This window comes from Anopheles merus, chromosome 3L (assembly GCF_017562075.2).
Source record: "Anopheles merus strain MAF chromosome 3L, AmerM5.1, whole genome shotgun sequence".
Classification (NCBI taxonomy): domain Eukaryota; kingdom Metazoa; phylum Arthropoda; class Insecta; order Diptera; family Culicidae; genus Anopheles; species Anopheles merus.
In genome coordinates, this window is record NC_054085.1 from 18,261,920 (window position 1) to 18,510,721 (window position 248,802).

Here is a 248,802-nt window from a genome sequence, read left to right on the forward strand (position 1 = left end):
CCAACTGTAATGTGTTAAAATATGCAGAAAATGTCCCTCCTGACACTTTAAATCCATTGAAACACATCTGTACCACTAGAAAATTGCACCAATATTGGTACATTTACCCTATTTTAAATACATGTAGCTGCAAAAAGCATAAGCTGAAATGTATTTGAATTGTAGCAAATGATGATAACTACAACGTAACAAATTTATTGTATGGGAAGTCAATTTTTTTTTGATTTCTTAGTTAAGAAAAATATAATTGTAATCATTGTTGATCGTTGTTCGTCATGTTGGAAAATATTAATACAAAAAATAAAAGTATGCAGAAAGGGTTTGTTGTTAAGAAGATTATGTTTGATTCTCTGAAAAGGATTAAGTTTTAAAACGAAAGCACTTTGATGAATCTTTACTTGTTTTGTAATTCAATTTCTCTGAAGTATCGCTTTGAAGAAGTCAATTCGAAGCATAATATTTTATGAAAATTATACATTTTTATTAATCTTAAAATGCAATAAGAAAAACACAGTTCTAAACAAACGTTATGTACCACTGCCATAATGTCGGGAACGTGCAGACAAACCTAGCGCGGCTGTAAACTATTGCTACAATTACGCAAAACATTTGCATGTAGCAATAATCGTTAACCACGCGTCGTGACACCAAGCGTTCCTGGCAAACGAAGCGAAGGGAGCTGGTTGAGGGCTGGCAATAAAAAATAATCCCATTAAACCGAACAAACACAAACACTCGGTCCTGTCCGGCATGGGCGCCTTCGGCTCAGCTGCCAGCTTTAAAAGCTGCCCTAACACCCTAACGCTGCGTTAAGAAAGGCGTAAGAAACGCACCACGATAGTCGTAGTTGCAGTGCGCCGTCAGTGTTACGATCGTTGTGGAGTATTAAACTTAATAAATGTCACCCCGCAAGCGCCGCAGTTCTGTTTGCTTTTTCAACCCTCCCTTTCTCCTTCGCTCTATCGCCCAATCCGTGTAAAAATCCATCCCCAATACCCGTTAGGATGCTCGGCCGGCGCTGTTCTGGCAGCAGAATTAAGTCATTCGAATTCCTTCACACGATCGTCACTTGGGTTGCTTGTAGAGCGATGTAAGCTACCCACAAGGAGGGACCCAGCAAATCAATGGCATACATATAGGAAAAGAGCCTGGTCTTAAGATTAGAAGCACAAGCGCGTGCGTTTTGTGTCGATGCAGCGATGGTGGTGAAGGTGGTTGCATTACGACTTCATCTAACGGGTCCGCGACCACCACGGCAAGTCACGGCGTGCGCTTAGAAAGGTGCAGTTCGGTTTAATAATCGGTTTAATATCTTTACCAATCCGCTCAGTCGGTGCAGTCGGCGTCTTAAATGAAATCTGCTTTTGTGGAGCATTTCTGTTTGACAGTCAGCTCGATTAACGGCCGACTGGCGGCCCGGGCTGACCCCGGGGCACGTTCCCTAATCCGTCCGAGATTATTCGGTGCAAACGCTGAGGTACGCACTCACAAAGCGTCACATCAGTAGGGCGACAGGGTAAATCCTCATCCTCAATATCTCGCCTCGCCCGTCACAGCAGACACCCACGGCAGAGAGTTCGTGCCGTTAATGCCGCATGTTCGTGTGTAGCACAAATCGGAAACAATAAATAAATGACAAATCGGAAGAGTATCGACAGGTCGCCAGCAGTGTGATAAATGGCCGCCGCAGGAGGAAGCGAATTGTGAATGTCCGAAGCAAAAAGAAATACATACCTTCTTCGCAAAGCAAATGGGGCGAAGCGAACGCCTACGACACGAAATATTTTGGGGAAGCAGAAGGTGGCTTAAGATGTGCGTGACGCTCCACTTTCACACCACGCAGTTGTTGTCTGGTGCTAAAGATAATTGAAAACATGCAAACGACACATCGGGCGGCTCGGGGTTTACATCAACCCGACCGGGTCGCTATCCTCCCGGGTGCTAATTACAACCGTTTGCCGGCCATTCAATGTTATCGTGGCTAGGGTGTGCCATTCTCGAGGTGAAATTAAAGCCAAAAATTCGCCACACGTGGGTTTTCGAGGCGATTTCGAGGTTAATTTATGCTTCCATCGCTTTGCCCGCTAATCGAAACGGCACCTTAATGGCACCATTAAGGGATAAGTTTGTTTGGAATGAGGGCGCTTTTTCCACTGCACTTTTAACCCGCCTACCCCTCGGTACACCACGCGCTGAAAGATGCGCACCAACCTGCGGATTCGCCGCTTTTAGGTGGCGCAGTTATGAATATTTAAATTCGAAACACACACACACACACACACACACACACACACACAAACCCGAGGTGCATCATGATTAATGGTGCAAACTTTCGATAGTGTAGTGTTGTGCATTTCCAGTGGTATGAATTATGCATTTAACCCGAGCGGTGGAGGGGTTTGGTTATGGAATTTAGATATTCACATGCATGGTGCCTTAATTTAAGCCTCATCAGGGGAGATACGAGCATGGGGGTCATTGCTGTGCGCGGCAATGGTTGTGAAACAATGGTGTAATTGTAAATTGAATAATGCGTAATATTGAATATAATTTAGAACGCAGCACATTAAGGCTTTCGTGGGTTTGTCGTTTAAATCATTTGAAAATGAAGAATAATAATCCGGGAGTGTAGGTTTATTAAAGGGATTTTCTGTGTCAGTTGTATGACTCGTTCGCAACGGGAGAAGGATAGTGCCGCCCTGGTTCGTAAGAAATGTTTTCTAATTTTTGATATTTATCCAGTAGAACCAATCTGTATAACAGAAAAGTATATAAGTTTGAAGTGAAAAGGGACTCCTTTAAGCCTTAAACTAAATTAGAAATCACTGAAAGTTTAATCGTTTTTTCGCCCGTCCCTTAGAAAGCGTAATCACAGGAAGGCGACGTGCTTTCGCCAATCGCCGTTTCAATGCGAACAATTTAAAAAGTGATCGTGAGCCACGGGAAGCAGAAGAAGAAAAAAAAAAATGAAGCAGATCTGCTTCTGTAAGAACCGGTCCACGAATCTGGTGCTGACAGGTTTCCGATGGCAGTAAATTACAAAACTACCATTTCTATTTAAAAAAAAAACGACCCTTCACGATGAATTTTGGCGTAATCTTTGCGTGAGTTTAGCTTTTTTTTAAACCGTTTTGCAAAAAGGTTTTTCCAGGTTTTCGTCAACTCGGGTTGAGAAGTGGAAAGGCATCGCTTTTAGCACTGCTGCGCTTGTGGAACTTGTGTAAACGAGTTATCGTGACGATTTTCAACAGGAGAGAGAAAAAAAAAGAAATAAGCAAACGAAACCAAATTCACCAAGTTCACTGTAAGTTTTGCTGGTGGTATCGCGTACGGGAAAGTGTCGGGGAAAATGGTACCTGCGCCTGTTTCTGCGCCATTTTTCCCCAAGCTCCTGGCACTCTTGGATGTCGGGTTGGGAAGAAAACTTTCCGTCAGGGGGGCGTTTGCGGACTTTAGCGCTGCTGTAAATCGAAGTTTAGTAAGTAATAAAGCAAGTGTCGTGCTAACCGAACGCAGGAAGGCTTGTTTTTTGCTTCTTACCCCTGCCGTTGATGTAGTTGTTGCTGATGGTGAAGCTGGTGGTGAAAGCAAATAAATTCTTTACCCTTCACCCTGCACGCTGCATGGAGAAAAGTTGAAGCGAGAGAGGCGAAAGAAATTATTTGCTTTGATTCATGCGCGGCGGTTCTGTTTTCCGAGCGTAAAAAGTGGGACATTTTTGCTCGGTACCGTTTAGGTAAAGCTTTGCAAGTTTCAAGAGCGGTCTGATTGGATTCGGATTAGCTTTCAAGGGCAGTTGAACGTGGTTTTGAGTCTTTTTTAAGCTTAGTATTAGCTGCAGAAGATTTATTGTGCAATCAGCTTTCCAAAGGAGTAAGAAATGTGTGGAAAATGTTGACCCTAAAGGCTAAAGTAACTTTACACTAAACGATGTGAATGTGACATGTGCAACGGTAAGAAGGAAAGCTTTTCCCTTTTCCCGCTACAGGGCAAGTGGCAAATTGTGTCTCGCTAAAAGTACCATGTCAGCTCCCGACAACCAGCAACATGTAACCGTTTACGAGCTGAAAAAGCAAAAAAAAAAAAGAACATACTATCTCATGTCAGCTCTTGCTCACCTATTGACATGTCTCACAGCCCAGAACGCACCAGCCAGACAGGAAACAATTGACAATGCTTGACTGTCTGGAGCACACTGTCTGGAAACATGACGAAGGCAGCAGGCAAACTGAACAAGTCTTACCAGAAGACATCTTCATCCCCTCGGGCATGTATATGCTTAAAATGAAGAAATGTGCATCATGAGGATATGTGGAATATTATTTGATATTTACCTTCACATCTCCCGTGGAAGAGTGATACCATTTTTGTGAAGTTAAATTTGTTGCCTCTTAAAATGCTCCCACACTCGCTCGCCTTGTCAGTTTATGCTGATTTTTCGCAAGCGCTAAACTTGTTGAAAGTACTCGAGCAAACCCCAAACCGCCGGCCCCACAGCCAGTGCAAGAGTTACGATCACGAACCGAGGGCACTGTGGGCGCTTTTTGGTAGAGAGAGAAAGAGAGCGAGTTACCAGTGCACTGCCTCCTCACCCGAAAAAAAGGCTTCACTTTCTGCACGAATGGCAGTAAAGTTTGATAAACTTGTGCACATTCTGAGATATGGCTGCAAGGAGGCGTCCAGGAAAAAGAACGCAAACTAGCTCCAAAAAAAGGGCCCCAGAAAACCCCGACCCGGAGGACTGCGGGCACAAGTTTTGGGTGACTGTAAAGTACTAGCAGTGCCGTACCACCGTTGAATAGAGTTTGCAGAAGCACCCGGGTAACTTTTGCTCACGGTGCTTTAAAAAATAAAACTTACCCGAAATTGACACCCTACTACTGCTACAGCTACCATCGTGCAAAAGCCCTATTTTTGAGGCTCTTTGCAAGAAAGCAAAAAGCGCAAGCGAATCCATCCCGCAGGCAGTGGCAGTGGGATATGGTTAAGTTTAACCAGAACTACAACCACTTTACACTGCTTCGCTACCGCAATGTCCTGAGCACAGACACACACACCCCCTGGAATGCCCATTCTATGCCAGGTCAGAGCGACACAATATTCCACACGCCGCGGCAGTAAGGGGTACTGCACATAAAAGCGGTACCGGTGCTTCCGGTGATTGTCGCACAGTGAAGTGGACGATTCCCCTCGGAGCAGGCTTGTTACGGGAGTTAGTCAGGAGTTTGCGAAGAGTGAAACTTTTCCGTCCAAGAACCTGGGGCGGCGATTGGGTACTCTGGAGGGTTTTGCGCGTACGCTGTTAGAGACACGCAAAGGGAGCTCGGTTTGGAAGGGCAGAGGTTATTTATTATAATTATGTATGGACCTTTTTTTTGGTCAACTTTGCTGGTGGTAGTAAGTAGCGTAAGGTTGAGGTACATTCGCATGGTCGATGTTTGAGGTTACTGTGGTGTGCATTAATGTCCTGTGCGGTTGGATGATGTATTTCGCTTAGGTTTAGGCACTATTATTCAGAAGCCATTTGGTGCGTTTGCATCATGGAATGGTGTATTCAGCAATAGCATCGATATTGTTAGCTCAGGTTGAAAATAATATAATATAATACACTAAAAAATAGAAAATAATCCTGGTTGAAAGAAATGAAAGCCTAAACATGGTCTTAAAATTGAACCAGTTGTTGATGTTTTAGAAGGACATGATTTGTTCATCTTCTCAAACTGAAAATGAAGGTAGCATCGAATAAGCACATTAACACGATAAATACGAATAATTAATGGTGCCGTGAATATTGATAAGAGGTACTAACAATAATGGGTCCCTCCACGATTCTAGTCAGTTTTTTGTATGGAGTTTGACAGTTGAAGGCTGAAATCATGTAAACACTTCATACAAAACCACACACAAAACTAGCCTGCTATTTTCAGTCTAGATTATTCTAGCCTCAAAGGTAGAATTCGATTCGAGTACCTGCTCGAAAAATGGAAAAACAAGGTGATGTTTACATTTATCCCATGGTGCATTAAAGAGATCTGGTGATGGAATCTAGAATCAAAGTGTATGTATTCCAGGTCTCATAGCATGTTGTTTATAACCAAATTTGAATATTACTTTTTGACAGGATGGGTGAAAACTTTTGTTGCAACAAGCTTTCTGGAGGCTTGCCGAATACACAAATCACTCTTAAAATCTTCATTCAGAAATAGAAGCGATAAAAATCAGCCTTCTAAATTCATACACCTTGGGATAAGCCCACCTGTATGTTATGCCCCCTTAGATAGCTGCTCGAAAACTGCTATACAATGCAAACAGCTGACAGGCTGAAAGTTCAGCCTACGAATTTAAAACGAAAGGGGCTCCAATGTTAGGTATTATCAAGAAAAAACTAAACCTTGAGATATTTCCGGATCTTTTGGGATGTTATGAACACACAAAAATTATCTTCAATTCCAATGTCAATTGTACATTTGGAGTCTTATTCTCGAATCAAACGTCATCCAGAAATATATCACCAAAGAAGGCCTTTTACCAAGATCTTCACCAACCATTGATGTCTATAAATAAGCTTTCCGAAATCGTATTCACCCAGCAAACGACCCTCGATAACAGTGCGTTGTGTGTTGACTTTCCAACCTTTTACGCCAAGACTTTGCAATGCCCCGAAGTTCATCCTCCACGGCAAGCCATACAATATTGCAGCAGAAAAGGGCACCGGCAAAGTTTCCGCTCTTACCGTGCTGCAACTTTTATCCGGCCCAAAGTTGTGTTGATCTATCATTAGGCTGGTCACAGTTATTAATGGGTAAAGTTTGAGCACTGCAACCCAGCGGAAAGCTGCATTCGAACATATTCCTCACACCACGTGGTCTGCTGGTTAGGGCAATAAAATAAACTCCTCCCAACCTATTCCCGCTGCTCTCTTCCAATACCATCGGTGCGATGGACACAGGGGCACAGGAGCACAGGCAAACTTTAATCATTGTGCAATTATGCAATTGTTTCTACATTCGACTCTGCCGGCCCGGTGCAGCTGCTCCGCATACGGTTTACCCCGTTTGCCAAAACCGATTGGGGCTGCAAAAATTATCATAGCATTACTTTTTGACCACGGGCATAAATCATTGGCCATGGTCCTGCTCGGGGTAAAGTAGGGGATAAAACGGCATATAATGCGGCACCGAGAAAACCGAGAGAAAGTTTGATCCTTTTTCCGGCACCCAGGACTTGGTCGACTTGATACGGATTGGCTTTCCGCATACCCGATAACCGAAGCTAATTCAGTTCAGGGACCCGTTCGGTGCTGTGGAAGCCTGACCGGAAACTCATTCATTTCATCCCAAGCAAAGCCCGACCCGACCCCGAGGCAGCGTCCTGCACGACGATCGATTTTTGCACCTTTTAGCCAGTTGCCAGTCGGTCGCTTTAGATCGAATTTGAAGCAGGCAAGCGAACCCCTCGTTCATTCCATCCACGGCCCAGTAGAACAATAGTTCCACCGGGGCTGGGAATAGAAACCGGGAGCAGCTCGTTTCCGTTTCCGGGCGCTGAAATTAATCAATTGAAAATCCTATTTTAAAACTTTCCCAATCCCCCGATTCAAATGAGATCGATTTGTTTGGTTTCGATTTCGTGCCCGGCCCGTCGCCGTCGTCGTTAATGGTGTGTCTCATTGCGCCCTGGGGGTTCGTTTTCTTTTGGGAAATTGTGTGTTTGTGTGTGTGGGTGATGAGGGACCCGAGTTCCGGATCCGGTCTCAGTTTCTCACCCCAATCGAATGGAAGCAATTTATATGGGCTAATTTATTATAGCGAGATAATTTTATTGGATTGCCGCATCACAAGCCCGCCGTGGAGGTGGGAGGCGTCTCGTTCTCTGAGCTGAGTGAATGAGTGAACGACGAGGTGCACACTCTAACAACAGGTGCTGGAGTGGAACGATTTGTTCGCACTGCTTACGGTGGTAATGTGCTTTCCTTACGGCAAACGAAACAACCTGCAGGAGTCGGAAGCTAATGCTCGGATGGAGCCGAGCACTGGAGGAGAATCGAATGCATCGTTTGGAGCTGTTGGGCAACGCAAACGTTGGGACTGGTCGGTGTCGGTTGACTCTTGGAGCGACTTATGCGACAAAGTGCAACGAACGAAGGCCAGGTCGGAAGCTCAAAGAGCCAAGCCTGTTAATTAAAATCTACAATCTTAACGCGCCGCTTGTACGTAATTGAAGGTGTGATTAATGGGGCTCCGTGTAGTTGGGCGTTTTGGTCGTAATGAATCTGGGCTGGAGCGATCCTTTTGATGCGGCTGGACAATGGTTTCTTTTGCTCGGCCGAATGCTAGAACGACAGAAGAGCTTGGGGTTTTGAACCAATCAAGGTGGAATTGTTTGAATGGTGAATTGTTTGCCAACTTGGATAGAAGTCGGCAGCTGGAGTTGACTCTATCTCAAAGAGTTTAGATTAAATCCTGTTCTGTCTCCGATCTGAAGAATACTTAGGATGATGAGTTTCGAGCTCAAAGGAGAGCATTTTTGTTGAAAATAGACAACATAAATCTTTCATAAAAATGGCATCCTAAGTCTCTTTATCAAAAGAACTACTAGTTAGAGAACCGTCATTAAAAAAACCTCAACCAATGGTGCCGTAAAATAAGAGCATATTTCATTTTTTATTTTGATTAAGAATATCTTAAGTCACTCCACCGGGCAAATGGCACGGTACGAGGCTTAACCCACTACCAGAATTCACGTGACTGAACACAAACACATATAACTCATACGGCTGCTGCTCACGCACACTATTCTTGCATGATTTACTGATCCAATTTAAACCCAATTAGTTTCCCGCCAAACATGGCACAGGGTGGATCCTCAGAAATAGCGTTGACACCCGCAACACGCACCAGATCGGGTGACGTAAATTATTTTTGGACAGGCCGCATCGGTACTGCTTCGCCTACTTCGTTTACAGAGAGAGAGAGAGAGAGAGAGAGCTACTAAAAAAACGGCTCATCAGTTTGTTCGATTAACGGTGCGGAGCCTGACAAGGAACAACTATCATTCCCCGACAATATCGGTTCGTGTTCGGTAACAGTAGGCGATGCTGCAACGAGCAGTTACGGTCGAACGCCAACATGAGCTGGCCGGTATCATCGATCATAAAATTGTGCACAGAAAGGAATGACAAAAAAGTGGGAAAAATAATGGGGAGCAAAATATAGAATGAAAAACCTCGCGGCGAGGAACAACTAACTTACAACGTGCTCGCAGTGTGTAAGGTGAACCTCCGGGCATCATCAATAGTACCCGCGTCACAATAAGTTTGTTGCGGCCGCAACGATGAGGCTCGTAAAAAACCAGACAGCTTAGAAGACCGCATACGCATGCTGCAACAGTGAACAAGCAGCCGTAACAACAGCAGCAGCAGCACCGCTACATCAAACGCGGCGACAGTGAGTCTTTAACGGCCGAAACCGAAGTGCGTCAACATCATGCCGATGTCGGGAGAATAGGACTTCATTAATATTTTAACTTGTGCCGCGCGTAAACATAAACGACTTCATTAAAAATAGATGATTGACAATTATTGTGCAGTCATTCCTGTGCGGGGCAGTCTTCCGTGGTCTGGGGTTTTGTTGCGGCATTTTGGCGTTGCCTCCGAACGGGATGTCCACTCAGAAGACACGTGTGTTAGAATGGTGTTTGTTAGGGCTGCTGTGTGGAAGTGCAGGGAAAAAAGGAGAGATGTGTGATGTTACTTTTCTAAGCGAACCTTGAACCTTCTGTAGCTTGTTCTCTGTGGAAGCATCTTATTTGTAGTCTTGTTTTTTAGATAGATTTGTAGTTTGAATTGAATTTTAATTGCATGACATTTTCTGTCAACCTAACAAGCCGCGCATAAAGAACAACTGCGTTAACCGCAAGACAAGCAAACATAAAATAATCAAGACTTACGCCCTCCAATAAGCACAAAATTACAGGGCTTCGCCTGCGTTCTCAATAAATAACGCACACGATGCGCGCATGATTAATCGCTGCGACAACATCGTTTCCCCAACCTCCGACTCCCGACTTCGTGGCCAACGTTCTAAAAGTTAGGTTATTAAATTTAGACAAAATAAGAAGCAACGAAACCAATTATGGTGCCGCACTTCACGCCAAAGAAGGATGTGCTGCGCCACCCGCGTGGTGGCATGCGGCACTCGGTTGCGTAGGCGGACTCGCGCAAATTGTCGCAACATTTGCTTTGCCGGCCGTGATCGCGTATGAATGATTCAATTACGCACCATAAATTAATCACGCCCGATCACGCCTCCCGTGTGGTTGTGTGTGTGTGTGTGTGTGTGTGTGTGTGTGTGTGTGTGTGAGGTGTGCGTTTTGCCCTTTCTTTCTTGAAGACGGCGGCAACTACACGTACGCAACTGCACTGGTTGATGCGTGCGGGTTTAAAATGTTAATAACTTTATTCCACCAATCGGGTGGGACGACGAAACCGAACCTTGTAGCCTTGTGTTTTACAGAGAAAAGGCTCGGCCAACGCGATCGGTTTCCGATCATGTGCCCGTGCAAATGGAAAGCCACGGCCCTGGTATGGGAAATAATTTAATAAACACAATTAAATTAATCGAACAGCCGAACGAGCTGGGTATAAATCTTGTCCGTTGCGAAACATGCGGCCAAATACAAACTGCCGCCCGATTGCAGCAGCCGCCTCGATCTCGATCATCAATCTTCTCGGCAGGTACAACCGGGGAGAAAGACATGGATGCTGTTTTTTTCGGGCTACAGTGGCATTAGGTGGAGCGTTCTGGAGTTACCCTGGCAACGGGCATGGAAGGCGCTGCAATATGTTGGACGATTTGGACGCTACAAAATGAGAACATGAGCGGCCGCGTTTTGTGAAAAGGGAGTAAAAGGTACATTGTTTTTTATTGCGATGCGTAGGACGAGAGAAAGAGATGATTTGTCGATGAGCGTTTGTGGTGGAGGCTTTGCACAGACCTTGATGTTTGCTTTTTTAAAGGGAGAATGTTATTACCTTTGAATCAAAAATGACGAAAAGAACAAGCTTCATTTGTTTGGTTGGTGGAAAAGGAATTGGAATGTAATACAAATTAGCGAAGCAATTTCGATTTGATGAAAGCATAAATAATAATAAAAATTGTGCAGCAATGCAATGTCGTTATCATAATAATAAAAATAAATTTCATACTTTATGAGATTGCTTGTATTTTCGTTCAATATTGTTGCCTCAAGATATCAACAGTTTTTTTGTTAATTTCATAAAATAAATTCCATTTTTACCCGTTTCTCAAACCCGAACAACGACTTAACGTCTTCATGCCAAAAAAAGCAACCCATTCCCACCGTCAATGTGCTGTGATTTCATTTTATTTTGTCACATTTTGATTGTCTCCCCAATCGTGTGTCCCTTCTTCGCCGCTTTTTCCCGGCGCTTGTTTGCTGGCTACTGATGAAGTCATACGCAGACCCACACGAAAAGCGCAGCGCAGCCTGTCCTGTGGGAAAGGAGCCCGGTGCGGCGAGAAATCTTTCCATTCGATTCTACGAAACCATCCATCTTCCTTGCTCGTGTGACGCTGGACCGGCGGTGACCATCGTAGGAGGAGGAGATCGTTCCAACGGGGAGGACTTCTTCATCCGAAGTCGATTGAGATATGGTGATGGGGTGTCGTTCATCATTCCAGGTTCCACATTTTTTGTTTTTGGAGGGAAAGAGTTGATTGTGGCGATTGCTAGCAGTGGGGTTTGAAGAGTAAGTGAGCAAAGTGTGGGTTTTTGGTTTGATGTTTTTGGTACAAAATTTAACGCTTTAAAGAGTTTTGGGGAGAAATGAATTCGATTGGATAAAGCTTTCATACAATTGCATTCTTATTGCACGAAAAAAAAACCTTGCAATACGTACATACGTGGTCCGGCATTGTAAACCACAATCATAACGATGCGCCCGGGCAAGATTTAGGTTGTGCCAAACCACTCCAATACGCCTCCGGCCACGAATTTACATACATTCTCAACGCAGTGCTTTCACGGTGATATCGTACTACTTTGCTTTACTTTTCCACCGCATTGCAAGCGAACGGACTGCCACAGAAATCCTTCCCTCTGGCCAGTGCAGTGAACAAGAATCTCTTAAACTTACAAATAAACCTCCGTTTTTGCGGAATGGCTGTATGGTGCACGGTACAAAACGGCACCGTACCGTTCTGCTCGGTAGCTCACATACGACTTCTTTATGGTGGCACGTGATCGAGAACCGGCTGCACTGCGCTGCCTGCAACTGAACCGCTTTTATCGTAATGCAAACGTGTTTGCCTCCAGAAGTCCGAGACTTGCCAGTGCGCCCATGTAGCAAAGGATATTGAGCGTCTTTCCGCTGAAGCTACCTGGGAGCACAGTTGGGTGCGTTTTGCAGCGCATAAATCAACCCACTTGGACTGGGATCGGGGAGGGCTAGCAAAGTGGTCACATTCATCAAATGTCTTGGATAGCGTATTGGGTCTCGGGGCTTTTGCGAAATGGGTTCGCGTGCATGAATTAGTTATGGGTGTTATGGGCAAATCCAGCTCCGTATGGTGCTCTGGTAAATAGTACAGTTAACGAGCTTTATTTTGATGGTCATTACCGTGCCGCGCTGGATGGCGGTGTTTCGTTGTTAATCGGTTACGGGTAGGGTATCGGTTAGCATGTAAAAGGTGAAATCGTTTTACGTTAATAGGTGGCAGTCGAACAAGATGTCTGTATAGTTACATTTTCAAAAAAGCATTATTTGGTTTTTATATCTATAATATGTAAAGTAAACAATTTCTTCAAGGAAGCATGCTGTTTTTTTTTAAATTAAACTACACTCAGCATCAAGTCTTTAGTTGCATTGTATGTAACATAAAAATATTTAATTTCGAGCACAGAGGCAAAACTTCGCTTTTTTCTCGTTGCAAAGTAATTAGAATTTGAGGAAAAATTGGCCAGGCCCTTTTTTTCATTCAAACATTCCATCTTTCTCATGCCATGTATTATTAGACGGTTATACAGGGTTTTATTGTTATTTTAGTTGGCATTTTGCTCACCATTTCTTAATGAGTATATAATGTAAACTTAGAATAATACGATACTTATAGCTACAACAATATAACATGCCCGTTATGGGTTCAAGCCTAAAATGAACCGTCCCTCCCGTAGCAAGGATTGATTATTTGGCTGCGTAGTAATGTATAAAGTCTCGAAAGCCTGTATAGGCCGGCATGTCCGCGTAGGACGTTACGCCAAATAGAAGAAGAAGAAGAAAAAAACAGCTACAACAAAGCTTATGAATTTCCATAGAATAAAATTAACAACTTTTAAGTATTTGTTGGATTTTGGGTTTATGCAGTTAATATTTCATCCAAATAAGAAAATACATATGAATTAAAAGGAACTAATTTAAACCATAGGATATAGATAAAACTACTTGACTAATTTGCACTGCATGAAATGAACTGCTCGAACTACACGAATGAACTTTGGCATGAATTTTGTAATGAACTATGGCACAAACGAATACACAGTTGCAAACAGACCGGCGATTTATACTAAGTAATATCATAATATCCAATACTTTAGTGAATATATTTCACAGTATTAAAAACCAATTTAGAATAGAAATATAAAACATACCCGAACTTAAACAATTGATGACATAAAAAGAATTATTTAAAACCATCAAACTGAAAGGTTAACATCGTATTTCAAGGTTCTTTGTATTGTTATTCACAATCATTAATAATATTTCTCTTACATTATTATCTCTTCATCTTAATTAATACATCCCCACTAACACCGTACCGAATCCCCCTTAAACCCTCCATTGCAGCGTGAAATGCATGCGCTGGAAGTAAATATCCTTTCGCAGCTAGCATCACTGTAGCAAGTATTGCATTATTATGCATACAATGGCGTGCCACATTATGCAAAATGCAAAAAATAGGGAAACTAAACTGCAAACTGCCACCCATAAGCCGGCCCCAGCGGATTTGCCACTCGCTTAGAGCTGTTGATGTTGATTATTTTCGGCACTTTCGGCGCTGGTATGGCTTCGGAAAACACACGATAAATTACACCATTATCCCGTCGGGCCATGCGTGGCAACGCGCGCGCTCCCGGGGACAACGACAACAAACACGCTAATCCTGGAATGGTTTCCGAAAATCATACACACACCCGGGAAACTAGTCAGCAATCACTGGCGTTTGACTGGGTTTATCGCTTTATCAAGCCGTTCGTTCACTCTGGCTCTCTCTCTATCTCTCGCTTTTGTGATTCTTCTTAATTGAGCCGTTTTGGGGAGGGGAGCTGGTGCACATACGTCACGCGCGATACAGATTTGTGTCGGTTTATGATTATTTTATGCATCTTCAAAAGCGCACGCAAAACCCCCTATTCCATTCGCTTGGGCCTTGGCGGCGAATGTTTGACTTCAGTCCGGTTCCCGTGGCCATGGCCACTCGCAGGGAAGCGAGAAACGACACACGCATTGTGGTGTTGGGGGGAAGTTGTGCAGTAAATAATGATTATTTATTTTCGCCAGTGCTAGAAATTGATCCACAAAGCCCGATCTAATGCATTTATGCAGAATTTATGGAACTAAATGGTTTCCGCAAAAGTGTCGGTAATGGTCGGCCCTCGCCCTCGCCAGAAAAAGGGGTGGAACCGGTGGGGTAAATCGTTTTTCCACCCTTCCTTCCCTCCCCGTCTAAACGCCTGTTGGTTTGTGAATTAGCATCGCGGCGGTGTGTTTTGTCGAATTCGTTCGTGTCCCCTTTACCTTACCGCCGTGGTCGTGTCGTCGTGTGGCGTTGTTAAGTTGTTAAGCGCCAGCCTTTTCCGGGACGAAGACGAAGGGTTCTGGGTTGATTCGGTCGGATCATGGCTCAGCGCCCCGTTCCAGGACGTTGTACGGCCACGTCACAGGCAACAATAAATATGCAAATCTCGGCCCCAACCCCTTCCCAACGCAAGTGTGAAAAAGTGTGGCATACGTTCGCGGATGTGGATCTCCGTAGCGTGCAATGCAATTTGCATGCGAGCGCATTGTGCAGTAAAAATGTCGAACAACAAGCGCACACGCGCACACAAGCGCACAAGCGCGTGGAAGGGAGGAATGTGCAGTGCTGCAGCGCCAGAGAATCGACGCAAACCGATCGATCGAACCCGAACCTGGGGGATGCATTCTTTACGCGACCGTGGCGAGTGATTCACGCGCCGTTGCTTCGGTCGAGAACAGAGCACGACGGTACGGTTTCGTTTATTAATATTTATGATACATGCGCTCACGGAACATCCCACACGAAACCGAGAGGAAGACATCACAAGATGCTTCCCCCACCCTTCGTACGTATGGCATGGACCCGAATCGGGGTTTTCTGGCGTTCTGGCGTTGCTGTGAAGCGTGAGACCGAAGCGTTGGTGTGTCGTGGCGCATGCTGCATCTACACGTGTCATATCAATATCAAAAGGTGTCGCGGGAACCATCGATCTTGTGACGCCGAAGGCGTGCAAATCGATTGGAATTGGAATGAACACGGTGCAAGCAACAGATTAGCGCGTCAAAATGTCAGAACAGTTACAGCGCAACGGGAAGTAGATGTGAGAGTGTGCAGCATTCACGGGCACTTTAGCGTGCACAATTTGGATGGAAACAGTTTGAATCAGTTGGAGTCTGAGAATCTAAAGCAATTTTGTTAAATTAAAGTATTGTTTGGATTTGTTCAGTTCCTTTCTGGAGATTAAAAAGCTTTACATTTGTTGGTGCCGTGACCAGGATAAACATAATAACGTTATGATTTTGGATGGAAAAAGCCTCAAAATTTTCATAAACCATCGATAAAGGAGTTATTTTGTACTCTACATGGTAATCCTCATCCACCAAAAGGCTTTTCCTGACAAAGCTTAATTCAATTATTGTTCACCTGCAATTGATATTTTATTGCCGCTTAAGCCATGAAGCAGACCAATTACATCACTATCACTAATAAGTGCTTAATAAACAAATGAACAAATAAAAAAAAGTAAATAATACCATACCAAAAACACACTGGAGTTAATATTCTAACCAAAATTCAAATTTTACGTATGATATTTTATATGAAATGTGTTGAGTGTAACCAATTTCCAGCTACATTTTGACATTGACATTACATACTTCAGGAATAGAGTAACTGTATCTGTTAAATTTCACATAATCTCCTTACATATTTTCCAAAATACCAAACAAAATGTGCAAAGTTAACAATTTTTCGGCTGATTTACTGTCAATCAATAGTTCGGCAAGTTTCACTATTAAAAGATCCAGAGCACTGACACATTGAAAGAGTGGTTTTTATGAAAGATTCTATGGTTGTAGAATTTATTCAAGTACGTATAGTCAAAACACCAAAAACTTATCCACTTTAAATACTGCCGAAAATAGGTACACGTTAAATTTTTACAGACCAATGTTGTGGGCTACTGCCGAAACTTGAAACAAAAACACACTTTGGATTTTGCTGAATAATCATTCAAATCATGACCAGAACACTACAATGCGTATGTCGACACATAAAACCACATTTCTTGTATCAAATATCACCAATTTCACTATAAATAATCCAATAACTTGAGAGAAAAACAATAATTTGTGAGCCAGTACTCTATAGCCGTTAGGCTGTCGCTTTTCTTCAATGCCTACTTTGTTTGTAATTCTCATCAAAGTGACTGTAAAAATTGCCAGCAAAATGCCCAAAATGAGCAACATAAAATTAATAATTTAAGTGCTTTTCCACACCAAACTTAGGAAAATGAGGATGTTAAACTGTTTTAAACATTTTTGTTTGCCTATTTGCATTGATTAAAACATTTTCCGACCTGCATACGCGTTGCCGAAAATAGGAGCACAGCCTGCCGAAAATAGCATCAAACTGCCGAAAACGGGAGCAAAAACAATGTTTGCATTTTCACGAATATCTTTAAAAAATACATTTCAATCGGCAAATAAAAAATAGCACAACATAATACGATAGTTTATCGTTCACAATAATGTCACTTTCATGAAAAATAATAAAAATTGAAAGTGTACCAGCAGTTTTAGTGGAACTGCTGCACTAACCTGCCCAATACTGGTACATTTACCCTAGATAGCCCCTTTCTTCTTCGTAACATGTAAAACAGGTATGGTGTATAGAAATAAACGATTTAACACACGCCTCAATCACCCAGAAAAGACATTCCCCTTCAACAAATGCACGGTGTAACACACACACATACCCCCTCCCCCCTCTACAAGTCAGTCAAATTGATGAGGAAAGAAACCTGGCCAACCTAATTCAATTACCATGATTTGTTGGCATTCGATTCTACCCTGCCGGAGGCTACAATATACCATTCCTTCTCCACCGTTTCAACCTCCAGCCATCAACCTCCATCTCCCCCATCGCGTTGGGAGCGTTCCTTGTCGGTACGTTGGTTGTATGGCGATGACTTTGCACTAAACCCCGTACTGCGCGTCCAGTCCACGCTCACAGCAGGTCACAGAAGTATGCGGTCGGTTTTAATTTAGCGTACGAGTTAAGCCTTCCGCAGCAGCAGCAGCAGCAGCAGCGATGTGAGTAGTAAACTTCGACCAGACATCATTAGGCTCAAAAGCTGGATGACCTGATTGTGGTTTTGCGGACCTAACGGACGTTGCGCATGGTACGCAGATTCTGCTCGTTACACTCGGTTAACCAGCTGGCAGTCAATCATCAGTACGGATCAAAGCAGGCAATTAACGGGGTGACACAGCCCTGATTGACTACATCGGGCGCGCACGGTACGCACTCAAGCTGTCAAGCTGTGACGTTTGCGCGGTTAGTTGCGCGGGACTTGCGAAATTGTGGCTACAGCTTGTGGCTGATGGTGAAGAAAGGACATTAAATACAAAATGCCGTCTTCTCAATTATATCTTTCACCTGAAGGAAATTTCAGGGAAGATGTCATATGATCCATCTTTTCGCCTTCCATGCTGCGATGCGATGAGCTATAATTTGTAAGCGCCATTCAACCGGTGCGCCATCAATTCGGTTGCTGGGTTCCGGTTTCTTCCGAATTGCCCACCGGGGATCGTTTCTAACAAAAGCTATAGGTCATGTGTCTCTTTTGATATGTGTTTTTTTTTCCCTGCCACTGCAAATCCCACTCAATGTACGGGCTTTTACGGCTCCCCGGGAAAGATAAAGCCGACGTCCGGAGCCGTCCGTCCGGCCGCTTTTGGGAAGATTGGAGGAAAATTAATCCGAAACCTTTGTGCGCTGACCGATGATGGTGGCGACAACAACCAGTGGTTCAAGGTTGACGCGCCTGCCATCACACACAAAAAGGTGACAGGTTGCAGATAATGGTACGGACTAAGAAACGCATGAAACGCTTTGCTCGTTGCGTGTGGCGTCAATGTGACCTCCGTTTGCTTTGGATTGGATGCCTTAATTCATCCGATTTTTGTTTGTCATTTTTCTACCGTTACATCCTGCGAACGCTACATAGGTACCATACCTACCGGAGGAAGAGATCACACGAAGGATGCTGACGGCATGACCGATTGGAATGGGCGCTTTTGGTGGCACCGGTCCGATAGCAACGCATTCATCCCGAACCGAGGGCTCAAAAGACTACTTTTCTTGATTGCAACTGGTCAGCCAGCTAATGGATTTCCATTGAAGCAAGGTCCCGGGTAGGTTCCGGACGGAGGAGTGTTGGATGCGTGACATCTGGGCCACTGTTCCCAGCTCATTCAGTTTTAATAAGATTTTCGTCCGGAAGTGTGGACTTGGTGATGCTATTACTACATCAGGTAAGCTTTCGCGTTGGTACCGTTGGTGGCCAACCTTTTTGAAAAGCGAATCAAAGTTTCATGCTCTTATCAAAACTTCATTACCAAGACAAACCAATACGTGTACGGCGCCGGTTAATATCTGCACACCATGAATATCTAATTTAACTATCTCTCGCTCGCATCTCTCTCGACACATGCAAAAACGGGAACTCGGGTGAAATTAGGCCTAGACTTACACGACGACGACGAAATACTTGGGCAAACTTTCACCCCAAACATTCATCAAACTTTGTGTGGACAAAAAAGGGGTTTTGAAGATTATACACACACACACACACACACACACACACACACACACACACACACACACACACACACACACACACGCGCGCATATATCCCTTGAACCGTTCGGGACAATCACGTATCATTACAGCTGCCGGTTCGTTATCTTTTCTCGGACAGGTGCGCGAAGAGCCTGAGCAAAACTGAGGGGCTTAAACTAATATGGAAGAAAGTTACAAATTTAATGGCGATTAAAATTTCTTCGCTTACACGTGGTATTACACTGTTGCTTCCGCTTCGTCGCTTTAAGAATCTTTGTTGGTGCGCCTGCCTCCGCACCTCCAGAACTATCACCCCAAAACGTGCCACTATAGTGAGCGCGGGGGAAGTTTACCATCCCTTTCTTCGCCACGACAAATGATGATGCTGATGGGTAATGGGCTACGGGGACATCATACGAGAAAGCTGTGCCACTGGGACGGGAGCAGTAGCTGGTTGATTAAAATCTAAATAATTTAAAATCAGCCTCCCGGGAGTGGCGCATGTCTTGGCGCAAAGTTTCGCAAACAACCCAGGATGAGCCGGGAACGTGCCGCTGGTAGGAAAAAGTTTTCTAATATGTGTAACATTGATGAAGAGGGGACACATTTGGGGGTGGGAGGGATGAGAAGTTTTTTGTTCGGTTCGGTCCTAGTGATGAACCTGGAAGGAACTATGAACATTGCTCAAGAAAGTGTTGAACATGCCGCTAAGGAGAGTTGCAGCCTCACCAAAGAGGTGTGCATGGTTGGCAAAGTTTGATGCACTTACCTGGCCAGGAGGCTTCTTTATTGTTCTTCGGAAATTAGGTTTCCATTTTCATTAGGTCTTTCCTTTCATTTACTTTGGCGATTTGATAAAATGACAGTTTTGAGCCGTCCCGGAGAAGCATAATCCAAGGAGGCGCAGAAACTCTCGTTTTAAATTGTACGTTAAATTCTTAAATTCTGATGTATTCTTTTGTAACATACTAATACTTCGTTGGTTCTTCACCAATTTCCCAAATATGTTCGTACTTTTAAGGTGAAATGTCGTCGAAATATCGCACATCAAACTAAACTGTGCGTAACTAGTAACTGTACACAGTTGTATAGCTTATTTGATCTCCAGTATTTCCCTTTATTTGCTTCATTTTGACTTTTTACACAATCCACAAGGTATCAACCGTCAAAGCGAACCCTTAATCTTCGTCACTATCATAATCGAAAACGCTGCCTCTTCACGTCGCACACTGCACACCACACACGCACCAGCATCGATCGGTTGAGACAGCTGCGGTTGAATCGAATGGTTGAAGCCATTGGGGAGCCATCCTTTGGGGAGTAGCTATCAGTCTTGTTGGCCCGAAAGTTCGAGGCCTACCGACCAAAAAAATAAAAAAATAAAAAAATAAAACCATACTGACGCCGGGTTTGCCAAACATCCCACGGGAAAAATGGTGCGGCCACCAGCGTGCGTTCTGTGGCTGTGGACGCGAACGAACCGTTTCGAGCCCCCTTGTCGCCATGGGAGCGTAATTCATCGGCTTCCGGTTTTGCCAGCGGAAGCACGTGCTTCGAAAACAGCCGAGCAACCTTCTTTTTTGCAGACAGGGGTAGTATATTCGATCTCTAAAATACAGACATACACACACACACACGTCCACTGGTTGTCTTCGCATTGGATCTTCTCCTGTGTGGCTTTGAGAGGTGGAAAAAAGTTGTGAAGAAAAGTTTGCAAAGTAGCGATGGGTTTGCCTTCATCTGAACGATTTTTCACCGGTCGCTCCTCCCGCACCGGGAGAAAAGGGGCGCAAAAAGGTGAGCAGAAGCAAAAAGCGGAAATAGATCTTGTTCATCGGTGTAATTTATGTATAAAGTTAAGCAGGTTCGTTTCGCCGGCGGTTTGTTAAAGAAACGCGAATGGCCGGGGCTGTGGTATGCAGAATTAGAGTTCCGATTTGAAAAGTTCAAGAGCTTTATAGATTGGCTGGTTCTTCTCCTTTCTTCATGGCTATCGTTTCAGCTTCGTCGTTCGGTTATGGAAATCGGGCCAAATGGAATGCAGATGGTTTGTAGCGCGTTAAAGATGAAGAGAGTTGGCTCTTTCGCTGCTCTGCGCCGTTCAGAATCTTATGCAAATCTTCGATTATACAGATAGGAAGACACAGACCGATAGGAGGGAAGGGACACCGCACCGCAGCAAACAAGCAACATCCGATGCATCGTTTATGTTTTGCTTTAAGCACGCTCCCCCGGACCTGGAGCCGGGCCTGGAGGGTAATAACTCATGTTCGAATCTGCGATGTTTGAAAAGTATGGATTTAGTGTTTTTTAAGGAAGTTGTTTTGCATACACTTATCTTGGCTGCTTTCACCCATCTCCCACAGCTGGCCCAAGCTGTGGGGGAAAAGGTGTGGGAAGGTTTGGCTCGTTGTTTTGATCTACAGTCCCACGAATTCGGTCGATATCTTCCATCTTAAGACTTCAGAGAGAGAGCGAGAGCGAGAGTGAGAGTGAGGGCGGGTTTTGTGATTCAGTTCAGTCATACAGAGTTTGGTTTGGTTCGTTTGAAGAGGTACATACCAGCCAGCTTGTTATAACGGGATGAGAGCATTAGCCTCTGAAAAACCTCTCATCAATTTAAATCCATCAAATTGCCATTTTTCTGCAAAGAAGCAGATGGGATATTCGGTTTAGCTCAGTGTGTGTGTGTGTGTGTGTGTGTGTTTTTGGATAAAGAACATTCGAGCTGATAAGGGGACGATGGATGAAAGCCAATTTATATGGGTTTTCTCTCTTTGCAGTAGAGGACCTGGACAGGAGGTGCTGGATTTTTGTATCTTATCTTCTTTTGCATATTTTTTTCATACATTATATTGTAGATAATAGCAATGAAAATTTCAAGTTTTAATGTAACATTCTGTTTACAATGAATTGCTAGCCATTCGCCGTTCTCTTCTCAGTGTTAAACAATTCCAAATTCCTCTTTCCTTTTTGATTTTTAGTATATGAGATGTATCGCCTTTGCTACTATACAACAAATATCAGTATTTGAGTCCATGAACATTCTTCCAATCTAGCTGCTAACGTCATCAGACTCTAAGAAAAGCAAGAGAACAAAAGACTTTTAATACACTTCTCTATTATGATCAGATAATCTCATCTTTCTAGAAAATACCCAGCTTTATCATGATTACTTTCAGCTAGATATTTCATCCCCTAGAGCTTTTGGTTTTAGATTCATTGAGATAAGTTTGTTGGATATTTTTTAATTTAGTTTAGTTTAGTTTAGTGTTTATTGATCGATGGACTATAAAGCCCTCTCGAGTCAAATTTTGTTTACAATAAACATTAGACAACGAACAGAACATGTATACATTGTTGGACGCATTCCGAACACTTAAAAAAGAAGTCAGTTCCGTTATCGTCATTCCAGGCTCATAGATATCGTTAGCTGAATTTAATAGACGGCACATACAAAGAATGGGGGTTGCGAGAGCCAAAGGTTGTTCGGATTTCAGCGACTGCCAGCATTGGCCGGCGACAGAGTAATCTGGCAGAAACATAGAGGTGAATCCTTGAAAGCAGCTCGGGACAGTCCATGGTTCCGTTTAAGATTCCCGTGATAAAAGCCAGTCTGGCGTGCTCAACACGTTCGGCGAGATCCCAAGCAGCAAACACCTAGTCCTGTAGTCGAGACGACGCGGCCTAACACGAAGGGCGAAGCGCGTTGTCTTCCGTTGGATGGACTCTAGCCGCGCAAGTGCCCGAGTAGATGCTGGTCACCAAACAATGCTGGCATATTCCAGCAGTGGTCTGATAAGTGCGCAGTACTGTGTCTTGAAACGCATCAGGATCACGAAGCTCGCGCGTCATGTTTATGGCCAAGCCAAGTAGCCGATTGCCACTAGCCTATTCTTGGTCGATCTGTTCTGCGAAGGAGAGTTTAGCATCTAGGAGCACTCCTAGATCCTTTACACAGTTCACTCTTTCGAGGTTCTGACCATCAAGCGTATAATTAAACAGCGCTGGAGCTCTTGAACGGCTGAATGAGATTATGGCGCATTTATCGATACAAACGCTTAGTGCGTTACGCTTGCACCAGGAGACAAATTCAGTCAGGGTGGCTTAAAGTTGAAGATGGTCCTCTGGCTCACCGATTTCACGATAGATTTTAGCATCATCTGCGTAGAGTAGGCCACTATTATCCGGGGGTGCCGTGCACAAGTCGTTTATGCAGTGCAGGAACAACAGAGGCCCCAGGTTGATGCCCTGGGGTACGCCGGAAGAGGCACCGATATATTTAGATTGGTGGGAGCCCGTTCTAACACCAACTTGCATACCATCATCAATAGACTTATAACAGCCGCTAACGAATCGCAAATTGTTAAAATGTCGGTGTATATCTGTGCTCAAGTAACGTAGATGTAGGGTATTGGAGCATTTTTAACCCAAAAATTAGGACGAAGAAAGTCTTATTGTGTGTTTGTTTTGAAATAGACATCCTCATCGTAGATAGTACTCATGTTTTATGCAACAAAATCACACAACTACTAGATTTTCCATTTTTTCATACCAATAGGTTATATTCCTACAGTAAAGCCTACAGGGGTAACGGATTGGCACGGGACCGTGAGCAATGTCGGACATTCCTAAGGCCGGCCAAGACTGCAAAGCGATTGTAGCGCCGGACAAGTAAGTAAGTATTATATTATCAACAATGACATGACCCTAAATTTTGCACATCGTGTTTTAGTATTGATGTAATACAAAAGAGTATCACTGTCCAATTTAGACCAATTCGATCAGATAAGGTAACACATATGGCAGCAAAGATGATAGAATCTGAAGCCTCGTATCAATCTAATCATTATTTACTTCCTGTTAAGAGTTTTTGGTGTACAGTTTGTTATTATATCTTGAAAATGAGTTCCTAATGAGTTCTTCTTCTTCTTTTTCTTCTTCTTCTTTGGAACCACCACCGCTGTCGGTCAAGGCCTGCCTGTACCCACTAGTGAAGTGGGCTTGGCTTTCTGTGACTTTTTGTTACCAGAGCAGGATAATCAGTCCTACGTATGGGGACACGGTCTATTCGGGGCTTGAACCCATGACGGATATGTTGTTACGTCGTACGAATTGTCGACTGTACCACCAGACCGGCCACTGCTAATGAGTTGGTTGACTAAAATATTGTTCTTATACAAACCAAAGTTTGATACCATTTTCCAAGGATTCCAAAATGTATAATTTTACAATCAGAAGCCACATTTCCTCACGACGAAACGTTATTTATTGACAATTATTCGAGCACTTCCGGTTGATGGACGCCTTTTGGCGCAGTGGATTTTTTTCCCGCTCTCTTTCCCTCTAAAATATCATTTTCGCCGCAGGTCAATCAAGCATCTTGCCATCAAGCAAAACACCACACTCCGCATTCCGGTCACGGAGCGGACCACGCATGGGAAGATTTATCGGTGGAAATTAATTTTCCAGCAGTCGCACCAGCAGCAGCAGTTTTATAAACCACTGTAAAGAAATAACTCATTGTCATCTTCCCAAAAAAACATTCGGCCCTCGGTACAAACACTCATAAAATATCAAAACACATCACACACTAGCACAGGCACCGTGGCGACGGCCGTAAAGTAAGACATTATCCATCCGGACGGGCGTAACGTGCGTTACCAGCCAACAACCAGAAATGGCTCTCTGGAGACGAGCCCCGGGGTTTGCTACAGCCATCTAACGGCATTGGATCATTTTCTGTGCTGCCATTTCTAGCAATAGGCAGTAGTGAGTTGCGAGTTGCGTAGAAAGGATTCACAACCCTCGCTGCACATCCGAAATGGTTGAAGAAAGTATGTGTGGAGGAGGAGGAGGAGGAGGAGGAACAAAAAACACGACACTAAAATAAAAATCTATCCACCGGCACTGTGCCCGAACTTTCTCCACGCCCTTCGGGGTTGGGGAGGGCATGGGCTCGTTTCGCACCGAACGAATCTATTATAATTATCTCCAACTCCCTGCTGGCCCATGATGCTGATGATGGTTAGGCTTTGGGGAGGGGGGGACTCCCGTTTTTGGGCCTATCTGTCTCGCACGGTGTATTTTACCTTTTTTTGCTCCCCCCAATCTCGTTATATCGTGGTGCGTGGTGCGCTGTATCCTCCAGGGTTTGCGGTCATGACGAGACAAAGTTAGAAAGTGGGGAGTGTAAAGCCCCCAAGGCGAGTGAGGCTGACTGGCTTCAGCGCCGGCAGGATGGGTCGTTTTTCTTACACATTCGTTTATTTTCCATCCCAACCCACGCCCCCTTCATCTCATTCTATTCCTTGCAGGCTTCCTGAAATAGCCCACGATGGGCATACGTCACCCCTTTTTACCATGATCCCTTCATCCAATGTGAGTTAGGTACTGTTGTGCAAAAAAGGGGGAAACTTTTTTCTTTTTTATTGAAGTCTAGTGTTTTATAGTGCCTTACCAAAAAAAAAAAAATTGGGGAGAAAAAGAAACAAAAATACACCTTTAAATAGCAAACAAACGAACACTGTTCTGCTGCATCGCCTTTAACGCCCGCGGAAGGTGCGCCTTCGCCTGCGTAACAAAAACACGCACCGTGTTGGTGGACGATGGCTTCACGCTGCGAAGCCGTTGCACCCGCAAAACCTCCCCCCCCCCCTGCCTGGCTGCAGGTGTGCAGGATCAGTGGGATTAAATGAATGGTCGCAGCCGGAAGGAAGGATGGATGAGTCTTGCTTACCCCTTTTTGTATGGCACAAACAAAATAGAAAGAGCAACCCAAAAGGTAAATGCCCTCCAATGATTACTGTTGATTGTTTTGACGAAGTGTAAGGGATAAAACACACACACACACACACACACACACACACACACACACACACACACACACACACACACACACACACACAGAGGAGGGAAAATATAGCTGAAAACCCGGAACAAAGGATAAAGCAAACGGATGCGAAGGAAACACAACCAGGATCTATTACTCCGTTTTTCGCCTTAGCGCCTTGGCACGGTGAAAGGTGTCGGTGAAGCAGCACTGGACTGGAGCCTTTAAGCTGCACAGAACAAGCGTCCGGGTGAAAGAGAAATTAAAAGTAAAAGTAGGGGAAAAAAACCCGAGGAAAACAATTTCCACGTGAAATTATCCTTCGCATTTTTTTGTTTAAATATCCACCAACCAACAGGGCCATCGGCGAAGGTGAATGTGAGATGGTGAGAAAAGGTAAAGGAAAAAGGTAACTCATTAAAAAGGAAGCTCCATGCGGGGCCAGAAGAGTGACCAGAAGGCCAGAATCCTTTCGCTAGGTGAGCATCAGGTCCTTCCGGTTGTGCACGGTGGTCGCCACTACAGCAGCGAGCATCGTAAGGGAGGGAAAACGAGCATGAAAAGTAGGCGGCGGAAAAAAAGATGACGCTTGATGATGGAAACTCAATTATTTTTATTATTCTTTTTACCAAGGTTTTGGGTTGGATATTGCTGGTCCAGCTTTGTTGCTTTCGTTGCGTTTTTTTTTCCTTTTTCCCCAAAAAAAGGTGTCGTCTTGGAATGGATAAATGTTATCTCTTCAGCTCCTTTCGCGCTCTTTTGTCGATATTACAATGATGTTTCCTTTTTTTTAGAGCTCGCAGTTCAAGCACCAGCTACAGTGCTGGTGGAAAAGGATTTTCTTTTAAACACCTTCAGACGGTCATCAGGAGGGGAGGAAAAAGCGAACCCTGCTGTAAATCGTTCGTCTAACTACTTCCAATGATGCACACCGACACGATCCCTTTCGGCAAACGAAGCAAGGAGGAGAGGAGGGACTTTTCCCGAAAGGTGTAATAAGACGTACAGCAGTCTTTTTTCTTCTGTTCTGTTGCTTCTCCCGCTTTTCGTTCAACACACCGCTTCACTCATCAACTCCCGGGTCTCCCAAAATGTCCCGCGGGGCATGCTCCGCAGCAAGAGCTATCCTTTTCGCTTAATGTTGGCAGTTTTTTTGCAACAACTTCCCTGCACCTAGCAGCGAACGCTTAACTATTCGCCTTCGGGGCAGCTTGCTTCAACAGTGCGGTGCAAGAAAAGGTGCTGGCGCAACGGTGTAAAAGTTTGATTAAAACCGGAGCTAAGAAAACTTTTATTCTGCTCAATTACAGGATACAATAAAGATAACATAATACGCGATTGGGGTGTTGGTGGTGGTGGTGGTGATGATGGCGCAAGTACTGCAGCAGCAAGCTGTGTGCACGTTGCTTCCGGACAAAAGTTGCTGCGGGCTGAAAGAGGGCATAAATATTTAAACCGAAATTGCCGTTAATAAACGCTCGTTATGGTTTTATTGTGCTGCAAAGCGGGTGTAACTTACACGTTTTCGGTCGAGGTTTTTTGCTTGTTAGTTCTGTATTATATGTTTTGAAACTCTTTTCATGAAGGAATAAGTTAAATGTATGATAAGAAGTTGCCGTAGTAGCTTATAATTTCGTTTCACAGTTGAAACTGAGGTGCTGTTTCTAAAAATAATCAAAAATTAGGCTGCGCTCTGGCACCAATCGAACACGATATCCGACTCGCCCATATTACCATAAACCCATGTACAGTAGAACGTCGATTATCCGGGCAGCTCGGGGCCGGTTAATCAATTTCTACGTATAATGGTTCAAGAAATGTCAAATTCATATAATTTTTTTTAAATTCACTGGTTTTACTAGAAATTCACATCAAAATAAACGATTAATCACTAGTAGAATACTTTTTGAATCAATAACAATAGATTTCAAATGGTCTTTTATTAAAAATGAAGTTAAAAAGTATCACTAGACACTAGATTGCTGCACAACAAATGTTTTTGCTAGCCGGTTCATCGCAGAAAATGTTCGCCAACTGTCAAATTCATGGGCACGGTTAAGCTGCCCGCCGGTTAATCCGTCCCCGGAAAATCGACGTTCTACTGTAATCATATGGAGATGCACTGTCAGACACAAACAAACAAACAAGACAAACGTCGAGTCAAACATGTCAGTTGATTCTGACTGTGATGTTCGATATCCACCTGTGCTGTGAGTATCTTGGCTGTCAAAAGCTTCACAGCTACAGTAGATAGAATTCAATTCGGGACATTTTCAAGTTTGTTTACATAGTTTGTCTCTTTTTTTTCGTAATATTGCGTGCAAAATATTTAAAATAGATGTCAATAATTATTGTAATGCTTTACAATCAATTTTAACATCAAATATACAGGTTTGAAACATATAAAACTGTTACGTGTACACAATGCATGTGTATGCACTGGATGTGTTTTGGCATGGACGTTTGTTTACATTTTTCAATATTAAATTTGAATGATTTTTTATGAATGATGTGAATAACTAGTAAATCATTTGTTGAATATTCCTCCTGCAGATGGATATTAATTTAAACTATGAAAATACTTCATTATCGAGATGAAAAGATAGGCGTATTGCAGTGCATCATGACAGCTCTATAAGACATCGAACAGCTGACAGAGCACCTATCGAACAGAGTCGTGTTTGTTTGTCTCGTTCGATTGGTCCCAAAGCGCCGCACTAGGGGCAATAGTTCTTTTATTTTGTATAGAAAGTAAAACGTTCACTTATCGTTGTAGTTGTTAGTTCATTTAAAGCCATTTTTTTATTGTAAATGAAGTAATATAATGTTTTGAGAGACTCCATCCGTCTTAATCTACCTTCTTATCTTCGATCTACACTTACCGTCCCATAATCCATCAGCAGTTGCATTGTGTGTGGGATCTCGGCAAACCTGCATCACGATTTTTTTATTATTAAAAACTCAATTGACGTTTCATAAATTGGTGTCAACGAGCTTCGTTAAGAACAAAACGAACCCCCTTCTGGTCAAAGGTGCTTCCACCGCAGGGTAAGCTTACGGTGCAAATCTTCCCATCGCTTGCACACACTGCCACGGACATACTGCAGTCCGGCTGAGGAAAGTGTGTCACCGATGGGCGTACATCTGCACGAATCAACACACGAAGCGATTAAAGACGGAAATAATAGCTTAACCCAGGCAAACGGATGAACTGGGTGTGTGTGTGAAGGCTTTCGGGCATCCGTACCTCGATGGCATTTCGTACTTGGGATGGCTTCATCTTCCCGTGGCTGACCTACGGGGGCTCGTCGCTGGCAGTATCATGGGAACGGCACACATGGTTTTGATTAGCCCTCTAGCTTACCGTACGGTACGGCGTACGGGATCCCCTTTTACTGGCCAAACGCTTTCTGCAACCTCGGGGCTTTCGTTTCTCTCATCAAACGGCTGATGGATATTGCAAGGCGAATGGGCTCACACCGGCAGCATCGTCAACGATTGCCCGGTTTCGGGGACGTGTTGAAAGTTTGTTGCAATCTTTTCTTATTGTCCCCACAAGGGCTGTCCCGGGGCAAGGGAGTAGTAGAAAGTGGTTTTGGCTTGGATCATGGCTGAAATTGCCTCCAGAAAACGTTCATCCATTCTATTGGCACAAATCTGAACACACGCCTGGACAATCTGCAAAGTGCAATGGACCCTCAGCCCCTTCTACTAGGACTGATGTGCAATAAAATCAACCCATTTGGAGCAAAAACCGACGGCACAAGATCGACCCGGAGGGTTGAGAGTTGCTCTATGTAATGGGGATTGCATTACAAAAGGGAAGTGCACATTAGTATGCTCATTGAAGCGGTCGGCAGGCCGGGGGCACACTGCCCCCAAAGGCACAACCACAATAAATTTGCATTAAGCCTCGTCCCGTGCCGAGAGTGCGTCTTTGTGTGTGCGTTCTTGTTTTTTTTTCTTCTTTTGCTTCTCAATGCGAAGAATGCGCATCGCAGTAGGTGTGGGAAGGCTACACATGCAACATACTAACAAGCCAACCAGCCTGCACCCGGGTGCGACGACGTTCTCAGAGCCTCCTTCTCCGATTGTGCGTTTGAAATGCACAAAACGTTTTCAAATGCTTGCGCATAGTTCAAACGAGACGAGGGTTCGGTAGCCCGGGCAAGGCTCGGTTTGATGGTTTTTAAGGTTAGGCAAAGACGCTGTGCTCTGCTGTTACATTGCTGGTGGATGAAATGAATCTACGGCTACGATTGCAAACATTGTTGGAAAGCTTTAAAAGCACTCCATCAAAGGCCTAGGTTCGATGGCAAACGGAACGGCTGAGTATAGCTCGGTTCCGGCTTTAATTGATTCGGTGCCCTGTTTTCGACCTTTCCTTGGGCTGGATGGCTCTATAATGTAACATTTGTACGCAGTGTTTGACGCTACTCCGGGATAGGGGAAGCCACTGGGTGCTTATGGGTAAAATATTGTTTAAAGCCGTTTGCACTTACGCACGGCACATTATAACCGGTGCAAGCAGCCACATTTGGGTGGTGTTGGTGGTGATGCGCAGACAGAATGATTTCACTTATCACAAAACTGAACAAGATGTCGGTGCAGAGACACACTGAGAGCGCTGCCCCATTATCGTTAGTGAGTCAAAGTGCGTTATTTAGGGGGATGCTAGCGAGGGTTACTATAGGTTGTAGGTTCCGCACGTACGTAAGGAAATATAAGTAATAAGCATTAAAGTTTAATTCTCCGAGTGCGTGACTCACAACTCGCGTGTGGAGGTGTAGAGGCAACCATTTGCCGGTGAGTAGTTTGTGGTTGGGCTAGAATTTAAATGGCATAATTTCAATTTCGGACACGTGTTGGAACGAAGAGGATCGTTTGAGTCGTTTCAAAGTTATTACTTTAATGTATAAGTCTTATATTATTGTTCTACTGACATCAAGGTATGTCATAGGATTTTCATACTTTTATGTTTTTTTTTGCTTTAAATTAATTCTTTAGAATTGAGAATCCAACATTTCATTGCAGAAGGAACAATTTGAAGGCTCCTGCTTGATTCTACAGCTTGTAAATAGAAAGCGTTATAAGCAAAACCTGAAGATGCATTGTTCAGGGATTTCGTGCTTATTGCTGGAGTATGGTGAAGTCCAGACATTTTCGAGAACAAACAAAATATGAAATGATACTATAGATATATGCTCAGTTGTTCCTTACGAAAACTAGTATTAGACCATTTTCCAGACAATTCTAGACGAAGTCCTCGATAACGAAAGAAAAGATCAAAAATGAAGGACCAACACAAGGAGAACAGAACAAGAAAAGATAAAAAAGGACCAGACATCATACCGAAGTTGATCTTACAAAACCTATTATCTTGTCTTTTGATTCGTTGATGACCTCAGAACCTCTTCTCCTCAGAATTTTGGTTTCATGAACTAAGGCCTTCATGTTGTATACTACAGCCGTAATTTTACAAAATGTGAAAGCTTCTTACTTTCTTACTCACATACTTATTTTCTTACCTTAAAACACAATTAACACGAAAAGAATAACAGCATCTACACCTTAGGAAAGAGTGTTCAATATCATTCAATACCTAAAACTCATCTATTGTGGCTTTTCGATAATGGCCAGATATCATGAGAATAAGTGAGTTTAAATAATTCATTCTACGTTTGAACTTTCCCTCATTTCTGCTTTGAATATCGATCAACTGTCTCATCCTAGCCAACAAATGATTCGCACCTTTCAATTTGGAAATCATCAACCCCAACTGGTGGAATGATCTTGATCTCCGGCGGAGAAAAAATGGACGCCCCCGTGCATATGAAGGCCCTCCGTAGAAAAGCAATAGAGCAATTCATGAAATCTTAAACTATCATCTCATCTCTAGAGAAAAGGATTTTCACTCCCCGAAGATTGTTGGAAAGGTATAACCCTTGCCTCACGCAAGTTGTCGGTTTTAACGTCGTATGTGTTGTCTACCTTCAATGCTCCAATCTCCCGTATTTTCCTCGTCTGGCCAAATGAAACCATTCGCTTTCCCCCCCTTTTTTTTGGTTTCGATAAAATCTATTAAGAAAACGGATTTTCTGATAAACTGATTCACCGCCAAGCGTTGGGTGGAAAAGCCTAACGGGTGAAATAAATATGCGCAGTGTTTCGATTCGACCTTCCCAATTCCTCCTTACATTTGGCAACAGTGTTTGGCGTTAAGCTTAAGGTGGTCGAGCAAAAGAAGAAAAGGGGTAGGAACACACAAAGACACACAAAAAACAACAAAATGAAAACACATTTCTCCCCAAGGAGGGCGGGTTCGGGTCAGATAAGACAAATCGCTACGGCACAGAAGAGCCCGGATTGCGGGTGGCCCAAAGATGACCATCACTACCGGGGAGGACGACCGCACCAGAGGGTGGGAAGACTGTTCAAAAAGCAGTTTGCATAACCGGTAGTGTTGTGTTGTTTTTGTTACTGTTACCCATTTTATCACCCTAACCGGACGCATCGGACCTAAAAAACAGGCCAGTTGATGTCTACTACGTCTAGCGAGTGGGCGAGCTGTGTTGCTGCTAAGCAGAAGAAAAAATAACTAGAAAATCACACACACACACACACACACACACACACACACACACACACACACAAATCCGAATCGAATCGCTTCCGGTATCACGGTGCACGGTGGGTTGTTTGACCGGGCCTGCCTATTGTCATGGAAGGAGATTAGATTTGCCTTTCTGACCCCTTTTCCCTCGGCATTGGGAAGTGCACGCTTAAAGTGTACGTATTGTTTAGGGGGGGATGGGAAATTCAAATTTTCCTTGCCACTGCCATATGCCGATATGAAAATCCTGCCATGTCAAACAAAAAGGATCGTTTTGCTTTTTTCTCCTTGAAACACACTGCAAGACAAGGACAATCGGTCGATCGTTTCAAACGCAAACGCGGGTGTCTTCTAACGTACCCTGAAGAAGACAGTTTCGGCGGGCTTCGACAAAAAGGTCCTTAACCCGATACTTCCCCCCCCCCCCCCCCCGGGGGGTGTGGGATGAAAAGGGGGAAGGAAAAATCTAGCCATTCATAAATATTTATTACACTGGGCGGTCAGCGGTAGGTAGCCGGCTTCTTTCTTATCGTGGCTTCGGACTCGTTTTTCGTTTCATTTGAAATAATAAAAGTGTCCTTTGAATGAAACGGCTTTCCTTCATTAGGCTGATACGATACGGAAGGGGTTTTTTTCAGGGGGGAACCGTCCTTGTCATGAAAGCCTAGCCATGTCAAAGGTCATCCCATGTGCAAGGAGTCAATCGAAGGGTGGGACGAGTGAGCGTCAATATCATGCAAAGTTCGATACGGTCGGCTTAAGTGTCTGTTAGCGGAGGGGAAAAACAGCAACAAAGAAAAGCCTTTATCTTTCGAACAAAAAAAAAAAGAAAGAGGATCACCTTAAACAGACCTATCAATGTCGTTTATCCTAAGTGTATGTTGTTTTTTAATTAAAAGCGAACCTTTGACAAACGTTGCAGGACTCCACTAAGGGGATGAATAAGTGAGCAGGTCAACTGCGAATGTTTGGCTTAGTTTTTTTTCTAATAGGAAATGCAAATTAGAATTTTACATGCGGCAAACGCTCTCTCTCTCTACCAAGGATTCCCATTCGATTTTACACATGTACAAGTACCAAGGGTAGTGTTTTGTTTTAATCTCGCCGCCCGACCGCCGTTTATCGATGATTTGCCTTGACTTGACGGTTGACCGCAGTTTGAAGCATCCGCTTGCACGCTCCCGGCATGACATGATAGATGACACGGCATAATCCCTTGCGCCAACGTGCCAATTGTTGTGTGGGAGAGATCTGGTTGGTTTGGTAATTTATACTGTTCGTTGTGGTGTTGTCCTGTTCCAATCGTTCCTGTTGTTTGATTGCCTGTTTTGGTTGTGTAACATATATTTTACATTGACAGATCACTGGTGCGCACATGAAACAGCTGTTGGTACGAGTATCAGGAAGCATGTAATCATCTGCATTGCCCTCTAGTTGAGATAGTCGTTTTGGAAAATGTGTTGTAATCCTTTTATTTATTGAAGCAAATCATTCAAGTTTTGGCATAAAACGATTATTCTAACGTGCACGGTTACAACCAGTGTTGTTAGCGGTGACGTTCTTCGACATGAAATTGCCTACTTTGACACGATTTGAAGCTTCGCATTCAGCTTTCACTCTTCCATTCTACAGTAACGTCAAAAAATGCCGTTGGATTCGACGACATTTTTTGGCGACATTCATATGACTTTTATTTCCGAACAAATCACCTTCTCCTTTGTAACATTTTTTTTTTTAAATTCGTGTACTCCAGCAAGAAGACACTGATTTTCGCACTGGCCGAGTGAAAATAGTTAATTTTTCAGTCACTTACGATCGGTAAAGGCACCAGGCAGTTCTGGATTCACAAGATGAATGTCAACTGCCATTCACACCACCGACAAACCGACGTGACACTGGTGTTACAAAAGTGTTCCACACGAAAGTACTGTCATTTACCAGTGAGGCGAACACTTCTGTCAAAGTAAGCTCTGTTCACTGCTGCTTCGATGTAAACAACTTTTCTAAATACAAATTGCGAAGGAAGTGTGAGGCACGATTTTGTGAGAATTATTGGACAAAACACCCGGGAACATCATTTTATAAGTTTCCAAATCAATGTAAAAGATGTGAGAAGTACATAAAACAATACGCATTGGAATTTGCGAAGAAAAACAAGAAAGGGGATTTAGCAGTTTCTTCTCTGTGTCAGTGTAGTAAGCGAATCATTATAGAGATGGTTTAACGTATTTTCCAAAGTGTATGAAGACCAGGTGGTCTCGTCCCATACAAATTGACAACTAATTTCGGAATCAAAAAAAGCTCCTTTTGACAGAATGGGTGAAATGAATTTCCATAGGAACGGTTCGCTTTGTTCTTAGCATCACATACGTAGTACACATTGGTGTCCTCATCAAAAACATTATTTTGATCCAAAAATGGATTTTAATTAGTTCAGATTTGGTTTAGCTTACAAAAAGAATTATTTTGAGTGCTTTTTGAAGTATTTCAGTGCAAATAACGAAGATTCTAAGATTGTTTGTGTGTTAGGCAAGTCGTCAGAAAGCTTGTTTGGGGAAATGTTTTCACCCATGGGAAATGTTTTTCACCCGTCAAAAAGTGACGTTCAACTTTTGCTATAAAAACAGGCTATGAGACCACCTGATCTTCATACACTTTGGTATTTTCATTTGAAAAAAGGAGACAACTTTTGAAGCTCATTTTGTTCGAAGTGTCACGTCGGTTTGTCGGTGTTCACACTACATTTTTTATAGCCGCGGCTACACGAGGTGAAATGTACAGCGAAATGAACTATTTGACAGGTGAAATATCTGCCAGATAACGCATCACAGCAACCAGCTGATGTGCAATCCTATAACAAATTTTACAAAAAGGTTCTCATTTTCAATCTCTCACTATAGAGCAAGGTCCTTGAAAGAGAACAGGTCGAAGCGCTTAGAGTAAATTGACAGAAAGCCATGGGAAAATTTTGACAGTTAAAGTGAACATTGTTTATGTTTAGCGATGGACGTTGCTATGGAGTGAATGAGAGTTTTGTTCAGCATTTTACATTCAATTCCTGTTCGAATATTTGAAGAATTAGAATCCAATTAGAATATCACATGACTGATACAATCCAAGGATCTCATTTATCATTCGTAGCCGGGTTATAAGTAAATGATGGTATGCATATTGTACCAGTGTGTGTCGATTGGATGTTTCATTTTACTCTCAGTGTTCAATCGAAAGTAAAAAGGACTTCTTTAACCCAGTTGAACATGTTAAACATTTCGTTTTGCCAGCAGGACCGTTGCAAACGGTAGTGGTTTGTGGTCACAGAATGGCAAACAATGAAAAAGGTTATCAATGTTTTTTAATACAGAGTAGACTGCAATTACTTCTCCTTTATTCTCCAGAAGTGATTGACCGCAAGAAATTTAACCAATATAACCTTCCTAATAGTAAATTCGTCCACTTTTGCGCGTTAACTATTAGCCGTTTGTTTGTAAACACTTTTTCATGAAACTGTCAAAAGTGAGCTGAAAATGGCAACCTAGCAACGGGCTTTGCATCGACCTGTTCTCCTTAATAGATCTTGCTATAGAGCGTTACTTTTTCACTCCTATAGTGAGACGATGTTGGTTAGTGAGTTGATGTTAGGTGCGGATAGCTTGGATGATTTTTGCACCATGTTGGTTTTCTTGCACACTTTGCACCGACATAGCGATTCATCGATGTAGGCGTGTGATAAAAAACGACAACCATGTTTACCTCAAACAAACATACGAATATCGTCCATATGTATGTAAAGTTATGTAATATGTATGAAGTGATCTAAATAGCACAAAGATGAAATAAGTACAGGTAAGTTTAAAATTAATTGCAGCAGCTTCCCTGGTATATTGGTACGGGTAACCAGTGGATCGTGCGCCACCACCAGACTAATATCGTTATTGGCCGCATTGTGTACTGTTGATGTCCGGATTGCTGCAGGACGACACCAAACTATCCAGGGCCCTACAGGAAGCAGTCTGATTTAAAATGCTCAATTATCTGCGTCACATATTTGCCCTTATATTGTCTGAGGAAGTGTCCCAGAATCCTCTCTTATTGTAGCACGAAAACGTGAACCGCGTTTGTGAAGACTTTCACCGGCAAAATCTGGACCGGTACTCCGTTGAAGACTCTGAGCAGAAACGGCTGCTGCGAGCTGTCAAGCTCCTCAAAGCGCTGCGACTCATTGATCACCACCGGCGCGAAATGACGCCGCAGAAGAAGCTGACGATGTTTCCGAGCCGCAGTTAGCCGACTTTGTGCAAATGTGCGACCAAACCTGCTACAATCTGCCTTATGCTATCGATGTGCGGAGCCTTATGGGAGCACTCTTATGAATCACTTACACTCTTATGAATTGATGAATCACATATTAGCAAACGTGAACCGAATGAATAACGAACGGTGTACGATGTAGTTACTGCAGCAGTGGATAGCTACGGTTTGACTTAACAATCTATCCTTGATGAACCTGGTGGCACCGGTAAGTCGTTTCTGCTCAAAACTATTCTTGCGTACACGCGACGCCAATCAAAAATTGCAATCGCAGTGGCTTCGAGTAGAATTGCTGCTCTGCTGCTAACCGAGGGACGTACGCTACACTCTACATGTAAGCTATCGCTCAACCTGGACGCTAACAGATCCTGTAACATCCGTGTACAGTCAGCACAGTCTGAATTGATGCAATAGGCTTGATCGTTTGGTTGTGTCATTTGAAAGAAGAGCAGATTACCACTCCCCCTTGACAAGGATGGAACACATACGCTGAGATCAGTGGGCACCACCACTTATCATATGAAACGAGACATCCATGAGTAGCCGTTATGCTCTTGAAGCTCGCGCCCTCGATCACGGCTTGCAGGACGTTATGAGAAATCGCCAAACGTTCGGTGATAAGTTGGTGCGGCTATGTGGTGACTTTCGACAGATACCAACGTCTAGGTTCTGCAGCAGTGCATCCGGTAGAGCATGCTGTGGGGCAAATTTAGGGTATTGCTCAAGGTATTCAAGATGCTGAAGAGCGGAAAGTGTTCGCAGAATTGCTGCTCCTCATCGGCGAGAGTTACATACGGCAACAATGTGAATTTTGATGAATAAATTATTTATTCCAAGAGGTACACCATCCACAATTAAATTGATAGAATTTTAAATCATAGAAAATTAAGAAATCATAGTTCTATATACTGCAATGTATGTTGTAAATACTATAAGCATACAAAGCAAATCTTTTACAAAGAATCCAAAAACAAAATGGTTGATCGAAGTGCAATTCTCATATGCCCCATAAAAAACGTTACGTAGCCCTGTAATCGTGCCATTTTAACTAGTGTAAACAAATAACGTGTACAAAATCGCATCTAAATCCTTTAAATAACTTCAATATCAAGCAATTCGTAAATTTTTAGTCAACAATTCATAATTTTTTCCAATTAGAGAATGTTGTGTTCAATAAGATATTCTTTTTAAATTCATTTAAAAAGCGGATTTTGTATCTCCCTCAACACTTTAGTGGTATCTGTCCGATATTTCAATCGTCAAGTAGTTCATTTCGCTGTATATTTCACCTCGTGTAGCCGCGCGGTGACGGTAGCTACACAAATGAATGTCGTTCTTCAACAGTCATGTTATGGCAACAATGAATGTGATGATCGAAAAATGATTTTGACCAGCAGCCTACTGCGAACGTCAAAAAAAATGTCAACAGTTTACAACACTTGTTGCTACAAAAAGCTAATGATAGCCTAATGGCCACGGGAAAAGCTTTTTATTGGAGTAAAAAAGTCCCGGCGATGCTACAGTCTACCATTCAATTTCATTTTTGTTGAAGTATGAAAAAATATTTGATTTGGATTTTAAAAACTTATTTTGCATGTAAATTCATAAGCTTCGTTCGACTAAACATTGATGTAAAGCTTCATCGGGAAACGCTATTAACTGACCGATTATCGTTCAATCTGCTATACCGATACTGCCCGTTGGCGTACACAAAGGCGGCCAAACCTCGATGCCCCTTACACCCGTTTTCGTTTGATACGAACTGATCCGCTGTTCCAATCGATTGAGCTTTGTAAATTTATCCGGCAACCCGGGAACACCCATTCCCCGATCACACAGGAGCAACAAAAAAGGAGTTGGAAAACTAGAGCGGAAAACGCTTTACAGCAATATGCTCGTAAGCGTAATAATTATACATCCTGACCGGGCTCGATTGAGCGGCGGGCAAATATCCTTGAACGGATGGACGGTCCCACTTTTGCCCGTGCATTTTTCTGCTGCTGCTGCTGCTGCTGCTTTTTCCACCACTGACTTGTATTAGCAGCGGCAGTGTAGGTGGCATCCAATCGAACCAACTCGCTTCTAATCGGCTCGTTTGCTTCTAACCCCTTTTTCCTCTCAAATTAAAAAAGCTACCCCGAGCGAAATGGGAAAACCCGTACTGCCAGCGGGTCCATCCTCTTACGTTCAATCACGTCCGGCCGTGCGGTAGTCAATTCTGTTTTGATGAGAGGTTTATTTTTTTCCGGTCAGCAATCATACGGTCACACGGGTGTGTTTGGACCGGCAAAGCTTTCACGGGTTTTAATCATGCTCTAAGTGTGGGGCACAGAGTGTCGATTGCAGTTGCGGGTTGATTGATGTTTGCTTTAGGCTGCAAACCGGCGGGGTGTGCAAATGATTGCGTTACGATAACAAGGGATGAATATCACATATGGCTGGTGATCGTATTAGATCGCACGAGTATCCCGTAGATATGGATGTAATTTACGGGTCGTCGCATGCGTTACCGAGCGTTTCGATCCAATCATGTGTAAAAGCTCTGCAGGCAGGAGTTGGCAATGGAAGAATAAATGAGTCCGGAGAGCTTTCATCCATTAGGAGGCATTGGTTGTTTCGAGAAAAATTGAGCTTATCAGCGAATAAAGCTATAACATTATTAGTTGTTATATGTGATATTTGTCGTAATAATGAAAATGTCTCTCTTGGGTATCCAGAGGGCGCCACTGTACAATTGCTATGAACCTAACAAACCAAATATGATTCGCTTCAACAACTTTTATAATTTTGAACGAATTTTGTTCGGTTGTGTTATTGAGTTGAGCCTTTTTTTCTTGGAATTGAATTATGCATCAATAATGATAAAAGTATAAATCTAATACCGTACTGTAACGACATTTTGATTCATATTTCGGACCGTTTCGAGCTCCTGTTTCAAATTACGGACGATTTGATTAATATTCCGGACAGCCTCAAAAATCCTTTTATTACCTTCAAATTTCACCTTGATTTTAAATTTATCTTCAAACACTACACCTTCTTAGTTTTTGACTTATTTTAAGGGCAGGATACAGAACGGTCTTAAATACAATGGGGTATGGGTGCTGTTTTTCTATTGTACTCGTAGATGAATAAAACCGAAGAACTGCTACGCGAATTGACTGCGAATACTGCTAAGAATGCCTTTGGTGATGAACTGACCGACAAAAAATATTTATTTACTGTGTCATCAGGGCCTTCTAGGGGTCGAACACATTTCTAATTGATTGTAGTACATCATGGCAATTACAGTAATTATCCGATATACGCTATCGTACGGGACCGAGCTCAAAAGCGTATCTCGTGTTTTCGCGTATAGCGGATTCCTATAGAAAGATAGTTTACACTACCGGTTCGAGGGTTAAAAAATATCGCCACAGAGTTTTGCATTAATATTTTTGTCATAAAACAGGTATGTTTTTCACAAATTTAATGCAAAATGCTAAAAGAACATAAAGGAAATTCAAAAAGAGCATAAAATATTTCAAAGTATTAAAATATTTGCAAAAAACACATGGAGCTGTCAAATTTAGAAGAATCGCGTACTACGAATTCGCGTACAACGAGTATCGCGTACTGTGGATAATTGCTGTCTTTCAAAATTTAAAAGTGGCATGAATTGAAGATGAAGATCTCTATTTATATAAAAATCTCGTTTTACGGTGTTTGTTACCAGCTACCTTCAAAACAGCTGGATCATTTTGAACGAAACTTTGCACACACCTTAGGGTGAAATGAGAATAGGTTTTAAGACTTACAACATGTTCAGAAGTTACATAAAACTTAATTTCATTGCAATTTGATAACTCCCATTCAAAGAGCAGGTTTGTTGTTGATGTTGTTGTTGTATACAGCACTTTGACGCTTGGTGTAAGGTGCCGGGCTGTTTACACTTGAAAATCGAATACTGTGAGGATATAATTATCCCACGCGACAGAGCAAAGATGGATTATTTTAGTATTCAATAGTATTCAATACTAACATGCCAAATGTCCGTAATTTGAAGCATAATAATATATGATATGAATAAATCACATAGTTTGTGTTACTTGCCTGGTTGTACTGCTTCCAATCAAATGACCTGTAAACATCACTCACAATTGAATACGAATCCTTTCGACTTACAGTTATAGTTGTTAGCTACAGTTGTTACCCCTTTTCAGCTACAACAAAAATGCAATGCAATTCGACAAACTTTATTCAGCTCCAACTCCAGGAAAGCAAATTTTAAATGCATCATTTCATAAACCCTTACCCCACGGAACGGGCTCCACCGGCTAATTCCATGGACGCAAAAGGTTGCCGAATGGCGTGCGCCCCAAAGCTTACTGCGCGTATCCTTCGCTTCCAAATTTTCCGCCATCATTAAGCGCATAATCAAAATGTCGTTAGCGTTTGCCGGGGCCCGCAACTTTCGGGCCGTCCAGAGGGGTGCAGCAAAAGTTACGAACCAAACGATGACCAAATCATCCGGCACGATTCACCACCAAACTCCACGAAACTTGCACCCCACAATCTTGTCGCGTGAAAAATCATAAAAAATCATAAAACTTCCGAATTACTTTCCTTTCTGTTTGGGATCGATCGTAGCTGGCAAACTTCAATCAGCAAAATATTTGGACATTTTTTTGCTTGCTTTTCACCGTGAATTCAGTTCAACGAGAGACTTTACGAGCGACTGAATGGGAAGGGACGGTGGGGGGGTCAGGCCATCGTTCAATGAATTGTGTGTGCCGTGGTTCGTTGGAAAGCAATGGCCGGTGGTTTTGGTTAACTTCACCCGAAAACGGTTTCATACTTCCGACCCAGGCATGGAGGATGTACAAAAAAAAAGGAACAGAAAACACCATCTTTTCCCCTACAAGCTAAAGCTACGTTATTTGGCGCGTTAAAGGCAATACGGGCATAATGTCGTAAAAGTTGGAACTGTTATCAAAATTTTGATTTTTACCGCCCATCCTCTGCCTGTATCATGCACTGTGCTGTAGAGCGGAGGTTGTAATTTTGACAAGTTATAAACCGTCTTTCTATGACCGATTGTCACTACTGTCGACAACAAGGTGGTTTGCGAACGTAAAAACCGCGCGAACGAGACCCATTTGTTGCACCATCACCCGGCTCGCTGCGACCGTGCAGCAGTCGTAAATGGTGAATCTCGTTGAGTGTAACATACGTAAAACATCGCTTTTTATACACACACACACCAACAACACCCTCTCCATCCCCGGGGGAGGCATTGAGAGGTGCTTAAGGTATGGCGTCTTAAAATGCACCACTTAAAACTGAAACGGGCGAATCGAACGTGCGGAACACTTTCGAGCGGAGCCGTCGAAATGGGTGCAATATTTTCCACCCAAAACACAGCCGTTGGAACCAGCTTCCAAAATGGTGGCGTAAGGTTGCTTTTGTTTTGTTTGGGAGGGGGTGTGGAAGGACGTTGCACCGATGTTGGTCGGTCACGGTGGTGTGGTTGGGGAGATAAAGTTTAACATTTAATAGCATTGAGTTTATCGAAGGAGGCGTGCATGAAATATTGGCGCCATTTTTGTTTGGTGATTATGGGAAGGAAATTGGTTTGTGGAAATGAAGGAAAATGCTTTGGGGAAATTGAGAAAGAAGGTGATAAGATGGATAATATTTTATAATGAAATTAATATAACTTTTAAAGAATAATATTTAAAAAGCTCAAGGACGAAACAAATGAAGAAATGATGACGCGAAATTGCACAATTATTAATTTATAGTGTTTTTTTAAAGATTTTACCGATTTTTTTTCGATTTTAACAGGTTGTGTGGATGAAGTTTAACAATTTTCAGGAAATTTTCCCTAATTCAATTTACTCTTCATTACCTTTGCAATACAATTAAAAAAAAAGTTGGTAATGCTAGTATCACGTTTTGGTGTTGTTTTATGTAGCGCCTCGTTGAAACAAATGCAGCTGAAAGTGCATCGGACAATCAAAATCGTTGCATTTGTCACCGCGCGAAGTGACGTTCAAACCGAATCTTTTACGATGTTGACCCTCTGTCGTGGATCATGTTTTATTCAGTACTTCAGCGGCGCGAGTCAGTGGCGGTCAGCATGGTTTAAAATTTCCCACAACATTACAATCGGATAAATAAATAATGAATCATTTTCTCAACCGTACCTTCCACTTTGAAAGAAACAAAAGCTCCACCCTTTATTTACTATTTCCACGATAAACAAGGAGCAATTTGGACCATTTTGGAGACCCAAAGAGAACCAACGAAGAAACCATTGCACCAGAAAGTAGGCGACGCTGTACCTTGTTTGTCAAAGCTTGCCCCAAAGCCCACGTGCATTTTCAATCAGGTAGGACGATAGACAATATTCACAGGTAAACAGGGCTCCTCTCCCGCCTATTGCGTTGAAAAGACGGAAACCGGTAAGCTCGTGCTGTCCTGCACTACTTAACCATTCCGGGTGATGAAATATTTATGCCCAACATCAAACGGAGGCCGGCGGCTCGATGATGTTTGTTTGGGTGCCTGTGAACAGTGAACAATTCAAAGTCAATCGGAATGAACGATCGAACCAGCTAAAGGGCGGAAACGATAGCTTTTTCTTCGGATGTGGATGGAACGCCGGCACAATTAAGTGGAAACCCGTTGGGCTGGATTCGCATTTTTCAGTAGTCAAATTTATTTTCTCTTCAGTAGCCTTTTTTATGTTTGCTTTTTTATTATTTGCCTTTCTCCTACTAGCTCAGTCTTATAACAACTCAGTTTAACATATTCGTAATATTATCAATAGTATTACACATTTCTTGCGCTTTTTTGTCTTGTTCAATTAGTTTGCGCCTTTTTTTATCAAATGTTTTATCTTTTTCTAACCTTTATCTTTTTTCCATGATTGCTTTTAATTTTCACATGTTTTGTTTTCGTAAAAAAATGTTCCGCTAAACAGGCTTATATAATGGGGTTTCTTTTATACTGCTGGAAACAACTAAAGAAGGATTTTTTTACACTTCAATGGAACTCTCTTTTGCGCTATCCATTGTTTAGTTTACACTTATTATATTATCGCTTTTTGTTTTCATTGTTTTAACATTCTTTTTCCTCATTTCTTGTTTCATTCAATTATCGAATTAATTCCTTTTCTTTCGCGATGTACATTTTGTGGGTTAGTGTGTTCTGTTTTCTCCTTTTGAATGAATTTTCGTGTTTTTGTTTCGTAATTGTTGTTCGTAAAAATATAAATTATCTCTATCTACTGTACAAAGGTATTAATTTTGCAGAAAAGTTTGCTAAAAAGTTGTTAGTGTAGGGCCAAACAGGAAGCACAGGGGAACGCTTAGCAGATTAAGCACGAAATAAACAGTTGGAAGTAAACAAAAGGTCTCTAAGAGTAAAGACTCAAGAGTTTAGAGTAGGTTAGTTGGTAAAGATAAATTAAGAAGTAAAACTCGGATCATATAATGCAATGAGAAACAAGTTTAGCTGCCAACATATCAACAGTTCCATTTAATAAAAGACTTTTCTAACTTCTTCCTTACCCATCCTACAGTACAATTGCGTGTTAATAAAAACAAAATATCTTAATCTAATATGGCGCATTTGAACGATTTTTTTTTTGCAGCGAAGAATAATAAAAATTAAAACAAGTCATCTGAACCTTACGTACGGGGTTTGTTAACATTAGTCTAGTACGGATGTTACCATGGGAGTTTCCATATAATGTACAATTGCAGTTTGCTGTTATGTCTTACTAGCCTTGCCGTGCCTGCATGAGTAACATGCAGCAACACGCCAGCTTGGGAAAATCTCAAACAAAACAGGAAAATGAAAGCAAAATTGTATCGACTTTTTCACACATTCTGTACACAAACACACCTTTCAGCACCGGTTTCGATCGATTGTTTCGAGAGTTTGATTGAATTGCTTCATTGACAGCCAGCCACGAGTGGAGCGGCGTCGTGAGAACGCGCCTGCCCTATCGCACCATACACCCTGCAGCGCCATGCCCTGCACCTCATCATAACATCAGCAGCAGCAGTATGAAGTGCGAGTAGAGGACGTAGATGAAGAAGTTCGGCGAGTAGTTGTTAAGGCTGCGCTGCCCGGGAGGCACTGGCAGGGTGTTGCTGTTGTTGGCAGCACCGTCCGCCCCGGCGTGCTGGTGATGCTGATGGTGGGCGTACTTGTGCGGATGCTGCATCGTCATCGCTGGTGCTGGCGCCGTTTGCTGCTGCTGCTGCTGATGGTGCGGATGCGGATGATGATGAGTCGGGTGGTGAGTGTGATGGTGGTGGTGATGGGGCTGGTGCGTCTGATAAGCCGCTGGGGGCTGCCCCTGGGCCAGAAAGTGGTACTGGCTCGGTGGCTGCTGGTGGAAGGGATTGGTAATGATCGACTGGGTGGTCGCGTTCGAAGCGGTCGAGCTGCCCAGGGCACGCTGATGCTGGAGGTAGTCTATGTTCTCGTAATGGTCCGAGTCGGGATCCACGTCGGGCGCCACCGCAAGCTGATGGGCCGTCTGGTCCGGATACTTCAGGTCGTACCGTACCGGCAGATCGCAGGCCGGCCGCAGCTCGCGATAATCGTTCGAGAGCACCTGCTGCGCCAGATAGCGCTCCAGCTCGAGCTTGTCCACCTTCTGCGGCACGATGCGCTCGTGCACGTTCTTCCGCTCCTGGAGAATCTTTTTGCGCTCACGAGTTTTGCGCCGATAGACGATGGCTGCGCCAGCACCGAGCGCTAGCAGTAGCAGACTGAGCAGCACGCTCAGCACGGTTACGAGGTGGGCCGGGCAGTTGATGTCGCCTTCGGACATGTTGCGCAGTATGCGACGCGTTACCAGCCCGTCCTCGTTCAGATCGCACCCAATCTCGTCCTTGTCGATCAGCAGCACGGTCGTGATGTTGGTGTGATCGGCCAGCGCTTTGCCGAGGAAAGCCACACCGTCCGGATCGTCCCCGTCGTCGTCGTCGAGCGTGCCGGTGACGAGCCGCCACAGCCAGCGGATGGTGCAGTTGCAGACGAGCGGATTGCCGGCCAGCTTTAGTCGCTGCAGCCGATCGAGCGGAAACTGCACCGCATCCAGTGTGAGCAGTGCGTTCCGTCGCATGGAAATGTCGATCAGGTGTGGGTTGCCGTGGAAAAGCCGTACCGGGAGGGTCGAAAAGGTGGGATTGTCGTCGAGTGTCAGCACCTGCAGGTGTGTGTTGTCGATGAAGGCTCTGCAGGAAGGTATTGAGGGGAGAGAATAGGTAAAGGTAGAAGAAAGTTAATAATTGTAAAATGGAGCTATGGAAATGTAACAAACGAGATAGCAAGCGTTGATTCTGGGTAAATTTTGAGGTTTGAATGGCGAATTAGATCGAGTCGACTAAGTCGACTAAGAGTGAGTTGCAAGTCAGTGCGAATAAGTTCTTCATTGATCGAGATTTTATTCTCAAATAATTATTTGAAACGAGCTGCCTGATCAAAAGAGTTGAACGATTCATCAGCAATTAACTTGCACAAGAGCTGTTGAGCTCACAAACGATTTAATTCATCGCTGAATGAATGAGTAAAGTCCTATTCGGCGTGGAGAATTGAATGATTCTGTAAAATTTAGCCAATATCTATTAAGGAGAACAGGTTGATGCAAAGCCCGTTGCTAGGTTGCCATTTTCAGCTCGCTTTTGACAGTTTCATGAAAAAGTGTTTACAAACAAACGGCTAATAGTTAACACAGAAAAATGGACGAATTTACTATTGGAAAGATTATATTGGTTAAATTTCTTGCGACCAACCACTTCTGGAGAGTAAGGAGAAGTAATTGCAGCCTACGCTGTAGTCAAAAACATTGATAACCTTTTATTGTTTGCCATTCCGTGACCACGAATCACTACCATTTGCGACGGTCCTGCTGGAAGAACGAAAAGTTTGACAGGCATAAAACAGCCCAGCACATGTTCCAACTGGCTAAAAGAAGTCCTATTTACTTTCAATTAAGCACTGAGAGTAAAATGAAACATCCAATCGGCACACTCTGGTCCAATATGCACACCGTCCTTTGCTTAAAACCCGGCGACGGATGATAAAGAGTTCCTTGGATTGTATCAGCCATGTAATATTCTAATTGGATTCTAATTTTTGTAATATTCTAAAAGGAAATGAGGGCAAAATGCTGAACAAAATTCTTATTCACTCCATAGCAACGTCCATCGCTACACATAAACAATGTTCAATTTAACTGTCAAAATTTTCCCATGGCTTTCTGTCAAATTACGCTAAGCGCATTGACCTGTTCTCTTTCAAAGATCTTGGTTTTAGCCATCGAAAAAGCTATTTTTCTCACAAAAGAATGACTTAGCTGCGAGAGACTCTTAAGTGAATCAAATCAGCTTAATGATTCATCAGGACTCAATTATGGAAAGAGTTATTTGATTAACGAGTTAAAAGACAGTGAGTTCCTGTTCGACTACGTGATCTCTGACAAGATTATACTCCCAATTTTGAATTGAAGAATGATTGAATTCGTTGTGAGTAAGTTATCAGTTGGCATAGAGAGCTGATTCAATGATTCAAATTCAATTCATGGGATAGTCGCACTATTGAGTGAGGATTTAATTCACTATGAGTGAATTTTTGGCCACCAGAAGGAATATAACAGCAAATTTCAAAAAAACTCCATCAACTCAGTTCATTTACTGTAAAGATGTAACTCTTTCGGTCACTACGACTCAGCTGGTACATCACTATTAAATTATGAAAAGTGTTTTAGTTTAAGGTTTCTTTTAAATGCCTGAATGTGTTGTGCACCTTTGCTTGTTGGTACATTAGAGGCTTTATTTATTTACTTGCATAATTTATTGAAGTACCTTATCAAATAAGCCACAAGACCTCAGCTAATGAGGTATATGATTCAGTTATCCACCTCTTCAAAAAACACGCCTCCACAACAGGGACTTATGCGCCCCAACACAACAACACTCTTCCATGTGCATTGTTACAACTCATTTCATTTTGATTTTATTCCACCCGGTACATGCTCCAACCGCATCGGGCCGGCCCGGAAAGATTGTCCCCGTCACCTAAACAGCCCACAGGTCCCATGAAGTGCTGTGAGTTACAATGCAAATGCACAACGTCTTACAGCAACGATGTTTACGACGCACATGGTAAATCGAGCGAATGGTTGGTGTTTTTGGCCAGGATGGAAGCATTTGTGGCTGGTACACATAAGATAGCATTGTTAATGGTGCTGCAATTTGTACGCTTCGTGTACAGGAAAGCATGATCGCGCCTGTTTGCTATACTCCAACCAAACGTATGAATATTTTTGTGTTAAAACGAGTAAAATGATGGCATGCGTTTTTGAAATTGAAATGTGAAAAAAAACGGGGAACAACGAGCTGAATGTTTCCCTTTTCTGAGTCACCGGTGGATGAGCGTCGTGCACTTCATTTCACATCAAATTTAAAGCCACGGATTATCTTTTACTGAATATGGTAGCCCGTAAGCTTGTTGGTATGAAGTTCATTCGACGCTGACATGAAATCACGCATTTAACCTTCACATGTCTTGTTTTCAGTTGATTGTTCTTTAACCATCAGCTCGTAACACGATCTTTATGCTCCTTCGGGGCTTCAACTTTTATCATTTATTTCCCTCGCTTCGCTTAAGCAAAAGTGCATCTCAGACCGCACAATATATTGAACCTGTCAGAAATAGTTTTCTCTCCACTATCGCGCCGTACGGGCAAGGATATGTGTTGCTCCCTGCCCGGGGAAACTGTCAGCGGCTCTCAGCGCATCGTGCCAAACTCCATTTTTACGCCAACAAGACGGAAGCGACCCACGGCTGCCTCGCGCTGGCATTTGGCAGCTGCAGACACGCAGAGCTAACAATACAAATGCTTCCCTTTGGCCCTTCTGTGTGTTTTCCACCGACAACGAACCCGTTGCGGAGAGTTCGTAAAAATAGCTAAATTTCGATGCCTGCGTTTTCCCACCGCGGTGGCGTGGTATTAGCGGCAATTCGCTATTGTTCTGTACTGCCGTGCCGTGCCGATGATGAACTATCGCACGCGTGTTTCGTCGCCTTTGTGCGCTGCTATTTTTGCCCACCAGCACCAGAAGAGCGTACCGTTTGGGGAAGGGGGTTTACACCAAATTACACGCACAGCGCAAAACTTTCACTGCCGTCCGCTTCGCTTTCTTTCCTTCGTTGCCATGGGTGCCATGAGCGTTGCTGGCGTAGACAACGGATGCTTTGCGTATCCTGCCGTCCCGTTGCGTGAGTCGGGTGTGCGTGTGCAGGAATAGCGTCACCCGTGCGTGGGGCTGGGGGTTGATTTTAATTTTGAAAATAGTTTGCCCAAATACGAGCAGCAAGCAGGTGAACTCGTTTGGCGGTAGATGAGCAGCTGGCTTGGGAATTTATTGCACCAAGGCATTCACCATGCAGCGGTGAAAATTTCCTTCAATTTGATGAACTTTAACTAGAAATCTTCTTACTATGAACAATCAAATTATATGAGTGAATATCAATAAACTTCAAAATTTTTAGCATTTTTCTATGACTGCTTAAAATTTAATTTCTAAAAGACACGGTGGCATTTTAACTTCCAAACCAACGCCGAAATGACTCATTCGCGAAACCATGAAGCCATCAAAGTGAAACCTCCTTTGGGAGCATTTCTATTGCCCATCACCGTTGCTATAGATACAGGATACGTGCTTTGTGTTGTGGATGGTTATAAAAATTTAAAACCTCATCAGCACTGCAAGCAGTGAGCTCAGACGTGAGCGACGGTGCGCTTAAATTCACATTCCGAGTGCGCTCGCTAATGAAAGTACCTTCACACTTCACAGCGAAGATATGCTGCGCCCTTTCTCTTTGCCATGCCTGGCACATTCTCGCGCATCGAAAAAAGGGGCTATAATCCTGAATCGATCGTAACGAACATTTGATGACAGCTTGGGTACTATGGCAGGGTGCTCGCTTTTATTACATCCTTCCCGGCAGCATAGCGAACCGATCGTTGAGCTACCATTTCGCCTCCTCCACAACCAGCAATCAGCTCGAGATAACATCGATAGCAAACCGTCCAGTACCGTGCAGTAAGTCAATAGATTCCGGCCATTTTCATAACTGACAGCCGGTGGCAAGGCGGAGCGGGTTGCAGTTGCACGTTGGGCGGTACTTACCTCGTATCGATGTGCTCCAATCGATCCAGCCGGTCCAGATGCAGCTCACGCAGCTGGAACAGATTTTGGAAGGCAACCGGCGGCAGCTCCACGAACGAGTTGCCGCTCAGCGTCAGCGTGGTCAGGTTGTACAGCTTCGCCAGCTGCACCGTCGGGATGGTCTGTATGTGTGTATGTGTGGATGAGAGAAACAGAACAACAAGTGTAAAAAGCGATGGTCGAGAGCACGATGAAAGTGAAAATTGCTACCCCTTTGGGAGGGATAGTAGAAGCTTTGGGGGGGGGGGGGGAGTTTGAACTGGAAATAAGTCATAAGCATTATCGGAAGCCAAAAGCAATCGACGATGGGATGCAATGGGGGGAAAATAATTCACCGGAGGAATAGTTCACTTTCGTTGCAGTGTATAACCGGACCGCCGGCTATAATGATCGATTTTTGGGACTCAAAACTATTGAAAGGTAATGGTATAACAGTTGAATTTATAACATCAGTAGTATAACATAAAACAATGTTGCTTTTGTACATTGAAAAGTCTCTCTTGACGGAGGTCCAATTGCTTATTGATAACCTTTATATGTTATCACAGTCATTGCCACAAATTGTTTGCTTTAACTCACATAATTTTGTTTTTAGGGCATCCATTTTTTTACAGTGCTTATCAATTTTTGACTGTTAGTTAAGCGCTTTTTCTACACAATTTAAAATAATATCTGAATCTTATTTTAAAATGATTGAAATTAAGTTAAGCAGTTTTATAATGTTATTGATAGAATTTAAAAAAAATAAAATTGATATGCCAATTTTGAAAGTTTTAATGGATTGAATACAGTTGCGATGTGAGTAATAGATTGATTTAAAATTGATTTATATTAATTATTTTTTTCACAAAAAAACAATCAAATTATTCTGTTTTTCTATTTTTTTTTATGTAAAATTACACTTATTTTAAATCTGCTTGATAATTAAAATAAATTCATAACGATTTCAACAAAAGTCTAAAATTGTTGACTAACAGACAAAAATAGGTACGTTAGACGCAAAAATTTATATCAAAAATTGATGTCTTAGGGTTAAAATTTGACGGCAATCACTCTAATTGTTTTAGGTATATTTATCAATAAATAAATTTTCAACTTCACAAAAATTTGTAATTGTATTTTATAAAACCATTTAACTTGCATCACGTTGTAATTTGACTGAACCGTCAATTAGAAAGCGTTACAGATGTGCTATGCTGTGCTTAGAGGCTCAAACGAGGTTTTGTCAAATGCATTTTACATTAAATTCCATAAAATTTGACCTAAATTTTCCCAATTATTATGACAGGTTGGCCTAGACCACCAACGGTCGTTGTACCAAAGAGGATGAAACAGAAGATTTATTAATGAATAAATTCTTAAACTTGAAAAAAAGCAGTTTGATCACACAATGTGCGAGGTTTTAATACCTTTAAGATATAAAATAGTAAAAGCTGCCTAATAAAGTCAAAGGAAAAGACAACCTAAGACAATATTGTAGCTTTAGGCAACCAAAACAGTACAATAAAAAAAAGTTCCTCTTTTTCGAAGCATTTAAATCCACACGCATAAGCGCCACGGTGCCGTATCGAATCCAAATTAAACTTTACCACACACCATACCGGTGGCGTGCTGCATTAATCCTTTCCTTGGACTTAATTTACGACCACCCTGTCATCCACCACTCCTCCAGGGCTACACCCATTCAAAAAATGTCCATCACAAGCCCCGGCCTGGAGCTGATCGGTACCGGTTTGACTGTTTTGAAACCAAATACGTTCGCCGCCTTTCATCGAGCGCGCGGCCAATGACGTGATGAACCATATGCACCCAGGGCGAAACGTCAACTGCTCCAACAAATGGTATCGCTTTCTTCACGCGTTTCACCATTCCGATGCAGGCCTCCCTTAAAGGGTAGAGCAACCTTTCGAAACGGTATCGCACGGCGCACACATTTAATTGCAGCTTGGAGATGGTTTATTAAACTACGCTAATTTGAATTTCAAATCAAAGCTGAGGAGCGCGATCGAGAAAGACAAGCTTAGGCGGCTTACCGTTAGATTGTTGTCGGCCAGGTCGAGCAGCTGGAGCGCGCTCAAACCGCTGAAACCGCTCCAGTCCAGCTCCATCAGCACGTTGCCGGCCAGCCGGAGCGTGTGCAGCTGGTGCAGCGTGCCGAAGCTGTCGTTCGCGACGAACTCGATCAGATTGCCGGACAGGTCGAGATGGCGCAACGACCGCAGGTACTCCAGATTGCCACCGTACGGTACCTCCAGCAGCTGGTTGTTGGCCAGCAGTAGCGTTTCGAGCGAAACCAGCGGCCTCAGCACACCCTCCTCGAAGCTTACCAGCCGGTTGCTGGGCAGCTCGAGCCGGCGCAGCGACACCAGCGACTGGAACGCGGTCGGATGGACCTGCTCCAGCTGGTTGTCGCCGAGCCGGAGCAGCTCGAGCCGGCGCAACCCCCGGAAGCTGTCCTTCAGCAGCGCCGGCAGCACGTTGTGGGTGAGGTTGAGCGCGAGCAGCTTTTCCTGCGATTCGAAGTTTTTCGAGCCGAGCGTGTCGATCCGATTGTGCGAGAGGTCGAGCGACTCGAGCTGATAGTAGAAGGCGAGCGTGAAGTGTACGTTGGTGATCTGGTTGGCGGTCAGGTTGAGGTACCGCACGTCCGGGTTGAGCTGGATCGGTACCACCTCGAGCGACGCGTTAATGCAGGACGTGCGCAGATTGCGATCGCTCTCGCAGGTACACAGCGACGGACAGAAGCTGCTCGCGGTGGGCAGGAGGGTGAGTGACAGGAGCAGCACCAGCGTGACGTGGTGGATTGTCCGCTCAAGGTGGTGGGAATTAGCCACAAAGCCACTTAAGTCCGCCATCATCTCTTGAGGGTGGTTGCGTTTTCTTATATCGCCTCAAATCTCGCTCTTTCTCTGCCTCCAGAGAGATGACGAGTTTGACGATCGTACGCCTTGTTTTGTTGTAGTGTGAGTTAGTTTTCCTTCTTCACGGTGGTTTTTAGGTTGTAGTCATGCTTCGAAGGTGTCGGCACTTACGTTCGTTTGATGCACATCTGGGGAGAAAGATTAGAAGAAAGTGAAAGGAGGCAATGGAGTTAATGCGCTTATCGTTCGATAGGAAGGAGTCAAATTAAGATATAACGAGGGTAAATTATAGACCTTTAAAATGAGGTTACAGCGTATTATTAACATAGATATAAGTGTATTATGGTTTAGTATCCTAAGAAGATTAACTTAATGGAAATATGTCTATGTAAAGTGAAATGTAAAAACAATGAGGACTTCATAAACGAATTGGAAACATAATATAACATAAGTCTTATTATGCAAGAATTTTTGTTGAATAAATATTTAAGACACTAAAATCACCGACACCAAAATATTGATATTTCTGGGGATAGCAGACTTATATCGATATCTAAGCTACATTGAAGCCTTTGGGACAAATTACAGGGTTTTCCATGGGTTTTGGCTGTATTCTAAGGACTTCTAAGGTCCCCCTTTGAATTCGAAAAAGTTGGATGAATAAAAGCCTGCAAATATAGGTTATTGTTTTTACAAATCAAGCACTCAATCCGCACGAGCATTAACTCAAAACACGACCAGTTATTTAGATGACATTAAGATAAACCGTTCGCTGGAAGTGATTTACACTCAGCCATGCTCGAAGCTTTGCCCAAAACTTCACCCGAATCAAACTCTCCCACCAAGAAGCTCCGTATCGCCGACGGCTTTCATAAATCACACAACTCACTGCTTCCCATAATCATCATCCACCGTAACCACAAATTAGGCATCCCATCTTGAGTGCGATCTAAGTTTCAAAGTGTGTGTGTGTGTGTGTGTGTGTGTGTGTGTGTGTGTGTGTGTGTGTGTGTGTGTGTGTGTGGAAGCGCGCACGCGAATCGAACCAGTCGGGGTGCGGGTGACAAAAAGTTCTCCGATTCCGTGCCCGGAGAAGACCTAGAAGGACACCAGCAGGCGGCAGCGGAAGGTAGGATTGAAACGTGTAATCTGTCAAAAACTTGTCACTCTTGACACATTTGGCTGCCACAAGGCGCTGGTCTTTGGCACGCGAAGCAACGCGTTCGGGGCAGGGGGGAAAACGCGCACAAATCCTTTCGAAGGCCTTGTGCCCGGATGCCGTGCGAAACAAAGTGAAGGAGTTACGGTGCCACGTGCCGCATGGTGATTGTTTGGAGCGCTTTGCTGTTGACTTGCTATTGTTCTTGTTAAGGTTTGTGTGCAGATTATTATGACTGCTTGGAGTGGCGCGACAAAAGGGTTACTTGACAGCGAAGAACGAAATCCAAAAACAGTTAAATTTTGTGTGATTGCTGCTGGAAGGCCTTATTTAATTATTAATACTTTTCAAGAATTCCTGCCTGCCCTATATCTTAATCATAAAGTTACTCTTCCGGAATGGAGTCACAAACATTTTCCCTTCCAATGTTACATTTCCACGCTCTCTCTCTCTCTCCGAAAAACACTGATTAATGCAAAGCACTTTGCCTGTCCCGAACCTGCTTGGTCGCTGCGGAGTGCTTTGAAATCATTAAAGCAATCACTAAAGGCAACAATGCTTTAAAGTGTTACTCCTTTTTTCCCGGCAAACGAATAAAATAAATAAATCACAAAACTCCAAAAACTAAACCACGCAATGCTCGGCAACAGTAGCCGCAGCAGCAAGAAAACAAAAACCACGTTAACCATGCAAAGCGGGCGCAAAACATTCCACCTCGGGAGAAAGGGGGGAGTAAGAGCGTGGTAAAAAACCCCGCTCGAATTCCGTAGTAAAAGCGGTTGTAGAATTTGTTGGCCTTCCCACCCGTCCCGAGTGTTTTCCACTCGCTCTTCGATCGCCTGCGGCCTGCGATCGTCCGTCTGTCAGTGCAATGCCGTTGCCAACGCAACGCCATTTTCTGCCAATTTTCACCAACTGTCGCTGCCGCGGGCAGTGGAGTGGATGAGTGATCCCCGCTCCCCGCTATTTTATTGTTTCTTCAGCTGTTCCGACTTCAAAACCTTCGTATTTAATTTTGAAGCAGACTGATGTGGCCCTGCGAATCCGAAAAGGGCCACCGGGGTACAAAACGCCCCGGCAGCAGGCAATTTTACACACTTTATCGCGTATGCTGCTGGATGCTTTTGGTTGTTTCGCCGGAGTGGAATTGTTATTTTTAGTGCTACGCCTTTCGGTCTGTGCCGAGACAGAAATTAGTTCCCGTGCGCCCCACGGCCCAGTCTGACTCCCGTCTGACACCTGTCTGACCTCTGACGCGCTGGATCTGCGGCACAGCGGTCTCGGCGAAACAATTTACGCGCATCTCTGCGCTAGATTCGCTAAATGAGCTGAAAAGCCATTTCAAGGAAAGGATGGGATATGGTGGAGACGCACTTTCTTACGGGTTCTATTGTCATCGTACGATTGTTCCTCCTGGTTGGGTGCTCGGATGGGGTAGTTTATATTTGGAACCTCGGTTCGGCAGACGGCGGCTGGATAAATCCCAACGGCAGACGAATGATGTAGCCGCAACAGGTTCGGGGCCTGAAGCCTGAGGTCGTTTGTCAAGCGTGTGTGTGTGTGTGTGTGGTGCACCGGGAGGGGGGATGGACAGAAGGATTAATGCGAAAGGGCTGGCACAATAAGCGGGAGACAGATGCGAAAGGAGGTTATAATTTTCTTTTTAATGGTCGATGAGCATAATAAGCACCAGAAATAGATGCTTTTGTGCACTGATGGGGTTTATAAATAGAGATTATTTACTGTCCCATATGATTTCGGTTCTAGTTTACAAGACATTGTTTTAAATAAGGTTTTAATTACACAACACGCTGTTGGAGAGTTCGTCAACCAAAGCGTCATGTTCGTGTTTGTCGAGGCTACTACATTCCAAGGTTCTAACGTGCAATTTGAAAAATGGAATTCAATGCCACCTTGGATTAGTCTACTAAGATCTGAAGATTTAAACTCAAGGTATTGTTTTAAATACGGTTTTAATTACACAACTCGCTGTTGGAGATTTCGTCAACCAAAGCATCATGTTCGTGTTTGTCGAGGCTAACGATTCCAAGGTTCTAACGTGCAATTGGAAAAACAAATTTCAAAGTCACCTTGGATTAGTCTACTAAAATCTGACGATTAGTGTAACTCTGTTATGCCTCTTTTCAATTATTTATATACATATAAACATTACCACATATAAACATATAAACATTACCACAAGGCCAGACGAGGTGAAATATACAGTGAAATGAACTATTTGACAGGTGACATATCTGTCAGATAACGCAGATCACAGCAACCAGCTGATGTGCAATGTAAACAAATAACGTGAACAAAATCGCTACTAAATCCATTAACAAATTTCAATGTCAAGTTTATCGTTAATTTTCAGTCAATCATTTCTTCCCATTTGTAAATGTTCCGCTTAAGAAGATACTCTTTTTAAGTGATTTTCAAAAGCGGATGTTGTATCTCCCCCAACCCTTTAGCTTTACCTGTCAAATATTTCGCTTGTCAAATAGTTCATTTTGCTGTATATTTCATCTCGTCTGGCAGCACGGTCTAACTTTTTTACCACGAATTGTCGTTTAATATTACAAAAAATTGTCGTTTAATATTATATTGATGATTTTTCTACTGATTTGATTCAATTTTTACAGTTTCTCTTAAAACTTGAAAACTCAAAAAAAATATTCTACAAGTTATTTAAAATAGGTGATTTTCCTCCCTTGGCAATCGCTGTTTCAAACTCCTTGCTAGTAACAGTTCAACTCCACCATCGAACAGGCTTTAATATTCATCGCCCTCGGTATCATAAATAAGTACGTGAGCTGCATTTCCTGCTGCAGTCTCCTTGCAAGTGGTTATTTCTGTGTGTTGTAAGGAAAAGGGAATGAACAAAACAAGAACTGTAACGAAGAAGAAAAAGTGTTTGCCAGTCTTCCTCTCCAGTGCCCGAGGAAGAAAATCGTTCCCTCAGAAAGCCGGGAAGCCGTCTCTTTTCGGTCCGGAGTGTTTTTCCGTTATCCTAAAGCCGTTTGCAAGTGGAAGCAAGTGAGCAAAGAAAACAGAAACACATAGTTTTACTGCTTACGTTTTGGGTGGTTTCCGTGTTCGTTTTGTTTGCAATTTTTGTTAGACTGCTCACGTAGCTCATAATTTTAAAACGCGAGCTCAACTTGTCGAAAATAGCAATAGCATTATTGACACGACTCGGTTGTTGGTTTGGTAGAAATAGGGTTTAAAGTTATTGTTTAAAAAAAATCCTTTAAAGTGGAAGATTGTGAATACAGTTTTAGTTCAGTAAATCTCTTACCAGAACAGAATATTTCTTTTTTTTATACATAAAAAATACATATTCTGAATCGATTTCCAAGAACTGTCATATTTCATGGTCACTCGAGAAATACACAACCACACCCAGGACGTTCTTCCAGTTGAGTGCATCGTGGAGTGAAAACAAAACACTTCAAGGTCTCGTCACCATTCGCCACGAAAATGGATGATCCATGGTCCGAAAATGCGGTCCAGTTTGCCGGTAGCTCGAATTTCCCGCAGTCTTTCTTTCATTCTTTCTCAAACAAAAGGAAAACAAACGGTTGCCATCTCCAACCACTGGACAGTCATGCTGGACACAGGCAGGGACAGCCAGAAAGTGCCACTTCATGATGTCGTGTCCTGCCGTGACAATGTTGACAGAATTCACCCACACACACACACACACACCACTAAACGCAGTCCGTCGACAGAGCGAATGACTCGCCGGGATGGTCTGCCGAATGTCTCCAAAGTGGGATGCCTCAAATGTCTCAATTTGGCAACCGGATATGCCGCGTATGCCTCAGTCGCCACTCGGATTGTGGTTTGAGGATAAACTTACCCATCGCCATTTTTTTCTTCTGTGTCCTCTTCCTAGGTGATAAATTAGCCCCCGAAACAGCCGCTGGTAGCTGACAGGATAAAAGTGGTCACGGGTGTGTCAATCAAAATCGAGCTCTAAACGGGGCCAGCCAGTTTCCATTCTTACGAATCTGCTTTTCTGCTCATCATCATCATCATCATCATCATCACGAACGACATCGTGTGCGTCGTGTGACATTGTAAAGGATTCCTTACCGGCTGTGCTGGGCCGCGCAAACGAAAAAGAAAGGCAAACTGCGAGGGAAGATTTATAGCGCAGGAAGACATTACCGGGAAGAGATGGTTTTATGTTTGCCTTTTGCGCGCCCGCTCGCGCGTCCGGTGCGCTCCGGCCTTCCTGTCTGCCTGCTGCTGTGTCGCTGTGGGTGCGCGTTTACAGGTGCCTTGGGATCGTCCAAGGGGTGCCTGGGAGGGTGCACGCGCGACGCAATTGTTCGTAAAATTCTAACGTACTCAAATAAACTTAGTTTGTAATGATGTTTGATTTTGCTCCGCTTTGCCAACCACCCAATACACACGGCATCCCATTGCTTGCCTTGCCTTGCCTTCGAGGCATCGAGTATGGCCGTGGGATGGATTTACAATGGAGAAACTTTACTGCGAAGGGAAGTCATACATTGCTTTATGAGTTGTAATGGTGAAAACGTTATGTTTTGTGCCCTTGCTGCTAGCAAGCGGGAACGTTTTGTATGTGTGTTTGTGTGTTTGCCAAGAAATTGACTATCCTGGTAGATAAGGGCATATGGGGATGATGCCGAAATGATGCTGCTGCTGAGTGGATGTAGCCTCGCTCGTCGAACGAAGAAAGAGCAGGAGCAGGAACACACTGGTATCATTGTCTGTGATTGCACTGGAGCGTTTATCCGTATTCGTGTGCGTGTGTGTGCATGTTTACTTCATTTAACGAACGACCAATAACTTAATAAAAAGTTGTACTACATGCGAACGTAAATACAGAAAACGGGTGCATGTAAAACAATGGCATTTTGCACCATAAACGCTTGGTTGCATCACGTGTGGGTTTGTTCCGGGTGAGCATGGAGCTAGTGGAGTTGTGGAGTAATTGGAAACTAAGTTGCGTACAAACAGCAGAGCTACAGATGCAACTGCTGGCATTTGTTTGTTCGTTTGGTGGAATGTTTGTTGAGGTTGATCGCAATTGGAAAGAAGAGCTCGGGGGCATATGTGTTGATTTCCAAGCAAAAGCAAAGACTCTTTTAATGTTTGGGAGTAGATCCTCTGGTTTAAAATTCCTGCATGTTTTGTTGGTAATTCCATTTGAAAAGTTTTCTTATTTAAATTTGCTAGAAGTTGTTCCGTTGAAAAAACTACTCCAATAAAATATCCTATATATACAGGGTTTCCCACGATTTATTGGTCAAATCCCACGATTTTTTGGTGCGTTCCCACGATTTTTTATCGTATCCTATAGATTTTTGGTTCGTTCCCATAATTTATTGATATTTTTCGATTGAATATCAATACAATTGGACCCAAAAATTATGAGAAAAGGCCAAAAAATCGTGGAAACGCACCAAAAAAATATGGGCACCCATCAAAAATTGATGGGAACCAACCAATAAATCGTGGGAAACCCTGTAAGTTCCGAGAATAGCTCAAAAGTTAAAAATTGAAGAGTTCCATTGTCAAAAGAATCTAGAAGTTCAGAAGATTCTGTAGGTTGATGTTGATTTTATCTAACTACTTTTATTGACATTCTGATCAAGAGCTATACCCCAACACTTTGGCAAAGACATATACATGAAGTAATGCATGAAGTACTCCATAGGCGGTCATTGCATCAAACATTCTCCTTAAACTTTCAGCCGATATGTGAATCCGAACCACCTCCGAAACCTTGATTAACTGGTATTACTATCATTAGATTGCCGTTTAACACCTCAAACCTTCTTAGTACAATTAACTGTACTTTATGTCGATGCTTTTCCAGAATATTCCAGTTTACATCGTTTATCTGAAAAACGAAGGCATATAGAGCCTATTCAATAGCCTATTCAATTTAACAAACTATGCATCTTTTATGCCTTATTCATCAGTCGTCAGGTGCTGAAACCTGGCATTCCGTTAGCATATATACAAAACAACATTTGTGAAGAATTTTTCCATCAAATAAGATGCTAAAATTTCAAATTTCAAGAGTTGGTCGCCAAAAAAAAAAGGATAACGACTTCCCATGAAAACGTATTATTGTATTCTGTGAACTTGTGAGACACAAAACATAGAAAGTTGCTCGTCTACTCCAGCTCATGCTGCTTCTACGAACACTTACACGATACGTTAAACACATCTTATTCGACACAAATTCTCAGCAACTACCACCTTCCACCAAAATCAGCAGCCGGGATTTACCTTGTAAGCTGCATCTCATCCGCGTCCAAGAATGGTTTGCAGAAAACCTTACCAGAATTTTAATTATCAATTTTGTATTTCCCCAGATTACCAAACACCACCAAACCGTCCCGAAACCAACGCGTCCCAGGACAAGCACCCCAGCAACCATGGGCGCGCGCGCGACAACGCCGCGCAAAGCGTTTGCGACAGCAACAACTCAACCGTGTCCAACGCACCACCGTCATCACCGCCTGCCAGGATCTCCAGCCAGCCAGCCAGCCAGCGGTTTGGTGCGTCGCAACGGTAACTTTAAATCTCTGTCACTTATCCATGTCGTAAAACCAAACACACACACACACACCCCCTCCTTCGTGCACGCCAGGTCGGCAGTGGTGGTAATGTCTGCGCATTCTGCCCGGATCCCTTTTGCTGCTACTGCTGCTGCTGTTTGATGTGGTGCGGGAAGCAAAAGCAAAACAACAAAAACCTGGCATAACTTCTGCTTACGGCTGCTTCGGCCTACCACACGGCCGCGCTATATCATCATTATGCAGAAGCGCGCTGGTCGTCGCGGTCGTGGTTCACGTGGTGGTTCTTCCCGACTTTTACCAGCGCCCAGCGTCAGTCAGTACCGTCAGCGTGCCGTGCGACATTTAACGAGACGTGCGGGAGTTTTCGGGCCATACCCAGACCCAAGCCCGTGCACACGGTGGTGGTGGTGGTGTGCGGAGATCATCTCGTTCAGTCAATTTGCCAAAACAAAGTCGTTTATTACTCACCGTGCCACCGAGCCGGAGAATGGCCAGGAGAGGGATGGAAAGATCCAAGGCCCATCTGGGCCGAAACGTTGCGCGTTTCGTGTGGCTGTTTCAGAGGACTTTAAGTGTTTACATGCCCCAACAATCGACGGATTCTGCCAGCGCACACGGCTGATGCAGCACAACACTCAGTGCAGTCCTTCGAAGCCGTCAGAGTGGCAGCCAACATCAAAACGATGCGTGCACCATACGCACCTAGCACGACTTTGTTGGTTTGTTGTTTGCACGACTGTGTGTGTGTGTGTTTTTGATTGTAGATTTTGATGTTCTCGTCGTAAAATCTCACTTGCCATTGTGTCTCGCGTTGGGAAAGCCGGGATCACAGGGAAACACATTCCGGGAATCCCAAGGAAAAACGACGCCAAACTCCATCACCCTGCGGTAGGTTCTGTGTGTGTGTGTCTCACCGATCTTGCCGAGTGGATAAGCAGCCATTCTCACCCACCCTCTCTCTCTCTCTCTGCCTGCCTATAGCCCCTTACGTTTGCTTACACCACTGCCTACCGCGATTATGATTTAACGGGGCGCTCGCTGTCAGCTGTCGCCGTTTGGCGAAATGCGGAAAGAAAGTTTCTGGCGTTTCGTTTCGGCTTGCGCGCTTCGTGTACGCACCCGGTGGGGGCATGCAGCAGCATACAGTTAGAGTTACTGTATTTTCTTTCTCCCTTTTTCGTTTCGAATGCGCGATTGCTTCCCGGGCACGTCACTGCCCGGTCTCGGTCGGCAGGTAGCGCGAAAGGCGAATTAAATTTAGTTACTCGCCGGCACCAGAGATTAATGGGATTTTCACGGCATTCTGTGTGCCGAAGGAGCTGAAGTAGGCAGCACTGTGTGTTGATTAACGTTGATTTATGTTCGATTGCGCTTTATTGCAGCGTATGTGTGCGTGCGTGCGTGCGTGCAGAAAGGTGGCCCACAAGGCATAGTCTATTATGCTTTCTTGTTTGGACGGTGTCATAAAAACTGGTGGTTATAAATTGGCATCGTCTCGTCTCCATAAAAGAAAGAGTGTGTTCAGGTTGCAGCAGATGATGGCAGACGATTAGAAGTTATTTTAAGACGAGACAAGCTGTTTTTTTGTTTTTGAAATATAATTATGATAGAATGTATTTGTTTTTAACGGGCGGGTTTTACCAAGAAGTCATCGCAATTCACAATTAACGATAACAATTCGAGCTTGTAAATTACACTGCAAATGAGCGATGAGAGCATCATTTATCTATTTTTTTCATTTTTTTTCTCGGTCATCTACAACCATAGTTTACTATTAAATGAAAAACGTACAACCACAAAAAGCATACTTTCCTTTTCGACACAATACACATAATGAGCATCAGCACAGCGATAAGAGCATGAAAAATGGCAAACCGCGAAATGAGTCATAAATACGGCCCTTTTTGTACGGAAGCAACATCCGCGGGAAGAAGCTACAATTCATGCCCATTGGCTGATTACAACCGAGCAGCCGATGTGCTTGATTACAACTTACAACGGCCGCAACGATTTTTCCCATGTTACAAGTGGCATCTTTTACGGCTCATCGCAACGGATGCCATTAGACAGCAGCAAGCAGAAACGACGTGCGGCGCTTTCCTCGCAATTGCCACATGTGGTATCATTGGCACTGGTTTGGTACTCGTTCCGCGCAACGATGTTTAATTACGCATCCACCAACCAAGCCAACCAAAAACCCGTGGAGCACATTACCGGGAGCCGAAAGAACGAAAGAAAGAAAGAAATGGGCAACCCAATACGGAACACAAACCGTACGTACATTAAATTGATAAGAGAGCAAATAACTCATCTTTATGAGCCATCCGCGACCGAAAATGTGGCGTTGAAAGCAGCCGAAATCTTCAACTCCACACGGGTTCCTTCCTTTGATTCCTTTTTTCGGGCGGGTTTTCCTTTGCCTTTTCACCTCCAAGACACACAAGCCTCTTAAACGTGGACTGATTCCTCCAAAAAAAAAAGCGGGGCCGTACAGCTGTTTGTGCGGGGTTCGTGTTTTACCCGTCGATTTTCTCTCTCTCTCTCTCTCTCTTGATACTGCGTGCGTGGAAATGTATAAATTTTCCATTGCACACACATACCAGTGTACTTGCTTTGTGTCTACCATCTGGCGCTTTATTATAGCGTATTTTTATTTTTTTCCGTTATTGTTGTATTGTTATACATGAGACTCACTTCACTTCACTTTTCATTGGATTCAAACGGCGTCCAGGGTCGCGGGAGGGTAAAAAAGTGCATTGTCGGGCAGGCAGATAATAAATATAATACAGAAAATTATGTTGATTTACGGGAGTCGGCGCAAACATTCGGGCGGGCTAATGATGCTTTTTGTGCTCTGTTTCTGGTTGAACTGAAGGGGTGGGGGGGATGATTTGCACAAGGCAAGAAGGAGTGGAGTTTACAGAAGTCTTACTAACAATTGAGAATGGAAAACATTATCATTCAAAGGATTCTTTCAGCAGCAATATATATTTACTACTCTTTCCTAATTACCTTTTTCTTACGACTGAGCATACCTTACTTATTTATTTGTGAATAATTAGAATTATGTAGAGTAAATAATCAATTGGATACTATAGGACACGATTTTTTTATTCAATATAAAATAGTATTTAAGGGTTTTCTGATGACTTTTTAATGCTTTTTTGGTTTTTAGGCTCTAGCATAATGGGGCCCTACACGATTCTAGTTCAGCGTTTTTGTATGGAGTTTGACAGTTGGAGGCTGAAATCTTGTAAACACTCCACAAATAATCGCCACTCAGACAGCCTTCTTATAATTTACCCATTCGAGCAGTTTGGTCTCTGTCATAACAGTAATTTAAGAGCAATTTGGCGGTAAAAAGTGTTGTCGTTTGTTGTCAGTGAAAAGATATAAATAAGAACAAAAAGAAATCAAGAAATAAACCATAATCTGTAAACCATAGAAGAGAACACAGAAAAGGAGAATGGACCCTTAATCCCCCTCGTATAAACAGATGGTTAAAACTCTGATTATGGCTCCGTATGACGGAAAACATAGGAGAATATATCCCATCAAACCTACTAAGAAGAAGAAGAAGAAGAAGAAGAAGAACAAAAAGAGCATTGTTTTAATGATCTTTTAGTGGAAGAAGACGTCGGCGGTGTGTTCAAAACTGTTAAATGTAAAAAAACAGCCGAGAATCGCGTTTAGTAGAGCTATTTGTGCATCACCTTCTCCGGGTGAAGCGGCTGTTCAAGTCGAGTTTGCTAAAAAAATACATTGTAATCGTTGGTATAAGTTTATGAAAATGATTGAATACAACCATTAAACTGTAATATAATACATTTCGTGTTATTTATTAACAATTTGGCCGAAAGACTGAAAATAAAATAGAGGAAGGAATCTAGAATCAAAGGGTATGTAGTCGAGGTGGTCTCGTGTCATGTTTATATATCCAAATTTGAATATCACTTTTTGACAGGATGGGTGAAAACTTTTGTTGAAACAAGCTTTCTGGAGGCTTTAAGAATACTCAAAACACTGTTAAAATCTTCATTCAGAAGCAGAAGCAATTAAAATCAACCTTCTAAAATCATACACCTTGGGATAAGCTCACTTGTATATTACACCCACTTAGATAGCTGATTGAAAACTGCTATACAATGCAAACAGCTGACAGGCTGAAATTTCAGTCTATGAACTTGAAACGGAAAGGAGCCCAATATTAGAGCGCTTCGCTTTTCTTATTTTTTGATCATTACTTTTTTTAAAAAGACTTTGATTCTCGAAATTTAAAAATAAAGGGATCAAATATAGATGACGTTCTAAAAAAAGACAATTCATCACTCAGAGACGCTAGATTTTTGGATTAAGATGGCGTTGTAATAAACTCTAATACTGTATGGTACGTCTCATTCCTTTGATAACGTTGCGTAACTTATGGACGATCCACTATCACGCATCGTTCTAAATAAAAGCAAAATGAGTACTTTTTCGCCCGCAAAAAACAGACATTTTTCCTTGTTCTTTTCCAGCTCAATTTCACAATTGTTGTTCTTTTAAAACCAAAAAAACCAAAAAAAAAAAAACAAAATTAGCTGACGAGGACGACGTCAAAAGCTTCGAAACACTTCACACCTTCACATCCATTGGCAGACGAATGCAAAAACAAAACCCCTGTGCATGTTTTCGCTCGAGCGCGTGTGCACCGGATAATCTCCGTCAAAGGCAAACAAACAACAAGCTTCCACGTATTATGGCACGAGCTGCACGGTTTTTGATCTGCACGTTAAGATAGGATTTATGCAAAGCAATTTTCCATCCCTCGACAGATCCACACAAACACACAAAAAAAAATGGTACATTTTGTCACCTGCTTTGCTAAAGCTGCCTCACCACTATCCACCAGCAGCAGCAGCAAGTGCATATCGGTCGCATGGTTTGTGACGAGAATCGGATAAGCTTTGTTGCGTCTGAATGTGTGTGTGTGTGTGTTAAGCAGTGGCCACATTTGTGCAGTCAACCAGACGGATAAAAGCTTTTCTCCCCATCTGCAATTGCAAAAAAAAAGAGGGACAGGATGCTTTCATTCTAAGCTCCATGTACGATTCCGCCGACCATCTTCAGCATTAGCGTGCTTGGCAATGTCATATCCTTTCTTTCGTGTTTCTTTTTTATGTGAACTACCTTGAAGAAGCTGTAGGAGTTTTGTGAATTTTGTTTTCCATGGAAATCTGCACCTACGCTTGCAGATGATGATGATGATGATGATGATGATGTGATTGAGTGAAGGTATGCTTTCGTACCTTTTGGACTAAAACAAAGGCTCACGCTTTGCGTGCTTTTCCCAGAAATCCATTCGCCACAAGGGGGATAGATTTCGACCATGAATCCTACCACAAGCTGCTAGAAAGGTGCAAGTCCTTCGGTACGGCAATGTGTGTTGTTTCACCTTCATTTCACTCTCTGTCTCTCGCTCCTCCGATTGCTCCGCTTGCTGACAATATCCATTAGCGGTAATTGAAGCACGTGCTTTAATCAACTGAAGAATGGTTACATTTATGAGACAGTTGTCGTCCGTGAGGGTCGTTAGGCTTTGAGATTACGGCCTCTAACCGAACGACATCCTCTAGGCTCGATTGTCTTGCCACACCGTGGAAAATGGATCCTCATGTTCGCCAAAGTACCCCCAAATGCAATCGCAAATGAAAAGCTCAACCAGGAAACAACCGGGGAAACGATCATCGTTACCTTTTTTCCCAATTTCACCATTATCGCCCTGTGTTTGGTTGGCTGGCTAGAGAGTGATGTGTTCGCAAACCGGTCCGAAGATTAGGTACGCCCCATTTCGAGCGAAGGGAAATGCAATTGCCGAGCGAGAAGGAAGCGAAAAAAAAATGATCTCTAATTATTTTACCGGAAGAGGCAGTAAAAACTTCCCCCCTTTTTCACCATCCAGCAGCCCGATAACAATCGGTATTGTCTCAATCAAATCCCATCAACTTGCCGCAACCGACAGCAGCGTTGTGCTGCGCGTGTCGTGCTTCCGTGCAATCCTTTCTGTTTTTTATTTTTTATTTTTTGTAGTGTCTAGGCACTTCAATGGCTTGGCTTGGAAGCTAATGTTTGGGCAGGAAACCGACACTCACTCCCCACTACTCGCCGGACGCCCGCCGGTTTGGCAATTGAGTGGGTGAAGAAATGCTTTTTTATGATTCCCATTTTTGCGCCGGCAAGGAGCACGTCGGTTCGGGGTGCGGTTGCTGCCGCAAATGTGAATAAAGTGTCCATTTTAGTGGAAGCAGAAGGATTGTACGGGGTAAAGGGACACTTTTCGCTTTTGGGTGGATGTGAATGTGAAGGAATTTGCCATTCGAATGCCCGTTTCCACTCCGCTTCTTTTGCTTTCTGCCGCTCAACTCTCCCATTTCCCCATGCGATGCGAGAATGGTATCAAGCATTGTGCGACGACAGCCGACGACGTTGACGATTGTCGAACAGCGATTCGTGGGGGGGGGGGGGGGGTTAGGATGGAGGACCCTTTTTTGTCCTTCCTTCATTTCACTCCGTGTTTGTGTGTGTGTGTGTGTGTGAAAGAATGAACCAAAATGGGGGAATGAAGTGCAGGAGGTTTATGTTTGCCTAGCTCTCCATTATCATTTTCATCGTTGCTCGTCGGTTGTCGCTTGCTTTTTGGGGTAGGGGTTTCAGGGGGGAAGAGTCGTCCTTATCGTCATCAACGAGATTGTTTGTTTATTTATCTTTCGTGCGTTTTTTCCCCTTTTTATTCTTTTCTTCTTGTTCTTCCTCGTCCTTCGTGTTTGTTTCTCTGCGTCGTGTCGTGCCATTCAGTGCGAATCGTTTTTTTTTTTTCGTTGCTGTTGTTGCTCCTTGCTAGATTGCGTTCCTCGCTGTAGGAACACACAAATAAAGGATGCTGCAAGAATTGAGAAGGAACCGTACGTATGCGTGTGTGTGTTTTTGGGATTTTTTTTTGTCAAACTTTTTTTTCTTTTCGAGCAGCAAAACGAAACACAAAATGTTTGCAAAACAGTGAACCCCGGGAAATGCATCCTTTCCGAATGGAGCCCAAGCTTCAGCGTGGATCGAGAATCTGTCGTTTGTTTGATGATTTTCCCTCCACTCTTTTTCCCCTGAAAACAGACACACACACACACACACTTGGTACTTGTTTTTTGTTGTACACTTTGCTCCATTTTTAACCCATTGTTGGCTGGCTGGCTGGCTGGTGGTCTAAGGGTTTTTGGTCCCGTCTTCTTCCCCGGGGAGAGCAAGAAAACTTGCAGACATCCTAATTAAATTTCAACATGAATGATGTCTCGCCTAATGACGGTGCTGGTTTGGGGTTGGGGTTTGGAATGGAGCCCACAGGAGGTGGGGGGCAAGGAACGGGTTGAATTGGGGGAAACAAAACAAAAATTAAGAACCAGCGTTTGTCGGTGGTGATAGATCGTTGCCTTTAAAATTGATTGTGATTGTAGCAATAGCACAGAAAAGCAGCACAAAAACGCTTGAAATGGGCGCCACAGCAACAATGGGCGCTGTGTGTAATGAATACGAAAAGGAAAAAAAGGGTAAAAACACGAAAGAACTGCTTTTTTATAAGAATTTAAATAATGTTGGAAAGCTTATTGATTGAAAAGATGATGGATAAGAATTGTGGCAGTTTTTTTCTATTTGCTGGGTTTGATCACTTTTTGAAGTTGTGTCTTAATTTCGAGATAGAAAAGAACCCAATTACCACCACGAGTCCTTTCAGCATTGATTAACAAAGGGTTTTTGTTTTTATATTAAATTAGTTTGAAAAGGGATGGTTGAGAAAGATTGTTCTGTAGAACAGTTTTTACTGGCAAAAAAGCCGATCTAAAGCATCTTATACAGAGAAATCTTCCAATTTTAAATAATGTTATTCAAACAATGTTACAACAAACACTCTATCATACAAACATAAATCCATAAACATAAACCATACTAAGAAAGAAGATTCATTTTTGCTATAACAATAAAAAAAGGAATCACACACACACACATTTACAACCCGTACAGACTGCGTCGTTGGGCAATCGTAAAAGCAAAACAATTTCAACGCAAAAGTTAACCATCTCCCAGACTGTTGTCGTCTTCGCACGCTTGTCTACCGAGAAGCGGCCGAAACTATCCCTCATATACACAACAGCAGCAGCAGCACAACATAACCGTTGTCGGATGTGTAATGTTGCAGCATACGTGGAAGACGTTTCTGCCTGCTCGTTTGCCGCCTGCTACGATCAACGGCTGCGAGACCGGCGGACGGCGCTGCTCGGGTAATCACACATGCGACTGATTTTCTCGGATGATTGCAAACTGTCACTAGCATAAACAAGCGGAGTTTTCCACCCGCCTTCGGTCGTTAGGGCCGTGAAAACTCCACGTCCACGGCATTGGAGCGAGCGTACCGACACAGACACACACACCGTGCGCCGTTTTTGTTTGTTTGGCGCTGAGTTTTGTCTGCCGGAGTTCCCTGCAGTGCGTTCTGTGTTCTTCACAGGGTTGGCAATGCAAGCGTCGGTATGTGATGCGGCTCGCACAAATACACTCATACACCTTCCTTCCGGGGGAAGGGAACGGGCGTTAGCATAAGTTGCTTGCTATTCTTTTTTTTATCGTACACCGGAAGAGGGTGTAGAATAATGTGTTCGATCGCACATACCAACTTTGTTGACTTTTCAAGCCAATACGGCATGGGGTGCCGTGCGTAACCGTGCGTGACCGTGTTCCGGCCAAGGATACCAAGGGTTTTGCCTTCGATTTGAGACACACACACACATACAAAAGCCGTGTCTGTGTTTGATTGTTTTTATTGATTTCCTTCCCCTCCGATTCATTGTTCGATTGTCCACGAGTTGTCATTTGGTTGGTACGCATTGCGTGGTTTGAGGTCGGCTCTTTGATCGATTTTCAGCCGCTTCACTCCGGACACTGTTTACTGTCGCTGCTCCTGCTACACCGGGGGGGGGGGGGGGGGGGAGAAGTTTCAAGCCCTTTTTTGAACCGTTTTTGAAACACCCTCAGGGCAGGCAATATCCTCCGTTCGGTAAATGGTTGGAATTGTCTCCACGATAAATTCCTGCCGGTGCAAACAGGAACTGCAGCCAATGTTTCTAAGCGCATGGTCGACAAGTAAGTGTGGGTTTTGCGTTCGGTTTTTCTTGTATTTTTCAGCACAATTGCTTCCTGGCTGGAGGATTTAATTTAAAGTGCGCTGCACCACGGTACGGAATGGGGCGGAAAAAAAGGGAGCAAAAGAATGGGAGACGAACGTGCCGCTGGCACACGATTGCTGGAACTTGTCTGGCTTGGTAATGACATGTCAAAATGTGGTAGATTACGTTGAATCCTAATTTTGCGTGGTACTAACGAAGGATGTGGATGGAGTTTGCTGTCTGTGTGTGTGAGTGGAAAAGGGTTGTTTTTGCGCAGTATGGAAGATTTGTTAAATTTAAATTCAATTTGTGTTCGAACAATGTCTAAATTTAGTTAATTAAACGCATGATGTCAACCAGATATTCCTACAAAAGTCTTTACTTGAATGAACTTACTGTGTAATTCTGAGCATAGCTGTCCAAAAAGAGATGGTAGCTAACCTGTAAAAATAATAAGAGAAAGATATATCTTAGAAAAAGGTCAACTGATTATATATTGATACAATAACAAGGAATTCATAAAAATGCGATCCTTATATCATCCAAAAATATGTTCGAAAATTAAGAGAGATGATAGAATCAATACACATTTATTTATTTATTTATTTATTTAATTACGTCATCTAGCCTAGACTGGCCTATATAACTATTCTTGATGTTTCAATAGACTGGCTAACAATGGACCTAACCTATTAACATCTTACAAAACATGGTTATAAAGAATTACAAACAGGTAGCTATGACTAAAGTGAAAACGGTAAATAAATATATAAATAAATAACTTGATCCTTCTGATCGTCAATATGTGCCTCGAAGAATCATTCTAAGATTATTTACACTAACGTTAAGATCAACAGTATTGTATAAAGAGCTATATACATTAACCATTAGAAGTAAAGGGTCTTCGGAGCCAAATTCCGCCATGCTGCAATCAGATCTAAATAGAGCTCGTGGCCTTAAACTCCTGCTAGGGGCCTGAAAATGATTATTTTTGAAAATGGACGGGGCGTCAATGAATCCACCAATGGGCTTATGTAAGAAAATGCACTGAGCCGTCATTCGCCTGTGTTCGAGGGATTCCAGTCCAAAAAGTAGGCACCTGGTACGGTAGCAGGGATAAGTAGCGTTACGAGACCAATTCAGACGGTACCACAGGACGGGTGTGAATTTTCTTTGGATTGATTTAAACCGTTCAATTCTGTATTTTTGAGTTGATATCAATATTATTGAAGCAAACTTTAGAACAGGCCTAACTATAGCACAATATAAGGATTTTAAGGTATATGGATCACTAAAGTCCTTTCCAACACGTAAGACAAATCCTAACAAACGAAGAGCTTTTGAAATACATAACTCACAGTGATCTTCAAGAGTCAATCTACTATCTAGTTGTACACCTAAGTCATGAACTAAATATGAATATAAATTAATAAATAAATAAATTTCCCTAAAACTGAAACACAATGTTTGTTTAAATTTTATAATAACTTGGGTAACTACTATACTTCAATCGCCCTTGGAAGGTATAATTTAAACACTAGAGAGCCACTAAGATAAATAATGTTTTCAATTCTAACTTTTGGTATAAACATATTTCTAAAACTTTGGCAATACATTTCCATTTAATACATCAATGTCAAATAAATAGATAAAAAGCTGTGCATTTCGCATGAAGCTAACAACTAGCTTGTAGCTAATCAAACTTTTGTCTGTTTCAATCCTCCAATCTCTTTTCCCCTTTAAAACTCAAGAATAGCTCCCACTTTGGAATGGAATCGATTGGACTGCCAGCCTCACTACACTCGGTCTGAAAAGGGATGCGAACGAAAGCATTATGAAGAGCTTATTGCGCTAACAAAGCTTCCAACGCGAACATTGACCAGAACATATCTTGCGTGCAGCGTGCAGCGAGAAAGCTTTTTCTCTAGTTTGATGTTTCTTCATTTTCACATTGGCTCTACCACACCTCCTCCAAAAAGGCTTCATCTTCCCCTGGGTTCGATTGTGTATCGCTACACTTTTCTGGGCAACGGAAGGAAGGCAAGGAAAATAGCCACTTTTTGTCGTGCCACTGTTAAAACGAAGTCAACGAAAAAGATCCAGCATTTTCCAGCATGCGATCTTTCACCGGCCACACTGTGGCTTGCTGTGGGGACGGGGGTGTGCACACTTTAGCAGGGGGTAGATTAGTAGCTCTTTGTTACAGTGAGATGATTAAGGCACGCTTACACACTCACTGCCGCACAACGGGTACAGCCACGGCGACACAGGACACAGGACCCGTTTGGCAAATCGAGGCAAAAAGCGAACCAAAAAAAAAAAACGGATGAAAAGGATAAAATCTTTCAGTGCCGTGTGATTATTTCCATCACGGTACCACACTTGTTGTGACTTGTCGTGTGTGTGTGTGTGTGTGTGTGTGTGTGTGTGCGTTTTTTGTGTAAGGTGGACAGAGCAATGTCACGATGCAATGGGGGAGGGGGAGGAAAACAGAGATCCACTCTAGAAATGTCGCAGCATCAAAAAGATTTGGTTCCATGGATTGCTCTGTGAAATGACTCTGTCGTGTGTCTCTCCTGTCCTTTCCATTCTTCCAACCCTCTTGGTGGGCAAAATGATCCAACCAGCAAAGCGGGTCCAAACACAGAAAAGCGAACGAAACGTTCCCATCTACACAACTCAAGCAAGAATCGTTTCACTCGCGTCGGATAATGATGTCGCCTTTTGTCGCTGGATTGTCAGCTGGTGCCTTACCTTGGCTCTGTCCTGCAGCCTAAGCATTCGACTTAATAATAGGACAAAACTCACAACGAACAAGGGAAAGATGAGCGGGACAATTGCAATAGAGCCACGTACGTGCAATAGCGGACGGTTTTATGAACCGTAAGCAGTAAGTGTTTTGGTGTGATCACATAATTATTGCACCGGATGTAGCTGGCAAAAGGATTTACCCGTTCGTGGTAAATAACTGGAAATTAAACTGAAGTGCAGTTGAGTGCGGCAAGCAAAGCTTATTGGAGCTCATTGGTTTCCCCTCACAGATCGACTGTTTGCTTTCCGTTTTATTGGTTGATAGTAAATTGGATATAAATATTTTAATGATCATTCGGCTTGATCATTTTGTGGTCGATCGTAAAAGTGACCTTTTGCATGACACGTTTCAATCCATCCTCTTTTGCAATTTGTAACTGAATTGCAAATATTTATCTAAAGCTTCCTGATGAGCTTTGTGTGAGCCGTTTGCTTTTATTAGTGAGAATAAAATGAATAACTGCTTTCAAATTATTTAATTACAAAATAAAATCACAAACCCCGGTGCAGCCAGACACAGCTCATCAAATCAACGAAGGGTTGTGATCAACACCAGCTCCGATTTCATGTAGAGCTGGAATTAAAAGCCCTCTCCTTCACACTTCATCACTATCTCTATCTCTCTCACACTTTGTGTGCTGCAAATGCTCTCCTCCAATATCATAATCACATATTTTCATTACAGTAATGTGTATTTTTATTATTTCTTAATTAATGATATTTTGCTTTTATCACCGTGCCACCGCCACCGCCACCGCTAATGCTGATTGCAGTGCCCATTCACTGCAGTGCGTCTCCCCTGTGATGATTGTCTCCCGTGGCAGTAAGCCTCCCATTGTGCGTTGACAGTATCCATCATGAACAGGGCCCCGGTGCGAAGAAAGCCTTTTGCTATCTTTCACTGGAAACAATTCCACCAGCACCACTGGTGAAAGTGAACCGTATCGACCGCTCACTCTCTCCCCCCCCGTTTTGGTGATAAAGATAAGAAGGGGCTCCCTTATTACGCTTCGCCCTTCCGGAGCAAAACATTTGCGTTCTTAAAAGCCAGCTCGAGCCGACCCTTAAAATCGAAGAGGGTGACACTCCAGCTGACCGTAACGGAACATATAAATACGCCGGAGCATAGATAGCCATTGCGAGCTGGTGTCATTACTGGGCGAAATAAAAATCTCTCTCTCTCTCTCTCCCTCTCGCTCACTGGCTGGCCCCCAATCATCTCGAATATGCATTTACGACTGAAACGAGGGGGCAAGAGCCGGCCATTTTGTCACCGATAGCTATGAGTTATGATTATAGGGAGCTTATGCTTATTGTTCGGAAAATTAGATCAGCCTTCCCTCGCAGGGTTCTAGGGAGACCGAATCCCCACACTCACTCTTCCGGAAGTGTACAATTCGTTGACACAAAGGAGAGCGAAAGTGGGGTTATGAGGCCTCCGTGAGGAGCAAAAATGGCTGATAGGAATAATTTCATTCCGCACAATGTCCAACGGAACATTCTGTTCGCTTCTAACCGAGCCGACCCGGGCAGAGAGTTGTTTTAATTCGTTTATTACACCACCAGCAACGGGGAAGGATATTACTTTCAGCCGAACCCGAGCTCGCCTAATGGACATCAGCGCGAACGGGAAGAGGGGACGGACAGTAATCTCAACCTCCCGGGTTGGAGCACAAAAAAAAAAGGATTCATTCGAGATAGATACAACAAGACGCTGGTTTTGTTTCACTGCCCGATCACTGCGAAGGCAACGGGCAGAGACTGCAACTGGAGCGCGAAACAGGGGGGAGCCAACAAGAGGATAATAAATTTCGAATACCCGTGATTTGGGATTTTACTGTCGTCGGTGGGTCCGCGCGCACTGGCCACGAGGCGAAGTAATCAAACCGAGGCCATCCGCTGACCATAGCCGGCGAGTGGAACGGATTAAACAGCCGGCCGCCGCAGGACACAACGATGACACAGCGTGATTTCGCCACACAGCAGCCGAACGGAGACGGTTTGCGCCCCCAGAATCGCTGCACTTTCCCGCATGACAAATGCGTCAAATCAACGAAATTTTTGGGCCCCGGCGGAAAAAGTGCTGATTGAAGCAGCGGGTTGGTAGACACGGACGGATTCGCACGAAAGGATTGGTTCGTTGGGATGCGGGAAGCTGACCGTTGGGTGAAAAGTTTTGGCCCCCGCGGCTGCCATGGGAATGCGTGATAAAGAATCGGAAATGAACGGATCGGTGGCTGTGTGTGTGTGGCGTCTTTGGGTCGTTTTGAAAGAGCTTTGTTTTACTTTAGCTCGGCTCAGAAAGATGATGATGAGCAGCGATCGGAACAGATTGAAATCAGTTGAAACGAAAACGTTTAGTGTCCAGCGCTTCGCTTCAAATGGATTCCGAATGAAATGAGCTCAAAAAAGGAATTTTTTTTATTATCATTTTCCGAACCGGCAGCGACGACTTTGCGCACGGCGTTTGATTGGATTTCTTTTCCAATTGGATGGCGCGCTTTTAGTGTGCGAATATTAAAGGCAACTTTATCGACCATGTCGATTGAGTCGCGTTTGATGATTGATATTTAGCTTTATGCGTGTAATATAACTACGCGATAAAATGTGACGGTCATTTTATTTGTCTTCGTGCATAACTTCATCCTTTACCGTTGATTTGATTGATTCGCCCGGACTTATCGAGGTCAGACAAAAAGGAGCTGGTAATGCCTCATTGAAACAATTTGATCCGATGTAACAAAACCACAATTCCATGTGCAGCAAAGAAAAAGCCTTTTCCATCACAAAAACCAAAAACTATGGAAACGTTCCTGTTTCTCCTCCCCGTCACAAAAATGTGTGCCAAACAACAAAGAGCAAAATGCATTTTTGCAGTCTTGTTGGATTTTATTCTCCCTCCATTGTGGCTTTTTTTCCTGCTACCAAGATTTCGATGTAATCCCATTGTAAAGCAAAACATTTGCGTTGCCTGCAATCGATACGCTTGCGTGTTTTTACAACCCGTTTACTCTGTTTGAATGTTGGCTTTTTTTCCACATTGTGCAATTGTTTGCATGACCGGTGTGAGTGAGCAAACCGGTGAGAGTTTACATTTTGCGTAGCTTGGTGTTTTTTGTTGTCTGTCACAACGCACACTTGGATCACAGTGGGATTGGGCGGAACGCGCAAAAGGACGAAGCCGAACCTCGGTGATGTGGAAAATGCGATAAAATTGTCGATTTTTGCGTTGAAAGCGCGCTATTAAATGGAGTGGAGAATTACGCATGTGTGCGCTGTATTTTTGCTTGTTTTCCTGGTAAAACTGTAACCGTGAGCTTGTCTGTCCACCACCCGGAACGCATTACTGTAAGCCGTGAGTACGTGTAATAGCAACAAGATAATGGGTTTTTTTTTTTTGGAAAAACCACCACAAATCGGGTTCAAAATAGGCCGTGAAGGATGGAAATAACATTCGTAGAATATCGAACACCACAATTGACTGCTTAATTGAAAACCTAAAGCAGCTACATGCCGGTGTAAAAAATGGAATTTTCGCAGGAAAATTCATCACACGCATCCACTCGTGTCATATCAACAACCGCAGAAAATGGAAAAACAATGTTCACGGGCCGGAGCAGAGGAGTGTTTGGAGAGATTCGGGCTGAAAAGCAACATAATTAGCCACCGAGTACAGCAGCCCACAGAGCGGGACACAGAGTGTAGGCTCGGCCAGAGCGACGACCCATTAGCAGTACAAGCTGACCGAACAAGCCACCGGCATGAATTATAAACGACTTCCCTTCCACGGAACGGTCGTCCGACTGGTCCAATTCCAGACTAGACAGTGTGTATTCTATTGAGCATTTGGGTGTGTGTGTGTGTATGTCTGACCCTTTGTGATGTGCAACCTAAAACTCGTTTTAGGAGTTGTAAAGAATGTGTGGGATTTAACAAAAAAAAACATGAAGTACCACAAAAGTCTTTTGGGAGTCTGGACGGGTTTTCTTTCTCCCCGATAGGGAATTTCAATCAAAATGCACCATCATTTCTGTCAACATTCATGGTTGAGGATCAACAAACACAACTCGTTTGCTATTAGGTAAAGTGATATTGACAATTGTGCCTACCTTGCAGGGATCAATCCCTCGGACACGAAGTTTGCATGATCTGGAACTCGCTCGTACCAGCAAAACAAAAACTCTAATGTCCAGCTTGATCTCCACGCACGTGATGCGTGCAAACAGACCGATTGAAGGATGTTTTTTTTTGCTGCTTTCACTCCGCTCATCCCATCTCAAGCTGCTCGGGGACCACGGCGTAGCAGGCACGTCCAATTGTCCACACTTCCATTATTGCTTAACGGGATTGTCCCGGGAGGTAGTTTGATGCTCACAAAAAAGAAGTTGTCACACGGCTGGGCTAATCGAAAAACAGCAAAACCGAGTACTTATATTTCACTTCACACTCACTCACCGTTTGTTGTCACTGTTGTGAATGTGATGAAACTCGACTGCCCGATGTGTTGTGTGCCGTGGGGCGAGGATTTATGGGTTATTTGTTTGAACTGCCCCCTCGGACAAAGCCACGGGCAAACGGACGTGGTCAGACGATGATGGCTAGAGAGTTTTTTTGTTTTATTCGCACTCTATCACTGTAGCAAATCGTTACAGTGAGGGCGATAGCTATAGAGTTATGTGAGGTTTTGTGCTTTTATAATACAAGATCTTGAAGAATAAATGCCGTAAATGGTTTTAATTATGTAAAAAAAAGTTAAGTATAGGTCTTGAAACTGAATCAGAATCCATGGAGACTCTGAAACTGATCCGACACTCATCCGACACAACGTCCTTAAGCCACATGGCCATCCATACCGATCCTTGACCTGATATCGAACTATTCCAGTCCTGTAACTGATCTTAAAGACTTACTTGTTCATAGAAGAATCAGGATCTCCTATCGGTACTGAAGCTAATGCCTTATGCATTATCTGTCCTAAGAGAGATCTTTAGCTCACAGCGGTTTTAGAACGTATCCCAAATTCCCCCGATTTCTGCTCTGAAATTGAAGCTGAATAGCTCTTGATCGGGATACCAAAACTGTTCTTAAACTAATCTGAAACTCATTACGGTCTGGATACTGATCCAATGCCCATGTTGGTCTGATTCTGAATTCATACCACTTCTGGAACTGATTCCAAAAGGAACTGATTCCACAAATTTTGATCCAAAGCTCCAACATAACAAACTATTATGCACAGCAGTGTAAATGTGTGGATCTACTCTTCTGGCAGGTGTTCCCATCCCACCGCTGCAGAGTGACCACGGAGGGTAGGCATGAATTCCTGCACCGAACAATAAAACACTCTAGCACGCACCTATGAAGCCGGCAGGATTGACGATGTGACAAAAGTGATTCACAGGTGTTGCAACGTTCCGGAACAGAGCACAGCAACACACTCGTGTGACAGCGCAGCAAAACTTCGGGCAGGCTCTATGGCAGGGAATGATGAGGTCAGCTTTCTCGTTCGCTTCCCTCCAGCCGGTCGACGCTGATGGAGGACCGGCCGACGGAAGGGATGGGAAAAAATATGATGACATCAAACCTTTGCTGACGACGGTTATGATTCCGGAAATATGGAGCATGGTGCACAGCACACACACACACGGTTTTATCGTTCTGCCCGAGACGATTGCACCCTCATGCGGCCGGAAGTCGATTGGAAATGGCAGTGGTAAACAAAGCGACGGCAAAACCCATCCTTTCCGGGGCCGGGGTTCCGGGGCGATGGTTTTATTTGTTTCCAAATCATAACAAAAAACACCACGGCCGGACAGAAAAGACGGACAACCGGCTTTTTTGTTTGTCTCTACACGAGCCCGTTTTGATTCGAGCAATCGGATCGGACGCGGGCCCGATTGATGGGTGAGTGCAAAACTGTAAGCGCTCGCCTGATACTCGGAAATTACCGATGGGGTTGGGTTTTATGTGCGTGCAGTTATGATCCTCAATCATGCTGACAGTAGCCGAACGAGCCGTGTGGATGTGAACAGCAGGGGCAGTGGGATTTAAGAACCCGAACTAATCGGCCCGCGTTACAGCGGGGCGCAACGGATTGATTGTGTGTTTTAGTGCACTTGGACAACTATCATTTCGGGCCGTCCTCCGGTACGCAGGTCGATTATTGTCATGGGAACTCTTACTTCTTGGTTGTGCGGGGTGCTATTAATTGATTCGACAGGCAGGACGGAATGCAGGACGATTTAACGAAGTCAATAAATGATGTGTGTATGTGTATGATCGGATGAGAACGTTTTGTGATGGATACGTGACAGTAAAATGTTGATTATTCAAATGGATGCAACGGATGTGATGTGACTTTTATAAGGAAGCTGTGATTAATTGGTAGGGTTCTTGGGAGAGTGGTTCGAATGAATGTTAGGCAAACATGGGTGACTCATTTTAGGAGCAGTAAAGATGCTTCAGAGATATTATTTCGTCTTGCTGAACCAAATTGACATGAATATTGTTAGCCGTTAAGAAGGGTCTAGGACTATGCTTATGAATTAGTTCAGCTTTGCTATTACCATGCAGAATTCAAGAAGAATTATAACAATTCTTCATACTATTTTATAAACGTTTATTTTGAAACCATTTTGTTAAAACATTTTAATGGAAACGCGCATGTTGAACTATTCATTTGAAAGAAATTCCAATACTGGGGTCCTTTCCGTTTTAAGTTCGTAGGCTGAAATTTCAGCCTGTCAGCTGTTTGCATTGTATAGCAGTTTTCGAGCAGCTATCAAAGTGAGTATAATATACAGATGAGCTTATCCCAAGGTGTATGAATTTAGAAGGCTGATTTTAATTGCTTCTGCTTCTGAATGAAGATTTTAAGAGTGTTTTGTGTATTCGTCAAGCATCCAGAAAGCTTGTTTGAACAAAAATGTTCACCCATCCTGTCAAAAAGTGATATTCAAATTTGGTTATAAAAAACATGCTATGAGACCTACCTGAACTACATTCACTTTGATTCTGGACTCCATCATCAGATCTCTTTAATACACCTTGGGATAAATATAAATATCACCTTGTTTTGCCATTTTTCGAGCAGGTACTCGAATCTATTTCTAGCTTTGAGGCTGGAATAATCTAGACTGAAAATAGCAGGCTAGTTTTTTGTGTGGTTTTGTATGGAGTGTTTACATGATTTCAGTCTCCAACTGTCAAACTCCATACAAAAAACTAACTAGAATCGTTAAGGGCCCAATTCTAGATTCCTTTTCTCCAGTACATCATCAAATTCTGAATAGATGTATATGCTTTAACCTACACTAAATTCTGAAAAAAATGATACATTCTGAGGATCTAGACGGACTTCTTGTTCAATGTCTGTATAATAACTCTTATAGATACATAAGAGTACTTACAGTGTGTATTGATTATAATCGATTAAACATATTTGAAGAGGTAAACGAACCCAATCGGCCATAGGCCTCCACACAATTAAGTCAATAATTAATAATAATGATTCAAGTCAAGTCCATAATTTTAATTCAAGATTTCTGAGATAATAAGCGACAAAGACGACATAAGAGCTAGCCATATCGTTTTAAAAAATATACACATCAGTTCTTCATAATCTCATATCAGAAAACAGGTATCCATCTATTTTAGAATAGATATGAAATTCCAGCTTTGACTCTACAGGCAATGAAGTTATTCCTTATCGAAACCCTAATCAAAAATGTACCCTTGAGGAGCAACTGTACCTTTGATGTTTTGTCGTGTGCACAATGACCTGAGAATAATGTAACTGAACCTGACATCCAACGCAGAGACTTCATACTTAAACAGATATAAGTCATCAAACTATTCCTCCCACTCCCATGTTGAGCGTGATACTTCGTCAAAAACACATCTTCAAACGACAATAAACAGCCAAAATCACCGATCAATCCATTCGACTCGATTCCGGCCCCGGGCAGCGGAAAGACGATCCGACTCATCCACCTTGATTTGCAATTCAATCACAGTCACCCCGGCCAGTCAAAAGAACCACTTCACTCAGCTACTTTTGTGGCAGTATCATCATCGTCGTCATCGTCGTCGTCCGTCCGTCCACAATCCGATATTTAAATCAACCATACACAGGGCCGTGACCGATCGCACAGACGGACAGTATTCTCGTGTCGACTGCTTTTTGAATAATCAATTTAAGGGACGCGCGTCTTGCGCACAATCCGTCCGCCTTTAACCTTTTCCCAGCCCGGCACGGCCCGACCGTTGCGAAACCGTCGTCCCGACCGCACTTCACCAAGGGCAACGGACCAATCGCGGTTATGATTTGTGTGTGTGTGCGTACGCGAACCCGTAGCCGATTTTAATTTCACGCACATTAGCCACGGTCAAAAGAGCGATCCGATCCCGTACCGTAGTAGAAGTTCACCAACCTTGAGCGAAGCAACGGACCGGTGGTGGTCGGTGAATGAATGATCCGTCCCAGCCGGTCGGTTTTCGGTAAATACTGCACTGCAATGGTGAGTGCACTCACCGCTCGTGCAGTCGGCGTGCAGTTGCATCGATGCAAAACCTCATCTGGAGGGCTCTAACACGAGAATAAACCAAAAGAGAGAGAAAGAGAGAGAGAACAAACCTGTTCTGGCTTGCATCATCAGCCCTTACCGGTAGCAAAATGCTTCGGAAATTGTAAGTGAAAAATGAAAGCACATCATGAATATAAATTGCAACTGTTTTTGGGGGGGCGAGAGCTGCTCAACTTTCGGGATGCCACCGAACGGGCTGCAGCAGAATATTCACCATCACCGGGTAAATCTCACCGAAACCACCCACCCGTTCCAGGTGGTGGAAGCATTTTTTGTCTGGTTTACTTTTCCTTACCCAAAGGAGCATTAGCACAGGACGGTTGCCTTACGGCTCCCAAGAAAGCAAGCACGTAAGCGTCCCAAGAGAGGGAAAGGTTTTCTCTGTGCAAAGAGGGAGGGATGGTGCAGAATTTTTGCAGAAATGCGTCCCTCCTTCCCTGTCCTCCTACCCCTGTACAAGTAATTTTTGGGGCGATTTTTCCTTTCCACGCAAATGCCCTCCGGCTTCCGTTCCACGCCGAGGCAAAACAAAAATGAACAATCGTGGTGGCCGGTGGCCGGCGGCCGGTGGTGAAGGAAATTTGTTTCATTTTTCCTATCAACTTTTTATTAAGCGTAAAATAAACCGGCATTAGGACTTGGCTCTCGGGGCGCGGTGCCGCTTTTGCCAAGCTGTTGTACGAAGCACAGCGTGCGCGGGTGGGGAAAAGGACAACGAAAGGCAACTTTACCCTGCCGCCTTCGCCGAAAAGTGAAGTAAATTAGATTGAAACGAATGAGCCCAACTGAACGTCATCATCGGTCGTCATGGTGGTCCATTCTTTAATGAAATGCTGGTTAGTAGTGGCACACAACAAAAAAACCCCGTAAACTTCTACCATACTCTAGCATCACTGCTTCAGGACACTGCCGACTCACTCCTTTTCAGTGCGTTCAACGTTGCACCACACCCGAACGCTGTGAAGTTGTCAGTTTTTTTAAAAAAGGGAAACATTTAATTTTATTCGAGCAAAATTAAAAATTATGTTGAGGTAAGCAGATTTCGGCCGTAAAGCAGTGGCGAAAGTTCGCTTGCAATGTACTGACTATTATCTGTGCGCTTCATCTTTTCAAACCTTGGCTGGCTGTTTGCAGTGGCGATTGTGCATTATGAAGGTTTAAAATTTTATCGTGCTTCTTTTTTTTGCTATACTTTTGCTTCCGAGTGAACATTTCCATTTGCAACAATTTTCAGTTCTTTCATCGTTTTTTTTGGCGACAGACTCAACAGCACAATTTTTTTTTTCTTTCACTTCTTTTGGCGCTTTCAAAATGTTTGCTGCCGAAAAATCTATCAACCTTGCGATCCGGAAGGCCCCGCAATTGTGTCCAAGGCAACGCGGCAATCGCTTTAGCCGAGCAATCCGAGCGAGCTACTAATTTATTTCAAGTATTGCATTATGAAAAGTTGCCTTTTCGTTTAACGGGCAACGTTGGCTGCCCTTTGACGAACTGAAGTTCCGACCACGGGCGCCCCCTAGCTGCCTCCTTTAATTGCATTTTATTATGCTGACGATGAAGGTTCTTCTACTCCCGGGGATTGCGATGTTTTTTGAGAAGCGACTGTTATCGGTTCATTCGACGGAAGAAATGGCCCGTGGTTTTTGATGTGCTTGATAAGTTGCATTAGCGTTTGCTGTGTGAGAGTGACGTGGGTTTATTAGACGGAGCAACAAATCAAATCAATCAAAAGAATGTTACAATCAAAGAACTTTCGTAATGTTTGTGTGTTGTGTATTTTACTTGAATTAATTGAAATGTATGAATTTGATACACGAGCCCTCGAACGAAAAGGATCCAAAATAACAGCATTATTAACGTAAGTTTACAAAAATTCATCCTCAAATCAAAATAGTAACTACAGAACAGAAATATACAAGTTGAATGTTTGTGATTCAATCAATACTGATGCCATTGTAACTGCTTACGATCAACTAGACCTGATGGCGGATGTGATAACGCATGGAATTGGAACAAATCCGTCCCTAGTTCGAACCTTGAACCGGTGACTTTTGACGTTCAGTGGAAACAGACTTTTATTAAATTCAACTGGAATTGGTCTTTCACCGAAAGTCAAAGATGTAAATTATTCTTAGAAAAGAGAGATTCCACACTCGACCAACGGCTTCTTTAACAAAACAATAGTAACATTCGGCACAAATTACTCAGAAAACAAATTTAAAACCCTTTTCTGTAAAAGCTATAATTTCAGCATGGTTGAAAAAAACATGTTTTGCTCTAAATTTCTAACCCCAATTAAAAAAAAATAGTACATCATTAAACGCAAACGGGGGCCCCCCGTGAAAACTTTCTTTAAAACTTTCCAACGAAAATCACCACCGATTGGGCATACAATTATACACCATGGATAATACACTTTACCGAACCTCGCTACTCCAAACGGGGAGGGGGGGGGGGGGCTCCCTTCATAAAGACCCACATTAGCCCTCGCTTGCCACATTGGCCATATCCTTTCGAGGCTTGCGCCGTTTGTTCATCGAGTGTGTAAATGTTCGGGCGCGCATAATTCATTGTTATTAAAAATATAATTTTCCCTCCGCAAAGTGCCTTCACCGGGGATGGGCGAAAAAGGGTGTTTCTTTGTTCGCGAGCCCTTGCAGGAGTGTAAAACACAAAAAAAAAACACACACACTCACGCCCATTTTTTGAGCTGTTGCACATTTATCATAAACGTGTGGCGGCGATGGTGGAATTGAAACCGTTTCAACAAGCGAACCGGGGTGACGGGTGAACCGACACGCGACCGTCTCGTCCCGGGCGCTGGGGCGAAAGGCTTACTATCGCGTGCAGCCGAAAATTGTGCTGCGATTTACGATGTATGACGTGTGTGTGTGTGTGTGTGTGTGTTTGTGTTTGATGGGGTTATTTTACTAGGAAAAATAAACCCTCCATCTCCCTTCGCTAGTCGTTAGGACCAACCGAGTAACGTGAAGTGAAGGAATGCTCATCAAAGCGTGCTAGTAACATTCAATTGTACCCAGCACGGATTGATCCCGTACCGTTAAGCGGTAATGGTTGGAAATTATGATTTGCTCGGCTTTATTGTCTGACCGGATTGAACCAACACACACACACACACACACGTGCTTCGCGTCTAATTGTGGGTCAATTTTGAGTGGTAAATTTTATATAAGCAAAAGGAAAATGCGATGCATCATCAAACAGTGTACCCTTTTGCACGCGTATCGTACTGCTCATTAACGGTGGTAAAAAAAAAGCTTCCATTGTTAGCTGTGTTAGCTCTCTCTTTAGAGCAGTAAATCGTTCCATCGTTCCAAGTGGAAATAAATACGCGCCGTATGCGCATTCTTTACGCCCATTTCGTGACAATCTTTCGGTACGATCAGTTCGTTTTGTGTGTGTGTGTGTGTGTGTGTGTGTATGTGATGTCCTTTCCCCCCTCAGCGAACCCCCTCACCCGCGAATGTAATGAAGTAATTATGTGTTAATGTACGGGTTTCGTGATGGGTAATTTAAATAAATTAAAACCACTCCGAAAATTCGTCGTGGAATTCGGTGTGTGTTGGGAAGCGGCGGGAAATGAGTGGGAAGGGAACCCGAACACACGTAAAGTCGTGCTGCAGTGGAGAGAAAAAAACAGGGCACATCAAAGCACACATACACACACACACACACGTGGAACCAAACCAAACGGATCTAGTCGTTGTCCTGCCAAGCAAATGCACTAATTGCTGGCAGGATTTTCCACGCGCTCACTCCCAATTGTAGATTTATGGGTAGGGAAAGCGCTGTGCCTTTGCGTTCGTGTACACGCCACCAGGAGCCTCCATTGGGCGGCTTTTTTTTGTTTTTGGTTTTGTGGATGTGTTGTTTCGTGTAACTATTTCGCTGCCACTTTTCTCCGCTCATAACTTTGCCCCTTTTCCAATCACGATAATGGTGGGTAAGTAATGCCTTTTCTGTCCTCTCCCTCCGCTCCTTAACACGCAGCGAGCCATTTTGCAGCCCTTCAGCGGGAGTGTAATGGATGTGTAGAGATTGTTTTTTTTTGCTCTTTGCTGCTCTCATGTTGGGAGTGCTTGTGGCCTGCAAGTAGTGTTACTTTTATTCTATTTATTTATTTCTTTTTCACCCTTCATATTTTTGCTGAACAATTTTCCGCACCACACTGCGGGCCCGCACCGTTGCACCGCGGACTTGGGGGTAATCAATCTTGCTCTGCTGCTGGCAGACGGCAGACCTTCCCCTAACACTGGCACTGGCGGGCTAATGAATTCACCTTGCCCGTAGCGAACGCAAGGGGTACAATTAAGTAATTTTATTCCGCTTTTCCAACCGTTAATCACGCAGGTATTGTAGTAAGCCGGCCGAAACAGGGCTGAAGCGCTTGTTTCGCCTTTTCCACGACCTCGTACATCAAACTTCGCTGGCGCGTTCTTAAGTGTGTCGGATCGATATCATCGGTAGCGGCACACTGGTGGACTAATATTTGACATAAAAATTATAACCGTTCCGGCGGGGTCAATCAGCGACCGGAATGGTTTTACGCTGTAAAACCGCGTGTAATAGTGTGCTGTAAAAGCTTTCCGTTTTGATCGTGTGTGTGTGTGTAGAAGTGTTCTTTACCGAAGTACAGCTCCAAGAACGGCGGCGGCATTATTGATTGAGTTATAAATTTAATCATGTTTTCGCCCGTCCAGTCCTGTCGAGCGGTTGAGATTGTGTAAGGGTGGCACCGGTTACCGCGATTGATTTAGTGTGTGTGTGTTTAACCTCGATGAAATCGGTTATTAGAAAGCATAAAGCAGTGAAGCAGCAGTTCGTTTGAAGGACGAAAGGACCTAAAAGGTAAGTGAGGTGATTAAAAAAGTGGAGTGGTAGTTACTAGCTTTTCACAATTGAATAATCCAAAACATAATAAATCATTCATTTTCTCACACTTGGATGAAGCCCAAATAAAAAATATACCACTTCATGCAAAACTAAAAAACATCTTTGGGGTCCTTTCCGTTTTAAGTTCGTACGCTGAAATTTCAGCCTGTCAGCCGTTTGCTTTGTATAGCCGTTTTCGAGCAGCTATCATAGTGGGTATAACATACAGGTGAGCTTATCCCAAGGTGTATGAATTTAGAAGGCTGATTTTTATCGCTTCTGCTTCTGAATGAAGATTTTAAGAGTGTTTTGTGTATTCGTCAAGCCTCCAGCAAGCTTGTTTGAACAATAGTTTTCACCCATCCTGCCAAAAAGTGACGTTAAAATTTAGTTAAAAAAAATGCTATGAAACCACCCAGACTACATACACTTCTAGATTCAACCACCTGATCTCTTTCATGTACCTTGAGATAAATGTAAACATCACCTTGTTTTGCCATTATTTCGAGCAGGTACTCGAATTTATTTCTAGCTTTGAGGCTAGAATACAGGGTTTTCCACGATTTATTGGTCAACTCCCATCAATTTTTGGTGATTTCCCATATTTTTTTGGTTCGTTCCCAGGATTTTTTGGTCGTTTCCCAGAATTTTTTGGTCCAATTGTATTGATATCCAATTGAAAAATACCAAAAAAAAATATGGGAGCAATCCAAAAATCTATGGGATACGACCACAAAATCATGGGAACTAACCAATAAACCGTGGGAAGTCCTGTAATCTAGACTGAAAATTTCAAGCTAGTTTTGAGTATGGTTTTGTATGGAGTGTTTACATGATTTTAGCCTAAAAAAACTGATTAGAATTGTGAAGGGTCCTTTTATGCCATGAAAAAAATGTAAATCAAAGCAGAGCATATTTAGAACATATTTTAAAACAACTCATTATCTCGCTATGATTTGCCAAAAGAATCATAAAAAATTTCCATAAAAACATAATTCCAGAAATTACGTTTGTATCTCCAATCAAACTTAAAGTTTATGTATTAAACTTAATACCCGCACAGATTTCAGCAAATTGTATTTCATTAAACTTTATTAATACCGGTTTCGGGACGTTAGTTTCGAGCGTCGCTACAAAAGCTCGTTCAAAGTGCGCTCCCCTCCAAATCTAGCCCGTGTGCAGATAAAAAGTACCCGTAGTGCAGCCCAATTGTATGTTGAAAGGGTTTTTCCCTCTCTCTTTCTCTCATTCATTTTCTCCAAAACTGGGTAAATTGATTTTTTTGCGCCCCTCAACTCGCCCATCCCAATGTGCACTGTCGCTCGCACAAATGTTGACTATCCACTTGTGCATGAATTTAAAGTGGCAGTAGAAGTGGAAATGATCATCATCCACACCACCACCACCACCGGGGAGCAGTGGTAGGGCAGGGCTCTCGGTGCAGAGAGCCTTCGTGGAACGAAAGTGCATCTCACTGCATTTCCAAAACAAAACAGTCACACACACACACAAAAAACCCCAGACGGAAGCTTGCAATTGCCACGATAAAGCTCCATTGCTGCTCGGTACGGCCCGGCACCAAGTGAAGTTGAGTGAGCAAGTGCAAACCGGAATGCGAACTGGAAAGCAAAGAAGAGAATGCGAAGGCCAAGTAGTGAGCAAAAAATCGCCCCAAAACGAGGATCACTTGCTGCGGTGCACTGGCCACAGGGGAACCTTCCCGTCCGGACCCCAGGAAATTGGGCACAATTTTCATATTTGAAATCGCACGCTCGGCTCTTGCGAAGCGATAAAATTTAAAGCACTTTCGCATTACCCTTGCGGTGGACGGGGTTTTGTTGAGATTTTTGCATTTTCCTGCCTTTCCATTCGCCTTTGTTGCACCAAGACGACGAGGCCAAATTCGTTCTCACAAAATTCGGGCCTTCCTTGTGTGTTTGTTAAGCTCTGCAAAAATGTGCTGCCATCGGGCGACATTGCAATTCCACGCTGCAGCCTCCAGTGCTAACTGGTTGAAATTGAGCTTGGTTTTCCCTTTTTTTTTTTGGAGTAAGTAGACATTGTGGCACCAAGACACACAGAGCTTGTAGTGCTGGTGTTTCTTTCCGGACCTGCACACTAATAGCTCACACCGAAACAACCATCTAACAGTAGGAAGATTGCTTCCTAACAGCCCTTAAAGCACTAGTTATGTTTCCTTTCTCAGCTTTATAACTTTCCACAACACATTTATTCCAATTTTGGTAGCCATTTTTTCTTTCAAAATCGTTCCGGACTCGAGCCCCGTACCGGATGGTAGGCTCGTAAAAGCGAAAAACGGGTCAACGAACTTCCGGAAGGCACTCACATTGCGTGTACACTGTGTCAGCAGCAGCAGCCCCAACACCAACTAATGCTGATCGAATGTTGGTAGTAAATTATGGATCGTTTGCAAAAGGAAAGGAAAGCCGAGCTAAAAAGGCAAAACAAATTGCTTACGCTCGTGCCGCTTCGTGGCCCTATCGGGTGAGTTTGCATATCGAGAAGAAGCAACCAATCGTTCTTTTTTCTGCCTGCACTGTACACAGTTTGCTGTACCTTACTGTACCGCCACGTGGCTGACAGTGTGCGTGGCCCACGTGGAAAAGCTCCAGCACCATCTTTCATCGGTAAATTATTGGGGGGGGTTTACCTTCAGACAGGTCCAAATTAATCACAAACGATCGATTCCAACCGAGCTGGACCGGCAAACACCGGTCCTCACGGTCGATTTCGTTCGCAAACCAAACGGCCCTTCGGGGGGCTAAGAAATTAGTAAACGAAATGGAATTTGGCTAAGGCATGTGACTTCCCAATGTTTCGTTCCTTTCGGAACGAATTCTTTCTCCCGGGGCGGCAAATCCCTGTGGTTTCGCGTTCACTCTCCTCAGCAAACAAAAAAATAAAACAACGCCATGGGCTAATCCTTGAATATCGTGCGTCACGCAACATAGCGTTCGAAAGCGGAGTAAGCGCAGGCAGCGGAATGGAATGGCGCCAATCGGGGAAAGGAACGCACCAGCACAAGGCGACTCACCTGCGACGTTGGCCAATTTGAGCCAATTTTCACCACTTTTCATCCAGATGGAAAGGAACATTTCATTCCTTGGCTCTTTCCCTCGCTTTTGCGTAGCCGAAAAGCGAACAAATGAGGAACGACAAATGAGTCACAAAAACAACAAAGGTGAGTTATGCCGGCGAATGTGACATCGAGTTTTCCGCAGCACAATTAGAACGGTTTGATACACCAGAAGGGGAAAAAGAGAGAGCTTTCCACCACAAAGTTGTACTCATTAGCAAAGGAACACGCGCGTGAGGATTCAAGCCAAAGGGGGGAAAAATGGCAGTGCGTATGCCTCACACAGCAGTGCGTGTTTGGATTCGATTTTTTCCGGTCCCCGCACGATTCCTTTTTGCGTGTTTATGTTTTGGATGTGGTTGTAAATGTCACTGGTAAAAAGAAATATATTAACCTCTGTCCCGTTGATGGGTTGACGAGTTAGCGAGCATCGTTTTGGAAGTAGTTTTGGGGAAGCATAGGAAGCCTTTCCAAACCGTGTAACGGTCAGTGAGATGATTTTCCAGTTTTCGAATTGGAGCAGAACAAACGGGTAGCTTTCACAAAAGCCCATTGGAATCGATCCCGAGCAGCTTGCGGAGCTGCTGGTAAAGTATATTTAGACCACTCCGAGCGAAAGATTGATCAGCCGTAAGCCCCCTATCAGTTGACATCCGTGGCAGCGAAGCAAACCAGCGTAGAAATGCTCGAGAACGGCATCAATATTCTTCCCCGGTACTCGTGTTTGCTTTCCAGTACGATTCCAACGATGAGGAAGTTCGCGTGATTTCAATTTCAGACAAGAGAGTGCACCCGATCCACACGTTCCGTTCCATCCCGCAACAGAGCAAACAGATGATGCCGGAGCAAATTGCATCCCGCGGTTTGATTGGTAATGGTATGAAGCTTTATCGCTTTACCAGCCAAGCTTCCTGAGCTTGCGGTGAAAATTGTGTGGAGTTGTTATAACTCTTATTTTTAATGGAAATAGCTCACCAATAATCAAGCTGTTTGATTGTTTCCTTTCGCGAATCCTTTTAAAAACCAAAACCGGAAGCTTGGACCAACTCCTTGAGCTCCCGTGAACAACAGTCGAGCGGCGGGTTGTGTGTGTTTTATTTTCTGTCTGATCGAACAGGGCAATAAGCAACACGCTTCCGTATGTCCGTCCGACAGTTATCCCGTGTGTCTGTCTGGCTAGTTTTCTACCCTCCCCTCACTCTCCCCAACCGCTAATCTTCTTAGCGCAATGGAGCGAAAATTCCCCCCGAACCCGATTAGAAACAACCAGATGGTTCCGCGCGAAAACTGTGCGAAACAAAGCGAAGCGTTCGATCGTCGGGCTGCCCCGCAGTACGATTTATTGCCACCACACGGAAAAGTGCAATGAAAAATTTTCACTTTTATTGAAGCTAACAAATAAAACGCAGCGTGTAAAAACAGTGGGAAAGAGTTAACCACTTCCCACTGCTGCAAAAGCGCTTCGCGAACGCGGAAAAAGCGCTCTGTACATCAGAGTTGTACAATCGAACGAAATAAATACATCATCTGGTCGAGCTCTCGAGGTTTTGGCGCTTGCTTTCGTTTCTGCCCGCATCGAAGCGTGGCGAAACAGTTTTCCGCAGTACCTCCCCGTGGTGGAAAATTCGAGACAATACACACATAGACACACAACAACACGGGTGCGTTTTTCGCACCGTTCCATCGCCGTCCCCAGCCGTCCTTCCGAGTGCCGGGCCGGGGTTTTTGCGCTACAATAAAAATTACCAATAAATTTTTATTACCTTCCTGCCAAACCGAGTGCCAGCTGAGACCCGTTTCGGTGAAGCGCCCTTTCCCTTTCTCGCGTTGCGTTGCGGCACCTTGCAGCACCACGCGCACGCGTATCCTCTGTTCTTCTTCCCCCATCGTTCAGCACCGGCTAGTGCTACTGTGTGCCCTTTTTTAGTAGGTAAAACACAAGGGGGAAAGCCACCTAGAAAACCCAACAAAAAAACTGGCATTGAGGGAAGGGAAGGACCCATTCTTCAATTCAAAAAAGGGAAGCTCACCTACATCCCCCCTCCCCGGGTTTGGTGGATGAGAAACGTGTGTACTTTCACCTTCGTCATTTCTCTTTGGGAGTTGCGCCGTCCTCCACCCTCCTGCTCAGGGGGGAGTGTCATACGGTCGTCGTGCTTTTGGGAAGGATATTACCTTCCCTCACATTAAAAAACAGGGAAAAAGGGTCAGTAAAAGAAGAAAAAAAAAACCTTTCGAATGGGTTTCGGGAAAAGTGAAACCGACATTAAGCGAGGTTTTCCGTTCAAAAAGAAAAAACAGGTTCAATTCAACCCCCTCAGGCAAGGCAGAAGGTCTTTACAGAGGGGTAAGAAAAATGTTCACTTTTTCACAGCTAAGCTGTGCGTGCGTGTGTGTGTGTGTGTGTGTGTGTGTTTGTGTGTGTGTGGGCTGTAGTTTACCTTTTTAAGCTCTGCTGCAGGTAAGAGACGTCGGGTAGGAGAACCGTTGTTCATTAAATTGATTTATACAGTAAGATTTTAACGCTTTTCCCTTCCTCGCTTTTTCTTTTCAATTTGGCTTGTTTTGGTCTATGTTGCTAAGGGACCAAACAGGGACCCATTATTTTGGGGGGGGGGGGAATGCAATGCAGAGCATGTAGTAAAGACACACAAAATAGTCGTATGACTTAATGTTTGTGCATTCAACATGCACGGAAATGGGCAGGTGAAATCGGAAGTCCGCACAGACAAGCAGCTAAAGTGACATAATAATAATGCTTAATGGTTTACTTACAGTGAAACGCTCAGCTGAAGTGGAAAAGAGGTAGGACAAAAGATTAAAAGATTAAGTAACTGTACGGAGGTTGGCACACATGGCTATGATTATCCAATAAGCGTTTCCGGGTTAAGGTTTGTTTTTCTTATCAGAAATTATATAAGGAATTTTTATAAGAAAAAACGCTTCAAAATCCAATTATTGCACACATAGTATTGTATAGCACTGTAGTGTTTTATAGGCAAAAAAAGAGACGTTTGAAATGCAAAATGGGCATTCACTCATTCTTTCGCTGGAATCAATTACCAAATATGAAAATGTGGAATAAAAAGCTCCTCTAAAAAAGGGGGGAAAGGAACAAAGGAAACCTTCCTATTAACCATTACCAGCATGAGCTGGAGCTGGTTAACTGTAATGCATCAGACAAAACAAAGACATTGGCAGAACAAAAAAAAAACAGAAAGAAAAAAAAACCGTCAGGATTAAAGGGACAGGAAGCGGGAAAAGCTTATCTGCATGGATTGTTGACTGTTTGCGCATTTGTTTTTTGTTCTGCTCTGCTTTGCTTTCTCCTTCCTCCCAGCAATGCTATTTTTAACACAAAAACACTCTCATTCTCCCTGCTAGGCATGTCAATTTTCACTTGTTTTGTGTTCCGGTTCAGTTTTTTTCTTCTTCTGTTATTCTTTCCCCCACCCGCCACACGATATTGTTTTGCATAAAAGCTTTCCCTTTCTTTTTACACCTTCGTTTGGCTGTGTGCGCACGGGGAAAAGTTTTCCCTGCTTGGCTGGCTGGTGATATCCGCAGCCCGTAATGGAAGCCGTAGGCGTCTGGGCCAAATGCTTTAATAGGAATTAAAAAGTTCACCGCTACAGACAATGCTACTTAGTGCGTTCGTCGCCTGGTAATCCCTGGACGCTTTTTGGTCGGTTGCTCTGTTTATTTTTGTACCACACGTGAAGCTTCTATTGGTTATTTTTGTTTAATTTTGTTTATTTGTTTACAGCTTTTGGGCTTACTTAAACTAAAATGATTTCTTTTTCGTATAATTTAAAATACGAAACATTAAACCATTTTTGAAAATTAATGAAATTAGTCAAAAAATAATTTAAAAAATTGCTTTTCACTCCCTGAAAAAAAAACACGCCTTCCCATGGACTCGCTATTGCTGCACGCAATACATAATTCATGCCAGCTCGCGAACCGCAAGCCCCGGCTGCCCTTAGTCGACCGAACTAAATCAATCCACCTCTGTGTTTCGTCCCAATATCCTCCTTCCAAAGCCATCGTAAGAGCAGCATTTTTCCCACCGTAGTGCAGATATCGCACCGTAATTAATACTCTCAACCGTTTTTCCGCCGATAACCGGCGAGCACCCACCCTCATCCCCAACCCATCCCAAAGTGGCCCGGGTCAATATTTCAACACAGGCAGGCATTGGACAGGTTAGTAATTTAGTAATAAAAAAAGGTTAAATTTTAACTGCCAAAGCATGACCATTCTAAGCACAGCCCGACCCTGAGGAGGGTGCGCCCTGAAAAGAAAATGGCAACCCCCATTTCATTCCGGGACGGGAAGGAATGAACTTCAATTTTGCAAGCCCATAGGATACTGTTTTAAAGGTTGAATAATTAATTCGCAGCGATGAGGGGCGTTTGTCGACCTTCTGGAACGAACACGATTAATGCCAACCAGCGGTGCCTTCACCTGTGTGTGCGCAATCGTTTGCGCTTAAACTATGGTCGCGACAAAATGGCCCCCGAGTGCGCGAGTGATTTTCAATAATTAATTAAGCAATTATTCTTTCTGCAACCGATCGCTAGCGTACCTTAACGTAACCCACGCGACATTAGCGCACGTGAAGAGGGTGGAGCTGTAGTAGCAAAATAAAAGAACGGGCAGGTTGTGCGTTAACGCTTTCGAGGACTTATTTTGCATCAGGGAAAATAGGTAACGGAAACCCCCGAAACGTGTCCCCTAGTTCACAGGGGTTGCAGTGTGTTTGTGTGCTGGGCTATAACCATTTCTAATACGCTAACTTACCTTGATCACGCGCATCGATTGCTTCGCCTCCCCACGCGGAGGTTCCGTCGTGCCGTTCTTATTGGGGGCAGTATGGGTTTTCGTCGACTACCAGTTTACAGCCTGCAGCAGCAGCAGCAGCGTAATTTATTTATTACCGAACGTGGTGGCACTGCTTAGAAGCATTTAGTGCCGCCGGTTGCGCACTCATTATTCACCGAAATTTACACTCGCGTTGTCAAAGTTTTCCTCGCGGGCTCTTTTTCTCTCTCTCTCTCTCTTCACCACCGGACACTTTTGTGCAGCGAACTGCTTCGAGTTGCTTATTGCTTGGAGTTTTTTTTTATTTTATTTTATTTTTTATTATTACTAAACCACCACCTCCACCGGCTTCCACTTATTTGTTTTGCACCTTTCACCGCTTCGCATCGAGCTCGCCGAGGTAATCGAAAAGTTACACGTCCTGAAAAGTGGAAAGTAAATGAAAAGTTCGTTAATATACTTCTTCGCATTTTGTTTTGCTGGTGGGGCACGTTTTTGCTTTTTGTCTTCGTTTTTGTGTTGCTTTGGTTTATGCTGAAATTCTCATTTCATTAAGGGTGGCCGGCTGGTGGTGTTTCTTTCTCCGTGCTTGTTAATGCGGGATGCTGGTACTCCGGCGCTAGGCGGCCGACGAGAGTAATGAAGCAACGCCTCCCTGCCTCCCCGTGTGCCACGGAATGTGCCTGTGCTAAGGAACTCAAATTTTAAGGAAAAAACCTTTACGCTTTTCTTTTGCGAACCAATTTTTCACAACCGACTGCGACTGCAAGTGAGTGTTCCATTTTGAGGCATGGAAATGGGTTGGAATGTTTCCAGCTTTCAAAAAAACAGGGAAGTGAACGTGCAGTGTGGAGTTGGGCGTGTGGGCAAAAACAGGCACATGCAAATGGTAAATAGTTTGAAATCTTTCATATATACACACACACCCATTAACATGGCACGTACATACACAGAGATGAGAAAAAGGCAGGCCCGCAAGGGGCTGGTTTCCTTTCATTTCCGATGCAATCCATCGTTTACAGGTACGTGCTGTTTCGGAAATGTTTAGCAAATGAATTTTGTGTTGTTGCGTCCTTTTCTTTCTCTCTCTCTCTCTCTCTGTAGCACAAACTGTGCCCAATACCACCGTGTAGTGGAGTGGAAAAGTATTGCTAATTGGATTTTTTGTTCTCTCCCTTGCTTCCCATTTCCTCGTGGCACTTTGTTGGAAGGAAAATTTATCACTTGTCAGCTGAGGAAGGTTCCTTCCTCGCCCTCTTCACTCTGGGACGCAGGAATTTATGGAGGATAATCAACATTTAACGAACGATCGGACCAATCGGGCTAAAACCGTGGGATTATCCATAGCGAAACGTGACGTGACGTGAGCAAATCAAACGATTGACAACGTTTTGCCGGCAGCCCGGATCCAGTGGTTTAGTGTTTCCATCGACTGTAATCAATGAAGCTTAGTGTTTGTGGGGGGTTAGTGGAATTAAATGCAATGAAGCTTCGGTTGAACGTAAAAAAAGGTCAAAACGGCCAACTGCAAACAGTACGTTAGTCGTTTTTGGCGAGGAACTTTCTGTTTTTGAGATGGATTTTTCCCGCTTCTTTTGGACTGAAAACCGAGACAAATCCACTCGAAAACTCCACCGGCCACTTGCGTCTGCGAGAAATCATTAAGCGTTAACTTGTAGCCAGTCTCGGTGCAGTTACTTCCTTGCTGCTGCTCCTTTCCAGTTCTACGAAATTGAAATAAAGCAAGAGAAAAACAGGCAGGAATTTGCGTACCAAAAAAAAGCAAAGTGCCCGGGAAAACAAATTGCACCCAACACAACGAGCAAAGTAATAACTCGGGAAGCTCTTGAACTTTTGCACAAATGATTGCAGCACAACAAACTACGCTCAAAACGCTTCTCCGCTGCGCAAACAACTGCGAAAAGTGCCGGGTGGAAAATGAGGAAAAAGCTCCAAACTTTTGCACCCAAAGCAGCACGAACACTCACTCGGAACTTTGGCAGGATAATAATAATACACTCAAACTCCGGGCTGTATCATTTCAGCGTTGCCACAGCCATGAACAGAAAAAAAAACTGGAAAACGCGAGAGCGGGGAAAAACCACACTCATCGCCGGCACACACCCTTTTGCGTCCCGAAGGAATACGAAACCGAAATGGTTGATATGGGAAATTGGTTTTAATTTTTCATCACACTGATAATAATAACAATTATTGCGCTCATGATTGTGCCAAACCGGTCCGTCCCGGTCCAGCCAGTTGCTGCTTACGATTATACCTGCTGCTGCTGCCGTGTGGTAAATTTATTATACAATCCTCTTTCCCCTCAATCAGCCAGGGCAGGACGCGGGCAGAAAGGGATATAATGTGATGTCTTCTTTTTTTTGCTTCACTCTCCCTCTATATGTGTGTTTGTACGTTTGTGTGCTTTTACTCCTACGCCAAGGCCTTTTTAAACTTGTGGACTTGAAAAAAATACGAGGCAAAAACTGGACGAAATTGCAGCCCCGAGATAAAAGGTTTTCATTAAAAATTCATCAATGTGGACTTCGGGTCTCGACTTCTTTTTTGTATATTTTTCCGCCCCCTTGTTACCTTTTTTAAAGAGGTTCGAAAGTGTGTTCCCTTTTTTGCTGTGTTTGCGTGTCCATTTTGTAAGTCTTGAAAGATAGAAATTCAAATGCAGCTTTGGTGAAGGTTTTTTGGGTTACAATTGCTTCCTCTCCATTTATTCTGCTTGTCTAACTCAAGCAAAGACAAACAACAAAAATGAGCAAAACATCGTTCGACCACTTAATCTAGGCACTTTAAGGGCTCGCTGATTGCACTGCTTGCCTAAGCATATAGAACTGCTTCAGCAAACAACAACACAAACCGACGACGGTACATGACAACAAACAAATCTGATCACTTATCTTAACTGGCTAATTACTGACGTCGTTTAGATTAGCGACCGCACCGACCACACTCGGACCCGAACCGGATCGCGCACTGTGCTGCCAAGAATATTTGGAAATATTCGCGTTCCCTCCACACACATATACACAAACACACACACACACACACACACAAACACACACACACGGGGCACGCTTGTTGGAGGTTGCAAGAAAAATATCTTTAATTAGCCAAACTCCCCCAGCAGACCACGCCAAACAGGGCTGGGCAGGAAAGTAAATATCAATTTATCTGCTAATGGACATCGCTTAATCAATTACAGCGTTCTGTGTGCTGCAGCGAGCAACACCCGGCTCCATGCTCCATGCTCCAAAGTCCAAGAAGAAGAAGAAGAAGGACAAAAAAGGAAACCACCGCACACAGGGTCGACCGACATTTCGGCTGAGGCTTAGTATTAGTTTTGCCTTGCCATATCGATGTCCACTTTATCCCCTTGTTCGTGCTTGCACCCGGGGGTTTGGGGATCGAAATTCGACTGACCCAGCGAAAGCGGAAGAACTGTGCATCTCGGTATCTTTGTACTGGTCGGGTGCTTTTTGCTCATCGATTGCTTCACATTAAAGCGATTCCGGGAGTTTCTCTCTCTCTCTCTCTCTCTCTCGCTATCCCTCGGAGTGGAGCAGATTAAACGACACGAAAGGACACGCGGCTGGAACTGTGGCAGGACCTGAATGGGGCAAAAGAAAAAAAATGCCGAGCCACCACACCGAGAACGCTATGACTTTATCCTCGGCGCTTCGGCCGCTTGCTTAACGATGATGATGATGGCGATCATTTATTCCGTTGATTTGCACCAATCAATAAAACCCACTTTCGTAACCGCGCTTCAGGTTGGCGGGTTGGGAGTTTCGTGCTTTATTTTGCTGCCCAGCCTGTTCGACCTCTACACTTCCTGGTTTGGTTTTTTCCTCGTTTTTCTCTCTCTCTTTTTTGCCCTTCGGCCTTCGGTGAAGAAAAGTTAGCCGTAGCATTACGCCCTGGGCATGGTTGTAATAGGTTCGCCCGGGCGTTCTGGGTGTACGATTGATTGAACCGTTTGAAAATGGCTTACAGCTGCAATTTACATCGCATCGTTTGCATTTTTCATGACTTATTGGGGGGAAAGGAAAGTTAACCTGCGGATTGGAAGGACCTACGCCGGGCCGCTCGGTGGTTGCTCGCCCGTGGCACTATGGACACTGGTTGCTTTGCCTGGGGGTAAATGGCTAGGTGAAAAACTACCCCACTGGATGGCTAAATGGTGAACGGTTTCGCGGAACCAGAAAAAATGGGTATAATTTTGTGGTTTGCGTCGGTGGCAAGGATGGAGAGAAGGGAAGAGACCAAACATCGAGCTGTTTAAAAAGGTTTATTTACATGAATGTTGTTGAATTTTGCATGAATGAAGAGGGGTTTTGGAAGAATGTTTCATTTTATTTCTTCATTCCTTTTTTCTTATTCTTCCTTTTTTTATTTTTTTAATGTTACAAAGTCACTCAGCATATTCTGACGTAGCTAAATAATCAATTTCTCCATATATAAAACGGCCACCCCGCTCCAGACGAGATTTCGATTGCTGTCCTTCTCTGTGCGAGCAAGTCCACTTACAAATACTACCATCAAGCCGTGACTAATGCACCACGCAAAACTCGTACTTAAAAAACATAGAGCAACACGATGCAAGTAAACAGCAGGGATATTGAAGATTTATTCTCTCCTTGTTTTCCCCAAGTCATCTCCCCAAAGATACAATATTGTTTCCTTTTCTTTGAAGGACTAAACCATTTGTCGTCGCCAACACGCCGCACACAAAAGAAAACGTGCCCAATTTTGCCATCAATTCCCGTCGAAGCCACATCTTCATCCCCCTGTAAGCACTGTAAGTCCATAATTCGTTTTTTTTGTTCTCCTCCTTCCTGAAAAACCGACCATTACCAGGGGATGTCAAACAGTGCTCGTTAGATTGATGATGTGTCAAAAGTGGAAAATTCCCTTTCCAGTTTTTAAGGTGCAATTTGAAAAAAAGCGAACACACACACACACATAGAGCAAGGTCCTTTTATCACCCGCACCGATCATCGATACTACGGCTCAAGGAACAGCCGTTGGGTGCAATATATTACTTTAAAGCAACAGTAAAAAAAAGTTTCAAAAACCTCCCACCACAACGGCCTTGTCGTATTGGGGGGACGGGTTTGGCTACTGTTGGATAAAATAATGGCCAACGCACAAAAGGGCAATACAACGCTTTCCAGTAGCAACCACTTGCTCTGTTGTGCCGTTTTTTCTCCTTTTGTTCCATTCTTCGCTGGTTTTCGCGGCCTGTATCGCGCAAGAATGATGAGTCACGTTAGAAAATTTATCTAAATTGGGAAACAGAGCAAACCAGACCAGAAGTTGGTGGCGATAGTAAGCAGTACCTGGCCGAATCGGAGCGGAGGTTGTGTGGGAATGTCTGCACACCCTTGTGCGGTCCACAAAAGAAAAGCGGCCCATGGGAAAGCGGAACAAATGGTACAAATGGATGACAGGCGGGAAATAAAACGGAGTAGCACAGGAAACGTTCCAGCTAATCGGAAATGGTGACTATTTTTTGGGGAGCCTTTCCACGAGGCTTACCGGCTCGTTAACGAAGCGACTTTTAGACAATGATCAATCAAAATGCTTTCCTTTGAAGCGTGAAGGTTTACTTTTAAGCTTTTTGGAATGTGCAAAATGAGTCCAGTTAGTAATCAAAACTCGCACGTCCTTCATCAATGCTTTGGAGAGTGAAGAAGAGGATACATTATTTCCTTCTATTTGCTCAGATTTAATGTGCGTCTCTTGGCTGTGATCGTATCTCATTTGTTTCACACCCACTTTGGCCCCGTACCGAGTCGTGTGCGGATATCCTACCAATTTCCAGCTCCCCACCAAACGCCACCAAAACGCAAGGAAATTTGCCTTCCCCGAAGCAGAAGGAACAGCAAGGAACCGGCTGATAGTGTCTCGTAACGGTCTAAACGTCCATTAAAGCGACGCTCGTTTTCTGCCCTCGGCTGAGCGGAGTGTTTGTGTGTGTGTGCATTAGTGATAGCACCCACTCGTGCCAGCAACCATTCCCGTTGACGATTATGTTGAGTCATTATTATCAATTTCCAAAGCGATTACGATTATGATCTTTCTTCTTCGATTTTTTGGCCAACAGCGACGCTTCGGTGCTCCCATTTGCAGCCGGCGCATCGGAAATGATTCCACACCGTCGTCCTAGGGGCCGGAGGAGAGAAGCTCATCAGCCTCGAGCCCGAGTCATGATGCTGCCGAAAGCTTTTCATACCGTGTTCACACCATTCCATTCCCCGGAAGCGGCTAGGGCTTGCGCCGGAAGCTTGCGTGTGAAAAATGCTTCGATCGCGCCAAGGGCAGCCAGGAAGTGTGAAAATGTATTGTCATGAGCAGTCATTTTCCCCCGATTGGGTTTTCTCCCTATCAAACGGGGGAGAGCTGTTAGCTAATGGGCGATGGGAAGTTTGCCATTTGCCTGGGAGCAGAGCATGCCAGTAAATGAAGAGGTTAAAAACCGCAAGCCTCAGACCCCCTTTCGGACCTTCGCCATTTGCTCCGAGGGGACTGTCCTAACAGGCGAAATGGTTGAAGGACTCTTTGACAGTTCGTTTAGCGTGACAAATTCCGTAATCGAAAAAAAAACGGAAGCAAGCAAGCGGACCTAAGCAGAGCGACTGATGGGATGATCGTTTGCGGGCTAAGCGAAACAATCATAAATAATGGAGCCGCTGGGCTGGGCTGACTTTGCGATGAGACAGTTCGATTTGCGGTGACAATGGATCAATGGGTGGACCCAGACCGATCTAGTTTTGCGGGCGGAAGTAATGAAGGAACTCCCGGCGTGATAATGTCGTTCGACATCATTAGTTGCGGTCGCTGACGGAACGATTGCATGACTTTCGGATTATTCCTTCGACGGGGAAGTAATCGGAACTAATCCAGAGAAAATATTGGTTTTTTGACATTTAGGTCAGCGTGAGGAGTGGGCCAGTTTCATGAAGAAGGTTATGGTGTTCTCTTGGAATAAGAAAGAGACTGTAATCTAATAACAAATCTGTCTCATTTACATTTGGATTTGAAAATGTCTTTTAATTTGAAAGTTTTGACATTGCAATGTCATCTGCAACAACACATGTCCATCGTTGTTTTAAATAGAATAACTTTCAGTATATTCTATTTCTATTCAGATCTCTACTGGCTTTTGAGCTGCAGTTTCAATAATTTCAAGTTAAAGTTACTTTCAATATGGTGCATTGTTTTATCTACACTAACTTCCGTTTCTTTTCTTCCGAAAACAATACTTCCTTCCATTTGCTACAGGCGGTTCCGGCTCATTTTAGCTCACCAGCTTCTTGCTTTCTTCAATTTGTCTTCGTTTGCTTCACTGCTAGCAATTGTCCACGGATGTACCGAGCGCGCGGGAAGGAGTCGAGACTAATATTCAAACTTTTTCCATCCACTGTTACCATTGTACAATGGCAGTTTCTCGACTTTCTACTTTTCCCAAGCGCCATTCTATTACTCCGACGCGTCGGAGATGTCAACGAATTTGACGAGGGTCTGGCAGGGCGGAAGCGCGTGCATTCGCGCCTATAAATATCGATTTCTTCGGCAAAATAGCAACACTAACCTCGTGGACGCGCACCAACATGCCACGAAAGCGGAAAATGAGTTTCAAGATCGCTTTTCTTTTATCTTTCGATATGTTTCCTCATTCAGAGGAAAAGAAAATAAAAACAAATCAACTTAGTTGTCGGAAAAGTGTAATGAAAATGCTAACTGAAAGACGGAATCGTTCCCGGTCGGTGTTGGGCAGTTAATGCACATCCGGAACAAAAGGAAAAGGAAAATTACAGTTTCTCCAAGCGATTAGATGATTCGATTGCGATTGGATTGTGATTATCTCGAGCACGACACGGGCTGAAGCCGCTTGTCTCAAGTGTGATTTCGTGCCTCGTCGAGGATGGAAGACGATTTATGACTCCGATCAAGACAAGCGATGCGAGAAGCTCAGCGCAGCCTAGCTAGCCGATTAATCCACTCCGCTTATGCTACGTCTCTCGGTCCCGCGTGTAGCACACGATGCAACGAGTGCAATTTCTTACCAATCAAACTCGTGTGAGCGCACATCATCGCTTCGGCCCGGGCCCAGGTCCGATGATTTGCCGCGATGCGATTGTGATCGAACCCTTGGCGGCAGAGATGGCAGAAATTGTTGCAAACGGCCCTCCCCCGTCGGTGCTTAATGCAATAAACGCTGCATCCATTATGGTGCTTTGGCGTAAGGGCAACGATTGACCCTAGCCGAGAGCCGACCTAGCCGACGACGCTCTTGACGCATTCTTCCCCCGGTTTGGTGCTGTGTGATGGGTAAAATGTGTGTTCCGTTCCCGAACAAACCCCCCTCTGCATTAACAACCTTTTCTTGTACGGACTGCACCACGGCACCGCATGCACTGCAGTTCATAAATCATACGAGCGAATCTCACCTCCGGGCGGCCGCCCGACTCCTCGCTTGTGCCTCGGCTTGTGCGTGCCACTCTTGGGAGAAACAACGGCAACGGATCGATCAAAACAAGCGAACAAGCTGCAGACCGAGCCGGGATGCAATTGCATTTACGTTGCGAGCGAGTGCACAGCGAGCGTCGGGGTTATTAACTGCCGATACCCGTCAGGTTGCGCCCGATGCGTTTTCGATTGCATTACGGGCGTCAATCAAACCCGGGCTGATGGATGGATGGATGTGCGCATGTGTGGCTTGAGCGTGTGCGTGTTAGCGCCAGCCATTTCGCAGCCAGCCACTAATGCAGCTGAAAGGGTACCGATGCACGGGTGGATGCATTTTAACTTCACAAGCCCGCTGTCGCTGTGATCGATGAAACTGTTTTGGCATTGATTTTAAGCGGTTGAAGCTGGAGCTTTTTTATGTTGGGGTTGTTTAGAAGAGAGTGTTCAAGCATTACTTTAACAAGTGTAAGTATTATTTTATTCTAAAAGTAAGTCTTCTAAATGCTCAGCCGGTCTCTTAAACTCAAATGTTTGGCTCCTCGTTAATTTTCTACACCAGCGGTCGGCAAACTTTTGAGGCAAAGGGCCTACTTTAGTAAATGATCGAGTGCCGCGGGCCAGGTGAATGCGGCATAACATTTTAATCTTTTAGAAACCCTTTAGGAATTATTGTTGTTTTTCTGTAATTGTATCATCCAAGTATGGTTCAAAATTAATGATACCTACTTTAAAAACAAATTCTAATCTTAAACCATTTGAGAATCGGCAATAGATGGCTGAGAAAAATGTGATCAGTCAAAAAATAACAAAATGGGATCAATATCGCTTCTTGAAGATCCCATCCTCCCACGCCGCAATAAATATTGAATATATTCCGGGGATGATACAAAAGTCTGAAAGGTTGAAAATGTATCGAAACAAGCATAGATTCAGTAATTACAAAAATGCTTTATGGACAAGTCAGATGTCATGCCATGTCAGATCAATTGATAAGTTATGCTGCCCATGAAACAACAGACAACCTCTATCAGTCACCTCACCTTAACACCTCTATCAATCGAACTCTAACCATGATGGCCCAAAAAGTGAACCAATCAACTTACAAGCGTGCGCGATCAACGAATGACACCCCGTAGCGTCTTAAATGGACTGCGTACAGAAGTCTGTCGTCGCATAAGAACATTTCTGCGTATTGATCACCAACATCTTGGCACTATTAGGCAACAATCAAAGCATCGCAGGAGAGCCCTGGTTCATGTTTGAGGTTCCAAAAAAGCTAAAAATGAAGACAGAGGCACAAGTGGTTACATTACTGGGTTATCTGGGCCGGGAGATCGATGCAACCCACCAAACAGTGAAATAGTATGGGAAAACTAAAACACACATATCGGGAAGCAGAAATCGCGTCCACTGACTTCGTAATGGCAAACAATGACGCCAAAACTCAATGCCTCACCTCAAAAAATATTAGGTGAATTTCGGTAGAATTTCGACATGACACCCTAGTCCGCAAACTGGTACAACGTCCGTCACATGTGTTCCATCGAATTGTTCTGGACCAACATGATGCAAAAGCTCTGCCCTTAACAATTTTGTCGCTTAAACTTAGGATGCCTACAGGCATGTCTTCGTCCATAATGGCAAACATTCCGGATATCTGATGAAAGGCAATTCGCAAATTCTTAAATTTATTTTTCCAAGGAAGCTTATATAATTACCTTTCAAATTATGTACATGTTAATTAAGTAAAAAATTATCTTTCCAAGTTTTTTTCCACAGCCTGCCGAAAAAAAGGCAGTTTTTCTTGTAAACATTACGGGGCTATTGATCACGAGTTCGAACATACCGAACGATCCGTCATTCCATAGTACTTTAATTAAAGTTGAAAGATTACGATGGTATAAAATGTTATTTTAAAAGATATTCAGTAATTTGTATACAAATAGGATCTTCACATCTTTCAAAATCAGTCAAAACCATTCGCGAGCCAGATTGAATGTTGCGGCAGGCCGAATTTGGCCCGCGGGCCGGACTTTGCCGACCGCTGTTCTACCCCATCGATATTTCTGTCTTAAAGATGTCTCTCTTGTAACGTTGCACTAATTTGAATATTCATAGATTTATACTTATTTTTTTATTACTTATTATTTCTTACCTTTAAAACAGATCCTTCTCTTCAGATCACAGCTTAAGCCTTAAGACTTTTGCACTTCAAACAGAATCTGCAACGAAAAAAAGGAAAGATCTCCATTATAGATGACAAACAACAAGCTAAAAGACATCCTATAAGATCACAAACACACCAGTGATTATCATAGCGTAATCCTAGACATCAATTACTCTCATCCCTTATAAAACAATTCCACCAGAAGCACCACCTCCCTCCCGCAGGAATTACTAAAATTCTCGTTATCTCAAATACCGTTCCAATTCAACGAAAATGCGTCCATTTAAATACCCATTCCGGCTACTGCAATCGAATACCTATTTTTCACCTTTCTCCAAATGATTACGATAATTGAAATTCCCTTCCAGAACTCCGGAACTCCCGCTCGTTGCTTTACTCCTTCAACTATTTCTGCTGCGCTGTGTGTCAACCTGGCCGAGCTACCAAATTCCAAAATTCCCCCCAGGAAGATTAATATTGATTGATAAGCGAACAAATGGACGCTTTGTCCGTTTGATGTTGGATTCCCTTTCTGTTTTTCTCCCTCCCCAATTTTCGAGTCCATCAAAGGCCTCCTTCCCGAACTGTCCAGAAACTATCACAACTTTACATCAATCGAGCATTATTAACTCGACACCCCGCCTTTTGGCCAGGAGCGCTGTCATAACATAACATGCAGACGCCCGGAGGCCCTCTCTCTCGGTGGGTGCCATGTTTTGACAAATGCTGATGTACACGAAAATCCCCTAAGTAATCGGTGTCGGACGATTCGGTCCGGGGGTTTTAAGGTGCAGCCCTTGTGGATTAACCTTCTTCTACTTCCCCACGGTGTGAGTGTTTCACCCTCCAGAGGTGGCGTCCCAGTGATAATGAATACCCGTATCAATAATTTAATCCCTCTTGAAGTGTCCGAGCTCGAAGCCTCGAAAACGGGGCTCGAGTTCCATGCTGAGAAGGAGTGAAGCTTGGTGGCGCTTTTTCAGAAAGGGGAAGGTGTGAAACTATCGGCCCGCTTAGCCACAGATACGGATCTTCCCAGCGTGGCATTACACTCCGAATCGTGCTTTGCCGAATCGATCTTTTTCTCTTCCCTAGAAGAATGTACAACAAACAGACACTACGCTTAACCGCACGACCCGCTCCGGGTCCGGTTGGTTGTAGTTCATTTATTTTACCCAAAGTTGCAACAGTCCGTTCCGGTCGCTCCTTGACGAGGATCCCGTGTCCACTGGAATGGTTTGCGTTGTTTATTCTATTTCCATTTTCGCATCTCTCTCGCCCTCTCCTTCGTATGACCGCACTAACCAATGAAAAATCTATTTTCCCGCTGCCGCCTTTGCCAGCCCTGCTTCCCTCTGGTTGGGTTCGGCCTGGAGTCTGGATGCGCGTCTGCGAATGCACCGTGTCAAGCGCACGCCATCGGATGCATCCCCCACCCTGCCAGACGGGGGCTCCCGCTCGATGCGCCCGGATAAGGGGTCTTTAATAAAACATAAAACGGAGGAAAGATAGCATAATTTATAGCGGAGAATTTATCTTCTGTTTTCTTCTCACTGCGTTCGTGCATTCGTCTTCAGCTGCTCCGTCTGGTGCGCTCTTTCCATTTTTTTTATCACGCCAAGTCCATCACTCGCGGGCATCGGCGGAATGCAGCTCGGCTAGGGCGTTTAAGCGTTTAGTTTTATACCGCGTTTTGCCCCGTTTGCCATTTTTTGCCGGTTAGTTTCAGCTCGTGTGTCCGCTTCCACTCGCGCCATGCTCAATCGTCATATCACGATCGGAAATAAAGCCCTTCACAGGAAGCAATCGCATCCAGAACCAGCGGGACCGAGCAGTTTGGCAGAGTGTTGTTTGGTTCAAATTGAAATCATCTCACACAAATCCAGCTCACGCGAGCGTACATTACCGTCGGCCGGATATGGACCCCCAAAGGCCCAATCCGCGACAAAATCCACTCACCACAAGCAGGAAAATAACAGCCGCTTCAAATTTATCGACAGCTCTCGGTACAGATACTCCCATTAGCACCGATGGACCAGCAAAAGAGCGTGAAAAGTTGCATTCGCCCAAAAAACGAGGACCATGTTGCCGTTGTCATTCGCCTGTTTTTGTCTCTGCTGTGGCCCGGCCCCAAAAACCTACCCCATTTTCGCTTAAGTGACGCACACACACACGCGCGCGCGCACGCATTTGCTGATGTGGCTTTTATGTTTCGGCTTTACGAGAGCATCATCCCTTCGACACACACGGGGAGCGGGCAAAAAAACCCCACCCGAAAGTGATAATCGTAAAACGGAACGCCGGACCACCGTCGAACGTTGAAAGCGAAACTTTAACACACACACGGCAACGACTGCACGGGGACATCATTTAAAATGGCATCGGTGTGTGTGAGGGAGTATTTTTTGAGCGGGACTTATCGCCACGCTGGGACAGGTGTGATTATTTTAAATTAAAAGTCCTTTTAATAAAACTGGCGTGTTGCGCTCGTGGGGTTTTAGATTAAATGGATGGGATTTTTGGTTTTTTGGTTCATTTTTGGGTCTAAAGGGGCGATAAAAAGTCCCACGCAGAAGGTTCGTCTTCTGGCTTGGGTGGGTCGGTGCATTTGCGAAATTGACTCACTAATACCCCCTAATACCTGCCCCAAAGAGGGTGATAAATCAGTTTAATTGTGTTTAAAATTATCCTGTCTGTCCTAAAATTAGTTCGCTTCAAACAAAACAAAACAAAAAGCATATAAAAAAAGTGAAATCATATTTACTATTTGTTTTCGAAAAATAAATTTCCTCAGGAATGCTTTCAGACATATCTTACCCCTCGTGCGACACACTTGGGCAAGAATTTAAAACCCTCCTCCCCCCCACCAAACAATGTTGTAAAACATTATGTCACTCCGTTAGGCTTCACGGCAAATACTACTACAAAACAAAAACAAAACAAGCACACACAACATAACGAGCTATCTTAGCTTTTTTTGTTGCTTTCTTCGCTTTTCCTCTTCTCTTTGTCCGCTAAGATAGTCCCGTGCTCAAAACATTGGTAATTTACGTGAAAGTGGATTACCCTTTTCCCCACCGCCTCATCTCTATGCTGTCCTATCTTATCCCCAAAAAAAAACACACACACTCATAAAGACTTTAAACATTGAGACACTCCTGCGCGGAAAGTGAACTCTTACCAAGCGAGCCCGGTGTTATGTTTGGCATTCGGTATTTGAAGTTAAATAAACCACTTCACACGCTGGCAGCCGGTACGGGGTGCGTGTAGTCACACACATGTGTGTGTGTGCGGGCAATAAAAACGCCTAATAAATGACCTTTCACGCCGGGGGCACGCCGTGTACCGTGTTCTGTCACGCAGCTGCAGCGCGCGCGCGAGGTATTTGCGCTTACAATGCGCCCGCCTCACAGTCGCAACGCGTCACCCGCGTCTTATTCGATGGGTGTTTGGGGGGGTTTTACGCCCAAAAATAGCGTTGCGACACGTACGGCACGAACAGATGGCAGATCGCTGGCCCGGTGATGTCGATAAATCGGCCGTCGTCGTCGTCGTTGTCCCGTGGACCGTGTTAGCCGCCGCCACCGCCACAACAACGTCACAGCAAGCAGACCGATCTTAAAATAAGCCCAGCCCTAGGCCCACGCTGACGGATCAGGGCTGAACCTCACGTGTGTGTGTGTGCGTGGCTTAAATGCAACGTTTGGAGCGTTTCAACCGTGTTCATCAACGGAAAATTAACCAATTAATTAATTGAACGCTTCTGTTGCGTGCGGAGTGCCGAGTGGACAGCATAAGGGTGCATTTACCCTTCGGTGTCAGGATTAAAATCAATTTATTGGGTATTGTTTCACGTCAACGCAGCCGAACGATTTATGACGATTTTATCGAGCTGGGAGTGCTTCTCTGCATTTCAACTTCAGTGTTAACCAAGTGGCCCGGTTCTCAACAAGGTCCTCTACGACAAGTGCCCGATACGAAATAAAGTGCCATAATTCTCAATAACATCTGCATTGCCGGGCCAGCACGAGCATGAGCATGTGTCATAATCAGACCAGCTCTAAAACCTCCAAACACTGCTATCATCTCCAGAAGAGTTATGCTCCAACAACTCCCCGGGTGAGATGTTCCCGCAACAAACCGCACTCATAAATAGATCGTCATCTACAGCACACCTACGTCTATTTTCTAACCCCTATCCGTAGTACATCCATCCCGGGGCTCGAAGTCATTACACAAAAATTCCACTCCCTCCCCAAGCTTACCATCCGATAAGGCTGATTGTTGAAAAAGCATTAGGACGCACTCTCGTTCACTCGCCTCACAACAAACGGTGCACAACCACAGAATGATGGGTTTTATCTACGGCTGCTTGGATCACTGCATCATCCATTTCTGGAGGCACGAGTTGGCAGCAGGTGTTCTCTGATCTGTCTGATAGTGGGGTAAATATTCCAACACCCAACCAAAGCAGAGCACGTTCGTTACCACCTGGCACTGGGTTGAGAGTGAAAGGTGATAAAATATGATAATGTTTGAATAAGATTAGAACCGAGCCGAGCGGCTGCGGCAACGAGACTTCTGTTCGATTCCTAATCCCTACCAGTGTACAAGCGGGCCCCGACCGTATGCGTGCGGATTGCTTTGACGTGATAGCGTGCCACACGCCACCGGGGCAAAAAGAAAGAGCTCCCCAGTGCACACACTAACTGACTGAAAAAAAAGAGCCAAGAAACGAACCGTTGGATTTGCCATTTGCCCGGATGACCTCGCCGCACGAGGCTTATTAGCCCTGCGTACCCCGCGCTGACCAGAAGGGATAATCATAATAATGAATAAAATAATTTGATTTATGATGCGTGTAAAAGGTGTGCTGCCCCGGCCCACGGTTGCTGGAACAAGACATCAGGGCACCGGCAACAGACGGACGGACAGACCATACGTTATGCGATAATGTTGTGTGACATCCGAAGCCATTCTCGATGGCGGACACCTCCGGACCGGGACACTGGATGGCGGCATTGACTTTGGAACTTCTGGCCCTATCGGTCCGCCCCGCCAGCGACCTGCGTGCACCCTGCGCATGAGATAGAGCCGGGGCCGAAGACAAGCAGGAGGAAGCGATAGCAAACGTTTAAATATTTATTATCATGTCCGAAACGGAACGGGATAGTTATTACGATCTGCTTATGCTTGTGTGTGTGTGTGTGTGTGTGTGTGTGTGTGTGTGTGTGTGTGTGTGTGTGTGTGTGTGTGTGTGTGTGTGTGTGTGTGTGTGTGTGTGTGTGTGTGTGTGTGTGTCATTTATTTATGACAGCACTCATAACTGTGTGCCCGGCTGTACCGGGGGCATTGATGTTGGTCATGTTCTTTTCCTCCATGGATGGTCAGCATCGCTCGGGCGAGGATTCCCATTTTGATTGCAGGAAGGATGACTTGTTTTTTATTCACTTTTTCTTGTTTATGCACGCTTCAATGCATCGTTGAAATGATGTGCACTTGAGTGCTGCATGTTTGCACACGTTCGGCAATATGCACATCAAGCTCGGGGACGTCATGAAGTGAGGCTCGTTCGATGACAGAGCGAAGCTTTTGCACATTAGATGGCACTTTATTTTATTTACTTCCCTTTTGCATGGCTCATAATAAAACTCTTTTTTCTTCTTGTTTTGTTTATTGAACCGTGTGCTATTACTTCACTAGGGCTGTACCCCAACGTACTTGAAAGCTCGTTTACGCATCGAAAAAAAAAAGCTCTCACTAGCCACGTCAATAAACACAGCCACGCACACAGACGTACAAGCAAACCACAGCATTAAAAAGAATCAATTAAAACAGGCCTTCATAAATGCGTTTCGGCGGCAAAAGCATATTTTTTACGATCGATCGTTATCTGCGGGCTGGTTTATTAGCATCGCCGCCCCATACACCTCCCCGCTTTTGCTTTGCATGATATTGGTGTACCCCGTTTGCCGGTATTACTAAATACCACTGTGCAAGACGTCATGATGAACGCGCGTTTCGCGCCGCGTCCGAGCTGGTTAAGTGACAGCTTTTTTATGTTAATTTGTCTGTCAAGTGGTTTTTCATGTTGCTCGGCGTGAGTATGTAGAAGGGAGGGGGGGGGGATAGGGGATGTAGCTGATGATGCTCATCTTATTATACCCCTGTGTGTGTGTTTGTGTTTATTACCACCAGCAATACGGTGCGGTTGATCGTAAACAGCGCACCCATTTACAATCACAGACAGATGATGGCAAAATGATGCGAAATGTTGCACATTACGACACGGAGCGGTCGATCTTTTTTCTCTATTCTTTATAGTTGTTTCGAAATTAAATGAAAACTATTTTATTTCCCCCATTCCTTTCCGATGGGAAGCAAAAGATGCGCCAAGCAGGATTTTAACGCTCGAGTTTACGACGGTTAATGTGAGAGAGCGAGCAATTAAAAATGGATTAAATGATTGAGCAATGAGTTTGAATTGAAATAGCTTAAAAGCAGCTTAATGTGTAAATTTTGTTATTTTAAAAATTGTTAAATCAGTTTAAAATTGCTGTCGATAAATCGTTATTGACACGTACCCAATCATCTTAACAATCTGTCTACATTTTTTTCTCTAAAATCTCAAAGAAAAGAGAAACATCAGCACCGAGACGGAGATGCTGATGATCCCGCTGGGTTGATCATATATTACCCCGGCAATGCTGATAAGACACGCCTTAAAGCATGTGTATGTGAGTGTTGAATCATTACCTCTTGTTGCCCTCGCGACCCATCCGAGCCATCCCGATAAGGGTCCCGCCACGACCGTAAAGACCTTCGACAAAAGTAATCTTTTGCCCTAAAATCACGGGAATCGCTCGATTACATAATTGTAATATATGAACCTAATCATTAATCATACGTTGTCATCATGGATGCAAACGCGCGCACACACATACACATGCTGTACAACGTGCCGTACCGCGGGATAAAACAGGGACTCAAAATGTGCTTTATCATTCGGTCGGTGGAAGAGATTAAATCTTCCTTTCATCGGGCCACGCAGAATTGCCCCCTCCGGGTGCAAGTGAAAACGGTCGGCCCCGGTTCGGTCCGGTTTCTTTGCGCTCCATCCCCCCCTCACCCGCCTCCTCCCGATGCGTGTATCGCGATCTTTCGTGCACAAGTAATGGTTTGATGTCATCGCGAGAACGCCCTTGCAGTTTTGCCCCGGGAGTGATTTATTTGGCACAACCACGGGAAAGAAACAAAAAAGAACTCACGCCACAGACGAGCAGGTGGAAGGATGGTTAAGCTTTAGCGCGCTTGCATACTTCAGAAACTTTCCCCGGCCGAGAGGCCACACTTGGAGGTCACACACGGCAAAGGGGATCACGCCAAAAGTGTATTGTTGTATTCCTGCTTATAGACGCATCGATACGCTCGCATTTTCAATCGCATAGCACAGAACGGTAGCAACAGCTCCATAACCAGGTTTTGCTCCGTTCTCGGGTCTTGGCTGCATAATTCCCTGGCCGATAAGCATCTCTTTAGCCTCCGTGCCATTCCCCCCATGCCGGGGCAACTCTCCGCTCGGTTCCGCACGAAACAAATCCCGAGCGCCCCAACTTGGGTGGGATCGTACCTTTGCCCTGTCCAGGCAATGCATCATCGTTATCTGATTTCGTTTTACAATATCAATGACCATTATGTCGAGGATTTGTATTCGCCCGGTTCCCCTCCAGGAACCCGCGCGCACGCAACTCTCCGACGGAAACGTGGGCTACGAAACGGAACACGAATGTTCCTGCGTTCTTTCCTGCTCGCTGTTAAGCGTACAAAATGATTGTTGAGGTGAGGCCAACTCGTGGGTGGGGAGCTTCAGAGAAGGTGCACGTATCATCCATGTGCCCCTGTCCCTATTAAAGATTTCAATAAGACGCGACTTATGAAATTTTGGAGTGCTGTTAGGTCCCAACGCCAATGGATGGATGACTACAAGAGACGGGCGCGCGCGCGCGCGTGCACCGGGAGAACCATTCTAAACCAACGCGTGTGTTACTGTGTGTGTGTGGGATGGCAAGAGGTTGGACCCAGGCTTATTAAGGTCACTGCGACCGAGTAGTTACCGAAACAAGCTGGAAGCGGTCATTTTAATGGAACTCGTTTTATTAATATGACGAAGCTATTCCGGGGAGGTTCCACAAACCATTATTTATGTACATACACTCTGTGTGTGTGTCTTCGCAATCATCTTGCAAGGTCTCGGAAATTGTAGCCAAGCTCCCCGTTGCCTGCTAGTTACAATCAGGTTCCGTTTGCTCCCATTTCGCTCGAAAACAGGACAGGCTTACTGAGCGGCATAATCGTGATAATGAAATGTTTGAACCTAAAACCCGGGGAATCGTGACGAGCCTCGAGGGCTTCGGTGTTCTGCGTCTATTTATCGCTAGCGAGCCCTACCAGAAAGATGCACTTTCCCATTCCTCCCCTGATCGGGAGCTTCCAGACTTTCGAATTCCGTACGGTAAATTCAAGGCCTCCCAAGGCGGTAGCATCGCGGACGGTGGCCTCGGTGCTTCGGGATATATTAAATCGATCAGATCGTAGCCACCGTAGCCGATTAAATCATAGAGCGGTGGCAGCTACTTCTGGAAGCAGCTGCGCTACCGCGGGCCAGCAACATGGATGAGGTTCGCTTCTGATCTAGGCGAAGATGATGCACGAACCCTTGGAGGTGCATCAAACGGGTCTGAAATGCGACGTTTTGTAAAATAGATGTAATGTGCTAATAAGTGCTAATGTGAAATATTCAATAATTGAACTTTTGTAGCCAATTCTGGATTATTCAACGATCGAATATCCAGAACGCATCTTTCCACTGTCACTTAAGGGTTAAGACATTCTTCTATCATAAAATGAATTTCGTGGCTTATGTTTATGAGAGCTTTCCTCCACCGCTCCGCACGGCCATTCATCTCTCGGGGGCGTATCGGGTGCATCGACATGAGAAGGCCAGCCCGCTGGTGGTGGATTTATGTGATGGTTACGGTTTGTGATAAATTGTGTCCCCCTGCTCTTACTCCCCCCCCCCCCCCCCCCCCGTTGTGGTGGTGGCCTCGGGAATACATATCCCAGGAAAGTCCATAATTGTTGACCGTGTTTGAAAGTGGTTTTCGAAGCCGAATAGCTACGAAAAGAGGAACAAACTGTGTGTGGGTTGCAATGTGTTTTCTAGCCCAAGAAGGCAACCCTCTGTCCCGAAACTGTCCCAAACACGTTCATCAACACGTTGGTTGGAGATAAGACAGCCCGCACCAGATCAGCGAGCGCACAGACTGTACAACTTTATAGCTTATCTTCGCCAAACTGCTCCACAAACCTCAAACTTTCTTGCGCTGGCGCGCGTGCCTGTCTGGAGCTTAATTGAATTGTTAGCGCTGCTTGTAATGACCGATTGGCCGTCTCACATCATCGGGTCCGGTTGATAGTGATGCTAAAATTACCACCCCGGACCGTACTCCCGCTCCCCTGGCAGACCAGGAGAACAACTTGCTCGGACATAAAGTGGTGTGGTTTTACAAGCCAATGGAGCTCAAACCCTACCAGCGGCGCCACGATGATGGATGAGTTGCTGATCGGGTTTTACGACTATGGGAATCTTCCAAACCTGTCGAAACTAAACTAGACAGATTGGGCAAATGCAGGCCCACGTACTAGCGAAGCCGGTGCAAGCTTTACCAACCCCTGGGGTAAGGTGCCGAGGTGCATGCAACTTTACTCCAAATCTTCCCTCCAAACGATAACGATCCTAATTGAATGCTATCAAACCCTCCGTTGTCTGTGTGTTGGGAGTGGTTTGTAAGGGGGTAAAACTTTCCCCCACCCACACTGGGAGCACACTAGGAGCAGGCGCACGTTAAATATTCATCATTAGCTTACTGCTTAGGTTGGCAGGTGTTGTGTGTGTGTTGGCGAAATGTGCATTAGCAGTTACAGGGAGGATGAAAATCGTCAGATGTAATTTATTGCCATTTTCGTGCGGCGTATCCATCTTACATCCCCGAACGATAGTCAAAGTGGTGAGTGAGCATAAAACGCAAACTGCTGATTTATGGTTGGTAGCGCTGGGAAGGGGTTAATCCCGGGAGCGGGTGCAATTCCGAGGGATTCTTTTCTGCAATTTTACGACACTGGAGGCTATAAAATCTATGCAATAAATGTTAATTATCTTGTTCTTGAGGGTGTAAAGCGGGTAACAACTGTGCCAAGGTTTAGAGCGTAAGGTGTAACGACGATTAGCTTAAAAAGTGTTGTGGCGAAGAAGACATTTCTCATTAAACTCAAGATAGTCTAGACCAGAGATAAAAGATAATGGTTGTAAGAACTCTTGTTACGAAGAGAAATTAAATTATTTTCGAGAATAAAAGTCTTTTAATCATTTCATCTCTCATCAAAAGCAGTTACGATCAATTTGTTTGAAATCAATCAGCCCATAAAAAAGACATACCATCGATCCCATTTTCCCAACCCACTTCAGCATGACCACTTGAGCATATTTGACAGATTCTTAAGCACTTCCCGCGCTGCGCTGAGCACCCACTCGGCTTATCACTGTCGCCGCACTCGTAACCACTTACTTACTGTCTTACTTACTGGATGCTGGAGCCATTAAGCTGGTAGCGCGGGACAAATTAATCATAAACAAATAATCCCGAAGCCACTTGAGAGGAAAAGCAGCACAACAGTTCGAAAATAAATGTCATATTTTGAAAGCTGCCACGCTGATCGCGGTCCGAGGGGAAAGCAATTGAACTCCCGAGGTTCAATCTGCCTTCTTCATCAAGATGTAAGCGCTGTAGTACCTCGCTTAAGTGAAAAAAGACAGCACCGAGAAAGAAAGAAAAAAAACCATCAACAACCACAAAACCCGCGGAACCGCCCGCTCATAATAAATGCGCCCGACGAAAGAGGCCGCCGTGTGCATTGTTTGCCCCTGCAGCAGCGGAACAGCTCAAGAAATGTGTCATTTATTTCGATCCTCCTACAACGCAGGGCGCTCGTTTTTTTCGTTCGTTTTGGCACTCCGCCAGATCAGCCGTGACTAAAGATCATAAAGTGAGTGCACGGTGTTGCATCTAACGGGCGGCTTCTGCTACACACAAAAAAATGAAACATCTAACAGCCACTCCTCGTTCCATTCCGAACCGCGTCATCAGCGATAAGGCTGCACCGCGGGATAGCAAACCCGCATCATCGTAGAAGAAGTCAACGTTTTCCACCCTCTAGGCGGGTGCGTTGTTTGGGTGTCTATTCCAAACCTCGACAAAAAAGGGCCCTAGGAAGAAAGACGAACAAACAAAAACACACACACACAAAACAGCGTGACAAAACAGACCCAGATAAGACATGTTTGACTCACATGTGTGCGCGCCTTTCGCCCGTCTCACTGTGCGCGTCTTAATTGATTGTCACTGTACCTCTGTGACGTAGATGTTTCGGTCGTATTTTTTTTTACTTTCTATCTTCTTTAACCTTAAATTTCTCAGCCCATCACAGTGCCGCTCCTGGCCGCTCCGCCCAAGTAGATGGGAAAAGGGAGAGTAGATTTAATTTGCTTTCCCGGTCTCCCGCCCGTCCCTCTGGGGCAAGTCGCACTCACCGCAGCTTTTACGCAGCGCGATCTGTTTCTTTAATTTTCACCACACACACACTCGCTGGGGCCCTGACAGCTCGATACAATATTCCATCTCCTCGTGGCTCCCCACGCCGCGATCGTGAGTGACAGTTGGACACCCGCTCGAGTTATTAGATCGAGCAAAACGACATCGTGCCTGAGGCTGTCGTACGCCCGATCGCGCGAGGAATTGGTTCGCAGCGAAAACCATTAGCGCGGTTCATTAGCGACGCGAATCGGCAATGCCAACGTGACACGAAAAACTATCGCCCCTTTGGGGGGCGTTGGGGCAGATGCCAAGGTGCCGGGAATGGATGGAGTTGTGTCAAATGTGAATTGAACATTTCGTGCTGTAGAAAAACTCTCGCTGTACCACTGCAAACGAATGGCGACCGAGATGAGAGCAGTGGGAAACTATGAGTCAGCGCCCCGGCAGCGCCAGCGTCTTACGCGCGATCGTGTGCCCGCGTGTGTCATTTCATTTGCTTGTTAAATGTGGTTTATGGCACTGTTTCGGGAACGGTCCCCAGCCACTGTTAATACGTAGCAGCAATGACGTAAAGCAAACGGCAAAATTGGGTACCGAGGAGGAGAAGCAGAGTGTAACAATATCGTTCCCGCGCAGCGTGAGAAAATAATCCTTTCCCAATTGGGGTGTGTGAAGGAGGCACACGGAGCAAACTAAACATAAGAAGAGAAAAACGAAACTCTCGCCCGAAAGATCCTATGCAGGCCACACCATCATTAGTAAATCAAACGGGTGTAAACGTTTATGTGCGTATGATTTACGACCGTTGCAAAAAGGGGTGCATTAAACAGGCAGCGTGGGGGGCTAACTGTTGCAGCTAAGCGGGCAACTTCGGCACGAAGTGTTGTGTGTAAGTAGACAATTATTGCTACTGGAATGTGATCGCTTTGGTGCATTTCAACCAATCGGTGGGAACAATCGGTTCGTTTAAATGACAGCATAGATATAATAAAATGAACTGTTTAACTGCTTATAGCAGTTAATGGATACGACATAATAGAATGACAGTTTAATATTGGATAGCATTGTACTCAGGGATGTACCAAATCGGGTATTTTAAATTTCGGAAAAAAAAATCCCCGGGTGAAAATCATAGTTTCGCGGGTAAGTTGGGTTTTTTTTCTACTGCGCAATAGCTAGTGAGAGTTTTTACATATTGGATTTAATTGGTATCTATGACATGGTTACGATGGAACGGTTTCCAAAGGAAATTTGAAGTGAGAGTGTCAAGCATGGATGCACGAAGTTTAAGTGATTCCAGTAGAACATATATTAAATGTAAAACATCGTCTTATTCTTCTTCTGGCTCAACAATCGTTCGGTCGGTCGAGGCCTGCCTGTATCACTTTTGGGGTTGGCTTTCAGTGACTATTGGATTGTAGTAGGATAGTCAGTCCTACGTATGACGGGCATGTTGTTAAGTCGTACGACCATGAGACCGGCTTGTAGAATATAGAAAACATTAAAGTTTCAACTTCTAGCATAAAGCGCTTAATCACTTGTATAAGTGATAGGTGGGTCAATTCAAACCTACAGCCGGAGTCATCCATAAACGACCCGGAGTTGTACGAGTCCACCCGAAAGGTACATTAGGTTCAGTCGGTGCAACGATTCCGGTAGGTGTAAGACACCATAAACGACTTCAACCCAACGTCAAGCGTCACCAACGATTTTGGATCAGTCCGACCCAGCTAGTCCGGGTTGACCCGAATTATCATTAGGTGCGAGAAGTAGGTTCAATACTCTACCCGAACTCGCACTCGATGAGAATAGACATTATTAGACAGTGTATCACTAATAAATTTGCTTGCAAATAAATGAAAAGCCAATACAGATAGCCAAAACCCAACCAGTAAGCGCCCAAAATTTTAAATTCAAATATCCCTGCTGTCTGACCATATGTCCCTGAAAGGTGACAATGTGTTCGTAGTCTTACGATTGACTCTCGCCGATTTATCACACTGTCCTCAGCGGTCTTGTGTTCTATCAGAAAACCCTGTATCAGATCCTATAAGGCTTTCGAGACTTAATTCATTACCACGCAGCCGGAAAGTCAAGTCAAACCGTGCTACGAGGGGACGGTTCATTCTAGGCCCGTCCATATTTAACCCGTGACGGGCATGTTATTGAGTCAGTCGAGTTGACGACTGTACCACGGGGCCGCTTATACCTTCTTTAATATTGTATTTGGAGGATGCCAAATTTACTGGTTAAATTGCTTTGATTACCCGCGTTTCAATTTATTGTTCAAAAATAGTTACCAATTCAAAGAAATACTATTTGCTCTTGTTGATTGAAGATGTTCAAAACTTTATGAAATATAAAGTCGTCCTTTTGCTTGTTTTGGTCGAACAAATCGTTTACAAACCAAGATCTGATTGCAGAACATCTTCAATGAAAAAATAGGTGTTGCATGATAGTCTCGTTAGCTACACTACAACATTTATTAAATATGTAGGTAAAGAAACCTTGTATTAGCCAAAACTGCATATAAGAATATAGAAAAGTCTATTTTATGTAAACTTTGTAGAAATTTTTGAATTATAAGGGATAAAAATCATTAAAAATTCAATTCAATCGAAAATACCCAATATTTACCCGGGTAAAAACGAAAAGGATAAACACCCGGTAAAAACCCAAAAAATAAACACCGGGTGAAAAGGTATTTTCCCCACGGTACAACACTGATTGTACTTTACAGTTTCAATGCAGTCATAACCAAACTAGAATGTAAAAAAAATAATTTAAGAAAGACAATATAAAACAATAGGTTTTTAAATCTCTTGATCTGGATATCTTGATTGATCTGTACAAAGTATTCCATCCCTCAGTGATCTTGGCTCATTCCACATAAACATTGAACAGCGACTGCTGTGTTTTTGTACACGCATTAACGCTTAGTCTAGACAGTGATCAAATAGTGCAGCAGCTACCGCAAGGTAAACGCAGGTGCCACAATCAACGTGACAGGTTCGAATCTCTTCTGAGCTGATCTTTTAAGTAATTGATATGGTATATAGCCGCAAAAAACCAAGTAAAACAGTGGATAAAAACCTAGCAAAATGTGACAAAATTTATCAAGATCATATTGAAAACATTTTAGCCATCAAAAGTCACATTCGTATGAAAATCCCTTTCCTCCTTTTCCATCCCCATCACCCACTCATACCACACAATCCCGCTTATCAATCTCATATCCATTACGCTAAAAAGGAAAAACAAACAAAAACCTCATTCTCACCCCAACCAACACCGGAAGTGGAAAACTCGCGCGCGATATCTGACTCCCCACTACCCCCGCATTGCTACCGCCAAATCCCCAGTGACCAGTGGAGAAAAACCACACACCAAAAACGCGACGTTTTCGGGGGAGACGGTAGTCGGGGAAGGAAAACAAATGGCAAACAATAAAGCGAGAAAAAAAGGACTCACCTCTTTCCTCATTTATTCCCAAGTGACTGTGTGTGGCTCATTTGCATAAAATAACACATCGAACCGGTGAAAGGCAAAAAGAAAAACAAAAACAAGGAGATCAACGCTCTGTGTTCTTTTGCGAGGAGATGGGACGGGGGTGTACGGTAGGGTTGTTTGAATAATTTCTTCCCTTGAGCCTGCGCCCGCTGCGAACGCTTGCGAATCCTTCCACACAGGGCTCAAAGTCTGCCTGTGTGTGTGTATCGGTTGACTTACAGCTGGGGGGTTGTGTGGAATATTTATCACTGTGTATGTGTACGGTGTTCGGTTTTCTCGCACTCTGCTATTTCCCCCCCCCCCCCCCCCCCCCCCCATTAATCCTGGCCCGGGACCGGATTCTCGTACATGTAAATGGTTGACGAACAAATAGGAGCACACTGCCACCGGACCCGCGGGGAAGGGTTTGTGGTGTATTCCACCACCCACTTGAAGGAGGGGATTCGGGGTGTGTACCCGTCAGGGAGCTTTCAATCAACCCGTGTGCCCCCGTGAGGGTCCGGAAGGCCGTGTGGCAGCGTGTCTACCGAGCAAGGAAATAACACCTTTACGTTCGCTCCACGGCAGCAGCTTTAAGCAGTGAGCAGCGTTCGTAATTAGTGGTTTTCAGCCTTCGCCGTGATGGGATGGAGGTGATGGCTCTTGGACCGTTGCGAAACACGCGCGTGGATGGTTTGATGAAGGGTCATCAGGAAGCTAGCAGGTTGGCTGGCGTGATTGCTTGCCGGGAGCGGCGGCGTTTCAATGAGGCAGCTCACAAGAAATCACATCAAAGGTGCGTAAGGTACAATGATACCTTAAAGGCAAGCTTTCCCTAAAAACGGATGCTTCCAAGTTCTCGGAATGTTCTCCAATCCGGAACGCTTCAAATCACCCTTCAACTAGGATGAATTGATGAGCCAAATGTTTCCGAATCAAACTCACTTTCCTAGAACCAGCTTTAAATATGGGAAAAGAGCGAACATTGTTCCAAAAATAGTTGCACGCGGGTGCCATGCCTTTTCGTTGTTAATTATCGACGAGCGTCAGGCCGTGTCGCCCGTCCGTCAACATGTTTTGGGTGGGAAGGTTCGAAACGTTAACAGCCCTTCCCACTTTTATGTCACTGTGTTGCTCCCTTTTTCACTGTGTGCCATGAAATTGCGCTAGTAGCTAGTTGCTGGGAGTAGGAATAGAGCCATCTGATTATAAATTCCATTCATCTAATGCTTCATAAATTTGAAACACGAAACATGGAAGCACACAATTACGTACATTCCTAGCAAAGTGAATAAAATGACATTTTTTATTGAAGCAGCAGCAGCCTTCATAAGAGTGCATTGCGAAAGTCAACGAACGCTTGCCTGGCAACACATTCGGAAGGAATAGGAACTCGCTACTTGTAAAAAAAGCCCCCACCCAAACAGCAAAAGTCAACCACGGTGTGGCAAGATTTGCTTACGTAATTCACCTCAATACAAAAACCTGCTCCACCACCTCCGCCGAAAAAAGGGGAAATTACCGTTCTTTGCTTAATTAAAAATTTCTTCACCCTATTCACACCGGGCGGTGCAAAAATGCACCACGCACACGAGTCGCTTTCAGAAGCAGTTCCAGCCGGAAAGCCCAAGCGCGCGCCCTTCGGAAAGGAGGCAGACAAAGATTTGAAGCCGCCCAGCTCGGAGCAATTTCTTTAAGAGCCTCGGCTTTTTTTGCTCGCGACTGCTTCTACCTTTCTACATGCAACCAACCGACAGCTAGCCCCCGGTGGCCACGATTAAGCGTTGGGAGGGACACTAAACGGGAACGGGGCTGAGCCGCTACCACAACAAGGAAGTGCTTTAGAAACGCTTGAGAGTGAAGTTTAGAGTCGATTCTGGGGAAGAAAAAAATACGTACACACACACTAAAAAAAGCAGCAAAAAGTAGAATCACGACAAAGCGGATGGATGTTTGCTTCCGTTTTATGCTACCCCTCGGTACGACGTGTGTGTGTGTGTGTGTGTGTGTGTGTGTGTGTGTGTGTGTGTGTGTGTGTGTGTGTGTGTGTGTGTGTGTGTGTGTGTGTGTGTGTGTGTGGCGGGTGCGTGTGCATTTTAAACAGCTTGTTTATCCACCCACTGAGAGGCCCTGCCGAAACATTCGCCTGAAACTTCCTACTGCCCGGGAGGCATATCCTTATGTTTGCTTCCGTCAGGAAACCGGGACGGAGTGGGACACAAAACGCAGCAAGCGAACGTCATGTTTCGTAGATTGTGTTGTGCTCCGCCAAAAGAGATCCTTGGGATCCCCAGCGTTGTAACATGATGCTTTTATGCCTTTCTGTGCGCGTGTGGCCCCGCCGCTTCCCTTCCGGTACACAATTTTTAAACATTTTCCCCCAACTGCTGCTGCTGCTGCTACGCACACCTGCTCGCGTGATTCTAGCTACCACTGGTTCCAAACATCGCCCCAACAAGCTCCCCTCGGCTTAACATTGTGCTAAACGGGGACACCGGTGGATGGCGCAAAAAAAACACACCAAGACCGCGGCGGCGGTGTGGTGGAAAAGCCGCTCAGCAATTTCCATAACGCATTATGAAGACACACTTTGTTTACCCCATCCCGGCGCCGCCTTCGCTGCAATGCTGGATTTTCTTCCCGCCTTAAACCTGTCGTTAGTGTTTACCATCTCATATCTGGGCTGTCAAACGACAAGGGGATTACGTTAAAGAGAGCTACGTAGCGCACTGCACGGGAACGCTCGGAAGGCGTTTGGGATGTACCGAACGGAGCGGGCGAAGAATACGGCCACGGCAAAGCGCGAACCTTTCCTTTGTAACTGGATCCTTTTGTGGCATCAGAAACTCCGCATCCCACTCAGCCACTTGTTCGGTGGGCTATTTTTTCGCGCAGACAAGTTGCATAGAAAGCAATAAAATATTTACTGTTAGAGCACGGGCTCGGGTAAATAACGGCGAACGAAACATCTACGCTCTATGCGGAATCCTACATCCACAGCGCAGGGGGAATGGGTCTAGGCAAGGTGAGTTAATATTGCCGCTTTCTCACTCAAAAAAAACGTAAAACGTACCACACTCGATTGCTTCTGACAGCTTAATGCATGCAATCAAGCTGCAGTTATCGAAGGCAGCACTACTGCTGCTGCTGCTGCTCCGATTCACTGTGGGACGTGTTTGAAATTTTATTTATTTATCGCACCCTCTCATCGCGGCCATCATCGGGGCCGGGGAAGATGAGTTGAAAAATACAACCAACCCAATACCGATCGATACCAGCTATAGGTGGTGAATATGGAGCGGGGTTTCTAAAAGAGGAAATGCACGTGGTTGATCAGTGAATGAACTGGTGGACGGTCTAGTTGCTTTGTTAGACATGTTATTGATTATGAAGGGAAGGTGTTTTGAGTAGCTCTGGTTACTATTCCTGGCACTATTCCACGAAATTATAGATCATGAACAGTGATGTGTCGCTGGGTAACTACACTTTATAGCATGCTAGTTGCTTTCCAAAATATAAAATACGCGCTTTGATACCTCACTAATTGTATGCCAATATCCAATACATTTCAAGATGTCCTAAGAATGGTCTGTAGGCACTATAGACTACTAGCTTTAATAGTCCAGTTTGTCTAGACGCGTTATAAGAAATTAGAGAAAAGACTTTCACCATCACTCCTTCATGTTTTAGTTTTTCAAACATTCACGAAAAATTCATAGAACTCTCATGGTAGCCTAAAATGGTACATTGAAATCATAAACATGTTTGGTAACTTGGTTCTTCGTATTAGAAACAAAACCGGCAAAATATCCCAAGCACCCTTACGAGCAGCCCAAAAATAGGATGATTTGAAGAATTATGAAATGTAAACAAACTCCAAGAATTCGTACAAAGGGTTGCAGTGGATCCTAAGAAAGCATGTACTGAGAAAGCCTGACCTTATCCGACATCGTCTGTATGAGTATGATATTTAGAAAACTTAAAAACATCGTTTCGTTTTTTTCCAAGACTTCAAGACTTAAGATCTTCAAAAAAAGCCTCAGTTCAAATCAGCTAAAAAAAGTCAAACACAAACTTGTATAAAAAACAAAGTACCTATTTCTGACAACTTATTTGTACTGAGTCGAAACCACAATTATGTAAATATCTCCCTCTGCCAGCATCAAAGTTTACCTGCTCTCTCATTGGTAATACTATTTGACAGAACAAATGACCCCCGCCACTCAACAACAAAGACGCCCAACAAATGACCACAATCAGGAACGGGAAGAGATAAAGCTTCTACAACTAAAAACGGCAGATAATGTACCAATGCACAGTTGCAATCCATTTCCACCTTTCCACAGGCGTGCTCGGTGCAAAGGAGCAGCAACCGGCAGAGCTATTAACCATTCTTTCTTCCCTCCAGAGCATCCGGATTTGGATCGGTTCTCCAACTTCTTGGACCACCACTGGCGCATACCCGCAAAACCCACCACCGGTGGCTGAAAAATGAGACCACACTGCTGGGAAGAAATATCAAGAAAGAGAGAGAGAGAGAGAGAGAGAGAGAGAGAGAGAGAGAGAGAGAGAGAGAGAGAAAGAGAGCGATACAAAAAATGCTACAGGAACAAACACATACAGAATACCATTTGCTGACACCTGAGCAAGATCTGTTTCCACTTCTGCATCGTCTCAGCACCGCCATCACCATCACCGCTCCTTATCAGCGCACACTCCTATTCTGCCCGAACGCCAGCGCCGGATAGAGGAAACGAACGGCGGACCAAAAAGCATCAGCATCGCATCAACATTCCATTTCCTGCTATCGTGCAGCTATCTTCGTTTGTTTCCGTCACTTCCGTGGGTTTCAGTTTGGTTGCCTTCCTTCGCTTCCTTTTCCAGGCACTCCACCCCCCCCCCCCCCACCCGGCACCACAAACACCATTAGATGACGCACCACCTTTAAACTGAAGATGTCGATGCTTGACACTTGCGCCAACTTGCGGCACTGTTTGCTCGTTGTTTGACTTCACTTTCGCTTCACTTCGAAGCGTCACTGCTTGCTTGCCCGTTCTAGCAGCAGCAGTAATCGTTGATTCTTATCAACACTTCCCCTCCCCCCCCAAAAACCGGGGAGCAAAAGCATCCCGAAAGCGTACTTGAAACACGCCAAAGTCCTTCGCGTCCCGCACGATCGATCCGCGTTTGACGGGAAGTCCTTTAAAGCGGAGCGCTCTTTGCCCATTCCATTCCAACGGCAACACCGAGTTGGGGCGCACTATACGCCACCCCCTGTCGAAACAAGATAAAAATGTTTCACTACTAACGCAAGCGGGAGTTGCTGCTGCTGCCCCTGCCGCTCCCTGCCGACTCCCCAAGGGCACTGTGCAAATGGGATCTCCCGTGACGCGTTTCGATGTAAATTAGGCGATAAATTGCATTGCTGCCCGGGCCGTACCTAGCGGGAGGTTCTGAAGGCATTTCTCCGACGCCCACAACCGATAACAAACCTTCCATACGCGTGGAAAAGTACGGCCAGGGAGAAGAAAGAACGCACACACACACACACACACACAAACAGACGAGATGAAGAAAAATTGAAAACTTTTACGCGAAGGTGATTAACGGAGGATTGGTGAGACGGCAAACATCATTTCGCAGTAAAGCAAGCCGCGCACCCTCGCAGAAAGGAAGCAGGGAGGGTCAAATTTCTTGCACTTCTTGTTATAATGCTGCCCTCGTGTCTGAAATATAGGTCAACTACGGTAAAGACACGAGCGAAGAAGGGGAAGACAAATCAATTGTGATAGCATCTTCACCGTGTTTCTTTCCCTCCTTAACTCAACAGCGAAATCGATCGATCGTGTTTTTTTCGTGGTCGCAGGAAGTTAGTAAATGCAAAATTCGTTATTAAAGAAATCGACAACGCAATCGAAGGTAGAGGAGGAGGAGGAGGAGAAAAGAACACACTTCACGATATTCTTGCGTAAACACAGCGTGAACAGGCCGAAAGACAAGCACTTTTCCTCCCTTTTTCTTTCTCCCCACTCATCACGCAGCCCGGGCGGAGTGGAAAGTTTTGCCCGAGGATGCATTAATTTTCGATGAATTATTTGCATTCCATCCGACAAAGCATCCTGCCTCCTCCCTCTTTAAGGGATTGAGTTGAAAAGGGCGGAAGGAAAAAAGTCAGACCAATCGGGAGCTAAAGCCAAGTTTGACAGCATAAAAAAAGCTGAAAAGCTGCCAGATAATGGGTGCTGCGCTTGTCCAAGCAGTCGAACGAGCGGAGTTCCATTATGGGAAGCTATCATTGCCAGAACTATGGCGTTGCCCAAAAAGTGTAAGATGCCCCCACGGGAGAGCGTGAGACGGGGGTGGCAGGATTTGAAGCAAGGCCGCCGAAACAGGAGAGATACATTGCACGGGGCAGCATGGCAGGAAACTTTGTTTTTAGAAGGGATTTGAATTAATTAGTTTTGCAAAGTTTACACAACTTCTCCGGGTTCCGGGCTTTGCCCTCTAACCACACCACAGGGTGTTGTTGAGGAGGGCGGGAGGGCTTTTCATTGAGCTTCGATAATCCGCCCCGTGGTCGATGGTTTCAATTGACTGGCTTTATGGCGCTTTTCTTCGTACGAGGGGAAAATGGATGGACCGGAATGGTTGCCCTTCCGGTCTTTTCGTAGACGAGAGCTCCTCGCTCTTGGGAGTGTTTTCTTACGGTGCTCTTTCCCATGCTTGAGTGATGCTGGTTGCTACTAATCCTTTGCTGTTGCTACCGAACGCTACAGGGCGCAAGATGCAGCAGCAACACCGTCGTCCTCATCATCATCGTATCGTGTCTCAATCATCGCGCTTCAAGTTCGATCAGGGAGAAGAAGCACACACACACACACACCGGAACAAGCTCGGCTGCATCCTTCTTCTCCCGAACAAAAGCTCACGACACGACATCCTTCCTTGCAAAGGTGCTTTCCGCTTGTAGTTTGTAATTATTATGCAAATAGAGATGGTGCCAGAGCGGCGTTTTCGGACCTGTGGCGCTAGGAAGGGACCAAGGCACACCTTTCCCAAACAAACACACACACACTTACAGGCCCTCAGGAAGAGGAGAGAGGTTGCTTTTCTTGCATGTTTTAAGTGGCGGCAGTCCTTTTCAACGCCCAGGCTAATCGGCTTCCGGGCACACCGACATTGTGTCAACAATTCGCTCTTCGCCGTTCGCAGCGGCAAATCCGTTGAATAGTTTGACACCTCTTTGGGTAAACTTACAGCATCGGATCAAGCGTGCAGCAGCAGCAGCAGGTGGGGATGCAAAACGGGATTAATCACAAGCCCAAACCTTAGCTGAAGATTTTCATCCTGATTGAGCAGTGTGTGTGTTTGGAGGTTGTTGAAAGGTGGCGAAGCGTGAAAAGCTCTCTCGAGTGGTTGCCGGGAAACTAATTTGAGGAGCTACCGTGTCAGCCCTTCCAAACAAAAAGGTGTGTGTGTGTGATGACCACTTTGTTGAAATGTAATTGATTGATATATTATGCTCCCCCTCTCCACGTCCTCTCTGGTGAGGGTGGAATTTAATTTAAAACAATTACACACAACACACAGCGACGTACAAATGGCCAACCGGGCACGGTCACGGCCGCTGCTCAACATGTGGGAAGTAATGAATTTCCCTTTTTATTTTTGTGTTCTTTTTTTACCATTTTTCTCTGCCAAAAGTTGCTTTAACCCTGGAAAAACGTTGAAGAGAAGTGGAAAGTAACCCCAAAAACCCGCTTGTCAGACACTCCATTTTTCGTGTTCCATCGCGCCCGCTTGCGCTACGTGGAGGGTTAATTTAATGGAACTTTTCAATTTTCCTTTCCGTTCAGTGGTTTGCCTTTCTTACCAGTTTTACTCCCTGTCCCAAAAACACTTCCTTGGAGGAAAATTTTTGTAAAATTTTCCACTTTTCCAACGCTTTCCTCGCGGCAGCAACGAACCAAAGCACGGGAAAAAACGACGTCCCTCAGAACTAACTTTCATCATCAGTCAGCGCCCGGTTTTGCTGCCTTCACTGAAAGACCCGGGTTGTGGGAAAAACTTAACCCGTCCCCCCCCCCCCCCCCATCCACTCCACTAACAATAAGTCACCCAACTACTACTCCATTTTCGGGAGTGACAAATTTGTGCAAAAGTTGCCCGGCCTGCGAGCGTCTCCCGTCCGGTTGGCGGGTCTGCGTTAGCATAATTTTCTGTTCTGTGACGAAGGAAAACATGGTGGAAGGAAAAAACCTTTCGGATCGTCAAAGGGGGGTGGTATATCGATTTTTTTTTTCACCCCAAAAAGGAACAAGGGAAAACCGGCTCGGTATGGATGGCATGTGAAACAGAAATTGAACGGAATCACTTAACTTTAAGTCCCGAACTCGTTATAATTCTTTTCGCTCGCTCTCAACCGTTGCAACATGAGGTTTTTCTTGTTAACGCTCGCAAGAGCGACGAGGAGCGGAAGGAGGGAGCGCAATAAAAAGGGAAAATGAATTTTCCTCGTTAGAAAAGAGCCGTTTTGGGCAGAAAGGGGTTTCGCAATGATAGGGCGCTCCGCTCGAACGATCTCTATCGATTGGTAATAATTTTCCAAATTATTATAATTATCCACTAGCGTACTTTGGTGCTGCAGCGGAGCGGTTGAGATCGAATAACTTCTGCCCCAACATTCTGCAAACTTTTTCGGGAATTTCATTCTCCGCTTCTAAATGGTTATTGTCAAAGCTACCAAACACTCGTTTTCCAATCTCTTTTAGCACTTTATCTTCATCCCTATTAGAATTGCTTGCCCTTTGTGTGGTGCGGTGTGTGTGTGTGTGTGAGTCTAAAATATTGTCATGGAAGGAACACCACGACCGAAAACTTGTGGTAACGATCCAATTTCGTTACTACTCTCTGAACCCGGGGTTTTCCCCCCGCCGATTGAGCCCGGCAGCACAAATCAACGCCAAAACGCGCTTCCCACCAACAAACAAAAAGGCCGATCCTTTGCCAAGGGGGAAAATTTATGATAATTTGTGGTTACCTTTTCGATCTTTCCGAGGTAAGTAAGTGAGTTTCCATCGCTCTCTCCTCCAACGGGACGGCAGTATCTATTGACGTAAAAACGACCCAGCTTTTCCACCCAGCTGGGTTCTATGGGTCAAACGGCCCTCGGCAAGCAGTTTGTGTCAAACCACAAAACCTAATAAAAAACGACACCACGCAATAAACAACGGAACCCTTTCCCTTTTCTGCTGAAAATGCTTAATTTTCTTCACCGGTGTTGATTGAAAAATTCAATTGGCAAAATGTTAAGGCATTTATCGCTTCGTGTGGATTTTTTGTTCGCATGAAGAGGACCGGGAACTACACACAAAAACACAAATACAACACAAACATCCCTTGCAACCCATGCAACAACCCACGGGGATGATTGAAATGTGCCATCGGGATCGGGAGGGGAAAAAAACTCTCCAACCGGATTCCTGTTGGAATGGAAGGTTTTTTTTTTGCGCTGTTGGTGTTTGCTTGCGTGACTTTGACAACAATTCTACGAAATGCGGTTGTTGTGCGCTACGTTGTGCGCTTGCGAAAAGAAGAAGCAGAAACAAAGCAAAAAAAAAATACGCAAGCATGCTATAGATATTTTTGATAAAATTTTCCGCCTCAAGGAGCTAAACGCCAACTTTCGGGCTGATGAGGGCTAACCCTCCTCCCGCCGCCGTGCCGCCTTGAAAACCCCTTTCTGCGGAACCAATTTATGCGTGGAATTCGATAACCGTCCAGGATATTTCTCTCTCTCTCTCTCTCTCTCTCTCTCTCTCTCTCTCTCTCTCTCTCTCTCTCTCTCTCTTTGTCTCTTTTTTACCTCTATCTGTGTATGCATGTATGTGTGTCTTTATTTTTTTGTTCAAGGTCCCATAACGCCCCGCAAAGGGTTTTTGGAAAACTTTTTCTCACAATGCAACCTTCATCATCGGCCATGATTTATGCCATCCAATGGCTTCCTTCTAGCGTGCACACACATGCACACACCAAGCGGAACAAAGGAACAAAAATCAAGTAAGCAAATACACTGCCAAAACAACCACAAAACATGATAAGATAGGCGTTCTCCATCATTCCATCACCCGCAAGCTGATTTTCCTCGTTTAGTCAGCTCCTACAAAAACCGCTTTAAGGGGGAGAGAGCGTGAGCTAGAAAGCGAGCGAGAAACTTGCTCCCGCCAATGCCGTAAATCCCAAATTGAATTAAATTTGCGCCAACAATAATTCAATTTCGACCCGAAGTAGCAGCACGCATCACAGCTTCTTCCAGCAGCCAGGACCAAGAAGGAGGTGGAGTAGGACACCGTCAAAGACAAAGGACTGCCACTGCCGAAGTCTTCACGGCAAGCGCTCCAAGGGAGCGGTAATCTACGAACCTGGTGAAACGAACCAAAACGTGCGACGATGGGTGAGTCGTCCATTTTTGGCTCCTTAACAGGGATCTGCTGGGCATTCTCGTGGTTCTGCGGAGCAAGAGCAGAAGAGCAGTGGTGGAGTAATGTCCCACGGGAGCCTCACTTCCTGGGCGAAGGTGAAACGACACCCGGACGGTCAATTTCCGCCAAACAATAATCCCATTTGTGCTCGCGGGCGCCCGGCCTACCCAGTAGCAGCAGACTTAAAGCCAGGACGACGGATTCTTTTTTGGGGAAGAAGAGGAAACAAATGATTTTTTATCCGCTTACCAAAAGGGGAAAGCGATCGTCGCAGCTGTCCGAATGGATCATGCTTTGTTTCTGCTGACTAGGTGTGACTATTTTCAGTTTTGAATTCGTTTTGTGAAAACAGTGTCCAATTTTCCCCCAAAAAACCCTCACACATTTGTTTCACGCCGACCCTTTCGCTTTAAGACGGGCTATAAATACACGGCAACAAAAAAGGCCCGCTGAAAGATGTGACACGGTCAAAAGGGGGTAGTGGTGCGGCTATCGTACCTTGCCAAAATAAAAAGGGAAAAAACAAACGCAACATCGTACCAAGAACAAACGAATTCGTCGTTCTGTCTTAAGTTTAAGCCTTTCCCTCTGCGTGACACTTTCACACGCGAAAGCGGAAAGGAATTTCCGTGCGCTTCGTATGCCGCCCATCTGTGTGTGTTATTAATCACTCTCGTAGGACCGTAGGCCGTGGCCAACACAAAGGAACACTACCTAAGCTCCCCAAAAAAAAACCCTTCCCCCCTTAAAGCAACACGCAGCTCCACTGCTGGCACACGCTAGGCAGGTTTTTGGTAGTGCATTATTTAATTCCCTCGCCGAGCATAATATCGCACCTCCGCCGACGTTCGTAGACGGCAGATAAAGTATGGCTAAACTTTGGCGTTAAGCCTTTGACGCGCGACAAGAGCGTCTTCCTTGTGTGATCTGGGTTTGTGTTCAAGGGTGGGGTAAAATGGGTTTGTTGTGGAATGGAATTTCGTTTACTTTATTTAAAGCACAAACCGAGAAGGACAGGCTGAAGTCTTTTTATTGATTTATTTTTACATGTTTGCATTGTGTGTCTTTTTTTTTTTAGTTCAAATATTTTAATTAAAACATTCCAATGACCTCATTTAAATGGGAAACATTCAATTGCTGTAATGGTAATGCAGCAACAAAAAAAAAAACGCCGCTACATTTGCAACTGAAACCACATTGATTAAACGATTGAGGTTTGGTTGCGAACCAAATGCTCACAAAAAACAACACACACCCCTACGACCCATTAAATAATTAGCATAAAATTAGCCGCCCGGCATGGAAATTGGTTCAGCATTAATCAATGCCCGCTATTCATGCTTCCCGAGTGCAGCAGGCGCCCTGCCCGGTGCTCTCGTTTGTTGGCAATCGTTTAAAACAACAATTGCATCTGTTGTGCACTTTGTGATGCTCTAGCGAAGGAAAAAAAAGAGTAACAAACCCACAGCGCGATTAAATCAGTGGAATAGTTCACTTACCTCACTGTGTCTTTGCCGATGGGTTTAATCGCTCGCTTTGACTCTCTTTCTTCGACACCGAGCCGGAAGAACGTAACACACACAACCATGCGAGTCGAGTGTTCCCTGCTATCACATGGAAACGTTTAATTTCCATCCGGCAACGGGCACGGCCTACTAAAAGGCAACCGTTTGTTGCTGTTGCCCGCTGGTGGATGCTGCCGATGAATAATGTGTCATCGTCATTAGACGATGGTTGAAGCAGAGAGAAAGAGAGAACGAAAGAAGGAGTGTTTTTTGCCTCCCTGACCACTTCGCAGGGTCACCGCGGCGGACGCGCTGCTTATCTCGCGCTGTGCAGATGGGTCGTTTAGGGGATGAGCATCACCAGTCGTAAAACAAGAAACAACATATCGCGCCCCACACACACACGCTCGTTAAAGCACAACCGATGCGCATCACTTCACGCGAGCAACTTTCTTCGTTTGATCTTTTCCTTCTTTTTTTTGTTTTGCTTTTTTCGTTTGGTTGTTTTTTTTTATTTGCTCACTATCACTGTAAAACTCTTCTTTGTGCGCTTTTAGTTACAAAAATTGCTAAAAAAATAAATGAAATATTTTCTGCATTATTAGATTTTTATTCCACAACATACGCAATCAACCATCACTTTGCACTACATAATGCATTTTTGTCTGCTTCCACAAACCTCACTGGTGCATTTTTTTTTCAATTCGGTAACTTTTCACTTCTAGTGCATTTCAAATTCGCCATGTTCACAGAAAATCACTTTTCCCTACTTCCGCTTTTTAAAAACCAATCTGCCACGGAAACACTAGCAAAATACATATTTTTTCCTCCACTACACACCCACACACAGCAATCGGATAAAATTAATTTTGTCAAAATGGAAAAGCATCGGAAGCCCCGGATACGTCCGCGCTAGCGTGGCCGAAACCAAAAACCTGTCGGGGCGTACCGGGCTGTGCATTCAATTAAACGAGATTAGCATAACAAATATGGCCACACAGAGTTCTGTGCCGCCCGTGTGACAGGGCGGTCCGTTTGCTAAAGCGTGGAAAATGGGAAAAACCCCACAACTTTACCCAGTTTTCGTATGCGGTAGAACAGAATTCCTAAAAACCCTTACGCCTTGCCCAAGCCCATCCGTTCGGCACAAACCCGGTAACATCGGCAAACCGGCCACCAAGTTCCGCTTGTTGCAATTTCCTTTGCCCTGTTAAGCCCCTCGTTTTTTGCATTTGTTTTTCAAGTACGGAAAATCCGTTCAATTTCTGCTACAAAGAAAAGCATCAACCAAACCAATTGTGTGCACGTTTCCTTTCGCTAATTTGACTGAATTGGATTTCGTCCGGTTTTTTTTTTTTTGTTTTTGTTTTGCATTCCTCAACACACACACACACCCAACCTATAGCTTTGGTGCACCCTGATTGCATCGTTTCACACATGCTCATACCACGCGAAAATCGCACCGGGAAGGATCGAGTTACGAGCTAGGAGCTTGCCCACCTTGCCGACCAAGAAAGCACGCTAAATCGATTTAGTAGCCCCAAACTGCCTCCAAAGGGAACGCTTTGCCACTCCTTTAAAGCAAAAGCCTACAAGGGACGGGGCCGTTACATGTTTCTTCGCAAACGTACCCGCACAGCCCGATTCGAGCAACAACACGCGACCAACAACATTACGCGAGCAACATATTTCCGCTACGTACGCGAACCGAAACTTCGAAAATGCGCGCGCGCGCTAACACCGGCACCAAACACACGCGCGTGCTTCGCACCGAGGCAGAAAATCGACTGAAAACAGGGACGGCCGCGCGAGTGTCTGCCGTCTTCCAGAATCGCATCACACACGGGTTCGCTGTGCTTCCCAGCACCTCTTTACAAAGCCCCCCCTTGATGTCTTGCCCTTTGCGTGCCGGGACCGGCCATCATTTATGAGCGGATCCCCGATAGGAACTTCGGCTGCCGCCCGAGCGCCGAATGTCGGTAGTCGGGTCGACGTCGGGAAACCGGTTTGCTGATGCGCTTGTAGCTCAGTTATGCTTCGGAAGTGGTGAGTGTTGTAAGCACATGGAGCTCAACATATGCTGTGGTGTGAGCGCTGTGAGTGTGAGTGCACTGTTGGGGCGCTCAAATTCTTCGCATAGCGGTGCACGTGAGAGTGGTTATGTTGCACCGGTATGTTACGGCATTTCGTGCTCATGTTTTAAGGGGGTTGCTTACTGTGTCAGTTACATTTCCGTTTGTTGTGGTTATGCTTTTGGTCACTTATTTCTTTCATTCTTTTTTTTTTTGTTTTTTTGCTTACTGTTTTGCATATGTTTGACTTTGTTTAAGATTTTTGGTTGGTTCTATATGTTAACGATTGTTATTTTCTTATGATACCTAAAGTTTTTCATATTTTTTATATTTAATTATATTTACATTTCTCATATCCCTTTTCAAAATATTTAAACAGGTTCAGTTAATCATGTGTAACCGAAAATCTCCGCTAAAATTACAAAAAATTATTCTTTTTTTTATTATTCTGGAGTAACTGTGATTAAAAAGGCCTTATTGCTTAAAACATTTTATTCAAATCACATAGAAAAATGTAATCGACGCAGTTTATATGATTTAAAAGAAGACGCATGCATTTTTTCTCTCTTTTTCATCCTTATAGATCCATTTGAGCCATTGTCTATGGAGCTTATTTCGATTTGCTGTTAACCAAAACACAAAGTAGTTAGTAATTTGTAATCAAACATTTCTGATCTCCTTTCTGATCATATTCCAAGGAAGGAAGGGGGTTCTGTTAATAGAACGAATGCGCCTGGCCATGTGTTTTAAAAATTTTTGAGTGAGAATCCAAATTAACTGAATGCTATTTATAAGATCTAAACAATATGATAAATGACAGATAGATGACGAAACCTCGGCAAACAAAATAATTCAACCTATATTTATTATTGCTCGTTCTAACACTTAGGAGGGTGATTTATTTCATCATAACCTTTGCAAACTTAATTTAAGTTGATTTGAATGGTAAGATCTAAGACATAAACTATTGAAGGAAATAATGAAGCTTACAAGAATAAAAAAGACTCTCTCAAGCATGTGATTTTTTTTAAATTTATTTCCGTCAGGACACTGCTGCAAATTCCAACTTTCTTAATCTTACTGTCGTTTCTATAGTTTTCAGTTCTTCAAATTAGACACTTCAAACAGATTCCTGCCCTTTAAATCATCATCCCATAAGCCCAACAGCACGCATTCTCCAAAGCGGGCAACGTACAGGTGAAGTATTTACGAAGCTTTTACAGGGCACATTAAAGAACGGAGCGTCTTGAATTACATTAAACGCAACGCATTCAGCAACCACCTTCTTCCAACAGCACTCGTGCATATTAAAGCCCGCTGGAGCTGCCTCAAGTACGTGTATACGTATTTTAATCACTAACGTAGCCCCTAAGGCTAAACTCTCCTGCTACTCGTGCTCGTGCTACACCCCGCATTGCAATTGGAAAGCAAAGCACACACACACACTCGTACACCCATATCAACCGATAACGGACACAATCCAGCACCGGATTCTGGACAGCGGAAGAGCCAAGCCCTTGCCACACTCACACCACTCCGTCCTCCGGGGACGACCGCCTGGGTGGATTGCAAGTGGTTTTCCTACTACACGCTTCATGCCGCCGCACTGTCCGCCCCATCCACACCGTGACAACTGAGCCCGGTGTTTGGTTGAATGATGCATAAGTTTTATTAATATTCAAACAGTCACATCCACACACACACACACACACACACACAAACGGGACGTCGGCTTCGTTCGTAGCGCTCACACTTTAATTTTTCACACCCGCACCTCATCAAAATACGAACACACCGTCAAGCCGGGGCTCGATACGGGGTCATCTCGCACGGCGGAGGATCTCTGCTTTAATGTTTGTTTACTCCCCACCCCACGCGGAGGGCACGCGGAATGGAGCGGAGAAAAGTGGGAATATTAATGAGAGATACCTTATTTCGGCATAATGAAAGCATAACAGCGCCAAACACGGAACCACACAAAAGACACAATTCTACAGACACACACACACACACTAGAAGGGGACGATCATCAATAGAACGGGAAGAAACACAGAAGAACAACGAACACAGAAGGTGAATGTGAAAGAAAAGCAATGAACGCCTCACACTTGTGACTGCACAAACACTGGACGCGAAGGACGGCCGAGGCGAGACAGGCATTGAGCAGAGCTAGGAAAAGAAAAAAAAGGTGAGCAAAATGAATGTGAGAATAATATCATTCACATCCATAATATTTATAGAATATTAATGATCAAATAAAAAAGGTGACACTTATTTACGTCCCACCGCTCCCGCCTGTCCCGCGGGAAGTGAAAAGAACAACCACCCTCCCAACACCGACGTTCATTTGTCAGCTTTTCCCCATCTCGAATTGGGAAGCAAACGGAGAAACAAGGAAACTTTTTGTGGTTTTCTGGCTCTGTGTGGCTTTTTGGTGGTTTTGTTTATTTTATTTTTCGTTACTTCGTTAGCTTTCTCGGGTGTTTTTTTCTTTCTGCATTTAAAAGGTTGATATGAGCTGCGTTTTTCGTTCCCATCTCTTCTCGGAGGTTGTCTATCATTTTATCTCCCGCTCTCGGTACGTGCTTCCACTTAGGGGAATGTCTTGAATTCAAGCCGGATACATTTCAACTCTCAAACATACACACACAGAACCGCTTCCGGAGGATGTTTGAAAAATTCGTCTCATTTCATGATAATAGGACGGAAAGGACAGTTCGCTGCTACCAAACCAGGGAGCTTCGATTGAGATATGAGCGATACAATCTAATTAATTCATCATTTTGTGGTTTTAATAAGAAAGAGAGAGAGAGAGGGAGAGAGAGAGAGAGAGAGAGAGCTCTTTTTTCTGATTGAGCAGAGTCAAATAGAAGAAGTTGAATGAATTTATTACCTTAAAATGGGTTTTGAACCTGTAGCACGTAGCACCTTTCAGTTGTCACTTAAACATCACGCTTGAAATACCTCTCAAGTTACCTTAAAATGACAAAAAAACAGGAAAATAAACCTCACACTATATTCCACGTCAACAAAACTTTTAAAATTATATCCTTCTAATACATTTTCGTTGTTCAGGAATTTCAACACCCTGTCGGCAAGCGTTCGAAAAGTGCATTTGTATGCAACTACTCTCGCGGCGGGTCACCCGACAAGGTCACCGACAGCATGGACTTGCGCTTAATCTAAGCCACTCGCCACCATCCAAACCACGCTTCTGAACAGCTTCCAACTTTCCAGCTGCAAAAAGGGGACGTCCAGTGGATTGACAGCCCACTCTTTGGGGGCGGCAGCAACAAACGAACAGCAGCTTTCCCGCAGTTCATAAAACGTGAGCACAGCACAGCATCAGGTGCTGTACCTGTACTCACTCTCCTACTCCCCACCCAGTGGACACCGTTCAAACCATAGACTCTGCCGCAAGAGGGACACACGCGTGAAACGGCTCCGTCGAGTCGGTGCAGGAATGGCTGTCACTGCGTTTCTTACGGCGCGCGTCGTGTGAGTGCGTGCGTGAGTGAGGGAATTTCACCCACCGCAACTGGTTCACACTTAAAAGATGTAATAAATTTTCACCTTCTGCTGGGGACGTTCTTCGTGCGGTGTTGGGGGTGGGTATGGACAGCTCGCGTACAGCAGCTCCCATTCCTTCAGTTCGCAGCACGTCGGTACGCTCCAGTTAATAAACGCGCGAGCCGAAACCATTTCGCGCACGGACCCGTCTCAATGTGGGAGAAGGAAGCGTTTTTTGTTCTGCTTTCTTGAAACAAAAATGTTTCGTCCTTTTGTGTGTGTATGTGTTTCGAAGCAATCTAACCTGTGCCCGCCTTTCTTGGACGCACGAAAGCGTGAAGCGTGAAATATCGTTCACTTTCCAACGACGTGGCGCTACTCGCTCACTCTCTCGCTCTGGCGCTGTCACACACTTTTCCCGGACAAAAGGTTAGCTTTTTCGTACAACGGAAGGACTTTTCTCGCAACTGACAAGGGCAAAATTTAAGACAAACTCCCCGAAACCGAACGTAAAGCCGGTCGGACACTGAATTTGGAACAGAATGGTTTGGGGCGCAATAAATTACACCACGTGGCCAAGCACTTCCATTGCTCATTTTTCGCGCATTAACACGCAAGAACACAGAAAGCGCAGGCTTTCACTGGCGGCGCCTTTAAACTGTCCGGCTTGACTTCGGGGAGGGGAGGGTGGGTCGGTCGGTCGGTCGATGACCCTTAAACAACTCTCAACAAGTCTGGGCTTTACAAAGCAGTCCGGCCAACATCTTGGGTACGGCGCGGACACAAATTTAAATAAGACAAGCCCGCAGTCCCCAAACTTGTGCCGAACGCAGAAAGCCCCGAAGGTGGATAAGTGTCCTTGCCAGCCTGGCGCTCTGTGACGCGGTGGCTTCTTCCAGTGGCTGGCTTCATTTCGAAAGTGGCGTAGAGTCATAAACTTTTATCACCAAAACACTCGCCTGAAGTCAGGTTCGGGCAGCTCAAGCGGGGGAAGAAAGATGGAAGCATTTTATCTGGGGGAAAAAAATCCTCCTCTTACCACTTGCCAGCAGGAAAACGACGACGGTCACCAGGCCACTTCACACGCCTGGACACACCCAGGGCCGGGAATTACAGGATAACCACGGATTGGTTTTTCGGGGGGGGGGGGGGGGGGGGGGGGGGGGGAGACCGTAGTAAGCCGCAGGCAAGATTTTCACAGCCCGAGAAAACTCGGTGAGTAATTCTCATTTAATCTTTACATCCGATTGGGTCGGGTTTCGTGGGAAGGTGACGCCATCACCTCCCTCACCATCACCACTGTGGAAGATTGTTCATTTATCGCACCGCGGGCGGGACGACACGGAACTTACTCTCTGGACCGTCCAGCAAAAACAAAAAACAAAAAACACAACCCCCATCGGCGTCTTTGTCTTCTTCGGGCAAAATGGGAATAAAAACACTAGTCAACGTGTGCAGGAATAATTAATGCGAAAGTGAGAACACAGCGCGCGCAAGCCCGCAGTCCCGCCCCACGTGCTTCCTTCACGTTGCGCGTTCGTTAGTCACGCAGCCAGCTTGACCGAAAAATCCAAATCTGCTTCCGCGATTTAGCACTGGTGATGAAGTTTTACTGGTGACACTCACACACACACTAGCTGACAAAAAAAAAGACAAAAAAGAAACTTTAGCAATTCGGAATTCGGCTGGTCGGCAAAAGATTTTCCGCTTTGTTCTTTTGCCTGTTCTTCCAGTTCGACCTTGCCTTTTTTCCCCTACAGGCGATGTAATTACTTTATGCGCTAGATTTCCTGCTTAACTACACACCCTTCGCCTCTCTCCGTTGGCCAGTATGGCCTGGAAACTCCTGTTGAAGTTTCAGCACGGCGGTGTGGGGACTTTTCCGCAAGCCGCATTTGCACTACATTGTTCTTTCAGGTTGCTCTCTGGTTGCTCGTCGGTCGAAGGCTAGCATAAGATGGCCTGCCGACATACGGTGAAGGTACTTTTCCTCCTTAAGACTTGAGCCACACAGTACATTCCCCCGGCAAGTGGAAAATATATGACCTCCTCGGAGCAACGCACCTCCTACTCCTACTGCCCCGAACGATTGCGAGGAATACATTTAATTAAAGTTATGGATGCTAAGGGAAAACGGTACGGCATCGCACTGCTGCCCACTGACCCAGATTTCTTCGAACGAAAACCATCCACTTTCAGCAGGAACACAATTACAAACAGGAGACACACACACAGACACATACGTGCGTTCCTTGAGAAGTTCATCAACCGAAGTAAGGGAAGTCGGTTTAGTGCCTGGTGATGATGGAGAAGACGATGATGCAAGAAACTATTTGCAATCATTTCTGCTGCCCACTGCACTGCAGGACGATGTGTGGTTTTTGCTACATTTTTTTTCTTTTGCTACAAGTTCCTGTCCTTTTTCAGGTGTAGTAGTAGTGGTTGATGTTGTGGGTAGAGGGTTTTGTGCTGTTGTTTCTCCTCAACTCTAAAATTGAGAGGCAGATGAAACGAGCATGAGCTGATGAGGTGGAAAAGCGTGGCTGAGTGTTTAAACTGTTTAGATGTTTGGGCTTTTTGTTTTTCATTTCCAGGACACGTTAAGTAAATGGACTGGATATATATTAAGCTCTGAGAGAAGAGATGGACTAGGCACTCCATTTTTGTAATTGTTTGTTCTCGAAAAAGGGGGTGGCCAAAGTTTCAGGGTCTTTTGAATCTTTTTTTTCAGGATAGCTTGATCAAAGCTGATAGTCTATGCTGATGCTAGTGAATGAGCTGATTTGAAGAATTGTAACTTTTTCGAAGTAATCAGTTGAGTAATAAACTAGTAAAACAGATTAATTGTTATGCATAAAAACAGTACGACTCATAATGAATATCAGACCGGGAGCTGTACCCGACCTGGTTCATAGTTATTTCTGGGAACTATATTAAATAGAGATGTTCAGAATTGATTCCAACACTTTTATAAGGCCTTAGGACCACTTGAAGACACTGAATTGGTTAGGAATCAGTACCAAAATCGGTATTGGTGTACTTCAGTTCCAACTTCAGTATGGCTACAAGATCTGCTTAAGGAACTGTTAATGTAGTTTCAGAATTGATTCCAACACTTTTATAAGACCTTAGGACCACTTGAAGACACGGAATTGGTTAGGGAATCAGTACCAAAATCGGTATTGGTGTACTTCAGTTCCAACTTCAGTATGGCTACAAGATCTGCTTAAGGAACTATCTGAGCTCAGGACAAGTTCCAGATTCCATTAAGACTAACTATTGAGTCCAAAATCTGATCCAATGCTGGATTAGGTACTGATGATCTGATTCAGGACCTATCGTGGTGCTGGAAAAGTTTCAATACCGATACTGTTTTGGAATCACCATTTGGAGCACACTGGTATAGCTACAAGATTAGTTTCTTTTGACATGCTTACTTATCCGGCGCTACAACCCCTTTGCGGTCTTGGCCTACCTCAGGAATGTCCGAAACCGCTCACGGTCTCGCGCCTTCGTCTGCCAGTCCGTTATCATCTTGCCACCTCAATTTGGGCCTACCACGCCTCCTCTGTCCTTGTGGGCGGCCTTAAAAGACTTTACGGGCTGGGTCGTCCGTTTCCATGCGTATAACATGGCCAGCCCACCGGAGACTGGCGAGCTTGATACGCTGCACGACAGTGAGGTCGCCGTACATCTCGTTTAGTTCGTCATTATAGCGGTTCCTCCATTGTCCTTCCACACATACGGGGCCAAGTATCCTTCTGAGCATTTTCCTCTCGAACGTGACTAAGAGGGCTTCGTCAGATTTGGACAGTGTCCATGTCTCAGAGGCGTATGTGAGTACCGGTACTATATAGGTACTATATAGTCCTAGCTTCTTCCGTCGCGACAGGTTCTTTAAGGTGAACTGACTTTTCAGGCTGTAGAATGGCCGGTTGGCAGCCAGCATCCTTGCGCGCAACTCAGCTTCCATGCTGTTGTCGTTGCTGACCTTTGACCCCAGATAGGTGAATTCTGGGACGACTTCAAAAGTGCGTTCACCTATCTGTACATCACGCCTACGTAGATTCGGATTATTTATTGGTAGGTCCGCTGATATTGCCACCATCAGTTTGGTCTTTGCCTCGTTTATTTGCAATCCGAGGTTCTCTGCCGCCTGCTCGATCCCTTAGTAGGCTTCTGCTACATAGGAGAGCCGCAGACCAATGCTGTCTATGTCATCAGCGTATGCCAGGATCTGGTTTGACTTATAGAAGATGGTTCCCGTAGTCTCCACCCTCGAGTCGCGGATGGCCCTCTCTAGCGCCAGGTTGAATAGGAGACAAGCAAGCCCGTCCCCCTGGCACAGACCCTTGGTGGTAGCAAAGCGTCCTGACAGTTTTCCATCCACCCTCACCTGGCATGTGACGTTGGTCATAGTCATTCTAACTAGCCTTATCAGTTTGGCCGGGATTCCAAATGAGCTCATAGCGTCGTACAGTTTTACCATGACTATGCTATCATATGCGGCTTTGAAGTCTATGAAGAGATGGTATGTGTCGTGTCTGTATTCGGCCATCTTCTCCAAGATCTGCCGCATGGTGAAGATCTGATCGGTGGTTGATTTTCCGTTTCGGAATCCTCTTTGATAGTTTCCGACTATCTCTTCGACGTGCGGGACGAGGTAATCCTGAAGGATCAGGGAGAATATTTTATTCTTCTCTTTTGACATGCACCTTGCAGTAAAAGGGCCATCTCAAAAGGTGTATTGAATATTACTATATACGAGTCAAAGTAACGAAGTACCATCAAATTAGACATCAGCATACTAAAACTCCAATAGATTTCCTTATTCTGGTAATAAACAGTGAAGAAGTCCCCCGTTGAACTATTCCAATGCACCACTCAGCGCACTCGTTGTGTGTTATTAAACTCGACAGCTCTCATAAATAACATCCCATCAACATCTCGTCTCTTCTCCATCGCTCTCCTAATGGAGTGATTAGTATTCATTACCACCAATTAGCTACCAGCCAGTCTTTTGATCTTGCTCGATCCGTATCTGTCTCTGCTGGCCGATACTTTTACGATACTCTCACCACAGTCGGTTTGCATTAGTTACAAGTTTAACAGCTTTATTAATAGAACCTCACCTTCGGCTAATGGCTTTATTGCTACACTTTGTCACATCGGCAGGCGGCCTCGAACGAATGTTTCGTTTGGAAATTATTCAAATGATCTAACGCCATTCTGTAGAACCGAATGGCCATACAGTCCGAATCCTCACAGTCTTTGGAAAACCTGATATCCTTGTGCGAGATTTCACTCTCCTCCGGTGGAAGACAAAAAACCAGCCCCTTACCAATAAATCATATAGTGCTGCTGGCACCGGCAGCCAAGCAAGGGAGCAATAAAATTCGTGCTTATGTACGCTGTCCCCGGCTATCTCGCGTGCTGATCGAATATCGTTGGACGGAAATCCGCTTTTTATTGAAAACCAAATCCACAGACACACACACACATTTACCGCAAAAGTGTCATAAAAAATTGACACCATCATTGATGGTATGTGGAAGATATTCGCTTCGCTGTTGCTGCTGCTTAATGGAACGATTGTGAACGCTGTGAAGCGGTAAGGTGATGATTGAAAGCACTGGGCGGCGATGCATTATTACCCGTACGCTACATCTATACAAGAGATCCATCAATACAAGAGGCATTAGAAACATGACCAGAGAGAGAGAGAGAGAGAGAGAGAGAGAGAGAGAGAGAGAGAGAGAGAGAGAGAGATAGAGAAGCGCCGTAGCGATGATACCGGAAGTATTTTGCCACCATAAATGTCACCGTAAATTGAGCCCACGGCACACCGCGTATTGGGAGCGATTTGGGGGGGGGGGGGGCGAACGATTTTTATCGCACTATAGTTAGACAAAATCCCAGAAATTATGGTGCACTGCTTTCACGAGCCGCGGCGGGCTATTGTATTCGCGTCGAGGAAAATCGGCACGCTCGACAAAAAGAAAAAGCCCGATGATTAAGTGTATTGTACAGCTTAATGGAAGTGAGACACTATCACTGAAATGCGCTCTTCACGACACACAGCACACACATACTGGAAAGGATGATCGCCTGCTGTTGCTGTGCCTAATACTTTTCACCGTGCTCTTTCAACCTTAGCAACCTTTGGCAGGTTGCACCTTTTGACCTAGAATATGCTCCCACTGCTCGAATGCTTGCAGCCACAGTGCAAACAGGTTGCCTAGCGATGTGTGAACGCAAGAAGCAGTGAACTTAGACAATGGCGCGTGCAACGGTTTTGAAAAGGAAAGGACATCGGATGGGAAATGCCTCTCAGCATCATTACTCTAAGTGTAGTCTAAGCACAGAATGGTGTCATTGTCAAGCCCTTGGACTAACGTGCCACGCGCGAACAATTTAAGCACTCGTTTCACTTTGTTTTAGACACAATTCTAATGTTTGAGAGTGTCTTGAAGAAGGAAAAAAACTAATTCCAGCATTTGTCACTTTTACACTCCAATTATTGCTGTTATAATTGCAAGAAAGTTCCACTGACCCGTAAGTTGTCTGCTTTCGTGCAAACCACTCATCACTTAAAAGCTTCTCTATTTCTACATCTCTTCCAGATCGTTTGCTCCATAGCACCTTCCAACAAGTCAACATTGTTCCAATATTTCACTCAAACGAAGAGCCAATTTGCATCTTCATCCATCTGCGCTCGGTGACATTTGGTTTTAATCAAAACTCCCACTCTCCAACTCCAACAGAAAGAATGGAAGAAAACAAAGCGAACGGATTGAGAAGATCAATTTCGCTTCCCTCTATCGCTGTGTTTGGAGAAAAGGAAACCCTCACCCACGCTTGATTTATGATGCATCCGAAGCCCGAAATAAAAGCCCGTATTCTCCACTTCTCACGGAGCAAAGAGTTCGGGAGATGGCATTTTTCATAACCCCTAAACCCGATAACCTCGGGTATGGAGCAGATCCGCTGAGGCTCCGGCCCACCTGAGCGCTCGCCCTATCGTACTCGCTCCCCAGTACAGCAAACAAACAAACAATTGAAAGCTGCTCGCACAATGCTTCTCCCCGCCGCATAATGGCTCCTCACCTGAGATGGCACACGCTGCTGCTGAACGATTGGATCGCGATTAGACAGCGCGCCCCGCGGGCTAGACCGGCGGGGGTTGACCGGCGAGGTTAAGTGCTGGTGAATGTCTGAATTGATGCCCTCGGCTTGGTTTGGCAGTGGGAAAAGCGCGGTGGTAGAGAGGCAAAATAACTATAAATTCTAATGCACCCAGCGACCCCGGTGGTGCTGCCTGGCGCTATTGATAAAATACGAACGAACCCAAATTTCGTACCCCCGGTTTGACAAATGGACTGCCATTTGAAATGATGCTTGCCGTGCAGCAGCGCTGGTTTGTGCAGCATCACAAACCCCTCGAGCGGGCCCACCACCGTGCGAACGATTTGCATATTAATGATGTGAAAGTGTTCGGTTTTGCGGCCCGGCACGTTGAAAGGAAGCACCCACCGGTACTGTTTGGTGAGTAATTTTCAAACCCATGCTAGTGACATTCAAATGGAGCATTGTGGGCTCGCCTGTGCAATTGTTACACTGCTGCTCCATACTTTACCGATTAACCTTTCCGAGCGCAGTCATTAGTATTGTGTAGTGTGCTATTGAATAGGAGTTTGGGAAACAGTAATTATATCGCACAGTGAATGTCATTAGTTCAGTTTTACTGTTATAATGTGTCATTATTTTTGGTTTTGGACAAAAACAAGTAACTGTTGTGCTCTTCTTGACAAAACTTTCAGTTGACATTCTTTCAGCGGGAAGATTGTGTGCATTACTCTTCGCACACCCGGCTGTCGCTATCGCCGACAGTAGCATCAGTTGCAATCACAAAAAGACACCTCGCTTTCGAGGCTGCACTGTTCATTCCATCCGCCGAACTATAATATTTTGACAGCCACAAATATTTGCCCTTTCACAACTTCAACGCCAAAAGCTGAAAAACATTGAAACAGTCAACAAATTTTCGTTCTCAAAGCGTTGCTCTCAAGCGTTGATGGAAGCGCCTGGATGGATGCGCTGAAACCAAACCAAAAAAAACAGAGCCTCCACGGGTGGATTTACGGGAAGTGTACGACAGCAAGCGAGGGCCCACTGAGGGCTGCGAGGTGAAGTGAAAATCAAACATCTTCACCATAATTGACGTCAACTTGCCGTCAACGCAAATAGAAATAATAGAAATGAGCGCTGGAAATGAGCGCGGGCGAGGTGGAGAAAAAAAAACGCCACGCTGCGTGAAAAGAAAACACTGTAAATTTTACACACCATACCACTGCGGTCCGTACGCGTTCTGGGTGCATTCTTTCATTCTTCCCATTCCTCGCAATCGAGAAGCAACCCACCGAACAGATGGAAAAACAGCGCGAGGGATGAGGGTGTTAACAGACCTTCCGCTGCCCTGGGTGTGTGTGTGTTTGCCCGTACTCAATATTTCGACTGCAGCTGACTTTGCACGGCGCGCAGCGCTCAAACAGAAAACACTTTAAACGATGTTGTTTTCACTACCAAAACAACTGACAGTTGCTTTTGAGGGTTGTGGGATGAGGCGAGACGCGACGACATGGGCATCCTTTTGCTTTGCGCCGAACTCCGAGTTGTCCGAAGAGATGGTTTAAAGACGATCCTACTTCTGGGGCGGGAAACGGGAACGGCACGCAACACAGAAACACACCCAAGCGTGGAAAATCCACCCCACAACAACAACGAAATTCTAAAGCACAATACCTCATTGAAGCGGAATGTAAACGCGCTTCACCAAATCGATACGCTACGGTACATTGAACCTCACCGTCGTCCGGCGGTGCCATCTCGGTACCGTGGAGTACTCCCGTGGCGCACGCGGGGGCCTTGGGTAATTTATTATGCCGTAGTTTTGAAGGGCACTCCGACGATACACGGTTTGAACGACTATCTCTCTTCCTATCTTTCTTTTCTTCGATTTGAGGGGCACCACAACATCCCATCTCTTTTGCACAAATCGGCAGTCGCACGGACGGAAGGTACATCGCTAAGTACGCGTTACGAATCGCGTTAGGTGCTCATAACGGCAGGTGATAAACGATGCGTTTTGGCATGAGCGATGGTGCCAAAACTGCTCTAATTGCTTTTGGTCTTCCCGCCCTTCCCTTCCCCTGGAGCGCCCATCTCGAGGCGAGCATTTGGGCTTTGTTTGGAAGCTTTTGCTAAGACAACAATGATGCGTAATGAGATGAAAGCGTTCGTTAAAGAGGGCGAACGGAAATTGTCTTGCTACTTCACGCTAATTAGGGGTATTTAAAATGCTTCTACCGATCAACTATGGCGATATTAATTTTGGGTGGCAGCTTAGAAAGTATTAATGATAGTGAGGGACATTGTAGCAGTGCAACACAACAATGTGTCATATAAATTTTACAACGGAAACCGAGTTGGAACCGTGGATTGCAGCAGTAAATGGATTGCGACAAATGTAGAAAGGAAAAAACAAGAAGCGAGCTGTGTTCTAAAAGCGAGATAACAAGTCGACCGTAATCCTACAACTTCCAGACTCGCTGACTCTACGGGGACTTATTCTGCTATTGCGTTTTTTTACACTCGAATCAGAGATATAGAGAAGGCAGGGTCTGTCAAGGTTTTAAATGCTTTTTTTAGCAAACTTCCCATTTTTTTATAACCATTTTTATGAAAATAAGTTCCACGATTAGGAACGAACACAGAAAATTTGAAAAAAGCAATAAAACTATTTTATTCTTCATTTCAAAACAATATTCATAAAGTCCAAAATAATTGAATACCCCTCTAAACCAGATAAGTGCATTCATAAGACAGATACGCTACCCATTCCAAACTCTTTTGTCGTGTAATCGGTGCATGTTACACATGTACAGTTAATCTTAACGAAAATGGTGCTTCTTGTTGCTAATGTGTAAAAATGCAACACAACTAACATCACTGCACAACTGATAAGCTTTTCTTCTAACATCTTTCAAGAAATTCATTCTCCTTCATTCGATCAGTATATAAAGAAGCTACAATAGCGCGCGCTCAGTTGCATTCTAAGCATACAAAGCAAACGGTTCTAGCTCACCATGTACGGTCATCAAATGTTCTTGTGTTTTGTGCTTGTGTTGATAGTGACAAGAGCCCACAGTGTCGACATCAATGAAACCGACGTTTTCGTAGAGTTGATCGGCAAGTTAGAACATATCCAGTACAAGTTAATTGAGATGGAGTTCGCTATAAAGGAGGATCGAGAAAGTATCGACCAGAAACTATCTGGCGCGATCAGTCAGCTGGTCCAAACGATTGGCTACAATCTGACCACACTACAGGCTCAATCGAATAAAATCCTTTCGCAGCAGGCTGTCTGCGCCAACCACGAACAGATGCGGAAAGAGATCGAAGCGATCGGATCCAATCAAGATCAGCTACCGGCCAGGTCAGACTCTATTTTGTGGAAAAGACCCATTCGTTCGTGCAAAGATGAGTCGGCGAAGCAATCGGGAAAGTACTTGTTACAGCCTACCGAAAATGGTGAGCTATTTCTAGGATACTGTGAGCAGGTTAGTTTCGGAGGAGGTTGGTTAGTGATCCAGCATCGCTACAACGGAATCGAAGACTTTGATCGCAACTGGACAGACTATCGAAACGGGTTCGGCAGCATTGGTGGAGAGTTCTGGCTTGGGCTGGAGCGTATGCATCAGGTGACTTCAGCACGAAAACACGAGCTATTGGTGGAGTTAAAAGATTTCTCCGGAGAATACAAGTACGCAAGGTATAATGCGACCAAGATCGGCAGTGAGCTGGAGCAGTATCCGATAATGCTAAGATCGTATACAGGAACGGCAGGAGACTCATTAAATTATCATAACAATATGAAGTTTACCACGATGGATCGAGACAATGATAACAAAAAGGATGTCAACTGTGCTAGACCAGGTCGTGGAGGATGGTGGTTTAACGATTGTTATACGGCAAATCTTAATGGACGTTACAGTAATACTGACGATGGTGCTATACATTGGTACGATTACAATTCTGCTTTTATTGGTTTAGCATACTCAAGGATGTTAATTCGTGAAACTTAACGCTAATATTAAACTGTGTTTTGTTTACATCAACTAATAAATGTACTTCGGTTTCATCATCTGAATATTTCTTACAAGAATAAAATTAGAAATTCTGACCCTCATGCATGCTTCAAATTGACTACATTATTGTATTATGGGAAAGAAAAATAATAATTTTGCTATATATTATAAAGCAAGTTCAAGGACTGTTTGCATTTTGTTGAGATAACTCAAAAGGCTCGCTAAAACAATACCACATGTTAAGGACCTTTATTTTCATGAGTGAGAAGATAATCGTCTTTATTGTAGACCCAGCTGATCATAAAAAGGTATTAAAGGAACATACCAAAGGTATGTCAACGAGATGTCATTCAGCAGTCGCATAAATAATAAGATTTAAATTACTAGCCAATCTTCAGAAGTTCCTCATCCTACATTTTTACAGTATAGTCATCTAGTAGAGTTGATTTATAGTACATATCACAATCCAAAATTTTAAAAACATACCTGCTTCAATCTATTAAATAATGCTGAATAATAAAGTGCTAGATTTTTTTTAATATACCTTTTTTTACATTTACAATATATTAAGTTACCAAATGCATTCCACCGTCTTTCAAGCTAACCAGCCATCAAAGAAATCGTTTATTTCCCGGTGCAAACGAGGTACCGAGAAGAATTTCCCAGCTCAACCGTTGGAACGGTTCCAATCTAGCATTTGCAGCTTGCCGGCAACGATCCACCACCACCGTGTCACAAGTCGTTTAACTTCCTAAGAACAATTGAGCCACTGACAGCTGCCGAACGATGCGCTTCGCATCCTATCCCAAGCCAGCCTTCAAACCACTCCCACCATAAAGCTAGCAATGTGACGGCAACGTATGGCCCAAACGGGAACCCCCTTTCTCGCACTACGCTATCATGCGGATGGAATCGACTTGGAACTACCGTATCCCACCGCCAGCCTCAACCCCGATAAGCTCTCGATAAGCTTCATTCGGGCGAAAGCTTTCTAGCGTTAGCGGGAACAGGCAGGCAGACAGTGTGCTCCGGCATGTAGGATGAAAAATTCAACACTTATTGAGCGCACATCTCACCTGTATCCGCTTTGCGCTAGCGGCTCCCCTGGTTTTTCGGGGCGCGCGCGACTAGGACAATCAATCAAAATTATTGATTCCACAGGCTTCGTAAAACGAGGGCCGGGCCAGGCACCCCGTTCGTTCGGGTGGAACGATTGAACTCCCTATCAGCACCTCCTAGCCTTGTAACGACAATGGGATTACGAGGAACTAACATCATAGCACAGAGAAGAGAAAGATTACCCCACGATCCTAGCCGTCCGTATTCCCGGAGTGGCCAGAAAGTCCACCAACTTCCCGTACGCGTACGTGGAGTTACTGGATATAGTAACGAAAGAGGAAATAAAAGTAAGACAGCGCAACACATTGACTGTGTGTCGGGCCATAAGGCCTTCCACTGCGTTCACTCCCACATTTTTACTCACCATGATTGTACGCAGCTTCCCATTGCTGACAACGGTTAGGAAAAGAGTGGGATTCTGCTGCAGCAAAGTTTAAAAATCAACTGGAGATAGCTAACACACACACACACCCATACAGTGAACGCGGCTGATGCCTATCACACGGTCTGGTATGTTCCCGCCCGGGCTCGAGCTTCGACGATGACATTATCGATTGCCATCGCGATAGGGGCGGCCCGCCGTTGACAGGGGCCCTTTTAAACGGCCCCAGCTACGGAGACCCCACGTGCAGAGGATGGTGAGAAGAGGGTCACACAGTCGGGGTGGTCGTTTGGAAAGCTGCGAATCACCCCGCTTGCCTGCCAGAGACGACCGACGATGACGGAGCAGAATGCCTCTTTCTGTGTGACAAGAAAGGGAACCCAAAAGGTCCAGAAGGGGATGGTGAAAAAAAACGGTGAATTTTAATCGACACCTTAATTGGCCCTCTCTCACACACACACACACACCGTGGGCCGCTAATCCGATGATGGATCTGCAAGCCGTGACGATCGATGGCACCAATCTCTTCTCGGAGCGCGGACGGTTGCTAAATTGAAATCCAACCACCCATGGAGGGAAGGGTCTGTGGCCTTCTTTGCTCACGTTGGTGTACACACTGGATGCTACCAAAACCCGCGACAAAAGACGTGTAAAGATGCGTCATTTTTTGTGTCGCTTGCGTGCTGATCGGAGGTGGTTAAATCCTCATCAAAGCTCCCGACTCCGAAACTCCAAAAGGGACAGCACGCACTCCTACGTTTTACGACGCGCAGCATTCCACTGTCGTGCTGTCTGGCGCGGTGAATCTGTGCCAAAGACGGTTGCGGCCTTCACACCCACTGACAACGTACGAAAGAACGAACGAAGAAAGGACCACATTTGAGTGCAGGTTCACAGGTTCCGCTCTTTATGAAGGGTGGACAATATTTTACACCGATAAATGTCGATTGGGAACATGTGTCACAGTTGAAAGTGAAATTTATACAGCCCGTTTGGAGCATTCCGTACTCCATGGCAAAGGCGAGCACCGACTCGCGTGGAGCTCATAAAGCCTGGTGGAATTGTCAAATTGTTTTTCGAGCTGATAGATTTATCACACCAACTAAAGAGTGGCAGCCGCTTGCCTAATCTTTCACCGCGTGCAAGCGGCTCTCCGTCGCTCTTTGAAGTGCAGTTTGTGTAAATTAAACCAAAAAAAACCTTCCTAAAAATAACCTCTCCACTTTCGGTGCCCCTCAAACGGCACTGATGATCTATTCTGCGCACTCTAATTAACCGCTGAACTAACCGAGCGTAAGACAACAGCCACTATCAGTGGCTCGTAAATTACCACCAAAGTTTAAGCAACATTTGCTGCTGCTGCTACTTCCAAGCTTAAAAGTGTCGAACACCCGCTTGCCTTTGCTATCGGGTGCGTCATTTAGATAGTCATCAATTTCCCTGCTTTACCCATTCATCAATTAATGTGCCTCACCTCTGGTGTCTCTGGGTGCACCTCGGCCCTGGCACCGGCACCGGACCGAAGGAACAACAATTTCATTAGGTGAAGAAATTAACGGGTGCATTAAGCGACGGTGAACCTGTTTCGGGCGTTTGTAAGTGGTTCGAGTTTTATTAGCTGCTTTCAGATAAGTGGTGAGTTTATGCATTTTAAGATGGCGCTATTTAAATGGCCTTTTTGATATTTTGGGGATGCATTTTGGGGAACAGAAAACAGCACTAAACAGCACTAAAATGACACATTAGGGCGAAGATTGCTTGAGGTTTTGTAAATTATAATTGAAAAGATGTATTGGACTCAAGATCTTTTCAACAAACGCTCTGTTTGATCTTTACGTTTTACGCAAGATGCTAAATTAAAGTGTTGTTTGCGATGGTTTTATGTGTTTCAACTTGGTGTCGGAAAGTAAATGTATTCTGTAGAATGAAGATAATCGAAAGATCCTCGTTTAAGTTCTGAACTCAGAATCAAAGGAACATAACAGTGTGCCTTGACAGCTCGAAAGGTCCTCGTTTAAGTTCTGAACTCAGGATCAAAGGAACATAACAGTGTGCCTTGACAGCTGTAATATCTGCCCAACTCTCTTTGGGTATTAAAAAAAAGGTATCAAAAGGTGATCGCTTGGACACTTACGCCGACATTTGAAAATGCTGAAAATGAAAGAAAAAACATAGCCAGTAATCAACCTTCCTAAACTCATGTTTTATTTCGCATTTTGGTTTGAAAAGGGTAAAACACTAGACATAAAGGGATTTTCAAGACATTTTCGAATGTGCACATAATTATTCACCACCTCCAAGATGTTTTTCAACAGCTATCAAACGGTGTATTTGTTTCATTATAAAATTTCAGTTTTTACAAAGTTTTCAACAGTTTTCAACTATTTTCAAACACCAATACGTTGTAGCCTTACCAAAATTTCAAATCAACTGCTTTTCTGTACTTGAATCAAATAAAAATAAAAATTTAGAGATCATTTGATCTGCGGTTTGGCTAAATTCATTTAAAAATTGCCTTTAATTTAATTTCGTAGATACACCATCAGACCGGCTTATCTTCAATCTTGTTTCGATAACAACAATTAACTACTCAATCTCCCTGTCAGCATCACTTTTCGCGCATACACATCCACTTCCAAAACACCCGCCCGATCGGTTTGATCCGTTATCGAACAGCTCGACTGCTCCATTGAAATGTCAATACACATTCCATGGATTAAAAGATCCGTCGCCTGCTCCTCCACACTTTGCCCATTATACAGGAAACACACAAAAACCCCCACAGCGTGACGACGACCAAGGGGAAAGAAACCCCTCGCTCCTCGTCGCACATATTCAAACTGTGTCCATGTGTTCCTGCCGTTACACGCGCTGTCTTGTTTGAAGAATTTTAAAAGCGTTTACACATGGCATGCTAACGTCCAGCGTACGGCCTGCTGCAATCTTGCTGCTCGCTGTTCGTGTTGCTCCACACAACAACAGCGACAACGGCAACAGCAACAACAAAAACGCGCCCAGTGTCGAAAGCGGCCGGCGATTGATAGGAAGAAATCACGCATACACAACGCCACCCGAAACGTGGCGGAGCACGGCGGGACGGTTTTCGGTCGCGTAGACAATTAATTAAAAGCCACTTCAACGGCCAGCTTCACCACCGCCCTCCTCGGGATGGCCTGGGTGGCACTTTAAAAGCATCTTTCACGTGCCCCTAACATGTCCGTGTGTGTGTATGTTTGTAGGCTAGAAAGGGCTGCTCACGCAACAAAACATAAATAAAACGAAACTCACCGCAAACGAGAGAGTCGATGAGTGATGCTGAGGTGAGTGATGCTGAGGTGAGTGACGCTGAGCTCTCCAACTGAGCTCTCCAAACGAAAATTGAGCTACAAAACCGAGTGAACTGAGCAAATTTTTTGGCCGAACGATACGTTCGTGCAGGGCGAGTTTCCTTTGGCCCTTCGGGCGGTGAGTTTTCCGACTTTTCTCGGCTCGGAAAAGTCAGTCGTATCGTTGCCTCGGTTCCGTGTGGTTCGGTGTCTCTGTGCGGGGTTTTGTCGCTCTATTAAAACAGTGCAGTCAGTGCTTACAACAGAAAAAGAGGTGATTTTTTTTTCTCAGGGGCGACTATGTTACCACTCCCTCTCTCTCTCGCTCGCTCTTACTTTCCTTCTTTTCTTTTCCGTCTCATTCCTGCCCGAGACGAGCCTTTGCGAGCTGCGCTGCGTTCAATTACTTGCGTGATGGAAATGGGAATTTTCCTTCCCATCCCAGCGGGCAAACGAATACAGAACAGTGGGCTCCGCTTTCGGTGCGTGAACTTTGCGTGTGGTTTGGTGGTAATTGGAAAAGGAAAAAACTTGGGGTAATGGAGAAGAAAGAGAGAGAGAGACAGGGTTAGTGTTTGTGTGTATGTGTTTGTGTGAATCGTTTTCCTTCGAGGCCGATAACCGTTTTGTAAGGCGCACAGTGATAGTTTCAACGGAAGCATTTCAGTATTTCTGGTCGAAAAAACTCTCCCAATCGTTGCTGTGACGAGCTTGACCACAAGAAACAAACGTTTGAAGTTTCGCCGTGATCTGGTCGAAAAAAAACTGCGGCAAGCAACCGACAAAAAAGTCATGGTACAGACTTTCGTTCCACGAGGCTCCGATAAACTTCCAGCCCAGAAGGAATGTGCAGCAGCGAAAAAAACTCACACACGAGGCAGTAAAAAAAACAAACAGAAACGCCCCACCAAACCCAAAACGGCCATTCCAATGCATTTCGGTAGCACTCAAATTTGCCCAGTGCTGCTTTTCCACGTCCCTCCCCGGAAGTGATGTGTGCGAACACACGTTTACCTTCATTTTTTTTTTGGCCCCTTCTCCTCTCGTTTCGGCTGCCAATCGAACGTTTTCGAAACCGATGTAAACATTCTGCTCGACCGACTCGTTTGCAGCGCAGCAGAAGATTTGCAAATGCCCTCACGTACCACCATACCAGCACGGTCTCTTTCGGTCCATATTGAAGTGGCGCTGTTGGCTAAAACACACGCCAACACACAAAAAAAACCAGTGGAACAATCTCCAAAATCCTCCGGCAAATAAAAACTCACCGCTACCATCGTCATCATCATCATCATCAGCATCATGCTTTTCCATCTCGTTGCAATTGCGAAAAACCCTCCAGTTCCAGTGGATAGCAAAGCCGGTGAATAACGCTTTGGAGGAGTTCCAAAGAGAGAGAGAGAGTGCGCGAGGGTAAAAAAAGCGATGGTCCACACGGAAAGCCTTCGGGACAACACTCCATGGGACGTTTGGTGCGGGCAGACGGCGTTTTTGTTGGTGCGGGCATGATCACAGGGAATTCATAACCATCGTCTGACGAAGCGACCATGTCTATATGTGTGTGTGTATGGATGAAGTTTTCACCATTTTTTTTGTTCCCTCTCACTAACTCATCCACTGGTCGGCGCTGGACTGTGCAGCAACATGCACATCTCCAATATTGGTCACTTTTTCATTGCCTTCCTGTGACTAAAGTGCAAGTGTGGCTTGCCAGCCAGTGTGCAAATGCTGTCCCACCCCTCCTAAAATTCCCCCTCCTGATTGAGGCACAACGCTTCAATCGATGTTTTGAGATGTGTAATGCTGGCAAGATCGATGCGATGTCCCGTGCGCCGCGCTCCGTCCTTTGAGTTCAGTAAAGTGCAATAATAATCGGTTTATAACAGAGCAGGAGGGGAAAAAAAACCTCTCACAGTGGAGAGGACACTATCGAACCTTGGTTTGGGACATTGCTTGGGACAAAACTGAACGACTTTGAGGAAAGTGTTGTTTAAGGGGATTATTTCATAGCTTTCCTCCTGTCGGGGTGTTTTTTTGTTACCAACAAGCGAAAGTTTCCCCCTGATACGGAGCGTACACCAGTGACCAGGGAAAAAAGCAACTCCACTCCAGCGATCTGATGCAATTGTAAGTTGGCGTGTCTGTATGTGCGTGTTTCTATGTGTGTGTTTGTGTGTTGAGAGACGTGAAAATTTGCATCCTCGCCTTTGAGCACACACACCCACACACAGTCCGGCGGGAAACTTTGGATCGATTTCATACCGAGTGCACAAATTGGATGTAACAAACACGCGGACCGAAACGTGGTGGACGGCGATGAGGCGGACCTGTTCGTGCGCGAAATCTAACGAGCTGGCAGCGACAGCGGCCCGCGACTGTGGCTGCGGTTTTGCCCCCAGCCCGGCGCTGGTCCGCGGAACAGATTGTCACCGGAGTTGTGTGCATCTGGCCGAACGTTTGTGTGCGTGCGAAATAGGGAAGCTAAGAAGGCGGCAGGCAGCTGCTGCTGCCTCCGGTTGTGGTGTGGTGTAAATTTTATCGTCAACCTTATCCCGACCCACTCGTGACGGATCGATCGATCGAAGCGCCACCGGAAACGTCAATCGATTGATAGCTCTCGGTCAGGTCTGGCACAGGGGACGGAACCGTTCAAGTAGGAAATTGTTGGATGGTTTGTTTTACATGGTTTTCGCTTTCCATGGGTTTGTTTCTTTACTTTGCCGTATGTGTATTAGTTTGAGGTGTTTGAGTGATTTTTGCTCCTATTTTGCAGTTTGTTTTGTATTTGAAATACTTTAATAAAGCTGTATTTTAATTTTGTATAAGTGTTTTGTCTGTTTTTGTGTTTTTATTTATTACTCTTTTGTTTTGTTTGTATATCACAAAGTACTATTGCACTCTGTTTTATCATTTATCTTTGTTTTCTACAGTAAGTATTAGTTATATTTACAAGTTTTCGTCTCGTTATGTGTTTTTTTTATTCCTTTTTTTCCTAATTATCATCATCAAAACGAAATCCTGTTTTTTATCATTTGCTTTTACATATTTTTTCACATTATATAATATTTTTCAATTTAGTATTTTCATTTAATTTTTAGTTTTAAGTTGTTTCGTTCCTATATCACAATGTTTTCATCTGTTATTGCACTCTATTTTCCTTCCTTGTTCATTTATTATCTTCTGTTTATCTGTTCATTCTATTTATCATTTCCATTTTTCTATTGGTAAGTATTTTGTTTCACCTAATTGCTGGTCGTTTATTTCGAGGACAACTTTTTCCAGTGAATTTTTATTTATTACTAGTTGTTTTCTTTTGATCTATTGAATCGTACTTGTATATTTGATCCCTGCATATGTTCATTGAATTAAAATGAAATAAAAAATCAATCCTCTCCTTTCCACTGGAATAAAAATAAATCCATTTTAGGTCACATTTCCCATTACAAAAATTGTCACGTATTCATAGCACCATGTAAATCATGTTCGCTCGACCCCACTAAAAACGTCGCACTTTTATTAAACGATCCCTGCCATCAACAAATATTAACAACCAGAGCCACCTGATACCCTTCCGAGCCCATCAAAAGTAATATGAAACCAACTATTTTTATTACTTTCACACGCATTAGCCACGTACCCTTTTTACCTACTCGAAACCTGTTGAAAAACGTGCTCGACCCGGCCAAGATCCCTTGCAGTTGCTTTGGTCAATCAAAAACTAATCGAATTGCGTTCCAATGCTTTCGTTTGGCCACCACTCGTTCAAACTGGCAACGAGTTCACGACAGGCCAATAAATTTGCACTACATTTTGCAAAAATCCATCCACGCCAACCCGTTTTCCTATGTATGTTCTCCCCGTTTTGGATAAGGTGTTAGTTTATCTGCGGACCTATGCTTTTCCGTGCTTCCGTTCGCTTTTCCCAGAAATTCTGTTCCGAATGGTGCAAAAAACTCGCTTGTTTGCTTTTTTTCTCCGTTTCTTGTTGCGCTTGTTTGTGGCTCTAGTCCCAAAAATGTCCGTCACATTTTTTCCCCAGTTTGCTTTCCATCCCGTACAAGCCCTGAAGGCATTCAGGTGTCGAGATCCCACTGTTTCTGTCCTTCCCTCAAGAGCTATCCTTACCGCCTTGCGTCATACGGATGGAATGCACGTCCCGATCTAGTGTGGTAGCTTTTCCTCCTCTCCATTTTTTTTTTTTTTTTTTTTTGGTTGTGGAACCTCAGGAAAAAAACGCCACCTCCAGCCGGAACCCTTTGCACCGGAAGCAGAGCCTGTTTGTGCTCACAGGTATGCGAACGAGCAGAATTTATTGGTACAAAATGAAGCCCGCTACGTGAGCGGGATGAATTTATTTCAATCGTTTGCAGGCGACCCTCATTTTCTGGGTGGGAAAGCTTTCCAGCCACGGCCTGCCAACACATACACGCACACGTACTCACCTGGTACAGGCGTGGGGGTGAAACTCTGTGAAACGATCCGCGCGCGATAGCACCTATTTCACCACCCAAGCTTCGGCGGATCGACTTTATATGCAGAAAGCACATACAAACACACAGAGATAGAGCAAAGCACGGAGCAAGTGAGCAAAAGGCCTTCACGACAGGCTTGTTTTTTGCTTTCTCTGTGTGTGTGTTTTTTTGGGGCTTCCACGGAGAGTGTGTTTTGTCGCTTTTGGGCACAGCAGCACCAGCAGCAGCAACATGTACCGCGGAACAGCATCCAGCGGACGTGGTCGGGCCCTGCCTAGTCCGCCGTACTTGCCGGCGTGTCGTGTGTGTATACGTGTGGGGGCCGGAAATTCGATCGAAAATTCTTGCTCGCAATGCACATATTTTCTGTCGCCATCTTAATCCCGCCCCAAGCCATCAAGCTGCTGTTGCTGCCGCACGAGCGACGATGATGATGGTGATGGTGATGGTACTACTGCCGAGAAAAAGGGTGTAATAGAGACTGCTAGGACAATCGCACTCACCCAGACGAACTCATCGTGCTAGCCCTTCCCTCCCACTGCCCCGTTTTTGCAGCGGACCAAAACAGGATATAAACATATATCAGGCTTAAGCCACTGCAGAAGCCCATTCTGCCCATTACCACCGTTGCTGTTCCCATTTCGGTGGTTGGTATGGACTCTGGTCTGGCTTTATGCCTCCTCTCACCATCTCTCTCACCAACCAGTCGTTTGCCCGTTTAGTCCTTCGTGGGGAACTCTGCAGAGACCTGCCACGAGCAGCCATCCAACTACGCCCGGGCAGGTGATAAAAATAAAGGAATAATCATTTTCACGACTACCACCCAGCAGCGCAACAAGGGACAGCAGTGAGTCGTGATTGGTGTTTGGTGCGGCGGGGGGGGGGGGGAATTGGTTTTGAAGGAACACGGGCGGTGGTGAATATCAGTGGGCAAATATTTAAAGCAGGATTTAAACTGCCGGCACGTAAATTATGGCCCAGTTTACTCGCGTAACACGTAACGATGCTGTTGTACGCTTGTAACACCGTTGTGTTGTGATCTTTTGCTTTCTTCATTTAATTTTTCTCTTTTTTTTTGGTTCGAGGCCGATAAAGATAAATTGACAATCCATTACACTGTTGGCGTTGAAAATTAAAGCTATTTTTAACGTTTTTTTTTTACTTTTCTTTTTTCTTTAGTCTGTTGTATAAAGGTTGATGACCGTTCTGTCTGTATCATATTCTGCGGATGTGCGTAAAAAAGCGTAATAATAAAGAGAGTCATCAAAAGATTATAACTAAATCCAAAATAATTTATGAATATAGTTTTAAAAAACATAGTTTTATAACAAAAATTATACAAAATGAAAAGTAAAACAAAAAACTATTAAGTAAAGTACAGAAAAACATCACAAAGAACAAATAATGAAATAGTAAAACAAAAACATGTAAAAGTAAAGTACAAAACTAAAAAGTAAAGAGTAAAAACTGTAAAAAATGAAAAACTGTAAATTAAGATATAAAAAAGAGAAAACCAGCTTACTTCATACAACACGACTTTATTATACTGCAAATTGTGAGTTCATAAATTCGTTTAATTAAAGCAATTAAACACTTTTTTAGCATTGTTTTCAATTTTTCTAGCAAGTACTGTTCTTAAATGAGTATAATCTGATTGGGAAGAACTTTTAATTTTAAACTAATTGTTGTAATTTTTCAGTTGGTATACTAAATTTAATATATTCAACCAGAAAATTCAACCAGAAAACCTAGGAATTCTATCTCTGTTTGCACCGTTTCGTATAATTTTCTTCGCCGCAATTCTTTCCTCTAAACCAAGCCAAGCAAAACGCCTGCACAACTGCATCTGACAGAAACATTGCATTGTATTTGTATGTGTGTGTTTTTTAACCTTCAACACACCCACACATTTCAGAACAAATGTTCCACTCAGCCGTGATTTCACCTTTTGCACTCTATCGCACCGCTGCTCTACATTACTCCTAAACAATGCGTTCCAACCAAAGGGCGTTCTGGAAGAGTTCTGGAGCGAGGGGGGGGGGGCAAAAAACCCACCCACCACAACAACAACCTGACCATGATGAATCTTCTCATCTTCTGTAGGATCGGCAAAAAAAAACACACGCTAACACTCTTACACTGGAGCTTCAGTTAAATGGAAAACAAGAGGCGAGAGAAAAAATAACACACACAAAAATATAAACAACACGAATATGTTAGACAAATCATAGACCGGGAGGGTTGCGGCATATGAAAAAAGAAATGGCCGAACAAACGTTAGCGTTGTAATGCTTTTAAGATAAAAACAACACGTGGACAGACCGGGAGTTTGCCGGAAGGGCATCATCCTGTGCACACGTACGTAGGTTTCCTTGGTAAAAATAACACACCGTCGCTCATACACACAGACTCATACGTCCTTTCGCCACAGGCGGAAATGAAGGAACATGTACTAAATAATTGCGGTCCAGCACTTTTCACATCCTTCCCACACTGCCTCCGCTTTCATCACGGTAAAAAAATACAGTTCCCCGGTCAGCATAGATATGTTGTTGTCACGGCAAGGTGTCGTCGTCATTGTGAAGTAAACCTTTTTTTTTTCTTTTTTTTTTGCCGTCCACTGTTCGCTCCCTTTTACCCTGCTTCTCGCGTACGAAAGGTGTGTGTGTGTGTGTTGTGTATGCGCAACGCTTTGCGCGACAACCGAAACGACGAAAGCACGTTTCGGAAGGTCACAATCAAAGGCGGCGGCGGCGGCGGCGAGGCTCGAGTCAGTTTGAATAATGAACGGAGCAGCAGGTTCGGAGTTTTGATATCTGCAGCCAACCACTCCGGGGCTGGCATTCAATCTCTGCCAGATAAACGCAAAACGCCCCCGGAGACGGCATCGGTGTGTGGTTGTGCCTCTTTTGCTCTTTTTTTTCTGTACGGTGAATCCTTTTTTTTGTGCCTCACGCTCTCCTCCTGCCGTTCTGATGCTGTAAAGGTGGTAAAGGAAAAACATACATACGTACCGTGCACGATCCCTTTTATTCTGTGGGGAGGGAGAAACGGTGGAAAGAGATTGGTAAGGAAAAACAGCTCCTTGGGGCATTCGGGGGGGAGAAATAACGACGAGCGAACACGGCAGCGTGGAGGAAAACACACACACGAAAAAAGCATCCAACGATCCGTTGCCGTCTCACAACGGTGTACGTTTGTATTTATGAATATTCAACAACAGTTACGGTGAAGCAAAAAAAAAGCAGAGCAGCGTATGTATGTGGAAGCGAAAATCACAGCGCAAAACTCGAACGTTCTCGGCCGAAAGGATGCCGACGCTGAAGAAGAACAGTCGCAGGACGATGTGTCGCAGGGGAGCTTGAAGAATGAACACAGCTTGAACCGAAACTGGGACACGTTCTTACACTGCTTACAGATGTACTACACCTTCTCACTCAATAATCTATATCCCTTCTTCTTCCTCCCTTCTCTTCGCAGGATTCACATTGTGAGCATGATTACAAACGTTCGATGTGAAAGTGAAGCCAAATTGGTAGCCCCGCTCGCGTCGGTCGTGTCTGTTTTCGCCCGTGAGTGAAAAACCACACCAACACACAAGGTGGTGTCTCTCGTACTGCCTCGGCTTGCGGCAGCAAATGTGAAACCCGAATGCAAAAAGAAAATTAAACGCGCTGAAAGTTCCGAGAAAACGAAAAGGGAAAGCAAAAAGGCGTCGAGCGAGTTAAATTATCCAGCGCCGGTGTAATGATAAGTGATTATTAAGTGAAAGATCTCAGATAAGAGGGGGCAATCTGCACCCGCACACCCGAGATTTTGGGGTTGAACGCGCCCCCGTAGTGTAGCGGGGCCTGTACGCATTTCTATACCACGGCTACCAGGAAGGCCATCTTCTTTTCGAGCCGGTTGCTTTTTAAGTTTCCTTCTTATCCCTCATCCCTAAAGCTCGGGCGCTCCCAGCTTGGGTCCGATTTTGCTGAAAAAGGTTGCCGGATAAAGAGGAAGCAAATTCCCCCCTCTTATCTTTTTTTTTTGTACTCAAGCAAAAGGCTGTGCTTTGCCTCCGTTGCTTGCTACAAAAGCGAAAAGAAAAGGAGGCGTTGCAGTGATGGTGGTGCCAGTGTAGCCTGTGCTGGTGCCGGGCAGGAAACCTTTAATGGAGGCGCCTAATCTTATCGGTGCGGTTTAAAGACGCAAACGGTGCGCTCGGAGCGTGCGACAGATGGTCGTGGAGTGAGAGAGTGAAATTAAAAATTGTATTCCTCAATTAGTTACATGTGCGGCGTGCGGCGAAGTTTGGCCGGCCCCGCACGATAAGCAAAGCGGTGTGAATACGGTACGGTGGTGACAGCTGGATTAAACCGAAGCAGTGGAAGCGAATCGTTGGAAGGTGAACAGTGAACTTTCTTTTGGCAAAAGGTAAGAGAAATGAAATGTTATAATATTTTTTTACTACATTTTTTTTATTATAAAAAAATTATCTATATTTTCAAATCGTACAGTAAACCCTTTAAAGCATAGATCTTTCACATCATATTATTTGTAAATTTTTTGAGATTTTTTCCCTCATTTTCGATGAATTAAATATTTAAAGCTTTTCCTGTAAACAGGCAGCTATTTTTATCTCATCACGAGTTTTTCTTCTCAATTGACCTACAAGAAAAGTACATTTTTCTGATAATCAAACTGCCGGTTGTTCTTTCTCATCAAAACGGAAGAGGCGGACAAAAAAAAGCAGTTTACATCACTCGATGGAAATTATTTACGGCTGTCAAAATGTCACAGCAGCTGTCAGTGCCGGCTTGTCATGCTTGCTGTTCGAAAGGCCACCAGCCGAAAGCCCTTGAAAAAGCGAGTTTATCCTGCGGCATGAATTTTCATTCCAGTGAATCGATAATTTGCGTTCAATGCGCATCATTTCTTCGCTTTCTTCGCGCTTTTTTCGGTTCGGTGAAGGTTTTTTCTTTTCACAATCGATCGGCCGAAGCAAATGAATATCCCGGTGCGCTCGAGGTGTCGCAGAAGAGAGCGTGGGACCGTACGAGAAAGAGGAGCGAGAAAGACAGGTCAAAGTTGAGAAGAGTTGCTGCTTGCTTCAAATAAAAGAAAGAAAAAATAAGCAGCCAGCATCCACAGCATCCGACTAGATGGTGGACTTTTTTGTGTATCCTATCTGCGGATATGAATTCAAGATGGAGAGGAGAAAAAAGCTCCCACCACGGACTTACATTACCATGAGGCTGTGCACGGTGAAGCGTTAAATAGGAAACTTTTTTATACTCTCCGTTCGCCACGAGGCTGCGAGTGATTTTATTGATCCCTGTTTACGGCACAAGCATTACACCCAGCAGAAAGCCTCATTGGGAGGGCCTCAAAGTTCCGCCTAAGCCGAGTCGCGGTTTAAAGCTATAATTTTTCAATGAAAATCCCCAAACCAAAAGCAAAAGCAAAGGCAAAACCGCATCATAACTCTCCGGGTAAATCGGTATATAATCACCCTTCTGCACGGTTGCGGGCCGGTGCGGGTGCTAATCTCATTACAATAAATATCAATACAGTTCGAAGCGATCAGCGAGCGGGGAAAACCCGATTTGGGCACATAATCGTATTATTAAGTTTCGTAGGAAAAATTCTCCCCCCCCCCTTGCCTTCCTTTTCATGCACCATTTAAAGGGATACTTTCTGAAAGTAAGTGGTAAGCGTTCGAGAGCACGCCCGGGCCCGCATTAAAAGCGGCGGGATTCTTGCAACGCCTGTTTCCTGTGCCCAGCGTTTCTTGAAGCAACATTTAGCCAACATCCAACCCCGGATCCTGGACTTCAAAGCGTTCATGCGCTCGACCGACAAAGAAGAAGATAAAAAAAAACAAAAATAACAAAAAAGCAAAAAAAACTCCCTCAAAACCGATCCAATACTCGCGCTGGTTAACTTAATCCTCTGTGTGATGGTGGTGGTGGTGATGCTGGTACGGAAAATTTCGCCAACGAGTAAAAAGTATTTCGACGATGTAAATGAAGTGCCAGGGCTCGGGGTTTTCGATCGGAATCGGGAGCATGTTTCGAAGCATTCTTTGGGTGGAAAATGAGCAGCGCCGCTACAAGCGCAAGTGGTTGCGCGGCGGGCGCGGAGATACGCTAGGATGAGCCGATCAGTTGCTCGCCCACTCGCCTCGTCGGGCTCGCCCGAGCAGCGGTAAGCAAAGCGTGCAAGCTTTTCTGCGAATTTCCAAACAAGCACAAGGCAAAGCCGATCGAACTTCGGCAGAATATTGAAATACTTGATAACTTTACACCGTGGCATTCGAGCGCGTGGCAGTAGCAACAACGGTGGCCATTTTCTCTCTTCAACTCTTTGTTGCAGCAAATTGTTTCGGCTTCCGAGCGCTACGAACGCAAGCAACTATTTGCTCCACGCCAGGCGTTGCAGGGGAGGAGGGAGAGGGCGTTGTTGGGTCAGTTATCAAGGAGCTTACCAGCATTTAAACTTGCCTCGTGTAGGCGGCAGCTGGAGAAGATGCTCGGCTCGTTGCTGTCAAATGAAATGTAAGCGTTTGCTGGCGTTTTTGCGGAGTCAAGTTGCTTCGACTTTGACAACACTTAATGCTGCCTGTTGGCAAATTGTTTCTTTCGCTGAGTTGAATGTTAAGTCGTGTCAAGTGAAGGATAACAAGCGATTGAGCTACTTTTAGCTTGCTTTTTTGTTCCTATTGAACGAAAATATTTCAAATTTTAATCCTTATCAAAGTGCAAATTCCTATTGTAGAAAGAATGTTACAGCTTCACCATGTTGAAAATGGTCCTTCGAACCGGATTTATTTTCAGTTTCAGCAAGAAAAGGTTTACTGTTCACGCTATATCTACGAACATATCTAACTCCATCTCAATTGGAATTACTCTCACTTCAAAAGTTGTAAAAAGAACGCAGTTTCTTCAGAACTTTCCACCATCCTTTCCTCTGCCCTTCCTCAAATGATTACAGAAAAAACTTCACCCTACTGAAAAGCCCTCCCCCATAGAGTAGACAAATTGAAACGCATTCACAACTGTCACCGAAAGCACTCTTTGCATGTCCCGAGTTGTTCACACACCAACCCAATTTTATAGCACAGAGGAAGAAGAAAAAACGCTCTCCCGAGAGCTACGTTACCCCTTCCTGACCTGACACACTCACACAAACCCACACTCGACTGGGAGTCAATCACGGTCCAGGAAAGTCATCATTTCCTTTTCCATCAACTTGCCGCAAACTAGATTGCAGTCGAAATTTAATGAAAGATATATTAAATTTGTCTTCCTTCCGGTGTCCCGTGCTGTCCTGTGTGGTGGCTGCCCCAAGGACCGGTTTTTGGCCCGGATATACTTTCGTTCCCTTCTCTTTTTTTTCGCCTCGATCATCGCCTCGGATGGTCGACACATGGCCCGCTGGCCAGCACACTGGCGCGAACGATGCTTGGGCGTGTTCGGTGCAGACATGAGCACGGGATGTATCGCACCCTGCGACACGAAAACAGCTACACCCTCCCCCATCTGGGCTGTGACTTCTCGGTTAATGTTTTATGTCGTTATATTGTTGCCGAACATAAATTTACGCTCCCTCGATGCTAAGGATGCGTCTTCCGGGGCCGTATCCACACACGGAGCCGGTCCGCACATTGCCCGGGCCGGGCCGATACAAGCCCGGGGAGCAGGAGTGATGGCTTCCGGACACCAAACGGCGAAAGCCGTTCTTCAATCTGACATTGTTTGAGTAGCGCCGAGGCTAGTGTACATCGCCTGTATGTTGTGTGGGACGGAGAGTGTGTGTTCCCCATTGTGCAAGTGACGGCCATACCTCCAACCCAGCACACACACACACACACACATGGATGATGCGCCAAGCACTGTACTTTCTTTTGGCTAACAACCGTTCCCAGCTGGGACGAGCTGGCTGCAAAACGAGGGCCTGACTACCGGACTACGCGGCACACTCTGTGTGTACTCACTGCGCTGGGAACGAGCTTGGTTTTGGGTGTTTGGGGAGGACATTGTAGAGCGGGAAGAAATAAATCCTGAGTGAGCAAACACAATATTCCTTTCGCTCGGTACATATTACTTGCAGCAGCTCCCGGGCAGAATACCACTTCTGCCAAGACGTTTGCAATCCCTCCAAGCATGATAGGGAAAAACCGGTGAGCGAAAAACTTCCAACAAGACTTTCTTGCCCTTTGTCTTGGGGGAAAAGACTAAACATGAAAACTGCAAGAATCGCTACCACGCGTTACGCTATTTCGCTAAACACAATATCTCCTGTGTGCCTAGATGTCTATTGATAAAAGTGTATTATCGGTTTCCTTTCCCGGCGTCCGTTCCTCCTATTTCCACCGTCCGTTTCAAGCGCAATGCACAGCGCGATTGTGCAATCGGCCCGGCCACCGAGGCCAACCCCTGTCGCCCCCCCGAGAGGTAAGCGGATATATTGGATTTCCTGTCTTTTTATTTATTGTATTTATTGCTGTAAATAAAGTTGATGTACTTGGGCCTGTGGCCGGGAACGACTTCCGTCTGATCGTCGCCGGCACTAAGAAGACAGTTTGTTGGTGCGATTCAAATAAATTTTTATTAAGCCGTAAGTAAACCATCAAACTGATGATGGTGGTGGTGGTGGTGGTGCTAGTTAGCACCGGCATTATCACGTCCATTTTTATTTAGGTAAATGGAAAAGAATTGTAAGAGCCTTATGGCCATCATTAACGGTCAATAATCCAGTACGATAAAGTTATTTCACTTGGCAAATGCTCGGAACAAAGAAGTGTCGGAGTAACAGATAGTAAATTTTGGGATTCAATAAACCTTACAGGGAATTCTAAAAAGACATAAAGATACACTAAACGAATAAATTGAAATCAATCCAAAGCAGGCGTGAAACCTGTTCATTTTCCCCTTCAGAAACTCGAGACAACACTGCAGAGAACGATCCACCAACAAAACCCGCTGGTAGAATACAATATCCTGCCAACTTCTCTTTATTATTATTATTATTATTATTTATTTAATCTTCAACGGGCCGTATGGCCTAATTAAGATGTAACAGTTCAATTGAGAAAAAAAAAATACATAGCAAAAATAAGATTTACATCGCAATTCACTGCGGCCACGGCAAAAGCCGGAGACGTTCCTTGAAGCACTGAGTTGAGATATCGAAGTCGAAGCAATCCGAGACAGTGTTGAAGACAGCCGACATGCGGAACATAGGGTCAGACCGACCAGCACTGGAACGGGGTTGAGCGAGCCGTAGAGTTTCTCTAGACCTAAGTGTTCGGGATGGTGCATAGATATCGACTCGATGCAACAAAGGCGATGAGTCGATAGAGCCATTTAGCAATCCAGCGATGAAAGAGCACTGTGCATTGCGTCTTCTAACCGAAAGAGGTTCAAGGCCTAGAAGACGGCACCGCGCAGCATACGGAGGAAGATTATTGCGATCCTGCCAGGGAAGTAGGCGTAGGGCATATCTCGTGAGCTTACGTTGAATCGCCTCAAGTCGAGCAATTGAAGAAGCGGTAGTTGGGCTCCAGACTACGCACGAATATTCCAGAACCGAACGAACGATGCAGTTGTACACAGCTTTAATGCACATGGGGTTACGGAATTCATTAGTTGTCCGGATAACCACGCCAAGTAATTGATTTCCTCTGGCTACAACGTCATCGATATGCTGTTTAAAGTTCAAACTAGAGTCAAGCAGAACGCCCAGGTCTTTGGCATGATTCTGTCGATTAACTGCAGTGCCGTCCATGAAGTAGGTCCCAGTCACTGGGCTCCTGCATCGACTAAAAGACACACAGTAGCATTTCTCGATGCAGATAGTCAGTCCATTACGCTTGCACCACGAACAGAAAATTTCGATGCAGTCTTGCAGGAATGTACAATCGCCTGTGTTGTGAATAGGCGAGAAAATTTTTGCGTCGTCGGCAAACAGACTGATACTGTCGGGAGGTAAAGCCAGGGTAACATCGTTGATAAACAATATGAAGAGAAGCGGGCCAATATTGCTTCCTTGTGGCACACCCGAGCTGCTGACTATTTCTTTGGACATGTGCTTATCAATTTTCACGGTGTATGTGCGATTAGTTAGGTAAGACTTAAGCCACTGTACGAGCGAGCTGGGAACTCCTAGCTTGTCGAGTTTAGCGAGAAGAATTGCGTGCGGAAGAGAGTCGAATGCTGCTTTCAGATCTGTATAAATTGCATCGACTTGAGCTCCGGCATCAATTTGATTAGTGCAATAGGTTACAAATTCAACCAGGTTCGTGGTAGTCGACTTTTTTGGCACGAATCCATGTTGATACGGGCTTAGGTAGCTGCGGCATGCATGTAGCAGATGTTTGTATATCACTAGTTCGAACACCTTGGCAATGGCACACAAAGATGTAATACCCCGGTAGTTGATGGCATCTGTCCTGTCGCCCTTTTTGTAAATAGGAACCATCCAAGATTTCCTCCATGTTTTGGGAAAGTAGCCATTGGCTAGCGATGCATTGAACAATTTTGCAAGGATAGGTGCTACTGTCGTTTGACAGCGTTTCAGCACGGTAGAAGGAATTCCGTCGGGTCCAGGAGCGAAGGAAGGCTTTAGTTGCGCTAGGGCAGATAAAACGATCTCACTGTCGATGAAAGGAGTGCTCATGTTAATTGCGCCAGCCGGAGTGTTGACGAGAGCAGCATCAATGGTATCGGTATCATTCATGGCCGGTGAAAAGCAATCTGCGAAGCGATCCGCGAAGAGATTGCACATTTCATTAGTGTTGGCACTTGTTGCTCCTTTATACGTAATGGATTTCGGTGTATGCGTAGATTTTGTTTTGCTGTGGTAGAAGCGCCAAAACGAGTCAGGCCACCTGCAGAGGTTACGTTGGATTTTACTCAAATATCTGCGATATCGAAACCTGTTATAGCTGCAGTATAAAGAGTGCGTGTCAAAGTAGATCGAGCGAGATCTTTGGCAGCGGCGCGTTTGGTAGTGACGATAAGCAGCTCTTTTTACACGTTTGAGTCGTTTGAGTGTGCGGTCCGCCCAGGGGGGGTTAGGTTTAGGACGCTGAACTGGGACGCATACAACAAAGGCTTGCAGCATGAAGGACGAGAATGAACATGACTGCTTCTCTTGCACCACCACACCAACAAAACGCTCGCAAACTAAAATGTTGCTATTTATAATGAAACATTGCACCAACGTCTCTAAGCCAAATCCGCAACACGATACATGGAAGAAGCATGTGAGCCGCAGGAAATTGAGGAGCCCACAGAAGTTGGTACGGGCTTAGGCGCTTTGTTTGCAGTCTCGGCCCATCTCCCCTCCTACAGACGCGAACGTGCGTTTTTCCAATGCGTTCTCCCACACAAACACTCTCTCTTTCTCTCTCTCTATCTGTCACACACACATGCCCATATGCAGTAGAAGCGTAAAGACAAAGAGCTGGAGACTGGCTACTGCGATGAAAGTTTCAGCGGAAACAACTGCAGGATTCGTTTCGATTTCGAATGCTCGTCTCCGCTTCGGTACGCTTGATGTGCATTTAATAGCCCCCGGGGACAAACGCCGTACGGGGACGATCGGATCTCACCGACGGCCAGCGCTCGGAAGGCTAAGGTTCCCGGCCTTCAGCGTCTACTTACACTGCCAGTACTAGTCGATTTTACGGAACGAATATCCGGCGACTCTCTTTTGCCGGGCCGGTTCTGTGGAACGTCTTGTACAAGAATACAGCTATTGTTTACCAAAACTCAAACCCCAACTCAAACTCGTACCCTCGTTGATAACAGTGGAAGTAAAAGTGAGGGGGGGGGGGGCGGTGGGAAACCTCACTAGAGGTTGCCGGTATGGGAAATGGCATTCAGCACGTCGGTGGAAAATAGCGACGGTAATCCTTGCTAATAGATTGCACCAGACAACCGAAAACCGTTCGCCAGACAAATCAACCTGCGTGTGTGCTGTTGGAAGCAAGGGAGGGACGAAAAGCGATACTATTTCGTTATCAGTTTTCTCCCCAGGCTCCTTCAACTCCCACTACCACGAATTGGGAAAACTTCTCCCGGTTCTGATTTATTGAACTTCGGATTATTGACTGAATTAAGGATGAGCTTATCGAGATACTCCTCCAAGTTGCTGGCTGAACAGTTTCCGAAACAAAGATGAAGTGGTCGTTAGCCGGACGTCTTTGCCAAACCTTTCCGATCGATAGCTTTCCTGTCGCTCTGGCTTTGCTAGGAAACTTTTCGCCAAACGAAAAGACCCTTCCCTTCCAGGTAGGTGGTAGCCGAGCGCCTTGCGTACTCGTTTGTTTCTTGCGGAACATTAAAGTTCACTTAACAGAGCAGCGTTGCAAACTATTCATCGAACTCGTCGAAATTATTGGCTCTATCACTCAGCACCAACACCAACCCACGTGCATAACATTCCAACGAAACCGTTTGATGTAGTGCTGCCAGCGTCGCAGACTGAGCTTTCAATCGCATGCACTTTGACGGAAGCTGGTGTTTCCTTAACACCTTGCCATTTATAGCATCCCGTACCGGGGAAAAGCACGCTTCGGGCACAATTGCAACACTTCCTGCCGGTTCAACTGCTTTTCCCCCGAAAATCGTGCAGTGGACGGGTTGGGACAATTTGACGTACGATAGACAGCAGGACGACACGGTACGAAGTCAAACCGGGTGCTTCCGTACCCCCGGTGTTCCGGGAACGAACTGCGAGCAAACGAACAATTGAATTGCTGTCTTCCTGCTGTCCAACCCGTTGTCGCTTTTGAAAGGGTTTTTGAGTGAAGCAAAAAGAGTGTATCTACTGTCATCTGTGAAAGGTAGGACTTCCTTCACTTTGAACACTGACACAGAGATTGTCAAATTTGACCTTTAACGACATAATTGATCCTCAAAAAAAAAGGCTTTTTAATATCATCATGCAATGGCTTTCAAGGATGTTGAGATCTACCATTGCTTAATCCCATCAATTGAACGGATAGGTAGCCCCAAGGAGTCACACTTCCGGGAGTGAAAATTATGTTCCAATTCAACCAATAACCTTTCCCCTCAGAGCCGTCTGTCGACCTGCACTATTGACTGACATCTGCCGCATGGTAACGGTGACAGGCAAGCATTTCTACGTCCGTTTAGCATTCCGCCCGTGTAGGTGACGCTCCGACATCTCCCAGTATCTGTGGCATTTCCCCACGTGTCACGCACATCACCCACTTGAGCAGGAAGGCGCAAAATACCAACACAACCCCCCCTGAATTAGTCACTCAAGCGCGGGGAGAAGATGAAACCGGAGACTTTTACTGCGTCACGTACCAGGACCACGTGGCATTCGGTGGTTCGGATGTTGAATGGCAGGTTCTACGGCACCGTGGAAGCATTCCTTCAAGGTGTTTTTGATGTGTTGATGTGTTCGGGCTGGCGTTGGATAGCGCAATCCATATTTTATTTCTTCGCACGTCGTGCCCCGGTTGCGAAGAAGACACCGAGACCACGCGAGACGTCAATCAACCAGACGGACCCCGGAAATGACACGCACCGCGAGCCGAATCCCGTAATGGCACGCGGTGAACAGGCTCCGAGAACACGAGACACAATTGGACGCGTGAAACGAGGGTGTGCACTACAAAGGTGACCTGCTTTTTTGTTTTATTTCGGCAGGATGCCCTTTCCTTGCTGTCATTTCTGCAACACATTGCAGTTCGGGAAAGGTGTTCCGCAAGACAAATGCGTGATGCTGCGTAAGACTTCGTGAAATATCGCGCGAGCGCTGTTGTTAGTGACGTTTATTTTTCAGGTAAGTCACTCACCGCCGCCGTCAGGATAGCTCAAAAGTGGAATGACCTCACGAGGGTCCTGGTGGCATTTGCCAACTGTAAAACAATAACGTGCGTTCGCTTCTTGGCACACAGCAGACGCTTCTTTCTCCATCTCTCACGCGTGCTCAGGGCCCAAAAGACGGAACACCCAATACCAGGGCGTCAGGTGCGATCTGATGACTGGCTGAGTGACAGGCTAGTGTTTTTTTTTCGGTACCAACCGTGAAGGAAAAACTGTACCACTGCCACAGTGACAACACCGGCCCGGGGATGCCAACCAGCAATGGAAAGATATTAAATTTACCTTCACGTCATCGACGGCGCACTCCTTCCTTCCGCGGTGTAAGATGCAGTAAGACGTATCGTCGTAAATTCCACCTCTTCCAACATGTTTCTCACCTCCTCAGCATGTACGTGTATGACACCTTCTCACGTGCGCCTCGTGTAGGGGAGTGGACGGTGCAAAAGGGCAAAAAAGAAATAATCAATTTAAACGCCACCCAAGTACGCACACCCGAAAACGTTGCGGGCGAAAACCTGTGGACGTCATGCTGGTGACAGAGTGACGCGCAATATGAAAATTTCTTAGCGCAAAACAGGCAGCAGCACGTTTCGGTACACAGGGTAGCTGCGGTATATACTAACCATCTAGTACACGCTGCCAAGTGTCGTGACGTCGTTATGGTGATTGGGCCGGTTAGGACGGACGGTGCTAACGGTGCGTGGAACGATTTAATTACTCGTCGCTTTGGCAACCGGCGACCGGCATTGCCTACTTGACGTAATAGAACGAACGATCGCAGGATGGCGATCATGATGGGATTTTTGTAGAATGTTTGCGGTTTCATTCACAGTTTTAATCGACGTTGGGAGCTCATCGCAATGAATTGACGCACTACGGGGTGCATTTATTTGAATGACCCAAATAGTTCGGACGAGCTACATTGTTTCTTACCGTGAAATGAAGAAACACTTGTGCAATTCAATTCTTAAAGTCTGTTTCTTTCCTCCAATGAATGAATGCCCTCCAAAGTACATTTGATTGGGCAAGCTTTTAGGCCATCCTTAATTCATTCGGATTTAAATTTATAGCACACAGCTCTTCGTCTCAATCTCAATCAACCTTAAATAAATTGAATGCAAAATCCTCACAAACTTCAAGCTCATACATTCATCTCGTTTGCTTCTTCAACACTGAGCAAATTACACTTCAGCTTGATTCACACTCACACCTCCAGTACCTTCAGCCCCCATTGACATATCGATTTTTGCGGCTCCTTCTGCACCGCGAACTGCGGTGTGTGGATCTCCCCCAAACGAACAAACAAAAAAAAACGCGTCCTTGCTTAAGAAAACCATCCAGCGGCGGCAAACAATCGTGGGCACTCACCCTTGCCAGGAACACGCGGATTGATTTCCTCGTTGTGATAGAGCAAAACGGGGAGCGTGAGTTTTCACGAACGCCCATTTCCAACAACGTCGCACTGGCGTGCAAACAAAAGCCATTCATAGCTCGCTCGGTCGCTCGGTCTCTGTAAGGGTTCGGCGCGATTCCTGATTGTCCCGGCCCGGCGCGTTTTGCTGGCAATTTCAATTACGCCCGTGATTATTTCACTCCATAAAGTTGAACCCTGGGCGGCCATGATGGCACGAGCGCACCCAGAACAAGCCCGTCAAGAGCCCGCGGGATTCATATTTTCTTTCGCTTACTCATCCGTATTTAATCATCTCTCGTCTTGCCAGCATCTTGGCTGCGACCTCTTAAGCCCGGAGGCCAGAGAGTGAGGGGGTTTGGCGGGTTATGGGGGGGTTACGGTTTACTTCCCGTTCGCACCGCAGAACGATTTCGATTCCCTTTCGCGTGGATCGATGCGTGTGACATAAGGAATATTGTAGAGTATGGCACCCTGAAGGCTCGCAATTGGAAGCAGCAGCAGCAGCAGCAGCAGTAAATTCCGATGCTGGTTGAAAAGTTAACACAGCAAAGCGAAAAGACATAAACTTCAATTCCGGCGCTTTAAATAGATCCACCAGCGGCATTCCACAATGCCATTTTGATGCTTATTTTACGCATGACGTAATTACTGTTGTCTATGTTGGACCCAATAGTCTCAAAGTTCTAGGAATAGGAATCTAGTCTCTTCTGGAATAAAAGTTTGATGATGATGCTCGATTGAATGCCACAAACATCTATGAATAGAACATGACACAATACTCCCGCAGAGTGAGTCCATTTTCCAAGAAAATTAATACTTCAAAATAGGTCAGATGGTTCAACATTATAGTCTTTGTTTTTTGCACCATCTCCCACAGCAACAGAAAAGCTCTCCACCGGAAAAAAGGGCAAACCATTCCTCTATTTAATTGCTAGTTGAAGCGTCCAGTGAAAGCGCACGATATTCGATCAAAACCTCATGTGCTATCGATCTGTTGCTTGTTTCCTTCCTTTTTGCCATCTACATACCCACTCGAACGAATGTTTTTTAAAGGGCACACACACACAAATACAGCCTCCGATCGAGTTGCTGCCCCTCTAGAACCCACGTAACGGGAAACCTCACCCGAAAGGGCTTTCCCCCCGGACCGGACCGGAAAAGCTGCGGTGTGGAGGAAAGCGCAAGCGAAACCAACCGTCAATCAGAATCATTTTTCATCCTTGATTGCATCCCAGCCGTTCTCCATCGGGTGATTTTTCGGGTTTGGGCACAAAAGTTGAAGTTGACCCCTCCAGGCGGTGGGTGGGCGTTGGTGGGACGGACGAACTTGCTCTTACATCACTACGGTTGGTGTGGTCGAAGGTCGAACAAGCCATGCGGGAGAAGCCATAAATGTAGGTTACGAAACCATCACGAGCAGAAGTGATCGGTAAAAAAGGAGAAAAGAAAAACGACCGTAGAAGGTGGAAAAAACTACCACTACTCAGCCGAAAGCCTTCTCAAATGACGAAGGAGTTACACATCGATTCACTTCGCTTTTTCGCTCGGTTTTTTTTTTTTTTTTTTGTTCCTCCATCTGTGTGGGCGGCACTCAATCGAAATCGTTCCTGTCAAATCTTGTCCCGTCGTTAAAACTTATCTTTGGCGTTTCCTGCTACGGCTACAATCGATGTATGTGAGTGTGTTTCCTTTCATTTTCACCATTGAAATTCCTTGTGTTTGGTGAACGTAGTGGTGAATAGGGTGCACAGGATCAAGCAACAAAAAAACTCTCTCATAAGAGGATATATTGTGAGTCGATTGGAACTTTCGCAGCAACGTCTTACTTTTTCCGGGATATTATATCAAGCTACCCCCACAAACACACACATACACACCGGCTGACACAACGCTTCTTCGCCTCTCCCTGCCATTTCTGGCTATTTCTGGCCACCCGGCTCGACCTTGTACCTCGATGGTCTCGGCCAAAAATCGTCATCATCCTTCAGCTGTCGAAGAAGTAGCAAAGAAAGGCAAAAATCTCATATTCTCATCCACCTTCGGACTTTCCAAACGGATTTTATTTTGCTCTCTCTCTCTCTCTCTCTCTCTCTCTCTCTCTCTCTCTCTCTCTCTCTCTCTCTCTCTCTCTCTCGCTCAAGAACACAATTTTCCACTGACTTGGCACCACTCCGGTGCCGCACAGACACGGGTGGCAGAAATCCGATTACCACCACCCGAAAACCTGATTTGTCCACGACCTCCGCTGAGCTAGCCGGACCATCCGTCGTTCCGTTTTTGTTCCCCGCCAGGAAGCAGAATACGTTCTGCAGCCCGTCCGCGACGCCGAGAATGGAACGGAGTTCCGTTTCCCGGATTTACCATTCCTCGTCGTCTTTGACGCTTCGTCGGCTCATTTTGCTTGGATGACGACTCCCCCTCGGCTTGAAGAAGCACATACCACTATCTTTCCCGCGGGCCGTTCCGTAATCGATTTGCTCGCCGAACGGGTACGCCTCCAACTTTCGCTTGTAACGACTGCAGGCTTCAGTTGATTCCAGCTTTACCGTCCTCGCGTGCCTGACCTGGCTGCGACGAGGGGGGGGGGGCCCATGAGGTCGTTATCTAGCGGCGTCCCGCAACGATCTAACCATGCCCGAAAATTGACAGTAATACCTTAGCGCTGGGACGCTAACGATGCTGGGAGCTTTCGGTTGCTTCAGTGCAGGCGGATAGAAATCGTTAGCTCTCAGGCTGAGATGAAAGCATCACCCTCCTGTTTCAACCCGCTTCGTGCAAGGCGCTGTGTGTGTCTTCTTCGACCGCAACCAAAAAGGGATGATATAATCCAATTTCAAAATAAAGAATTATGGTCGCATTTATAATCCATTCGCTGTGCGGGGAGGAGAATCAGCGCAGATTTGTGCGCTGGTCAGCTGTAACAGGATTTGCCAGCCCGGAAATGGAAGGCAAACTTTCAATAACGATCACCTAGATTGCAATCTATGCGAACACTTTGCTTCAATTTAAGCGTAATTGTAAAAGCAATGAAACGTTCCCCTCGTACCAGGCATTACATTACGTTAAACGATGACTTTATCTCCTTCTTGGGATGTGCTTGGGACCTTGCTGCAGAACGAGAAGGTTTAATTATTGATGAGAGAAGCGATACATATCGGTAAATTCTTGGAAATAGAAGGCTTGATCAGCCTCTACTTGAGCACTTCAATCTGACATAATAAACCGGTCAAGGGAAAGGGGTTTTCGGAACATATTTTCGTTAAACAAAGGGCTTCAACGTGTGCAAACATCGCCCTTTCAACGCTTCTTTGAACTTTAAATAAATGCTTAACAAGCTAAAATCCCAAAATCCCCCCGGAGAAGGAAACTTTCTTCACGCTTGCGACTTGCTTCACATGCCAGCACGTGAACAACTTTCCACGCTACGACTCCGGCGCCACCAAATCACTGCTCAACAAGCGTTAAGCTTTCCAGCAAGCAATTGAATATGCATTACCAAGGCTCCAGACCGCTCACTCGCCATCCTTTTCAAGGGAAAAGCAAGCTGTACCAAACAAACCTCAGAGATGGCTAGAAACTGCAACGCCACACAGTAACTGTAACTGCTTGGCAGGGACCCCTTTTGCAACACGGAAAAGGAGCAAATCAAAGTTTTAACCAAATCAAACAGTGCAACTATTTCCCCGTACACACACACAAACACAGACAGACAGAACCGAAAACCGCTCCGGTGGCGCATTCAAGGCGAAAGGATTTTGCAGATATATATCGGTACTAGAGAGCAGCATTTGCTGAATGATGATGATTTGAATGTGAAGTTCAGCCGCACGTCGCACCGAGTAAGTCGAACTTCGGCGAAAGCGAAACCTACCGTTGGGCCAGAGGAACTTGCTACCTTTTCTGGGATGCAGCTATTTCTGGAAGGGCAAAGGGGAATGACGGTACAACTGCTCCAGGAATCTTTCTTTGCTATTTCTGCACCGTAGAGCACCGTAAGGCATGATCTACCAGTCCCCGGTAACGGTTGCTTCTCGAGGGCGGCTGCCAAACAACGAGCCAGACGAGCAAGGAGCAAACTCAGGGAAAAAGGGTTTTTTGGCTGCGATTGCTGAATTTCAGTTTTGCTACTTACACAAACACACACACAGTCACACAGCATCACAAAGAGACCAACCTGAAGCTGAAGGCGCTGAAGAATTGAGGACTTAAATACATACTTACAATGTTACGCCCGAACGACTTCCCTGAATTCGGTAAATTAAATTTCAAACCAACCAACTTCGGAGCACCGCACGACAGCACTGTCGCATCTTCTCGCCCGGTTTCCGGGGCCACAACCTTTACAAGCGTAGCTCAAAGGTTCCCCCGGGTGTGGGGTGGTTGCGGGTGTGTGCGTTCAAAACCGATGCGAACACTAACAAACTCCGGGAAGCTCCGATTCCAAAGCGAAAACGATTTGACAGGAAACCTTCAGCTACTCAGGAACCCTTTCGTTTTGCACCAGTACAGCAGGAAGGGGAGGTTGATAATTTAAATGTCCCTCCCACCAAGGCTCCAAGGAAGACCGTCACTTCCGAAGATTTCAGCAGAGGACAGTTTCCTGGAATAACGCCAACACGAAGCGCAACATCCTGGAATGTTTTTCTTTCCGGTCCACTTTAAACACCCTCCCCGCGCAGAACAGGCCGGCAAAAGGGAAATTCTAGCTTACACATTTTTTCCTGAACCTTTCCTCCCAACTCCCCATTCCCTCTCTCCCTCTCCTTCTTCAACCCTGCTGACAAGATGCCGATGGGTTCTGGAGAAAGATTCTTTAACTCCGTCTTTCCGAAGTCGTTTTTCGGGAAGCAATTGATCCCCTTCACGGCATTCCCACCGTGTCCGACATTGGATCCGTGTCCTTTTATCGCAAACCGTGGGTGTCGTATCACCGGGAAAACCGTCAGGTAAATCGCCTTGCTTCCCCGCACACTTTCCTTCCGCCCGCTCCCTTTCCAATGGCAACAATGTGTCCAAATGTTGGACGGGCCGAAATTCGTTGTGAGTCGCGGTGGAATTTTTGGACACCGGTTTCACCTCGGCATGGATGAAAGAACCCAACATGCCAGGACCCACACGGGAAGTGCGGGCGGTGGGGCAAGTAATTCAATCGAAAACATGCCACAGTGAAAGGGGGCTGTAATTAAAAGCCGGCGTTTCATGTCCGCGCGGCTCAGCTCGGGGCTTGGCAACTCAGCACGGCGAGGCGTACAGAACACGACCCCCACCCTGGGCGACAACCTCTTTAATCGGGCAAGGAATGCAGTGAGGCAGAATTTAATACCATCTTCCGGGAAAAGCGGCCTACTACGTACTTACCTTGCCGATCGATACATTTGCTCCAAAACGAAGCAGTGAGCGCTTTAATGTTCTCGGGTCAGCCTCCGTCAGCACGCTGAAGTTAATGATGCTTTGTCTCTCTCACCGTCGGGAATTGCTTGAGTAAAGTCTTTAAACCATCGCACGGGGAGCTCAGCCGCTGTTTCATTTGGGAATAATTTAAGCATCAATTTCCCCGCCCTTCAACATGACGGAAATTTTTGGGAAAACTTTTTCTTTTAGCCTTTTACTACACCCCCCCACTTTGCCCAAGCCTAATGACGGTCTGGCGCAAACGACTGCGCAATCAAGGGACTGTCGCTTCAGTTTCACTCGAAACGGATAATTGATAATTAACAACGTCGTCCAGTTGAGTTTGAGAACGGGACACGACCCTCCTCGGCGAACATCTTTACCCCCCATTCGACCCCATTCCCCGCCCGACTCCGACAGGCCCACGGTGCGAGCCGACTAAGGTACTCAATACTATATCAAACGAACATCCATTTATCTTGTCTAGCACGTCAACTTAACACCATCCGCACCATTGCCGCAATACTCTCCCCGCGTGTGGAATCGTTTCGCTTTCGTATCGTAACCGATCGACAGACTGCTAAACCCCCCCCCCCCCCCTGCTACCCGCCCCAAACAGAGATAAACGTTCTGGATCATTATGAAAAATACATTTCACTCAGCGCTCCCGGTCGGTCGGTTGATCATCGATTTTCATTCATCATTTCGCCACCCGACTTACATGCCGGGCTTTCGGGTTGGTTCTTTTTTCTCCATTTGCCCATTTTTCCCTGTGCCAATGTCCTGTCTAAAGCGAGGAGTTCATGAGCGAACGAACAGTGTGCAATTGTGAGTAAAACACAGTGACAGTGTGGACAAAGAACAGAATAATTCAAGTTTCCATGAAGTAATTTGTTTTTATTTTAAGCAATATTAGGCCGTTTTTTTATGATTAAAAATAACTTTTAAAAGTGATTTAAGAGGCTTACCATATATCTATGAATTATCAGGTTCATTTTAACATTAACAATCAATAACAATGCCGCCTAGGGTCGTTGTGCAAGATCAATCCTAAATAATTGACTATTATTGAATATATTTAATGGATAAATAAATGAGCTTAGCTCATGAAAGTATGCTTAAAATCAGCAACTATTGTAGAAAAAGGAAAAACTACTGCTACAAAAATAAATGTTTTAAATAATACCTTATCAAAATGCTAAATCGTACGTTTGATCGTTCAGAAAATGCCTTTATAGTATTCAATACTCATAACAAAACATTTTAATTTTGAGGCCTACACATTTTAAAACTAGCAGAAAAGCTAAAAATTGCCAAAAGTTTAACTTTTCTGAAATTAAAAATATCAAAATTAAGAAAACCTTCAAAAAACAGTATCGTAAACATTAAATTAATTTTAATTGCAATTTAATAAATTTAATAAACTGCAAAAAATATCCACAAATTTGCTCTTCTACTATTGCAAAGATTCAATAATTAGTTATGTATGTAAAGTATACAATGCTCATTTAAGCAAAAGCATAACATTTACCCTACCAATTCACTATTTTGACCACCCTTCAACCATAGTCCCCCGCGCCACGAAGAGGGCACAGATGGTGTCGCATCAACGACTTTGTGTTAGATTGACAGTTGAAATAACACATACTTATTCAAAACCGATCCTTCAGACCGGGGCACAGGAATTCCACCCGGGGAAAGGCTGCGGAAGCGAAGGAAGCAGAATGAATTGCAGAAGGGACTGCTGTTTTTCCAATTTTCCACACTGCTCTGCAGCATTGTAAGAAGAACCACCATTTTTCAACCCCTCAAATACACAAACCTAGTTATGGGTGTGGCGCTCGGGTAACCCGAAACCCACCCCTGCCCAGTCCGTTTTGTTGTGTCCCGAACAGTTTAACACTACACTGCGGGTTGGGGGAGGTGATTTTCCCTTTTTCGAAGCGAGGCAGCGTACTTGTAAATGCGTCTCTCCATGCGTCCCCACTCCCACACACACACAGAAGGGGCAGAAGCCTTGTTACGGTTCGTTTTTAGTTTAAAATAGATGCACCATCCTGTCCTGTGTGGCTTTCCCTCTGGTTCGGTTGTGCGGGCTCACTATCTACAACTCGGGGGGGCCGATATTTTATTTAGCCTAGTTTACGCAGATTCCATGTCGTTTTGCCGACAACTGACAACCGTTGCTTCCCATCCCCACCAACCGCACACAAACTGCGTCACGCACAGCGCCCGAGGAGGGAAATACACACGGACAATTGACAGCTCTCTGCTTTCGGTAATGAATTGAGATCGATCCGTTAGTTGGAATGTTTTTTTTTTCTTCCCTTTCTGTGCGTGTTATGTGGTGCTGCTCTCCGGCCGTGAGTTATGCTGCAGAATGGGCACGAACCATGTTTATGATGTAACCGTACTTGCTTGCTCGGTCGCTCTCTGCACGTTGAATGGAAAATCAATAAATCAATTCGACGCAAATTGCGAAACCAGCCGCGCGCTAAGGATATTCCCGTACCGGGGCCAGCACCAGTAGCGGCAAAAAACAAAAACAAAAAAAAACAAGGAAAGCACACAGTGTAAATGAGACAAAACCCGGAAGTCCCATCCATGCCTTTGCACCGTGCCCGTGAACGTTTTCATCAGAATTCAATCAATGTCGAGTCGGCATTCCAATTCATCGCGTTCCATCGCGGACGGTTTCGACCTACCGGGCGCAGAAAGTTCTTTCCCGCCTGCGTTCGCAATGGTTGTGTGCAACTCTGCGATATTGACTTTCTGCCGAACCTTTCGCATTTCGCAGTCAAAACCTTACGAGAGTTCCGGAGTTTTTGGTGCCCAGCGAAGAGCTTCCGGGCAGATGGGGAACGCTGTCACCGCGTACGGTTGACAAAAATGCTGCGGACCAATTACACGTTTAATTAATTAATTTTCTCTTTTCACCGACCGAATCGCGACCGGCGCGACCACGCGCGCTCGCCAAAGCCCAAAGCATGGAAGAATGGCTGCGCGCGGTTGTCGCGTGCGAATGTTCTGCGTGTTCACAGGAAGCGTCAAGTCACGCGGCACTGGTTCTGATTTGATGGGGCATGGGGCTTCTGGTAAAAATATTCTAATTAAATGGGAATTGTTTGGGGTGGGGGGGGGGGGTGCCGAGGAAAGCAAGAGACAGTGACAAAGAAAAAAAAAAGGCAAGTAATGTTGGACATTTTTACACTCCATCAATTATCGGACGATTGCAAATAAATTTATTTATTATTTGCTGTTCAAAGGAACAAATAGCTCAAATCCTGTGAAGCGTTTATCAATTGTCAACTTTCCAATTATGCGTTTTTCTCCAAATCTATTTGAAGTCCAGCCAGTGTACCGAGCATTTAATTAATGATCAAAACATTCCACATCTTTAGTTCATTCAAGCAGAGTGACCTTTAACATTGCTTCGACTAAATTTAAACACACAAAAACTCAAAAATGACACTAATTAAATCGAATGCTCTTCTGTATCGTTCCAGGTAGGCGACGCCCATGCGCCCAAACACACACCCTCCCCCCACTGACGCTCATGTAAGGCACATAGCAAAGTGTCAAAATTGAGTCATCCGTACGTGTCATGCCGTACGGCAAAATGGAAGCCACAACAACCCCACGTGTAACCATTTAGCCTAAATCTAGTCATCACTGGAGCGCGCACAAAGACAACCCCGGAAGGAATAAGCTATACTTCGGCCGAAACGTTCCCGTTGTATCGCCTCCTATTTCCCCTGGACAAAAGAAAAACACAGCAACACACACACACACACGCACACACACCCCGACCACCGCACCATTCCAATCCATTAGCCCGGTCCGATCCGATCGGAACCGACCCACTGCAGAGGCTAATTATTCAGTGTCTCGTGTTACAATAAATCATAACACAGTTTTTCCCCCTTTTTCCCCGTATTTTCTAAGGTACAGGAGAGGTGGGTGGATTGGCTGTTGTGTGTGTGTGTGCTTGTGTGTAGCGACCGACGGAATGTGTTACGCCGTGCGCCATCCCAAACATGGGTCTGGTAACATGAGCGCCCTGCGGGTGCGATATAGACGACCGTTTTTCCCATTCGACCGACACTTTGCTCGCTTGCTTCCGACGTCGCACTTTAGCACTTCATTGGTATCGGCATGTTGACACATACGGTCGAGCGGCGACGGGACAAGAACGAGGGTCTGCCGTCGGTAATCCCAGCGAGCAGTGTAACCGCTCGTAAACCCGGTCTTGATGAGCCTTTCAACTTGAGAACATTCATTATCCCATTAGCCCTCCGCCGTGCACTTCGGGCGGACCCCGGGGTTTGCAGCACCGTAAGATGGTTTTATTACTTCCCATTCGAACTCCCGCACCCCTTTACCCCGGCGATAGTTTACCCCCGGGGTTGGAGGGAGTAATAAACCAAAGCATTGAACGTTTTTTTTTTTGGGAAATCCCTTTTTGGCCGCGCCATGATCCTCTCAGCAGCTTTACTACAGCGGATCCTTTCCTGCGAAAAGCTGTTAAATCCTCCACCTTTGCTAGGTCTGGGGTGTCCCTTTCTGGTGAGGTTTAACCAGGAAGTAAAATAAGAAGCATCCCGTGTGTCCGGGATGAAAATTAAGTAAAATATTTTGACAAAACCAACACAACCTTCCGCTCCTGCAGCTATTTGTCGAACACTGGGTTTGTTTGTACTTCCCCCTGTAGCACTACTCCCGGGCCGCCCGGTCGGAATCGCTCCAAATGCTCGATCGATGAAGCAAACCGGTACACTAAATAAACCTTTCGGAAAGCTTCCCCCCAGGAAATCCCCATCGCCAGCAACCATTCCCTCCCTCCCTGGGGAAAAACTAACAAGCCGATAACGAACGTACGGGGCAAAAAAACAACAAACGATTTGTAAACTACCGTGTACTTCCTCTCGTGAAGGTTTCATCTGCAGTCAGTTTGGCCACACACACTGTCCCACTGGTGGGGCATGAGGGGCTCCGTCGAAGGCAAAGTAAACCTTGTCGTGCGGTTTTGGGCAAAAAGTTAGGAACGGACGTCCGATCCGATAGTTTGGATAGTTACCGCAAATATTTAACCGGTCGTATTTTATTACCGACAAAATCTAGGGTACCGACCGGGGCATTTTTCCCAGCATTTTGAGCGGTCCCGTCGACGTTGAACGTTGCGAGAAATTGAAGACTGTGCAAGGCTGCAAGGATGGGTGGAGTGTGTTAAATGTAGAAAAATTGGAACATTTTACGAAAAGTTTTAATTATAGGCGCTTGAATTAATTGCTACATTTTCCAACACGACCCTAAGACTTGTGCTGAAGATTGTGGTCCCTTACAAATAAGAAATTGTTGAAATGTAGCCGAAGAAAAATGAGCCCTATCCTCGTATTTGTTAACTGGGTTAATTCGTTAACATGAGGTCATTCATAATAAAAAAAACAACACCAGCAGCATCGGCAACAGAAACAGCAGTGCCACAAAACCAGAGCAAGCAAGGACCAACTTGACACAATTTGTCTTCCACGGATTACACTACATCTTTGCCGGCACTGTCAGGGGCCTAACCTAACTGCATTTTTTATCACGCAGTACAGGCAAGCCCCTCGGTGTTTCTCTCGCTTTCCATGTTTTTTCCCCTTTTTGCACCCGCGAACATAAATCTTAACCATGCCGTCTGTCGCTCTAGCTGAACATGCCGAAACCCGGCACATCCTCCACAAAATCCCACCATCCCAACACTCGACCGCGTCCGATATTTGACACCTCGACCCTCACTCACACACACTAAGACATACTGTTTGACGCACCACGCATCAACGCCTGCTGGGAGATGATTCGTTTCCATGGGAAAAACGGGGCATCAACACACACACACACGGTTGAGTTCAAACGGAAGCTTCGGGTTGTGCGAAAACAAACCCGAAAAACTACACCCGACTCCGCCGGTTTTGGGCACGTACGAATGCCCGAGACGAGTCGCGATCATGTAAAAACAAAATCCCTCATAAATAGGGGCCCCGTTTTTCCTGTGAGTCTGGACTGGAAAAGTGATGCTGTGATGCGGTAATAAAACTAGCGTAATGGACACGTTTTGGGGGCTTGCGGGACCGGAATTACGATGCGTCCGTTGTGGACGTCGTGTCGCAGCGGGCACCGTGAGCGAATGATGGAATCAAGATGGTACGCTGCAGGATAAGCTGAAAGGATGAACATATTTTCACACGTCGTCTGTGGTTGGGTATGTGGAAGGTGTGGATGAGCCGTTGTAATTGGCAACACGTCTAGAATAGGAAATGTGTGGGATACTTCAAGAAAATTGGAAGAATATTGTGGGTTTCTTGAATTTAGTGGAGGGAAGTAAAGCAAGAGTACATACAATCAAACCATCGAATATTTGTTGGGAACATACAGGGTTTTCCAGGAGTTCTCATAGTTGTGGGACACTTCCTTGACGCTTTCTTATGGGAAGCGAACTTTATACGATGGAAATTGGACTCTATAGCAACCTTTTTGGACAGGTTTCTTGGAAATTGCGTTTGGAGTTGTCCAACAAGGTTGCTATAGGGTCCAATTCCCATTACATTAAGTTCATTTCACCACAGAAAGAGTCAATAAAGTGTCCCACAGCTATGATAACGCCTGGAAAACCCTTTAACTGAATTCTTTTGAGAAAACAAAGACTTTGTGATACACATTCGATTAAAAATATCAAGAAGATCCAACAAAACTCAAATGAACGTTACTGAAATAACTAAAAAATGAAAATAAAATCCTGGATGTTCTTGGAATTAGCCAAATAAGTCTAAACGCTTATTAGGTACTGATATTAAAAGGCTCTTCTAAAGCAATAACTCAAGATTTGTAAGTCCCTAAAAGTACCTAGAGAAGCTACGAAACAGTCAAATGTTGGTCTTTTGAGATGTTTGGAAGATCTTCTCCAAATGCTTGTGTTCAGAGACTTCTAATAATAAAAATCATAGTTTCTACAGTTTAAAAACACACACATTTTCGCCCATGTGACTTCCTCAACATACCAACTCAAGTTATCGGAGACAGCAGACGCTTTGACTATCTATATAAATAAACAAATGATTGCTCAAGGGACTCTTTTTTCCAAAAACCTACTACTAACACCATTATACCAATCAAACAATTTCCCATTTTTTCCGAATTTGTCACTCTCTCCCCCCTTTGCCTTATCAATCCATCACAATTCGCCGCCACTTGTACCAAAGTTCAACGTACCCATCATCCTCCTCTCGGCTATTGCCTACCGTGACCGTAAGACGGCGGCTTTTATTTTAAAGTTATTTTATTACTCCAACTTCGTCCCGACGCGCCCGTCAAAAGCGCATAAATCAAATTTAATATCTTAATACGTTTTGGTGGAAAACCAAACCCACCAACCCCTCGGCTCCCGCTCGGCCTCTTGACATGACTGCTCCATTCATGTGGATGCTATTTTTCACACCGTGTTACCAGTCTAGCGTAACGCCGTAAGTCAAGTGGCGGAGTAGAGAAAGAGAGAACATTGCCGCGCGTTGACTTCATTTTCCTGGAACCCGCGAAACAAAACCCTCCCCCCAGCGCGAACGGTTCCGCATGCATAGCAATTGTGCGCGTCTGTGACTGTGAACAGTATGGAGACACTCTTGCAAAACCGGCCTTCCCTTTTCCACTTGGATTTTGAGTTGGTCGGAACAAATGAGCACGACTCCCGCCCGCGGAAAACCCCGACGAAACCCCTCAGGAACACTCATCTGGTTTTGATAATCCGTCGTTTTTCCTGTGTGCTCTCTTTTTGTCCTTCCCGGTAAGAGCGGAATGTGGCAACGAAAAACGGGGGGGGTTTTCTTTAATGAAGAGCAGCACAGTGATGGCAAACGGCCTCCAGAAAGCCATGGGCGATGTCCCACAGCATCCCAAAGGGGATGAGAGTGCGGGCTCGAGACCGGGTTGTGCCCGGAGTGAAAGTGGAAGCCAACGCTTTCCCATTAAACTCGATTAGAGAGTTCTCGGGGTGACTTTCGTCCGCACCACGCAGACCCAACGCAACCGCATACGCAGACTGTTCGTACGCAGTCCCAGCCGGCAAACGCACCAGCTACAACACAACGAGGACGATAAATTGCTTATTTATGCCACACACACCACAAATTTCCCCGCTCCAGGAAAAGTTTGGGACGGGGTTCGGTTTTGTTTTCGGGCGAACATGTCAACCCAAATGCCACAGAAAAACGGGCACCCAGACCCAGTCTCAAAGTGCGGGAAGCAGCACCGCCAAACGCCACACAAACGACATACGGGGATGGAAGCTACCGGGAGGAAAAACGCAAAAACACAAAAGCCCACCACATTAGCCCTTGCTCCTCGAGCAGGCGTACCAAAGAACAAGCCACCGGTTTCCCTGTCCCTCAAAACGGAGAACTGACACATATGATAAAGATGAAAAATTATTGTTTTTAATCGTCGTTTTGCCGTTGTTAGGGCCGCTAGAGGACTTCAGTGACTTCAGAGAGGACAACGTGGGACTTTTTTGCGGAGTCGCCTATCACAAGCACGTGCGTTTGGGGGATCTGATATAATTAAAATGATAACAATGTGCCTAGCTTTTTTCCCCTCTTCACTGAACGTCTAGAAAGTGATACACACTAGACACTAGCGGGGGTTTATTTTTGAGGGAAAATTTTACCCAATTTTCATCGCAGTTGCAGTAGCAAAAACTTTCCCTTGCCGAGGACGTCCGAGCAGGCTGCGGAAAGAAAAACGGATGTGTACCACACACACACACATGAGATGGCGTAGTGTATTGCACAGCACCGGCTCCTTCGATCCCGGGGAAACCGGAAGGATGTGTGTGAGTGTTTGCATGGTTAGTTGTGCTGGCAGCTCGCTCTTCCGTGGGTTGTTTGAAGAGAATTTTGAGAATTTCATTAAAAGCACCAAGCATGATGGGACGCTCGGGATGGGAAAACTATAACAACAGTGCGGCACAGTGCACAAATTAAAAGGTAATTTTCTTCTCAACGAACGCCCAAACGCCCAATGGACACGTTGAATGGGTTGATATTAAATAATCAATTATTTTCCCGCAAAAGACCCTTTCTGCTTTACAAAGAACGCATCATTTGTCACACACTGTACCACCACAAAAGCTAGTGAAGCGCATTAATTCAAACGATAAACCGATCTAATGAAGGTTTACGGACATGCTGGAACAGAAAAGCACTCTCCGACCTTTGCAACGGATGAAGGAAACAACTCAATAGCTACGCACGTAACGGCGCAGGGCCCGCATCGTCATGTGGTGGTGAGGGTTTTTTTTCCCAAGCAAAAGTTGCTAAAAGTTGGCCCAGCCCGGGCTGTGGTAAGTGAGGCGGGAAAAATTGACTCAATCTTCTGTCAGCTGCAGACGTTCGACATCACTGCCGCTGCTGCTGCTGCTGCCCCAAATTATGTTCCGCTCCAAGTTGACTGGTGGGATATTCGAACTACCCCCGGAACGTGTCTGTGTGTGTGTACCTATTCCCTTCGTGTGACAAAGATTTCCATGGGTCCGTTGTGTGTGGTGTGTTGAGAGTGACAAGTTAATTAGTGGTCCCGGTTACCGGGCTGGCGCGCGAACGCGCTGGAACATATCAATTCATTAACGAATTTTCTTTGCAACATCTCCCTATCCGCCCAAGACGCCCTACCTAATTGGTATCGATCTTCGGACCCAGCTTGAATGCTTTTGATGACGGCTGCGTGACGCCGCAATGAAGGTTCTTGCGTCAGAGTTTCGACCGTTGCTAAGGTTACCCCAACACAGCCGACCGACAGTCAGAGGAAAACTAATATGAAACCAAAACTTCAACGTCGCGAAACTAACAGGCGTGCTATTTTAGGTCAACTGTGGCACAGATGTCTAAGATTTCTTGTTTATTTTTATTATTATTTTTTGGTATTTTTTTTAACACATTTGGGCACAGCTAGAGCATCAAATTTGCAACATCAAACAGCTTCGTTTAACATCTGTGTAGAAAATTAAAAGCGACAACGACAAACGCCTTCGCCACGGCGGAAATCATTCATCATAATACTGATTAGCTTTGCTACACACTGCTTTCTGTCTCTCTTTTCTCTCTCTCGCTCTGCCACCCTTCCGAGGGTGTTAAAGCCTTTAATCTTTTAAAATTCTTTCCCCACTGACATACACAACCTCGCCCGTCACAAACTGTCACATTAAATGCAACGCTTGCACCCACTCCCTGCGCCTCGAGTTTTGCGCGCCCCGTCGTTACCCATCACGTCACGCAACGCTGGCGCAAAACTGACACACACACGCTCGATAGAGGATGAGCTGCGAAAGGATGAAACAATCGTCCCACTTGCGTCTAAAAAATGGTAGCCACTGGGCCACTACTACGGTGGTCCTTTGCCTTGCGTTATTTATTCAACTCTCGCGTGCACTGCAACGGACAAAGGGCTGGGGTGGCCACATTAGCAGTGGCCATATTAACACCCGCACGCCCACCCACCTAGGGACGCACGCAAACGCTACGCAGCGGATACATTTAAAAACACACACAGACGCACAGGGAGGAAAAACCCACCACCAGACCAAATGAACTGAGCAAATAAGGTTCCCGCCGACGCACACGCGGCTAACTTGTGGAGTTGATTTAATAGGCAACATATGCGCTACCTATTAGCTAATTTGTTTTGTCTTGTTTACCCGTCAGACGATTTGCTGCTGCTGCTGCTTTTTTCGCGGTTTGCATGTTTTTTTTTTTCCCCACGTCACATTTTTACCGCCGAATCTGCCAAGAGCAGACCCAAAACGGAACAACAACAACCAAATGGCTGGTATGAAATCATCTAACACACACGATGCGATGGTCGCTTGGTCGCCCAGCCCAACCCATCAAGACGGTTCGACCGCGAAAAACGTAAAAACCCACCACCACCACCACCATCATCATCATCGTTGTTGCCATCGTCTTCATCATGGGCAAAACATATTTATGCATCATTTGGTTTTTTTTCTCTCTTTCTTTCTTTTCCTCCTTATTTCAACCAACTCTCCTTTCCATATGGCGTGAGAGGGTCTTGGAAGGTTTTCCGCCGCATGTGCTGTGCCGCCGCTGACTCGCCGTGTGTCTGTGTGGAAAACAAAATTTGTTGTTAAGGAATGAATTATGACCCCGAAACACCGGTCGCAGGCGCGGGTTTTGGAAAACTGGCGGCGGTTGGCAGCTCCGGCACCAGCTGCTCGTAACTCAGGCGAAACGACCAAAACCGGGCGTGTTGTACACCGAGACACCCGAAAATAAAAGCCAACGGCATGAACAAAACGATGCCCCTATTGGTGGCCTAGAAAATTTGATCCGTCTCCGGTGGCGGTTGTGGGCTTCCTGCTCGGTGTGGCCTTACTTTCCCTCTCTTTTTTTTTGTTGTTGTTGGTATTCCACCGAGGACCCTGCTTACATCTCGGGTCACGTTCTTCATCAACATTCCTTGGCGGGAGGTGACCAAGGCGATGAGTGGTATGGTTTTTTTTTTGCTTCCGATGCCTTCCCGGACCGAGCCTTTGCGCCCGGTGGTGGCCCCTTTTGTGAGAGACCTTGACAAACCCACCTTTGGCGATAGAGTTTGGCCTCCCGGCACTGGTGGCATGGACCAGAACCCTCCCCTGATCCGGGTCGGTGCATGAGTGATGGGCGTAGATGTTTTATTTTTTACACATTGACCGAAGCAGGCGTTGTTTGATGTGACCTTTTCCTTTCGGATGGTTGTCACATGCTGCTGCTGTTGCTGGTGGTGGTGGTTGTAAAATATTTATAGTTTTGATAGATTGGGCCGATGATTGCTGGCAGGATGTGTGGCGATACAGGAGGGTCAGCCCAGTACGATGAGCGAGGGTAGGTCGTTGATTGAATGATAAATTTGTCCACAAATTAGCAATGATTGTGTGTGTGTGTGTGTGTGTGTTTTTGCCTCATAAAACGGTGACATTGATACGAATTCAGTGACCGGGTCGCAGGTTACACCTGTTGATAAATGAGCTACAAATTGATGGAATCTAGGTGACAAGCCTTTTTTCTAAACGATTCTAAAAGATTTTCTAACCTTTAATAAGGTTTATAGATCACGGTGGATTACAAAACACATATAATATGGAATCATTATAAGCAAATGTTGCTATTACAATCAGAATTCAACAGTTGAACGCTTTTTAGATGGCATGCTTTTTAGTTGAACGCTCAATAGTGGGCTGACAGTTCAATTAAAAAGCATGCGTTTGTATGGGAAAATTGGTTTTTGAAAATTTCACAAAAATCTCATGGCTTGCCGAGAAAAATTTCAGCCTTTTTTGTATGGAAAAACGTGCCAACTAAAAAGCACATATTCAATAGTTGGCAGGGAATCGAAGTTCAACCAGTGACTTAAGACTGTATTCCCATCATTTTCAAGATTTCTTATAAGCTGTTTATCTGTTATAAGCTGTTTCTTATAAGCTTTTGTAAAACGTTTCACACTTTTAATACAACAATTAATTACAGTTCAATATAGCGAATTTTAGAGACAATAAACATGCAAAACATTTGTGTGATTTTGGTCCTGTTTTCATGTTGAGAATGGGTCTTGAAGGCAGTATTCTTTTGTAAATGGAATAGCAACTGACAGTTTACGATCACAAATATTCCAGTCTATTTCAATCAGCAAGCAACATAACAATATTATCAATTGTATTCTGTGTCGCATAACATTTCGGACAGAATTTAAACTCAATATCACAAAAGTGAAATGCAATGTCACAAATGAAGTATTACAGCTTGAACAAAGTATTCGACAGGCTGTGAGTTATTGACAGTTTCGTGATTTATTTCTTTGCAAATTAAATAGCTTTTAGAAAACAAAAGCCTCCTTATTACTTCATGTTTAAAATAACGAATAAAATAAAAGACACACAAATATCAGTCAGCTCAATTAAAAAAAGGTCCAAAGATTCTCCACATCTGCATGTTGCAAAACAGTGTGCAGATATTATGATATTAAGCGGGCAAGTTGTTGAAATGACAACAAAAACATACTAAAAACATCTCATGCTTTCTAACGTGTTTTTTCTTGTAAGATACCTTGTCAGTCTTGCGAAATCAGCTTAGAAATGCTGCGTGAATAAAATGAAGTTATAATTGCAAGAGTTATGAAGCTGTCACTACAGCAACAGCAACACAAACCATCTCGTCCAACAGCCTTGAATAATTGCTTTCTGCTTTCTGCAAAAGGTCAACGAAGATTGCCGTTCAAAATAATTGCACACAGTCATAGTCAAAACAGAGGCAAAAAGCAAACAAGATGGGAAAATGTCTCTAGAGACCACTGCACCACCAACTAACCAACCATTCACACACACACACACACACAGCAACAGATGCACTTCTTCGCAGTCCCGATCAACCTGCAGCATGTTTTTGGCACGTAGTTTCATGTCATTCGTCTAGCGCCCGGAGAGTTTTTTTTTTTGTTCCCATCCGTTTCTATCGGTTCCTTTTCCCACTGTCGTAGTCGTACTTCCCGATCAATCATTCATCCATTGCGGTATGTCTATAGAAGCGACTGACGGTCTCCATACCGCCCGTCTTCTTTTGCCCTCGAACGGCTGGGCCAACCGTTATGATGTCTTACTTACCAGCACGATAGATTGCGTTCCTTCACGACCAGCGGAGTAAAACCAAAATAGCTCGCATACCGCCCGTAACTGAAATGCGCATGGGAGCTCGTTTTTCCACGCTTTTTTCCACTGTACTCTTTCCCCACCGCGTCTAGCGAAGTGCCCTCGGCGGACCAAATGTTAGGTGTCACCGAAAAGTCGGAAAATATTTATTTTTCTCACCCGACAGCAACTGACTCGGCTCGGTTTCGGAGACTATGGGGAGACCACGCAAGGGCGTGGTAGCGTCTTCAAGTGCGGGGAAACCGAGCGTGTTGGGATGTCGACACGCCAAAGAAAATAGAGAGTTCCTGAGCGATGTCACTTTGGTTGTTGCTGCCGTTCGGCCGTTGTTGTCGTTTTGCTTTGTTGACTAGAGGCAGCCCTGGACGACAAACGAAGGTTTAGAGGCGTTGTTTTCAAAACAGCAGTACCGCAGCAAATCAAACCATTCCGTTGGCGGACCAGCAGGCACGCAGGCAGCCGTTCGGAAGAACGTTGATTTTTGGTGGAAAAATGTTGTTTTGAAACACGCATCTCCGAAACACCGAACAACAGGCAGGAATGCTTCCGATGCTGTTATTGAAACAGTTGTTGAAACAGCGTGAATAAATGTCGCGGCGAGGGTTTTGTGTAACCCAGGTTTGAGGTTGTTTTCTTGGTTTAAGTATTCATTGTGCAAGAAACAGTAGCAAGTGGTGGGGTTTTGTGCGCGAAAGTGGTTCTTAGTAATTAAAATACTTTACAACAAAACGCACACACGCACACACAACTCGGCACATTGCACAGTTTCTAGTACTTGTTTTACACAACCGCTTTGCAAAGAAGACAAACACAAATTTGGGAATGATTTTCCACGTCACCGTCCCCCGCGAGTGTAACTTTTAATTTATTCCGCAACTTATTACCACAGTGCGCACCCGGGTGTGCGCCACGTGGTCTGCCCGAGCTGGTCTGGTCTGGTTAGCTTGTTGCAAGTGCTTGTGCAGTGCAACTCCAGCAGAACTGCAGACTGCAGACTCACTGCCTCGCTGCCCCCAAAAAACCCGGGGCGAGTTTTGCCACAAACCACTTAGCAAAAACAACTCCGACAGCGTGTTGTAATTAAAATGTACTATTTTGCCCCGGACAGCCAAGCTGCTGCCGTAAGTGCTTGTAATTGTTCGGTCCCGCGCGGTACAGGGACTTTGAGAGCTTTGGCAGGGAAAGCTTCCCGAACAACGCGTTTCCCTGCGGACTCTGTTTGACGAAATGCAACTTTTCCGAGCGGTTAAACAAGCGGCAAACGGGCTGCGGGGAAGCATTGTTCGGCCAGATGGGGAGATGGGGCGTTGGAAGAGTGGCGTTTTGGTTGGCCGAATAGTAATACCGAATGCAAACCGCATCGCGTGTTGCAGTCTCACACACACAGACACAAACACTCATTGTACGTTGATTATGCAACTGTGGGCCACGGGAGAGTTGAGCAGTTGTGGCTTTCGGTGTGAGCTGGGCAGACGGAGCGCTGGAGCTGCACATTAACGCTCTGGACGCTGGTTTTTGAGATGGTTTGCATGTTAGTTGTCGTGTAACAGATAGCATACTGCTGCCATGGCTCGGCGGTAATGCTTCATGCTCATAATCTAGCACAGCCCCCACACCCAGCCCGTGCCATGAGGCTGCTTAATTTACATCGCTACAGGACAATCTTCAATTATCCTTTAGATGCGAGCACGATTACCGCCAGTTTTTCGCTTCACGTAACGCGTGGCATGGATGGTTCGTTAAGCAGCACCAGCTATCCGTTGGGATACGTGCGCCAGCTAAGTCACACACAGCAAAAGGCACGTGCAGGCACAGTCATCGTGGGTGCAGTGTTTTAACTATTCTAATTAGTCACTGGCCTACATCCCACGCTGTACACGTGGCGCTAGTGTGTGTGTGTTGGGAACCTTCCATGTCCGTGCGGGACGTCATTTGCAGGCCCAAGTTCTTTGTGCGTTGACAAGGTTAGTTTTCCGCTTGGCCCACTAATGGTACAATCTGAACGGCCACATTGTGCCCCACGGTGGATGCGTTTTGGATGGTAACAGCCGTCGCTTTCAGCTGAGTGTTAGAGCCATGCGTAATTCGCGTAGGATATTAGTTAGTGCTAGCGTTTGTAACTGTTTGATTTACTGCAAAGGAAATCTAATCATACAGTGATGGACAATATCATGTAAAAAGGTAGTGATATCATGTCGTGGCTTAGTTTAGTAAAGCAATTTTACTATCTTTAACGATCTAGCATCTTGATGATATTAACTGAATATGAAATACAACGTGATCTCTTTAAGTCGCAGATCTGATATAACACTATTTTCCTATAATTTAGACGGGGCAATTCTAAATAGAGTGTACTCCCCGAAGGATCTGGGAGTCTGGTTACATTGCGAGCTCTCGTTCAAGGAGCACATAAACTTTGTGGTCAATAAAGCAAATAAGTCTCTAGGCTAGATCTCCCGCATGGCTTCCGAAATACGCGACCCAACCTGCCTTAAGGCTCTCTACTGCTGCTGGATTTTAGTGATGGGCGGGTCGACCCGAACCTATCGGGTCAGAGCCATCCGTAAGCGACCCGGAGTCGTTCGGGTTGACCCGAAAGGTACAAGTAGGTTCAGTGGGTGCAACGACTCCGGTAGGTGCGAGAAAGCATAAGCGACTCCGACCCATTGGTGCAACGAGTTCGGGTCGACCCGATAGATCAGTAGGTGCGAGAAAGCACAAGCAACTCCGACCCGTTGGTGCAGCGAGTTCGGGTCGGGTCGGGTCAAGATAGGTTCAATCCGACCCGACCCGACCTGAACTCGCCGCACCAACTGGTCGGAGTCGCTTATGCTTTCTCGCAACTACTGATCTATCGGGTCGACCCGAACTCGCTGCACCCTCGGGTCGGATTTGATTCCGACTCCGACCTAGCGCACCCGCTGCACTCACGGGTCGGAATCGATTCCGACTGGCTTGCACCCGACTCCGGGTCGGGTCGTGAAATGAATCGTATGACCCAACACTACTGGGTACGTCCCATCCTTGACTAAGCAAGCACAGTCTAGACACCGGTAAGTATGTACCACAACCAATGAAAGACTTGAGAACATACAGAGAAAATTCTCTCGTATCGCAGGGCGAAGATTCGTGCATGGCAACAATAGCAAGATGCCTCAATACTCAGTGCGCTGCCGATTGTTGGGTTTGACTGACATCAAGACTCGTCATTCACATGCTAAGGCTATGTTTATTGTCGGTTTATTTACCGATAACATTGATGCTTCTTCTGTACTGTCCAACATTCCGCTATATGCTCCTTCCCGTTGTCTTTGTGACAGGCCCCGGATTTTAATCCATCGGATGCGTTATACTTTCGCACAGAACAACCCGTGGCTTAGAGCGTGTGAGTCCTTCAACAATTATTACAATCTTTTTGATTTTAATTTTCCTTTATCCCGCTTCCGTGCCCTCCTACTGGATTCGTCCTAATCAATTCTATGCAAACATCTTTTTCCATCCCTCAATCCTCCTTCCCTAGTTTTAAGTGAAAATTATACAGCCCAGTGAGGCAATCAATTATGAATTAATAATAATAATAATAATAATAATAATAATAATAATAATAATAATAATAATAATAATAAAAATAATAATAATAAAATAAATAAAAATAATAATAATAAAAATAATAATAAAAATAATAATAACAATAATAAAATAATAATAATAATAATAATAATAATAATAATAATAATAATAATAATAATAATAATAATAATAATAATAATAATAATAATAATAATAATAATAATAATAATAATAATAATAATAATAATAATAATAATAATAACAACAACAACAACAACAATAATAATAATACTTATAATTATAATTATAATAATAATAATAATAATAATAATAATAATAATAATAATAATAATAATAATAATAATAATAATAATAATAATAATAATAATAATAATAATAAAAGCCTGTATTGGCCGGCATGTCCGCGTAGGACGTTACGCCAAATAGAAGAAGAAAAAGTGTTGTCAATCAGAGCAATTTCTTAGTGATTTTTTTTGCATTCTTCAGTTTTGATGGATGTTTTACTCTATTTGAATATTTTGTAATTTTATCTCAATTGTTTGTAATGTTTTGTTATTTAGTTTGTAAGCTATATAATCCAGGCTTCAGTTTTCGTACAAAATAAATGGTTTTCTGAAGACTTTTCTCGCAAAGTCTCTAAGGCCACTCTTCAATAAACTTCAAAGTACTATGCGATATTATAGTAGAATTACTTAACAAATCTCATATGTTGACACCTTTGTGATATTAACTGAAAAAAGTGATATCACGAACAAAAATATCGTTAAAATCCCACCATGTATGAAGGCACTCCCCTCCCATGCTTTCCGTCTTCCAGAACTTAGTCCTTCTTCGTCTCTAATCTTCCATCATCCGCCATAGCTATTCCCACCACCTAATGAACTCCAGAAAACCAATCGATCGACTACGAGTCGATTCGATAATTGCTACACTTCCCAGCACCCTCATTCGCTAGATCATGGTTGCCGTAGCGTGTGGCAATTCTCAAGACGCTCATCAAAAGGGAAAGCAAGCGGGCAGCGGGCCGAGAAGGGGAAAAGAACAGCCAAACCTACCATTAACACGAGCTAATTTCATCCCCGCACCGGTATACGCCCGTTAATCGTTATCGACAACGGTTTAACGCCTTACAAATGACTCATCGAATTTCCTCCCGCGCAACAACTTCCACCCACGGTCCTTCCACGGGAATCGCAGGCACGACTTGGGGATAGAAAGGTAGAGGGAAAGTTCAATCTAATTGCCGGCCTTTTTATGAACTCCTTGGGGTAGAGTGAGGGGGTGATGAAGGCGGCGAACCCTGGGCAGTTGAAATTTCGTTCCACTCCCGCGGGACTTACGCGCACCGATTTACGACCCCCCGGAACACGTGTTCTTGCAGCAGCAAAAAAGAGGGATAGCACCGTACCGTTTTCCCGGAACACGTACACCGGGGGAGACGAACTGAGTTTTCCGCCTTTGATGGTGGAAAATTTCAAAGAAAATGATTACCACCACCATTAAGAGGCGGCCCAAAGGTTTTAGCCACCCGTTCTTCAGAGGTGTACTAAATAGCTGAAGGGCTTCCTTAACGCTGGACATTACAGAAATGATCTCCCAAGGCGCGCCTTTAGCGAACGAACCCATTACAGGAGAGTCTGAGAAAAATGTGTTGTGCATATAAAAATTCACTCACCTAATTAGTCTCGCGCGGTGAGCCACAAAATATGGCCCCAACCCAAACCGTTCAAGGGGAAATCTCTTCCCTGCCAAAAGGGGGGGGGGCACGCGATCAAACCCAGACACATCGCGTTGTCCACGCAAAGTGCGTCGTAAATCGTGATCCACGCGGGGCATTTACAAAGTGATCTTTACCTTCCAGCCAACCATCTGCCACCGAGGAAGAGTTCTAAGCACGACGAGATGAACACAAAATACCTTCATCTTCTACCCTCAAAGTGTGTGAGACGACCCATCGTAAATTCGTTTTACAAGCTACTCAACTCCTAAACAGTCTCCTGCTTCAGCGGGGCCAGCTGTTAGGGATAGGCTTCGTACCTTTCACAGTTCGTACCATTCGTCCGCGAGCGTCCGCGTTCACCTTTCGAGTTGGTGCACAGAAAAGAAAAACCAAAACTCCTCCTTCACCCTTTTGCTTGGGGTGGGCGAAAACTTCGTCGAACGTCGAAAAGCACGTGAAGGTAATCGTTTTGGCCCCGGAAACGCCACCGACAGCAGGCTGTATTCCAAGCCCCAGCACGGCAGGTGTTTTCAATAGGCCCCTAACTGTGTGTATGTGTGTGTGTGTGTGTGTTCTGCCGTATGTCTACGGGATTGCGGGAGTTCGCTTTCTTCGCCCGAGTCCTATCCAACGCAAGCCAAGGATTGACGCATGTATCAAGGGGGGAAGGGGGGGGGGGGGGGCGAACGCGCGGGGAGCTGAGTGGATCATAAAAACTACATTGAGGCTTTATTTGTTTGCCATTTTTCCCACCACCCATTACGGGTCACTGCTCGCACGCTACCATCTTGCGCTACCTACCTGTCGCATCCGGCGGGGGGGAAAAGTTCTGCGCCAACACGCGGCCAACAAAACTTTTGCACTTCCGGGGCGGAGATGCGCCCCAAAAGCTACTCCAACACACGGACACGGCAGCGATGTCTTCAGCTCCAAATTGTACCTAACGGACCGGCAACGGACTTTTCGGTCGGCTTGTTGTCTGAGACGAGCTGCTGCTGCTGCTGCTGCGCATCCGGAAGTTCCGGAAAAAGTTTCACCTTTTACCCCATGCCAAGGGAAGGGACACCCGAAGATGTACGTGAGGCTATTAGGTGGCCGTAACGTTGAATAATGTATGTTGCTTTTCGGTGTGATGGCCCCAAACTTCGGTCCGGGGAAGTGGGCAACTTCGGTGCTGAAGGTGGTGTGTAGAGCTCTGGAACCCGTTTTTTCCGAGAGCGAATTTTTAAATGCAATTCAACATGTTTATTCAATGTTGTTTCTTTTGACTCTGAGCACATCTGTAAGTAGATGAGAGAATGCTACAAAAAAACAGTCAGGACGAGCAATTTTGGTCCTGTTTGGGGGTAAAAGTTGAGCTTTGTGTTCTCGGTAGCCCAATTTTCCGCCCTATTAACCATTCTATTTCATGAGCGAGGACAGGACGGCGGCCAGAGAGCAACTATTGCAACATTAAGAGCCCATTATTCAACTTCAAACGGGCAACTTTTCACTAAACTAAACTAAAGCATCCAAACGAACGAAACTTCCAAGCACCGTCCCATTCATCCAATTACTTTGCGTTGCGTTTCGCCGCGGCGGAAAAAGTGAAAGTAATTCAACACCAATCGCCTGAATTCGTGGAAAAAGGTTCCCCATTGCCCTCGTTTCTCTTTACTTGTTCGCCTCCCCCTAGTGAAGTAGGCCTCTAAAAACTAGTAAAAGTCAATGTTTTGCTCTCCCACATAGAGGGTGGTTTGCTGCCCATTTATTGCCCTTTCCAAAGAATCTCGCCACACTCGAGGGAACGGGAAGGCACACGCACGGAGTAAAAACGGAGCAACACCCCAAGCACGAGGGACACACAAGCGGGAATGGGCATTAGGATGGCATTGAGCCATATTTTCGATAGCAGCAACCTTGGACATTCCACACGCAAACCGCCCGGTTTCGGTTTCGGTTCGGTAGGCTCTCGAGCGCGTGCGAATTCCGTGCCGTCGGCAGTGTCGGCACGAGCCAGGCTTAAGTGCACCTTTATTAAGGTAAAACCTCGGCCTGGTGGTATGTTGTACTTGCCATAGGGTTGTACTTGCCGGGTGGCTTTGCCATCGATCGATCAGCTCGTTCTTGCTTCAGAGTAATAAACAGGAAAGCTTTTAGCAAAAAGGGCACGGGTTTGATCGTTCTGCTGCTTATTTTTTTGCTGTTCTTGTTGGTGTTGGCTCTGCTCTTTGGGGCTTGAGTGGTTGCTGGTGAAGAATTATCGTTCAAAGAAAATCTGAAATCACTCCAAAAGGTAACGCAATTCATTACCAACAAGCCAAAGAAGTGCTACGGCAGGGTTTGAAGATATTTGAAGTGAATGAAAATAAATTTGGTTCGAGTGTAGCAATCAAGTAAAGGAATAGAAAAGTGAATTTTAATAATTTATTAGCTTTTACAGCTTTATACAACGCAATTTCAAAGTTTCTCAATTTGGAGTTGTACAGCAAAGGAACTGCTCTCACGATTGTAGTTAGTTGTTTGTATGAAATTTGACAGTTGGAGGCTGAAATCATGTAAACACTCCGTACAAAACCACACAAAAAAATAACCTGCAATTTTCAGTCTAAATTATTCTTGCCTCAAAGCTAGAATTAGTTTCGAGTACCTGCTCGAAAAATGGCAAAACAAGGTGCTGTTTACATTTATCCCAAGGTGCATTAAAGAGATCTGGTGATGAAATCCAGAATCAAAGTGCATGTAGTCCAGGTGGTCTCATAGCATGTTTTTGTAACCAGATTTAAATATCATTTTTTGACTAGATTTTTTTGTCAGGACATCGAAGCAGCAATGAACAGAGCTTACTTTGACAGAAGTGTTCGCCTCACTGGTAAATGACAGTACTTTCGTGTGGGACACTTTGGTAACACCAGTGTCACGTCGGTTTGTCGGTGCTGAAACTATTCCGATTCTTGAACTGACTGAGACCATATGCTAGGTTTCAAATCTGATTTCGAACCCATACTAGGCTTAGAACTGTAATTGAATCCATAATGGTCCTGGAATTGACCCCGGACCCACCCTGGTGATGGAACTGATCCTGAACTTACACTAGACACATAGCTCTTCAGTATGAGCTATACCAGTTCATGACCTGATCCAGAACCTAAACCGATCCTGGGATGAAATCCGGATATACACCGGTTGTAGAATCAGACCGGTCCTGGAACTGATGCTGGACTTATTATTGATACTGAATCTAAAACGCTCCTGGGACTGATTCTGAACTCATGAACTCTGCTCTGAAACTGACCCCACTTCAGAAACCGAGTCTTGAATTCAGACCGTTTCTGACAAAATGTTCGATATGTGTCCAAGTACTCCACCAGGACACTATCACAGAATAGCGCGATCTTCGTTAAGAATCGAGCTTTATTTGCGTAAAGAAGAATGCTCACTTTAATGATTAATTTTATTATCTTGCTTAGGCTTTAAAGCTTGGCATTTCATGTCGGAGGACCCCAGAACCAAATTAAATAAGACATTACACGCTGCTCCCTATCATATTAAACGCAACTGTTACCGCTCATCATTAATATAATCATTATTGCTCCTCTCGATTGACCGTCAGCTTCAGACGGTAACATCAAACAACAGCTGCAGCAAAAAAAAACCTCCATTACATTTCACCTTTCATTGACCTAATAAAACCCAAATTATTCACCGGAGACACGAACCACGCGCGTCCAAAAATCATTCTTCGTCAGCCCGGCCAGCAGCAGCACCATAAACCAACCGACGGGACGACCATCACCCGGCCCCGTAATTGTTAAACGAAGCACGAGCACAATAAAAAACCATAACATTACTTACATCGTACCTTCCTGGTGGTCCCTGGTCTGGGCGTCCCTGTGCTCAATCGTCTCCTCCACCCTCCGGCATGCCACCTGGCGGCGAAAACTCACCTGGGACATTCGAGAGCAAGATGTTCCGTTCCGTATGGTGGCGGTCGTTCGCAACGAAGCAGACGGTAATTTAGTTCCCTGGGCTGTGGGTGGCCGAAACGGTGCCCAAGATACATCCAGCCAGTGCCGAGGCTGGGACGATGTTATCATTATAACAATGGCGCGTTACGTTCCGCGTATCCTGCAATGATGGCGGTTTCGGGTGCTGCTGCTGCTCATCCACCTAATCTCACTGTTGCTTCCTTCGAGCGTTGGGCGAGCGCGAAAGACGGTTTGCGTTTGGCAATGAACAATGAATGAAGCTCGTTGGATTGCTAGGGAAAATTATGAAAAGGACCCCATCACCATGGTACGCTCTCTGTGACGACACCATCATCATCATCATCATCGTCGTTCCAGCTGTCGACAAATTTTGATTACACTAATAATACATATCTCTACCAATTTTCTACAATCGGCGTGCTCAAGTGGATGAGATTTATTTATTTTTTTCTTAAATTAACGCATAATTTATATTAAATTATCCTCAACAACTAGATCCCGCTATTTCAATTTTAAATATCAATTTAACCATTTTCTCAGCCTAATTTATGGTACAGCACACAGCAATTGATTCAATCATTATTACCATTCCACATGTCATGTTGCATTAATTTGCGACGGCAAAAGAATCAATCACCACACACACACATACCCTCTCCACATAACAAAACACTTTTATGCTTGAGCAAACACATCAAACTCCATCATGTGCCTCTTCCGAAGCCCACTCAACGCCCGAACGGCAGCAGCAGTAGCAGCTTCGAGCAGTGAACTGCAGCTACGTGCCACAATCGAAGCAAATTCGATAAACATGTGTCAACACTTGTCGACCGTTCCCAAAGGAATAGGGAACAACGGCATAGAACCGTTGTTGCATCCCTGGCAAGGAAAGCACACACGCACGCACACGAACGTTTGCACAAATCATAAGCGAATAATAATCGACGCTTTTTGCTGCACACAGAAAGGGCTGCCACAAGAAAAGCCAGACACTTGCCTGTGTAGCGTCGCCGCTTGGAATGGTAAACCCATCTCTCCCACAGTTCCTGGGCTTCCACGGATCGATTAATTCTTCGTCTTACGTCGTATCCGGGTGAAGGCGGTAGGATAGGACGTTCGAGTGCATGTACGCGCTCCAATTTGGTCTTTAGCATAATGCAAATTGTTGCAACAACGGTTCGGTTTCCCAAGGCCCAAGGTTTCTTCATGCGTGAGGATGAATTTAATTACCGGCGGCGATACAATCGAGTGCGGGAGAGGGGAGAGACCCCGGAGTACTTAAGCTATCCGACCGCCTCTCGACACGGCACAGCCAGGCTACACTTTGGGGCTTGTGCGTTGGTTTCACAGCGCGCTGCAGAATTAAGTATGTTTACAAGGCTTGCTAGGTTCGGTTGCCATCGTACCAAGATCATCACGTACGCCGGCTGTCTAGCTTTGACAGTGGTGCACTTGTGTATAAGTGCAGCAAAGGATTTTCCCTTCTCCAAACAAGCAAGCATCCACAGTAAGTGTGTGTGTGTGTTAACAAACACTAAAAACACGATCCTTGGCAGGTCGATGTAGTCATCACGCTGAACCACCCGTAAACAATGCTTCCGAAAAAAGGGATTTATTATGCACGCGAGCATACCGAACACAAACCCCAAACGATGGTGGGGGCCTCATTTTGCAAGCAGACAAGCAGGCGGGAAAACAGTAAACGCTTTTCCATCGTCAGCCAACAAGCAAGTGAGCGATTTTCATCACCACAACCATGTTGCTAGACGTTTTCCCCCGCGCGTGTAGAATGCGCATTTTTCCGCGTGTCTATTATTTACCCAGCTAATCAACTGGTTAATAAACACGATTATGCACTTGCACTTCGCCAGACTTGAGGCTTTCGGAGCGAGCGGGCCTGCGCCAAATTAATTCTTGCCACACGCTTGCCCTCGTACCAGTGCTGCTCGCCCCTTCAATTACAAAGGCTTGCGGGTTAGTCAGTGCCCACAAATCGATCAACGCGTAATAACAGCTTCAGCTGAGAGTGGGTTGGTAGCAAAAACTACCTCCACTTGCCTCCCTCGAGTATGTCAGTAAACAACAGCATTCTGGTGCGTTGCTTGCGTTGCGAACCGTGCTTTGCGTTGCGAAAAAGGGTTGCAGGGAAAGGATTTTTCTAAACCATCCTTAATTCGATTTCGTAATCGGGCTTTGCGCAAACATTACGTACCCCCATCATAATGAGCATTAGTTATGTATTTGGCGTACCGAAAAGGGCGTCGGGGGAGAGCTGATTGTACGCTTTACGCATTTGCATAACGATTACTCGAATCGACAGCGCCTGGTAATCGATGGTAAATTAATAATTGTAAATGAAATGGAACGTAATTCCAGCAAGCGGTTTGTTGAAAGTCGAACCATCACACAGAGTGCGCTACAAACCTACCTGTATTAAAGCTGATTTTCCTGAAATGAATAATTCAATAACAATCAACCAACCAACCAACCGTCAACCATAAAAGTGAAATTTAATACATTTTTGAACGCATTGGCCAATTTGCCCGCGAGCATCGCTCGAGCATCAATTCCTTTCGCAAGGAATTACACTGCACTGCACTTACCTGTACACGCGAAGGTAACGATTCCGTTGAAACCAAGCAACCTCCGTACGCAGAACAGTAACGCCAATAATGGTAATTATGGCAACAGCCCACTGACAGCTGCTGAAAATTATTGTGATCGATTTCATCTCCCACCCGGGCGCTTGCCGGGCTCATATTCCGTACAGCAAAATCAATAAAACGCCACTCGCACCGCATCATCGACAGAGGTTGCGGCAAGGGAGGGTTCAGAAATACTATCGATTTCTCCCACTTACGTGTGTGTGTGTGTGTGTGTGTGTGTGTGTGTGTGTGTGTTTGTGAGCCCGCTTCAAAGTAACTCGTTCCTGCAAATGTGTGGAAAATTAATTGCCATATCAGATCGTATTAGATTAGCGTGTCCGTGTCACTTTTGTTAGCCGACGGACGCCTGGCATAAAACGGAAACGCACTCCACTCTCTCGCTTGATGTGTTGATTTGATAAACATAGCTGTGTAGTGTGTGGCCGAGTTGCTTTCAAGACTCGTGCCAAGGCCTGGACATCTTCTTGCACTTAATGGGACTGCATTTGCACTGATCCGGAGGAAGATGGGCCCAGGCTACGTCACACTTCACCACAATAAAATTACGCACCAATGCACGTCGCACGTGTCTGCACGAGGGTAGAGGTGATGATGCGCAAACTCTCTTATTGTACCCTGGACGCAGTACCGGCATATTTCTGCCCATTTCTTCTGCCGCATGAAGAGTGCTGCCTCTGACCACAGAATCTAATTTCCAACACACTTTTACGCGCAAATGCATCGGGAAAGGGGGAAAGTGTTCGATGAACTGCTGGTGGTCTATTGCACTTGGTAGAAAAATGCATTTGACTTATGGTTTTATGGTGTGTGTGTGTGTGTGTGTGTGTGTGGTTTTAGACACTTGAAGCAAACACGATTGAGGCTTTAAGGACACTTTAATGGTTGCGATGTTTTGTATGAAATTCAATATGAGGTTTAATTAAAGGAGCTAAACAATCAGTAGGGAAACTGGGGGTAGTTTCGACATCTTAAAGTTTTCCCCCGATTGCAATATGTTTGCCAATGTAAACTTACCAGTAGACATCGAAAGAGCTTTTTTGATTCATTATGTACCATATTACGAGAATCTACGGTTTCTGGATTGATTTTGATAACATTTTGATAAAAATAAAAAAATGTGTTTTTTGTTGCATCACAACTGCAGTGCGGGTAAAAACGACACCTTACGGGGTGATTACAACACATTGGCTATAACTTTAAAATAACAAACTCTGATAGGCGGTTGTTTTTCATTAAAGTTCAACGAAATATTTTATACCAATTTTAAGAAAAGTAGCAGAAAAACATAATTGAAATATTCGAAAGAAATGAAGTTACAAGCAAGAACAAAAATTTCATTACCAATAGCATAGGACAATAGCAAATAAACTTCATATATTAGAAGCTGTGGCGATAGCATCTGGTTTACTTAATGAATGTTTAAAATTTCTTTAAAAACATAACCTGGCAGAGAGTATCTTCCAGTAATCTTCTTCTTTTTTTCATAAAATCGAAGAGTGTTCAATTTTATTTTTCTCTGCCAACTCGAAAGCCAAAAGTCGAACATCGGTCAATGTGATTCCATACCAGCTTTTTTTTATTCATTTAAGCCTAAACCGGCCTAAAGTAAACCTAAAATACGGTCAATGCCATAACAATATTAATTTTAATGAGCTTAAACCATATATAAAGTACATGTTTTGAGTCCGAGTTTGGCAAACGTTCCATGAGAGAATAATAGCCAAATTCCATAATTATAACGTCCTTGGTTTGGTGACATCGTGAGTTTTAAAGTTTATACGGTATTTTTATTTGCGTGTTTGCTCAGCTTGATACTTACGTTAGTCGTACATAGTTAAGGGACATCTGTAGAAAATATAGGCACTTTAAAAAAAGATAATATGCTGCATATAAGCATTACACTACTACCAAGAGGGGTGTCGACTTTACCCCCATTGGCCGTATAAATTATATTGACATTTTATGTTATATAGTTTAATTTAAAAATTAAGCCCTTTCATACAAAACTAATCAAAAGTGTTTATATAATAATACTATTAACATGGAAACTATAATTTTATTGAATTAACGTCACAATTCAAGATACTAATTATTATTATTATATATTTAATCTTCACCGGGCCGTATGGCCTAGTTAAGATGTAACAGTTCAATAAAAAAAATAAAAAAAATACATGGCAAAAACAAGATTTGCATCGCAATTCACTGCGGCCACGGCAAAAGCCGGAGACGTTCCTTGAAGCACTGAGTTGAGATGTCGAAGTCGAAGCAATCCGAGACAGTGTTGAAGACATCCGATATGCGGACATTGCTTAAGTCCTAGCAGTACAAAATTACATCGGCTGTCAATCAAAACCACCATGTGTTTATTTTGTTGTTTTTTTTTTGACAATTGACAGGTTCCTGATCAGAGAAATGTGACTCAAATATTCGAAACAGTTAATATAAATAATGTGTACAAATTTTTGTTCTTCAAAAAGTTCTATAAATACTAAAACACCAAGGTGGTCGAACTTGCCCACAGTGTCGAACCAACCCTGACTTCCCCTAAGTGATCTAACGTAAATTCATATAAGATAGGATCATTAATTAGCCTGACTCACTAAAGCAACACAACATAGTAAAGGCTTAGAAATTCTCACCAATTGCCAGAGTTAAGAAGTATTTAAACAAATAAAAATAGGGTCTAAAAGAATTGAGACACTAATCTTCACTAGTTTATACAACCTAACCAATATTTCTATTCATATAACGCACGAACATCCAATTGCTCCAATTGGACCGTTGGTACCGAACAAGCGCAACACGCAAGAAGTTGAATTAAATAATCCATTGAACTGGCGAAATCGGTTCCAAAAGCTAATCGATTACAATTTGTTCTCGCCCGGACTAATCAACCTAAAGCTGACCATCGCTTGTCCAAAACCCACGAACTATTTATCATTCCCAAAAGGATGAACGCTTGTAGGAAATTGCCTTCTGCAAATTATCACTTCTTCATTAGCGAAATTGCTACAATAAATCTCTCTCTTTTCTTATCTTCTTATCTTCTACAGGTAATTATCATCCCAGATATAGCGTGTACGAGCAAAAAATCCGCCAACATCTCGTGCCGGTCGGCTCACTGCCATGCTGGTGGAGTTGGAAACTCAACGCACGCTCTAACCTTCTGCGTGAAGACAGAAGGCAGAAGCCAATGGGCTGATCTGTCAAAAGAAAATTCGCCATTGACGCCGGATACGTCCCGCCAGCTCCCTACACACGGCTCAACCAACCAACGTTAACACGGCAGGTGAAAAACTCATCGCTACACGGCCCATCTCCACCACGAAACCAGCCCAGGGGTAGCACCGTACGGTGCAAAATTGGACGGTAAACAAAACTCCATAAATCATGGCAATTTTCATCCCGAACCGATGGACGGCCACCCCGTGCCGTTTGGCCCCGTTTTCCTCTAGCCCCGTGCTCAGCCATTATTTGCCGACCCGATGTTTTGTCGATTCAATTCATTCATCTTCATTACATCGTCGTCAACCCCGGCGCGAATCGGGAGTGCAAGGGGAGACCCACTGTCCAATTGGTTGGATAAATCCCGGGTACCGGTAAAATAAAACTAAATGGTACGACCCTTAATGGGACACCGTACTATACGCAGTGCAGTGTAATTTTATCATGCAAAGGATTACCAGCCCCTCAGCGAGTGCTTTGGTATAAGGGGAAAAGGAAATAAGGAAACAGTTTCAGCCCAACCTTACGCACGCTTGCGCACCCCGCGCAGTGTCGGTTAATGACTCAATAGAAAGTTATTCAAATTTGATTTGCATCGTAGCTCTCGGTCTTTCGGTTCCTTGTCGCGTTTGGTTTGAAATAGGGTTTGAAAGTAATTGAACCAGCCAAAAAAAACATTGGCTCTTCCCGTTCTACTAAGCTACTTGAACAACACAAACACGGCCCAGAAGGTGATACAGTACACTACAAACAAGCAGGAAAAAAGGCCGCCAAGGGAACCATTTTTCATGCTACACTGAAAAATGCACCTTACGTGCGCACGTACAGGAATTCCTAACACTACACGCCGAACAAGCTTGCCTGGACGGGAAGGAAACCCGAGAATGATGCTAGCAAGAGACATTATGTATATTGCGCACGTACGCGTAAAGCACTTTTCCGAGGGGGGGATGATGAGAATTATTCGTTCATTTTACGCGCGCATTGTGCTACGCGAACAACTCTATTTACGCCAGCACCCAATAGCCCAGCCAGCCTTTTGTTGCCGCTGGAAGGTGGAAGAATGTGTTTTCTGATTGGGTTGATTACGGTACGACCGCCGATCGTTTGGCAGTATGCAAAGTTTGTGCCAAACAGTGCGTTAAATCTTTGTTTTCTTAAAGGATCTGTTGGGGGACGCTAACGCAGTGGCGTTAGGTTCAACGGTAGGTGGATTGGGCGGTCGCCAAGGGCTCCGTCAGTTTAGCGGGAGCTCGTGGATGGTTAGTCCACGATATAATATAATAGTTGGTAGAGTAGTCCCGCGCGGGGCCACTTGGAGGATGGATGATAGGAAGCCCCACGACCGAGGAACCCGCCACAGCGTTTACTTCAGGAAGTAGAAGTAAGACATTTAAATTCCTCAGGACGTACTCGTACCTGTGCTCGTATCTTCACATTTATCCTCATAAACAAACGTCTTATCTGTGTCCCTAACTTTCGTTTCGTTTCGCCTACTAATCCGCCTGTAAACCGACAATTAAAATCACTTTTCTCCAGCACCACAGACATCCCGTCGCAGTTCGGCACAGCATTTAAAATTCTTCCAACCGAATAAAGGCCAAACGGTCCTCTTCCCTGCATTCTGACCTACCTATTGTATGAAAGCATTGCCTTATTTATCCCTGCGTTCTTTTTTTGGGGCAACACGGCCTCTGCTAACACTCTACGAAATACCGAGTAATAAAGTAATCGCTTCAGCCGCTAGGCCTCTTCCCCGCAATCCGACCACCGCACGGGGCACGAGAATTTCATGCAAATCAGGGCCCGCCTGCTTGCTAATTACCATCGTCCAGCCGGCCGAAGGCGCACGTTCACCAACCAAACCGGACGTCCGATTCAAGCGGCCCAAACCGTATACCATACCACCACAAATGCAAATGCTACCGCAGGAAACCGTCCAGACACTGTCCAGAAAGTGAGTTGGAGCATTATGCCTATCTCAACGTTAGCTCAACCATTCCATCCATATCCATCAGGAAGGGGCATACCGAACGTTCGGGAGTGGTCTGGGACCCATAGTGTGCGGATCCGGAAGCAGCTCCAAAATCGGTGTATCCACTTCATCTATATTCCATTAAAATTTTGCCCCGTTTTCTCTCAGCTCCTTGCGTCTCTGGAGCTGGACCTCTCCAGGCAGCACAACTTCTGATACCCACCCGGTGCTAACTGATGCATAACTGATAGCATTTCCATCCTTCTTTTTTTTTGCATTCAGATCCTTTGCCACAGCCGCTCACCTGGTTCGGTGTCTGTCTGTGTCGGGAGTGTTTTTTTTTCTCTTTCTTTCTCTGCCCCTACCTTTCCAGAAGTAATCAAATCCCGTGCAAAGGATGTAGTGGACCTATCCACCGACTTAAATCGTAACCTCTTTCGCACCTGACGAACGACGAACGCTCCCGAACGCTGTCCGTCCCAGGTGTGCCCCGTGTCTGCCAAAGGCACTCCTGCCGTCAGTGAAAGTGGGCTCCTTGATTTGAGTACCGGAGTTCCCGCATTCCCAGGCACTCCCAAAACCTCACCCGGTTCCGGCTTGATTGAGGCCATGTCCGTGATTGTCCGTCCGGATTGCAGCCGGCAGACGATTTGTATGCATCTCGGTATTTGTGTTCCCGGGTGTGTTCCGAACCGTTCGATTGCCTCCCTTTCGGCTTGACTTGAGGAATTTGCACCACATCGGTCATTGTTTGGGTCGACCATCTGTGGGCGGGGGGGGGGAGAATGGGGGGAAGGATGAAGGTGGCGCAAAGGGAGGGATGAAGAATTTAAAATGTATCACAGCGCACCGGTAAGCGGCACCATCGACCGACCAGCCGGGCCACACCGAGAACGAGAACACTAACGAGAGCAAATGAATATGCATAGGAGGGAGGGACACTTTCAGACCTACCAGGCTCCCCGGCCCTCCCCTCCCCGATGAGTGAATTAATTCATTCCGGTCCATTTGATTCGATTTATTCCGGTTCGTCGAACGTACCCGTAGTGGCCATGCCTGCCTTATCCCATGATTTCACGGTCATCTGGCACAGTAAACCTGGACTTGGACTTCTTCGGGAGTGTACACCACCGATGTCTTGATTAGATTGCAGCAAGCCATGGAAACACACACACACACACAGAGCAAAAAATCTCTCTCCGAGGAAGCTCCTCCTGGTGCGAGGTTTGTGTCGTCTAGACGGCCATGATCCGGTCCCGGGCTACTAAGACCCGGCTGTCCGGGTGTCTGCGGTTCATCGAATCATACAGCACTTAATTAAATGCCGGAAGCTCAATCTTGCAAAGCTGATGACGTGAGTAAACGTTGCATAAAGTGCCACGAAGAAAGTGGAAGTCGCGGAAGGTGACCGTTTACACTTGAGCGCTCCGGCTCCGGACCTCAGCCTTGGTTCTTGGTCGGTTCTTTTGTTCCGTGGTGGTGAAAGTGAACAAAGCGGACGTCTTTCTCTTCCATCTGAATCTAATTTAATTTAATTCGAGAGATTTTAAAATCTTTGCCAAAGGCATCCTAATGGCAAGCTCTTTCTGTTTTTCGAGTGCAACAAAGGTTAAGGAGGAGTTTGGTGGCTGGTTGGACATGGATTGGCTTTCAGCTGACCCATCAGAAGATGATGAAATTTAAGCAAATCAATTCAATTACAGATATCATAGTTCTCGGTCGGTGTAAATATTTTAAACCGAAATTGACTTAATTTACTGTAAAAACTGTACTCCAAATCCTTCCCAAAGAATTGCTCTTAAACCATGCTGCCATTACAAACTTTAAACATTTATCTGTTATCATCGAAAAAAGGGAGGCATTTTTTTTTCGGATAACTTCTCAATTCCAAACTCCTATTCTTTAGACATAAATTCACTAGATTCGTTTGTATCCCCCTCTTCCCTCGTTGAACCTTTTGATTGCATCTTAAACTTTTAACCTGAATCCTGTCCATTTGGAGCTTCTTTTTGTTTGTGGCCCAATCATCCACCTGCCACGGGCCAATTTCTCACGGGCCACACAGTGGCTGCTTGTTTTTTCACAGTTCATCGTCACCATTCACCCCATCCGAGCGACAGACAAACCTCACACGTGCGAGTCAAGAAAGCTGACCCGCCGGCTGGCCGCCCTGCCCTGCAGAAAGGCAACCAGTTCCGACAAGTGATACTCCTCAAAACAGACAAAAACACTGAAGCGGGCGCGCGTAAAAAAAAGCGAGAGCGAACCGAAAGTTCGTTTTAAGTGGACATCCTTCCCAATGAACTTTTTCGATAAAACCCCACCACCTTGTGCCATCGTTACGAGCTTTGGCGAAGGAAGCGGGTGGCCAGAGACAGGGGGGCTTGTTTCCTGAGAGCACACACAAAAAAGCACATCCGTAAGAACGTAAGAAAACGGGAGGGGAAAAAAAAGCCAGCTACCAAAAGCAAGTGATAAAAGTTAATAGCATCCGTTAGTTTCGGAAGTAGTTGCAACCAGTTTGCTACTTTCTTTACGTGAAACTAATACATTCATTTTTGCGTCCTTCGGGGCCTTTTTTTTGCCTTTTTGCCCGGGTCCGTCCAGTGCTTTTGATATTTCTGTGTTCTGTTTTTCTGCCCCACCGGGTGCCGGTGGGGGGGGGGGGTTTGTTCTGCTCCTTCTGTTTCAGATCTTCCATCTATTTATTTTGCCTCAACTTTCCGAAACTATGCAAACTAGTACTAGTAGCGCTGGCTGAAAACACAATTTTCCTTTTTTTTCTGTCCACCCACCTCCAGAGCGAGCCAGATCAAGCCCGGGTCGTTATTTATTCCCGGTGACCTCTCCCAACCCCCTCTTTCGCTCCCTCTCTCTCTCTTTTCTCGCGCGCTGATAAAACACGATGAAACTACATTTAATGGCAAACACTGCGCGCTTCACCTGCCGGTGCAGCTGGCAATTTTATGAAATTTTCATCAGATTCACCGATAGTCAAACGAGTGTATCTTGCTTCTTTTTTTTGTTTCGGTCCCGCTCGTGGGGTTTTTTGTATGTGATTCAACAGTATGAAGTAAAAAAAAACAGCACAACGATTGTACAATAACTTTGGGAAGGAAAAAATAGCTGGAACAGGGAGGAGAGTTTGCAACATAAACTCTCAACATCTTTTTCGATTAAAAAACACATACACCAGTACAGATGAAGGGTAGGCGGGGGGGTGGCTGGATTTTCCGCCAGGTTTGGGATGAGGAGAAGGAGGAGGAAACAATTTCACGTTTGCCTTCGGTTGGTGGGCCGGCCTGATGAGGGCGTGAGGCTTTGTGTGCAAGGAACAAAGCGTGCCCGTGGGGAGTTTTGCTGTGTTATATTGAAAGTTGAATTTTCCCATCTTACTTATCTAGTGCCGGCCGGAGTGATTCATTTAACAAGGATTTTTGGAGCGGCAAAGACCAGAAGGCTTGATTTTTTCTTTCATGTCGTTCTCTTATTTAACGAGATTTTTGGCCTGTTTTTGACTCTTTTGGTAAGGAAAATCAGCTTGCACTGTGATTTCACAATGTTTTAAATGAATGTGTTACCTTCTTTAAACTATTGCCAAATTATTGCATATTTTTCTTTCTGTTTTGCTAATAAATTGAGGAAAAACTATAACTTACCTAGGGTAAATGTACCAAAAGTGGTGCAATTTGTAGTGGTACAGATGTGTTTTAATGGATTTAAAGTGTCAGGAAGGACAATTTCTGAATATTTTAACACAAAGCAATTGGAATATGTTTTATCTTCGCCATCCCAACCATGTTTATCATGAAACATATCAAATTTAAGAAAAATACATATTTTTGTGAATGCTTCATTGTACCTACACTGGTGGTATGGTTCCGATAGTCATCGTATTGTGTTCCTGAAGTGGTTGTAAACAAGGATGCATCAAAAACAGTGTATAATATCAATGAAACTTAGTTTCGAAGCTGTTTTCGCATGAATAGCAAGGATTAGTGCCATAATATTGGTTTCTTTCGTAATTTGATCGTCAAAAATGTATGAATTTGGTTGATGAAAATATTGACTAAAGAACTGAATAACACCTGTCGTCAACCCATACCCAGAAGAGTTTGCTTGATTTGAAATCGATTTTTCACTCAGCGAAATAAGCGAATTTTCACCTGTTTTTGGTCAATTATCTACATAAAACTCATTTCTATTGCTTATTTTAGTGAAAACAGTACGACATGTCCAAAATAATCTGTAAAAAAATCCAAAAAGATCTGTTTTTATTGATTTTATAACTATAACCACTATAGGAACATGCCTGTTTTAAGTACCTATAAAGGCACTATGGTAAAAAACACAAAAAAAATCAAAAATATGGTCAAAAGGCAAATAATGGGGCCCTTCACGATTGTAGTCAGTTTTTTTTTTGTATGGAGTTTGACAGTTGGAGGCTGAAATCATGTAAACACTCCATACAAAACCACAACCAAAACTAGTCTGCAATTTTCAGTCTAGATTATTCTAGCCTCAAAGCTAGAATTAGATTCGAGTACCTGCTCGAAAAATGGCAAAACAAGGTGTTGTTTACATTTATCCCAAGGTGCATTAAAGAGATCTGGTGATGAAATCCAGAATCAAAGTTCATGTAGTCCAGGTGGTCTCATAGCATGTTTTTGTAACCAAATTTGAATATCATTTTTTGACAGGATTTTTTGTTCAAACAAGCTTTCTAGCGGCTTGACAAATACACAAAACACTCCTAAAATCATCATTAAGAAGCAGAAGTCATAAAAATCAGCCTTCTAAATTCATACACCTTGGGATAAGCCCACCTGTATATTATACCACCCTTAGATAGCTACTCGAAAACTGCTATACAATGCAAACAGCTGACAGGCTGAAAGTTCAGCCTACGAACTTAAAACGAAAAGGACCCCAATTTTAGTATAACAACAACATTTCATAACAGTTATGTTGAAAAACATGGGTATGTGGTCATTTAGAACGTTAACAGAAATATGAGTTTCGTTATGAATTCCTAAGGATTTTGGAAAAATGTTGGCACATTACACTAAATAATGGATTTTTCGGTCATTGAGCAACAAAATGGCCCCATTTATCTTTTAAACCCTTTGTAAAAGGCAAAAGAACATTTCACACTAACGTAAATAGCTTAATTACTTTTAATTTGCCGTATGGACCGCATTTTAGTGCAATATCACAACTATTGGTACTACCACCACTATAAGTACATTTACCCTATATCAAATGATTATTTTTTCCTGAAAAATGGAGTAAAACATAAGTTTTTGTAATAAATGCTAATCTATCCTAATTATTTTTGAATTATTTTCTATGATTTTTTTACCATATTCCTGCCTTTCTACTGAAAATTAGCATTAAAATTTAATTAAATAAAGTTAAATCAATTTATTCTACTGAAAGGCAAAATTAATGTTTCATCGCGAAATTAATTTAGCACACAAACGATTCCCCGATTTTCTTCCACCAGCAAAAATTGCCTTCAAAATGTTGCATCCTTCGTGACATTTCCTCGAAAATTGGCCCGATCGGAAATCAGCGAGCCAATTTCCTGACTTTCATAATTAGCTTTACTCGCGGCGCGAACTTCACGCTTACGCCTGTTTTTGTATCTTGTTCATTGAAATATTCAAAAACTGCTTTCCCCCTAAATGTTATGTATCCGATTTCAATTTACAAAAATCACCCTACCTCACACTCAAACTGGTGTACAAGTTTGCTTAATATTTCTCCCCACACGCAGTTGGCAGGAACTTGCCCACTTGGTGTGTAATGAAATTTTATTTAAATTTCCAGCAGCAAACATCCCCAACTACGCGAAGGATATACTGTCACGTACAGTGAAAAACTGTTGCGCTGCACTTCGGCGAAGGCTAGTGGTTGCCTTTTTAGAGCAGCAATATACCACGAACATGGGGAATGAAAAATAAATTGAACATTGAAATATTCCAGTTACTTTCCCAGAATGGCAATGGACAGCATACAATGGCATTGCTGAACGGGATGCTGAACATGAACAACATGAACGTATACGTCGTGTATACAAATTCGGCAGAAAAATTTACAAAATATTGTTCATTTCTACGTCTCCAATTTCGGGAATTTCATTTCCAGCAGTCCAACTCTGCCATCATGAGGTCTGCCTCAATAAAAAGCTTAACTGATTGTTTCTTCATATGTATCTAACATCAAATCACGCTATCAACCATCAGCCCTATGCTCCGATTGATTACTCAAAAAGGAAGCAAGAAAGGCCTAAAATGATCCTGTCCAAATACCACCAATCAAACGAACCGGGGTCGGGCCTCAGAAGCCAATTGTTTCTTTCGTGTTTCTTCGCAATACAAAAAAGAGACAAAAAACACGACGGTTTGTCACATCCTGTGTGTCGACAACGTGGTGATCATAATTTTCTAAATCAATCATCAACGCTCTCGCACACGAAACGCCCTCCCATCGCCCGCTCGTTCCGCTCGAAAGCACTCGAAAACGATCTAATGACGAGCGGGCCCTTGATGGCACGGTGACATCTTGCTTTTCTGCACACTTGCGTAAACTAAGCCCGGCTTCGAAGCGAAGATAAGGCATCATCCCAACCATTAGGTCCGGTCGTGTCGTGCTAATATTCTGGCGCCATTGTTTTTCCCCTCTCCTCCCTGCGAAACACACACGCACACACGCAGTGTATGTGTGTGAAAATGTGAGGCTACTTGCTGCTTCTACCCATAACGAGCCTGGGCTTTCTTCACAAGCCTTCGCCATCCGCCCTCAGGGGAGGAAAGATCTGAGTCAATAGATGATTGAATTTGTACCAAACACACACACACACACGCGCGCGCGTGAACACACTGGTGTGACCTTCCACGGCAAGAATCCGGCCATAATGGGATGGCATTGATGTCAAATACCTATTGAGGGAATGAATATTACATGATGTATCACCAAGTCATCAGACACTCGACATGTTTCCCCCACATCATCGTCATCATCGACATCTTCCACCACCACCACCACCACCAGCCTTGAACAACAACACCATCATCGAAACACATTACACTTGTTTCCTAATGTTTGTGTCCGCCCGTCCCAGACCCGTACAACGACATAACTTCTCATATATATATATTGATCCTTCTCCGGTGGCGGCGTACGGCCCCCTCTTTTCTGGAAGACGGCGAAGCCCTCAGGAGGGCTGCCGCTACGCTGCTGTGACACCGGGGCAAGTGTCGTTAGTTGAAGAAGATCCTTTATTTGTCAAGCATCCTCCATGTGTGTGTGTGTGTGTGTGTGTGTGTGTGTGTGTGTGTATGTGTGCCTGTGCCATATTCTTGCACGCCACGCGTTTGTATGTGTTTGTGAGGGACATTTTTTCACCCTCAACTTGTCCATTCAAGGGACACACATTGCTGAGAAACATGTCCGCTTTTTCCCAGCTCTCCAGCTCTCTTCACACCAGGGAGTTTGTTCTTGAATGTGTGTGAGGTTTTTTTTTTTGCTGTCGCTCCCTCACGTTGTTAAAAACAGAAGAATAACTCACCGCATCCCTTCACGCGACGTGGTGAAGCGTGCTCGAGATTGGGTCGGGTTTGTGTGTTATGTGTGTGTATGTGTTTGTTCCTGCCTTAATTGCATGCGCCCACTTAACACCGGCGAGAGGAGTGGCAAGAAGGTGAAACAGGGGGACCGGGGAAGGAAAAAATATTGCCTCACGGCCTTGGTAAGATGCTGATGCGTTCAAAGATCCCGCTGCTGTCACTGAGATAGGTATGTGGTACGGTGGCACGTATGGTGATTGTGATATTGCGCATTTTATTGCAAAAACATGGAAATTTCAACGTTCAATTTTGAAACGTTTTACATGATGGCCAGACAATCTACAAATGGGAAAACAGTTAAACGATTTATTTTTGTAGCTAGCTCACTGCAGCACCCACTTTTTGAATTTGACAGTTGACATTTTGACAGCTGTGTTTGAGTTAAGTAATCGAAGTAGGCGTTTAAGCTCTTTTTTCAAATTGTCTGTTAAACCGGTTTAGAACCACAGTGAAGTTTCTCTAATGTGAACTTTCAAGGAATCTACAGTTAAGTCAATGAAGACTAATAAAATATACTCACTTGATTTCACTGTATCTTCGATTTACAAAACATAGAAACAAAATCATTGAACAACTAAACAAAGTAAAAATAGGAAAAAACTTTAAAAAAGGAATTGTTTTGTTCGTGCAGATTGTTTCCTACATTTTTCAGTGTTTGCTTTAGCTTCAACAGTTTAATATTGTTTAAAAACTGTTTGAAATTGGAGACTAACCACACAGAATCATTTCGTCCTGTCGTCCTGCTGAACTATTTTCAACTCAAGCACATTTGCGGCTTCAGGTTTGTTCCACTCAACAGCGTCTGCCATGGTTTGTGTCGCGTCCCATATTTATCAACTCCCATCCTCTAAACCGTACCATTTTGAGCTCAATTTTCCTGCTCCTCACGCCACCTTCAAAGCGCTCGGTAAATATAAACACGGAAAATAAAAACCTCCAACCCCACTGAGAGGCCGGTATGATTTATCCACAAAACCACAGTGATTGTGGTTTAATAGCTGTTATTTTATCACCCACATGCACTCCCACTCCACTCCAAACCCACCCACGGTCGACCTGCACCTGGGGTTCGAACAAGGCCCGAGAGCCAATAGTGGTGGCGGACCGATTATGAGGTTCAAACGCTGTTCGAGGACAACCATTGTTGTACTTCTTTTCCCCTTTTTTCTTTTCCTTCTGCTTCCTCCCCAGCGCGTGCCCTTTTGTGCACCTTCGCACGAAAGAAGCATCTCGTTGGACTTTGTTCTGATTTCCTTCTTCCTGTGTTCTATTTTTGCTGTTTCCTGCAACCACCCCGGCCCTTTACAGAATACAACCGGGAGAATTGATCCCGGGGCAAGCCCTCGATAAATGTGCTTGCTCCGAGGGCCACCGAGAAAAGGTTTTTACTGTGCCCGTGCCCGGTTTGAGCTGCAAACGAACCGAAGCTGACATATTGGCAGCCGTGCAGCCCGCAGCCCGAGCCGCTTTCAAGGATCAATTTATGGGTGTAATAACGGTGTCGCCGGGTTCCTGTAACCACTGGAACCCACACCCTCTCTTTCCCGCTGAACTCGTTTGTGTGTTTATGTGTGCATCGAACTGTACGATATCCTGGACGTTTTTTTTGTGCTTCTTTCTTCCGAAGAAAAATCCTGCCAATTTCTCGCCCCAACCCCAAACCAAACTCCCCGCGGAACCTTTTGATTAAAGGTGGCTGTGAATTGAAATTGGCTTAGAAGCGCAGCCACAGAAGCTCAGTCCAACGCCGCCGACCGGAGCACGAAGCAGTAGGCGTTGTAGAAGAGGGGAAACGAGAAAAAATCGAGCCCAGTTGCAAAACACCTCGCACGACACGTACCCGATGTGTGCCTTATCAGTGCAACGTGGCTAAGCGGACGATTTGAATTTAAAAATTGCTACCTCACTCTTGCGCCTTCTTTCCACCCGCGAACCACACGCCCAGTGCACAGTGGAACAGCGACGTACAGCGAAAAACCAATCAGACGAGTGTCTTCGATAAATGGTGTGATTTACGGGAAAGCGGTTTTGGCCGCAAAACTGACTAAAGGGAGGAGTAAAGAGGGAAGGAAATTAATTTTATCGTGAATCCGCCTGCCTCCTCGGTGGCCAATAATGTAAAAGGGAAGGCTAAAGACGTGATTTTAGCCTTCAATAAGGAATGTTACTGGAGCTGAGGTTCGGTGTTTGGGGTTGTACATATCTTGAAAGCCTGCAACGCGTAGCATCTTACAAGACTAACTTATCGTGTCTGTTTGGGCAATTCCTGAAGTATTCCTGAAGGCAGTTCAGAAACGTTAAACGTTCTGGTTCCTAGAAATTGCTTTAGGTTTATCAGATATCTTCTGAAGGCCAATTCTAAGACACAAAAAACAAACAGAAGATCACTGATGTCGCATAATGTCAAATCTCTGATATGCAATTGTTTTGACAAGGAGTCTTTAAGGACCGACTTATCTTGTCTAGCCTGTACACGCATATGTCAGATCCTCAAGATCTTGTACTCCAAGTCTTAAATTCCAATTGAAGCTAGACCCATATCTTGAACTGGAAACATCCATTCGAGAGCATCCTTTGTATCCAAATGTTGCCAAATAATCTTAGACTCCCTAATGTCTGACGTCCAACAAGACCCACTCAAGTAACATTATCCTTGGTCAGACAAACTTGAACCGCTGCCATTTTATCAATTGAGCTCCAAAAACTTACTTTAAAGTGCTGTTAGGCACCACTTGATCCCCTAGCACAGTACCCAAAATCTGACGTGTCAGCTGCCACACCCATCGCACACGCAGAACCGTAGCGTGTTGGGTCCGTGCACATCCGCACCGAAATATATGTCACTTTAAATAGCAGAAATGAATCACACTCACGTCCTCGTGTCATCTTGGGATAAATAATAGTCTCGGTCATGCGACTACGAGTGGTGCGGCTCCAACCACCGTGTCATCCTTCACCCGGAGGACGGAAGATTTTCCCAGTAGCCTCCCCTACGAATTCTAACCACGAATTAAGGAGTACATACAAACTCCAAACTCCCAGCCCGTTCGTTCGTGCTTTCGCTCCAGCGCAGAACCCGGTTTTTTGGGCTAACGAGCAGCAACGCTGCAACGCTGGGGGTACGCTTGTAAGACTTCCAACGACAACAAGATGGATGAAGCTTCCGTGCGCTCACACACAAACACACACAGTCACGGAGAGATCGTTTTTGCGCTGCCAGCGAGCAGACACCCAAAACCGTCTCACCGGAATGACATTCCCTCGACGGGGACAACAGCTCGTCCAAACCCCCGCCGCTCATCAGTGCAAGTGACAAAAGTAAATATTTTTCCACCACGTCCACGTTCCGGGAGAAAGTTTCCCAACTCGGGCAGCTCGTGACAGTGTGGTACGGTGTGCAGTTGGAATTTGGGGTCCCGGTGATGGTACGGTTGCGTTTTTTTTTATTGTATCACAAACATCCCGGAAAGTGTCCCTCGCTTCGAGCATTGCAGCACACGAATGCAGCGTTGTTTTTCTCGCTCTTATCAAGCAGCATCAAGAGCAACATGCAGTCAACGTCGACAGACGACCCATCATTCCTGGTAGTAGTGCTTCTTGTATCTCCCCGTTGGGGACACACACACCTTGCGTACGATGCCATTCCATTAATGAAGCAACCAAAGATGAAGTTCACTTTCGTATCTCGTACGTGTGTTTGGAGGACGACGATATGACACTCACCTGCACACACACACACACACGCAACCGGAACTCGGGTGGAATGGACCTGCTGTAACGCATCCTTGTCACGATCGTCCCTGTACGTACGTATATATAGCGTGACGTCCCATCCGAAATAGGGGACACCCGGGGAGAAGGAATCCGCAGACCTCTTATCCTCCCGTTGTTATTTTAATGAGCGTAATGGCAACCGGTTCGCATTCATTAACACATACCCCAGCGGAAAGTGAAAAGTCAACGAACCGTTGGTAGAGTTGGAATGGCAAAAGTAGACGTCATTTTCAGGCTTTTTTCAGGCTCCATCCCAGGAAGGCGTGTAGGTATCTTGTGTCTCACCGAAAATACAGGATCACTTTACCCTCGTTAGTGGCGTGTCGGGGTTGATGTGGATGGTTGTTGGAAATTTACATCACAACTTTAAGACTTGCTCGCTCGGCAGGTGGTGTAGTTTGCATACTGTTACGTTTTATCACAACTAAAACATTCTTAAATTAAAAAAAAAGAGCATTACTGTTGTCCAGACACAATATCGCGGATAATTTATCATCCTCCGTTTTACAAAACAAAAAACACTCCAGAATAAAGCACTCCGTTGTGATTCAGCAAAGTGAACATTCATTCCAAACCATGAAATGAGCTTTACAGTTCATTTCCCTCCCGGTTATAGTTACTCTTCACTTCACCTCCTTTGCTCCCCGTGGGAAGGTGGGAGTCATTTTTCTCCCTTTTTTTGTGTGTTGTGTGTGTTGCTTCTTACACCTGCAACATCAAAAACGCTGCGTCCTGTGGTCCGTGTGGCCGTCCGAGCCTCGCCTGCATAATGTATTGCTCGTCTCATTATCCTTCCGCATGAAAGGGTAGCACTTCTCCATCACCTCCACCCCGGCCACCACCCCCCACGGAATGGCCGGATGCAGTAAATGCAGATGCATCTTTTAGCCACCAATCCACCGACAGCTTCTGTCCGCCCGCTTTTGCCACCGGTGAAAGAAATTCAAATAAACAATGATTCATGAATAATCTACACCCTCGCGGTGGCGTTGATGGTGGTGGTGGGACGAGGCGTGCAAGGGATCGTTGGACCGGAAAAAATGGGAAAAAATAAAACAGACACAAAACAAACTCCCAGCCAAAGGAATGCTGCAATCGGCATCAGCGGACAAAACCGGGGCAGATGCTAGCGCGAAAAGCTCGTCCCGGGTTTTCGCCCGGGGCATGTAAAATCTGCACACCCCTGCACTTTTGCACTTTCCTTCTTCTCTTCCGCCAACAAGACAGTGGGCTGATTATTTGTGTGCTGTGCATCTTTCCGTTTCCGCTGTCTTGCAGACGCAGCAGGGAGGGTGGGGGTGTGGGGGGACATGTTTACGTTTTTTTATATGCTTATTCTTTCCACCTGTGCTGCGGTCGCTGGTGCTGGCCCCGTCTGGTGGCAACTTTTAAGACAGTCATTTTATTTTTCTTATTTTTTTTTGTGAGGGCCAAGAGCCTCGTGGAATGTGTGCTACTGTTTTGTGTCTGTGTAACTGGTGCACAACTGTAGCTGCAGGTGGAGAAGCATCCTGAGCCGAGCGAGTCGTTTACCTGACGTCATGGCATGCCCTGCAGAACCTGCTGCACTAAAGAACACGGAGACCAACAGTAGTTACTATGGAAACGAGGCAAAAGAGGGTGCAAGCGACAGGGGTTCCGAAACGTGACAGAAGCCTTTTATTCTTCCCTCCTGCTTAGCGTTTCATCCCCCGTGCGTTGAATTTCCCTGCTGTCTCCCTTCCCCCTTAGTTTGGCAGTATTTTCGTCACTTTACTTTCGTAGCGGACGGCGTTTTCGGGCTGCCGTTTGCCTGGCGGGTACCTTCTTCCAGGAGACGGCAGGCCGGTAAATATTGCACCGGATCACGTACGGCCCTCCGGTGCAACCGAGCCCCGGCTCGTTGTTCCGCCCTCCCTCCCCCCTGGAGACGACAGTTAGCAGTAGCCGCATGCTTTACGACAGCGGCGCTGTGCCAGAAGGAAAATTATTAAAAATTCACCGTAACATTATTTACGTGACGCGGTAGCATCGTCTGGGCCACGGCAACAACGTCCCCAAAATACTTACTCACCTCCCTTCACTCTCTCTCTCTCTCTTGCTCTCTCCCTCTGAGTACTATTATTGTGAAGCTACTTGGGAAGATTGGAGCACCAGTGAACGAGCTTAAAAGCTGCAGATAGTCCCACTGTGACCATTGGGTGTGTGTTTGTGTGCTTTAATGCTGCAAGTATCCCCCCCCCCCACAGAGTTTGGGCTTTATATATAGTTGTCGGCTGCTGCTGTTCGGAATGGCTCAATCGCCACGCGGACGTGTTGTGGGAAATGGGTGTTACCATTGGTTGGCAAAGTTGACTGATTTAAAGCAGCGTTGGGACTGAAATGCGGACCGCACCACAGCAAAGGACACAGATGGAGTTAATCTGTCACTACGGTAGCTACCGCGTGTGGATTAAAGTGTCCATTATTTGAAGCGTTGGAGCATTATTGTGGGACATTCAAATGCCTAGTACGACATATTTGCAGGGCCTTTTTGGAACCTGTTTGAAGGATGATTGCATGTAATTCATTGCAAAATTCATTGAAATGTATTTTAAACGACTTCCAGGTAAAGGAATAATTAATTATTTTGTAACAATCATCATTTAATATGATTTCCACAACAAAAAGGCACGTTCCACCACAAGTCGTAACCATACACCTTAAACAGCTTTATCAATTTGTCAAAATCACTTAAATTTTGTAACACATTCAAGCCTCATACTTGCTGTCATGAACAAATAAGCTTCAAAACTCACAAGTATTCTAATTAAGGAAGAGTTTTACAAAGTCACTACCATTATTGATAAATTAGCCTTTATGCAGGGTTTCCCACGATTTATTGGTTGGATCCCATCAATTTTTAGTGAGTTCCCATGATTTTTTGGTGCGTTCCCACGATTTTTTGGCCATTTCCAAGGATTTTTTGGTCGAATTGTATTGATATCCAACCGGAAAAAAACAACAAATCATAGGAACGAACCAAAAATCTATGGGATATGATCAAAAAATCGTGGTAACGCACCAAAAAATCATGGGAACTGACCAATAAACCATGGGAAACCCTGTAAAGTGTGCAAGCTATACAAAATTAATTTCTAAACTTTTCCCCAAAAGCCTTAATTAAAGAACGCGCAACATTTAGGAACAACGTCACCCCTAAACCCTGCCGACAGAGTGCAACCAATCTTCCGAACGGTATTCCCCCACCGGGGATTGCTTCAAAAAGAAGAAACACAACATTCCAAAATGTCAAAATGTTACTACTTCCACATCAACGACAGCGCTGGCAGCGGTGGTAGATGCACTGAAAGAAGAAAGAGAGAGAGAGAGAGAGAGAGAGAGAGAGAGAGAGAGAAGGGAACTAAGAGCTCCACCATTTAAAACGGGCTTTAGCAGAAACAGCTGTTCCTTAGCGAGAGTTAACAGATCCGTCTTCCAGCGTCCTCCAGCACCGGAGGACCGGTACTCATCCTTCTGCCCCGAGCAAATGGTTTAATCCGATTACGGGTCACACTTGAAAGAGTGGTACCCTTCCATTCCATCTACCTTTTCCTGCTCCTCTCCCGGGGAGGGTGCAATGAGCGAGAAAAACGGTTCAGCGACACCCGCACACGGGACGGTGGCAGAAAACAAATCTCAGGAAGAAATTCTTCCGCACTCTCCCCGTCCGGCTGGACGTGACAGGCACCCAGATGAACAGATGTCAAATCGAGCTGTCAGTCAAAGCGGTTGGCGGGCTGCCTAGAACCCGATACCACGGTTTGGAAAATGCGGGTTTCATACTCGCTCAGACTGGTTAGCGACAATCCAACCCCGAAGCGTGAAGCGCGTCACCAGCGTTGCCTTGAAGTGTGTCCCCGTTGTCGTTCTGGTTCCACTGCTTTCATTTCGACGCTGAAGCAGATAAAATTAATTAGTTGAATTTAAACATCTAATCACCGGAATGGATAGCACGCACCGAGCGGGCGGCGTGGTTGTTATCCACTCTAGCAGCAATGCGCTCTCTATGTTGCTCACTAACGATTTCATTTCTTGCTCCTCTTTCCTTCCAGAACCAACCCACCCCGTCCGGTCAAGGCTTGAGTGCGAAGATGCAACGGGCAACGGGTTGATTCCGGTGTTGGCGTACAGCGTTACGAAGCGCGTGTTGGACGATGACGATGACGTCCAGTGTCACCAGCAAGTGGCCCGTCGATAGGCTACGATCCACTCGATCCATCAACAGTACGGTTGTGTCCACGAGACGGTAGATTTAATTAGCATTTTTGTACGCAGTTTTCTATCACGTTCGTCACGGTTAAACAGAGCGCGAGAGAGAGAGAGAGAGAGAGACCGTGCCAGAGCAAACCCCATCCGTGTCTCCAAGTGCAAGGGAAACAGTGCCGATCGCACCGACCAGTGCCCGGTGTCGGAAGCCGAACTCAACCCCAGAGCGGCACCATGGTGCCGCTAAAGGCAAACAGTCGCGTCATCATCTACTCGTCCACGCTCGTGCTGCTGGTGTTTCTGCAGCAGGTGTACACGTTCTGCCCGTCGATATGTACCTGCGAGGGCGACCCGAACGTGCGGACGTGGTGCATCGGGGCCGGGCTGGACGTCGTCCCGATCCAGCTCAATCCGGACGTGCGCTACATCAACCTGACCGCGAACCGGATCACCAACGTGCACTTTACGCTCACCTTCTACTACAAGCTGGAGGTGCTCGATCTGGCCGGCAATCGGATCGAGGCGCTCGGGTCGCGCAACTTCGACACGCAGCAGGCGCTGCGTACGCTCAATCTCAGCGACAATGCGATCGTCTCCATACCGAAGGACGCGTTCCGGGGGCTGCAGCGGCTGCAAACGCTCAAGCTGTGCGGCAATCGCATCGACACGATACACCCGGCCGCCTTTCACGATCTGCGCAATCTGATCGAGCTGGATCTGGAGGGCAACGCGCTGACCAGCCTGGAGCCGAGCACGCTGCGCCACCTGTACTCGCTCGAGGTGCTGTCGTTTCAGAACAACCAGCTGCTCGAGGTGCCGTACGAGCGGAACCTGGAGCATCTCGGGCAGCGGCTGCAGCTGCTCGACCTTTCCGTCAACCTGCTCGAGTACATCGCGAACGATAGCTTCGTGGCGCTGCGGGAGCTGCGTACGCTCCGGCTCGGCGGCAACATACTGACCGAGCTGGACTACGGGGCGTTCCACGGGCTCAGCGGGCTGAAGGCGCTCGACATCGTTGACAATAATCTTACAGTAAGTGTGTCCGTCGAAATGATTCCTATTTTGTTGAAACATGTTGAAAGTTCAAGCAGCATACGAAGGCACAAGGTTGTATAAATGTTTATTTCACAAAAAATAATTCATCCCCTAAGTTTCACGAATCATCATTCTTGAGTACGCCATACCAGAGGTGGAATTTTGGTAATAATACCAAACGATTGCTGTCAAACTCTTTTCGTTCATGTACACACACCATTAAGATTAGAATAGTAACATTGCTTGTACCACCAAGCACCGCCAGAAGAGATTGCACAATTCGAATCCGCTTTAGCATCATTGTCTTGATCCAGCGTTGTAAACTTCATCCCCCTGTGATACACCAACGAATCGCTAGCCGTTCCCGAGTAATCTTCCAGCTTCTTCAGCGACTACTGGTCCTTCCCACTGCCAATCTCGAACTGTCCGTACCGTGCGTGCACGTAATTGCCAGCGAAATCTTCCAGCTCCACCATCAGCTCGTGCGATCGGGCCACCGTCAGACGATGCACGCGCTCCAAACCGAGCCAAAACTCACCCACCACGCTTCCGAACCCGTTCACGTACTCGCTCCAGCCACGCTGAAAGTTTAGCAGCCCATCGTACCGCGGCTGCATCACCAACCAACCTCCTCCAAAGCGGCTCTGCTCGCAGTACCCATCAAACGCGGTTTCGTTTTCGAACGGCTGTATCAGATACCTTGGCCCGATATCCTTGGCAACGCTTCCTTGCACGATCGTACGGGAGTAGACGACTGGGGGGTAGTCTGCACAGTGGGCTGGGACGTACAGGCTGTCTGCTGGGCAAGCATTCTACTCGACTGCTCCTGGAGTGTGGTTAGATTGTGTCCAATCTTTTCACCTATCCCCTGAACGGTTGCATCCACCTCGAGCAGCTTGTTCTGGAGATAGTCTAACTGCGCGGAGAACATTTCGTAGCCAAAGCCAGACAGTGCTGGCCGTGTATCGTTTCCTTTGGCAGTACTAACTGTACACCAAGCAGTCATGATGAGCGAAGAAATAGCACTAAAGATTGCGGGAGAGTAATTGCAAATTTTTCTTTAACAGACGACTTCGCGACGGCGTTATCAATTTCTAGCATACAGTGGCGCACGGAATTGATGGCACAGCTGCACCAAACCGAATGTCTCGAGCCATTTTTACTCCATTTAATATGTTTTTATGCTAATGGAATGATTGTTTCTTCAGTCATTGAACATACAATTGGTGTTACGCCTATGGATATAGATGAATCTACCTTAGTTAAAGTTATAATTAAGGTTTTAATTATCATGAAGAGTCACACAAGCCATCCGAGGCTTTCAAATGAATAATCAAATACTCAAATGTTCGATAGGGTGTTCCATGCAACTCCTAAGAAGAATTAAAATCTCTATTATAAAATTCTAGTAAAGGCTGATCAGCGTTACTTTCCAGCGGTAGCTTGGATGATTTTTGTTTAGTTTACATCCATACAATGCATAGTGCCATGATTGAGACAGATTCAGATACTATTCAAGTCCCGAATTATAAAAGCAAGCAGTATGAGTTTGAGATTAGTTCCAGTACCCGTATGTAACAGAATCTGCATGGGGTCAGGATCGGTTCCAGTATCGTTATGAGTTCAGGACCGGTATGGTTTTTGTAGCAGTTATCCAAGCTGTGGTCCGTGGCGTGAAAAGAAATGGTCCGCGAAAGAATTGTTTTTTTTTTTATAGAAAAGTTTAATACACTACACATCATGTATTTTTTCGCCATAATCGAGATAAACATTTCAACAGGAATGTCTAGAAAATGATTTCAACATATTTTTATCAAAAAGATTCTAAGTCCACAAAATGTAATCCGCGGCCAATCTGTTTTCAAAGCCAATTGAACTGTGATCCTTAAAAGGTTGGAGACCACTGCGGTATGGGATCGGGATCGATTCCACGATCGGTATGGTGTCAGGATCAGTTGAAAGACCGGTTAAAGGTTATGATAAGTTCCATGGCCAGGTTTATGACAAATTTTAACACATTCAGTCAGAATTCAATAATTGAATGCTTTTTTGATGGCATACATTTGAATTGACCGCTCGATTGTTGGCTGACATTTCAATTACAAAGCATGCGTTTGGATGGAAAACTCGGGTTTTGAAAAAATATTAAAATCTCATGGTATGCCGAGAAAAATTTCAGTAATTTTTTGTAACGAAAAGCGTGCCAACTAAAAAGCACAAATTCAACAGTTGGCAGGGAATCGAAGTTCAAGCAGTGAGTTCAGACGTTATATGGGATTGAAATCAGTTCCAGTACCAGAACGATTTCTGAAAAATTTCAGGATGGACATGGGTTCTGGATTAGTCCCGGGATCGGTATGAATTTTGAATCAGTATATTTTAATGCATCCCTTGGAACTAAATGTCACCTGGCATTTGCATTGCCTTTTCAAAAATCCTTAACACACACCCTAAAGTTATTAAATACCCTTAAAACTATCTTACATAACCCTGTAACTGGGCCAAATTAACTAGTACATTAAAAAGTCCAGTAAATTGAGCAATCAGTCCACAGTAATCAGTCCACATTTCGATGTACACAAGTTAATGGTGGCTAAGATCAACATATGAAGAAGATGTGGAAAGAGCTTTGTAATTTCTGAACTCTTATTCTACTTTTACATGTCAAGCATTTGCTTTCTTTTATTTACATTGATGAAAGCTAGGGTAAATGTACCAGTGATTGGGCAGGTTAGTGCAGCAGTTTCACTAAAACTGCTGGTACAATTTTATTATTTTTTATGAAAGTGACATTATTTTGAACGATAAACTATCGTATTATGTTGTACTATTTTTGATTTGCCGATTGAAATGTATTTTTTAGAGATATTCGTGAAAATGCAAACACTGTTTTTGTTCCCATTTTCGACAGTTTGGTCCTATTTTCGGCAGGCTGTGCTGCTATTTTCGGCAACGCGAATACGGGTCGGTAAATGTTTTAATCAATGCCAAAAGGTAAACAAAAATGTTTGAAACAGTTTTACACTCTCACTATCCTAAGATTGATGAGTATTTCGGAAAAGTACACAAATCATTAATTTTATGTTGCCCATTTTGGGCAGTTTTTACAGTCTCTTTGATGTGAGTTACAAACAATGTAGGCATTGAAGAAAAGAGACAGTCTGACGGCTAAAAAGTACGGCTCCGACTGGCTGGGACAAGATCTTTGAAAGAGAACAGGTCAATGCGCTTAGCGTAAATTGACAGAAAGCCATGGGAAAATTTTGACAGTTAAATTGAACATTGTTTATGTGTAGCGATGGACGTTGCTATGGAGTGAATAAGAGTTTTCTTCAGCATTTTGCCCTCATTTCCTTTTAGAATATTACAAAAATTAGAATCCAATTAGAATATTACATGGCTGATACAATCCAAGGAACTCTTTATCATCCGTCGCCGGGTTTTAAGCAAAGGACGGTGTGCATATTGGACCAGTGTGTGCCGATTGGATGTTTCATTTTACTCTCAGTGTTTAATTGAAAGTAAATAGGACTTCTTTTAGCCAGTTGGAACATGTGCTGGGCTGTTTGTTCTGTGCTAGGTCACAGAATGGCAAACAATAAAAGGTTATCAATGTTTTTGAATACAGCGTAGGCTGCAATTACTTCTCCTTACTCTCCAGAAGTGGTTGGTCGCAAGAAATTTAACCAATATAATCTTTCCAATATGGACGAATTTACCCATTTTTCCGCGTTAACTATTAGCCGTTTGTTTGTAAACACTTTTTCATGAAACTGTCAAAAGCGAGCTGAAAATGGCAACCTAGCAACGGGCTTTGCATCAACCTGTTCTCCTTAATAGATCTTGGCCTGGGATGTCGTTTTATGTGTCGACATACGCATTTTAGTGTGCTGGTCATGTTGTAAATGATTATTCAGCAAAATCAAAATTGTGTTTTTGTTTCAAGTTTCGGCAGGAGCCCACAGCACTGGTCTGTCAAACTTTACCGTGCACCTATTTTCGGCAGTATTTAAAGTGGATATTTTTTTTTTTTTTGGTAATTTGACTATACGTGCTGGAATAAATTCTACAACCATAGAATCTTTCATAAAAACCACACTTTCAATGTGTTAGTGCTCTGGATCTCTTAATAGTGAAACCTGCCAAACTATTGGCTGACAGCAAATCTGCCCAAAAATTGTTAACTCTGCACAGTTTGTTTGATATTTTGAAAAATATGTAAAGAGATTATGTGAAACATCGTTTATGAATATCAAATGAGTATATCTCTATTTAAAAAATATGTGTGGAGACTATTTTCAACGCGTTTTTGCGTAATTACACGTTTTTAGTTACCCTGCCGACATCAGGTACACTATCGAATACTGGTACAGTTACCCTGTTTCTTCAAATGTTTGTAAAAAAGGCTAAGCGTACATATTTAATTAAGCGATGATATATTAAAAATATTTTGAATCCAGTAAATTTTGTAAGTCACTGTTCAATTATAAGCGTTTCCATTGACCCAAACATTGAACTTCTGTTTGCGCTGATAATACAGGGTTTTCCAAGCCAGTTTTGAATGTAAACATTGTTATTCACCGCATGCAAAATGTTGTTCCACATTGTGGTGTGTTGTTGGTTCGGTCTGGCTCGCGACATCGGTCGGGGGCTGAGCTGAATTAGCACTTAGCGATTTGTGCGGTAACTTTTCGAACTTGACCTTGTTACAATCGAAGTGATCGACGATTTGTTGTTCTAGTAGCTTTATTTATACTGCCATCTTACGAAAGTTCGGCCACATTTGTCCACCAGATGTTTACGCGCGTAACATTCTCTTTCGCAACTTGACGCGCTTTGACGAACGAATATTTGTCAAGTGGCTCGCCTTCCTGGTGGGCTTTTACACTTTCAATGTTTTACTTAAGCTCTAATGTGTTTCTTACGCTAATTTCTCTTTCTTATTTATGACCTACTCTTTAGGTCTTCCTTGTTTATGACCTACTTGAGTGGTACGACCACCATGGTAAAACACGGAACCGCATGTGCAGTAAAGCACGGGACGCATGAGCAGTGTTTTTCCCCGCTCGTTAGCATTCATGTCTTAAGCTGGTACGCGATAGCATGGATGCTACAACATCGATTTGACATTTCATTTCCATCACAATAATTTTCAATTTCTACAGCATGATTTTCAACGCGACTAAAGCTGGTTTGAGTTTGACAGTTCTTTGTTATGTGTTGAAAACCATGTATTAAAACTGAAATTTCATTTTGAAACAAATAAACCATTTGACAGCTGTTGAAAAACATCTTGGATGCGGTGAATAACAATATTTACATTCGAAATTGACTTGGAAAACCATGTCGTTGGCGTAGTCAAGCGATCGAGATTTTGATCTCCTTCCCGTCAAGACAAAATGCAAAAACCTGCAAGTCACAAAAATTGGATGTTAATACTTCCTAACGAAGTGCACATTTTCACAAAAACACCCATACACACAGGCATAACATTTTCCCCCTTGTGTATGAAGGTAAACATTGCACTACGGCGCTACTACTTTGTCCTATTGTCCGTGCACCGTACCGTATCGACACGACATAATGCCCCGCAGTTGCCCGACGGTCGCCTTTGAACCTCCGTTCTTCTCCGCCGAAACCATTCGCTCTAACACCACATTATGGTCAATTCCATTGAAATGGCCTTGTCCTTCGCTCCGTTCCCCTTTCGTGAACAGGGGACAAACAACAAAATCACCATAAACTCGGCTTCGTCCGCAAAATCCATTCCACATGATCCACCCGCGGAAACCGCGTTAGTTTGGTCCATCCCTCCGCTACGTTCCTACAACACACGCGCATCCGATCACCTTTTCCCCGTAGCGTTCAAAACCCAACCCAGTGCAACAATAAAGCACAAAGAGCGCGCACATGAACCGCTCTCTCGCTCTCTCTCTCTCTCTCTGGCGCTCTCGCGCACAACATAAAATATGCAAACTCATACAATTTACATAAATCATTCTCGAATAATTACTCCGCAACCGGAGCAAACGGTCAATGGCCGGAAGGCTAGTTGTCTACCCCCGACGCCGCTGCTAGTGCTGCCATCCCGATCCGATCCGTGCGCTGAGGATGTTGATGATGATGATGATGTTGTCTGCAAAAGGAGGGCCCGGAAATCTGCACCCGGAACCGGGCCAACACTATCCCGTGTGTGTCTGTATCCCGACCGCACCAGCCGAACAGAAACAATACATTTGCTGCCAAAGTCATCGCGTCGCATCGACTGGCCGGGGTTTAGTAAGGGGTAATGTGTGTGACCTGGCGTGTTTGTGCAGCCCACGGACACAACATCGGCTGGCTTTATCGGTGCGGCCAGCGCGAGCGCGCTATAGTCCGAGACCGTTCGCGCGCATACATTTTGTTCGGCCGCAGTGCACGGTGCCGTTGCCGCCGGACTGAATGTTTAATTAATTAATAATTTATAGAATGAGTGATTTCACTGGCGGGGGCATCCCACAGCGACAATCGCGCCATTCGTGCGTATTCGTATGCTGCTGCATCCTTTGCCCCATCCCCATCCTCACACTCACCAACCGTGCATTGTCTCCACCTTCACAGGTTGTGCCAACACTGCAATTATCAAAATTGTGTAATTTAACGTATTTATCGCTGAGCGGAAACTACTTCGAAAGTCTGCCGGCGGTCGCATTTCTGAACCTGTTCCAGCTGCAGCAGCTCCACCTCGACCGGCTCGATCGGCTGCAGCGCATCGATGCGAGGTAAGTAGCAGTGTGTGTGTCCGTGAACTGGCGTATGATTTCAGCACAAATGAAGATGTGTAACCTTTTCTGGTTCGAAACGGGGGGGGGGGGGGGTTTGAATTTTAATTACATTCTCATACACACGCATAGGAACTGCAGCTGCCCGGGAGGGTGCGTTTGTGGGTCGCATTATCATGACCACAGTACGCTCGGCTGGGGACACGGGGCCCTCCATCAAGGGCCTTGGGATACACCAAAGTCACTTTCATTAAATTACAACTCATCCACACACACACACACACACACACACACACACACACATACAAAGGGGAAAGAACCGAAAGCCGTCAAGATGCCCCTGTCGCTCACAACGCAATTTCGCTTCCCGGGAGGCGAAAGTGGGAAGATTTTAATCTCCACTGTCACACGCTGACGTTGATGAGTGGATGTGTTCTGTGCCCCAGCACCGGCATGTAGCTGCTCCCCAAAAAACCGGAGCGGTACGGAGCGTAATGGGTACAAAAAAAGCCCATCGTACACGTACGCATCGTACTGCTACGTATCTGGTGCCGGTGGCCATATTGTTAGGAGAGTCCTTTCTCTTTGTGTCCCGGGGGGGGGGGGGGGGGGGGGCGAGGGAACGAGGCCACCCCGGGGGCGCTACGATAAGCAACAGTGCGGCCATGTAACAGTGTTCGCCACGGCACACACAGATTGAGGTGTTTTGTCCGGAAGCGGGTAGCGTAAGCGCGCCTGTGTCATCGTGTTCGTGTTTTGCTTTATCTGCAGCCGAGCAGGCTCTCCGGCCGTATCGATCCACAGCGGTGGCCACAAAAGGAGCCGATGTTTGCTTTTTTTGTTTTTTGAAGACTAATGCTGATTTTTTTTGTGTGTTCCGAAAAAGCCCTGAAGCATGGATGACACTAGGATGATTAATTATCGCCTATCGTCCGCACGGTCGCGGAGACTCACACATCCATTCGACTCATTAAAAATTAATTTAGCAGAGCTTTTCAAAAGCACAGCTTATGGGACCTCTTCAAATAGACTGTTTTTTTTTTTGTTGTAATTTGTAGCAATATGTTTACGGGAGTATTTGCTCCAATCTTACACACAAGTGTTCCTCGCGGCTATTTCCCCAAACATCCAGAGAAGAGAACTTCATCCTGGGGACATGGCAATCTGGGACTAAGTGAACGTTACCTTACATTGTACTAAATCCTGGATCCAGTGGACACTATTTAAGCACCATCATCTCCAATCCCCTTTTGGAGTTCAGTGTCATTTGGAGGGTGCCGTAAGCGTTACAAACCTGCTCTACGGAAGCAGCCGTACCGTCCAGGCCTAGCTGTGACACGTTCGGCTGCTGTAAAAGTAACAGCTTGGCCGGACGACAGCAAGGAATGAGGGTCTGACGAGAAGGCCTAGAGCTTCCAGACAAGCGGGCGAGCAACTACACTGGACACAAGAACAATCTTGTTTTCTGTACCTATGTGTCTGTGTTAAGAGTTTTAAAATGACACGTTCCAGCGTAGAGTAGCTGGAGTTAATCTTCAAGGTTTTTTGTGAATAGTGAGACACACTCGTTCATCGATCGATCAATGCTTTTGCTTTAGGGATATTGTAAATGAAAAACAAACATTCATCAAATGTATAACGATGGATTGGATGCTCGCATGCTTACGCACCCATCTTGAACCATTACCTTCGTTTTGGGAATGATGTACTCGAACACGAAAACACAATTCCATCTTTACCTTTTGACGTAAAACTCAACCCAAAGTGTTTCTTTGTCCAGCGACGGAGAAACTTTTGCGCACATGCTGTGGAAAACCACAACCACCGGAGTTCTATCATGTCCAACGTGCTGGAAAGTGATTAGATCCCGAAAGTGGACATCCCCCTTTTCTGCGTCACGTTAGCAATTCCAATCGTACATCTTCATTTGTGTCAGAGCCGGTCGGCTTCGGCTGTTTCCCTCTCGCCCGCACGGGTGTGGGAACGATAAATCACCTTCCCACCAGCACTAACTCCCTGCTTCTTTCTCATTCTCCCACACCAACCAGAGCGTTCGTGGACAATGCGGCCCTGCGGATTCTCACCCTGGACGATAATCCATCATTTGCGAGCTTACCGCTGCGACTGTTTCACAGCAACCCGAACCTGGCCGAGATTTCGATGCGCCGCAACGCGCTGATCCGGCTCGACGCCGTACACTTCCCGCTCGACCGGCTGCACCGGCTCGAGCTCGGGGGCAATCCGCTCGTCTGCAACTGCTCCCTGCTGTGGCTGTGGCGGCTTACGACCGGCTACGGCCTGCATGAGGCCGGCGACTTTCGGCTGATTGTGCCGGCGGCGGCAGCGGCCGCCGCACTGATTACCGCCGCCCAGCCGGAGGAGCAGCAGGAGCAGGCGGAGAATCTGCTGCCGCCACGATCACACCACGGCCCGCTGTACGTCGATCGGGACGAGATCGGGTGCGATCGGCTGGAGGATGGCCGGCGGACGCGCCATCTGCTGCGCGCGATGACCGAAAGCGACATCGACTGTCCGACCCATCTGGTGACGGTGATTAGTGCGGTGCTGAGCATTCTGCTCGTGCTGGCGACCGGTGCCAGCGTGCTGTACGTGTTGCGGTTGTCGAAGCGCCGCAAGCAGCTGCTCGCCGACGAGGACGATCCGCGGCGCCGGTCCGGCGTTACGGAGCTGATCGTACCGCAGAAGGTGGACAAGCTGGAGCTGGAGCGCTACCTAGCCCAGCAGCAGTCGCTGGTGCACGAGTACCGTACGCTGCGGGCACCCTGGGAGCTTCCGCTGCCCGTAAAGGAGGACCTGAAGTATGGGAGTGTGGCGGCAACGGGTCGCGATCTGAGCGGTGCGAATAGTGGGCACTCTACCACGGACCACTACGAATCGCTCGACTACTACCAGCATCAACACCAACCGCAGCAGCAGCAACAGCAGCAACAGCAGCAAAAGCGAACCACTCTCTCCCGTCCACACATCGTTTTCGTATGACTCTAGACCGGCCGACGTCACCGGGGCTACTGCACTGGGCGAAGAAGTACCAGCAGCGTCACGCCACTGCTGGAGTTCGAGAGCGCCGTCTGAAATTCCCTCATCCGGTAAGTAAAGGCGAGAAGAGTGTTGCATTATTTGGAATGGTCTGAAAAAGAAATTTTCGACAAGCAGAGACAAAAGAGTTGATGCGTGGTTTATGTCAGGAATCGAACCCAGAACTTTTGAGATACAATAAGGTAGACTTACCAACGACACTAACGATTCACACGCATTTAAGTGCGTTATTCTCCTATTTAATGCACACCCATTTATTGCTACTGTTCAGAAACTGACCATTACCTGTATTTTACCAATCAAATTTTCCCATTAACTAAATCGCGCTGTTAACGAAATGTTAAGCCCCAAAACCATTGTCGATCATATTTCGTTCCACGTTGCTGAATCGCCGCTTTTGAGCAAACGGGCGCTTTATGACAGCCGTGCAAATGGACCGAAACCATTGTCACATACTTAAGCCATATACCCAGACCGTCCGTCATCACGACCTTTTGCAGACTGACCGAGTGTGGCTGGGGAGATGAATAGCATATTTTGCGTGGACTGAACGTAGCATTCCAGCCGTAACAAGAAGCACAAAATACAACCCCACATATTGCACGCTCGTTTTGAGTTATTGTGATGGAATTGAGCTGCGAGCGGTGCGTGCATTGAGGGAAGAGGGAAAAGCTCAAAACCCCGGAACTCAAGCTTTAGCTCAAGCTGGTGACTTTCACCGAAGGCTGCAACCTCAAACGACACACACACCGCCTAATAAGTAGTAGCTTCGGGCGATAAATCTTCCGACAAATGGACCCAACCGAGGATGACTGTCCTCTCAGTGCGGCGTCGTTGGGTGCGCACCATTCCGGGCCACCCCAATCCCAGTCCCGGATCTTATTGCCCCGCTACATCTTAATAAATATGTAACGACTTGGATGTATCTTTTATTTACTCTCGCTTTCGCATTTTCACGTTTGTCACGTCTTTTCTTTTCAACACGGGCCCCGTTCGTGATGGCGTGGGGGGGAGTTGAACTGGCCACCTGTGTGCTGCAAGAAAAAGCGACAAAAAACCCCAGCAGGACGATGGCAAAAGATTACCAATGCGACGAAACGGTGCGTTGCTTTATTATGAAGAACTACGGCGGTGCAGGAAATGAATGCGAACGGAAATTTGTTTCATCGCCACCTTACGGCTCTCGTTTACAACGGTACCGAAACCGTCCCATTTTACCCCAGGTGATTGAATCTTTACGTCCGGTGGGGGGGTGTCATTTTTTGCTTCCTTTCTTTCTTTGCCTTCCCGAAGTTAAAGCTTAACATTATGGGGGATATGGTTAGAAAAGGAAAACCCAACGCTCGGCGCAAAAAAGAAGGATCTCGCCTTTATACTACCAAATTGAAAAGCATTTCTTTTCTGTTTCGGAGCCCTCCCACAGCCGTGTGTATTGCTTCCGGATTTTTGCACAATTTTTTTGCTACGTAGTGCTGTGCGCAATAGAGGCCTTAGAAAACTTCCCCAACACCAGGGCATCCGGAAGAAAGCAAAAAAACGACACAGGAAAAATCTCTGAGCCTTATTTGAATGGAAAGTAATTTATACAGATGCTCACCGGCTCAAACGGGCAAAACTTCATTTGCAGCTCGCCTTTGTTAGCCCCTAGCTGGACTAGTACGGGGGGAAGCATGGAAGGATAATCTTTTGATTTGTGGTTTGTTAAGCTACACGGTGGCGGAAGTTAGTTGGCTTCCCCGGGATCTTCCCGGCATTCAGTGGAGAAAGTTTTCTGCCACTGAACATGAAATATTTCCTCCTACTGCAAACGGACAGCGAAATAGAGCGATAAAATCATAATAAACATAATGAGTGGCGCTTGGAACCGTTTCCTCGGATACCTGCAATTCCTGGTAAAGTGTTTATGCTGTTCGCACTAAACCGCCCAACAACCATAATCACGAAATAATCAGCACTTATCTTTGGGTCCCCCTCTTCACCTATAATTGTCTGGCACCGTAGTGGGCAGCAAAGAACAACTGCGCGCCTGTAACAGCATTCGAGTCAGTCATTAGAAGATCATCTTGGCGTTGCGAAAACTTCGCCGGAATTGGCTCAACCACGCGCAGCCCATCTGTGGCAGCCTATTGCGCAAATTAGTATCGCTCTAATTCAATAACACATCATCGACACCCAGCGCCGACCCCGGAAAGGGCCGAGGGGGCGAAACCTTAACCCCACAGCAGCCCAACCTTTGGAGCACCTCCCGCTGCTTGTTCTACCCAGACAATCGGGCTCCACTCGCTAGCGGTAGCGCGTGCAGCACACGTGCGAGCTGATCGTTCTGCGAGCTCATTAGGGACGCACGAGCACGAGGGAACGAGAACGGTGCGAAATGCGCATTGCCTCCGTTACCAGGGATAGCTTTCATCCCAGGGCCCCACCGTGGGCTACATCACCGTGGCGATGGGTGAATCGATATTACCCGGAAGAGGCTCCAAAAATGGCGCAGCATTCAGAATTGGATCGATCGAGGAGCCGAGGTAGGGGGAGCAAATGGGGAATCGATTTGGGCCCATTCGAGCAAACCTACTCTGCTGTCCGTCTTTGTTTCAATCGGGTGTTGTCTATCCGGGGAGGGATTCTTTTTTTTTTCTTCGTTTCTTCGCACGCTGTTGTTCCAGTTCGATTCTTTACCTATCGACCTGGACACGTTTGTCTTCCCGCTTTTTTTTTTGAAGGGTGAGGAGACCAGTCCTAGCGCAAAACGGTTCATTCGGTTGGAAAAGACATCGTTTGAATTATTTATCATTTGCCCATTGCCGATCGGGCCGCTGGGCTGATGAAGCCTACGCAAGGTTTTTTTGGGGGAGACTTCCGATTTTTCTGTTCCTTTTTCCTTCTTGGTTCCTTTCATCAGAAAATTGTCCCTCTCCACAGTCCCGACTTGCGCGACGGGAAATGAGCGGACAAGCAGCGTAGATAGGCATAGTTGCGTAGCGCGGGCTGTGTGGCAGCTCGATAAGACCGATGCCCATTTCCTGTCAATTGGTTGGCGAAAAACGGCCGGAAACGGGACAGCATTGCACCATCGTTTCTGCTCAATGGCGTTTGGCGTGACAGCATATGGGAGGCAAACAGAAATCCCCCACTCCGAAGAAACTGGGCATTAGGAATTAGCTCAGCACTTCCCGGAAGGCTTCCGGGTTGCGCACCGTTAAGTAATGCTTTATGAAATAAATCTTCCCCCGTCGTTCGGATGGGTAATAAATAATGGGCTGCCGTTTTTATCCCCAACTACAAGAAACAAAGCCGGAAGTGCAGAAAGCTTTTCGCGATGCTACTTCGTGTAATGCTAACTGGGTAATATCGGAGGAGGAAAAAACGGTTGCTAAAATCAACCGGAAGCTTTCTTTTTTTTTTTTGTTTTGACCCAAATAAGCAAGAAATAATTTAGCAAAAATAGAGATCTAATTCGTCTCGGTAAAGGCAGAGAGCAGCAAAAGCTGCTTACTTTCAGAACACTTTCTCATTAAAATGCGTTGCTTTGGCTGTTTGGATCCCCTACAAAAAAGGAACCTTTTCGTTTGGGGCCGGTTTTCTTACCCCTTCTCCCAAAATCAATCCCCAAACAAAACGGGACAGGACAAAGTTTTCATAATGAAAATTTAATGCCCGCCCGATTGAACCCCGTTTTGCGGGAAGTACGGCTCACGGTGTTCGCCTGCGCGGGACGCGGGCGAGTTAATGAAATGGCGATTTACCAGCATTTCCTGGATGTTCGATTTCTTTCCTATTCTGATCAAGAAACAAGCGCAAAATGCACACCAAACGACCGACTGAAGCTAAAACAACCCTCCTCAGAGCTCACAAATGGTCCAATATTGACTTACGGCCACACCGATCGATTGCGGAGCGCCTTTGATTCACGCCAAACGATTCGGTTCGGGCGATCTTTGCCGTCGACGAAACACAAAAAAAACATCGGTTGACGTTTCGGTTTGCGGCAACGAATTTCATTGCCACTGTGTGTGTGTTGAAAAAAGGTGCGAAAGAAAAAGCGCTGGTGAAGAAGAAATTGAACAAACGAGCTGCTGCAGCTCGACTACAAGACAACGGCAAACAGGAGGCTAAATCCCTTCACCAGTTAAAGGCCACCAGAGAAATGGTGGTAACACCTGGGCAACGCGCAAAAAAAAAGCTTTGCCGAATCGCTTGCCACCGCCTTGCCGACGATGAAAACACGGAGCCAGAACGGAGAGAATGATAATTTAATTTCGATTTAGCATTCACTCCACCAAAAACCATGCCCAGAGTGGGGAAGTGGAAAATATGCACACACACACAAACACACACACCGAGAGAGAGAAAAAACCCCTTTCTGGTCGAAAACGGCAAAGGATAACGGCACCCTTTTTTTTGCTACATTTTTCCTGTTTTCTGGCGGATGCTGTTCTGTCGTGCACCAGCTGTTACTGCAGTGCTTGCTTGGATGTGTCGATGTTCTTCCGGGGGATTTTTGTGTTCGGTCTCTCTCTCTCTCTCTCTCCCCTTATCCCCGGGTCTTCCGGTAGCGGTGCGCATCGCAACCGATGAACGATTTGGTTGGGTTCGACTTTAATTTAGAGCCATTTTTCATGCAATTGCTCGAATCGGAGCTCATTGTTATTGGTGTTTATTTGCAAAAGATTCGATTGCAGATACACCTAAAGAGGGGAAAAATAGGGAAAACAAATTTAATGAGTACAAGAACATCCCTTTCCTTTCCGTATGCTAAGCTGCTTTCGTCTCTGTTGCAGCCAATCGGAACCATTATGCGCCTTATGCTTACTGTTCCTTCCTCGAGGAAGAGACCGAAATCCTGCCAATCAAGCCAACGACAACCAAAAAAAAAAAAAAAAGACTCGGCCGTCTCCTAATAATACCTGACGTGTAAGCCCACATGTACACCGTAATCTCTATTTAATGAAAAATTTTCCCGTTCATTTTCTTCCCCCTTCGTTTCATGTCTGCATTGCCAATCATCATCATCACTCGGCAACCCCCGCAGCCGATCGAAATCTCCGGAAGTGCTGCATGGTAAGTCGGCTCGCGCGCATCCTCACACAACCATTACGCGCATCGGAATTCGGAAACAATCCGCGGAGGCAAACCCCAACCTTTTCCACCTTTTTCATGGTCACAACCAAAGATATACACACACACACACACACATATACGTACACAAGTGGATTATGCTTTTTGGCTGGAAAATGGTCGTGGGCAGCAGGCAAACGGCTAAAGCAACGATGATTTGCATTGGAAATGCACAAAGAAAGCAGCAACCCAAAGCAACAGCAAAAAAACAATGGAACAAAGAAAAGAAAAACCAAAAAAAGGATAATCCTTCAAACACCAGACAGAATAGCAGCACAGAGATGAAATAAAACAGCAAACGCACAACCGCGTCTTGTGAGTGGGGATGGCACAACAGTAAGGGTGGGAAGCATAGGAATGGTGAAATGAAATGAAGATTGAAGTGCGGTGACAGGTGACGTCAGAGAAAACGATGATGGCCGGTGAGTAATACAAAAAAATGGGGGATCGTTGCCGAGAAGGGGTGTGGTGTACCCAGGGGTAGTGTTCCCGAGGACCGACGGCCTTAGGTTTAGGTTATGCAAAAATGTGTAAATTAAATGTAGCGAAGAGGAAACTGTGGTGAGATAAAATGGAGCCGAAGAAAACATTATATTAATGATTATAGCAGTGGCAGTGGCAGCAGCACCAGGCAACGCGCGAAAGGCGGTAGGTTAAGACAGGAAATGAAACTTCACTTAAATACCTTTTTTCTGTCCTTTTTTTGTTTATTATTTTGCACGATTTGTTATTTTTTAAACTGACAGACAGATTTTTAACAACACAAACAAATAATATCAGTTAAAATATTTAAAAAAAAGGTAATTATTTTCTTTACCCTATGGTAATCTTGGCTTTCTTTTGTGAGAACCAAACACTGTCTAACTGGCTGGAATTGTGTGTTGCTCGCTCATTGAAAGAACATGTGAAATAGTGATAAGCGTTGCAGAAAGATTTATACCACTTACCGCATAAATGTACACATGCTAATACGTGATACGCAAACGGGCTTCTGAAAACAAAGCGGATAGGACGGAATTGAACAACAAGCACAGACAGCACACGGACAGCACACACGAAGACGTATAACAAATTGTGAATTTATACGAGCGGATTTGTATAGTATATATCTAGCCGTGCAAGAAGCGATTTGTTTTGTACTCGATTGCAGTCCTTTGCGAAGAGAAGAGCGCCCATATGGTTTTTTTATGGTATAAGTAAAGCACACATACACACACAAAAATACCTTCACACCGAGTGATACACACATAAACATTAACGAAAATGAGAAGAGAAATGCAGAAGAAGGAAAATTTAAAAAAAAGCAAACATTTACACAAAAACACACAAGTATAGAATAGAAAAGAAGAAAGAAAAAACACACAAGACGCGCTAACAAGTATCGTGAGAATTGACAAAAAGCAATAAACGTTTTACAAAGCAAAAGAGTAAACATAAAACAAGAAACGCTAGTACGATGAGGAAACTGGAAGGAGAAAGCGAGAAACAAACATATGTGAAGCCGAACATAGAGATCTATAGAGTGTGTCCGATGAGTGTTAAGCGTAGCATAGGGAGAAACTAAAACAAACAAAAAACAAGCGAACGAATCGCATGTAATGGCAGCAAAAACAGGAAAAACAAAACAGACAACACTACACAAATTATATAAAAGCTGAAACTATTTATAAAAACACTCTAAATAATCATTACGACACAACAGACAACACAATAAACAAAAGATAACGAGCAAAAACAAATCGTAAAGATAGGATTGTGAAATTGATTGAATTCAGAGAGAGAGAAAGAGCGAGAGAGAGAGAGAGAGAGAGAGAGAGAGAGAGAACGAAAAAGAAGTAAACAAACAAACGAAAAACTGCAAAACATATTTGGTTGACGCGTTTGCTGGCGTGTGCTTGCAGGAACACATTAATCGTGCCAAAAAGGTAAACAAAAAAGTGGAAGAAAGAAGGAAAAGGCACCTTCGGTACTTGGCACTTTGTAAAGCAAAGCATGCACAAGGCACACATGCGAAACAAACCATTCCCGAAACGGCTCACCGGCTCTGTTGGTAAGCAATTGTGGAATGGTTATTTAGCTAAATTTTATATTTTTCATACAAAGTAGGGCAAAGAAGAAGAACAACAACAACAACAAAAACAGGGGATACCAATGAGAAAAGGCAAAAGAATACAAATGGCACGCCGCAACAGGACAAAACGAAAAAGCGCCCCCAACATCATAAACAAAAGCGAAAAACAACACCAGCTCTGTAAGGACGGCAGAAGTTAAGTTGCAAATAAACAGAAAAAATGTATCAAATAATTAAAAAAAAAAACAAAAAATGCACACCATTTATCCACCATCCATTATGGCGTTATTGAAATATCCGAAAGAAAGAAAGATATAAAGCAGTATTGTTCCCATTCTGGATTGAAATAAAACACCAATCCGAATCGTACTTATAATAAATAATCGCCCTCTTGCACCCAGAGTATCCCTTTCTTTTGGGTGCCTTTGTTTGCACTGCACTGTTTGCTGGCGCGGGCAATATCATCATCGATCGCTGGAAGCGCACGATTTATTAGCTCATAAAATCGAAGGTGCTTAATCGCATTATGGTTGTTCATTGGATGCGGGCCCGCCAGCGAGCAAGGAAAAATGCATTACCGCGCGCCCAAGTGCAGTGTTAAAATGTTGATTTTATATCCGTTTTTTTTTATTATTTTATTATCATATCGCTTTCTCTGTACTCTCTCTCTCTCTCTCTCTCTCCACACACGCACAGTGGACGAATGCCGTTCGTTTGTGAAATTGATTACAATTTAAATTCACTGTTCAGTAGCTTGCGCAAATATGTTTTATTTTCCACCACCGGTGGGGGCACAAACGAGTCGCAACCACTCATAAAAAGTCAGGCAGTGCCCCAGTGCCGTACAATTGAAAGAAAATAAACGGGGTAGCTTTACCATGCGTAATCCCCAAGCCTGATCCATCGATCATTATTACTTCAGCCAGCCGGGAATGAAGCTGGAATTTCATTACCTCGTTCACCCTTTCGCCAAACGGCATACCCTGGATAGACCCAGCTCGTACTTCGATTTACACTTTTTATACTCTGTGCTCAATGGAATATCAATTTTTCGACTTCGGGCTGGTTGGAGGCTTTTTTACCGTTCATTTTCTTCATATTTCGTTTGCGCTATATTCGCTCCAGTCTCCACCTCTGTAGCATCGCTCGCGTAATCACGTAATGTTTGATGAGCGCAATGAATTTGATTAATTCCCGTGATTATGGATATGGAATCAAAATAAAAGGCTCTCACTGTTTCTACCGTTTTTTTTTATTATATTTGGAGCATCGCACCGCTATAATTAAATTATGGTGCACAAATATTGGCCCTGCTCGTACAAACGTGAAAGTTGAATTTTCATCTCTTTTGGTCGTTTTCAGCTTTCCTGGAAATGAAAACTAGGTTACGTCATGATGCATCGTACACGCACAGACACACATAGTACGCAAGAGCTTTATGGAGAATGGTTCTCACGGTTGCCAAGGGGGCAACGGCTGAACTGTAACCTGATTAGGTTGCTGGACGGCAACGCGATGCGCCGAACGAAGCGTATCGCACGAACAAAAAGCCCACGCTAAATAAAGAAAAAATATGCTCCATTCTACTCGTTGCTTGAATTGTTTGAAATTGGAAACAAAAACTCTCCCGTTTTCTCAAATAACAAAAAAAAACGATACACACTAATTGGTATCCTAATTTTCCGACACATTAATCCCTCCCGGAACGCGCCAAGCTTGGGCGAACTTTGAGCCAGCACATGAGCACGGTAATTAATGGATGAGAGGAGGGACAGTGGGCCGGAGTGGTGAAATATTAATTTCTCTTTAAAATAAAAAGTAAACAAAAGCCCACCAACATAATCGCGCGTGAAACGTTAAATACGGCTTTACGGAGCATTTGTTACGGTGGCGTTGAAAATGTTGGCTGTTGCAAGAGAAAGTTGGCAAATAAAGTTTATAGCTTGGTGCACATATGCGTTCACCTTTAACGGTTTAAGATTTAAGATTTTGTTTACCACTAAAACAAAGCGAAATATACGAATCGCAAAGAGCAGGATGATATTTATTCTACTGAGAGTAGCCAGGCGCCTCCATTCCGTTTGCACACACAAAATAGCACAGTTTATTCATTAAGCCAACAAAGCGCAATTCCCATGCAAGCGTTCTAAAAGACTTGGATTGATTTCTTATCATCAATCACAGGTAGGGAAACCGCTGCCAGCTGTCCAATGTGCCTTATCGAGCTGAAGCGTACGCGTTTTTTCAATCCTATTCAACGAAAACAAAAGCCCATTCCTCTCTCATCAGCTGCTGAACTTATCTCATTTTCCCATGATTTGCGTCAGCTTCGTAACCAACCATTCCGTTCGATGGTCGATCGTAAATGCCGCTTGTTGTTTACTTCTTCTTGCTTTGATGTTTTGGGCAAAGGTTTTTCGCTAAAATTATACAACACAAACAACACCAAACCCTGCAAGCATTTCCAGGGATTTGGGTAAAAACAACTCGAACACCGACCGAATTGATGCGTGATTGGAGCGAGCTACTGAGAGCAGATTGTCTGGGAAATTGTCAGATAAGAAAAATAAAATAATCGACGAAATAATTGAACAATGAAATTTAATAAATTGAAAGAGTTATTTAAAATATATCAATTATGTTCAAATAGTTACAGCAACTGTCTAGTATCAAGGTATAAAAACCAACCTTTTCCAACTCTACACATACAATTTTGCAATTTTAAATAAATTGCAACAAGGGTTTCATTTCAATATTAAAAAGTAAATATTTCTAAAGATGAAAGTTACATTTAAACGATACACCTATTCCCTACCCCTATTTCCATGCCACTTTTACCCTGCATTACCTTCTGCTTCCCCCATTGAACAGCTTCCCACCGGCGGCGTAGTGACAAAACAGAGCCAACCTCAGAAAGTATTTGCGTACCGAAGAGCAATTATGACCATTGCTCCCAAAGCTACCAACCGAAAACCCGCAAACCACCCCCCCCCCTCCTCACCTCCCCAAACAACGACAGTACCTACCCATAACAATGCCCATGCCCTCCCCAAACTGCCATATTGCGGTGATTGGCCGTAAATCCTTCCGATCCCCGGGACCGAAAGACACCATCCGGACACCGCATGGCGGGTATGCCCACAGCAAAACCGGCGTGCCAAAAGTATGTGGCATTATTTCACCCGATTATAAAACACACCTTGGGCGCACACACTCACACACACACCGTGCATTCGATTCGCACCACATCGAAAGACAAAGCAAGCGATAGAGAGGGCAAGGCTGCTAGAAATGAAATTTATCCAATGTGTTACCGGTACCAGTTTTATTATGCTTCCCCAGGCCACACACTAAGGTTCCGTACACACACACACACACACACACACGCACACACATACCCACAAACCAAGGCAAGGTGTTAAAATACCCCTATCTGTTTTAGTTTTCCAACCTTCCTTCCTAGCGACGAAACTGATCAGACAGGTGCTACGAGTGGCTGTAGTGTGCCATTGCTTCCCATTTGCTAACAGAGAGCTAACGATTCCCTGACCGAAACTTCTGCCCCGGGACTTCCCTCCCCTCTGCCCTTCTTATTACATCCGCCTCACTGCATGTAAACCGAACCGACGGGGAGAAGGGAGTGCGAAGCAAAAGACATGCTTCTTACCGGCGCTGGCGTGGTAACAGCTGCGACATGTTTTGTGAATTAATCCATGAATAATTAAATTTTATAATAGGATTATTTTCCTCGCACAATCCACACCCGAACAATCGACACATCCCGGGTGTAAAAGGTGTACGCCACGCCGAGCTGAGGGGGTACTTACGCGGCAGCACATTTGCTGGAAAGCTGCTGCCTGCTGCTGCTTCTGATGCTACCCAGGCAGCATCTTTACAAGCGTAACGCGTGGAGCTTGGATGAAATTGGCAGCCAGCACTATCGAACGTTTAAAGTATTTGCCGTCAATTGCTTCGATGCAGAGGAATCTCTGCCCTGTGCCAGCATCAGCATGGGTTTTTTGCTTCGGGGGGGGGAATACATTACAGTGAACAATAGTTCAGTTGTAATGCGATAGTGAGTCTTTTGTATCTTTGAAATATATCTGCAAAAAGAAATATATTTTCATTGCTTTATTTTGCTTATGAATCATTACTTTCAAGCTTTTTGTAGCTTTTGTTAGACCAGTTGCTTTAATTCAAAAGAAAATTAAACCTTTTGACAGTTTGTAGCTAAGTAATTAAAAAAAATTTCGCCATAGCTGTACCAATTGTGGTTATAATCCAAAACTCGTGAATATTTACACCAAAAATCAATTTGCGACATTTTTTTTTAACTCAAATCAAGTAGTAATAAGCTCACTGCAGGTAAATTAGTAAGTGAACACCATTAAATAAGTAAAATTAACAGTTTGAAATATTCGTTTTGTATCACTATTTGTATTGATATCCACGCTCAATTAATTGCACAATTGATAGGGCGATACAGCAATTTACCCCCCTCCATTGTTGCATCTGTGGCTGAAACAAGTTCTTCTGAAATGTTAGAGACTGATTCTACTGATAACACCGTCTTGTCCAGATCGCCATGGTGGTAGCCGATGACAGCGGCAAGCTGGGTGATCAGCAATAGTGCGAATAGCACTTTCCATCGACGCCGTCCGATCGTCGACATCGCGTGTCGATTGCCGAGCACACTTTACATCTCCTGACAATTCTTCATTTTCCTTAATTTGGAAGCTATACCGAAGCTAGCTACCGTTTCAGCACGAGGCACAGAGGAGCGCAAATCAGGGTGGCCTATTTGAATTGATTTAAATAAAGAATCGTAGCCAAAGTCCAACAATCTTGAAGATACTTCTTGTCAATTATGCTCTAATTATCGATCAGCGAAGAACAAGAGCGCACTTGGCAATAGTACGACACGAGCGGCATTCAGATTACACTTCGTATGAATGTCATTCAAGACTGCGTTATTTCGATGAAACTTATTCTATGTTATATAATTTTACAAGAAAATGATGGTTAACACACAAAATAACACCCTATATTGCAAAAACAATAACGAGAAACCCCGATTTGTTCACTTGTAAACTACGCACTACGACCAAAACGACAGTTGTAAACAAAGCATCCATGGTATACTGCGATATTTGGTGCACCAAAGGTTACTTGTACCAATAATGGACATACGGAAAATGACATATTTTCGGTGAAATAATGGTAAATTTTGATAAGACGTCGTTAAATAACTAATACTTTGCACCAAAATGATTATTTTGAGATAAAATTATGGTTAGGTGCTTGAAAATCGCTAATATCCTGCAGTGCTGCTCTTAGCAAAATGGTAAGAGATACCAAAAATCTTGGCAACACATTTTAAAAGGATGATATTTAACAAACGGAAGTGACCAACATGAAACTAATGAAGCACAAATGTGTTAAAATGTTCATAATTGAAATGAAAAATCCTTCCGTGGTTTTAGAATGCAAATAGACTGTTTTAGAGCGAAAATAGTGTTCGTTATAGCCATATTTGGTGCTATAGCCACAATTGGTGCCCTTACCATGTATAACATGATGAAAATAAGGAACTATTGGTCTAATATTAACGTAGAATTTATTTCCAATGTTTTAATGAAGATATTAAGCTGTA

General features: G+C 44.8%; 3 protein-coding genes, 1 long non-coding RNA gene and 1 pseudogene across 13 annotated transcripts; 4 read left to right on the plus strand and 1 right to left on the minus strand.

The window, feature by feature from the left end:
• The first annotated feature begins 37,343 nt into the window (after window positions 1–37,343).
• LOC121600702 lies at window positions 37,344–37,429 on the plus strand (annotated as a pseudogene).
• A 6,169-nt stretch (window positions 37,430–43,598) lies between these two features.
• Window positions 43,599–133,769, minus strand: LOC121599641 (nyctalopin-like). Of its 6 annotated transcripts, none has more exons than XM_041927612.1 (8): window positions 133,550–133,769; window positions 131,913–132,487; window positions 104,781–104,847; window positions 94,115–94,556; window positions 70,322–70,366; window positions 52,185–53,200; window positions 50,113–50,273; window positions 43,599–46,152 (listed from the first exon to the last, which is right to left on the minus strand). In XM_041927612.1, the coding sequence occupies exons 6-8, from the start codon at window positions 53,007–53,009 to the stop codon at window positions 44,949–44,951; spliced, it is 2,190 nt and encodes a 729-aa protein (XP_041783546.1). In that variant the 5' UTR covers window positions 53,010–53,200; window positions 70,322–70,366; window positions 94,115–94,556; window positions 104,781–104,847; window positions 131,913–132,487; window positions 133,550–133,769; the 3' UTR covers window positions 43,599–44,948. The 6 variants fall into 6 exon arrangements, with proteins under 6 accessions (XP_041783546.1, XP_041783549.1, XP_041783548.1 ...); XM_041927615.1 differs by having other exon boundaries at window positions 133,530–133,769; XM_041927614.1 differs by lacking the exon at window positions 133,550–133,769 and adding an exon at window positions 133,419–133,504.
• Window positions 133,770–143,725: 9,956 nt separating this feature from the next.
• LOC121599661 lies at window positions 143,726–145,902 on the plus strand. The gene is made up of 3 exons (XR_006005716.1): window positions 143,726–144,055; window positions 144,124–145,045; window positions 145,321–145,902. It is a non-coding gene; the product is annotated as an uncharacterized LOC121599661 (long non-coding RNA).
• Window positions 145,903–147,530: 1,628 nt separating this feature from the next.
• Window positions 147,531–148,737, plus strand: LOC121599702 (fibrinogen-like protein A). Its single transcript, XM_041927720.1, has one exon. The coding sequence runs from the start codon at window positions 147,646–147,648 to the stop codon at window positions 148,642–148,644; it is 999 nt and encodes a 332-aa protein (XP_041783654.1). The 5' UTR covers window positions 147,531–147,645; the 3' UTR covers window positions 148,645–148,737.
• Window positions 148,738–153,655: 4,918 nt separating this feature from the next.
• On the plus strand, window positions 153,656–242,900 carry LOC121599248 (leucine-rich repeat neuronal protein 3-like). 5 transcript variants are annotated; one of them, XM_041926910.1, is made up of 8 exons: window positions 153,656–153,748; window positions 161,427–162,365; window positions 195,651–195,715; window positions 207,332–207,647; window positions 224,957–226,142; window positions 232,746–232,906; window positions 234,955–236,013; window positions 240,993–242,900. In XM_041926910.1, the coding sequence occupies exons 5-7, from the start codon at window positions 225,345–225,347 to the stop codon at window positions 235,904–235,906; spliced, it is 1,911 nt and encodes a 636-aa protein (XP_041782844.1). In that variant the 5' UTR covers window positions 153,656–153,748; window positions 161,427–162,365; window positions 195,651–195,715; window positions 207,332–207,647; window positions 224,957–225,344; the 3' UTR covers window positions 235,907–236,013; window positions 240,993–242,900. The 5 variants fall into 5 exon arrangements, with proteins under 5 accessions (XP_041782844.1, XP_041782845.1, XP_041782846.1 ...); XM_041926911.1 differs by lacking the exon at window positions 195,651–195,715; XM_041926912.1 differs by lacking the exons at window positions 195,651–195,715; window positions 207,332–207,647 and having other exon boundaries at window positions 161,427–161,436; window positions 161,990–162,365.
• Window positions 242,901–248,802: the final 5,902 nt, after the last annotated feature.

Bases quoted from the DNA above. Each gene is read 5' to 3' on its own strand.
- LOC121599641 (XM_041927613.1), bottom strand. From the start codon at position 53,009: ATGATGGCGGACTTAAGTGGCTTTGTGGCTAATTCCCACCACCTTGAG. The intron at 50,274-52,184 runs GTAAGCCGCCTA...ACACACATACAG, and splicing joins TGGCCGACAACAATCTAACG to ACCATCCCGACGGTGCAGCT. The intron at 46,153-50,112 runs GTAAGTACCGCC...ACCTTCCTGCAG, and splicing joins TTGGAGCACATCGATACGAG to AGCCTTCATCGACAACACAC.
- LOC121599248 (XM_041926910.1), top strand. From the start codon at position 225,345: ATGGTGCCGCTAAAGGCAAACAGTCGCGTCATCATCTACTCGTCCACG. The intron at 226,143-232,745 runs GTAAGTGTGTCC...CCACCTTCACAG, and splicing joins TCGTTGACAATAATCTTACA to GTTGTGCCAACACTGCAATT. The intron at 232,907-234,954 runs GTAAGTAGCAGT...CACACCAACCAG, and splicing joins CTGCAGCGCATCGATGCGAG to AGCGTTCGTGGACAATGCGG.
- LOC121599702 (XM_041927720.1), top strand. From the start codon at position 147,646: ATGTACGGTCATCAAATGTTCTTGTGTTTTGTGCTTGTGTTGATAGTG.